The 276,325-nt window shown below is 39.5% G+C and overlaps 3 protein-coding genes across 9 annotated transcripts; 2 read left to right on the top strand and 1 right to left on the bottom strand.

Annotated features, from left to right (window-relative positions):
• The first annotated feature begins 55,060 nt into the window (after window positions 1-55,060).
• Window positions 55,061-154,606, top strand: MBOAT2 (membrane bound O-acyltransferase domain containing 2). 2 transcript variants are annotated; one of them, XM_068406184.1, is made up of 13 exons: window positions 55,061-55,244; window positions 72,863-73,008; window positions 76,678-76,755; window positions 113,799-113,894; window positions 117,844-117,899; window positions 128,566-128,620; window positions 129,451-129,634; window positions 135,895-136,087; window positions 139,096-139,199; window positions 139,554-139,618; window positions 144,554-144,686; window positions 147,218-147,369; window positions 147,945-154,606. In XM_068406184.1, the coding sequence occupies exons 1-13, from the start codon at window positions 55,173-55,175 to the stop codon at window positions 148,165-148,167; spliced, it is 1,557 nt and encodes a 518-aa protein (XP_068262285.1). In that variant the 5' UTR covers window positions 55,061-55,172; the 3' UTR covers window positions 148,168-154,606. The 2 variants fall into 2 exon arrangements, with proteins under 2 accessions (XP_068262285.1, XP_068262294.1); XM_068406193.1 differs by lacking the exons at window positions 55,061-55,244; window positions 72,863-73,008; window positions 76,678-76,755 and adding an exon at window positions 104,451-104,512.
• A 3,984-nt stretch (window positions 154,607-158,590) lies between these two features.
• On the top strand, window positions 158,591-237,642 carry KIDINS220 (kinase D interacting substrate 220). Of its 6 annotated transcripts, XM_068400681.1 has the most exons (31): window positions 158,591-158,717; window positions 164,416-164,509; window positions 165,968-166,115; window positions 172,481-172,579; window positions 173,971-174,069; window positions 175,579-175,677; window positions 176,603-176,704; window positions 177,156-177,254; window positions 178,154-178,351; window positions 180,383-180,481; window positions 184,159-184,257; window positions 184,959-185,057; window positions 186,016-186,193; window positions 186,710-186,874; window positions 188,296-188,475; window positions 188,848-189,013; window positions 189,936-190,087; window positions 192,689-192,978; window positions 194,389-194,529; window positions 195,157-195,400; window positions 195,559-195,647; window positions 196,874-197,018; window positions 198,743-198,905; window positions 215,432-215,610; window positions 216,987-217,213; window positions 221,872-221,982; window positions 222,852-222,908; window positions 229,135-229,281; window positions 231,072-231,170; window positions 232,314-232,562; window positions 235,348-237,642. In XM_068400681.1, exons 3-31 carry the CDS (start codon window positions 166,008-166,010, stop codon window positions 236,614-236,616), a joined length of 5,352 nt encoding a protein of 1,783 aa, XP_068256782.1. In that variant the 5' UTR covers window positions 158,591-158,717; window positions 164,416-164,509; window positions 165,968-166,007; the 3' UTR covers window positions 236,617-237,642. The 6 variants fall into 6 exon arrangements, with proteins under 6 accessions (XP_068256782.1, XP_068256790.1, XP_068256797.1 ...); XM_068400689.1 differs by lacking the exon at window positions 164,416-164,509; XM_068400696.1 differs by lacking the exon at window positions 222,852-222,908.
• A 21,185-nt stretch (window positions 237,643-258,827) lies between these two features.
• On the bottom strand, window positions 258,828-260,898 carry ID2 (inhibitor of DNA binding 2). Its single transcript, XM_068405019.1, has 3 exons — window positions 260,457-260,898; window positions 260,139-260,203; window positions 258,828-259,462 (listed from the first exon to the last, which is right to left on the bottom strand). The coding sequence occupies exons 1-2, from the start codon at window positions 260,802-260,804 to the stop codon at window positions 260,147-260,149; spliced, it is 405 nt and encodes a 134-aa protein (XP_068261120.1). The 5' UTR covers window positions 260,805-260,898; the 3' UTR covers window positions 258,828-259,462; window positions 260,139-260,146.
• Between the last annotated feature and the right edge of the window lie 15,427 nt (window positions 260,899-276,325).

Here is a 276,325-nt window from a genome sequence, read left to right as displayed (position 1 = left end):
ATAGCCTGGGTAACTGCCAGGGTGCTGGGAAAAGAGGGAGCTTGAGGCAGAAAGTCAGGTACTAAGTAGCCTTTGTGGCGGATCGGTGACAGGAGTTTGGGGGATACTGTTTGCTGCGGGGATTCCAGGGGGACTTAGACTGCAATTAACCAAGACCTATGACTATAGTTCGGCTTTACACTAGGCTGGCTGCTCTTCTCGCTGGCTGCTGCAGGAAGGATGTAGCTCTTTCCACACTGCTGCTCTAAAGCCCCTTGCAGCTCTTCCCAGAGACCATAGTATCCTGTTTGTTATTACAATAAATTATATTCTGGAATACACAGGCACATGTATAGAAGTATAACTACTTTTCAAGTCAATGTGAGAAAGACAGCCCGTTCTGAGGAGCAACATTTCTTCCATTCACAGCTGTTCCTCTCCTTGGAGGTTTAGTCTGTTCCAGCTTACCTAGAAAATTTATTCAAACTTCTGAGCCAGCAAAAAAAAAAAAACCCAAACCAAAAATCCCCCAAAACTCCTGGGGGAAGTAAACTAGGTTAGTCATCTCACTTCCAAAAATCACCTAATGCTTTGGTGTGAAGCGGTGGTGTGCAGGAAGCAGGAGCTAAGGACCTTTCAGGAAGTTGCACACATACTGGGTTTCTGCTTCTGTTGCTTCCTGAGGACTCCAGCACTCATGGAGCCACAAAGAGCCCTGAAAAACCCTGATATTTCGGGGTTTATACTAAAATTCTAGTTTCTGAGGAATACAAAGATAATTTTTTAGACCCTACCCTTTATTAGCATGATGATTTATAGCTCTGCCTGTACCATTAGTCACAATGTTTTGCAATTTATTTCAGTAACTGTTGGGAGCCCTGCTTTCGGATGTAAAGTGCAGCTGAAAACCACACCAATGTAAAGAATGGTTTTAGCGATGGGTAGGAAGAGCAGGGATTACCCAGGCTACTGGAAAAACTTACTCCATCCTGCAGTCAAATTCCTCATGCAGTCAAAGGGGAAAGCAGAGGCTTTTAGTGAGTATAAATTAGCCGGGCAACAATAACTTTAATTATGGTACAGCCACAAGAAAATTCTAAGTCCACTTCATCCTTCCTTTCCAAAAGTCAATTCAGCTTTCTTCTGAGAGACACATAATAAAGATTTAAAAAAACAATTCTGTGTCCCATTTCCTGCGTGGGACCTTAATCTTGTCAAAAATATTCATTGCACTCAAAGGTTATTTCTGTCTTGTTTTGATGCTACAGATTTAAAGAATGAGATCATTTCTGTTGGATGCCCAGCTGTTTAAGAATCTGCATCTCTTTTTAAGAAGTGCAAGAGGAAAACACAGTGTCCTTGCCAGAAAGACAATCAGATAATAAGATTGCATTTTATTTAATTGGGAAAAAAGAATCAGACATGATGTGATGTGTGGATGAATCAGCACAGACAAGAACGCCTGTGAACCAAAAAATGTTTAATCTTGGAGTGACTGCCATACTGTGTGTGGAATTACTTTTACCTCTTGCACTGTAGTTTTCCATCTTCACTGCATAATATTCCTAATATGCTAGATTCCCATGCTGTGCTAATTCTGCCGATTTTTTCACAAGTCTTAGGACCGTTGTTTAGGTCTACTTCTTAAGGCCCAGTTCTAGAAGTGATAGAGGAGGAATCTTGGACATCATTTTAGTTAACCGTTAGTTTCTGATTCCCCTGGCTACAGGAAGAAATAAACCTAATGAAGATTAACCTAGAGTTTCTACAATATTTCTCTGTGGCCCATTGCTTGATTTTTTTTTTTTAAAATCAGGGGATTAGCAGAAGATTTTGTGTGTTTTGGATCCTTACACAATTAAAACCACCAGTGGAAGTTAAGTAGGAGTTGCAACATGCAGCAAGATTATTATTCCAAATTTTGTACCAGGGGGAGGTGAAAGAGGAAGGCTGTGTGGTTTGCTTAGTGGTTAACATACAGTCACTGCCTTGCTGTTGCTGGACACTTCATATGGAATACAATATGGTCACTATGGTTCTGGAGCAATTGTCTTTTTCCTCCCTCTACCATTCCTTTAGATTATTTCTTATTTAACCATTGTTTATGGCTTTGAATTTAAAGGACCATTATCAGAGTTTGAGATACAAGGATTATAGTCATTTGAACAAATTGCAGAATTTTGATTGATTTATTATGATGTTTGCAGCGCAGAGAGAGTGTTTAATTATAGCAGAAGGCACTTTTCCTTTACATGGAATTGTTCAATTATGAATTCTGCGGTGGCTCTAGAAATGGAAAGAATGATTGAACTTGAACAATAAAGCAAAAGACAGACACTGCAAATGCTATGCTGGGATGCCGTGAAAGAGAGAGCTCACGGGAAAGCAAAGCACTCACACAAATACCATCATCAGATCATCAATTAATTATTATTCGGAATGTTTTCCACCAAACTCTTAATGCTGATGAATGAAAACAAATTCTGAAGCCATCCCTGCTGGTATACCCTTACCCTTCTGAAGGGAAATTAGGCAGAATTTCTAACAAACACCTCTAGTATTATTATAACTAAAATGCTGTTGAAATTAAGAAAAGGTAAAGTTCCACTGAATATTTTTATTATGTTCCTACTCTATATGTTGACAATTATAAATCCTCCTCTGCTTGAGGAGGCTGAGCCATTTTCCTGTTCAGCTCTTCTCTATAGGTACTGAATTTTGGATCTTGATTCTGCCACTGTCTTCTACTTCCAAACTGTCACAACTGAGCTATCACTCCTAAACCAATAAAAGACATTTTTTTGTACAACATTAAATAATGTCAGGAACTTTCAGCCACCTGAGGCCAAAAGAACAGCAGGATTTTAAAAGGATAACAAAATCCTCTCACAGGGCTAATTGGAGCTTTCACAGGCATGGGATGTGAATGCTAAGAGGATATAAACCACCCTGCATTTTACCTTCGTATCCTGAACGCCTACGGAACACGCAACATGCTGAAGTGCTTTGCAACTCCTTGTTACCACACACTGCTGTATCTTTACCATGTTAAAGTCATACTTCACGTCATCTTGACCTCTGGTCATGACGCCCTTTGCCTCTTCCATAACTCTTCTCCTCTTGGAAAGCAGAGAGTTTGCCAGAGGATGGTGAGCCTTTCATGAGAACCTGGGCATGGCCTGCTGGATCAAGCCCTTCTCTGTGCAGCACTGTCTCCAGCAGTGGCACTAGGAGGTGGGACAGGCATCTTGGCCGCACATCTTGGTATAAGTCTGAAGAGCAAGTGGAGAGAGTAACTTGGAAGTCCAACCAGTACCTTCCCTTGATCATTTGTGGGATGCTGATGTAGGAAAAGAACCAGGAAGGAGATGTATATAAAAATTCTCAAAGGCCTTTGACTGAAGCTGATTTTTTTCTTAAAGTTAGGTAGGGAAAAATTGAATTGGAAACAACAATAATCTTCCAATTGAAGACAGCTGAGTATAGCCAGATGTTGTAATAGTTAATGTCTGCCTCTTTTTTGGGGGTATTTCAAAGACAGTAGCTTTCCCAAAGAAGAAATTATCAATAACATTTGGTAAGGAGAAAGAACTAAGAAATACTTTAAAGACAACTGGAAGATCTCTTTGGTGACTTTATTAAATGACCTCACTTGAGAGAAAATACAGCCTTGACTAACATCCCACCCTGGTTCAGGGAAAAACAAAATTAAAAATAGAAGAATTGTTTATGAGAAATGTAAAAAAATAAATGTGCAAAGTTGATGAAGGAAGCCAAAGGCATTAAAGAAAATTTATGGTCTGCAAGGCTTAAAGCAGTACTTAATTTTATGTGGGGGAAATGTGGTTTGTGCTGACTGAGGAGGACCTTACTCACAGAGACAAACCTTAAAAGACTTCATCCGTAAGAGAAAGGCTATGCATGGGAAATAGTCATGAATGGGAAACAGAAGGCAGCAAGGGATAAGTTTCAATCTGATGATCCATGTAAGCCCAAGCAACAAGTGCTGCCAAAATGGACACCTCTGCTTGCTCCCACCCTCCTGCTGCAGCTGCCTGTTCCCATGCCCTCACTTGCACTGGCACTTGTCTGACCACTGCATGAGCTAAGGGAGTTGAACTAGCAAAAATGTATTGACTTGTATTTTTTTAATTGGTAGCATGCTTTCAGTTTTTTTTAACTGGCCTGTGATAGGATCAGGCAGGCGTCAGCACAAGGGCGAAGGCAAAGTGTGGGGAGGGGGGCTGCATTTTAGCAGCAGCTTGCCATTGGAATGGCATTGCTGTGTTTAAAACCATGCTGTTAAACTCACCTCTTTGGAAGGTGTTTTGCTTTATAGTTCCAACCTCACCAATCACAAAAGAACATCCCTCCTCTAATTTAATTGTTAAATAATGTGCAAGGAGTGGGAAGCAGTAAACATTGTTGTGGTTGTAACTACTGCTTTCTCCTGTGTTATTTTGCTTTATTTCTTCCCGAAGCAAATGATGCGAAGAACCTATAGCTAAAAGAGCCTTTACAAATGCATTTTATCTTCTTTTTCTTTCTTACGGTTTGTGCTTTTATTTAAAGAATGGAAAAAACCAGTTTCAAAAGACACAGCTGTTAAGTTAGCTTTTAACAGGAGAATGGTATACAGAGCAATCATGGCAAACTGTAAATACATTTAATTCAAGTTGTTGTTTTTTTACACACCATACACTTTTTTAATGAGATGGATAGTTTCTTGCTTAGATCAGTACTTACAGACATAAATTTTTCTCTCCAGTTCTTCAAGGAGTGAAGTACTATTTGTCTCTGAGTTTCCCTTCCTCTTCTTAAAAACCATCTTGGAAGAGCCATAAGGACCGCTTATCATCTTATAATCTACTATTTTTATCTCTGGGATTTCCAGAGTGTCCCCAGCAAGGATGGAAAGAGCAAAACCAAATCAAGTGTACTAAGCCCAACCTGTACTTTCTAGACAATGCACAGCCGGCTGCACTCTGGAGCTATGTGGTCATTCCAACATTTTTCAAAAAGTATGTGAAAAGTCTGTGCTGGCCACCTATACTGTAGGGACTGACAGAGAATATACCATGGATGTACTGACCAGTCGTGTGCATATGCAATAGTGCCAGGGCTTTGATCAAGAATAAAGCTATTACACATGCAGAAATTGCAGAGAAGAACATGGGCAAAAAGGAAAGTAACAGAAGTACTGGTATGTACAAGTAGTAGCACTTGTAGAATCATAGAATGGTTTGGGTTGGAAGGGACCTTTAAAGGTCTTCTAGTCCAACCCCCCTGCAGTGAGCAGGGACAATCTTCATCAGAGCCCCATCCAGCCTGAGCTTGAATATTTCCAGGGATGGGGGCACCTACCACCTCTCTGGGCAACCTGGTCCAGCGTTTCACTGCCCTCATAGTAAAAAAATCTGTCTTTTAGTTGGGGTCTCCTGTAGCTTCAGAAACACTCAGCTAAGGTAAATTTTACCTGACACAAGTATCAAAGCCTCAGAAATGCCCTCCCAATGGGTTTTATGGTATGAGCACCATTCTTACCTCCCATTTACAATCAGATAGTTCTCTTGATCAATTCTCTTAATCACCAAATGACATGTAACTTATTGGAAGTTAAAATGTTTATCTGCTGTGTTAGTGACTTTGGAATCAAGTAAAAGGAAAGGCAAGCACAAATAGTTCTGCTCTTATACTAACTAAATGCAGTATGACATCTCTGTGGAAATTAGGGTGATTTTTTTTATTTCAAAAAAGTTGTTTGGGAATGTTATTTATCTGCTAATGATGTTAATTCCAGCTGGAAAAACAAGAAGGAGTAAAATACAGTGGGGCCAGCAGCTTTCTTCAGTGACAGTGTTTTGAAGCTACTGACTTAAGCCGTGCATCCTCTGTTCAGCGCTGCAGTATATGCACTTTGCCCTGTTAGTGAAGTCAGTGATGGATAGGATTCTTTCTTTTCTCCTAAGTAACAGATGGTTAAAGGTTAGGTCCCTCTTCTTTTTCTGCCTCTTATTGATGTAATTATTTCTTTTTTCAAAAGCAATGGCTGGTCTGCTAAAAACAGATTGAAGAGAAGGGTCTTGAAATTTAGTGAAAAGGCAATAAAGCTGTGGTCATTCTAGTCTTGAACGGAAAATGAATTTTAGAGGTGCATTCACCCTCCTCACCTGCAAACCCTCCCTGAGATTCTTAGCCTGCTCCATCCCAGTCCACGTCCAACTCTGCCGAGAAACCTCCTGGCCAAATCAGAACAAGTTGTACCAGCTGGTAGCAGTCACCCTACCTGTATAAACTATTCTAACAGTATTTATGTGTTTTTCTGACTTAGCTATGCCCCTTCCCGAAACTCCACCTTTACAAATACAGGAGTAAAATATCACTTGTCATGCTCTGTGTATCATAGTGTAGAAGCACTGTGAGCCTGTCCTTAGATTCTCTCATGAAAATGGAGTTGACTTTATGGGTCTAAAATTCCTTTTAATGTCAATTACCAGCCTCAGACACAAAGAATTTCCTGTCTGTATCATCAAAACTTTCAGAATGATTTCTGAGATCCCAAGTCCAGCACTAAACCTTCCGTAACTAAATGAAAATAAAAGATATTTCTGAAGGCAGGTACAGGAGCCATGCAGCAAAATGTATTTTTTAAGGTGAAAGATTTTTTTGTTTGTTGAAAGACCAATATTAATTCAGACATATATATATAGATACATACATATATAATACATATATATATAGATACATACACCTTCCAGCATAAAAACAATAACATTCGTGTATTGCAGGTATTTAGTCTTGGCTACACCTCACAGCGTGGGGAGCACGAGTAGCCTGTGGGCCTGATGCAGCAGCGCCTCTTACTGATAGAAGTAAATTCTGTATTTAGTTAGTGTAAGAGCAGAACTATTTGTGCTTGCCTTTCCTTTCACTTGATTCCAAAGTCACTAACACAGCAGATAAACATTTTAACTTCCAATAAGTTATATCGAGAATTATTCTTACTGTTCAAGCCACAGTTCTTGTTACATTTATGGCTATGCATGGACTTGCACTGCAATCTGCCCTTCAGATCGTGGGTTGACATTTATAGTTTTTTAGCTTAAATATAAAGTCTGAGAAAAATCTATTATGTTCGTTTTAAAATTTCCCATCTTCAATGTATTAAAGATGCTTTTTGATTACAAGATGTTCAACTTGCTGACCATTAGAATTTCAAAAGAGATCGCAGTCTGAATTCTTCTTTAGTCAGGGATTTTATACCAGCTAAACTGGCTGAAACTCCGTGGGAGCCTTTTATTCATTCACGAGTATTGATATTATGGCATAACTTTTCAAACAACTTTTGCAACTCACTGGATTTCAGTCTGATGATACCCTTTAAAAGTGGAACAGAGGCCAGCTTATTAGTGGGATACCTGATCAACATAAGTTCAAAAGACTCAAACAAAATTAGTTATTGGGATGTGAAAGTAAAAAAAAAATAAAGGAGTACAAGAACAGTGGAAACTTATTTACACATTATCACTATGTGAAACTTATTTACTCTGACATGGTCTCTGCAATAAAGGTTGATTCTAAGTTCTTGATACAGATTACTCCAGTTAACAGAAAAAAGGCATGTTTATTATTTTTAAACTCACAACTGTAAACCGTTTATAACATCCAGAATATTTTGTTGGGCAAAACTGGGAGCCTACGTATCTTTCTTCCTGTGCCCAGAAATACTTTATTGTATGCCAGGTATATTTGAAAAACAAAAGGAGTCATTCAACACGTCAGATGAGGGACTATGATAATAAATTAAGTATATAATTCTGTAATACGTGTGGCACTAATCCTTGAACATGTGTGTAGACCTAAGTAGTTAATTCTGGCTTTTTTTAATGCTTTTCAAACATTTGCATTAGAAGCTTCATTATGGGTTGGTTTAAAGTTTCCTCTGGTTCGTTATCACCTTTTTGAGACTCACTTTCTATCAATCAGACTTCTTTATTCCCATTCTAATGTTGGTGCTACTTGTCAGATAAGCTGGGGTCGTGTCCTTCTGAGCAAAACAGAGGGAGGAGCCCCCACTGCTGCTGGGCACTGCTTTCTTGGCAGCCCCTGGCCCGAAGTCCAGCGCACGGAAACAGCCTCATCTCTTCTCCCTGCTTTTCCAAAGGTTCTATGCATTCTCTTACCACATTTAGGGTGGAGGGGGGAAGAGGTGTCTCTCCATGAACTTTTGAAGCTGCTGGCAAATTGCAGCCACATTTGGCAGGAGGATTGGGGTTGTAAGGCACACCAGAGAGCAAGGACATCCAGTCCGGGCTGAGGTATTTGATTTGCAGGAGCATTTTGGCTCTACCAAAGCTCTTCTCCCACACGTCTCTGTGAAACCAAGGGAGAGAAGCAGTTGCTGTTGAAGGCCTCCAGAGGGAGATCCTGCCCATCTAAACCCGAGTGCTTAAATACAGCTCTTTAATTCCGCCCTGAATTCCTGAAAGTTTCAGGAAACTAGATGGTCAGGGCATGGAGAGGGAAGTTATAAATACCGTGGCTGAGGGAGCAGCTGCAGCATGACTTCACCTGTAATCAGTGGAGAGAGACAATCTGAACTAGAAAAAAAAAACCCGTAATCCCTCCGGTTGTGGGAAAAGCTGTAACCAGAGTTCACAGACCCTGTAACCTCAGTCATCTGGAGAACTCTTTGTTAGGTCCAGTAATCGTTCATTACATGAGAAAGTAATAGTGAATTATCAGGCTGAATATGTAGACCTTACTGTTAGAAATTCTTTACATAGCTCAAAGCAGCGTAAACAGACATGGAGGAACAGCTGTGGTCACTAAGAGATGGTACAAACCAGAAGCAAATCCCTGGCAAAGCCAGAAATGGATGTATCTTGAATTCAGGGAGTTAAATTCGACGGAGTGTGGTTATGCCTACTTAAATGAAAATATGTTATAACAGTGTTTTTGAGATGCCATTCCCCCAGGGAGAGCTCTGGTAAACAACTGTGTCTTTTCCAGACTGCTACTTGTACTGAACTGGCTTAGCAATGGCATAAATGGCAGCAGTTTGAAGACCACAAGTAAGAGGGGATGTTGAGGAGGGTTGGCTGCCCATGGCAGATGTGTTGAGGCCCCTGACTTGGCAGAACCATAGTTCTGTGTAACACCTCAGCGATGATGACGATCAGAAAACATCAGAAAAGATGGCCCTGACCAAACATCCTCAAGGATGACAATAAAGATGACCAACAACTGTTCTACATCAAAAAGCGGTACCAGAACCAAAGAACCAACACAATAACTCAAACTCCCTTAGAGATGTGCAAGAGCTGATCAATCTCACTTAACAGTAGCTACCTTTTTCTGTAGTAGACAGAGTTAATTTAATGTATTTGGTAGTTGTTTACTTTTGTCACCAATAAGGTGTGTTGAGAGGCTTGTGCAGTTAGGATGGATGCTGAGAAAATGGAGGGGAGGGTGCCAGGATTGTTAGGGGTCTAGAGCATATGGCCTACAAGGAATGCTGCAAGTATATCGATAACGTATTGCTCAGTCCTAAGGAGCTTGTGACTTCATATGGCTACACTGATTCAATTAAAAGTATTGTTCATTTATGTAATACAACAACACATACAGCAGCATATGACACTTCAGAGAGAAACAGAATTTTCAATTATCAAGTCAAAATAATATAGAAAACCTGCTACATCCTCCACAAAAAAGAAGTAGAATGGAAAGTTTGGTAAATAATTCTAAAGTTGGGATTGAAAACAGAAAATTAAAAGCATTGATTAAGAATTTTTAAATGTTTTAAGAAAGTCCTGCTTTGTGAAAATTTTTATTTTTCAATGGTTTTTACCATGAAAAATATTTGATATGGATATTGCCCTGCAAATCACAGCTACGCTCTTGTAGTAGAAACACCAAACCTCAAAATGAGGCTTTTCTGATCTCTGCAAAGATTGAACACATCAGATATGTTCTTCATGAGTTATTCTGGTTTATTAGTTTATATTTGATCACCTGGTTTAAGGCAAAGTCAGATTATGTAAACTCCTTAAGTAGTCCTCCATCTGACATTCTTCATTATCTTTATTTTTCCTTTTTATTGGCAACCACCATCTTCACGTCAGCCAGGTGGCAGCTGGGTTTTGCTCGTCAGCAGCTTCCTGTACCAGAGAATAGTTACACTGCTTTCGTTTCTTGCTTTGAGACTTCTTTTTTTTCCTGAGCATTTGATCCCTTACTCATGCTGACAGTCAAGGCCGGTTTGAGTCACAGTCTTGTGAGAATCTTTCTTGAAGATTTGAGTCTTACTACAAGATCTGTCACGGTGTGAAACATAGCATATCATGTTCCTGTGTAGAAATGACTTCCCAGAAAGCTGTGACCCTGATCCTGCATATACACACACACAGCGACATTGATACTTGAATAACTCCCAAAACCAGTGTAAATATCTCAAGCATAAAGCTATTTATATAAGCATATGCTTGGAAGTTGCTGACTACTGCAGAAACATGTACTAAGATGATCATAGTACAACTGAATACATAATTTAATACAATCTGGCTTTGGTTTAATAAGGTGAAAACAAATAGATGAACAAGGTTCTTTTATTCATGATCTCTTGAAAACTGTCCTCAGCAGGTATGAAACCGTGTAGAGTGGAGTACCCGGGCCGAGTATTTTATAGGTTGGAAAGGGAAGTGAAGTCCAGAAAAACAGGAGTGAAGTGCGTTGGGGCACTGAAACCGATAGGAACAAAGAGGCAATATTTTTCTTTCTTTCCCGAATATAAAAAAAATAACCTGAACTGCATGGAAAAAAAACATAGATGCTTGTCACCATCTTAGCCCAAGTTAGGCAATCACAGAATACATTAAATTATCAAGAAAACAGTCAGTAATTGATCTATGAATCCTACTTTTGTTGTGTTGGTAGACAGATAGATAAAAATAATCTAAATGAATAAAGCTAATAAACTCCAAGAATTTAATAATTATTGGGGCTGCAATTTCTAGATCTGTTTATGGAGAAATACAATCAGAGGCTACATCTGACTGGTAAGGACTGTAAATTGCAATGCCATGCTTGTGACAGAGGTCCATTTTGCCAGATGGTGATGAATCAAGCTGAAGGTTGACTCGTTTGGACAATTTTTCTCCCAGTAGCAAGTGGTATATACCAAGTGTTTGGGTTTAGTATTTCTAAATAGATCACTGCATTTAAGCTTACAGGAACAGTCAAGTGTTGTAAAATGTTATTTATTTTTGAAATTTCAGTAGTCTTATTTTTTTAATATAAATATGTTTCCCAACATAAGAAGGACATGGAGCTGTTGGAGCGAGTCCAGAGGAGGGCCACGAAGATGATCAGAGGGCTGGAGCACCTCTCCTATGAAGAGAGGCTGAGAGAGTTGGGGCTGTTCAGCCTGGAGAAGAGAAGGCTCCAGGGAGACCTTCTAGCAGCCTTCCAATACCTGAAGGGGGCCTACAGGAAAGCTGGAGAGGGACTTTATACAAGGGCACGTACTGATAGGACGAGGGGGAACAGTTTTAAACTGAAAGAGGACAGATTTAGATTAGCTTTTAGGAAGAAATTCTTGACTGTGAGGGTGGTGAGACACTGGACCAGGTTTCCCAGAGAAGCTGTGGCTGCCCCCTCCCTGGCAGTGTTTAAGGCCAGGTTGGATGGGGCTTTGAGCAACCTGGTCTAGTGGAAGGTGTCCCTGCCCATGGCAGGGGAGTTGGAACTAGATGATCTTTAAGGTCCCTTCCAACTCAAACCATTCTATGATGCTATGATTAAATTTAAAATAAAATCTAAAAAATTTAAATAAAATATTTAAAAATAAAAAATAAAAAATATTAATTCCAATATTGAATTTAACTTCCTTGGACTAAATAAATGTAGACTTCTATGAAGTAATAAGAAAACAGAGATCTGATTTGTGTCCATGAGCCTCCATCAACTGTTTCACTGTTTACTGACTCAACTACAGTCACTAAGCTCAGGGTACTGACCCTCAATTGTCTTGTGCCAAGAATGATACAAGCCAAGCATCACCGTTAAGTGAAACAGAAAAAGAAGATAATGATGAAAGGGGAACCTGTGCATAGGAAAACACAATCCTGAGGCTGTAATGGCCTGAAAGCACAAGTTCCAGTCAGTGAAACCTCAGCCAATGACTGGGAGCTCATCCTGATGAACTTCACGCAGGGAAAACATGACTCCTCTGCAGCTTAAAGCAGTGTTGCACTGCAGGGCGCTGATGTTTTGCTGGTAAGGAGCTCTGTCCTGGGCTTTGGTAAGCAGCACATCCCGCTAGCACAGGCTGTGATGGAGCTGAATTACGCTTGCTGCTTCCAGCTCCTCTCCAGCACCACCTCACAGCTCTGCGGGCAGCGCCTGAGCATCACTGGGCCTCACTTGGACCCCTGTAAATGGGGTGCTACTTGATTTCCTAGTTCATGCAGCTTCTCACCGAAGCTGCAGAGATGGATCTATCTGTCACGAGAGTTTCACTTACCCATGTTGCGTGAAGAGCAAAATCCAAGTGACACATCTGCTTTTGTGCAACTTGCCCACACTTCATCTCTCACCCGCACAAGCACGCACCTTGAGCACCTCTTTCGGAAACTCCTTTCCAAGGCTGTCGAGCTATACCTTTATCAGTCCAGAAGTGCTACTCCGCACTGCTGACCTCCGTCCCAGCAACATTATGATAAATATAGCAATTTGTTTTCTTGGCACAGTTTCTGTGTGATACAGTAGATAAATTAAATCAATCAAACAAGCAATCCACCCATCCCAAATGGATAATAAACTAATGTAAGAACTGACGTATTGAATGAGGCCAGAGGTCTATCTAGTTCATTAGTCTTTCCTTGCAAGTGGCTGACACAAGATGCTTGGGAAGCAGTGGACGAGCAAGGAAAGTATGTGGTGACTCTTCCCCAGTTCACTGCCCATCCTTCAGTGATCTGCAACTAACTGACTTGCTGAGAGGTGACATCTTTCTGTTTCACAGCACTTGAAGTGTTTTTCTTTCATGAATCTAATTGCTTCCTGGCTATGTATAACATTTTACTATCTATAACGTCCTCTGGGAGTGTTCCACAGCTTTTTGCTTTGGAGCCTTTCTTAATTTCCATTTTTTTCTTAACCTTACTAGCCTTATTTTCTTAACTGTAAGCCTGATTTTTTTATTACTTTCCGACTAGTGAGTTGATAAATCAAAAAGTTATGGTGTGGAATTTAAGGAAGGTAAAGAGGGTACTGAGGGATTTAACAAGCAAATGAGATCTCCCTGGTATGTGGGACATGTGGGAATGGTTCAAACCTGCATCAGGGGAGGTTTAGACTGGACATTATGAAGCATTTCTTTACTGAGAGGGTGGTCAAACCCTGGAACAGGCTTCCCAGAGAAGGCAGTTGAGGCCCCAAGCCTGTCAGTGTTTAAGAGGCACTTGGACAAAGCCCTTAACAACATGCTTTAACTTGGTCAGCCCTGAATTGGTCAGGCAGTTGGACTAGATGATGGTGGTAGGTCCCTTCTAACTGAAATATTCTATTCTATTCCAAGTATTAGAAAAGGTGTAAACCCATAATACTGAAACACTTTGAGCAGTAATAAGAAAAGACATGAAGAGAGGAAACTGAGGAGAGCTCTGTTTTGACTGTGAAGGAAAATATTTTCCATCAGTGCAATGTATTCCTATCTGGAATATCCAGTGATTGGTTGTGTCTAAAAATGGACTGGACCTGAACCCTTATGAAAGAGTAAGGATACTTCTGCACTGGCATTATGTAGCTTTCTCTCTTTGTAGTGGGTTCCTTTACTTTCTTCTGTACCTGGGAATGAAACTGTAGATCTCATCTTTGTGTCACTGCTCTTTGTGCTTTGGCATCTGACCTAGTTTGGATTTTGCTCCATCAGTTTCAGACCAGGGTTATAAATGGATCATTGTGCTGATTTTGACTGGGACAGGGTTAATTTTCTTCATAGTAGCTGGTATGGGGCTGTGTTTTGGATTTGTGCTGGAAATAGCGTTGATAACACAGAGATGTTTAGTTGTGGTGAGCAGCGCTTACACAGAGTCAAGGCCTCTTCTGCTCCTCACACCACCCCACCAGTGAGGAGGCTGGGGGTGCACAAGGAATTGGGAGGGGACACAGCCGGGACAGCTGACCCCAACTGACCAAAGGGATGTCCCACACCATATGATGTCACGCATACAAAGCTGGGGGAAGAAGAAGGAAGGGAGGGATGTTCTCAGTGATGTCGTTTGTCTTCCCAAGTAACCGTTATATGTGATGGAGCCCGGCTGTCCTGGAGATGGCTGAACACCCGCCTGCCCATGGGAAGGAGTGAACAGATTCTGTGTTTTGCTTTGCTTGCATGCGTGCCTTTTGCTTTACCTGTTAAACTGTCTTTATCCCAACCCACGAGTTTTCTGCCTTTTACCCTTTTGGTTCTCTCCTCCATCCCACTAGTGGGGAGTGAGCAAGCAGCTGGGTGGGGCTGAGCTGCCGACTGGGGTTAAACCACGACAATCGTACAATGTTTTTATCTAATCATCATTATATGTTAGAGGAGGAAGTTATAAATCCATTTATCTGCTCCTCCATTTTATCTCCCCGTATCTAATAAAGATACAGCTGGTTTAGGAAATTGTAGGAGTACAATTCTCCGGTCAATAGCTGCAGAGCATTACAAAATCACAGAATCACAGAATCAACCAGGTTGGAAGAGACCTCTGGGATCATCGAGTCCAACCGTTGCCCTGACACCACCCTGTCAACTAGACCATGGCACTAAGTGCCATGTCCAGTCTTTTCTTAAACACATCCAGAGATGGTGACTCCACCACCTCCCTGGGCAGCCCATTCCAATGTCTAATAACCCTTTCTGAAAAGAAATGCTTCCTAATGTCCAACCTGAACCTCTCCTGGCAAAGCCTGAGGCTATGTCCTCTTGTCCTATCGCTAGTTGCCCGGGAGAAGAGGCCGACTCCCACTTCACTACAACCTCCCTTCAGGTAGTTGTAGACTGCAATAAGGTCACCTCTGAGCCTCCTCTTCTCCAGGCTAAACAACCCCAGCTCCCTCAGCCGTTCCTCGTAGGTCAGACCCTCCAGACCCTTCACCAGCTTGGTCGCCCGCCTCTGGACTCGCTCCAACGCCTCAACATCTTTCTTGAAGTGCGGGGCCCAGAACTGGACACAGTACTCAAGGTGCAGCCTCACCAGTGCCGAGTACAGAGGGACGATCACTTCACAGAATCACAGAATCACAGAATGTTAGGGATTGGAAGGGACCTCGAAAGATCATCTAGTCCAATCCCCCTGCCGGGGCAGGATTGCCTAGACCATATCACACAGGAACGCGTCCAGGCGGGTTTTGAATGTCTCCAGAGAAGGAGACTCCACAACCTCTCTGGGCAGCCTGTTCCAGTGTTCAGTCACCCTTACAGTAAAGAAGTTTTTCCTCAAATTTAAGTGGAACGTCCTGTGCTCCAGCTTGCACCCATTGCCCCTTGTCCTGTCAAGGGATGTCACTGAGAAGAGCCTGGCTCCATCCTCTTGACACTTGCCTTTTACATATTTATAAACATTAATGAGGTCACCCCTCAGTCTCCTCTTCTCTAAGCTAAAGACACCCAGCTCCCTCAGCCTCTCCTCATAAGGGAGATGTTCCACTCCCTTAATCATCTTCGTGGCTCTGCGCTGGACTCTCTCTAGCAGTTCCCTGTCCTTCTTGAACTGAGGGGCCCAGAACTGGACACAATACTCCAGATGCGGCCTCACCAGGGCAGAGTAGAGAGGGAGGAGAACCTCTCTCGACCTGCTGACCACACCCCTTCTAATACACCCCAGGATGCCATTGGCCTTCTTGGCCACAAGGGCACACTGCTGGCTCATGGTCATCCTGTTGTCCACTAGGACCCCCAGGTCCCTTTCCCCTACGCTGGTCTCCAACAGCTCTGCCCCCAACTTGTACTGGTACATGGGGTTGTTCTTGCCCAGATGCAGGACTCTACACTTGCCCTTGTTATATTTCATTAAATTTCTCCCCGCCCAACTCTCCAGCCTGTCCAGGTCTCTCTGAATGGCTGCGCAGCCTTCCGGCATCACAGCCACTCCTCCCAGTTTTGTGTCATCAGCGAACTTGCTGACAGCGCACTCTAATCCCTCATCCAAGTCATTAATGAATATATTGAATAGAACTGGTCCCAGAACCGACCCTTGCGGAACTCCGCTAGACACAGACCTCCAACTGGACTCTGTCCCATTGACCACTACTCTCTGGCTTCTTTCCTTCAGCCAGTTCACAATCCACCTCACTACCCGATCATCCAGACCACACTTCCCCAGTTTAGCTGCGAGGATGCTGTGGGAGACCGTGTCAAACGCTTTACTGAAATCGAGACAGACCACATCCACAGCTTTACCATCATCTATCCACCGGGTAACATCCTCATAAAAGGCTATCAAGTTGGTTGAGCAAGACTTCCCGTTGGTGAAGCCATGCTGAGTGCCCCTAATGATCCCCCTATCCTTGATGTGCCTAGAGACAGCACCAAGAACAAGTTGCTCCATCACCTTTCCAGGGATGGAGGTGAGGCTGACCGGTCTATAGTTACCCGGGTCCTCCTTCCTGCCCTTTTTGAAGACTGGAGTGACATTCGCTTTCCTCCAGTCCTCAGGCACCTCTCCCGTTGCCCATGACTTAGCAAAGATGATGGAGAGTGGCCTAGCAATGACTTCCGCCAGCTCCCTCAGCACCCGCGGGTGCATCCCATCAGGGCCCATGGATTTATGGACATCCAGGTTGCTTAATTGGTCCCTGACCCAGCCCTCATCAACCAAGACAGATTCCTCCTCTATCCTGACTTCTTCTGAGGCCGCAGGGGTCCAGGGGCTCCTCAGGACAGCCTCCAACAGTATAGACAGAGGCAAAGAAGGCATTCAGTAACTCCGCCTTCTTTTTATCCTCTGTCTCCAGGACCCCCACCTCATTCATCAGTGGGCCTACATTGCCTCTAGTGTTGGCTTTACCTGCAATGTATTTGAAGAAGCCCTTTCTGTTGTCCTTGACCTCTCTTGCAAGGTTTAATTCCAAGGAGGCCTTAGCTTTCCTAGTTGCCTCCCTACATCCTCTGACAACAGACTTATATTCCTCCCAAGTGGCCAGCCCCTCCTTCCATGATCTGTACACCTTCTTCTTCCACTTGAGTTTGCCCAGCAGTTCCCTGTTCAACCATGCAGGTCTCCTGGTACCTTTCCTTGACTTCCTACCTGTTGGGATGCTCTGATCTTGAGCTCGGAAGAAGCAGTCCTTGAACGCTAACCAACTATCTTGGGCCCCCTTACCTTCTAGTACCCTGTCCCATGGGATTTCCCCTAGCAATTGCTTGAAAAGGCCAAAGTTGGCCCTCCTGAAGTCCAGGGTTGTGATTCTGCTAGCTATTCTGTTCCTGCCACATGAGATCCTGAACTCTACCATCTCATGGTCACTACAACCAAGGCTGCCCTCAACCTTCACCTCTTCAACCAGACCCTCCTTGTTAGTGAGGATAAGATCCAGCAGCGCTCCTCTCCTAGTTGGCTCATCCACCATTTGCATCAGAAAGTTATCATCAATGCACTGGAGGAACCTCCTGGACTGGGGATGGCTGGCTGAGTAGGCCTCCCAGCAAATATCAGGGTAGTTGAAATCCCCCACAACAACCAGGCCCTGTAATTGCGAGACTGCTCTCAGCTGCCTCTAGAAGGCCTCATCACCCTCCTCATCCTGATCCGGTGGCCTGTAATAGACACCCACAACAGTATCACCCCTGCCAGCCTGCCCCTTAATTCACACCCACAAACTCTCAACTCGCTCCTGATCTGCCTCTGGACAGAACTCAATACATTCTAGCTGCTCACTCACATAAAGGGCAACTCCACCACCTCTCCTTAGCGGCCTGTCTTTCCTGAACAGGACATAGCCATCCATGACCACATTCCAGTCATGCGAGGCGTCCCACCAAGTCTCTGTAATTGCCACTAGGTCATAGCCCCCCGACCGAACACGGATTTCTAACTCCTCCTGCTTATTCCCCATGCTGCGTGCATTGGTGTACAGGCATTTCAGGGAGCGAGCTGGGCACACCGATTTCATCCCAGATTCACCCCCTGATTTCACCCCAGGGGGATGGGGGGCCTCCTGGTCTACCTCAACACTAGAGCATTGCCCCAGTGGTGCAAGCCCAGCTACCACCCCATCCCCCTTCGAATCTAGTTTAAAGCTCTCCGAATGAGCCCTGCTAATTCCTGTCCCAGAACCCTTTTTCCCCTACGACATAAACCTTTCCCATGTATCACTGTCACGCCTGTTGTCTTATAAAACCAGCCATTATCAAAGAACCCAAAGCCCTGCCTGTAGCACCAGTCTTGTAGCCAGGTGTTAATAGAGAGAACCCTACTATTCCATCCCACGTCATCACCTGAAAATGGAAGGAGGGAGGAGAAAACAACTTGTGCCCCAGACTCTTTCACCAACCGTCCTAGGGCCTTGTAGTCTTTCTTCATCCCCCTCAGACTACGGGATGCAGCTTCTTCCCCACCTGTCTGGAAGATCAGCAGGGGGTAGTAGTCTGTGGCCTTCACCAGGTTGGGGAGTTGCCTGGTGATATCCCTGATTCGGGCTCCAGGCAGGCTGCAGACCTCCCTGTGATGGGGGTCAGCTCTGCATATTGGGCCCTCAGATCCCTTTAGAAAGGAGTCTCCAACCACTAAAACTCTTCTCTTCTTCCTTGTGGAGGAGGTAGCTATACGCCTGTCAGGTTTTTCTGACTGTGGTGGGACCTCTGATATAGGTTGCCTCTCCACCACATCCCCATTGGACCGGCTGTATTCCACTAGGGCTTCATATCTATTTCTCAGAGGCACCTGTGGAGGCAAGGTAGGCAAGGAGGGCACTCGCCTTTTGCCACGGCCATAGACTTGTCTCCACTCACTCTTCTCCTCTAGGTTATCGTTTTCCACCTGAGAGGGGCAGAGTACAGGGGTCCCTCGATCCTGGGAGCTCTCCGGCAGGTGCTCCCATTTTTGTTGCAGGGAGGGCAGAGCCTGGCTCCACCAGTCTATCTCCATTTCAGCCTCCCGAATGCTCCTAAGCCTTTCTACTTCGGCTTGAAGCCTTTCAACCTGGCTTTGCAGCTGTGCCACTCGGCCAAGCAGATCATCTACTTGCTCACAGCGCACACAGCCCCCTGTCACCACAGAGACGCTGTAGCATTCCCCGCAGCCCACAACCTGCACCATCGCCTCCTTCCGTGGGAGCTCTGTCTGGGTTCCCACATCCATTTTGGTCTTCTTCCACCGGGTAGATACCATTGTTCTTTCACTGAACTGGGAAATACCTGTTGGTGCCACCCCTGGTTCACAGCTCCTTGGCACCTTCCTCGCCTTATGCACTGGGACGGAGTCAGTGCCCTCCCCAACGAGTTGCAAACAACTGCAGCCTCTCCTGCCCTGGGACACACCCAGTCACTGCTGACTCACCCAGGCACTGCTGAGTCTCTCCCTTCTGGCCAGGGACTAGTCCCTGCCCTCCAGGAGGCTCTTTATCAACGGTAACAGAGGGTGGAGCATTTAAATCGCCCGCGGTGCCTCCGGCTACGCCCCCTCCTCTCCTGATTCGTTGCCGGGAACCTCCGGGTCCGGGTCCGGGGTCAGAGGGAAGCAGCTCGGGGCTGATGCTCGCAGGGGGCTCAGGGGGGGCCCAGAGTACGAAAAACCGCCCGGTTAAGCCCGATGTCGCCCTCGCCCCCGCACTAACCTCAGGTTGCTGCCGCCGCTTTTCGCTGCTGCCGCCGCTTTTCGCTGCTGCCGCCGCTGTCCCGGCATCACTTCCCTAGACCGGCTGGCTACACTATTCCTAATAGAGGCCAGGATGCCATTGGCCTTCTTGGCCACCTGGGCACACTGCTGGCTCATGTTTCGACGGCTGTTGATCAGCACCCCCAGGTGTCTTTCCGCCGGGCCGCTTTCTAACCACTCTTCCCCCAGCCTGTAGCGCTGCATGGGGTTGTTGTGGCCAAAGTGTGAGACCCGGCACTTGTTCTTGTTGAACCTCATGCCGTTGGTCTCGGCCCATCTATCTAACCTGTCCAGATCCCTCTGTAGGGCCTTCCTACCCTCCAGCAGATCGACACTCCCACCCAGCTTGGTGTTATCTGCAAATTTACTGAGGGTGCACTCAATCCCTACGTCTAGATCATCTATAAAGATATTGAACAGCACCGGCCCCAGAACTGAGCTCTGGGGAACACCGCTAGTGACCGGCCGCCAGTTGGACTTTGCGCCATTCACCACCACTCTCTGGGCTCGGCCATCCAGCCAGTTTTTAACCCATCCAAGAGTCCACCCATCCAAGCCCCGGGCAGCCAGTTTGTCTAGGAGGATGCTGTGGGAGACAGTGTCGAATGCCTTACTGAAGTCTAGATAGACTACATCCACAGCCCTGCCCTCATCTACTAAGTGGGTCACTTGGTCATAGAATGAGACCAGGTTGGTCGAGCAGGACCTGCCTTTCATGAATCCATGTTGGCTGGCCCCGATGCCCCGATTGTCCTGCATGTGCCATGTAATGGCACTCAGGATGATCTGTTCCATCACCTTGCCTGGCACTGAGGTCAGGCTGACAGGCCTATAGTTCCCTGGATCATCCTTCTGACCCTTCTTGTAGATGGGCGTTACATTTGCTAATTTCCAGTCAGCTGGAACTTCTCCAGTTAACCAGGACTGCTGGTAGATAATAGAGAGTGGTTTGGCAAGTTCCTTTGCCAGTTCCTTCATTACTCTGGGGTGAATCCCATCCGGGCCCATAGCCTTGTGGGTGTCCAGCTGGCACAGCAGGTCACTAACCGTCTCCTCCTGGATTACGGGAGGTTCACACAGCCCCCCGTCCCTAACTTCAGGCTCTGGGGGCCGAGTCTCCTGAGGACAACTGGTTCTGTCATTAAAGACCGAGGCAAAGAAGGCATTGAGCACCGCTGCCTTTTCCTCATCCCCTGACACTACACTACCCTCCTCATTCAGCAAGTGGTGGAGGCTCTCCTTGACCCTCCTTTTGCTGTTGATGTATTTGTAAAAGCTTTTTTTGTTATCTTTGACTGTAGCAGCCAAATCAAGCTCTAATTGAGCTTTGGCCCTTCTAATCTTCTCCCTACACGACCTGGCCACGTCCCTATAGACCTCCCAAGTTACCCGACCCGTCTTCCAGAGCAAATAGGCTCTCTTTTTTTCCTTAAGTTCTAGCCTAAGTTCTCTGTTTAACCAGGCCCAGTCTTTTTTCCCGACGGCTTGTCTTCCTACAGACTGGGACAGCCTGCTCCTGAATATTTAGCAATTCCCTTTTAAAGCATGTCCAGCCTTCCTAGACTCCTTTGCCCTTCAGGACCGACTCCCAAGGGACTCGGTCCACCAGCCTCTTAAACAGGCTAAAGTCAGCCCGCCGGAAATCTAAAGCAGAAGTTCTACTCTTGCCCCTCCTTACTTCCCCCACTATCGAAAACTCTAACATTTCGTGGTCGCTATTCCCAAGACGGCCACCGACCCTCACATCTCCCACTAGTCCTTCTCTCTTCACAAACAACAGGTCAAGCAGGGCCCCTCCTCTAGTGGGCTCATTTACCACTTGCATGAGGAAGTTGTCCTCCACACATTCGAGGAACATCCTAGATTGCTTCCTCTCTGCCATGTTGTATTTCCAGCAGACATCCGGCAAGTTGAAGTCGCCCACGAGTGCAAGGGCCGGCGACCGGGCGGCTTCCGACAGCCGCTTGTAAAACGCCTCGTCCGCCTGCTCATCCTGGTTGGGTGGTCTATAACAGACTCCCACCGTAATGTCCGCCCTGCCGACCTTCCCCCTGATCTTCACCCATAAACATTCAACCTTGTCATCCTCAACATCTTCCTCAATTTCGACACAGTCCAAGCACTCCCTAACATACAACGCTACCCCACCGCCTCTCCTGCTTCGCCTGTCCCTCTTAAAGAGCTTATAGCCATCCATAGCAGCACTCCAGTCATGAGAGTCATCCCACCACGTTTCTGTGATGGCAACCACATCATAACCTTCCTGCTGTACAGTGGCTTCTAGCTCTTCCTGTTTGTTGCCCATACTGCGTGCATTGGTGTAAACACACTTCAGCTGGGCTAGCGGCCTTGCCCCCGACACAGGCCTGTCACCCCTAGGTTCATTTGTGGCTGCCCTGGTCTTATCCCCCTCCCCCATCGAACCTATTTTAAAGACCTTTTAACCAGCCCTGCCAACTTCTGGGCCATAACCCTTTTCCCCTTCTGACTCAGCTGTTCCCCATCTGGCATAAGCAGGCCCGGTGCCGTGAAAGCCGCCCGGTGGTCAGATTAGCTGAATCTGTTCCAGGTGCCGCCCGTCACAGGTGGGCAATTGTCCTTCCTTGTGTCCCCTGGTCCTTCTAGCCCCTGGACACACACATGGCAGTGGTATGGAAGTTACTCTTGCAAAGCTTCCCATGCTGTAGGATTTTGCATCTCCTCCATGCTCTCTAAGAACACACAGACCAATGCGAGAGAAAATAGTCAGGCTTTGCATCTGTGTGGATTTGCTGTTTATTAAACCACCAACATTTCTGGAGCTTGGATGCCCAAATTGGAAATCTAAATAAGTTGGTAAAAATAAACAGGGCAGACAGAACTCAGTGCATTAGGTCTAATCCCGACGATAGCGTGGCGTGGCCTCATTTAACACTGGGAACTGGCAGAGGCAGCAGATAAGGAGAGTGGTGACAGATGCCAGTTGGCATCAGGTAAGGAGGCTTGGGTTTATAGCCCACACTGCAAGTTAATAATGGCTACAAAAGAGGACACACAGACCAAATTGTATGCACTGCTGAAAAAGCTTCTTAAAAGTCAGTCTCGATGAATGAAAGCTGGGTTTTTGTATGCTCCAACATAATGGCCACACTGAACAGAATACATGTGCCACTGCGGAGGTAATTGCCAAAAACTTTTTTGAAGGTTCCTTTAAACTTTTTCTTCTTCAAAAAAAATCAAATAAAACAGAGCTGACAAAAACAAGAAACATGAACTTTCTGAGTGACTGTGGGTTATGAGCGCACCATTTCAGTCCTTCATTACAACAAAGAGTGGTCACTGGGCAGAAAACTGGGTTGGGATTCATCAGCCACAGACTGTCTTTTTTAAGTTACTTAATCTCTATGTGCATCGCTTTATATTTGCTCTGAGAAGTGGTGTGCATACAAATAACTGACTGGGAGAAATTAAATGTCAACATACATCTGCTGGGTTTTTTTCCCCCTGGATTGTCAGAGTAAACAGGGAAAATTTCGAAGTTTTCATTGCTGACCTTGCAGAGGAGGAGGTGCCCTGCGGGGCAGGTTGCTTCACCGCTGCTGCTGTGTGGCTGTGCCTCTCACCCTCTGCGGTGAGTTGTCTGGCATGAGGGGGGCAGAAGTCTAGTATGGAGTTTACTTGGAAATAAATGCTTGGAAGTGAGATGTGGGGCACAGTTAGCATGTGGAATGAACTGAGAATGACTAAAAGGAATACATTAGTAGGATTTTCGTAAATATAAAAGCATATATATAAATGATTTGGGGTGACATGTTGAGCAAATTTTTTCATCTTCTTGTGATGGTTCAAAATGAGGATAATTATACTTACCCTATTGAGTAAACTAATTAGAGATCTAAACATAGAAAGCACAGTATGTTCCTAATGTGATTATCCTCAGCTCAAGGAAGAGAGCATAGCAGAGAGATAATGGGAAAGGGAAACAAAGGGAATGTCAGCCCTCGCGCTGGTGCCCGAGTGGCAGAAGCGCCTCCATGGCATTTAGGCAAGGACTGAGATGAGGAGTGCATCAAGCACCTTCACAGCTCTCTTTTTCCTTCACCAGCATGGACTCATATATCAGTGGTTGTTCAGGTGTCAGTTAACTAAATAGAAACGGGATCTTCTTCATTTTGTCCAGGATAAGTTGAACAACTTCACCTTTTGCTCTCCTGTTCTTCAATGGACAGCACATGCTGCTGTGAAGACATAGTTTATCACTGACATCAAATATAAGATGGGAGGGAGATATTTGATATATTTGATGCCAGTGGTAAGTCCAAGGACTATGTGGGGAGAAAGATGAAGTTCATGGTTTGGTTTTTGAATAGCCTTCAAAATACAATACAATATCGATACAGCAAAGAGTCTGTGTTAAATGAGTATGTTGGTACCTAACTACTGCCTACGCTTGACACTGATCAGGTATCCAACAGGGAGAAATCAGTGCCCTTCAGATACTGAAGACTGAATTTAACCCAATGAGACCTTGTAGTATAGCTTAAATAGAAAAGCAAGGATCAAAAGAAAGCCAAACCCTTTTGCAAACACAGACTGAAACATAATACCCCACATGTTATTCTTTGTTTTATTGCTCCAGATTGAAACAAATTTAATCAAAGTCTTTATTATTTCTCCACGCAGTCTGCAGCATACTAATCTCAAAAACTCTAAAAAGGAGAGTAGCTTCCTATCCTCCTGGTTTGTCTCTGACTGACCTAACCTTTTCAGTTCCTTTTTTGACATATTTAGGTGAGAAAGCCTGAAGGGAAGGTCTTAACTTGGAAGGCATTACCAGTACAACTATGCTGGTAGCCCCCTCCAGTAGAGTGCTTGTGATATGTACTTGTCTTATGTAGATAAAATTCTTTTTATTAACATGCAGAATTTCAGGTCTTCTCATAATTTTAGTGCAATAAGTGATTTTGGGTGTTTCTGTATGACATAACTGGTTCTAGACCCAAGTCTTCAGTCAGTACAAATTTATCTGCTCCAATTCATATCGTCACTTTGGTCTGGCAAAGTTCAGACAATAATATAGGGCTTGGCTCAAGTAAACTGGGTTCCATCCCACTGACTTCTAGACAGCAATACTGTTTGTTTGCACTGCCTCTGAAGCTGTCTCCAGAAAAGGAAACAAAACTCCACGAAAGCAGGAGGTCACAGAATCACAGAATCACAGAATGTTAGGGATTGGAAGGGACCTCGAAAGATCATCTAGTCCAATCCCCCTACCGGAGCAGGATTGCCTAGACCATATCACACAGGAACGCGTCCAGGCGGGTTTTGAATGCCTTCAGAGAAGGAGACTCCACAACCTCTCTGGGCAGCCTGTTACAGTGTTCGGTCACCCTTACAGTAAAGAAGTTTTTCCTCATATTTATGTGGAACCTCCTGTGTTCCAGCTTGCACCCATTGCCCCTTGTCCTGTCAAGGGATGTCACTGAGAAGAGCCTGGCTCCATCCTCGTGACACTTGCCCTTTACATATTTATAAATATTAATGAGGTCACCCCTCAGTCTCCTCTTCTCTAAGCTAAAGAGACCCAGCTCCCTCAGCCTCTCCTCATAAGGGAGATGTTCCACTCCCTTAACCATCTTCCATCTCTGCTCACTCCTCAAAGGGACACCTTGAAGTCAGTTCCCTAATGATTCATTCTCTTTGTCAGAATACACGGAGAAGGGTTCTAACATTAAATCATTGCTTGCATCATTTTGTAGTTCCAGGGTAAAAATCACCATGCAATCTGTTGTGAGAAATAAATACAGTATTCTGGGCAGATTTTTCCAAGTGGTGATAAATATCCTCAGACTGCTAAATGCAAGACTGATCTATTTTCTTTTCTGCTTTCTTAAAATCCCATTAGTTTCTTTTGTCTCAACCAGGTGGACAGGAGTTTCTTGGTAGCTGAAATCCCTTGCTTTTTATTTTATGTTATATTAAAGGCATGCAATAATCCCCCTACAATGCACTGCCTGTCATGTTCAATTGCTTAATTAAGTTACTGTGGTAAACTCATTAGTGCTATAACAGTTTAAATCTATTATCCATAGCCAGCCAAACATTAGCAATAAAATGTTAGTATCTTATTTTGGAGTCTGGATGATACCTTTCTGCTAGAGGGCAGAAATAGTAAACTGACCATGTGATTGAAAATGTTGGCTCCTTTTTACAGCCCAGAGTCAGTCTTCTCTCAGTGTCCACGTATGAATGTCCTTGCTTAACTGTTTAACAGTAAACTGATGAAAAATAAACTAAGAAATACTAAACTGTTCAGCAATAAACTACATAACATGGTGAATAACAGAATGTTGTTGGTGAATTACAAATAGTGCACCCGTGTGATTGCCAAACAAGGCATGGTTTGAAATCAGTAGGGATATCCACACAAATCCCAACATTTGCTAAGCATTGTTCCAGGCTTGCTTACGGCTGTATGGCTACATTCAGGATTGCAGCTAAGTTTGAAATGAGCAAAGAAAGAACAAAAGAGGTTCACATAAAAGATCTTGGTAGGCACATCATTAATCAGATCGTTAGTACTAGAACAAGAATGATGCAGGTCAAGTGCTTTCAAGAGCTTAAGGAAACAAAAACCGAGCATTGAAACTAATAATTCAGTTCATCTGTGGGAGAGGTGTCCAAACCCAGAAAAAAACCCAAGATTTTCTGTCTTCCATGGTGGCCACATCAGACTCTGCCCACCACGATGGATTCTCTCAACAAGCTGGAGCTGTTGCTCAGTAACAAGAGGGGCTTCAGGACCAGAAAGAGAATATTCAGCACTGGGGTGGACTTTACATCTATTTAAGATACTTATTGCAATTAAGACAAATAACAGTCTGTATAGGTAGACATGCTCATTAATAAATCAGCTCTAACAAGTTAGTTAGATGACATAGGTTACAATGTTTTGGACAGCTTTTTGTGTTTCTTGTTTTACCATAAAACTTCTTGTGCTTGATATAAGGATTTTCAGTGCTACAATATTTATTTGATTAGATTAGAGTCTCTTTGAATTAAGAGGTTGTGAGTACCAAATATAACAAAATATTTCCTGAATGTTCTGAGAAAGCTTAAGAAAAATCTACAGCTTTCCATATCGTATAATAAGCTGCTATCTTTGTCTCTGTGCTGGTTTATATTCTACTTTTCTTGCTTCTGTTCATAAGTATAATCATTTGACAAAAAAAAAATCAAGTTGTAAATGACAAGTCCATGTACTTTTTCAAGTATGAAATCAGTGACCTTGTTCTACGGTGCACACAGCTTCCTGGTCAACAATTGTCTACTCTTGTGAAGCACTGTGCAGAGAAAGAAGCTACATAATTGGGTATGTCTCATTTCAAAAACTAAAGAAAAAAGGCGTTAGGTGGATGGTCCAAATGTGATTGTAGAAGTATTTTACAGGGTAGATCACATTTAGCAGAGTCTCTGAGGCAAACTCCATTTGTTTCAGTGGAGCTGCACAAGGGATGGCTGTGACTGGTAGCTTCTAGGCAGGACTGGGACTGCCTTAATAAATGGATATGCTAATTACAGGGGAGAAATACCCCTCTATGTTACATGTAAATGACACTGATACTAGATATATTCTGACTCTAAACAAGGAACAATTTTCTAACACTGAGAGCATTTAAAGGTTGCAGTTCCTTGCCCATTTCTGTCAATTTTAACATCAAGATAGGATATTTGTACTCTAGTTTTGACAACAGCTAATACTGGGCAGCCCTGTGGCGCTTTAAGCAGGAGGTCACACTACAATCACAAATGGTTCTTTCCAGCCTTGTGAACAAAGAGTATATCCATCTATAAATGACAGATGCTAGAGGTGCACAGGAAGAATGGAGTCAGCTCTTCCTAGAGCTCATCCAGAACAGAAGGAACTGCTTTCCTTGTCTTCTCCCTGAAAAATGGAGGCCTAGTCTGAAGGACCTTCAGGTTCAATGCGCTAGCTATCAGGCACTGCCTATCATTGACTATGTCACTTAATCAACAATTTTTTAACAAGGAACCTACATACAACATTTCTCTCCAAACTTCAGTGTAAAGCTTTTACAGGCATAAAATACTGAGTTGGCTGAATTAGAACAGAGGTGGGGTAGAGAAAATACCCGTCCTTATTTCTCATTTTGATGATTTAACTCCACTACATATTTTAAATTATTTAAGCAGCTATACATTAAACTAAATTGTTAATTAGTCACCTTGAAGACTATACAAAATAGTTGCTCATAAGCTTTAGAAAGAGGAGAAAGATTATGTCCACATAGTGCAACGAAGTGTTGTAAGAAGCGTCCCAACCTCTCTCGGATCCAGCTAGCTCAGCTAACCCAGAGCGCAGTGTTAGCATACCACTTCTGTGGTTATGACTAGCAAATCGCAGACAAATTCCACTTCTCTACCCAGATCTGCTCCTCGCCGGTCATTGAACTGGCTGAGAAATGGTATGCACTTCAGAGCTGGTACATGGCTGAAGGGAACTGGTCAAGCCTGGAGACAGCTGGGAGCATGGGTTTGTTCAGCAACATGAGTCTGTAGTGAGCTCACTTAGAGCTAGCTTTAATATCCCTGTGCAGCACAAAGGCTGGTGGAATGGAAATTAAGAATGCAAACCTAATATTTATAGGAAAAGATCTGTATCACTTGGTGGACGGAGCGCAAAGAAACATCCCACATTTTAATATTGACAAATAATTTAAGAGAATGGAAGGTCATACTTGTACAGATGGGGACAGCAGCCTTGAAAATGCTAACCTTGAAAGTGCCTGCAAAGCAGCAGTTATAGTAACAGTTGAACATCCTCCTCTCTAGAGATGCTGTGACTCAAAGTGTTTAGACAGCGAATGTATCAATAGGTGCATGAACTGACATGACGTTTCCTAGGCCATGACTGGAATAATGGGCTAAATACTTCACATCACACTCCATTTACACACATTATGTGCCTAAGAAATGAAAAGCTCAGATCAGCTGCACTGCTTGCAGATGTTTGCCCTAACTATCCATGTACCTCAGGTTCTCCATCAGTTCAAGATCAGTAAAACACCTGTCTGTATCAAGAATTGCTTCCTTCATGTACTTTACATGAAAGAAATGTGGGACTACAAGTGCTGAATATTTGATTTGATAACGTATATTATGTTTTCCCCCTACAAATATGCAGTAGGTTTCCTTTGTACTCTCTATATTTTTATTTTGTCATTGAACCTGTGTTCATTTTTACAAGATTGCTTTGTTCTTCAAGTATATTATCCATGGATGATCTGCAAATTCCATTGGTTATGATCTCAATCAAGTGAACTAGTATCTGAAATGGTAGATACATGGCCACGTTAATCATTTACGTTACATTGTCTTATATTAAGGATAACTGAATTGATTACTCCTTGCAGCACATGACAACAAAGTGCTTACAATACACAAAGGACCTACTATAAAATATTCATTTTAGGCTCTGAGCAACAGAAATGCATAAAGAATGTAGATGGAGAATTGCAGGGGTGTGATACAAAAGGAGAATTTTACATCTTACTAGAAGTCGTATCAAAAGACTTTTGATGCTGGATTTTATCTTGTGGATTGAATTTTTGGAAATAATCAATGGTTCACGGAACATAATTCAATCAGTTAATGCATATTATAGCTTTCACAATGGATGATGGCTCTGGTCATACAACACAAAGCGTACGTCATGGAGGTGACTTGTCTGCACAGGACAGGGATTTGTGCTTGTTACTCCCTTCCAGCCATTGGATTTCACTGCATAGACCATTGCTATGGCTGGTGCAATGAGCAGCAACTCATATGACATCTGCCTCCTTCTACCAGCTCTCTGCCAGCGATCCTTCTCAGGTGAGCGTATTGCATCCACCTTTTGCTATCTGCACTGGCTGCCGTTATATATCAATAGGGGATTTCAAGGACTCGCATTCATCCAATTGTCTTTGCAAGAATCTAACTTCTTTTCCAAATCTCTAGCTGTGATGGCCTCAAGCTGATAGAGTCCAGCAATACTGCCCAAAGTTAATTTCAAGATTCCTGTTTGAAATCACTAAGAAATGCCCACAGAATTCGAAACATCAATGTCAATTCTGTAAAATGATAAGGAAATAACTTTGTTCTCATGGAATGTGCAAGTAAAAAACTACACCAAAGTATTAACGTAACAAATGTAACTCATCAGTGTTAGTGGACTTCTCTGTATCACTGGAAGATAAAGCTAAGTTTTGACAATTAACTGGAAAAAGCTAACGCGAACGGCTGTATGATCAGTATTAAACAGCATTTGCCTTCTGTATCTTGTATTGTATTGCTATCCCCTGGACGTCTGTGCCGATTCAAGCATACGACATCTAAACAGCTATGTTGTATAACTGTACCAGAAATAAAGGGCTTGTGTTAGCATATACTTCTAAAAGAGTTATCACACAAACAGAAACACAAAACAAAACCCAAGAGTTTTCCTTCTTTAGGAGACTAAGGTAGAAGCTTTATTTATGTAGATGAATAGTTGCATTGAAATTGGAAAGTTTATTTATCTGCATTTAACTAAACCCTAATCCTGCAAACGCACAGCACTTAACTGTGAATTAAGACGCCTGCTGACCAAGTTGCAGTACAGCATTGCAGCCTTGATAGTGAAGTTACAATATTAATCGCATTTATGTAACATCCGTTGCCTGAGTACCTCCAAGCACTTTACGAATGTTAACTAATGAGAAGCCTGCCCATGCTCTTTTTGAAGTCAATGGCAGGGTTCCAGCTGTCCTCAAAGGGAGCAGGAACAGGCTCTGAGGCTCATAATAACGTAAAAGTAGGTTAAGGATCTCTGTGTTCACTGGACAAGGGAGGGACAGTGGAGCTGAGGAACAGAACCCAAAAGGCTTTTCTCTAACTTTAAGGCTGCCTTTCCCTGGAAGAAAAAGTGATATAATTTACTGGTGAGACCACAAAATGAGCCATAAAGAAGGAGCTGCTCACAAAGGTTGAAACTATTGTTGCCTCAGAATGTGGCCTTTTTCTTATTCCAAAAACAACAACCAGAGACAAAGCTGGGCTTCCTGGGATCTTCCTCTCCAGTGGCTGCAACGGCCCTAGAAATAGCTGCTCCTTGGAAAGGCATTTTTCTTTCTCTCTGAGGCTTTCTCAGCAGAGGTACATGACATTTCTAGAAGTCTAGTTACTTTGCCTCTTAAGTTTTCTGTGACTGACGTGTTTTCAAATCAATGCTCTTGGCTTCTTGAGCCACGGTAAGTAATCTTATGAGGAACAGAAGTCAATAGGTATTTGCACTTTCACTCTTAAGCACTTTCCTAGTAGCCGTCCTCAGCACTGATTCCCATTTCAATCAAGTGCTCTGGCATCTCGTCTTCATTCAGATTCTCATGGGCAGCCGGTGGTGCCTCTTTCGTACCATGTACCTCTACACAGAGGTCCACATGGAGGCACGAGGGTCACGGCTCTGTCAGAATCCGGAGGCTTAACTGTCCCTTGTGCAAAGATAAATAGCATTCAGTTAAATAGCACCATTTCAACAGTAACTGGAGCACAGTTACAGAGGATATTCTCAGAGCCAATAAATGAAAGGGATGGCTTTCACAGCCTATTTCAATGTTGTTTCAAAACAAAAAAGCCCCAACAATGTATCCAAAAAGAAGGAACCAGAGAACAGCCTGTAGTAATTTTCCTCTAGTCTGCCCATACTTTAGAAGATTGAATTAATTTTTTGCGAACGACTCCACCAGGGAGCCTACGGCCTATTTCCAGCAGCTCTCCATCAAACACCCATGTGACATAGAAGAAGCACCTGGAGACACTGGAAGTTCCTGTGATGCCGTGGGCGTCACATTGTCCATGTGGTTCAGTGAGGAGCACTGCTGTAGCAGGTAGGACCAATGTAGGTGAGATTATCTGGACTGTACAGAAGACATCCTCACAGAAACTTGTTCCTGCTCAGCCATGCTGCAGAGGGAAGCAATGCTCCTACATATTGAGCACCATGCTATGATTCATCTGCACAAGGGGATTTAAATGGGCATTTTTTGTGGGTACAGATAGGACCATCTTCCTGCCTTACCAGTCACATCATTCCTTTTCTTTTCATATACTCTAAATGGCATCAGCTTTAGAGATGTAAAAGTGTTTCTTCTCTCTAGAATATGACCCCTTCCAATTTCTGGCCACATTTGCTGCCTGCCTCCCAGTTTGCATTCTGCTCACCATCCGTCTTCATTGACTTTTCCCTCACACCAACGCAAGAGTAGAACACCATGGGAAATTAAATGTAGTGCATATAAATCATGTTTACTGTTGCCTCGGATACAGAAGATAACAAGAATCAATAAGAAAGGCACGATGACTCACAGTTTTATTAGTATACTCAGTTTTTCATGAGCTGAGTCTTCATAAAGAAAATGGTTTAATTGGACCACTGAGATCTTGAAGAATTCATATATTCCTAGCTATTTATCTTCTGGAACCTCAATTTCTGATTTTCCATAGCACTTACAATCATGAGGGAAAGAACTTTACTTCTCTCAGAGAACCTGACAAATTTCTAAAAGCTGGAGAGGTTTGTGAAGGCATCATTCATCCCAGCCGTGATACCTGAAGCAGAGAGTCGGTGCTCAGGCCTCTGAGCAGCCTTAACTGAGGAGGAAGTGGACTGCCAAAACAACAAAGAGAACTGGCGGTTCATATGCCTGAAGTGTTGTCCTTCCGTCTTCTACTCTCACAAAGCATAAAAACCCTAATTACAGGACCAATGGATCAGGTGAACCTTATTTTGACCGTTCTTCATGATTATTTATCGCAGTCTTTGATAACTTCATTTCTATGAAAGATTCATTGTCTTATTTAAATTTGTTGCTACTATTATTCTGGAAGATGTTATTCAAATACAGTTTAACCTCTGCATATCAGAATATGGAGTCCATACAATTATCCCTAATAAAAGCAGATACAAACATGTCTCCTTGCTTACAGTGTAGTCCTTAACCATGGTTTTCTTTTGGCAGCAAATGGGAGGATTTGTTTCCTTGACTGCTTCATACACTTCACCTGCATCCTTTTGAGTTGTTCTGACTGTACCTGGCTTTAATGCTCCTCCCAGAAGTAATCCTTTGCTCTCCCCAGTGTAGTACAATAGCAGGCGTTTCCCTCCGGAGCACATAATGCTGCAAAGGCAAAGGCCAATCTCTAGCCTTGCTGTAAGAGACATCGTTTCTCTTTCAGCTTTTCAAAATAACATCCCACAGAGATTCAACCGTCCCTTAGGTCATGGCTAAACTCTTTTCTCATGGGCTAACAATTGCCATGAACTATGGAAGCAAAATCTCCCAAAATAAGAGAATATTCCACTAACATCCCCAATAGCCTAAGGAGCAGATATTTCCTTCCTTGCTCATTTGTGTAAATGGGCCCATGTTTCCATGCAACTTGTTACCAGGGATCTTTATATATCATTTTGGGTGTTGGGTCTGTCTTCCAACACAGCCGATCATGAGCTCCCTGCCCTGGATTTCCCAGTTGGGTGACAGGCAAACTGTGCTGCAAACCTCTACCATCCCGCCCTGGCAGTTGATTTACCATGACTGAACTTAAGTGCTAACAGAAGTAGTCAACAGTGATGGGTGTGAGCGCTTGGGTCATGCTGTCAAGGATGCCTTTCCACAGGGTTGGTCTGTCACTGCATGTCTCTACTTATTTCTGGCATCATGGCTTTTATCATCCAGACTTCCTGGTTGTCTCTTTACTGACTCATTCATTGCCTTCACCCACTGACTGCTGGAGGCTGGTGAGCATTAGGGACTGATAATCAACAAGATAAAGATGCTCTAGGTATACTCTTCCCAGAAGCGACTCCTTCGTTACCCTCTTCTGTTCCCTGTAGAAGCTGAAGGGGCAAATATGTTTGTGTCCAGGGGACAAAATGAGGGCTTTTAATCCATAACTGATCACATTAACACAGGTTAATGACTTTAAAAGCTACTAAGTCAAACAAGTTTTAGAAAGAATACGTACTTTGTACAAAAAACAGCAGTCATTTCCTACCACTTGTGTGCCATGCTAGGACATAAGATTATACAACTATTACTTTCACTGAAATTTGTTATTTTCTGAATTTAGAAAACCATAATACATTTTGAAATCATAATGGAGGTTCATGCTAGTTCTACTGAAGAATCTAATTTTCATGACAACCAAGCTCACGAGCAATACAAAGAAGTAACATTCAAACATAGGATCACTCAGTAGCCGTAGTCTTAACTCACAGCTGGAGGCTTCCATGTTCAGTCCATGGTTTATTTGTCTTTTTACCTGACTCAAAGGGGAACTTATTATGTTGATCAAGAAAAATACCTGCTAGATGCCTGTGGGTGCTTTATTAAGGTGACGAAAGGTGGTGCAGCACTAATTTACCAGCCATGAAGAGCTTAGCTTTCTGGGTCAAACATCAGCACAACTGCTCACGTTGGAGCACTTCTGGCAAACATCAGAACAATGGCAAAACTGGCCAAAAATACATGTTTCTTCGGAAAGTCAGATTTCCTTCAGAATCACAAAACGAAGCCTCAGAGCTGCAATCGTCATGATGGTGCAAGGCTTTACTGATCATGGGAGAAAGCACGTTGCCAATACGAGGTTTTCCAGCTGAGGCTTTCACCTGCCTGGCAGTGCTCCCCGAACCGGAGTTCAGCTCTCCCCGAGGAAAGGTGATGGTGACAAGGCTGCTGACACGTCACAGTCCAAGGCAGCACTGCAAAGCAAGGATGAGCAATGTTTTGTAAGACACTGAACAGACATTGGACGTGGGATGGCTCACAGTACTTATTCTGCACAATGCAAATGTCATTGGAAATGCAGAAGGCCCCAAACCAGACATGAAAGGAGCACACTGTCAGCTCCTGGAAAGCCTGTGGTCTGTGCTAAAACCGGTCCAAGCTATCAGTATTTGTCAACTGAAGATGCAACATCATTCAATGTCTGTCTCAATAGGGCTTCTCAGCAGATATTGGATTGCAAAAGATGATGATATCCCAGCAGTATCCCAGTGAAACAAATTTATCTACAGAAAGACTTTTGACTCAACGTGAATGCTACAAGCTGCCAACTTCATATGCTCATTAAAGCTATTACGTTGGACCTACTCCATAAACATAACCTTGTTTTCTAATAAGCTCAAGAAAAAAAGTTGTACAGCTTCATCATCAATATGTTCAAAGATGAGATTCAGCAGCTGGTCAGTTAGGAGAGAATGTGCTGGAAAACAGCAGTCAGTGAAAGAATACAAACATAAGAACTTGGAGACATTAACTTTTACTCTCTAGTAAACAGCTTTGGAGATTTTGACCAATACTTCACACAACAGATTATTAAAGTGCCCTGTAGTGGTGGGCTGAAAATAAAGTGGCCAAACTGGTGGCTAGTGTCTTGCCATTCTGGGGAGAAATGCTGCACAGGGCAGTGTTTTCCACTGCTATAACAAACCTATAAACAAGTTATATTATTTGTATAACAAACCTCTTTTGCTTGAAATGGTTCATCTTTAATTGCACTCAGGAAGAAAATCTTGATAAAATCACAATTGACTTAAAGTTCTTTATTTTCAGTATTTTTCAAGTACAAATTCTTGAATATTTTGGCCAATTCATTCTAGCAACTTTTCTTATTTTTCCACAACAAAGTTTAGTGACTGCAGCTAAAAGCGATTTGTTACTAGATTAATTACTGACTTGTAGTGCCTTTTATTCATAACAATTTGTCGTAACTATATCAACAGCCTAAGGGGCCACCTAGCTGCATGGCAAAAACTGTCTACCACATGACATGCACTCTTGCTTAATAAATACTACAATAAAATCGTTCTAGTATTGGAGTTATATTGGAAGATGTTAATAGTGGAAGATGTTAAAAACCATCTGAATTGCACGAGGCATGCATTGGAGTCTGCTAAGCTTAGGACTTACCTGACTCGTGGGATGGAGTTGGTCACTCGCTGGTGACAGGTTGTGATTTATGTCAGGTAGCACTGGAAACTCTTAGCTTGTTTTTCAATCACCTTTTATATTTGATTTTTCGCTGTACTTTACTTTAAAAGTAAAATTAATAAGCTACTCCAAGTGCAACATTTTCTTTTTAAGAATAGCAGAGCTCAGCAGTAGATTCCCCTGGCTGTCTGATGGTGTTTGAAAATGGCTTAAAATGGATTGAATGGCTGAAATGACTCGAAATGTACAGCATTTATTTAATGCCAGCAAAGGACACACACAGATTTGTTAATTTGATCTCACAGAATCACAGAATCAACCAGGTTGGAAGAGACCTCAGGGATCATCGAGTCCAACCGCTGCCCCTACACCACCCTGTCAAATCTCCATTCCTTCTGCTAAGAATCCATGAACACTGCCAACGGAAAAGAAAAATGTCCCATAATGCAGGGCAGGACAAGTGAACACTGAATTCTGGGCTGTCAATTCAATCCAGCACGCTGAGTGGCTAATTCAAAATAATGCAGAAATAGATGAATGGAATAAGTAAGGAAAAAATCTTAAATACATAGAGCAAAGTGATAGTAAATGCGATTCACTGTAGTAAAATTATTGCACTTAGAGCAAATTACTTATACTGATTACTTTAGGGCACTGGCAATGAGTGAAGAAAACAACACACGGATGACTTAAAATACTGGGAACAGCAACAATGCTGGGTGCTCCATAAGGGCAGCTCCCAGGGCAGGACCATCAGTGGGAATGGGACTTTAAAGTAAATTTTGAGCTAAAGAAGCACATGAAAGGAAGTGTGCTCTTCAGATTAAAGCACACGGCGGGTAGCAAGGTACCCATGTTGATTTTTACTGACATTAGAACAAACTAGTGAGTTTCTGAAAAAACTTTCAAATAAGGAGTTATAAGGGCAAACAATGTAACAGTGCTTATAAATCGATTTGATTAATTTATAAAAGGAAATATGTGAGGTGGTTGTCAAATAAAGCCAGAGACTGGCTTTGCTGAGGCGATACTTGCTGCTCCAGCGTTCCTCTTATGCTTTCTTCTTCAAATTTCCCATCTCAAAGTAGATGCAGTTCTAATATGAACAGATGTTGAGTCCAGCCTGCTCAATGACACGTTAAATGTAACTCCTCCCTTTCTGGTATTTGACACCCATAAAAAAGAAATAAAGTAAGGAAATAAATATCAATACAAGCTTTCTGCCTTGTGTTTACAGTGTCCCGCCCTAGCAAACCCTCCCAGGCTGTACAGTCCTTGCCCCCTGTCCTACACAGCCACTCCCCAGTTCCTTTAACCGGGTTATGGTTACATAGTGAGTCAACGGGCTTAGTAAATCACCATAAACCATTACACGCTGTCATTACACACATGTATTACCAGACTTGCTTCATGCTGAGTGCCCAAATTTATGCTTACTTACATTTTCTTGGCACTACAAGACTGACGCCATCAGTATTTGTAAAGTGCTATGCACTTGCTGGGTAAGAAGAACTGTACACATGCAATTAGTAGTAATTACTATTGTTTATGTTTAAACAAAAATTAGCGTTTAAATCTGAAATCCTGAGTAATCTTGTGTTCAATCTAGAGGTTTACTCAGGACACTGAAAAGAAGAGAAAAAATAATACAGAGGACATGGTTTTATGGTAGTGTCAAAAGTACATAATTAGATCATATGTTATATTAAGAAATCTCAAGCTTAAAATCCATGGGAAACAAGGGTAGAGTCACAGAGTGAAAACATGCTGGATGAATCAAGATGATGTAGGTACTCGGTTCACCTCTGCCATGCATTTGCTAGTTGCCCTCTCAGCCATACCTTGGGGACGTACCCGGGCTGCTCCACAAACAGCCCACCCAGGATGGTGCCTCTCTGCCTGGGACACTGCAGGAGCTATGTAAATAAAGACAATGTGTGCTCAGGTTTGTTATGTTTAAAATCCTGGTTATGGGCAAAAAAGCAGCATTCCTGATATGTATAAGTAAAGGCAAGAATTTATTGTTAGTATAATGCAAATCTTCACAGTTTAATTCGGGAATCATCATTAGTCTAGATCTAATTATTACAGAAAAATAATAATAATGCAGGTAGGATATTTATATATGGAAAAAGTTACAGTAATAGCAATCTTCCTTCTACTTAGGGTCATATATGTATGTTTGCTAACACACATTTACACTTTTGTCTTTCTTAATTGGGTTGTACGTCCAGGTAACATCAAAATTAACTACATATGGTCCCATTTACGTATATTAGATACTATTTCTTTGTTTTCTTTGTTTCTCCTAAAACCAGCTTTGCCCAGCTCCAGGTCTGTAGGGTTCTTTTAACTGACCATTACAGAGCTGTTTATGGCTGTGGGGTCCCCAGTGCCAGCCTGTGCATCATCTCTTACCACCCACCCCACCCTGCACGCCTCTACGCCACATCCCATGTCTCCACTTCTCAACACCTCCGCTGCCGTACCAGCCCTGTATTGCTCTACAGGACATTGTGGTGCCAGAGTTGTAAATATCTCTTCCTACCCAGAACAACGGCTTGTTACTGCTGTCTGTATAAAAGTATGGGTCTACTACGGAAAGATAAACTGAAGTAAAACACATTAGATACGGACCCCTGGTCAATGACAGAAATTGCTGCCATGGCTAATCCAAGTCAAACAAAGCTGCAGGTGGTGAGGGAAAGTTCTGGCAGAGCCTGAGGCCTTGCAGACTCAGGACAGAGCTGATGGCCTGTTACTGGCCATGGAGATGCTGGGTTGCAGGGGTGCATGGTCACAAATCTGCCCAACAGCGCTCCAGCAGCTCTGCAAGCGCTGCCATGGCTGGGCCTCCTCCAGCACACACTGGTAACCATGTGCCAGGCTGGGCTTGGGTGTGAGCTCCTGCTCACGCTTCTGTCCAGACCGCCCGAGAAGCAGCCCTCCGCGCTCCTATATTTGCTCTGTGGCGTAAGAGCAGCCTGAGTCGGGGAACTCAGATTTCACTCCTACACCCGCTTCAGCTGCTGTCCCTGCTTTATCCTGCTCCTTTGCACCATGGCTGCAGCAGAACCACAAGGTGCTGGGATTTAAGCCAGTCCATCCTTCACTCGCCATCCCCAAATCTCCCGCTCTTCTGCCTTTTGGACAAACTTTCCCATTCCACCGCTTTACTGAGGCAGTATGGTACAACTCGGTGTTTGGCCTTCGGCCTCTCATTACTGCGGGCTGCTCCAGGCTGCCAGCCCAAGTCATACGCGTTCCTGACATACAGCCCATTGGTAGGAAGAGTGGAGTCAAATCCTGGTCAGATCCCGGCAGGGACACAACAGGCCTCATGACTTCAGCTGATATATTAAGCAAATTCCAGCAATGCCATTTTGAGGGAGGTTGCACATAGCAATCCGAGGAGAGCATCAGACATGTGATGCTAACTTCCTGAAAGGCAACGGGTCTGAACCGTGCCTGGACATGCCCTGGCTTCGAGTCTTTGCTACGTAGAGCCCACTAAAGTGCTTGTATTGCTTCAGCACAGAACTTTCTGCAATCCTATTTTTTTCTTCACAAGACACTTTTACAAAGGAGAAAAAAGGGAGGACAGTAGAAGGGCATGCCAGGAAGTGTTGACACAACACAAAAGTGCCCAGGTGTCCCAACACATGATCTGGAGCAACCTCCTTAAAAAACAGTTCCCTCAGATGCTAGAAGAATTATCAGGGGACGTGGTACACTGGGAGAAATCTTTCTGTGCTCTGAATGAGACCTCCCAAACAGCAAGCACTGATTTTACTACTGTTTGAGGAAAATTTCTGTACAACGGGGAGGAGATTTCTGGATAGATGGCTACAGGGAGCCTTCCTGTTAGAAAGGATCCTGTCTTCCTCACAGATTGACTGGGTTTGGTCTATGGAAGAAACCAGGTAATGGTTTTATGCCTGCTGCTTCCATGGATGACTGCCAACAGGAGGTGTTTTTATCTACATAAACTGCTATCCAGAGAGACCTTGACAGGCTTGAGAATTGGGCCCATGCCAACCCCATGAAGTTCAACAACGCCAAGTGCAAGGTCCTGCATGTGGGTCGGGGCAATCCCAAGCACAAATACAGGCTGGGCGGAGAATGGATTGAGAGCAGCCCTGAGGAGAAGGACTTGGGGGTGATGGCTGATGAGAAGCTCAACATGAGCCGGCAATTTGCGCTCACAGCCCAGAAGGCCAATTGTGTCCTGGGCTGCATCAAAAGAAGCGTGGACAGCAGGTCGAGGGAGGTGGTTCTGCCCCCTTACTCCACTCTCGTGAGACCCCACCTGGAGTACTGAATCTAGCTCTGGGGCCCGCAACATAAGAAGGACATGGAGCTGTTGGAGCGAGTCCAGAGAAGGGCCACGAAGATGATCAGAGGGCTGGAGCACCTCTCCTATGAAGAGAGGCTGAGAGAGTTGGGGCTGTTCAGCCTGGAGAAGAGAAGGCTCTGGGGAGACCTTCTAGCAGCCTTCCAATACCTGAAGGGGGCCTACAGGAAAGAGGGAGAGGGGCTTTTTGCAAGGGCATGTACTAATAGGATGAGGGGTAATGGTTTTAAACTGAAAGAGGGTAGATTTAGATTAGATATTAGGAAGAAATTCTTTACTGTGAGTGTGGTGAGACACTGGCACTTTTGCCAGGGCTCTGAGAAACTGCTCCTACAGACACAGGGACACATGATCCTCGTCTCACAGGTTCCCCTCAGGTTCAGAGCCAGGCATCCCAAACTCCTCTGAATCTTTGGTCCATTGCTTCTCAGAGAATGAAAAAGGCAAACATGAGCATTTTATGAGATGCTTGTGTGACCTCACGTAGTGGTCAGGCAAACCCTCTAGTCCATGACAAGTAAAGAAGAGGTGTAGGGGAAAAGAAAACCCTCAAATGCAGAAGAAATCACAACTCATGCCCCAGTCCTAGCATTTCAGATGTTGAATTGTGGCTTGTTTGCATACGTTCCCACAGTTCAAAAGTACATATACTTTTTCTTAGCAGTCTGAGAGGGCTCCTTAAATATTTTCTTGTATGCTTGTGAATTTAGTACAGTTCTTTTTAAACATGTCATATTGTTCCCCACAGGAATTAAATGCTTGTTTAATGAAGACCAAAAATTAATCATCTGTGACAAAACACCCCAGCAGAAGAACAGCCACAGACACTAAAAGCTTAAGCAAATGTAGACCACACGATCTTCAAGAAATGAGGACAATGTGTTGCAAGGTATTTTGCAACTTAACACCGTACATGGTTGCAGGCAATTACTTATTGAAGTACCTGTAGAGAGCAAGGAAGTAAACATGTTCAACATTAATTCCAGTAGCCTCTCTTGGCCTAGGTCAGCATTGCTTACGTGACTGCTTTTTGACTGTGGAACTCTGCTACCTTTGAGCAACTATGAACAGAATGTTCTGCACGTCCCATATTGCGTGAGGTTGCTTTCAGGCCATGTCAGAAATGACAGGCTCAGTTCCCCCTAAACTGTGAGAAAGAGCTATACGTGTGGCAGCAGGATTTGGCTGTCCGAGAAGGTGAGTGCTCACTTGTTTCAGAACATGTTGAAGTGGAGCTTTCATCTCAATGGGTGTTTATGAATGTTCCCCAACAGTCTCCTAATCCTGCAGGACAAAGGAACACTACTTTTTGAGGTTAACTTGGCTCTTTCAAATGGTGCAATCAAGTGGACATTTGTATCCTGTAACTAGAACATTCTAAAAATTAGCTAATATTTCAGGTGTGTTCCTGATAACATGGTTTATCTATTGAGTCTAATGGTTGACTTGCCAACATCAACCCAGGGTAGCCAATCTCTACCATTTCTTGACTGAGACACCAGAGATTTGAGGTAAGTTCCTCAGGCAGAGGTTCTGGGATCATTGATATTGTTCTGCCTGCTGGGAGAGGTATGAACAATGTAGGCAGTGATAGTTATCCTGCTCTGAAAAGCCCACTATGTAGCCATGTATTAGATCTTCCACATCTGTACTGCTTCCTTCCTTCCTACTTGATCTCCTCCTTAGTGCTGTAATGCCTCTGTACAATGTCTGTGCATTGTTCCCCAAAAAGAAAATATGACTTGCAGACATAAAGAAGATCCATGTTTTTTTCTTTCTCCACAGCAGTAAGCATGAAAGTCTGAGTCTAGATCAGTGAAGTGCAGACTTTGGAAGATTAAAATAGCCTCTAGCTTTGGGCTGATAAAGAAACACAAATCACTTTCCCAAAGGGAAAAGGCTGTTTTATTGGATCCTGTGGGAAACTGGCAACAGTCCTCCCAGGATAACAGAGCCCAGAGTTCCAAACAGCACAGCATGCACAGGGGTATTATGACCTCGCATAAGCTTCAGAAAGCAGCGTGTGATAAAATAAAAAAAAAAAAAAAAAAAAAGAGCTTTGCATTTCTCAACTTGCAGGACAAACCCAAGTATATACATGAGCAAGTGCGAGAATGATACAATTAAGCAGCATAGACCTTGCAATCCCTTCAACACAAGCACATCTGTCAACAGGCTTTTTCATGTCAGGTATAAAACGCATACATATGCTTCTATTCTATAGTGCTGCAAAATTTAATATATGAAATTTTGGCATTTTTTTAGGATCTACGAGTGGAATTGTATACATGAAGTAAATAATTATGTATTGCAAAGATGATTGTATTGATGACTATTTTCTGTCTTACGTGATGCAGCTTTATTCGTGTTAAACTTACATACGTGTGTCAAGCATCAATGATTTAACTGATTTTCATGGCATTTCTCTTTTCACTGTAAAATTTTAGAGCTGGAACCATGCTTTTTTATTTTTTTTGTAGAACCCTCATGCTGGAGACCCTGCTAGTCTTCTTCCATAACACAGTTTAAATAAAGAGGTCATCAAGGAAGCAGATGGCTGAGAAATACAGGTCCAGCCTTTATCTTCTTTCCCAAACATGGAAGCACCCATCTGTTACTGAAGAGAAAAGGGAAAGCCTTTGCAGTTCTTCTGGACAGACTCATTGCACGTTGGCCAAAAAGAGACTATTGGAGCCTATCATGAAAGTAAAGGGAAGTCGAATCTCTGCTGAGGCCTGCACAGCTGACGATGTGGATCCAAGAGAAATGTCTGAATTGTTGAAGAACAGTTGTAGAATCTCTCATCCAAGGGAGAACCTGAAGCTTTAGTGTGGTGTGTCTCCAGGTACGTGCCATGCCATGCCCCACAAGGAGATGGGAGGGGAAATAAAGGACATAAAAAAAAGAAAAAAAGGGAAGATAACTTAATCCAGAGTAGGTACAACCATGGCTAGGAATAAACTGCAGGAAAAGGAGTGATTTACCCGAGTACTGCGCCTGGCACTATCCAAAACATGGCATCAGCCTAGACAATTCCAAAAGCCAGACGGTGTACAAGAGATACTAAACAAAGATTCAGTAAAAGGGTGGAGAGAAGCATCTTTATGCTATTTCCCCTTTATTTAGTGACATTGTTGCACATATACATAAAAGCCACAACTTGCACTTTCTTGGACTTGGCAATTTAATTGAATTCTTTAAACACACATTAAAAACACAAGTCTATGCATGGTTGAATCATAGGGTTTCCCAGCAGGTTCCTTGAATTAACAGATTTAAACAGAAATTGAAAAGGATTTTAAACGACTTTTTCATTCAAAGTTCTCTCTACAGTTGGAAATTCCAATCTGGAGGACGTCTATTAGCAACTTAGCATAGAGTGCCAAAAGGAACTGCTGAAATATGTTCTGCAAGCATTTGTCCATTTATATGTATTTCCCTCCTGATATGCACAAATCCTGTATTCTTGAATAGAAACTCCTGGCCAATGATGTACCTCAAGGATTTACTTGGCTCCTTATGCTCTTATGCTCCATTTGTAAATGATGGAATTTATCTCAAACCTTTCTGGCTACCCTAATTTGGTAGAATCACAGAACAGTAATAATTGAGGCATGAAGGGGCCTCATCAGATTGTCTAGTTCAGGCCCCACCCTGCTCAAAGATAGGCCAACTAGAGCAGGTTGCTCAGGATGTTATCCAGTCGAGTTTCAGGGATCTCCAAGGCTGAAGACTCCACAACCCCTCTGGGAAACCTGTTTCAGTGTTTGACCACCCTCACTGTAAAGAAGTTATGTCTTATATTTAAGTGGAATTTCCTGTCTTTCAATTTGTGCCCATTGCCACTTGCCCTTTCTGGGTAGCAAGGAAAAGATTCTGGTTCTGTTGTCTTTTACTACCTCCCTTTCAGTATTTACACACATTGATAAGATCTCCTGAGCCTTCTTTCCTCCAGGCTAAACAGTTCCAGCTGGCTCAGCCTCTCCATGTATGACACATGCTCCATTCTCTTAATTATCTTTGTGACCCTTCACTGAACTTTCTCCACTATGTGCATGTACCTCTTTGTGCTGGGGAGCCCAGAACTGGACACAGCACTTGAGGTACAGTCCCACCAGTACCTCACTAGAGAGGAAGAATCACTTCCCTTGACCTGCTGGCAATGCCCGGGATGTTGTTGGCCTTCTATTCTGTAAGCACACATTGCCAGCTCTTTGTCAACTTTTTGTCCACCAGGAGCTCTCGGTCCTTTTCTGCAAAGCCGCTTTCCAGGCTTCAATGTGTACTAGGGCCCAGGGTTAATCCTCACCCACTGCAGGACTTGGCATTTCCCTTTGTTGAACTTTATGAGTCTCATGAGAAGGAGCTGGCCCATTTCTCCAGGCTGTTGAGGTCCCTCTGAATGGCAGCACATCCATCTGGTCTATCAACCACTCCTCTCAACTTCGTATTGTCTGCAAACCTGCTGAGGGTGCACTCTGTCCTCATCATCCAGGTCCTTAACGAAGAGGTTACACAGTACAGGCCCCAGTATCAACCCCCGTGGTACTGCACTAGTGACTGGCCTCCAGCTGGACTTTGTGCCCAGACCAACCCCTTTGAGCCCAGCAGTTCAGCCAGTTTCAGTCCATCTCACTGTTCATTTATCTAGTCTGTACTTCATTAGTTTGTCTGTGTGGATGTTATGGGAGACAATGTCAAAAAGCCTTGCTAATGTCAAGATAAACAACATGCACTGCTCTTCCCTCATCTGCAAAGCCAGTTGTTTATTCACAGAAGGCTACCAGATTGGTCAGGCATGATTTCCCCTGCTTATATTCATGCTGACAACTCCTAATCATCTTGTCCATGATATATTTGAAAATAGCTTCCATGAGGATTTGCTCTATTACTCTCTCAGGGACTGAGGTGAGGCTGACAGGCTTGTAGTTCCCTGGATTCTCCTTCTTGCCCTTCTGGAAGACAGGTGGGATGTTTGCTTTCTTACAGTCCCCGAGAACCTCCTCCAATTGCCCTGACCTTCCACACATAATTGAGAGCAGTCCTGCATGCATGGATGAATCCCACTAAATCCTACGGACTTGTGTATGCTCTATTTGTTTAAATGTTTCCTAACTTGTTCCTCCTCTACTGAGGTTAAGTCTTCAGAGCTCCAGACTTTTCCACTGATCTCCACAGCCTACGATCCCTGAAAGTAAATCTTACCTGTAAAAACCAAGGCAAATAATTTAGTTCTGCAGTATAAATCATTCAGTTTTATTTAGCTGTAATATTTCTTGTATCTGTATTAGAAGTAGCAAAGGAATACAGGCAGTGACTGAGGGTTGCCTCTTGAGCAACCTGCACCTGAACAATATTTGTTTAAAAGTACTGTTCTTAGTGGTGAACTACATATGGATAGTAAAAGAGGAAAAACCATTAGAAGTAGCTGAGGGCATTTTCCTGCAGAATCATATTGTGATATTGGTAACATAAATCTAGTCTAAGGAAAGAAAGAAGAATGACAAATCTCTCACAAAACTGGAACAATATTTTAACAATCATATAAAAACCAGATTCCTCCTTGTGAAAAGAATATGAGGAAAGCATTTTTTTTCAAACAAAGCCCATAACTTTTATATCTAAATACTGGAGATAATGCAAGAATGAAAGCAATCATCTTCATGCCTTCGAGAACTGAATTTTGAAGTTTCTGATCCAATTCCTGTTATTGTATTGTTAAGGAAGTGGCCTGGTTGGCTGAACTGAAGCGATACTGGAAGAGCTTCCTGTTTAAAACAGCAGGGAGTGCAGCCCTGCGAACATCAATCACACAGTTCACGATATTAACTCGACTGGAGCATTGCAGGAACAGGGCCCCATTCAGCTTCCAGGGTCCCCTGCAATGTTATATACTGCAGGATCCTGAAGTTAGTATTTCTTCACTGTGACACAATCACTCTCTAATAGAAACGGGTACAGTGAGGAAGAGATGGAACAACTTTACAGCGCCAGGGAATCAGATCAGTGCTCTAGCATCCTCTCTCTCCCTAGCATCTTTCAAAAAGATGCAAAAAATCTGAGCAGTCAATTACATAATAACCCACACATAAGTTTCTTCCACAGAACAGATAATTGCTTAGCTTAGTAACTAAAAGGCCAGGGCTTAAAGATTTATAACCCTTGTGTTTTTAAACTATTTCTACCGTTGCTGGTATTTTTTAAAATACCTTTACAATGGCTTTTATTTTCTGGTAGTGATTTCCACAGAATAACTGTGTACTTTTACATTTGTTGTTTTTTTCTACAGTCTTTCATGGAATTTCACTTTAATGTGGTACTTTTAGAAGAAAAGCAGGAACAGTTAAGCTCTTCATTGTTCTCTCAATTTTTTAATAACTGTACTTCACCTTTAAACAAGACAAGGATATATAGCCTTGAATATACTATGAAATCTTTAGTACTCATAATTCCTTATTAAATGTAAATGTAATCATAATTTGTCAATAAAAATGTCAGGAGCAGGATGAAACAAAACAAGCAGCAATGTCAGACATATTTGCTCTCTACAACAAAGACATGTGGACAAAACGTTATGAAACGCACTATTCTGACCTCTGTAATGGAGTACAGCAAGTTGATGTCACGAACAGTTTTTGGTATGTGCAGACATATATCCTGATCTTCATAGAAGTGATGAAGGTGCTACCAACTTAAAGCAAGAGATGGAATACTGCCTGTTCATTCAGGCTGTTTAATCTTTCACGGCCCTGAATATCCCCCCCCCAGTTAAAGTACAGTTTAAGAACATGTTAAATTTACTATCATGATAAATATCAATTTCAAAAATCATGGAGGATATAATAACCAAACTCTGCTCTTACATACAGTTTAGGGAGTCAAAAGAATGAAGCACTGTATAAAATACAGCAGGATAAATATATCTAATGTGATAATCACTTAACTGAGCTGACAAGGAAAAAATTTTAAATTATATATATCTATTAGTATACTCAATTTACTAAAATGCTTCTTCAGTTTCCTAGATAGGTTTTCTGAAAAGGAAATTTATATCCTAGAGCATTTCAGGTTCACATAGTGCAATTTTAGAGAGACTGCTGCTTGACTGAATGGCTGAACAAACTAATGGCTTTATTTATGCAAATAACACCGCTTATATAAATGGAACATATATCTGAGCTTGTATATGACTTGAAGTAACTCTCAGAAATATGAATACTAACATGCATCTTTGGCTACTGTGCCCAGAATGTTATGCATTAAAGCTTTGGGCATGTTGTGGGGAGGACTACATTATTACGACTATTACCTCACAAATTTGTGTTTGGACAATGCTCACATGCTTGCAGAATGATACTTAGCAGATGGAAGATCAAGCTAAGAGGCAACTAACAAAATTAAATCTCCATGAAGTATTTTTACACTCAGTGGCTGACCAGCGTGAGGCTCTAGGTCCATTTCCTCTCAGGTCCCTAGATCTCCGAGTTCAGCAAAGCTTTCCCCATCCTGCTGCTCTGAAAAGCAAAGGCTTACCCACTAGAACAGATGGCAACAGTTTCTTGCTTGTCATACACAGCAAAAGAAAGGCATTGGGGAAGCAGTTGGGTCCTGGAACAATTGCAGAAACATTCAGGCTCTGACCCAGTGACAAGTTCAGTTGCACTGGGCTGCTCCAGGCTGCGGCTGACAGGTCTAACATTCCGAGTACCTACTTTCCATTCATTACCTGACACTCACCCTGATTCTGACACACACCACCAGCTTTGGCCGCTAAACAGCCCGGCATGACTTACTGGCTGGCAAAGAGGACGTACCTCAAGCTGTGCTGACTGACACTGTTGGAGTTGGAAGTAGCAAGGGAGGAATTTTAAGAGCAGGAGCCTCAGAACTGTGTGTGGAGAAGGAGATAGTGGGAATGATGAGACAGTGGGGAATGAAGTGTCATACAACCAACCCTATCCTTTCTAGTGTTGATATGTGCAATTTTTATAAAGAATTTTAAATGAATGGCAGACAATCATAGAATCATAGACACATAGAATCATTTTGGTTGGAAAAGACCTTTAAGATCATGAAGTCCAACCATTAAACTAACACTGCCAAGTCCACCACTAAACCATGTCCCTAAGCACCACATCTACACATCTTTAAATACCTCCAGGGATGGTGACTCCACAACTCCCCTGGGCAGCCTGTTCCAATGTTTGATAACCCCTTCAGTGAAGAAATTTTTCCTGATACCCAATCTAAACCTGCCCTGGTACAACTGGAGACCGTTTCCTCTCATCCTATCACTTGTTACTTGGGAGAAGAGACTAACACCCAGCTCACTACAACCTCCTTTCAGGTAGTTGTAGAGAACAATAAGGTCTCCCCTGAGCCTCCTTTTCTCCAGACTAAACAGCCCCAGTTCCCTCAGCCACTACTCATCAGGCTTGTGCTCTAGACCCTTCACCATCTTCGTTGCCCTTCTTTGGACTCGCTCCAGCACCTCAATGTCTTTCTTGTAGTGAGGGGCCCAAAACTGAACACAGTATTCGAGGTGTGGCCTTACCAGTGCCAAGTACAGGGGGACGATCACTTCTCTAGTCCTGCTGGCCACGCTATTTCTGATACAAGCCAGGATGCTGTTGGCCTTCTTGGCCACCTGGGCACACTGCTGGCTCATATTCAGCCAGCTGTCGATCAACACCCCCAGGTCCTTTTCCGCCAGGCAGCTTTCCAGCCACTCTTCCCCAAGCCTGTAGCGTTGCATGGGGTTGTTGTGCCCCAAGTGCAGAACCCGACACTTGGCCTTGTTGAACCTCATACAGTTGGCCTCGGCCCATTGATCCAGCCTGTCCAGATCCCTCTGCAGAGCCTTCCTACCCTCAAGCAGATCAACACTCCTGCCCAACTTGGTGTCGTCTGAGAACTTACTGAGGGTGCACTTGATCCCCTCATCCAGATCATTGATATTAAAGAGAGCGGGTCCCAATACTGTGCCCTGGGGAACACCACTTGTGACAATAGAGCTAATAAGATGCACAGACACTGAAGATGTCTTATGATAGAAACTTTAAAAATGTTCCAAAAATAGAAGAGTAATTTAAGCTCAAATGAATGAACAAGGACTAACCCCAGAAATCCCTCAAGGAAAAATTCCTACTTCTTACTGAGTAGAAATATGATCAGGATTGAACATGATAGTTCATAAGAACAGGGAGAACCACCCTGAACGAAGTGGCAATGACCACATGGACTGAGAAAACTATTTAGGGCGAGCCAGTCCTGGGGGACAGAAAAAGAAAATTCCATAGTCCTCCCTTTCTCTCCCTTAAGTTAACTGTGAACCTGAAGCAACTGAAAGGAAAACTTATTTGGTAAGCTTAATTTTAAACTGCATTTTTGTTATTTACTTTGCAGCCCCTCCTACACTTCAACCTTTGCTCTTAGAATATAACTCACCTTACTCTGGAAGCTTATCTTGGCATTAAAAGCAACTCTTAAGCAACTCTGGGATGAATAAGGCGTATTATTATTTCAGAAACAATTAATCCAAATAAAGAAGAGTCTTAGTCCTATCTTGTTGCACTCACCTAGGGCAAGTGGGAGGAACCTTGGAAACTGAGCTCTTTAAGTGTCAAGGATCAGTTTGAGAACCTGTAGCATCAGATATTGAGAAAAGTCAGGTCTCCCCTTTCAGCCAAGGAGACACAATACGACAGCCCAGAAACCTGAGAAACTTGTTAAAAGCAGTTATTTCCATGCCCTGCTGTTACAGTATGACAGGAAATTAAACTAAATTATGTATTCACTGTACATTCATTCATCTGCCTTTAATATGAATGTGCTTTTTTTATAGTTAAATCAATAAAAAAGGTAGACTTGTCAGTTCATTACTACTGTTTTATAGTAGTAGGTCCCTTGCAAGGTTATCACCAGACTCTACCATCCACCGTATTTCCCGTAGTACCCATTAGGTAAATACCTAATTAAGCTCAAAACAACTGTTCTTAAACTCCCAACTTTGCTTTGAAGCTCATTGCTTTTATTTCAGTTCTGAAAAAAGGGCTTCTATTCCCCAAACTTTCTCAATCATCAGAGTGACAACAATACCCCAATTGCATGTGGCACTAGTTCTGACACTTTGAAATGCTGTACACTCCCAGTTTGTACTGTTTCCCCATAAAGAATTTTAGAGTAGAACTTGCTTTGAAAAGGCAACTCACTCATTTATCCAAGTAACTTCTTGTTGAAGTCAGTTGGTTTGTCCTTGTCATGAAAGCAGGAAGTTCCTTTAGCAAGGAAATGATAATTTCTAAGATCTGTACCTGGGAGTTGATATTTACAGCTGAACAGTAAAGTGAGCTTTCACTCATCCTTCTTTAGAAACTCTGCCTGATTTTGTTAACAGACTTCGTGTTAGAATTGAAAACCAAAATGGTCTGAGCCTGTGTTTTTGAGAGACACTGATGCATTTCCCCATCACAGAATTTATAAAACTTAAGCACTTAAAGGAAAGAAAGTTGGTCCAGATCAGTTTTATGATAGAAACTGATTGCTGCCTTAAAGACAGAGAAGCTTGCTCACTCTCAGAGCAGCTCTAAGACCAAAACAAAAGAACAAGTCTAACATCTAAAGCCAAAGTGTTCTGCTAAAAGAGCCGAAGGGAGATTTTAGCTATCTTGTAGCTAGACTATAGAAAGGTATTTATATATTTCCTAATAAGTAGACAGCCAAACAAATGTTGCTTGAGCTGGTAATCAACACTATCATCATGAAGAATTCCTACTAATATTAACAGGAATCACACTGGGCACTAAATTACTAATATAGCAGAACTGGCTAATCAAAGATTATATTAGTTCAGAAAACAGCTGATGCACATGAGGCTTCCTATGCTGCACAGAATATTCGAAGGGATAGCAAATACTGCTTTGGAGGAAGGGTGAGACAAAGATACAAGCAAATGCCAAAATTTCAGTTGGATTTTTTATGAACAGTGATTCAATTTGACTGACATCAGCTTTTGCAGAAATATTCTTCTCTTCAGAATGAAGTCTCAAATATTTTAGGCTAAGCAAAGCCAGATAGGTAAGGCTAAAATAAGACTTTACTTTGGAAAAGTGTTCACCTCTCTATAGCTAATACTGAAACCCGTTTATTTCCCTTTTCATCTATTTTGCTAAAAGGAGTTTCAATAATTGTCCCTATTTTCTGACTGTGAAGGTGTTCCCAGAATGACCTTATCAAACAACCAGAGGAACAAGAACCGTACACAATGGTGCATCTAGCAACTTTGTCCCATTGTCCCTTCCTGTCCTCTGCCACAGCTCTTTGCTTTTTGTTCTTTATTGTAGAATGTCATATGGGAAGACTGGTATTGTAAACACCCAAATATCTGAAATTGTCATTCAAATAAACAAAGTTTACAGGAAACCTCTAGCGTTTGTTAAATCATCCTGACAGATTAAGTAATCTCTGTAGGGATGAGAGATGCCTTTGTGATTATTTTTATGCCTAAGAACTATGAGCACTTAAGGGACCATAAAAACTTAATTGCATAACATCAGAAGTTGTTCATGCTATGCCAAGCCACTCTCCAGGGATTATTTAAATCAACACGTCCTCCTGCATTTTGACTGACAGGCTTTGGTGGAAAGCATTTCCTTGTGGAAGTACCACTCCTTGTTCACTTACATGCAAGTATTTAAAACAGTAGGAAAGTAATGTTTATTGAAAACTGTCCCCCCTTACGTGAAATTGTATAGATTCACTACTCTGGGTACATTAGCTTCTTTGTATCACTCGCCAGCCGCCTTTTTCACAGCATCATTTCACTTTCAGGACTAATTGCACTCTTACCATGTCAATGTGATGCAGAATGCTACCTGTTGCCAGCCAATGCTTCATCTTCCCACACACAAAACAGCATTCTCACACAGGCAGGAAGTTCTCTGAAAACATATGTAATGAAATCTTTTTTTTAAAAAAAAGGAAAAGCTGAAGACCTAGTTTTACTGCAGTGCCCATGAAAGCCCTTACCATACATTTTATAGAAGACATCAAGGACGAGCTACTTTTTCTCTGGCAGAAATTGCTTATTTTCCTCTTACTTTCTTCTTGACCAATATTTCAATGCTTCGCTTTTAATTGTGAAGATAGATTTTAAGCTCTGTGGTGCAGGACTCCTTTTGTTCTTTCATGTAACCAATGTCCCCTGTCACTAGAAAGGGACTATTATTTTGTGACTATTTTCAAGATGTATTTCTTTGATGTCGTCTTCCCCAACACATCTTCCTCAATAAGAACACAAGAACATCTTCCCGAAACACTGCATTTCTCCAATGGAAACTTGTGGAAGATGTAATTATGTAACTTAATGCCATAGATGCAAACTATTTAAAATGATACTGTAATTTACAGTATAGATAAAAGTATCTTTTAAGTATGAACTCCTAAGATCCTAGGAGTCGTGCAGGGAAGCATATATTTTCTGAGCATTGCAAGAACACATACACTGAAAAGAAGAATAAAAATTACCAGAAAATAAAGGGCTGTGTTTTAAAACCAACTGACATTTATGCTGTGATATCATGAGCTTGTTCTCAGGCATTCTGTTAATTGAAAGTAAGGAGTTCATTCAGTAGGTCAATTATTTGCCATGAATATGTCACAGAAGTCTCAGTAACACCACCTCCATGGATTTATATAGATGCACCAAATCCTTTCTTGTGACTAGACTATGATTCAGAATTAGCTGTCAGGCTTTTCTAAAGCAGCTCTTTTGTGGCTTCATTCGAGAATGTTTAGGTTGAGATTTCCAAAGATTTGTGTGTAGGTATATGTCTCCTTACTAAAATAAAATAAAATAAAATGAGCTTAGTCTTTATATACGTATGTATAGTTTAATGAAGACTGTACTGAGCCTAGTGGCACCGCACTCCTATGAAGTTACTCATATGTATATATAATTTGCAGGTTTAGATTTAAGGGACTGATTCAGAATTAATTGGGAAAAGTTTTTTTTCCCTTTTCTGAAAGCAGCTCTCTTTGCTTTACTACAAAAACACCATGCTATTGCTTCTGAAGCTGCAGATGCTACCACAATTGTAATTGCCTGTCATGCAGTGAAGAAATCTAATTAAAACCACTTATTTGTACCTATTAACCAGTCTCTTTAAATGCAGACAAAAGACTTAACTACAAGCTAAAACATAAGAACAGAGTGTGGTCTGCAATTCAGTAAGAGAAGCAATGGATGTTTTCAGATAATTACACTTACCTCCATTTTCCTGCTACTCCTAATTAGCATTAACTGTAAACGGCTATGTAAATCACTATACCTAGCGACTACTCCAGACATGGTTCAGACTGTTAGCATTACATTGGACAAGACATTTTGTATTTCACATACTTAAAATGGTGCAATTTTTGCATTGAGGTTAAATTACTGATCGCAGCATGGTTTAGAGGTGTAATGTACAATAATTATAAAAAATGTTTAATAAAGTGCAAGGAATAACCTGCAGTTTTCTCTCAAGAGACCCAGGATTCTTGAGCAGTTTTATAGATAAGAGCAGTGTATTCCTTTGGAGTCTCCTTCACCATGTCACTTAGAACAATTAAGGTTACAGTTATTTCATGAGAAAAAAACACTAACACAACAGAAAGCTGTAACGTAAAAGAGGCAAGGCACTAAACCAGAATGATTTAATAAGTAGCCTACTGCACAAGCTCATGTGGTAGAGTTTGCTGCACTTCCTAACTTGAAGCCTTCACTCCAGACTTCACTGTTTTACATTGGATAGTGTTGACTGGACAGGTGAAGAGTTGTGCTGCATACCAATTTATTACTGTTGGCATCACATCACTTCTTGCTTTCTTTAGGGAAACTGCACTGCTAGGCTGAACCTACTGAAAAAGTACTCATGCTTGTACAATTTCAGGTTTCTGTATTTAAGAAATAGGCCATTAATAAACAAAAAACTGTGGCTTATAGCCATGATAGACAGACTTCCTTAAGTCAATGGGTGGCTGTAGGAACAGGGTTTTTTTTACCCATTTATTTATGATTTCTTCAGGGTGCCAGGCCACCCTCATGCCCTGTGTGTATCCATCCCTCATCCACCCTTGCCTATGCAGCTACCGAGCGCTGAGCTGCCCCTGCGCCCGTTCTGGCGAAGGGGAGCTGCTCAGGAGCACAGCGCGGGGCTGATCTCTTCGTTACCTCAACGCACGCCTGCGCCCACATGGCTTCGCGCTACCCTCAGCCACAGATACCTCCACAGCTGCCACCTGGGCCGACGCCGCCAGCACCACCAGCACCCCGCTTCCTCGGGGAGCTCCCTGTCAGGCTGTCCCTGCTTCCACACCCCGCGCAGGAAGGTGCCATTCCCCCTCAGGTGTGTCCCCCCGCGCCCTGGGACAGGCAAGGCGCGGCCGGGCCGCTGCCCCGCGCAGCCCCTCAGCCCCGCGCAGCCCCTCAGCCCCGCCTGGCGCAGGGCGAGGCCGCGCCGGGCCCTGCGCGTTACCTGCGCGCTGCGCGCAGCTTCTGCCTGCCCTCAGCGCGGAGCGGCCGCCGCGGGGCTGCCCCCTTCCCCCTCCCTAGGCAGCCCCCGGCCCCGTGATTTACCACACCGTCCCCCGCCCGTCCGGGCACCACCTCCCTCCTCCCGGCCCCCGCGCCGGGCCGCAGCCGCTGGCTGCCGCCGGAGGGGAGCCGCCTCGTCCCGCCCCCCCGCCAGGGGGCGGGGATTGGGCGAGCCCGCCTGTCACTCCGCGGCAGCGCCGCGCGCGGGTTGGCCGCTGGCGCTGTCAGTCAGCGGCGGGGCCGCGCCGGCCCCTTGTTGTCACGGCGCCGAGCGGGGCTGGGGCTCCTCGCGCCGCCGCCGTTGTTGCCGTTGCCGCGGGAGCCCGGGAGGGGAGCGGTTCCCCGGCCTCGTCGCCCGCTCTCCCGACGCGGGAGGAGGCGCCCTCGCCATGGCCACCAGCACCACGGGCTCCACGCTGCTGCAGCCCCTCAGCAACGCCGTGCGACTGCCCATCGACCAGGTGAGGATGGGGAGGTGCCTGCTCCGCCGCTGCCTCCCGGGGTCTCGCCGGGGAGAGGCAGCACCGCGCCAGGCGAGCGGCCGCGCTCCGCTCCGCGCTGTCCCGCCCCGCCCCATCCCCCCGCGGCCCCTCCATCCTCCCCGCCTCCGCCGGCCGGGCGGGGGGCCGGGGGGCAGCGCCCAGCGGGGCGGTGGCCGTTCCCCTTACGCACCGGCGGGGGGGCGCCGGGGCGGGGGGCTGCGGCCGCACTCCGCGTGCAGGTGCGCTCGCGCCGCCGCCGCCCGCCCCGCGCCCGCCGCCCGCCCCGCGCCCGCCGCCGGCTGGTCCAGCAGCGCGGCCGCATCCCGGGCACGGCCCGTGCCGCCTCGCCCCGCCGGTGCGCGTCCGCGGGCGGGCCGGGGTCGGGCCGTGGGGGCTGCGGTCGCGGAGGCGGGTTGGGCAACTTGTTGGCGTCCCCCTTGGGCCAGATGTGGCTCCGCAGCTGGGAACGGGGCCGGTGTCAGCTCAGCGGTGCAAAGGCTGGGCAATAATCGCAGATGCAAAACGGTGTGCGGTGCCGAGATGGGTCTGCCAGCGATTTTTAAATGCAGCGTTAAATAATAATGTGTGCTGCACGTAATGGGAATTCGTATGTGCTTTGTAGGCAGAGCGTTTCTGTGGTATCTTTTGTCCGAGTGATATAAAAATTCCTGAAGGTTGTTAATCCTGTCGTCTGCACAAAACATCAGAAGATTACAAAATAAGATTGGGAAACAGGTTTGCTGAGTTTAATGACTGAAGTTGTACGGAGTGTTTGTTTATGGGGGAAGTGGTCTAGACCTCCTAAATCTGCTGAATATTTGTGTGTTTACGAATATATAACTAAAGTAACCTTAAGTAACTCATCCTATAAATTTTGTAGCACCAGGAAGTTTCATGTGAGGAATTCTTATTAAAAAAAAATTCTCCATTAATGTATGAATGAATGAAACATATCAAGGAAAACAGCCTGTGCTTGTGTAGAGGGAGATTTTGGTGGTTTGGTTTTACAAAATACATCTAATAAGTGAGAAAAGTAACTGGAAACGAAATACAGAGGAAGGAGCATGTCTAGTGAAAGAGTTTGGGAAGTGACTGAACTATGTGCTCTTTTTTTTTTTTGCCTCCCACTCCCCCAGCCAGTTGTTTGAATGGAACCTTAGGTTAAGGATACACGTGGAAAAGTGTCTTCTAGAAAACTGACAGAAGCAGGCAAGTTTAAGTTGAGCTTGCTGTGATGGAATAGATACTGCACCCAACTTGCAGCGATACCTGCATCTGGGATCAATGGCACCACATGGCTCAGTGCCTCATACGTGTAGACCGTAAGCTGCTCTTGGCAGGTGTTGTGTATTTATTTCCATAAAGCGTGTAGCTTCTACAGGGTAATGTAAAACAAATAAGAGATGACCATCTTTTTATGGCATGATGCTGATGTTGTATAATTATCTGTTCTTAACAGTAGTCATAAATCTAATTGCTTCATGATGTAGTGCAACTTCTACCAAATTTATTTTAAATGTTGTGGATATGGCATTTGGATGATAATAAAGTTACTTTTTATCAAAGCCTGGAAAACTTCCCTGGAGTGAATGTTTCACAACAGATGCTCCTGTAAAGCCAAAATGTTTTTATAAAATACTGTTTGAGCTCTATTGCAGCTTTTGGGTATAATCACAATGGAGGGTGGCTAAACACATGGTTTAAAAGATTTGTTATAAGCAGTTAAAAATCATACATACTTTGGTTTTAGACATCAGTGGGCTGCACGTAATATGGGTCCAGTTGTGTGTGAAGAGCACAGGCTATGACTGGAGTATGAATTGAAGAGTTACAAAATCGTGCTGCACCGAGGAGACCATATCTGTAACGGATTTTTTTTAAAAAAAGTCAAATTTGGGTTTTTTGTAACGTCTCAGCTTAAGAGTCTATCTTGATAGTAAGTTTGTAATACAGAAAGAATGTGAAATGTGTTCAGTGTGATCACATCAAAGGTAGCAAAGGAGAGAATGAGAGCAGAGAAGAAAAAAGAGTGTTGATACTCTTTGCTATGTGTGCTCAAAGATTATGCATGACATTCAGTGATACTATATGCATACTCGGTATGAAAATGTAGCAGTGCTTTGAAAAAAAAAAAAAAAATAAAAGAATAAAGGTCTTTTGATAGTAGGTTGTTTCTACTACTTGATCCAAATCTGTACTGTGACTACAGTCATACCAGTATGGTAGGTACTTGAAATGGGAACTCCAGAATAATACCAGCAGTCAGAACTGATGGAGATGAATGGGTTTTGTTTCTCCACTTCTATGTTTCAGTTTTGACCACAGGTAGATACTAATCTTTATATCCAAGATATTGAAATTGTGATTTATGTTTAAGCCAGTACTGTCTAATTATCCTGCTGTGAAGTTTTAGTGAAGGCAAAGGCATGTAACTCTGGGAGGACAAATCCAGGTAGCATGTGTCAATGTTACTTTACTGTCTGGGTGTTTAAACAAATGGACGGAAGAACCTTGCCTATTTGGCAGTGAATGGAAGCAGAAATTTCAGTTAAAGGTGAAGTTGCTAAGATTGAAGTAATCAATCAGATCCGAGTCTGTGTGTGGATTGAGTGCGAGAGATTGATTACTTTTTGACTTAATGCTTGGTAAAACTAGAGGTACAGATTTGTTTGAGAATGGTATTGGTTATGTGCTTGTTAGAGATCAGTGTAAAACATGGAGGATGACAGCTCCACCCGAGCCATTTGACACATTTGTAAGAACGGTCTCCTCTCTGTGCCTGACTGTGTTACGAGAAAAGCTTGGTTGCTGTAACAGATTGCTGTTCCTAGACTTTTCTTCTTGGTACTAGAGTACCAGTTAGTTGTAGGAATGGAGAAGAACTTGTTTTCCGCTTCTGTGTATATCCCCCAACAAGGTATTATGTGATAACTTGTCGCTACATTAACCCTTCCTTTGGCTCTTGTTTTATCTTGCACCAAGTTAACTGAAAAGGCTACTTGGAAAAGCTAGTGCATTTTTTGTTAGGCTTCTTGTTCCAATTTTTCTATTGTTATTTTTAGGCTTTTGGTGCAAGGGAAGATGTTTGATGTGAACAAGAACCTATGATTATCTCTGTAGATTTGGGAAGGCAAGCTTGCACACCTTTCTTTTGTGTTTTGTTATAGGAAGAAGAAAAAAGGTCACTCCTTGGGGGTGAAAAGCCTCATATAAGGACTGTATCTTTTCACTTCTTGGAGGACCTAAGTTTGCTGCTCAGCAAAGGAAGCATCCTGTTGACAACTGTATCACCTTCAGTCCTTAATGAATGTTAATGTACCGCAGTATTCCTTCAGTCTTGTGAGGGGAGAGGGGGAGTAAGTTATGTCCTTTCTGCCCCTGACAGCTGAAGAGAAGTATGGGAAGGATTATCATAAAAACTTGGCAGCTAGAGAATCATGTGTTGCCTAATGCATCGAGGTTGTCACATGAATTATTTTATTATAGTTATGCCTCTCACCTAGCCTTCTGTTTTTCCTGTGTGTACTCATGTCATATTTGTGTCTCTGCCGCTTTCTTCTCTCTCGGTTATGAAGCCTGTTGGTCCTTGGTCTGTTTCTAGTTCTGGCACTATCTTGAAGAGTGTCTGTTGACAAATGACTTCTCTTGAGGACATGTCAGCTTACCTGTCATTAAATTGGAGATATTTAAATTTGCTGTGAGATGAGAATGATTCTAGGAGAGCAAAGCTTTCTTCTTGGCTTTAGGTCTCTGCGGGGTGAGTTCAGTGAATAGTCTTTGCTTTCACTGCTTCCACCAGAGGGAGCAAAATTTTTAGCTGAAAATTGGCAAAAATTAAATGGGTTATTACTGCCCTTCATTTGCCATAGAAACAGATAACTGTAGTAGAGGAATAGCTGAGCAGGGGAGATAAGAGGTTGACTATGACAATATGTGAGTGTCAACTTTTTGCACGGGTTGTCTAAGAGATTGATCTTGAGATCCTGAAATATGGTCTGAACAACTGGATCAACTAAGCTGACTTAAGTGATTAGCTTCTAGACAAGAAAAGAAAGAGTGTGGCTCCAATTGCTAACAGTACAGCTATGTGAAGATGTGTGGACGGAATAAAATGTCATGCTTATAATTATGCACTTTATTTAAAATACAAGATGTAAAGATAAGCAGTGTTTTTGCAACAAAAGTAAAAAAAAATTCCTTGTTATTCCCACACTTTTCTTGTTGTTTTTTTTTAGAGTCTAATTTTAGCTTTTATTTGAATAAATTTGCTCATTTGTGTAGAATAAATATAATTTTCTACACGAGTGCCATCAATCTTCAAAGAATCTAACCCAACCTTTTTTTAATAAGAATAGGCATAAAAATCCAAGTCTTCCTAAATGTGAACTATATAAACCATATGAACTTCCTTAATTTAGTGATCACAGGCCAGTTGCTGCATCTACATATTTGCATAATTTTCTGCATATGCCGCCTTGTGCAGAGGGTTACCCGAGTTCCTTTCAACATGCCCTTAATGCACTCGATTCCACATAAAAGCAATTATCATTGACATATGTTGAGCCTTTGTGTTTCACCTTGTTGCCTTCAAGGAGAGTGGGCAGGATTTTTTTCCTTGTATATATGTATGAAATGTTTATTTCTTACACGCATGTGATTGGCAAGATGGATCTGCAGATTTTTTTACTTATTTTGCTGCTTAGGAGATGAGCCACAGCTGGAGTTTAAGTAAAAGACCAGGCTTGGAGGTGGTGTAGGGAATCATTTTGCTGAGAAGCAATATGTGCCTGATTTGCCTGCAGGGAACATCTGGATGTGTCTTCTAGTTAGCTCTCGGTTATTTCACAAAGTGTTGGGCATTAGCAATGCCTTAGCCTCCCTTTTTTTTTTTCTGCCAAGGCAGCCTAACATAGCCTCCTGAGGACTGAAATATTTTAGTCTGATAAAAACCTTTTTGTCTAAACACAGAATAGAAATCAAAAAGTTTGTCCTGTAGATCTGTCCAGAATTTAAATGGCCTAATATTTGTCTTAAGCATTATGAAACTATAAAAAAGAACAAAGTGAAGAGTGTCCCAAGTTTTATTCTCTTTCACCATTGATTCTTAGACCTTTGTGTGCAGCTGTGAAATACAGAGCAGCACGGTACTGATTTTTCTGATGTGACCCAGGAAACTTATGAGTAATAGAAGTGAGTAAAACTAGCATTCATGGGTGTATAAAATCCAAACGCTGAAGATAAGGGAGTGGTAGGGTAAGAAAATTGCGCGTCTACTTTGCCATGTACTTTCCTTATCCACTGCTAGCAGCAGTCAGAAGAACAAAGGGTGGATAGCGAAGCATGATCTCCCATGACAATAGATGGAGGCTGTAGTGGGTGAAAAGAAGCTGGAAAAAAAGTCCTGTTCTCTGTTCTGTATGTGCTGTTCTCAGTGTCGGGATATTTTGAATTGTTTGGGTTTGCTAGCGAAGTTTTTACTGGTTCCTTAACTTCCCTTTGAACTAGTGGAAGGGAGGGAGTGTATCGTCAGAAGGGTCCTAGTCTCTGCAGTGACACCGATCCCAGATTTTGGTATTAATGTTTAGGTCTTGCCTTAACTCTCCATGTATTGTTCGTTGAAATTACTCTGCAATGAAAAATATGTAGAGAAGGATGAAACTGTTGGGATAAGAGAAAAAATTGGCAAGAGAAAGTGACTGTCTTGAAGGGAGGAGTGGAAGCTGTGAAGAACAGAGTTCGAAAAGAAAGCAGACACTGGTTACAGTGTTGGAAAAGATGAGCCATCTGTCAAGTGGTGGAAAGATTTAGTGCAAGAAAGAAATACCTCTAATTCAGGTTCATGAATATTGTTGTGAGGACGTAAGTATAGATCTACTTTAATTCTTTAATTTTTAGGGAGGCAGCAGTGAATTTTCATTCTGATGTGCTCTTGCACACTTTCGTACTGTGTATGTTTTCTCCAGGTTTTTGTGAAGCAGTGGAAAAACTCAAATATAATTACAGCCCAAGGTTTCTATAGTAAACATGTCAAATAAACAGTCTTTACCTGAACAGCCTATAGTGACCTGCTTTGTTTTGTCAAATTGTTTTTCCCATCCTTAAGCAATTCATTTAGGTGGTGTAAGTGTGAACACTTACTGACCTATGTTCAGCACAGTTCAAGCCATTTCTGAATTCAAAATGCAGTTCAGAAATGGCTATAAAAATACTGCAGTCCTGGGATGTTGAAAAGAAATACTGGAGTTCCTAAAGAAAAGACTAAAAAAGAAAAAACAGTAAGGCATAAGGAAGATGACAAGAGTCACTTATTTACTGAGTACATGGTTACCACTGTTTGTTTTTCAAGTGTTACTGCTGTAAATCTATTGTACCACAGCTATGTAGATCTTTTCCCTCTGTGGGCTTTTTCTTGGGTACAGTGCTGACTTCAGAGTTCTGAAAACTGGTAAAACTGAAATAAATGAGTCATCTTTATCATTCACCAGCCCTGATACTTGTTGCCTTCAACTCCTGCTTACCTGTTCCTGTGTTGACCTAATGAAGCACTGTGGTACTTCCTTTGCAGCCTTGATTATGGCATGTCTTCTTCACATTTATTATTTTGACTAACGTGCACTTCTGCTGAGTAACAGTTGCCCAGGTTTTTTTCTTGTTTTCCAAGCCTTTGAATGAGGAAGTCTAGACTGTGGGGTTTTATTTTCTCCCAGAAGATGAGAAAAACTACATGTAGCCAGGTGAAAACCTGGCTACTTAATGTGTGCATCTTTACAGTATTTATTTTACAAAGAATGTTGATGCAGTTCTTCAGTATGGTCATTTCATTTTCCTTCTTTCCTTTGGAAAGTTCTTTAAATTCAATAGTAGTTATCATTATTAGTTTTTTAGCACTCATTCAAGTGAACAGAGCTGTTTGGCAGTTTAAATTTGTCTGCAAATTTAGATAAATGCTAGTTATGCTTCCTTGTTTTAAATGATGTTTTTGGCAGCTAAGCCATCTTTTGCAAAGGAAAACGTCCATAGCTCTGCCTTTTATTCTGGAATAATATATCCAAAGGTGAAGAAGCTATTTTGGTTTGGCTGTAATGGTGTAATTTGCTGTAGTTGGGATTTTGTTGTTTCCTTTTACTTCTAGTTAAAGTGGCCTAAGCTGAAGAAGAAGGTACTCTTATTCTGAAACATGGCTTGTGAGCACACTGTATAACTACAGTGGTATATTCTATACTGGTAGTGCTACCTATATAGATCATAGAATCATAGAATGGTTTGGGCTGGAAAGGACCTTAAAGATCATCGAGTTCCAACCCTTTTGCCATGGGCAGGGACACATTCCACTAGACGAGGTTTCTCAAAGCCCCATCCAACCTGGCCTTAAACACTGCCAGGGAGGGGGCAGCCACAGCTTCTCTGGGAAACCTGGTCCAGTGTCTCACCACCCTCACAGTGAAGAATTTCTTCCTAATATCTAATCTAAATCTCCCCTCTTTCAGTTTAAAACCATTCCCCCTCATCCTGTCACTACTTGCCCTTGTAAAGAGCCCCTCTCCAGCTTTCCTGTAGGCCCCCTTCAGGTACTGGAAGGCTGCTATGAGGTCTCCCCGGAGCCTTCTCTTCTCCAGGCTGAACAGCCCCAACTTTCTCAGCCTCTCTTCATAGGAGAGGTGCTCCAGCCCTCTGATCATCTTTGTGGCCCTCCTCTGGACTCGCTCCAACAGCTCCATGTCCTTCTTATGTTGGGGGCCCCAGAGCTGGATGCAGCACTGCAAGTGGGGTCTCATGAGAGCAGAGTAGAGGGGCAGAATTACCTCCCTTGACCTGCTGGCCACGCTTCTTTTGATGCAGCCCAGGATACAGCTGGCCTTCTGGGCTGTGAGCACACATTGCCGGCTCATGTTGAGCTTCTCATCAACCATCACCCCCAAGTCCTTCTCCTCAGGGCTGCTCTCAATCCATTCTCCGCCCAGCCTGTATTTGTGCTTGGAATTGCCCCGACCCACATGCAGGACCTTGCACTTGGCCTTGTTGAACTTCATGCGGTTTGCACAGGCCCACCTCTCAAGCCTGTCAAGGTCCCTCTGGATGGCATCCCTTCCTTCCAGCATGTCGACCTCACCATACAGCTTGATGTCGTCAGCAAACTTGCTGAGGGCGCACTCAATCCCACTGTCCATGTTGCTGACAAAGATGTTAAACAGGACCGGTCCCAATACCGACCCCCGAGGAACGCTACTAGTCACTGGTGTCCCCTTGGACGTCGAGCCGTTGACCGCAACTCTCTGTTTACAGGGCATTGTTGTGGTGCTCAGAAACTTCGTAGGTGGCTGATTTCCTGCAGATGATTCCTGAATTAGGAAGAGCAGGAAGATAATAGACGTCGAGGAGTAGAGACTGAGTTGAACAGTAGCTCGTTCAAGGGAGAGCGTGGTGAACTCCTTTTTCTTTTTTTTTTTCCATGGAGAACACCAAGAAGCTGACTGTTTTAAAGATGGGAAACATTGGTTTTACGTGCTAATTAAATTGACTACTGCTGTTACTGAATCTCTGCAGGCTATATGGACAAGAGAGTGTTACTTTCTATGTTTTGTTGCTTCTTTAAAGATGGATTTCAGTTTCTCACATATCAGCAGAATATAATAGTAGTGAGGAAGATCTTAATGGAGAAAGTGTCGGTTTCTGGTTGGGTACCTCCATAGATGTTCATTATTTTGCTTTATTTTTAAATGGCTAGGGAAGTGAGTAATATGTAAAGTTTTTACAACATTTCAGGCATCGTAGTGGTTCTCTGGGTGTTAAAAACTTGTTGTTCAAATAGACATTTGAATATCTTGTATACTGCTGACACTCATGTGACAAAGAGTAGAGATTTTGAGGTTAATCTCAATGTGCCTGTGCACTGCATGCCTGTGATAAAAAGCCACATTTCTGTAATTGAGTTGTTCTTTGTTTGGAACTGTGTTTTGGCAACATAAGGCCAGGCTGTTGTGTTTCGCTGTTGTAACCCTTAACTGGCTAAACCAATTTTTGCTCAACAGCAGCAAGTGTTTTAGGTCCTTTTTGTTTTTGAGAAGAAAACAAAACAAAACACAAGCAAAAATCCCAAGCCAGCATTCTTAGTCCAATTTCACCTTTGACCCAAGCTTGCGTCCTAGATTTTGTCTGTTCCTGTGAATAAATAGCTGTTGTGTGTGACAGCTCGGGATCTATAATGCTGAATCCTTAAGAGCCCATCAGAGAGAACACCCTCCAGCTGACATCTTCCTATCCTTAATAAATTAGTTTTGGTTGTTTTCACTATAAAATGTGTACATTGATGTTTCATTTTACAGCTTTAGTCATACAGTTTGTCTTAGAATAGTTCTGAGTAATGATTTAGTAAGCCCTGTTTGAAAAAGCTTATTGGATTTGATGCTCATTTATTGCATAAACCAGATTACTGGTGCCTACATCATGTTCTTCATGATGTTCTTCACTCTCTCCAGCATACTTAAGAATTGCAAGCTAGAAATTGGAAGTTAATAGTGGAAATAGAAATACTATTATGAGTGTATGTCATGACTGACTTTGTTTTAGACTGAAATAAGCTTGGAAAGAAAGCATTCAGAATCTGATGAGTAAGTCCTTACAGCTCCCAATAAATTAATATGAAGATGAAGTATATTCATGCAACATTAAAAAGCTTTTGTTGGTGGTGTTGAAGCTGACTAACACAAATGGTTAGAGTGCAGACTTCAAGGAAGTGGCTGCTATTAGAGGGGCCATGCTTGGAAGTCTCATCTGAAAATGAGTGTCCCTTCACATTGTGTCGCGTATAAACATGCAGTAACACAGTCTTTGTGACAAGGAACACACTGCCTTGACATAAACATCTCCCGTACTGATACTGCCCCAAAATAACCACTGCTCCTTATCCTCCATTTCTTCATATTTCACCCATGAAGTGAGGTTGAGACTTTAGGACAGGAGTGTTAATTAGTTACATTTTCATCATGGGAGACGCTTGTTACTATTTGAACCAAAAATGCATTTGAAAGTATTGCCACGAGATGTGTGATCTTTGAGTTGGAAGTGGAATGCCTGTTTCTTCCTATCTGTTAGAGAAGAAATGTTTGAATTGATCTCTTGAGTGTCCTTCAGCTTTATCAGATACCTCTGTCACTGTCTCTGGGCTCCTCTTTCTGACATTTCCCAATAAATTGAAGAAAATTACCAAACACTTCGATTTTGAGTCTTGTCATGGAATTGCTTTTTTTCAGCTTTAGTGTGGAAATTGTTCTTTTTTTTTTTTTTTTAATATCAGCACAGCAATTTTCAGGAAATAGTTGGAAAATTCGTTGTTGGTTGCAAATAATAGTTATTCTCACTCTTCAGTTCTTAGTGGTTTGGCAGTAGGCAATTATTGGATAATTGTGCAAGCTGTTTGTTCCTTTTCTTTTGTACTGGATGAAGGTTAGAAATTGGACAGAAGATCCCTCTGTACTGCTATCTGGTTGCTGTGGAGAAGCATCAGCTCTTTGTGTTATAAGTAGCTTTTTGTGAACATGTGTATATGTTTTTAATTCCTCAACTGACTGTTTTGGTGGAAAAGGGAAATGGTTTTGACCTAAATGGCAGCAAGAACAAGAAAATACTGATATTTGAGAAGCAAGGCACAACTGAGGCTTCATTAATTGTGATAAGGTTTGGCAATTTTTGACAAGTTATGTGTCAACAAAATGATGCTTGGAGGGGTTTGTGGTTTTACAGTGTCACTGCTAATAAAATAGCCCTATAGATTTAGAAAAAAATCAAAGCCTCAGCTTTAAGATCAGTGCTTCTTTTTAAAGAAAATATACATTGTTCTGTCTTGATCTCCTAGCTCTTGCAAGAGCTCTTTTCAGAGTTTTTTTCAGTTCATTTTCTACAATGTTTTTTAAAATATCTTTTTTCTCTAATAACCGTAGTTCTTGAAAATAAGACCATAAGATGGGAGAATAGGGATGCTGCTCAATGCACCTTGCTCGCTAGCCCTGTCAGACACAGCAGGAAGCGTGTGCGATAACTTTGTTTCTGCGGTAGAGTGGTGGACCAAAAATGGCTATAGACAGCGGGACAAGTAATGCTGGCACCTGGCAGCTCAGAAAAACTGAATTCCGTGGAGGAAACATACTGTGGTATGGCAAAAAAGGGGGGAAAAAACCCCAAATCACTGGCTGCAGAATCATTGTCTCCACAGGTTCTTGACTATGAAGCATCTTGCATCTTAAAACTGTTGTTTTAGGCTCTGTGTATGATCAGGTAGGCTTCAGTGCTTCTGCTTATATTAAAAAGAACAAACCAAAACAAAACAAAAAAAAAACCCAAAAAACCCACATAAAACCAACCAACCAAACCACAACAAACCCACATTGGCTTTCATTCATCAAAAGCATATTACTGAGGCCACAGGCATTCATTGCAGTTTACAGGTTGGAATACTTTTTTTTTTCTTCTGACCAGAGAATATTTGTTAAAAATGAGAAAATAAGGAAGCACGAAGATGAGGTAACTTCCAAAGAGTTTGCGTGGGTCATTGGCAGAAGAGAGAATAAAATGCAATATTCCTGAAGATTATTTGGTGCTCCACCCACTAGACCACTGTTTTTCTTGTGAGGTACTTTACAGTCCATGTTATACTTCTAAGTACCTCTCAGTGCCCTGCTAGAGCTAGTAAGCAAACCTTCGTACAATCACGTTGCTACTTCTCAGTGGACTGTAGGCTGTGTGGGCCTGTATGATTAATTTGTGCCATGCATTTAGGAGTTATCTATATCCGTAACATTCCCTCGCTGCTTTGGCTGCTTTTCTGAATGAGGCACATGCTTTATGTGCTGTGAAGCAGCAGGATTCTGGAGGGCTTGGCTGTAATGATTTGCTTTGGATATTAAAATATAGCTGATATGAAGAGGAAGCTTAGCCTAAGATCTGAATTAGTGGATAAAAATTGCACAGCAGTATATTAAAAATTAGTTTCATAGGAGAAATAAGCTTTTCTTCTATATTTCTTTTTAACATAGACTTAAAAATGGTCTTTGTTTATTAAAGATGCTGCCTGTGTTGGAAGTTTGGAGATTTCTAGCAGTTCAAATAAAATGTTTTGCCAAAACTTCCTCTTGATTATGAAAATTCTTGTAGCAGTCAGTAACCTTTTTCTCCTTTTTTTTTTTTGCTTTATGTAGAGAATTGATCCTTCAAACACTTTTTTCCTAAGAAATAACTTTGTTTTGACAAATGCATGGCATAAATTACATTTACATTTTTAAAAGACGAGAATAAATGTCTTTAAAAGTTTTATTATAAAACTTTCTCTTGACTTTTCCACAGGTCATGCTCAACGCAGTAAATGTTATAATGGATTTGTATTTTGTGTAGCTACTCCAAGCACTGAAACTATGAATTTGTGCTCATGTTTTACTGTTATATTTGGCACAAAGTGTGCCTGTAAACTGCGCTGGCTGTAGGACTGGTCTTGCACCAAAATAGTGGATTTAATTTTTAAATTGCTAGAATACATACAGCAGGTTTTGTAATAGCTTAGTATGTCTAAGTGGTATTTCACACACACCTACATTAATCATTGCTGAATAACCAGTGCTGATAATTTGCATTATCATTGGGAGTTTTTTATTCTTATGTGCACATAACTTTCCATTACACATTGCTCTCTGTATGGGACTTTTAGGTGTTACTGTCATTATAAGCTGAGCTGTTGGTATAACCTATACCTGAGGAGGTAAAAAATTCTGCGTTTGTTTTCTTATACAATTGGTAAATTATAACTATTCAGGGTGAAACTTGCTGTTCCATGCGTCTGCATCAGAACCTTTTTTTTGCCTAGGAAGTTTCAGCTTTAAGTGGATCAAAGTTTTTTTATTTCTTTTATAAAACTGGAGCTGCTTATTGGATCAGGTTTTATGACTTTGGGGAAGCAAGTTAGAATTTAGTTTGAGGAATGAATCGTGCTGCTTTCAGGAATGTGTTGTCTTTGTTCTTTGTGGGTGTTCTGCTCGCATCTGACCAAGTCATGAGGTGTTTAAAAGTCGTATTTTGCCCATGCTCACAATGTTATAAGAGCGTGACGTAAATTTTCAAAATGTACGCAAGTATACCACTCCCAGATGTTGAGATTACTGTATATAACATTTGCCAACAAAACAACTGCTTGGTTAAGTGCCTGGTTTTTGTGGAAACTTTCATGATGGTGATGTCCAGTTCTGTCCTTGTTCCTGTTTGCTTGTGATCTGAATGACTGTTCTGTTTGTCCTCTAGGAAGCCGGATAATTTTTTTTGCTCTGTTTCAAAGCAAGTCATATATCTTTAGTTCTTCCTGTATCTTAGCATGTGGATACAGTGGAGCTGTATGTCAACTCCACACTGGTCAGTGTGGGTAAAGATGGGAGATGTAATTAGGAAAAGGCTGGATGTTAAATTTTGCCTTTGTTTACTTCAGCAAGTAGTGCAGTACAGGAGTGTTTCTGTGGGATGAAGTGGCTGGCATTGAGGATCCAACATTGATGCTGTAATAATTTTGGGAAATACTGCTTTTGCCTAGGTCAGTCCATGAGCTAAATGCCCGCTTACCTTTGGAGCAGATCTTCTAGTTCAGTATAGCTTAAAAGAAGTCAAGTTTGTGTATTCGGACACCACTGTACAGTGCACGCCAAAGCAGCTGAAGTGAGGGTGACTGGGAGGCTTGGTTCAGAAGCCCTCTCCTGGTCTGAACTAAAATGCTGTGTAGATGCATGTGTTGTCTTGCTGCTGGAATTCGAAGTGAATGATATAGAATTTGGGAGCCCGGAGAGTCTGTTTCTCTTTCTACCCCCTATAGCATTGGCAAGGGATTAATCTTATTTCTGTGTGGAGATGAGTACATATTTCTGATAGCTGAAGTAGTAGAAAACTGTGCTTTGGACTGAAGCACCCACAGGTAGTCGCGAATGGGTAAGCTTTGACTTTGTGGTAGAAATGCTGTGTTTTCCATTTCTTTTCAATGTAAGAAATCAGATATTCAAAATGTTTATCAAGTGAATATATAGCCTGTGATATAAAAGACAGAAAAAATGTCAGATGGAGATTACCTCTGTGACTATAACACAGCCTAGTAGTGGTCACAAACTCTTCTGTATGAGCTCCCTCCTTTACTTGAAATACGAATCACTGGTAAACCCAAGTTTCAGTGACCTGGAGAAATAGAATTATAATATAATTATAATATAATATTCTGTCATAGTGATGATTTTCAATTTTGCTTGCATTTTGAGTTTCTTTGGGCCTGATTTATAGGCATGCATGATATTCAGAATAGCAGCTGAAGTTATATTTTCAAAGCACAACTCCAGTTAAAGTTCTGTTAAAAGTACTGACTGAAGAACTAGGCACTGAGTGTCTGAAATTGAGCAACCAAAGTTAGTGGACATTTATTTTACCCTTTGGGCTTTAATCATTGTGTACCAGTCACCCACCCTTAGAACAGGAACAGGAATACTGATCTCGCAAAGTTATTGCAATACTACACGTGTTTTATGTAGTCTTGCCACGTTGTGGACAGATCTGCATAAACGTGTCTATGGGGAAATGTGAGGGTTTTGTATTCAGTGTAGGATGCAGATGGTGAGCGTTTAATGGGTCATGGGATGAGGGCAAAAACTGGGCAATGGTCCATTTGCTGAATGAAGCAGAAATCCTGCTGGGGAAAATGGAATAAAGCAGCAGAAAGAGTATTATCAGAAATAGGTATGTATAAAGGCTAAACTGAAGCTGCATGGCTTTCAAATCTTAACGGCTGCAGAGCTTGGTTTTACAAATATGTATTTAAAGCTTGGGGAGGATTTGATGTGATATAAGTCTGCAAAACCATTGGTGCTTTGTAATTGCGTTTCGCTGCGCTGTGAGGCAAGTGTAAGGATTGGATTGGTAAGAATAGAGAAGGAATGCAGGGTGATGTCTTTTCTGTATCCAAGTATGCATTAAGTTTGTGCACTTTTTGGGAAGAGCACTGGTAGTTTTGGAGTCACTTGCAAAGAAAGCTTTCGGAACAAGATTGTGTTGCTGGAGTCATTTAGCTGTGTGTTCAAAACACCAACATCATGAATAGACATCCTTGGAAATTTTGCTTGTGGGATTGGTCTAAAGGTATGATATCCTGCATTTTATTGCTGTTCTCAAAATATTTTTATTGGGAAAGGTGTTTTGGGGTTTTTTTTTGTGGTTTTGTGTGGGTTTTTTTTTTGTTTGTTTGATGGGACACTGTTTTTCAGATATGGATTTGGTCATTTGAGTAAATGGGTAAACCAAGAGCAAGTGCCTAGGAAAGGAGTCAGCAGGCAGGGAGTGAAAAGGGGGCACCTTTCTCAGATTCTCTTTGCGTGTTTTGTACGAGGATTTTCCACATTCCTAAACCTGCAGGCTCACCCTGAATTGTGGAATTCATGGTTTCTTGTTTTGCTTGTCTGCTCCTATAGAGATGATGATACAGGTCAGGGATGCCAAGCACTTCTGCCCTTTGCCATGATAATAGTAGGAGCCAGGTGATGACGTTTCTTCTTCCCTGGGTCTTGCTAGCTTGCTCTCAGGGGTAATCTGAAAAAGAAGGACATCATGAGACCCCAATTGTCAAATCATCTGTAATGCAGCCAAAGCAGTGATGTCTGGACATTCAGTAAAACCAGCAATGCTAATTTGTCCACTGTGCTGTCACTTAGACAGGTATTCCTGCCCGCTTCTTCCTTCGATCTCCTTCACCTCAGCTTCACTGCATATTTATCTCAATTTTCTCCTCTGTCTGTCTCCCCCGTCTAGTCTGTCTAGGGTGTGAGTTCCTTGGGTCAGAAACATGCTCTATGGTATACATAGCATAATTTCTGTAGTAAATATCCAAAATGAATGTTGATACTGAATTCATAGTTAATTACTTTGGCTTTAATTTTTCTTTCTTTCAGTCTTTTTTAAAACATTATCAGTTTGCTTCCCTTTCAGTGGTTCATTAAACTTGACTGTTTCGGATGAAACTTTTCCACTAAATCTACAGACTCATCCTGAGTTACAAACCTCACTCCATTTCATTTGCATCATTGCTTATATAGGAGAGAAAACAGGTCAAGTTATGCCCTGAAAGAATATCTCCTCATTCATTTAGGATTTTTCAAATACTGTTAAAAGCATAATGTAAATGTGGGAGTAAGAGAATGGATGGCAAAGTGTACATGACAATTTAGTTTAGGGAACTGCTCCTGTTAAAAAGAGCAGTCCTGTCTTCTGAGCCTCTTTCCCTGCTAGCACTTAATGCTTGTGTAACTTGGTATGACAGAAGGTTTTAGAGTGGTTCAGAAAACAGGGAATTATCCTTGGCTTTGCAAATGGGGAATCTGTGCAATTGTTAAAAGACGGGATTTCTGTAGGTAGTTGATGGTATTTAGCTTCTACTTTAACTATAACCATGTTTGCATACTCACACACACCCTTACCTGTTATTGCCTGAAGCTTGGCTGAAAATGATGAAGGAATGAGGTAAATGAATTATAGTACTAGAGGCGTGCCCTGGAAACATCAATATTAGGCCTGCTGTCATGAACATAAAAATAGTGTTGTCATTGTACCCTGTGGTATGAAGTACATATTTCAGCTAAGTGGCATCAAACAGGCTAAAACACTGTTGTGCTAAGGACTAGTCAGGCACGCAGTACCTGCAGGTTTCTTTTGTTGAAGTGATTATGACCTGAAGGAGTGGTCCCCGAGCTCTTGTTTGTGATGACTTGGGATGCTGCTGCTATTAGACACAGACAATTGTTAGGCAGTTTTCTATGGAAGAAAACAATCCATGGAGTGGGAAATGTTCTTTTCTAAATAAAGAAATTCATCTGGCTTTTTGTGGCTTAAGCCAGTTTTGGTAGTGGGTGCTGTATTTGAGGAAATTACTTTTTTTATCATGCCCTTACTGTTAAATTTATTTCAGGCCACAGTCAGAATGATTCTTTTTACTCACTTGTTTGTTTTTTTTAATTCCACTTTTCTTTTCAGTGTCCTAATGTCTTTAAATATTTAGTATACAAGAGATTTTCTGTCTTCTAGAATAAACGGCCTGAAGGGAGGAGGAATTTCTGAAACTATCCTAACTGAATGTACAAGAAGAAAATCCAGTGTGCAACCAAGCTGTTTATCTGATTACATACCACTGCAGGGATCTGCCAGTGATTTGTGTAGCCGATATGTATTTCCAAGTGATACTCAGTTAAAAAAAAAAAACAACAAATAAAAACCCAGCCCAGATCTTCACGTTACTAGGAGAATATAAATGATTCCATGGTTGATAGAGTGGTTTAGTATATAGAAAATTTACAGGAAAATATGTAAAAATTATTACTTTTTTTTCTTGATTCATGCACGGTTTGCCTCAACAGGTTTGATGTATCTTTTCTTCTTAGCTGCTCAGAGGAGCACTGTTTCGTGCTTTAGGAGGGGAGGGGTTCTTGGCTGACATGCTGCCGCAGAGCCAAAGGTCCTGCAAATTGTTAATAGTGTGTGGATATTTCTGTTCATTTTTAATATGCAAGTGTGTGAGAACTTTTTTCTTTTCTTTTTTTATGCAGGTCAACTTTGTAGTGTGCCAACTGTTTGCCTTGCTTGCGGCTATTTGGTTTCGAACATACCTTCATTCAAGCAAAACTAGCCCATTTATAAGACATGTTGTTGCAACCCTCTTGGGCCTTTATCTTGCACTTTTTTGTTTTGGATGGTAAGTTGCACTTAAATTGACTTTCCAGAGATTTGTAGGTTTTCATTTCTTGTTTGCAGGGAAGCAAAGTTTTGTTATGAAGAGCCTTATTACCTAATTCTGTGGTTTTTAGCTGCTGCAAACGTACAGAAGTTAGCTTAAAATTTCTGATGTGGTGCACAAATTTTGAAAGATCTTCCATTTGCAAACTGGTAACAAACATACTGTTTGCCTATGGTTTTGGGAGAATGGAGCAGGTGCAGTTTGTTTAACGTGTAGCAGTTTTTCTGTAAACTTGCCTGAGGAGTATTCTCTCAAGGCACAGCACAGGTGTGATGACTAAGAAAATTTCTCTTAAAGATTCACTGCATGAGATACCTTGCTGTGTCTTTTTCTGAATATTGACTATAATCTGACTTTTTGTAGGAAGAGTGCCTGGAACTGCAGTACTGATGATGCTCCTAGTAGTATAAAACACCTGGAAAGGAGCTGGCCTCTATTCGAGAGTTTTTTGTGTGTGGGTTTTTTCTTTTATGTTTTGGAGGGTGTGGTTTGTTTTTGTGTCGTTTGTTTTTTTTTGTTTTTTTTTTTTTTTTAAAAACCCACAAATTTTCTGTGACTGCTGTTGTCACATCTTGATCTTTCACAGTGTAGCATGCCAGAATGTCAGTAGGGCTAATAAAGGGTATGCACTTAGTTTGGTGAAAAATTTTTTTTCCTTCAAAATTAGCTTACTAAATGGCTCTCATCTTCCCAAGATGGCTTAATATTAATTAAGTGCTGGTTTCGGTTTATTGCACAGTAAACAAAAGTGCTTGCTCAGCTGTAAGTATATAGAAGACTTATTTATACTGACTGTTGTAGAGTATTACTGAACTAGGGACAATTAATCAAGCCTGTTGTGCAGGTGGGAAGATGCACGCAGTGTGTGCCCGCATGTGTCTGTGCACACACGGAGCGTGTATAAATAAATCTTGGAATTCCAGACCACGGATCTGGCCTCTACTTTGGCATGTCGCAGAGACTTCTCAACATTACCTGATAGGTATTACTTTTAAATTTAGGAAAAGAAAAATCAGTAAGTTTTAGCCTTTGGATTTACATGTGTGATTTACTTGTATGTATAATTCCATAACTCCCATGCATTTCTCAAACTTTAGGCCATGGCATTCTGCTTTGAGGGAATGATCTGGTGTCAAAAGACTTTCAGTCTTAGCACCAAATGAGGAGGATGTTACAGGAGATAGGTGCTACTGTGTGTGGCTTTTGTGAGAGTTCTGTAAGCTTTAGAAGCACATTCTGTATCCATTGCTTTGGAAACAGAAATCTTTAATTGTAGTTTGTAACTAGAAAGTGTTAATAATAGATTCATATCTGAAATTTGGGGATGAGAGACTTTAGAAAGAAACAACCTCCATCCCCAACAGACATAAATAAAGATTTGTGGAAGCCTCTCATTGGCAGTACACCCTGGAAAAGAAATCAGAGAGATGTTTTATGCCATATTAGAAATCCAGATTATTCTAGTTTACTTTGGATCGTACTTAAAGCAATTATTTTAGCAAGGAATTTCTATTTGACTAAAATTGTTGTTTTTTTTCTTACAATCATGGAACTAAAAGCTTTTTAAAAATGCTAAAAAGAAAGAACATAAGTTGAGATGCTAAAAGTACCCATTCTTTAAAAAGCTGATACTTCTGTTGCACTTGTGCCAACTCTATGTATTATACAAGCATGTTTTTTGAGGGTTTTGTTTGGTTCCCCTCACCCCTCCTCAAGGAATCAAGTGTATGTGTAGCTTAAAATCCCGTGGTACACCTTCAGTGACTCTTCAGTTGTGTTATAACATGTGTATACAAGAGGGAAACTGTTCCTGCTTTTTTATATAGTGTTTATAGTAAAGGTAGAATTGCATGAGAAAATCTCATGCAAACCTAAATGTGGGAAGTAGTTTGGAATCTGTACCCTTTTAAGAATATTTGTTAGCCATTATGTTGTCCTCTTCAGTTTCAGGTGTGTTAATTTTCAGTCACCTTTGTAGTGCTTGTGGTGGTGATGTGGGCCAGGAAGAGAAGGGATAATTCCCTTGGGACAATAGCAAATAGCATAAAAGGCCTAGAATAGCCTTTGTATGTAGCTAAAATTTACTACTTCATGTTGTATTTAAATGCATCCTTTTTAATTGTTGAATCAGAGATCAATCATATTGCTACTCTTAAGAACTTTGAAAGAGAAGTATTTTCAGAGACTGTAATCTTGATATGGTACTCCATGTCACCCAAATTTTGTCAGACTTTGATATCTTATTATGTCCCTTTCACTGTTTAAGAAGCAAACCTCTTAAACTTAAATTTTGGTCATTTCACTGATGCCTGTCTTTGCTACACAGTGTTGCTAATACGTGGCTGATATGAGAAGAAAAAGTGAATATTTTTTTAATTGGGAATTGCTTATATTAAATGTGCATTTGAATTTTAGATAGTCATATCTTAGATGAGACTAGCTAGTAGTGAAGCATGGGAGCATGTGCTGATTGGATCTTCCATAAAAAGTGAAGATTTTCAATGTCAGTTAATATCCAAGTGAATTGTTTTCCCTCAGTTCATCACGTGTAGACTTTGTAGGACTTTAGCTGGATCGAACTGGGTTTCTTGTTGAAAGTCTTTGAAGACATTTCCTTATGAATAGATGAGGAGTGAAATTAGGAAATTGCTGATGACAAGCTGAAAGAAAGAAAACAGTGTAACAAAGTAGTAGCTGCTTTTTAGGCTGCTTTTTATGGGAAGAATTCCAAAACTAGATTAGTGTGTCACTTGAGCATGTGTAAGTGTACTACTGAGGCACTAAAAGTACCAGAGTAAAAGAGAATCGATGAAGATCTGATGCTTTTCCCCAGCCACTGGAAATGGTATGCCACCAGTGCTCTCCTAGCTTACTGAGATATAACTCCTTTAAAAAAACAAAACAAAACAAACCCCCAAAAACCCAAACCAATGGTGATGTGGTAGCTATGGTGGTAAACTGTGGAAAACAAATAAGGAGCAGAGGTTAGAGCACCTTTGTGAAATAAATCTGTGGGTTCTTGGTGTGTAGGTGTGTGTGGGGGGCTTTGTTTATGTTTTTGAGACTGTCATCAGCACTATGGTTTTGAGACCATCATCCCTCTATCAGTTATTGACAACTTGGAGCAAAGAGACTGGTTGGACAGTGTTACCATTTCTATTGACTGGGAAATCTTTCCATATACTAATATTGTGGATACTTAGATATTGTTGGCCTTATGTGAGATACCTATTGCTACAAACAGGTAAAAAGATGAGTATGGGAATTGAATGACAAAACATTCATGTTATTTACACATGGAATAATGCCAAGTGGAAGTATTATGAGACATATTCTTTGTATTTTCAGGATTATCAGCATTTACAATAGTCTTGTTTATGAGCTGGAGAATTCTAGTGAAGTCTCTAGTTTTTGTTCATTACTGCTGTCTGTGCTGTGCTAAAAAGGCGAAGTTCTCAACAGAAGGGAGGGCTGCAGAAAACCTAAATAGAACGAAAGGTTTTTTGGGAAGCAGTGATGGAGTTAGAATTTGACAACCTATTTAATTTTGTGTTAAATAAATAAATGCATGGTTTATTGTCATTAATGAAAATGCCGTGAGGGTTTACTCTTTTATTTTTTTTCTAGGTATGCCTTACATTTTGTTATACAAAGTGGAATTTCCTACTATATCATGATCATAATAGGAGTGGAAAATATGCACAAGTAAGTTTCCATTCTAAAATATTTTTTTTTGCTTTCACAGGAATGCTACTGTGTTGGGTTTTTTTTTTTGGTAACTGTGCACATATGCTGTATGCACACTTCTGGTTGTATCATAATATTTCAGTATTTGAATTCTGCTAACCATGGTTTTATTTCCAGGAGAGAAAATGGCTTGTTTGGGTATTTTTGCCAGCTTTTTGGAATATCTATAGCTTGTTACAATTCGTAATATTCCACTGAGACTTCCTTTGTATTCTCAGCATTCTGATTTTTTGTCATTACTTAATCATAAATAATTCTAGGTGTCTCAAGTGAGTTAACTCAGTGTATTTGATAACAGCCAGTGCTAGCAGAAGGAAGATGTCTGAAGGGAACAGAATTTGTATGAGAAACTTTTTTAGGTACTAAGTGTTTGTCGTTTCCTATTCTTTTTTTTTTTTTTTTTTTTTTTTGTTTTGTAAGAATAACAGCAGTGTGAATGCTGTCTTAGGTTAAGAATACTATGGTAAAATTACATATATAGGGTGTTATTTTAGGTTTGCTTGAGTGCATGATTAGATTAGCAGTATCTGAATCCGTATAGAATGACACTTGTTTCTCTTTTTCAAACATTCTTAAAAGAAGGAAAGACATTTTATTACTGTATGCCTATGTTTTACTATTCCACTAGTCTAGAGATCAGAACCAAATTAGGTTCCCACTGTGTTAATTCCTGCATAAATGTTTAGTAAAATAGCAAATCCTTGGTTGAATAGGTTCCTGAAGTTTGTGAAGCTGTCAGGAAAGACGCTGGTAAAAGAACCAAAAAGGAAAATTGCTTCACACAGAAAGTGCAAAGCCAGGGTGGCCTTAGTTCATGATCCTGCATATTGGAACATTGCTTCTTTATACTCTGTTACTGAATATAATTTTATTGTCTTTTGAAATATGCCATGTTAGGCTCTTATTTGCAGGATTTTCTACAAAGCCTGATGTATTCAAACTACTGCAGATGTGAGAGAACTTAATTTGGTTGGATGGCTGGTTTATATTCTAATGGTTTATTTGATTAGAAGTTGTTTTAAAGCAACTTGTTCACATCAGTTTCTCTTTAGGCACGTAACAATGTGAGTTGTAATTTATGTAGCTTAATGTTTTAAAAGAAATTATGAATGCAGTTAAATGCTGCAAAGGGAGGTACCAGGCAGGAATACTTTGATCTTTATCGTAACAAATTACATAGGTTTCTTGTAAAAGGAAATCTAGCAGTGCTTTGCTTCCCTGGCAGTGAGAGGCAGATAGGCATGTGTGCATTTCACATTCCTGCATTGAGCAAGGGAACTCGCTAGTTCCTGATCCTCCCAGTTCAAAGCAGCTGGTTTAACTGTGTGACCTGAGCTGCTGAAATGTTTGCTGTGCTGTACACAACTGTGTACGTGTGTTCTCTCTTACTCTTCATTGCTGCACAAGTGGGAGGGTAAAACCTAGATTTTACTATGGGGCTTATGTTGTTCTATCATAGTATGAAATAACATACTGCTGGATAAAACTAGAAAGGTCTTCTTTCAGTGGAGGAAAAAAATGTAACAAATGGAGTCATTTGTTAGTTCAAGTTGTGGACAATGCTTGGATGCTGTATGGGAAGCTACAGGAGCCATTTCTGATAGGTGATACAGGCAAGACTGTACAAGGTGTGCTTCCTCCATTGCCACAGTATCCTAGAGGGGGTCATGCCTTTTGGTGTCCCTCTGTGTCTGTACCTTTTACTGAAGGAATGCACCATGTGCTCTTAATTTTCTGCTATGAACATGCCACTTAGAGCTTTCTGTTTGACAGTCTGAAAAAAAGTAATGTGAATGACTCCCCTCCCCACCTAAATGTTTGTCTCTAGGCTACAAACGTGTCTCATGGAGCCCAGGGGAGATTTAAGATGAAGTGCTGTGTAGTAGGATGCAGCAGGTACCACCTGGCCTCAGGATTGGAGAATGGCCCCGTCACTGTTTTACTAGGGGGTGTGTGTGTATATACAGCTAATCAGAGTGCTTGTGTATACCTGCATAGCGTAGGTTTTGGGATTTACTTTGTATGTCGTAGAGTGACCCATTGGCAGGCAGTCCTAGTTAGAGGTTACCTGCATTGTTCATAAGCTTCTTAAACTTGGAAACTATAGAACAGCAAATACATGATGTAAACATGGATTCCAGTGACTTCTGTGTTGGAAAAGCACTTGTGTATTGTACAAAATATTTTTGTCTATTACATAAATTCATTTACAGAAGTAAGTTTCTCTCTTCTTTTCCCTGTGCCGCTTGCTGTCCTGCAGATTTCATGAGTGTATGGATTGGGAAAACTATTATCCCTCTTCTTCTTCCTGCTTCCCTCACCCAGAATCACAGAATGTTAGGGATTGGAAGGGACCTCGAAAGATCCATCTGGTCCAATCCCCCTGCTGGAGCAGGATTACCTAGATCATGTCACACAGAAACGTGTCCAGGCGGGTTTTGAATGTCTTCAGAGAAGGAGACTCCACAACCTCTCTGGGCAGCCTGTTCCAGTGTTCGGTCACCCTCACTATAAAGAAGTTTTTCCTCAAATTTAAGTGGAACCTCCTGTGCTCCAGCTTGCACCCATTGCCCCTTGTCCTGTCAAGGGATGTCACTGAGAAGAGCCTGGCTCCATCCTCATGACACTTGCCCTTTACATATTTATAAACATTAATGAGGTCACCCCTCAGTCTCCTCTTCTCCAAGCTAAAGAGGCCCAGCTCCCTCAGCCTCTCCTCATAAGGGAGATGTTCCACTCCCTTAATCATCTTTGTGGCTCTGCGCTGGACTCTCTCTAGCAGTTCCCTGTCCTTCTTGAACTGAGGGGCCCAGAACTGGACACAATATTCCAGATGCGGCCTCACCAGGGCAGAGTAGAGGGGGAGGAGAACCTCTCTTGACCTACTAACCACACCCCTTCTAATACACCCCAGGATGCCATTGGCCTTCTTGGCCACAAGGGCACACTGCTGGCTCATGGTCATCCTGCTGTCCACTAGGACCCCCAGGTCCCTTTCCCCTCTGCTGCTCTCCAACAGCTCTGCCCCCAACTTGTACTGGTACATGGGGTTGTTCTTGCCCAGATGCAGGACTCTACACTTGCCCTTGTTATATTTCATTAAATTTCTCCCCGCCCAACTCTCCAGCCTGTCTAGGTCCATTTGAATGGCTGTGCAGCCTTCCGGTGTGTCAGCCACTCCTCCCAGTTTTGTGTCATCAGCGAACTTGCTGACAGTGCACTCTATTCCCTCATCCAAGTCATTAATGAATATATTGAATAGTACTGGTCCCAGCACCGACCCTTGAGGGACTCCGCTAGATACAGGCCTCCAACTGGACTCTGTCCCATTGAGCACCACTCTCTGGCTTCTTTCCTTCAGCCAGTTCACAATCCACCTCACTACCCGATCATCCAGACCACACTTCCTCAGTTTAGCTGCGAGGATGCTGTGGGAGACCGTGTCAAACGCTTTACTGAAATCGAGATAGACCACATCCACAGCTTTACCATCATCTATCCACCGGGTTATGTCCTCATAAAAGGCTATCAAGTTGGTTAAGCATGACTTCCCCTTGGTGAAGCCATGTTGACTGCCCCTAATGATCCTCCTATCCTCGATGTGCCTAGAGACAGCACCAAGGACCCCCTAATATAGTTCCTCAGACTCTCCAGCCTCTCTAAAAATTGTTTAAACAAATAAGAGACAACTGAAGTTCTTAGACTGCTTATCAGTTCAGCTGCTATGCACTGGATATACCGGCTTTCCTTACCATCTGAGGCAAGGAGAGGTTTTTGATAAACTTCTACATTCTCCAAAGCAGACTTTCAAGTCTGACACTGATGCTCTTCTAAACCTCTGTAGCTTTCTTAATGTACTTCTGCTGGATCGTAAAAGACTGTGCTCTACAAGGTTCCTACCTTTGTGATTTTCCCAAGGTAACTGAACCTTGTGCAGCTATTGCTGCAGGATTGGTCTTGACAATACACGGTATGTTGGAGATGACAGCCTTATTTGAACAACAGAAAAGGGAGAGGGGAAAAAAGAAATAAAAAGGTAAAAACCCTGGGCAGGGGGAGAACTGGCCATATTAAAAAGGAAGGAAACCTTCCCTTTTATATTTTGATAACTTCCAGAATAAAGTTAATGAGCAGAAAATTAATTACCTGAGACTTGGATTTAACTAAAATTGATCAATTGTTTGTATACTTCTCTTATTTAAATGATGATACTTTAAGTGAAGGATGGAGTGGTAACACCAGTCCTGAATGGTTCAAAAGCTCTTACTTGTTAATTTGTGACTAAGGTGTCTTAATGTTTATTTGGTGCTTTCATGGCTCAGTTAATTGTGAAACTGAAAAATGTGTTTAAACAAGTTCTCAATTCCAATAATTTTGCATTTGGTAACTGATATGGTGCTAAGTTTTTTTTTTTTTTTCTTATAAATTCTTCTGTTTCTTCTATGGTTGTGAAATTGCTACTTGTCTTAAAAGACAAAATCCCAAATGCCACAAGGTTTTTCCTTAAAGCATGTGGCTACTGTTAGCTAAGAGCTATGTAAGCAGTGCTTGCACAGGTGATTTGATGACAAGGTTTTTAAGGTTTCTAGGTAACTCTTTCTATTTTGACTTGATGGTTCATTTCGTGGTCGGTAAATAACATCCCTTAGCCTGTGGGAAAAGGAACGTTAATTACGGGGCTCACAGTTGCTTTGCTGAAGTCAGTAGTTTTCTCAGTGACTTCACTGACAAAATATAGAAGTCCCAGCTGTGTCAGTGGAGAAAATAAATCTGTTTATTTAAAATCATTCCTGTTAAACTGTTCACTTAAATTTCTTAAATGTTCTAATGTAAAATCAAGCGATAGACATGCTGTTCGTGTCTGATATCTTCTGTGTTATGCTTAAAGTTGCAGGATGATACTTACCACTAAGACTTAAGGAGGTTATTGCTGACTTTAGAAAAGAAAAATTCACTTAACTTTTCTGGCATATTTAAGTTATGAAAAGTAAATTAATGAAGGACCCAGAGACCAGAGATAACTAATAGCTGTAAATACATAATGAACTGATGTGTGTGTGTGTGTGTGTGTGTGTGCATGCCACAAGGGCCACAAAGATGATGAAGGGACTGGAGCATCTCTCCTATGAGAAGGGACAGAGAGCTGGGACTGTTCAGCCTGGAGAAGGCTCAGGGGGAGCTCATCAATGTGTATAAATACCTGGAGGGAGTGAGCCAGGTTCTTAGTGGTGCCCAGTGACAGGACCAGAGGCACTGGGCATAAACTGAAACACAGAATCACAGAATGGCTGGGGTTGGAAGGGACCTCTGGAGATCATCTAGTCCAACCCCCTGCCAAAGCAGGTTCACCCAAAGCATGTTGCACAGGGTCACATCCAGGCGGGTTTTGAATATCTTCAAAGAGACTCCACAACCTCCCTGGGCAGCCTGTTCCAGTGCTCAGAAGGTGCTGTCCGAACAGCAGGAAACACTTTTTTACTGTGAGGGAGGTTGTGGAGTCTCCATCCTTGGAGATTTTCAAAAGCATCTGGACGTGGTCCTGGGCAGCTGGCTCTGGGTGGCTCTGCTTAAGCAGAGGGGTTGGACCAGATGACCTGTGGAGGTCCCTCCCAACCTCAACCATTCTGTGGCTCTATTTTATTTTGATGCACTGTACTTACACTCATGTATGTGAGCTGTTTGAACATGGTAACGTAAAAAGATTTGAATTTGAGTAAACAAACTTTGGTTGTAACTGGTCTGGCCCCTGTGGAGGCACTTCCTGGTTATCCCTTCCCTTGGCATTGGGAATGTTAGTCCTCATTAAGTTCCCTTCCTCCTCCTATCCAAAGCCAGGACAGGGCTCTCCTTTTCCTCACTCCTTGGTGTGGTTGTGACAAACAGTGGGAGACTTGTTAAAGGAGGGGTGGAAGAGACTTGATGGTTTGATCTTAGAAATCTCAGATTAAAAGACTAGTAAGTCTTGTTCATCTGAGTGAACTAATTCACTTAGTGTGTTAATTGAGGCACTTTGTTAAACACCTGATTGACAAATTATGCTGAATGTCATGACTTGTTGATAGACAAGTTTGACTGCTAGTTAGCCTACGACATAGATTGCTGTGAAAATTAAGTTAGGTATTTTTTAAAAGTTATGGTTTCAGTGAAATACAAAATGGATCAATCAAGCTACTTGCATCCTGTGAGCTATTGGCAAGGTTTTCCTAAGCATCTTTGTATCTTCAGAACTGAGAGCATTCATAAGCTGAAATGATTTTTAGCAATGGGAGTTAGGCTGTTTTTTGAGTTTTTCTCTTTTCCAAAGGCCCTTGATCAAGGTAAATGTAAGTTGTTGGTTTATTTTTTTGGGGGGTTGTTTTGTTTTGTTTTGTTTATGTCTGCTTTTGATTTGATCACAGGTGTCTTAGTCTATGAAGAACATACATGATGTTGATAAAGATTTTCTTTTTGTCTGCAAACGAGGATCTGAAGCAACATCTAAAATTTGTCATCATCAAGTCAACAGACTGAAATAACAGTATCTAACAGTTGTTAATGATTTAACTAAGAAATGCTATCAATTTCTATTAATAATTCTTAGCATATCTAGGTTTGGAAGCCTGCCAGTATAATTACAGTTCTTTGAAGGCGCAAGGGCATTCAGACAAGTGTAAGCTATCTGGCATAACTTCCTAGTTACAAATTTGTAATTTATTTATGGAACTGGAATAAAGATGTCTGGTACATAGGTATCTGCCAAAGGACACTGGGCACAGCACTGAGAATACCTGGATTCAGAATTTGCGGTATTAGCAGCAGTGAACTGTTCTGCCTATGCAAACACAATTTTTCTGCATTTCTGTGTCTATGGTTAGTTTATTTGAAGTTAAGAAACTAATTGAGAGCTGAAAAATATTAAGTATGTTCTTATCATTCAGCCAAGGATAAAAGCAAGATGGAGGAAGATGAAGTTTACTGGTTCTGTAGCCTTAAATAACACAAAGATTGAAAAAGCAAGTACCGTTCTGTCATTGCAAGCAATTTCTGTTGTCCTATCAGATCTATGTTAAATGCAAAAAAAAAAAACCTGTTAAAATTTTATAATTATAAAGTTTGTATTTGATAAAAAACAATTACAATATTTTTCGTATAGATGAGAATCAAATACATATTAAACAGTATAATTTCTACAGTATGCATAGAAATATTATCCTCCCCTATTAGAAATAAATACCAATGCTAATAAATGGCTGTGTTCAGGAGCGTATTTCAGTAGTTATCGACCGAGAAGAATCAATTTTCCATTTTGAAGTGGTATGTCTTTTCCAAAAGAAAAGGGATTGCACTTGTTGATTACCTTCTAAGAAAGGGTAGATGGTGATTATATGTATCTGTCTCAGCATGAGCAGTGTTGTAGCTAAAATAGATAATGCAAAGCTTCAATATATAGAAAAGATCATCAGTTGCAGTTTTTTATTTCCAAAAGTAGCAGTGAGATTGCAGAACTTTGTCCTGTTCTAGTAGCCAGGATTAATGAATGATTTGGAAATACTGAGTCTCATATGAAGAGCCATAGCAATGATTTGGGGAACTGAAACCGAGTATTGTTCAGAACCTTATTGGGTTCTTATCAAGGAACTACATGACTAAAGTATTCATATTGGAGATAAAAATGCAGAGAACTTCTATTTTAGCAGACAAAGCATTACAAAAAGTTGAGTTAATTGTATTGAAAGCAAGATTGCTGTTTTCCTTTAGACGGAAACTCTTTTCTGCTATCAGAAATACTGTTATGGCTCTGTGCAGAAGGAAGCTCCACCTCTTGTTGCATTGGTTAGTACAACTTAGTTTTTTTCTTTTTTAATAGCAAAGCATATGGTCTGGCTGCTAGCTGGTCTTCCTAGTTAGACAAAATCTGAGGTTTTGCTTGTGTAATGGCAAAGACTTTTCTTTGTTTGCAGAGGTGAACACTAATTTTTTTCTTCAAGAATGTAGCTTATCTTGTACACATATATTAAAGGTAAAACTAGAGTTAAAATAGAACTATCCCAGATAACCAAAGCTTGTGATCTGAAATGGGCTTCATGTTTTCATTACAATTTCTTATGGCTGTTAATTTTGTCCTTAGCTGCTGAGTTTCTTCTCTGTATGGTTAAATAGGATGATCTACTTGAGAATGTCTTAACTTGAGTTAACTGTGCAGATGAGAGCTCTGCACAACTGAAATTCTTGCATCCTGCTGCTGCTAGCTTGGTAATGTGTGGGGATATCCTATATCCTATAGTTCTTTGAAGTTTACTAGCTGCCTCCCACATGCACTTTACATCACTTCTACATCAAATTGCTCATCAAAACCACTTCCTGTTTAAAACTCACCAAATTTACAAAACAAAACAACAACTCCCTCTATATCCCTGTTTACTTTTGTAGAGTTGGAAAATTGAGATTAATAGTGCTAGAGTTTTGGGTTTTTTTTCCTCAGTGTGCTTTATTGACTTGCTTATCTTCATAATGTGTTATATGTTTGATTTTTCTGATGGTTACCTAGAGATCAGACTTTTTTATTCTGAAGAGTGTGAATGGAAATGCTGATTAGCACCAGTGGTGATTCTCTGTATGCTGAAGATCTGCCCATTACAAAAATAGCCATGCAAATGGATGGCTGTTTTCAAGGACTTGAAAAGGGACACTTGTTGAAGTTAACAGCTGTGAAGGAATTTTGTAGTAGTCCTTATGAATTTTTTTTAGAAGTATTTGTTTTAAATAGCTACTACAAGTTCATCCACTTTGATAACTTCCTGTAACTCCCCTGGCTTTGTTTGCATAGAACTCAGTACATTACTTAAAACAATAAAGGTATAAGTTGAAAAATAACTTGATATGTTATCCTTCTTAAAATTGGAGTGTTTGAATGGAAAGGCCTTTATTGATCATATTTTTTGTAATTACAGAAATTGAGTGAAAAAACCTGGAATTTTCTCATCTTTAGTGCTTGTCACTTTTGCCTTATTTTAAAATAAAGATTAAATACGTTTATTTAATCTTTGTGTCACCCTCCCCCCCTGCCACATGTATATGTAGGGAGAAAAAAGGAAGGACAGGAATGATATAGTGTCTGCAGCTTTGTGAAGGTTGAGACTGAAGTAGAGAGGCTGATAAAGATAATAAACCACAATGCAAAATAAAGCATTTTTGAAGTGTTGTAGCCACTTCAGTTGCTTTGGTACAAAAGGGGCATACTCTGTCTTAATGCAACTAGAAAAAAAATCTGGTTGTATACTTCGTATTTGCAGGGAGAAGAGTCTGGTTTTAAATTCCCTCCCTCTTTTTTCAATTTTATTTTTGACTTTGTTGCTGATGTTATTCAAAGAACAGAGTTTGCAGAAGAACAGGCATTTAAACAATGTCGTTGGCATGTAAAACCTCTATTATCACACTTGAGAACTCGGGTGAAAAAATTTCTGGACTTCTGTTTTATGAAGTAGCTATACATTATTGAGTATTGATGTGTACTTGAAAGAGAGTTCTCTTACTTCCCTAAAGTCTAAATTGATAGGTAGTTTTTTCACACTGTGTACTTGGTTTCTATAAGCGTATAGAGGCCAACCTCTTATTGGAAAGAAGCAGTAGTGTAAAATGTCTGGGTGTGTTAGAAATCTGTTGGAACTGAGTAGCTATTGCTTTTTGGCTTGCATAGATCTCAATTTTTTAGATCTTTTTGCTCAAAGTGAGGCTGAGCACAATCAATCAAGCAACAGAAAATTGATACTGAGAGTAAAGTCATGTTTTCTGGGCTCTCTGGTAATCTCCGAAAGCTGTAGCATCTATATAGATGCTTCTTGAAGGCACATTACTCTGCCTGTCATGCTGCCAAGCAACTTGACTGCTAGCAAATGAGCTCTGAGTCATGGTATCATTGCTGCATGGTTTATTACCTCAACAAACTATTGATGTCAAATAAATCAGGCTCCCTACAAAATGAAGTGGCAGAATAAATTGTACCTAGAAGAGTTCAGTGAAGGCTGTGTTCTTCTTCAGCTCCTGGCAAAGACTGCCGCTAATAAGAGTTGATTAAAAATTCTGGTTGCGTGGCCGAATTGGACCACTGGTGTTCAGCATAGAGAGATTAGATGCAAGGATTCTGTGTATTATGGTCAACTTCCTTCTCTAAGTGCATGCTTCTGCATAATTTTTTTATTCTTTGGTGAAATATCTTGTATTTGAGACAAATTTTACTTGAGTGATTATGACAAGCTCAGGAAATAATTATTTAATTGTCCTTAATGGAACCATTGGCTGTAAATTATGCAAGTCAGTTTTGCCTGCAGAATTGCAAATGGTGGTGTACAAAGTGTCTGGTTTGGAGCTAAAAAATATTTGAAGAAGTTACAGATGACCCTTTTTGTTACAGATGCACAATAAAACACAAAAAATCTGTTTGTGCTTAGTTTCCTTTAAGGGAAGGTGGATGTAAATAAAAAGCATTGATATTTTAAAAAATACAAACGTCTTCATTTTGAAATCCAGTGTCTCAATTAAACATGTTAATAAGTTTCATACAGCTTCTAAAACTAATCGGCTTTGCAGGTCAAGTGCCTTTACTGGAAGTCAAAGATGAGATCACAGAAGCATAGAATAGCTGACAAGGAAAGTGTTTCCGAGTCCAATTCCCCCTGTCCAAAGCAGGATCAACTAGAGCAGGTTGCGCTGTGAAACCCAAGTCTTCCTTAATAGGAACATGATCCTGGATAGCTCCAGTTGTCATAAGTATGCTAGCCATTTCCTTTTGGTGTCTTGCTTCAATGTCTATTATAGCTTAAAATTTGTTTGAGGTGACTTCATGCAGCTTAGTTTTCTGATCTGATCTGGACTTGCTACAAGAGCTTTTTTTATTCTTTAATTTCCCCCCACCCGATAATTGCAAAGTATTGCGAAATTTCAAGGAAATTGCACAGATAGAGCATTGTTAACTTGAATCTATTAGGCTCATTTCAGTTTAAAGTGAAATAAAACAACTGCAATTGAGACAGTTATTTTGGAAGGAGGAGACCACGTTGGGCAACAAGTAATAGTAGTCTGTCTTCCTATCCTCCTTTTTTGTAAGAGAGAGTATCAATAGTAAAAAGAGGGAATAGGAGCGAAACACACAAAGACTATGCCAAGAGGAAGTACATGTCTCTGTCTTTCAGTCAGTAGAAACAGGTGGAAGCCAGGCTGAGTAAGAAAGGGATATCAGAGGGAGTATTTGATACTTCAAGTTTGGTTTTACTTTCAATTCACTTTTTCAGTTGCGTTTGAAGACAAATGTGTTTCCAGTATTCAAACATGAAATCCATTCTTTTCTCCTATGCCGTGAGAAGATATGTAAGGGATTTACTTGTACTCCCTTCAGTATGGATGAATTCCCTGCAAGTTTTAAGAGGACTATGTGCAAGAAGTCCTATTTCCTTGTGTATTGGTTGGCATAGTTTTTAGCTGGGAAGCTTACTGTTTTATGACAGTAAATTTCAAACTTTGCTGTTTAAAAGTTGCACTTGATTATGTTGAAGGAGGTGTGGGTATATAAAAAAAAGATACTGTAAATAACTCCGATTCCCATCCTAAATCCGACTGAAGTGATAGTGGAGGTTTTGGTGTTCTGTGTTCTGGGAAATTTTGGCTATATGGTACCGAAGCAGGTTTGCTGTGTGTCTACATCTGCTAAGAAGATGCAGGTACCTTGGACAATGTAGTGTGGTGTTAATCTTCAAAACTGGGGATGAAATAAGAAATACTTAGTAGAGCCAAGTGCTAAGCAGTTTGCACAGTCATTACTAATCACAGGCACAACAGGAACTGTGAAGTCAGTAGGCTTGCAAAAGGAGCTCTGGATATTTCAGTGTAGGATTACTTAGAGTGAATAATCTGTTTTATTAATAGATCATATCACATGGAAATGCACGATGCATACAAGTAATGCATAATTTTAAACAACAGGCATGTAACTGGATTTCTTTTTCTTGGTATTCTGCCCTTTCTAGGAGTGTCCGTGATGTTTTGAATCCCATATCCTGGAAATTTATTAGTAAGTCTCAGGCTTTTTGGTTCATCAGGTCTTCCTCTTCTCCTTCCCTCCACCATGGTATCCATTTGTGATACCACATTTGATGTATGCTGTGGCATCATCCATGTGTCTAATCACTGTCTTCTGGCTTTGATATCAAGTGATAATTTTTTTGTGATTGGTATTACTGCTTCTGTAGAAAGCTTTTCATCTTTAAAGTAGCTCACGATCTATTGAATGCTTTAAGAACATCTTGTGAGGTGTGAATGAGGTGGTATATGTATAGTGAGAACTAGCAAGATTCTGCCATTTCCCTATGTAAGGTATACAGATGCCAGATGAAACTTGGTAAATGTATTTTAACAAATCAAAAGAAAAACCTGTAGAGCCATCTCTCTTCTTTTTCTACAAGATGGAGGTAGATCTTATTGATCAGTAGTATTTACTTTTTGTCTCCAAGTCCAGATTTCCTCTGGCTTGCTTTCTCTACATGACCCTGGTGCTCTGGAAAGCTAACCAGAAAATGCCATAGGCACATTCTTTTGCAGGCAGAAGGGCATTCATGTAAAACTGTGGTCTTGAGGGCATTGTTTTTTTGGTTGTCTTGACTGCAGTAGTTTCACTGGAAGGTTTGCTTCAGAAATTCACGTAAGCAGTGTGATTGCGATTTCTTCAGAATTGTCCCCACAGTAACTTCTTACCACTTCGTTTGGCAACAAAATTAGAATTGGTCTCTGTGAATGTGATGTGGTATGTTATATTACTGGGCCTGAGGGAGCTTTCCAGAAGAACGGGAGGGCCTTGCTACCAAGCTGCTATCAGAGCTGCAGTCAGAAGCCAGTGGCTTCTTCGTTGTTCTCCAGCAGCTTGGAACAAAATAACAGATTTTGCTGTGCTTTATATAAATGTCTGAAGTAACAACATCCATATCCAGGCAGAGTATCTCCAAACTGAAATAGTTAAGCCTTTCTAAACCTTTTGAAAGGGAGTGAAAGCAAAAGTTGTTCATAAGTGGCTTCTGAAAAGGAGATTGAAATAAAGCTTTATTCTGATGTTGGTTTGATGTGTGGCTTTGGAAGCTGGTTAGTTTCTCTGGCATTTTTCCACACTTCATGTTTGAGCAATTAGTGTTATGTGATACAATCTGTATAAACAGTAGAAAGGTCTAAATTAAAGGAGCCTAAGGCACCTAGAAGCAGATTGAATTTAGTTTGTTGTGCCAGCTATGCTTTGCTATTCATACAACTAACCACGTGGTGCATTTTTCAAAGATCCTGCAAAGGTATTCCCTTTGGAGTATAGAAGTGCAAGTAGCTCAGAACTATGAAATGATTTCTGCTCCTCACTGCTATCCTCTTGTGAATGAGGACTGAGATACAAAGTGCAACATCAATCATCTAATGCACACACAAAAACCAGAACTTCTGAAGGGCTGGAAGGCATGTCCTATGAGGAGCGGCTAAAGACCTTGGGTTTGTCTAGTTTGGAGAAAAGGAGGCTGAGGGGTGACCTCATGGCTCTCCACAGCTTCCTGAGGAGGGGAAGTGGAGAGGGAGGTGCTGATCTCTTCTGCCTGGTATCCAGTGATGGGATGTGCGGGAATGGTTCAAAGCTGCGCCAGGGAAGGTTTAGACTGGATGTTAGGAAGCATTTCTTTACTGAGAGGATGACCAAACACTGGAACAGGCTTCCTAGAGAGGTGGTCGATGCCCAAGCATGTCGGTGTTTAACAGGCATTTGGACAATGCCCTTAATAACATGCTTCAACTTTTGGTGAGCCCTGAAGTGGTCAGGCAGTTGGACTAGATAATCGCTGTAGGTCCCTTCCAACTGAACTATTCTATACTTGAAGAGAATTCTAGATGTAGTCCCTCTCCAGTTCTTATGGTAGAAGAGATCCTTTTGCTGGAAGTAGTAAACCCCATATATTTTAGCAGTTAATAATAATGCATTGGGTTATGAGGCAAGTGATGCTTTCTAAAATTAGCAAAATGGGCAATAGTAGAAGTAATGCCAATGTTGGCTAATACATCCATTCCTCACAGGCATCACCTTCTTGTGTTTATGAGCAGAATCCAATGAAGAAGTAAAATCGTTCTTAATCTTTTGAATCTTCTGCTGTAGGTGTTAACTAGATGTAGGAACATCTATTATTCAAGATATTTCTTGGAAACTTGTTCTTCAGAACAGCACTGGGAGCCAGTTGTTTAAAGTAACTTTTATCAGAACGGTACTGACCTGCTGTGTAATTGTGTTTATTGTGAAATTAAATGATTATCTGATTATCTATACTGTGTTTCTCCAGTGTTGCATAATCACGTATTTGACTTTCTTTCCTTATTTTCTCCTAGTAAGAGTGAAAATACGTGAGCAATCAGCAGATAGTTTCTGTGTCTTAATTGTTCTTTTTCTCCTTCACCATCTGCAAAACATGCAGGAACATTGTGGCAGACTCTGATTTGTTCTGGATACACTGCCTCAGCTTCAGTGTCGCAGGAATTGAACAGTGATGACATATGTTTGAAATGGCATTTGATCAAGTCACTGAGCAGATACCTGACCAACCTGTATAGGTCACTTCCCTTTGCTCTTGACAGAATTCTTGCAGTGTTCCTGTCCCTGTGTGCAGGTGTGCTTAAGAATTGTAGTAGGTAGTGATTAACAGGTAACTCTTGCAACTTGTGGTTTATTTGGCAGTTGAGTGAAGATGGGATGGGAAAGAGGAGACCAGAGAACCTGAACAGAATAATTAGTACTTGAATTATGGAGTTTGTGTATTTATTGCTGTCCTGACCTGTTGGTCTCTTATCTTTGAGTAATCAGGCTTTGTCATTGGGTAACTTGAGCAGACAGTCCTTGAACTATCAGTGTGATCAGTTAAGGATTCTCTGTCAAACAGAATCTTTTGCAAATGGAAATATTGATTAGTTTTGCCAGAGAAGTTCGGAGTACCCCATCTCTTAGAGGGAGTCTGAAGGATTCCAAAATAGGACTCCTACCAGATGGATGCTGGTTGCTGGATGCTTTCTATGCCAAGAGATCTGAGGAAACAGAGGGAGAAAATGTATGGTAGCCTCAGCGTAAGCCAGGCAGTTCTCATTAAAGGCTCGACAGTGAACCTTCCCCTGCAGCAACTGGTTGCTTTGTCTGTTCTGTCAGCATCTTATTTTCTAAAGGCAAAATTCTGGTCTTAGGGTTCCAAGATTGACTCATGCAGGAGCAGGTCCTAGTTTTCTGATGCTTACCTGAAATAATAGATTTTATTAATTGTAACAGGCTGAAAAGTCTTCACAGAATCACAGAATGGTCGAGATTGGAAGCAACCTGCAGAGGTCACCCTGCTGCTCAAGCAGGGCCACCTAGAGCCAGTTGTCCAGGACCATGTCCGGATGCCTTTTGAGTATTTCTCAGGAGGGAGACTCCACAATGTCCCCGGGCAACCTGTGCCAGTGCTGGGTCACCCTCGCAGTAAGAAAGTGTTCTCTTCTGTTCAGACAGCACCTCCTGTGTTTCAGTTTGTGCCCATTGCCTCTGGTCCTGTCACTGGGCACTGCCGTAAAGAGCCTGGCTAGGGTGTCTTAGCTGTAAAAAACCTAGGCAAATACAAAAAACCACAACCTCAACCCTCCAAAGATCAAACCAAAAAATCCCAACCAAAAAAAAAAAACCCACAATCCAAAACCAAACAAAAAACCTGCCAAAACAAACAACAACGAAATAAAACCTCACAGATCCTTGGGTGTTTGTTGTTATTTTATAGTCTGATGTATTTCAGTATAGCAAAAGCTAAGAAGAGGAAAGTACATCATGAAAGGTGAGAGAGTTGGGAGAAAGTCCTCTGGCTTAATTAGTTTACGTGTGGACTTCAGTAGCTGTTTCTTTTTTCTACAAATATAGTTTGCGGGTTTTTAAAAAAAAATAAACTTTGCATCATGCTTTCCAGCTCAACCTTGGGGAGGGGGTGACTTAGTTTCTAAAAGGAGACTAGCAGCTTTACCCTTTAAATGTCAGTCTATTTTGGAGATTATTTGGCTGCAGTAATGAAAGATATTATATCATTCATGGAACTTCAGATCTCCCTGCTACTTGAACTAGATAAATACAATGAAATGTGATTTCCAGAGATTGCATAAATAGAGCTCCAAATCCATAGGAAACATTTCTAGATAGTAAGAAAGCATTTCTGGACTTCCTTGAGGACCTAGAAATTATTTCGGAGATCTGGCTGTCCTATTCCCAGGTATTCCACTGGGACACAAAGCTGTCTAAAATACAGGGTGCAGAAAGTCTAATGACCAGCTGCTAGTGTGGAGGTCACCATTTAAAGGAAGCAAGTATAAACTTTCCTTTTAGATGAGCTTAGACTTCTAGAAAGAGATTGATTCTTGATGATTTGTCACTATTAAAATGTTAATTGGAAATGGAACGTTTTTTCTGAGCTGAAGAATATTATAAGTACTTTCAATTTAGTGTTTTTTTTTTTTTCTTCAAAGAAAGCCTCTGTATTTAAGTACATTACTTTGGTTTTGATTTTTATTTTTATTCCCCTTGGCAGACTAGGTAGACTATGAAGAGACCAACAGGAATAGGCAGGAGTAGACCAGAAACAATATTCCATTTCTTCCTACACCGTCTTCTCCCAGTTGCTGAAAAGGAAAAAACAATAAGACTTATGTCATTTGATGTAATGTAACTTTCAGGTTTTTAATCTGCAACTTCTTTACGTCTGTTCCTGAGGTAAATATGCGTATTTGGGGTTTTTTATGAAAGTTTTAGGAATAACTTGCCTCACGGAGGACTGCTGTCAATGGTGCTTTGGCCACAAGCTTTGTATCCTCATGTGGGATGGTGCTGACTCAAATGTTGTAGTTCTATTACTAGATTTGCATCTTGCTCAATATTTTCTCCCCTCTTTATGGAAACTAAGGAATCCAGCATTCTAAGCGTAGAATTTGGATTTCTGAGTTTTGTCAGAGAATCTGTCCTCTTTCTTGCAATCCCTGCTTTCCCAAAGGTATTAATAAGAAATGTTCCATCTGGCTCTTCTGGGAGAAAAGCTTGTAGAGTATATGAGAGATACATGTAGAAGGAAAAAATTGTGTGTGAGAACTTCAGCTCAGTTCAGTTTTCTACATTGCTTGCATTTTATCTTGGCATTTCATGATGTGTTGTGTGGCTTGTTGCAAAGAAATTTGATACACAAAGTATTTGAATTATCTGTAAATTAGAAGATTGAAAAAAGTTGTGGGTTACCTCCCTCTTACCAAATAAATGTTTCTGAAATTACTGGTGCTACAGCCTCATTCTCACTCAAAAATATTTGTTTGCATTGATCAGGAGATAAGAGAGGTATAGACTGCCTGCCCTCACAGCATAGCTGAACTGCTTAATCAAACAATGTTTAGCGTATGGAATATGTGTTCAAAAAAAGGTACGTGACTATATAACGCAAAATGTGAAGTCTTTGCAGTACACATAACCTTGTGTACACATAATATTTAAAAGAAATCTGAGTAGTACTAAAATGTTATGACACAAAAACAACTCCTGTGGGTGTGTCTCTTGCATTCCTATTCTGGCAGTGGTCTTGCCAGATCATCAGCATCTTGACTGGCTCCCACAGCTGTTATTCTTCTTTATTGCATCTGAGCTCTTAATAGATTCCAAAATACAAATACTTTAAATTCAGATGTCTTTTCATCTACACACTGGATCTTTTTTTTTTTTTTTAGGCAGATTCCTTTTCTCTCATTTCTAAAAATGTTTATTTGGGAAACAAAGCTCAGTTATAGAATTCTGGAAAAGGAGGCTGGAAGGGTTTTGAGAGTTTATCTGAACCTCTAATCACGGGTAGCTTGAGATCTTTTAAAAATAATAATAAAAAAATCCACAAAGTTTCCAGTCTCGTTAGGCAATCTCTGTAGGTGCTTAACTATGCTTGCGCTTAGGTTCTCGTAGAAATTAGCCGAAGTGTAGCCCAAATCTTCTGTAGTTTGAGCCCCTTCATCTGTGTAGGGAAGTGTATTTCCATGCTTTTTGCAGCAGTCTTCTATTTATATTGTCTGCTTGCGGTTCAGTAAAGCCTGAAGAATTCTGTTTAAATCTCTCCTCAGGTTGTGGTTTCAAGGCCCCTTTCCATTTTTGTGTAGCTGCTTTTGGTCTTTTCAGTTGTTCTATGTCATTGGGAGATGTGATTTTCAAAACAGGTTGAGGTATTTATAATGCTAAGCAGAGTAAAAAGCTTGTTCTGTCTGTTTTGCATGTGAATTTCCACAGATCCTTTTCTGCTCTAATGCTACCTAATAGTCGGTTTCCATTACAGATTGGTATGGTTGATTATTTACAGCAAAAATTGTGCTTTGCACGCAATTTAATTCAATTCTGTCTGATGCTTTTAAGCCTTTCTTCATTTTTTTTGTCTAAGATAACTTGGTTTTCTGGTTAGCTAAGTGTTTGCAGTTTTTTATAATTTGATATCCACCTGCACATTTGATCAGTGTGCTTACTGTTACCAAAATACTTAATAAATGTTTCCTGTGGTTTTGATACATTTGAGTTAGTAGAACTATATCTGATACATCCTTCCTTATGATTTCATGGTGTTTCATCAGTGCCTTTTTTCTTTTCTTTTTTTTTTTGTATGATATGGATATTCGCAGTCTCCAGCAACTTGGAATATTAGGGTTAAGACAGAGTAACTGGCTGTATGCATACCTGTACCTCACACTGGTTGTGCTAATGGGGTAGGTCTGATCATGGCAGTCATTAGGCTTTGGGTGTGCATGGTGTGTCTCATACGGCAGACCTTGTCTGTTAGTTACAGTCATCTAACCAAGTCACTAGGAATAGGCTACTCTGATAGTACTTGTTCTGGACAAGCCTTTGACTCAGTTGTGTTGTACTGTTTACCTTCTAGGTGTTTGTAAATAAATACCGGGTATTTAAAAACAAACCAAACAAAAACAAACCACAAAAAAACCCAAAACATACCCCCCCCCCAAAAAAAAAAACAAACCCAAAACAACAACAAACCCCTTTATAGTATTTGATATCAAGTTTACATGTCTATGATTTTCTGAGTTCCCATTTCTACTTTTAAAGATAAGGTTCTAAAGAACCTTAGCCCTTTTTCCCAGTTTCAAGGAAGTCTTACCTGTGCTAAATTTTTTTCAGTGGATAATGATTAAATATGATTAATTAAGCTGTATTTAACTTAATATCTTTTAGAGTTTACTTGCATTTTGATTTGTTAACTCTTATCTTTCCACACTGTCTCTGAACTTTATCTTTGAATTTATTTTCTGAAATTGGCAATAATGCCTTTATGATTTACAGGCTATTTGACTTGCATGTTTTTGAATGTATTGTAACTGTTAGAAGGAAAGATGGATCAAAAGCAGCTTCTTGTGAGTTGCTCTTAAGCATTAAGTGTTTGTTAGATGCAAAGGGCTGCTATTTATTAAGTATCATCTACTAATAGGAAGCTAGCAGAAGTAGACTTTTTCTGGGTAATAGTTCAGCAGCCCCACAACTCAGAATTAGATGTATTAATGATCTGAAAAGGGCATTAAAAATCATAGAATGGTTGAGGTTGGAAGGGACCTCTGGAGGTAATGTGGTCCAACCCCTCTGCTCAAGCAGGGCCATGTTGCCAAGGTCTGTGTCCAGATGGCTTTTGAGCATCTCGAAGGAGGGAGACTCCACAACTTTTCTGGGTAACCTATCCCAGTGTTCAGTCACTCTCAAAGTAACCAAGTGTTTCATCATGTTCAGAGGGAATGTCCTGTGTTTCAGTTTGTGCCCATTGCCTCCAGTCCTGTCACTGGGCACCACCGCAAAGAGCCTGGGTCCATCTTATTTGCACCTTCCCTTCAGGTATTGATGCACATTGATGAGATCCCCCTGAGCCTGCTCTTCAGGCGGAACAGCCTCAGTTCTGTCAGCCTGTTCTCATAGGAGAGATGCTTCAGTCCCTTCATCATCCTTGTGCCCTTTGTTGGACTCACTCCAGTATGTCCATGTCGTCTTTGGGCTAAGGAGCCCAGAACTAGATGCAATACTCCAGGTGTGGCCTCACCAGTGCTGAGCAGAGGAGAAGAATCACCTCCCTCAGCCTGCTGGCAACACTGCCTAATTCAGCAAACAATTGCAGGCAATGTTTTCTTCAGACAAAGGAAGACTTTGAGGAACTTCGGAACTAATAGAAGACAATAAATGGACAAAAAATGACAGGCTTAGTTCAACACTGAAAAAGCAAACAATACGTGAGTTGAGACTGTTCAACTGTGCATACAACATAGCTGGCTTGAAACTAGGAATGGGATCTGTATATCATGGAGGACCTCCCAAGAGAAGCTTCATAAAACAAGCTATGTGAAGTGGAGAATAATAGGGAAGATATGCTGTTCTTACATGGATAGGGGACGTGGTGTCATACAGAGCCCAGTGTCGAGGACTTTATTTCACATGGAGTACTGCACAATTACTGAGGACTTGGAGAAGGTTATTAAAAAAAAAGAGGCGTGGAAAACTTGGATGAGAAATTGAGGATATTTGAGTTGGTTATCTTGAAAAGGAAGTTAATTAGAAGGAACGTAAGATCAGAACCTGCCCAAAGCTGTTTGTCTGCGTAAATAAAATTGCACTTCTGTTGTAGGGCAGTGGGGAGGAGACTGGGAAGGGATCTGGGATGGAAAGCTATATTTGATGTTCCGCTTGCTGGTGAGAAAATAAAAGCAGCAGGGGTTATGATTGTCCTGTCCAAATGAACTGTCTCTCTCAGGTCATAGTGGAAATCTAGATTTTAATTTTCTAGGATGTTTCTGGGGCCAAGACTGTAGGAAAATGCTAGAAGGGCTTCAATATCCTTATTAGAGAGAAAGGATTCTGGAAGGTTTATAAATACTAGGCATCAAAATCTAAAATGGTTTCCAGCTATAAGGAGTTAAAATAAAGCCTTCATGAGGATAGGGTAAACTTTTAAAAGGAGATTTTTAAGTTCATCTTACCTGGCTTCTGATATAGCACAGACATAGTATTTCTCACAGTTATTACAACCAATGACTTGTTTAATTAAATGTATTTCACAATCAAGATTGGATGCTTTTGGAGAAGATTCTGAGGGTCAGAAAATGTTTTCCATTAAAGTTGGTTCCTGTAATCATTTTTACCGTTTCTAGTCTGAATGTTTTTGAGCTATATTCCTGGCATTATTTCTTGTTATGCCTGCCTGGTTTTCGCCTTTCTAGTAGGTCTCCTAATGGACCTCCCATTCTTTCACTATGAAAGTAACATTTGTCTTCTAACAAGGTATTTTTCAGTCCGAGCTACTGTGCCATCTGGTTCTCGCAACTGCTGCTGATTGATTTGCTCCTGACAAGGATACTGAGTTAAGTGAGCCATTGGTTTGATCTGCTACGTAAAACAGAAATTGCCTAAGAAATACCAAAATAAATTGCAGAGAACAAAATGCATCGTGACTCGTTTCTTCCTTTTAAGGCAAGGATAGATGGGCCTCTTGTATGGAGGGGGAAATGGCATCTTCCTTTGAGAGCTTGCTTAGGGATTAAAGGACTGAGAAGTTGGCTGAAGCGTGGCAAAAGGAGGGTCGCAGAGGGAGCGGCTGATGCCCCATGGCTCATCTAGAGGCTGTGAGGCTTCGGTGAGGGGCCAGGAGCGGGCGGCCGGGCCTTGGAGGGGACAGGGAGAACTTCGGAGGGACTGGGGGTAATTGAGCAGAATGTACCACCGTTCAGAAAATAGTAAAATTGGCTGGAAGTCCGGGCCTGTCTGCCAAGGACACAATGAACAGAGAGAGGGGTGTGCTTTTTATTCTGGCTGCCCTACTTGCTCTCAGATTTTTCTGTTCAAAATTTAAGCTTTTAGTTCTTGTTCTAGTAGTGCACGTGTTGTTTTTGTATGTTGTGTGTTGTGCCCTACCTCCTCAGATCAAAAAGCCTTTATAAAGCTTCTGGAAAGCTTTCTATAAGGGGTGGGGGTGAGATCCAGACACGTCATTTTAAAACTGTGGCTAACTCTGGGTGCTTTGCATAACTCCTGTCCTTCTTTGACTAAGTGGTTTGGGGCATGCACATGTGGAGATTTTTTTAATGATCTTTTCCCACAGCAAATCGTAATGACTGGTGGAGCATATGGTTGTTAAAGTAAATAATCTTTTTGACTCCTTTCCTCTCAGGTGCTCCCATGTCATTTCCCCAGTTATTTCTTTCGAAGTATCTTTGCAAATATTTGGCATCTTTAATACAAATGTGCATTTTTCTACAATCTCAGCCACCTATACTGAATGTTGAGATGACATATTTGCTCTCATAGTTACAAGCTTCTATAACTTAAAAATGTGTATTTGGGAGTAAATAGTTTTGTAGCTAGAGCAGTAAGAGAAATCTGAGGTTTAACTGTGAGGTTTACAGTACAATAGAATCTTCTATTTAAATTCACATTTTGGGAATTTACGAGTTTTGTGTAGGAGGTACATGTTTCTTACATTAAAATATTGGGATTTTAAAGCTTGGTGCTTTTAGTACAATTCCATAAATACAGTAATATTTTATAACTTACTACATAGTGATATATAGGTACTGTACAGATGAAACTGTGTGCAAAAGTATCATTGCTGTTGCATTTTTGCCATGTGGCGATGTCTCAGTTGTGCTCCAGTACTGATCACTGCGGTGTAACTTCTTTCAGTAAGGTCCGTTTCACCCTGCATCCTCTGGTACTCTTCTCATGGAACTCTCCTCACAAGTGCTAGGAAGGATTTTAAGTATTTGAGGAAAACTAATTTGTTTGGGGATGAAAAGCTGTTAGCTTGGAATGCAGCTGTGTTGTTATTTGATGTGAAACTTCAGTAGAAAAAAGTTGCTCGTTTTCTTTACCACATTTTATCTTAGAAAATTAACAGTTAAATAAACTGAATAAATTCATAGAATGAGAGGTTTCAGGTGGAAGGGACCTCGAGGTCTCTGATCCAGCCTCCTGCTCAAAGCAGGGTCAGTGATGGGGTCAGATGAGGTTACTCGGGACTTTTTCCTGTTGGGTCTGGATAACCATTACCATCCTATGCTCTTCTCAAAGCTAATCATCTGCTGAGAGTAGATCTATAAAAGATCAAAGTGGACCTTGAAAATGAAAACCTACCCTATGTTTCATCATCCACATTGAATTAAAATTGACTACACTTAATGTATTTTATTACTACTTCATAAAACATGCCTGAGGCTAACAAAACAAAGTGCAAAGTTGTGGGCTTCTTAACAGCAGTTCTGGTAGTCTGAGTTTTCCCTCTCTTCCTTGCAAATCTGGTCTCATGGGTTTTGCAGTAGTCCAGTATGATTTGGGCAGTGATGAATAACTACTCTGGATTAAAATCTTTGTCCCTTTATTCTTGCAGTCATAGATTTCATAAGAGACATATATTCATACTTTTTTCTATGTCATTACATTCACAGGCTTTCTTGCTTTGCTGTTGAAAGAATTTGAGAAATTTGAGAAATAAATTGAGTCATTGCAGAGGTGTAGTACATTTGTTTGTAGTGGCAGTAATGAGTTTAGGCTAGAGGTGTGCTAATATGTTCATGATCTTCTAAAAGTGCCTTTTGTGGCAAAGGTACAAATAACTTAAGAGAATGCTGTTGGTTTTTTGACTGTATCACTGATTTTAATTTACTAGTAGATGAAGACTAACCTATGTGCTGCTTTTAGTTAGAATAGAAATGTGATCTACATGGTAGAGCCTTCATATAGAGCCTTCATGAAGGCATGGTAGAGCCTTTATATAGACTGAAAATACTTCAATAAAGCAACAACTGAAAAGTTTGACTGTTGTCTTTAGCTATTAAGTGATTAATTCACTATGAATTGTGGTGAGACTGAAGCACCCTCTTGCAAGTGTCATTTACAGTTGATGGTGCTTGAAGTAGAATGCTTTTTCTCATGAAGACTTCTGTTGTCCCTTTCCCCATCCTTTTCACTCTACACTTTTCTTGTTATCTTTGCATCTCAGTGGTGAGGTATGACAAGGTTCTGGCATTCAGCTGAACTCACCAAAGCAAAATATGAATCTTACAATCTGTTTGCTTGTTTTTAATTCTGTGCTGTTCTCACAAGACTGCCACCAACTTTTTTCTTCCTCTTGCTTCTTCCTAGTTTGAATGTGTGTGCTGACGTAAGACACTGAAATGGTGTTAAGTAAACAGTATTTGTCCCTAACAGCTAGCAGAAGTTTGAAAAGCATTCTGTCTTGACATTTAAACTAATGCCATTTAAATTTTCTCTTCTAAGTAACAAAGGCCTAAACAGAGTATGTTTTCAGACTAATACTGTCTTTACAGAATGCTTTCTCAACTATTCCAACAACTAAAGGTGGAAGGAGAGTGATCACTAGTAGAGCAAGAGTGTTATAAATGGCTGCAGAGCTAGGAGTGAGTATTGAATCGTAATTTAATTTTAGACATGGCTGGAGGGATACCTGGTGGTTTTAAGATCAAGCAATGAGATTTATTCACACTTAGAGAACATTAACTGATAAACAAATAACTAAGACAAAAAATAGGAATATAAATGCAATGTGTCTTATTTTATATAAATAGAATATAGCTGATTCAGACCCCTCCTGGGGGAGTTCTCATTGCTCCAGTTTGTGACTATATAGACACCTATGGATTTTCAGTAGCCAAAACAGTGCGAAATTCTGTTTGCTTAAAAAATACAGTCCACTTCCCCTCCCATTCTCGAGTCACTAATAAGTGTCATAAACCCCAAATATGTTAAACTGTTTTTTTTTAAGGCACGTAGAACAGAGCATGCACATTTAGCTGAAACTTTTCTTCAAATTTGGTTTACAATGAAAACACAGAAGGAAGCTTAACTGCATTGATGCTGCCAGGCATCACAGTAATGAATAATCAGAGAGTGCGCGCTGTGTGCTTGTGTTACAGATTAGTTTGTCTTGACTGTTATACTAGATGTGATTTTTCAAAGTCTTGACATTCCTGGCAAGTTCAGCGTAGGAGCTTCTGCATGCATGCTAAATTTCTGGCTGACTGGCAGTCACACTATTTTTAGGCTTCAGGGGTTACAGTGTGGAGTTTAACATGCTTAGAATGAAATTAAAAGTTCTGTCTGAAAATTAGTGATTTTAATTAACTTGAACACAATTTATACACTGCTATGTGTCAGATGCTTTGTAATAAAACTTGTAGTTGACAAGTTTAGTGTTTAGGTGTTCCTGTAATAGTGACCATAAAGCAGTTCAGTGAATTGTAATCTTTAACACACTTACTCATAGAATGCTCTTATGAACTAGGTAAGTGTTTCTATTCATGTTTTATAGATGGGGCAGTCAGAGGGATTCAAATAGCTCCGTAAATTCAGCTCCTAAATAAGAAGGTTCTGTGGATTTATACGATGGGAATTTGAATGCCTAAAGAACAACTATATAAATAGGAATACTTGCATTTGTGGATCTTGGTTTAAGTCACCTGCTCTAATTGTACAGTGAGGGTGTGATGTGTCTCCCAGGCTGCTGGAGTTCAGTTCTCTTCCTTGATTGTTCTGCCTGTCTGTGCTGGCTATTGAGTGATGTTATGGTGAAGTGTGTAATGCACAGTGGGACCTTTACCACCATAATAATAGTAATCTGCTTCTATATGTATGTAACATGTATTTCTTGCTGTGAACAAATAGGTATAAACTATTTCATCTAAATTACTTCTTTGACTGTTGCTCTAATTTAACAAACTTGCTTCTAAGTGATAGTATTTGGCTTTTAATAGCCTAGATACAGAGCTTTTCACTGCATGCTGTCTAGAATTATGGGTAAAAAGAAATTTGAGCATGTTTCCTAATTCAAACTAGTACCGGTCATGAAAAATACAAATAAAGACAAACTCTCATGCCTCTTTTTCTTCGTAGTTCATGTTTAAAATTCATAAATGTCTCCTTAGAATTCTCTTGTGACTTTTGTACTACCTGTAGATAAAGGAATTTAAGTAATGAAAATTTTCACAAAGGAAGCTTTGAGATGGCAAAATGATTGCAGATACCTTCCTTGGATGTAACTTGCAGCCTCCAGGCAGTCCTGTGAGCAGCAAAAGATTTTGTCAGTCATTCCAAAAGATTCGGGAGTGAGAAGTTCATTTGCTTGGACACCCTGTTTGTGACGAGAAAAAAACCCTGGTCTTAGCTCAGATAAAGAATGGCTCATTGTGTTTGGTCATATCCCTACTTGTACAAAGCAGAATAAACCAGTAGTATGGGGAAATTGGCAGCTACTCAGTGAGTATGAAAAGTGCTTGAATGCTGGGAGAAAGAAATTGATGAAGTCAGATTGTTTATTATTTATTTCCTTGAGTGAATTTTAAGTGACTTTTCTCAATTACATAAATTCAGTGAATTGAAAGTTGATGTCTGTAGTGAGTTTTAGGGAATACAAGAGATAATAATTCAGGAAGGTAATAGAACACTTTGAGGAGTGATAGGCAAATGGCACTAATATGAGTGCACATATAGGTGAATAATCCATGATTTTGATTTCGTATCTCAGGATAATTCATGAACAACCTGACATTCCTTATCCTTCTTAGCATTGACACAAACACTGCATTTATACAGAATGTAGCCTCTTCCACTAGCATACGTTGTGATTAAATCTACCCAAAAGTTTCTGCTAGTTGACTTCATACACTGTGTTGTTAGGGACAGGTCATATGATTCTTTTGGCTGGAATAAACTGAGCAGTTCAGATATTTATTTTTTTTTTTAGTTAATTGTGAGATAATTTGATTGCTCTAGGCATTTTGAGGGAAAATTTTGAAGGACATTAGAAGATCACAAACACAAGTGGTTTTCTGAATCTTTACTGACGAGCAGAGAGATGACAAAACAGTGCAAGCAGTTCAGCGGCTAGTGTGGGCTGAAAGTGCAGCCAAGTTCAGATGTGTATGGAGATAAGATCAAGACATACCCAAGTAAATAAAACCTAAAAAAGGTGTAGTTTATATAATTATAAATAAGTATAATATAGAAATATATACTCTGAGAATACAATTACTTCCTAACGTAAAGGTCATAAATGTAGCTTTGAATAATTATTGTTTGCCTGGGTTTAATGTATGACGCTTCCATGAGTGATTGTGCCATGACTTAGACTGTCATTGAGTAGTTAATTTTCTTTTTTTGGTTTCCCATTGTTAACTGGAAGAAGGAAAAATGTTCCAAAAATAAATGAAAGGCTTTTTTCATAACGGATTCCTTGTGTACTTACATGCAACAGTCTTACAGGTACTGATTCTTCCCAACCATCAAGCTGAAGTATTTCCTTGTGAGTGTACAGTAGGACTGCTGTATGCCACAAATAACTGTTATCCATAGAGCTGACTTTTGCTGAGAATTGGTTTCTTGCCATGCCGTTTCTATTGCATATTGCTCTTTTTGTGAAGTATCTCAAATTCACCTCTGGAAATAGTCAATAGTGTTTCTGTCATGTGGGAGAAAAGGAATGTGCATGAAAATAGAAGTTGCCATCCTGTATTCAGGAGTAACCCATGTCAGGCTTCACCATGGAGCAAAGAAAATGGAGTTACTGACAGGTTTTCTCCAGGCTGGGAGCAGAAGACAGCTGACTTAGATCTCTACATGTGATCCTGCAGGAGCATATGACAAAGACTGACAGTGGTAAAGTTGATGCATCATGTGCATGTTATATACATTGCTATGCATTGATTAAAGGACGTAGAAGATACAAAATTGTTGTGTGATTGTGGTGCTTCAACTTAGCTGGGGTAGGGGGGTGGAGAGAAGATTGGAGAGAAATGGAACAAGTCATCTGAAGGGATAGGTCTTTCCAGATCAAAGGAATGTTCAGCATCAGAGCAAAGCAGGCATTTCATTTAAGCTATATTTTAAGTAAATCAGATTATTTAGAAAAGCTTTTATTCCAGACATTGTGCTGCCTGAGGTGTGTGTCTGATTGCAGGACGATGTAAATAGCTCGGGAAGCAGTAAGGCTGCAGTTTTGATGCAGGTCAGACCAGCTGTGGGGCCTGCAGCTGACTCAGTGGCCAGTTGAAATCAAAGAACTGTTTGATTCCTTCCTGAAGGCAAAGCAAGAAATACAGTGGGAAATAGAGTACTATCATGCCCTCTGATAAGTACCTTTGTAAAAGAGGGCATTTTGTTTTGAGAAATGGTTTAAAAGGAGATGCAGCTGTCTTCCGAGTGTGTTAGGTTCTTAATACAAGCTCCTGGCTTTCCTTTGATATTGGAATCATTCAAGTATTCCCCTTCTGTAACTAAATTTGATTCCTATAGACTTTCACTTTGCATATTCCCCCCTGCAGGGATCTGGGTTGTTTATTAATACGCTAGCAGCCCCGTGTGCTGATTCTGGCTGCACAACCGTCTTCTCAGCAAATCACATCCCGTATGTTTCCCAGCTGCTGCCATCCTTAACACATGCAGCAAATGTCTCCTGGCTGGCTGAACACAACTTCCAGCTGGCATCACCTCATGACTGAGCAAAACTGCCCCCTCTCTCCCAGCAGTGTTGCAGTCCTGCTGTTTCTCTGTCTCGGGTGTTGTGGCTCCAGGCAAGGATGTGGGCATTGCAGCAGAGCTTGGGGGGCTGAGACAGCTGGGAATCTGTTCTGCTCTGCAGCCAGGAAGGAGCAACAGCTGGGGCACGTGGGGATGTGTGTGGGGTGCGAGGAGGGTGTGTAGCTAGAGCAGGGTGATGAGTGGGTGAATGAAAATAACAGCTCACTCTTATCTTTATCCCGGAAGATACTTGCCAAGTACCGAGTTTACAGCAGTAACAGGTTTAATGATTGACCTCACCATGGTTTTGCCAGCAGACAACTTGTTCTCTTTGGCTGTGAGTTCTTGTATGAATGAAGCTTTATGGTCCACTGAAAAAAAATTATTTAGTCTTGCAAAATATTTTATGTTTAGCAGTTCTAGTTTACAGTTACCAAACCATTATGGCTAGTAGGGCTATACTTCAAAATAGTGCTTTCAATAGTCCTATTATTGGCAATGTTCTGTAATAACATCTTTATTTCCTTAAAAACATTCTACAGAAGTTGTGTTGCTGCGTAGCTCCTTACAAGGAGACTGTTTTCTGGCTGTGTGCTCTATGGGTTTCTGCTGGTTTGCAAAAGTAAAGATACTGGGCATGGTTCTGCAGTTTGAAAGGAGGTTGCTTATGTATCACGTGGGAGAAAGAGGAAGGATAAAATCACTTGTATGCTGTGATGCTGAAACATCATATAGCAAGTCAAATATTATATAGAAAAATGCATGGAAACATGGGTGAACACGTGAAAATTCACAGCGACGCCATAGAAGTGTTTGTGGAACTTGGCAGCTATTTTATTTCTGAGTCATGAGTACTCATCTTTTTCAGAAGATGTGTCAAGAATCTCCTTCCTTCATCTGGGCTTTGTAAGGTGGATTCCAGCATCAGGGAGTTCTGCCTTTACATATTTTGTGTTGTGAAGCCATTAGGCTTTCTTCTTTGTGTGTGTTTTTAAGTGCTATATACTACTGTCAACTTTTTAAAATATAAAGGTCAGCTCTGGTGCTCTTATCTACATTGTTTACTGTTGTACTTTCAAGTGATTGCAGAAATAGGGGTTGATATGACACACTATGATTTTTCAGGTGAGAGAGAACTTACGTGACCTCTCATGTCTCATCTCAGTTTAACATTAAGATTTTGGACAGAGTCAACTTCAGCTCTCAGCTTTGAGTCTGATAAGGGATGAAATTAATTTTTCTATTCCCACCCTTCCTTGTTCCATGTTCCTTTGGAGACTTACAGGAAGAATGAAGCACACAACATGTTTCTTCCATCCTAGGGAATAAATGAAAGCACCTTCCCCCCTGCCCTCCCTTTAATTGTAGATGATGTTTCTCCCTTGTACGAGAGCCTGAAGCTGATCTCCTCGTCCTTGAGACGTTCCAGATTTGGAGGGAGCGGAGCGAGAGGTCGGAAGGCGAGAGAATGTAAACTTAGGGAGCTTGTGGAAAATACCAAGTTTTTAAGTGTGCCTTTTTGACAAGAATATCTGTGTTGTATTTGTCATATATTAATGTTGCATTTGGAATGTGGCATGTAGCTATAAACGGAACAATTGCTTAATTTAGCTTGGTTCAATATTTACTTTACCAAGCCATTATGTACCAAAACATCAAAATACATTAAGCAAGTGATAATGTCTACAGCAAATCTGTAGTAAACAAAACCAGCAAAACCATTGCAAACGGTTCTGGGTGCTGTTGAGCTGATGAAGCCTCGTGTCCCGTGGCTCTGTGTGTCTGGTTGTATGCAGGAAGCCGATGGACCTGCATAGGTATCACTCTATGAGCTGAGCAAAATCCAACGTGGACACTAGCCGGCCCGGAGGTGTGAGCCTGATGCATGGCCAGCATGTGCTGACCAGCTCAGCAAGCCACTGCCCCATAGCAGGTGGCATTGGAGGCCATGTGCAGCCCTTGTGCCATATGTATTGTTGTTGTATCTAAACGTTGGAGAACTCCGCACAGTTGTTAAATTTGCTTTAAAATGGCTATCAGACCCAAAAATCTTCAACTCGGGGTTGAAGAGGGATGGGATCGGATAGCCGGATTGCTCGTTACCAAGGCACGATGGTATGAATGCTTCCTTTTCTGGGAATGGACTCACAGGCAGTCTGGTTTTGTCTTTTTTTGGTCGTTTTCAATGCATTTTTGAATCTCCACTTGAAGTAATCAGAAGGGACAGACTAGTGTGGGGATCAGAAAGCTTCCAACTGGCTCAAAAGGATTAACATTGCTCACATTTTAGAGAGTGGTTTCTTGAAATACAGAGAGGATTGGGACTTGGTTAAGGCCACACACACCGAGTCTGTTACTTGTTATGTCATAACACTGATCCATGTTCTAAGTAACACCGATGGTGTATGTCAAATAGTGTATCCATAATTTGAACAGGAATTGTGTAAATAGGAATCTCTTCTTGATGTAACAACAGCAGGTTGCGGCAGGCTGGCTGATCTTGTGACTGTTAGACAGTCAAAACTAAGCTAATTCTAATCAGTATTTTTACTGGCTTGTACTTGATGATTACAGAATTAGATAGATGTTTAGCTTTGGCACTTTGGACCCGCACTTTGGACCTTTTTGCTTGACGAATATTTTTCCCCCTGAAGTTTTGCAAACAAATATTTTATGATCTTACTGCACAGAGTGGAATTTCTCCGTGTGAACAATGAAAACTAATTATGCTCATTAGAATGAAAACAATTAATGTAACGGCATTTTGGTAAGAATTCAGTTCTGACCCTAGAGACAAGAATTTATTTTTTTAGGGTTTTTAGGGTTTTTGTGTTGGCACGAGCAGTAGGAAAAACAAACAAACCAACCCAGGCAGCAGCTTTCACTACAGGGCATGGGAAAACTCGGAGGCTATTCTGTCACCTTTTCTAAAAATCAAAGCAGTATAATGTTACATGGTGGTCAGGTCTGCCTTTTGAAACCAAATAATTACACATTTAAAGAAAACCCCAGTATTATCTCCTAACATAATGGAAGGAGTGGATCTTGACTGGATGTGAAACCTTTATTTCAAGACTAAATCCATAGTGTGTGCCTACTAGCTGTGAAAAAGTGCTGTGTGTTGCTTGGTTTATTTAACTTTATTCCAGCAAAATAGCATACTGTGCTGTTGTCCTTCCACTGCATGGGAAGAGCCTAAAATAACCGAAGCTGTTATGACATCTCCCAAAGCGTGCCTTTGTCAAGGTCGCAGTTCTATTTTTGCTTCATTTTGTGCAAACAGAGATAGGTATGGTAGGTACTCGACCAAATGTTTTATAACGAAGATGCTGAGCTCCCCAGAAGTGTAAAATCAAACAAAAATGCAACTCTCACCCCTGGTTATGCAAATACAATCAGCTAATGTATGTTATGGTTAGCCTGGGCCTGGGTGCAGCCCGGCTTGCCCATTGGCAGATACAAAGCGGTAGAACTGACCTACAGATTTCGTGCTCTTTCTTAGCCAGCAACCCAAAATTTCTGAGGGACACACATAAAAGCTGGAGGTTCTGCTGTTAAACCATAAAATACAAAGCTATGGAAGCTTTATGTAAGCAGGTTCTGCTGGCTCGTTCTGTGCTATCAAATTTGTACGTAGTTATGATGAAAATCAACAGATCTTTCTCCAGTGTATTTGGAGCAACAGAGGGTGGTAAAGATGAGGGTGTGCGCTGGAGCAAAAAGTTGATAGAGGAGTAGGATGCTGAGGGTTATGAAATGCGTGGATGCAATATTTGAATCCTAATCTTTAAGGTGCTGATGGTTTGAGTCTGGGAGAGCATTGGGAAGTAGTTTCTGTGCTTGTTCTGCTCATCTGCTTTCCTGGACACCCATGTTTTAGCCGCTGCTTTGGGGAGGAGCCCAGTCCTGGATCCTGGGCTGTAGGTGGAGACTTTGCCTGGCCTAGTGCTGCCACTCATGCGGGGTCTTTATGTCCTTCTCTGTAACAGATGATGTGGTGGGCAGGATAGTAGGTGTATCACATGGAATGAATTTATAAGGCAACACTGGATAAAAAGGCTTTGCCTGTAGGAAAAAAAAATCAGCTGTTCAAACAAAATCAGACCACTTTGCACTGAAGTAGATGAGCAGCGCTCGTGTGAATGTTCTGTTGGCTCTGCTGAACTTGTGAGGGCGATAAAAAAAGAGTAGTAGTACAGGGATGAGATTGATGAGGTTTTCTGCATTAGCAGAAGTGGTGCTTCAGAAGTCTATTTAATGTAAGTACTCCAGTTTAGCAGTAGAAATTGAAGAGGCTGCGTACTTAGTATTTTTTATATATTGTAATATATATGTGTTCATAGTTCTGTTTGGTTAAGACAACATGGCAGCAAATTTCACTGCTCTGTGGGAAGATAACTTTTGGTTTAGATTGTAAAATGGAATGTGGAATCTCAGCAAGAAGTTTAAGGTTTTGTGGGTTTTTTTTGTGGGGGGTTTTTTTTTTTTTTCATTCTTCCATTTCTGCACTATAACTTCAGTGTGGATATTAACTGAACGTTGCGAGAAACCCCACCGTGTCAGTCATGATGGCTAACGTCTATTTTGAAGGATATCTGAAAGTACCCAGGTGGCTGACATTTTGGTCAGCAGATACCAAAACCAGAGAAAAGCTGTATAAGGCAAGAAGGCAAGAAAGGATGGGCTCATTTTGATGCTGTTCTTTCTAACTGGACTTTTCATAGTAACATTAGGTTTGGCTTGGAAAAGAGTATTGGGAAGGATAGCAGATGCTAGATCTGATAGATGTTTCTGGCTTTTCTCAAGGCAAGGTGCCAGTTAGGCTCCTGCTGAAGTGTCTTAGCAAATGACGATTTTTCCTCTAAAGATGTTGGGAAAGCTGTCCCTCCCCCTTGCCTTCTTTACTGCAAGGGCACATCCCTGGCTCGTGTTCAACTTCATGTCCACCAGGACCCCCACGTCCTTTTCTTCCAAGCTGCTTTCCAGCTGGGTGGCTACCAGCATATATTGGTGCCTGGGATTGTTCTTCCCCAGGTGCAGGACTTTACACTTCCCCTTGTTGACCATCATGAGGTTCCTGTCAGTCCATTTCTCCAACCTGTCAAGGTCTCTCTGGATGGTAGCAAGATCTTCTGATGTATCAGCCACTCCTCCCAGTTTGGTATCATGAGCAAACTTGCTGAGGGTATGCTCTGCCTCATCATCCAGATCATTGATGAAGATGTTGAAGAGGATTGGACACGGTATTGAACCCATGGGATACACTGCTAGTTACTGTCATCCTAAGTCAGCTTTGTGCCACCGATCATCAGACTTTGGGCCCGGCTGTTCAGCCTGTTTTCAATCCACTTGACTGCCTGCTCATCCAGTCTATACATCATCAGCTTGTCTGTGAGGATCTTCTGGGAGACAGCATCAAAAGCTTTTCTGAAGGCCAGGTAGACAATATCCACTGCTCTCCCCTCATCTACCAGGCCAGTCATTTCATCGTAGAAAGCTAACTTGCTATAGGAGTTGTAAGGCATTTAAGCCACAGGAACCTGCAAGTGAAGAAGTAACCTTTAAACTGCCCTGCACATTTCACTCTTCCATAATCGGGTATCATTGCTGCCCCTGTCTGTGTTCCTAAGTGCAGGACGCTACAACGTGGTTTAAACTACTTGTATTAGCTACAAATATAATCTTTCTCCTTTCATGGAACACCTGTGGTTAGATTTGTGGAAGTACAGAGCACTTGTGTGTGTGTGTGGCTGAAATGTACTGGTGATATCTTTTCTGTCAACTTTAAAAAAGGTAAGTTCACCCAAGAATTGACCTTGCATCTCCCCAGTTTGGTGTGCAGACCCACGTAATCTCTTCATTTCTCAATTTCCGCATATATGTAGAACTGAGCTAACATTGAGTATCACTAAAATTCATCTTAAAAAGGAATGCATTTTTTATGAAACACATGAATGCGCAGAGAGTAACTGAGGAAGTACTCCTGGGGAAATCCCAAACTTTGAGTGCAGCATGTGAAAGGTATGCAGTAAGTAAAATCTCTGGATGTGTCTTGACCTTGAATGCAAAGCCTTCAAAAAGTATCAAGAGTAGTGACCTGTTTCTTCAATGAGACAGGAATTTGCAGCTGCATGTTCACATAATGCTGCAGGACTGTACCATGATGACTATGTAGAAAAGAACCTGAGGTTTCCTGACTTCTCAGTGCTTTTCTTCTTTTAGGATATTTATTAGTTTTCCTGCAGTTATACTTATCAGCATAGCTTTTCTGCTTGCAAAAGGAAGTCTTCATAATGTCTTGTTTAAAACCAGCATAAATGTTTTACGACATAAACTCTATGAGGTAGAAACTGGTGTGTGTTTTCTTCCATCTGAGAGTGTGTACCTAATCCACTAATGTATAAAGTGTGTTTCTTGTCCTAACAACCGATGTATTGCTGCTGTGGGTAGCATTTGAAGTTATGACAGCTGTAGTTAGCGTCACTTTTGTAATTCTGTTTATTGTAGACCTATTGCAATATGCTGTGAATAGACTGTTGTTAATAAATACATGATCATGCCAGTGGGGATAAAATGAGATTCTCTTAAAGAAAACTACAGTATTTTAATTTTTCTTGGCTTTTTGGTATGGTATCTATGGGTGGGTATGTAGGTATCTCTACACATAAATTACTTCTAGTCTAGGATTGTTTAGCATGTAAATCAAGAGGCTGGTAAAGCTGAAAATCGTACTGAATTTTTAGTGAATGGAAGAACTGAGAATGATCTCAGTGTGGGAAAACTAAACCCCACATACTCCTCATTCATGTGAAATCTGGGTGATATTTTTTTGCGGGGCGGGGGGGGGGGGGGTAGTTTTTTCTTAAAATGTCTCAGGAAAATTTTAATTCCAAACTTTTTAAAAAGAGTTCTATATATGTCATACTCCTGACAGCTGCAGTCCACTACATACTACTTGTGTTGTTTTTCTTGCTGAAATAATTTGGTATAATTATAAGCCAATTATTGTGTAATTTTGTTGGATTCTTATTATAAACACTTCTGTACCAATTAGCCACCCAATGTAATATTGTTTCTGGATTATTAATATTCATGAAAACAGAAAATAAACTATTGCTAAAACAGGCACACTAAACCTTTTTTTAAAAAAAGTAACAAGTGTGGTTTAGTGTAGCTACTGATGTATAAGGTAAACTGTAACTTGGAAGTTGTATGTTTTAAAATATTCAATGGTTTATATCTAGCACAATTCTTAATTAAAGGTTAAACTGTTAACTGTTCTGCATGGCAAAAATAGGCATCACTTTCAGATTGAAGAATAATTTCTAAGACTTTAGAATTTGTTATGCTAACGCTCTCTTTTTTTGCAAAAATATTCATTTGTAAAATAAAGAAAAAGCATGTTCCGAGCTCTTCCTGTGGTGTCCCTCACTATTTCACCTAAATCCAGTCCTAGTCATGATTTTCCATTTGGTGTATGAATATTTTCATTCTAACTGGATTTTGAATATATAATATGGTCTGCTGTAGGGGTTGCGTATTAGTCTTCTGAACATTAAACAAGTGCTTGATTTCATTACCATGAATGTTTCCTAAGTTACGTGGAAAAGTTCAAGACCATAAAGTTCATACATAAAGTCTTAAAGGATTAGTTAAGTTCCTGCTGGCATTCACCATCCTTTTTGACTGCAAAGAATATCTGGCAGACTTTGTGAAGTGTGTTGGCAAATCAGTTCTCATTAGTATACTGTTGTGCATCTTCAAAAGAGGGGTAAAAAAAATCCCAGCCCTGTCCTGAAAAAAATGATATGTGAAATTAAATTTATAAAAGGTGGTTCTTGTCTGTGTTTTTCTTAAATTTGCTGAGGATCAGCTTGAACAGGAGGCATAAAGGCATCCTGTTCCTTTTTCACTCAGATATGTTTTAATGTGGGTATTTGAAAATCAATTGCCTTTTCCAGTTCCTTTGAAAACAGCAGCAGTGGGATTTGTGGTGCTGAATTTTGAATGTGTAGAAATACATTCAGTGGAAATTGTTCGATGTATAATTTGCCAAATTTCGATACTCATATAGACAAAAACTAACTTTGAACTAAAAAAAAGCTTAACAGATTCATTTTCTCTTTATAGGACTTCCAGTTTTTTACAGTAGGCTTGAAATTATAAATCCTATGCTTTATGTGAATAAATATTTTGGCTAATGACAACAGAATTTGTAAGTTGCTACTTCACACTTTAAAAAAAATTCAATGTGCTTGCATAGAATAAATATTGTGTATTAGAATGAAGGTGTAATTACACACTCCAATTATGTAATACTCACTAGAAATAATTGGAGGCTAAACTCTACTTAAAAGGTAGTTTATTCAATGGAGAAATGTTTATGGTTTTTAACTGAAAAGGTTTTTTTCCATTTTCTTTCCAGGTATTGCTTTGTTTTTGCTTTGGGATACCTCACTGTGTGCCAAATTACTAGAGTCTATATCTTTGATTATGGACAGTATTCTGCTGATTTTTCTGGGTAAGGAGAAAAATAATCTTTCCATCTTGTCCTCCGAAGTGATACTGTGTCTGGTAGTGGGTTTTTTCCAAGTTAAGTGTGTCAGCCTTTTAAACTTTGGGCGAAAGCAGGGCATGTGTGTGCATGTCGTCACACATAGAAATATGTACGTACCTATGCTTTAATCATGCAAACTGAGAGTTTTGGGAACAGTTGTGTCTGTTAGAACCACAAATGCATTATCTGCTGCCTCCTGTTCCTGTCTGAAGGGCATAAAGGATTTGGAGGCTGTGGGATTTTTTTTGGTTTTGCTTTTTCTCCCAAAATCTCTGTTACCACCCACAGCAACATGATGAAACTTGAATTGTATCTGATGTACTTGCATGCCTGCCACAGTCTGATACCACTTTATGAGGAAAAACTGAATGTTTTATGGAATTTAGCTTTTAGCATTTTTATTTTTTGGTTTTATGTTAGATGTTTCAGAAGGGGAAAGCTAAGGAGAGAGGCACCTGTATGGTGTAGTCACACAGCCCTTAGAAATAGAATCATAGAATACCAGGTTGGAAGGGACCTCAAGGATTATCTCGTCCAACCTTTCTTGGCAAAAGCGTGGTCTAGACAAGATGACCCAGCACCCTGTCCAGCTGAATCTTATAAGTGTCCAGTGTTGGGAAATGCACCACTTCCCTGGGGAGATTATTCCAAAAAATGAAATAGAAAGTTTTGTCTATATGTGTTCTCATTTTATATAATGAACCTAAATCTATATTTGACTTGAGCTGTATAGCAGCAAAACAGAATTACATAGGCAAAGTAAAAATATACCATATTGGTGATTCTTCTTTGTACTGCAGGCTCAGAAGTGAAGCACAACGTTTCCTATAAATAAGTTTGCTACTGTGATGGTGCTTTTGTTGATTTGAGGGGGAGTATGTATTTTGGAAAAAAAAAGAGATGGGGAGTGTTTGCTAGTCTTGCTTAAAAAAATGCTTTAAATAATTTCCAGAAATACTATGAATGGCAGTGGTCTTTGTAGTTTAGTATTACCTGTGTTGTGTAGTAGAGTTGTGCTTCCTAGCCTTGTTGCTTCTCAGTCTTCATTGGTAACAGGCATGTAGTCCAGAAACTTAACTTGTAGGCTGAAGCCAAAAGCCTTTATGGTTAAGTTCATATTTTCTGTCATTTTTAGCTGTGTCTTACCTTCTGAAACGTCTTTCTACAGTTATGCCTATGTCCAAGTGTCTGCCTTCAAGCGAGATATCCAAGTTGCAATTGTAGTCAGTGGAAATTTGATCGATGTAGACAGTAGAGCCTGGAGGGCATTTGAGCTGACCCGCCACTAAGTATCTACCTTAGCATGAACTGGGTCACTGGCCAGATGCCCCGGACTCTATTGGCTAGATCTCTACTGGGTATAATGAGAACTTGCAACATAGACATATGCATAAAGACACTTTAAAACTAGGTTTACTGATGTTGAATTAAATTTCACCATTGCAGTTAGAACTGTAATCCTAATGCTGTCCCTTCCAGTTCACTGTAGGGCCAAAGTGTACAAACTTGGCAGTGATCAAAGCTCTGAGCTGACTCTGGAAACAGTATAATTGCACTTGTTTGTTGCTCTCAAAACCATTAGTAGGGCTTGAGCACACCGTTGCTCAAATGCGACTGTGCAGCTTTCAGATAGCAGCTGTCTCTGTGGCTCTGTTGCTTTGGTGTTAGCTCAGAGATTTCTGCTAGGTCTAAACACATCCAAAGATTTATGAGATCTGTGCTCTGGATAGAACTGTTCTGAAGCCTAGATCCAACTCTCTGATTGTATGTTTGAGCTGCCTGATCTAAATCATCCTTTCATGCACCAGTTTGGGAGCTTGATGATGTATGCATATCACATTAAATCTCTGGCATATACTACATCTGCTCCCTTGAAGCCTGAGGCAGAGGTTACTTCCAAAACAGGAAAGGAGAGAAAATGAACCATTTTCTGGCCATTTTCTGTAAATTTTCTCTAGTTCCAGGGAAGGAAAGCAAGCTCAAGAAAATAACAAAAGTTGCCTAACTGGCTGTTGAACCCCAGCACCTGCAAGTTCTTCCAAAGATGTTGGCATGGATTCATATAGTGGTTAGCCCCAAAAGAGCTTTGAATGTCTATTTACCTAGGTATTTCTCCTAGCATGCCATGCCCATCTGAGGTATCCACACCCAGAGAATCTGCAAAATATTTGAAGGAAGGTATCAGTGCACTGACAGTGGAGAAAGCTGAGGATACTTCACGCTGGAGGTGCAGCTGCTTGTGCAGAGCTGTGTGGTCCTGGCTTCAGTATTAACAGGTCCCAGCTGCCAGTGAGCCTTCTACTGCCTCCTTTGCCTTTCTGCCAGCACCTAAAAGGAATCGTTAAAATCGTGGTTTACAGCCTCACTGTTCCAGGAAGGACTCTTCCTCTTTTAGTCTGTAGATTGTTGCTCCTCAGCCAAATCTCTGAAGATACTGGAATAGCCACTTGAGAAGGAAGAAAATACCAGGGTCTGCTGTAGTAACAGTGACAGATGTATCAGCTAGAATTAATGTAAGGTCTGAGCGAGCTCCTCCTGGGCTCCATCCTTCCACCAGCCAGGATCCATGCTGTCACATGTCCACTTGCAGAAGGAAAACCTATTATGTTCTGAATTAATTGGGGATTTCTGCCAGCACCAGACTGGTCTACAGCTTAAATGCTAGAAAGAGATACGAGGGATTTCCCAGGCTGTCTGTTCTTGTTTAGTCTTCTTCCTTGCTGACCCTTGCCTGTCACTCTAGTCTTGGTATCAAGATTTTGGGGCATTGATAATAATAATACAGTAAAAAAACCTTTTTCCCTGATTGCATTTTGAGGATTGGAAATATTGTGTGTTTTGAAATAACCATAACCTAAAAAAAATTAATTTGACAGACTGAACCATCTGGCAAAATACTGGCTTAGCCCTGTCAATGAAGGAGGACTTGATGGCTCTTGGATTTGTTTTTCTGTGCCAACTTAAGTATGTTATAAAAAGGCCAAGTGCAGTCAAAAGACTTGAACAAAACTATGTGCCCATCCTACAGTGCGATTATTTTGTTGTGGTGGTTTGGGTTTTTTTTGGTCTCTAGCTCAGATACTACTAGGTAAATACAGTCCCTGATATATTTTTGAGATCTGATTTCAAAGTTAAATTTCTAAATTCTGGTAGTCTACTTTATGCTTTCCCCCATCCCCTCGCTCCCCCCAGTTAGGGGGCTAGCAATGCTGGGATTTACATCAGTCAAAAGCTCTTAGATACTACAAAAATGGTACAGTTTCTCAGTATGAAGCTAACGTGCTTAGCAAGGGAAGAATATCTCTTGGACAGTTTAAGATCTGCTCAAGCGTACCAAATTCAAAACAAACTAAACTCTGTTGGAGGCAGCATAATTATGCTGGGTTTTTGTCTTGCCAGATATATTTACTTGAAGCAAATAATAATTCTAGATGGAAAAATTAAGCATAGGACCAGGTGTTAGTAGAAATGGTAGAAGTGGTCTGCATATCTAAATAAATTATAGTACTGTTCAACTTTGGTATATTTTTATTGTCCTTTGCTCACTGCTGCTGTAATTTACAATGCGTATAAATGCTCTTACTGCCCTTTTTTCTTTACTCTTCCCACTGTAAAAAAAATAAACTATGTTAGTAGAAAGTAAATGTGAAACATTTTGACTGTTCTTGTGGAACCTAATGCAGCAATAAAAGGCATGGGTTATTGAATACTATATCTAAGGATTAAATTCTTTTCATTTCATTGAATGAATGGTTTGAGCTCCAAAAGCTAATCCACTTTGTCCTTGTATTGAAAATCTGTCAGTTGAGAGTAATTAACCTGGACTATTAGTGTAAACTTTCCCTGATATTTACACGTGAAAGAAAGTCCTGAACTTTTTTCTAAATTATTCTTTCTTCCTTTTTTGTAACAGTCCCATGATGATAATTACACAGAAGATCACTAGTTTGGCATTTGAGATTCATGATGGTAAGATTTCTTTAAACTGTGTTTAATTTTCCATACAAAATACATTTAAGGAAAGTTAGTCATGAGTCAATGAGTTACTTTAGTCCAGTTTGTGTTTTAGGACAAAATATATTTTTGTGTCTCAGTTGATCCTTTTGATGCTTACTAATGGAAGTACCAAGAAATGTTGCTCAGACACTACAAAAACACTGAAAATGCTTACATAGTGCAGAAGATACTGCTTATCAGAAGACCAATGACACTTCTGGGGCCAGTGACCAAAGACCACTGACATTTTTTTGGGCTGGGGTATTGATCCTGAGAGCTAAATAATTTCCAAATTCAGAGATCACTGTTGCTGACACATTGCTAGAAAAAATACATGTAACTTCAGTTGTTGAGCACCTCTTGTTTTAAAATGCTGTTAGTCTCCCCCTAATTTGTGCCGTGTATACTGATTTTTAAAAAAACGTTGTATATGTTTCATTTTGTTTATTATCTTAATGCTAATGTTTCAGTGTGAACAGGGAGATTATCTAATTATGTTTCTGTCTTTTCTCCTGTCAGATTTATCCATCAGATAAGTGGGCCCTAGTTGTGGCAAAAATCAATCCTAATGTTGGCTTTTGTGGGTAGGGTATCTAGATTTTTAGTTACCTTGAAATTCAAAGGAGTAATTTTTATTTTAAAGTTTGAAAATGTCATCAAATAAACCTAACTGTTTAGCTTGAATCACTTGAAGCTACAGCTGTCAGTTGAAGATTTGGGAGTGTGGCCCAATGTTACCAAATTTCTTTAGTAACATTACATAGGGAGTTTAATACATTTTTGTCTCATATGCATCCTAGCTTTGGTGCTGTTGGTGTTTTATTTTTTTCCATTCTCGTTAAGTTACACTGTCTAGACATTCCTGTAGACAACAACATGCATGAGTATGAAAAGTCATGAAAAGACCTTTTTGTAAGAATTCCTGTATGAATGAAAATAAATAATGCTGGGAGTATCTAGTTGGTCAAAGAAGTTGATGTCTAACTTCCAGAGAAAATATATTCAGAAGTATTAGTCTTGCAAGCTGTAATGAACTACAGTACAGAGTACACAAGTTAGAGGAAACAGCTTATTATAAGGAAGTAATAATTCTAGTATCAAAGATAAATGCTTCCTTTTACTATTATTTTGCTAGAGGAGAGAGCTATGCTCAATTTGCTGATAGCATGCACTAATAGTGGAGTTGTGGTATGGGACAAGCATGTGAGTGTTCCTGGTAATCTTGAAACAAATGTTTCATTTAGTCAGCTCTATTCTTAACTTCCATTACAAACTAAACTAGATTTTTTTTGTACTTAATTCAGATAACTTGTATTTTCCTCATAAGCCCAGCTTATTTTCTGTCTGAATTTCTAGTAGATATTATTGACTTCTGAGTATCAATCTTTAAATTTTGTTCCTTGTTGACCTCATATCAGAGATCCTCTAGAGTCTTTGTCAGCCTGTGGGGAGTAGCTGATAATATATTGGAAAACTTTCTCTCTGGTCGCATTTGCAGTTCAGCAGAGTCCTTGACTTGAGCTGGATGATCACTGTTGCTGGGAGCACAGTGTGAACATTACTTCAAAAGCTGATGTGACCAATATGAATTTAGAAGCAACTGCTAGTTTGGTGTCAGGAGATGCTGAGGAAAGATATACAAGGGAAACTGAGATTGTGTTAAGCAATGGTTTTTAACAATGGGCAACTTAAAAGGGGTCCATCATGAGAAATTAATGAAAACAAGCCTGCTGTAAATGGGCTGTTGTTCACTGTACAAAGGTCCATGCTTCCACTGGAAAATACTTTGAAATACACTGACGAGGGAGGAGATAATGTTGAAAATCATTATACTGAGTGATTAATGGCCCTCCAAGCCTCTAGTCACATCAGCTTGGCTATATTAATCACCAATTACTTTATTTCCCACCCTTGTTTTTAACCAGTATGTCCAGGGTGAGGTAATGAAAATAAACAGCTGAAAGAAAAGTATTGGTGTGTTGGAAGATCTTGGTAAGCTTTAAGACTGTAGCTGTAGTTAGGTTGGCTTTATGGTAAAAGCAAGTCTTCTGGACCTGATCATTTCCTGGCAGCCTGTTCATTGTGTTCAGCTGGTTTCAGTGTTAGATTTGAAGGTCCTGGAGAGACCTGGGTGTAATCATGAAGGCTGCTCACTCATGCTGCATATTAAAGAGTCTGTCTAGCTAAGTGGATGTACTTGATTCCAAGTTGAACACTAGTGTGGAATCCCATAAATAAATAACAGCTACCCCTATAATTGTTACAACCCTGTGCACTTACTGTGGGCTTTTTCTTAAGCAGGAAAATTCTATGCAAGTTGCATAGGATTAATTTAAGCTTGCTGTATAATACTGGCTTTTCAGAAGGTTGCATGGATCACAGATTTACCCCTGAGTAAATTTGAAGTGTGCCTTTGGTGTACTCTGATTTGCATTTTGACCTTAAGCCCTTGATAGTTTTTGCTTTCTTACAGTTTCTTGTTACTCAGATGAGCACTGCCAAAAATGAGTAGTCAGTACATTAAGATTTGCTTTGTATTTCTTGCTGATTATCTTTGTCGTCATACATGTATATTCTAAAGGCAGAAATGTTTTTACATGATTTGGAGACTGCTTGTGTCCATATTAATTCTTTATGGCAAGATTTAGATTTATTTATGCAACACTTCAGTCTAATGACAGAGTTAAGAGAGAAAAGGAATTTTTTCTACTTCAGTTCCTATATTCTGGAGTACCTTTTTTTAGAATCAAATTTAAAACTAGCATATTTTGGAGAAGAAAAGGTGCATTGCGGTTATTCTAGAAGCAGGGAGCTTGTCTACAGGTGTGGTTTAGAAGGGCTATAAAGTGGAGGTTTGTACTCAGATGAGAAATTTCTAGCTAAGAGATGGTGGCAAGTAGAGAGGCTTTTGCAATTTAGTTATAAGGTACTAAAAGTTAAGCAGGGAAGAGGAAGAGAGATACTGTCACTGCTTAACTCTGTATCTTGCAATGAGTTCATACTGCCTTCTCCCTTTTTTGCTTGTAACCCACCCATCCCCAGAGAGCATCACTTATTTTACTGCAATTCTGTATGAGATCAGGGATCTTTACAGGAATGACCCATATCCAAATCTAACCTCACTAGTCTGTATGCGCCCTGGAAGCTTGTTTTTAATTCTAGTGCTTAATGAATTGTAAACAAAGAGTCTCTTCAAATGTTTATATTCATAACCCATCGAAGTTCTGGAGCTCACAATGTTTTTATTTTTAAATCTTCAAGAGATTCAGCCAGCAAAACTAGGATTGCTAGACTTTATATTTGGTATTTAAAAGGAAAAAAAAAATTCTCACAGCTTCTTCCAACCTCATTCTTATTTCTTTTCTCTAGTTTAAACTAAATAATACATAAAACTTTAAGAAAAAAAATAATTTTTTAAATGTAATACCCATCTACTAAACATGAAATCTAATTATTCCAAATTATTTCTTCATTTATTATGTTGCACTTGTCCATACAAATGTGTGTCTAGATACAGGTAAGAAACCAGAACCATAACGCTCTTCTATCATCTGCTTCTTGATTCCCAGGGGCTTTTCTCACGTGTTTTCTGACCACAAAAAAATAAACTCTTTGTTCCTGTGTGTACCCTTCTCCCATCCCTTATGCCTTGGGTTTCAGCTCTGTAGTTGCTACTTTTTAAATGTGCTTTTCCTGGAATGCTGCTTGCTTTTTTTTCCTAATTATTATTTCCTCCTATGTATCTGGTACTATCCATTTTTAAAAGCGACAGAGTAGACATTGATGCTGATCTGGTAAGGCATCTCATTTACTGACAACTAGAACGAGATAGATAGTACAGGGAATATGCAACTTGAAGGACTGTTTTTTGTGGGTTGTTTTTTTTTTTCACCTCTGCCTTTTAGTTTGAATGATATATTGGTGAAATACAGTTAAAAGCTAGTCTTACACCAGTGTTTTAGGTCTCATTGACTTTGCTCCAACAGCAGGCTATTAGGACAGTGGCTGAATTATTTTATGCTGGTTTTCCTCATATTGCTGTCGTATTATTACGAAGTTGTAAGATTTCCAAATAGGCCATTAGAGCCTATTTCCCCCTGCAAAATAATGAATCACAGAATCACAGAATGTTAGGGATTGGAAGGGACCTCGAAAGATCATCTAGTCCAGTCCCCCTGCCGGAGCAGGATTGCCTAGACCATATCACACAGGAACGCGTCCAGGCGGGTTTTGAATGTCTCCAGAGAAGGAGACTCCACAACCTCACTGGGCAGCCTGTTCCAGTGTTCGGTCACCCTCACCGTAAAGAAGTTTTTTCTCATATTTATGTGGAACCTCCTGTGTTCCAGCTTGTACCCATTGGCCCTTGTCCTGTCAGGGGATGTCACTGAGAAGAGCCTGGCTCCATCCTCATGACACTTGCCCTTGACATATTTATAAACATTAATGAGGTCACCCCTCAGTCTCCTCTTCTCTAAGCTAAAGAGACCCAGCTCCCTCAGCCTCTCCTCGTAAGGGAGATGTTCCACTCCCTTAATCATCTTCGTGGCTCTGCGCTGGCCTCTCTCTAGCAGTTCCCTGTCCTTCTTGAACTGAGGGGCCCAGAACTGGACACAATATTCCAGATGCGGCCTCACCAGGGCAGAGTAGAGGGGGAGGAGAACCTCTCTTGACCTGCTAACCACACCCCTTCTAATACAGCCCAGGATGCCATTGGCCTTCTTGGCCACAAGGGCACACTGCTGGCTCATGGTCATCCTGTTGTCCACTAGGACCCTCAGGTCCCTTTCCCCTACTTTCCCCTATAATCTCTGTCCAGTATGGCCTCTGAGAGGAGAGATATCTCATGTTGTGGTACTACACCATACACTTAGAGGTTTTTCAGACAATGTTTGGTGTTTTTGTTTGGTGGTGTGGTTTTGTTTGTTTGTTTGTTGGGGGTTTCTTGTGTTGTTTTTTTTTTTCTTTAAATTAGAGAGTAAATTTCTTGTTGGTTTGCAGCTAATGATCAGTCCCATCCAAACAGCAGTACCTCCAATTATGTGAGTTGTAATGGTTTTGTTAGCTGTTCTTGGATAATGTAATAGTGTCAGAAGTATTGAAGAATGTTTCTTGATTTAGTTGATATCAACATTACTTCTTTATTTTCAGTTAACTAGATTCTTTGCTTTTTACTTTTCTCAAAGGCAAATAATTCCCTATTCAGAAGACACTATGTCTTTCTAGAGGCTGGCAGACAACTTTAGTATTGGTCTGCTCTGGCTTAAAGGGTGGAAATGTGGATGTACTGAAGTATTTCTGTACATTAGATGTGATATTTCAAATTTATTTTAAATAATTACCTACAAAACCAGAACAGGATTACCAGGCTGAATTGCTGATTGTAACAATGTGACCCCATGGTAAAAGGGAACATACCGTGTTTTGGCCAACTTACTTTTGTGATTAAGTCACAGAATCAATCAGGTTGGAAGAGACCTCCGGGATCATCGAGTCCAGCCATTGCTTGCCCTGAGTCCAGCCATTGCTTGCCCTGACACCACCATGTCAACTAGTTGTCATTTTTGTTGTAGTGAGAGGCAGTCAGAATGTTGTTATGTCTTTGAAAATAAAGGTTTCATAAACTATCAACGTGCTTTTGTGATTTCAAATAGGTCTTATTATTATTCTTATTATGTCTTTTAAAAAGTGTTATTTGGGTGGTTGCTGTTGTGAAAGTATAAGCAAGAGAAAAATTGAACAACTCTTGAGACAGAGAAATGTGCACTTATGTATGTAGAACTAAATACTCTTAAGGATTTTTTGATAGGTCATCATGACCCAGTTCCACTTTATAAATGCTGGTATTACAGCAAAAAGCTGCAGTTGTTCAACAAAGAATGTTGTTTTCTAATTCGTCTGTTAATTATGGCAGTGAAACCGGATTAGTGTGGTGGTGTGTATTTTTTTTTTTTTTTTGATAACTTGATGCTTTCTTCTTATGTCGAGGAGCTTCTTTTAATGCTCTCTCCCAATTGTTTCTTGATCTATATTTATATATGGGTATGTTTTAAAGTGCTTCCTCTTGTGTTAGTGATAGCATGGTTGTCACTGTTTCAGTATCAGTTACCAAATCATTTTGATTACAGTAAATGTCATTAGTGTTTAAAGGAATTACGTTGTATTTCTCCCATCCTAAGTCTTCACGTGTTGTTCTGGGCCTATATTTGCTTGCACGGCTCTCTGGATATCAAGACTTCTCATTTTTCTTGCTTTTTGTAGTTTCTTTGCAGTTTTACTCAGCTGGCATCTGTGTCTGTTTGCTTTTGTTGCTGCCAATGTGCTAGTGACAACTAAAACTGTTATTGTCCGTCTGTCTTCTTCAGGTCTTAAAATACTCTAATAACAGTATGCATTTGGGCTCAGCTGGTGATCCATTTCAGAACATGGAATTACAATTTCCTATAATTACAACAGAGCCTGTGGTATGATCTCCATGTTTAAGTATTATTAATGTAATATAATCTTATGTCTAAGCATTATTAGTGAGTTACTGATTAGCCAGATTTCGTGCAAATACAAAGGTGGATATATTCGAGCAGATTAACCTCAAAGCTGGGTGGTGCTATGATATAGTTGTAAACATTGTATTATTGTAGTGAGAGCACAGTAGTAGTCATAATATGCCTTAATAAAGCCTATATGGCAGGATATTGGTGTGTACCTAAAGCTGTTGATTTTGTTACCATTAGGATGTGGTCTCCTGAGGAGGAAGGAAAAGATGGAACTTCCTCATGATCTAGACCACTGGGGATAAATTTTATTACTGATGATTTACAAAATTCTTTTACCAAGGAAGGAGTGTAGGAGTATTTCCTACCTTACAGATGAGAAAACTGAGTTGTAGTTGCTGAGTGACCAAATGATTTCACCTCCAACAGATGTTCGATAAAACCCTTTTTCTCTAATCCCTGCTGTCTGATTTGATGCCACCCTAAAGCTGCAGCCATTGCAGTAGTCTTCTGCTTTGGGACAGGAGAAGACAATTCTCATAATCCCCAGAGAAAGGTTACAAAACTTCATGAGTTCCTTAGCAGCAGCATGCTGTTGAAGTGGAGTTTCTTCATCTCCGATGTGGAGTAGGTAGGGAACAGGTATGATTTATGAGGCCTCTGTTCCCATGGGCAGGTACACTGCCTGGGAAATATTGAATGTACATGTATTAATTCATCTCATATTACATAAGCATCAATGTAAGAGCGCCTTTTCCATATGTATTTTCTATGAATTAAAAAATGTTAACAGTAGCTTCCTGAAAGCTTTCCAGAGTATGACAGAGGCAGAGATCAATGGTTTCCTTGTTCTTGCATGCTGTGCAAAGATGATAAATGGGCCTTCAAGGCACTGAGAAGACATTTAAAAAAAAAAATACAGGGAAAGCCACTGACCTGACCTCAAAGAAGCTGCTGACTGGAGGGAAATCTTAATGAATTAGGAAAATTAAAAATTAATGGAGGCTTACTTGTGTGCGGTATGTTTGAGACAGCAAGTGTATTGCTCACCAGGTTATTTAGGCCTTAAGTGACTTCTCGTGTATGTATGTATATAACTTGAACCCATTTTAAATATGCCATTTTTTTTTCCTCACCCTTCCAAAAGTATGGGTCATATTTCAGTGGTTAGATTCTTTTATTTCATGTTTGAGGTTTTTTCCTCCTTTTTCATACCACATAAATGATGTGAAATCTTTCATTTGACTAATTATTTAGTCATTAGTCTGGCTTTATGCAAGTCCATTTGGACACACTTGGTGACTACTGCCCCTTTCTGACTTAAAGGTAAAATATTCATACGGAATACAACAGCTTCTGCGCTGGTCAGTTTGCATTGTACATGCTGTGAGAGGCTGAAGGCTCTGTACAGGCTATTGCCCTACACTAGTCATGTCGTGTGATCTACATCTATCTACAGGAGTCTTTTCTGTTTAAGTTTGTGTTAAATTCAAAGATTCACTACCTGAGAACTGTAATCTTATGGCCTTAAAGAAACATGTTTCTCCGGCATTTTTTATTCAGTATAGTTATCAGTGTAGAAATCTTTGGTGTAGCACCAAGGAGAAGATGTGAAAATATAATGATGGGGAAGAGAAAGTGCTTGCTTGAAACTAGGGGTGATGCTTTGTCCTTCTATTTCTTGCCTTGAGTGGGTGTGAATGGGAGTAACTTTCCACTGTGAAGGATCAGGACCAAGGAAGGTATTTTTCCAGGTCATATTGGAAGAGAAGAGATAGCAAGTTGCTAACCTCTCTGTATTCTCAGCTTTGAAGACTAAAAGCACAGTTTTAAAGTCATCAGTGTGTATAGGTCACGGTTCCCAGAGCCACACGAAGACAACAGAGTTATCTTCTCTTTAGATAACAAGTATTTCCATGAGTCGTAGAATTAAATGAGGTTTGACTTCCCCTTCACCCACCAATCTTTTTTTGTCTTAAGCCTGGCTGATTTTGATATCTAAAAAATAAATTGGCTCCAGTTAAAACTTTCCTTATGCTTAGATCAAATATAAGGGCTCCCCTCTGTGGCTTTACTGGCATCAAGGAGTGGGGTTGAAGGCAACATTTCTGTGAGTGGAGGAGGATCTTCTATAGAATCACCTATTTTCATAATGCACATTGGGAATTCATATCTATATTACCTCTACCCTTTCATCAAGCTTGGTTAGAAATTGGCTGTTGGGTTTAGGCACTGCTAGGGAGGAAGACAATTGAAGTGGGATTCCATAAACTTCATTTCCTTTAGGAAGGTGTGCTCATAAAGATAAATTTTTTTAGTGCTTGCGATGGCAAAGAAAACTTGCAAATGTGAATAGCAGGGCATGGATGTATGCGCTAATGTCTGAATCAGTGGAGAGGCTGCAGAAGGAGCTGAAGTGGTCATTTTGGCAAGCAGTGCTGGTTGGTATAAACCAGGGCTGTCTAAAGGAAGGAATTCTGCTTCTATGCCCCTAAATTAGTGTATTTAATAATAATTTAAAGAGTTGAAGGTCATATTTTTGACTTTTCTCTTTTATGGGAGTACAAATTTTGAAGCCTGTTTTTCAGGGGTAAGCCACCAGCATTTCAGAAAGTGCCGCATATGGCAAAAAGGTAAACTCAGTCTTGCTGCTGAACTTAGACTTGGCCTGCCCCCTTCTGCTAGTAGGGGTTAGGGCTTCTCGGTAGTGCTCATGAAAAAGACTTGAGCACCCTTTACTGTTGCACCTGCTTCACTGGACCTTGTTCACAATCTTTACTTGCAGCATGAAGGTGCTCTTGAGGTCTGCCGTAAGTTTTGAAGTGCTTAAATCTATCTTGGACTGTGGTCATACTATACCTCAAAAGTGCAATGACTAGTGTAATGTCCTGGGGTTACTGCAGTGTTGAAAGGGGTTTGGGGCTTGTCCAATTTCCAGGACTGGGAATAAAGGGTTTTAAAACCTGCAGACTTTGAAATCATAACCAATATAGGGGAACACTTTTTACAAGCCTTATTGTCAACACTTATTACAAGCCTGCTTAATGCTTTCTGGAAATCCATGTGATTTCAGATTTAGGCACTGTTGGATATAACTGAGGATACGAGAGTTTGTAATTTTGTCAACAGTAAGAACTGTTTGATCCAACTCCAGCAAAAATGTTATGCGACATAATACCTCTGAAATTACAGAATCACAGAATGTTAGGGATTGGAAGGGACCTCGAAAGATCATCTAGTCCAATCCCCCTGCCGGAGCAGGATTGCCTAGACCATATCACACAGGAACGCGTCCAGGCGGGTTTTGAATGTCTCCAGAGAAGGAGACTCCACAACCTCTCTGGGCAGCCTGTTCCAGTGTTCGGTCACCCTCACCGTAAAGAAGTTTTTTCTCATATTTATGTGGAACCTCCTGTGTTCCAGCTTGCACCCATTGCCCCTTGTCCTGTCAAGGGATGTCACTGAGAAGAGCCTGGCTCCATCCTCATGACACTTGCCCTTTACATATTTATAAACATTAATGAGGTCACCCCTCAGTCTCCTCTTCTCTAAGCTAAAGACACCCAGCTCCCTCAGCCTCTCCTCATAAGGGAGATGTTCCACTCCCTTAATCATCTTCGTGGCTCTGCGCTGGACTCTCTCTAGCAGTTCCCTGTCCTTCTTGAACTGAGGTGCCCAGAACTGGACACAATATTCCAGATGTGGCCTCACCAGGGCAGAGTAGAGGGGGAGGAGAACCTCTCTCGACCTGCTAACCACACCCCTTCTAATACACCCCAGGATGCCATTGGCCTTCTTGGCCACAAGGGCACACTGCTGGCTCATGGTCATCCTGTTGTCCACTAGGACCCCCAGGTCCCTTTCCCCTACGCTGCTCTCCAACAGCTCTGCCCCCAACTTGTACTGGTACATGGGGTTGTTCTTGCCCAGATGCAGGACTCTACGCTTGCCCTTATTATATTTCATTAAATTACTCCCCGCCCAACTCTCCAGCCTGTCCAGGTCTCTCTGAATGGCTGCGCGTTACTTGAGGACCTAAGAAATTACATTGCAGCATGAGGTTTGTTCTACTGAGTAAAGAAACTGCTAATTAATGTGGGGGGGTTTAGCTTTTCTTTATTTTTCCTTTTTGCTGTCTTCTTCCCTAGGAATGTTTCGGAAAAATGAAGATTTGACTCCATCACAGAGGTGCTTGGCTGTAAGGTAGGCTTTCAGACATCTGAGGGTCTCGTTTTGAGGGTGGGAAGAAGCTGGTGCTTTGTGTGCTTTATTAATGCTCTGTGGAATTGCTACAGTTCACATTCAAGACAGAGGGTTTACAAACTCATGTAAAACAGATCCATGCCTCTTAATATTTGTAGCTTAATTCATACATCTGTTCCCCTGGAAAATATCACTAGAAGTGGGTTTTATACTCATTTAAGAAAAACATTCTAAGTTCTATCCAATCTATGCAAATTAATGCCATATCAGACAGGAGACTAGTTAACATTTAGTACACATATAAAGTAGCTGGTGAAGGAACATCCTTGTTTAATTCTGTTTTTCAGTATTTAACTTACCTTTTCTCCTTTCTTTATTCAGGACACTTGAAAATAGTATGTTGTCTCAACTTAAGGCATTTCCTTAATTGAAATTATTGCCAGTTAACACAAACCTTTGTTTACTGATTCAGTTATTGAGGGGGAAAAAAAAAAAAGAAAACATAAACAGCTGAAGAAACACTTAGGGAAACACCCTTACTTCTCCTTCCCCAGGCTCAGCTTCAGTCAAACACCTCTACTGTTCAAGGGGAAAGTGAGGTTCACAAGAGTTCACAAGATCTGTCTGAAAATGCTCAGTACGGATTGGAAAGAAATACTATGTGTAGAATGTTTTAAGCTGTGATTACAAAAGGCACACAAACTGCTTTTCCACATGTGGTATTTACTGCAGCTAGAGTAAGCAATGACGTGGAGTATGACTTTTCCTACTGTGGAAGTTCTGTAGAACTACACATTCCATCTCACGAGTTGCTTGTCTTTGAATTACAGACGCATGCCAAGTCTACTGGAGTATTTAAGTTACAACTGTAATTTCATGGGTATCCTGGCAGGCCCGTTGTGCTCTTACAAAGACTATATTACTTTCATTGAAGGCAGATCATACCAACTGCAACAGTCTGAAGCAAATGGGAAGGAAGATACAAAATACGAGCGAACGGATCCTTCTCCAAATGTAAGATGTATGACTCTTGCAGTGCTGATGCTTATGTAATCATTGCATGAAAAGCTTGGTTTGCACTACTCATTTACAGGCAAAACTTCTGAGCTGTATCTGGAGTTCATTCATCAGCAGTATAATCCACTATTCGAAAAGTTAAATACTTATTTTTTTAAGGCAGGTTTTCTCCATGGTTTCCAGTCTGGATCTTGTGGATAAAAGCATATTAAATTGGAGCTTCCTAACAAGCTTGTATGGTAAAAAGCCGTCTTTAACTTAAACCAGTTCATGCATGTTTCCTTCAAAGCATATCCTGTGCATAAAAAAAGTCCTTGTAAGGACAAAGTGCACATTTTGTCATTTGAAAGCTGATGAGACTTAAAAGTTCCAGCAAGGTTTCATGAACGTTCTCGAATTCTACTGTTTAACGTCTTCTTGCAGCAAGTAGAAAACATTCATATGTAACAAGTCGAAGAACACTCATAGAAGTAGTTTAATTTTTCTTGCTTTCATTCATGTAGAGAGGTATTAAAGATGGATTTTGATTTGAAGGTGTAGTAAATGATATACTAGCCATAACACTATGGCAGGTAATCCATACAACATATTTCTTTTGTTCCATTGTTGGAAAAGAGACCAAATACATACAGGAGGAAGTCCAGCTGATCATACCTTACAAGAGATATTGTGTGGCCTGAATTAAAATCAGAAGCTCCCAAAGCTTGTTCCTTTTTAAATTTAATCCAATTAGTTTAATGCTCAGGGTACTGAATATTATCTTTTCACTCTTTTCATGTTACCTTAAATAGGAGTGTATCAGACTTTTAAATTTGTGTGTGCCTGAGATAATTATTACCTTACATAAAAAGCAGAATTATCATGAAGGCATTCCCACGTGTAGCTGCTTGTCTCATCCTACCATCTAGAGGTTACCATCCCCACAGCTGGGCTAACAGGGAGTGCTTCCCAATCAGTTGTGTCATCTCCAACCACTTCATTCTGTTGAATGTGGATGAGGACTCTTTGCACGTTCCATTATACCCATCTTGTATGGTTGTAGTAACTTGCACCACAGGAATGTAAACTCGTGGCTGGAGGATGGTAACACTTCAAACTGCTCCACATGTTGACAAAGCACCTAAGCTCATAGAAGTGTGCTGTGGAGCAAGTAGTTAGGAAGGGCAAAAGACACGGGAGAATTCCTTGCATAGATTGGCACCTCAGAGTCCGTAGTCTGCGTTGATGTGTTGTATTGGCAAAGTTGCAGACACTTCTTTTGTTTTTAAACATTGTTTTGGCTCTGTAAAGGCATCATATCTTATGTACTAAAATCCTATTTCTGCAGAAAAACATTATGTAGTAAAATTATTGCAAATAAATGGAACTAACTGCCAGTATCAGTACTTCTGGACATGCATCTACTGATTGCCTGGTAGGACTTCCTAGCTTTTTACCACATAATCTTGCTAGTAATCTGAACAAACTCAATAGAAATAAATGTAAACCTATGATGGATTCTTCCTTCAGGTAAGTGGTTTTCCTTAAAATTAATTGCTCTGAAGATGCTTGAAACTTTTTGCAATTTATGCTGCATTAGCTTTTGACATAAAAAAATAGAAGCTGTCTATGCTGTTGATACTTCATCTCCCAACTGGTGTTAGAGAAATCTGGCTGCGTTTTATAACACCAGGGAGTATTGTGTGCTTTTGGAGAAATATGGATGATAGAATTTAACTGCATTTGCTGCATCAATTAAAATATTCATTGTCTTGTTCTAGAAGAATGTTTAAATACCGTTAACTTCATATTAATACTTTAAATTTGTTCCTTGATTCTCAAGTTAGTATTTCAAGAAGAATAAATTGTTAGGTAACTCAAAAAATAAAATGTAATGGGCATCAGCAAATGTTAATGTCTCAAATGAAACAAAAAATCCTTCAGCTGAGTTACAGTAAGTTTCATTTCTTTGTTATGTACAATACTTACCCAAAGTAGTTCATGCCTACCATGAGAGTATATCCTCCTCTATACTGTGTGTTGACTGCATGATGTTAACTTGGTTTAGTATTTTTGCTGTGTTCATTGCATGTTAAATGAATCAAGTCAACATATTAAAACTTATTTCTTATATCCCTCCTATTGTGCCTTTTTGCAAGCTATCAATTGTTGGTGCTCAAAGTGGTGTCAACTCTGAGAAATTAATATCTGTCTTTGTAAGTTTCATTTTATTATGGCTATGCTTAAAATACAAGATTCCTGTCAGCAGATATCTGCTTTCTTGCTTATTATGCAGGCTCTTCCTACAGGTTATAAAGTTCTTGCTTAATTACCTAAACTTTACCTGAGATGCTAACCTCCCCAATATAATTTGCTTTAATATAATTCAATATTATGTTAAGTTCCGTATTGATTCTTTATCAACCAAGAACAAAGTCATTCAAATAAAAGTTGTAAAGATCCTTTTCTACTCTTTTGTATATATTTTTATATATTATACATGCTTATACAGTAATATATTTATAAAATTCCTGAGCTGAGTGAGTGTTTTACCTTTATTGCTTCAATTAGAAAGCTGTTTCTGAACTCCTTTCTCTGATTAGGTATCTGGCTTTCAACCTAATTATATTCCCATTAATTTATGCATGTTTCATTTTGTCCTGGTACTGTCTTTTAGCTTCAGTACCTTTTTCCCTTCCTAGTCTTGACCACATTTGATATTTTTATACAGGTATGCCCAGTTTTTGTTCATCAAAACTAAATGAGCCAGGCCTTTCTACATTTTTGTTGTAAAATAGATTGTATATTCTATTTCACAGGAACTCAAAGTTATTCTGAAGCCTATGGTCTTTTAGTTTCTTAACAGAACAGTTATTTTGATATGTTGAAAGCTTTAAAGAATGAATGAATTTAAATTTCAAACTTTTAAATTAGTTACTTCATCGTTGTAAAAACCAACCAACCCTCCTGTGAATGTGCAATCCAGTGATTTACGCCTTAGCAAAGAAGCTTATATCAATAACCTAGTTAATTAAGCAGCAGGAAGTGAATTAATGTTTTACGAAATGCATTTCTATAGGTAATTTCACTATAGATTTTGGTGTCAGGTGAGGACTTTTATTTCTGTGTAAATATGTTAAAAGCTTGAGTGCTATAAACAAGCCTCAGGCTGTAGTTTAATAATCTATTTAGATCAACCAAAGTATAAACTCTTGCTGAATATGGTAGGTTCTGCCTGTGGGTTCTGGGTCCTTTGCTTATCCTAGCAGTGCTAACATGCATTGCACTGCGTTGTGGTCTGATTTAGATATTTGATCCAGCCTAAAACTAACTTGTCATATAAAAAAAAACAAACAAAAAACCACAAACAAACAAACAAACAAAAACAAAAAAAACCCCAAAAAACACCAAAACCCAATGCAAAACAAACAAACAAACAACAAACAAAAAAAACCAAGAAAAAACAAACAACACAACACCTCTCCCCCTCAAAATGCCCAAAGTCTAGTTTTTCACCTCATTTGTTTCTCTAATTTGACTCAGTAGAAGGAAAAAGAGCAAAAACTTGCAGCCAAGGTGAGGAGACAGGGCAGGACTGCTTCTTTGCATTGCAGCCTGTGTTTCACAGAATCACAGAATGTTAGGGATTGGAAGGGACCTCGAAAGATCATCTAGTCCAATCCCCCTGCCGGGGCAGGATTGCCTAGACCATATCACACAGGAACGCATCCAGGCGGGTTTTAAATGTCTCCAAAGAAGACTCCACAACCTCTCTGGGCAGCCTGTTCCAGTGTTCGGTCACCCTCACCGTAAAGAAGTTTTTCCTCATATTTATGTGGAACCTCCTGTGTTCCAGCTTGCACCCACTGCCCCTTGTCCTGTCAAGGGATGTCACTGAGAAGAGCCTGGCTCCATCCTCAATGGATGTTGCTGCTAAAAAAAAAATTGTAGAAATACATCATTTAAATAATAAATAAATTAAACCACCTTCCTCCTACAGTATTTTTTCTACAACTACAAATTGAAAACTGCAGAGTTTATTTTTTAAAAGTACAATTTATGACAGAGCCCTGTACGAGTTCATTATTTTTTTCTTAAGATAAATTTTTTTGAAACTCTGATGCTTTTCCTTAAAAGAAGGGCTTTCACTTCCACAATTTAGTTAAAAATCTTCAAAGAGTTACTAAGCATATTTTGTGTTGAATAGGCAGACTAATGATTTCTTTTTACGAATAGAAAAACTGGTAAATAGTGGCAGTGGCAAAAAGCAGGCCTTTAAACAGAGATAACATTACTTTCAAGTTGCCAAAACATGTTTTGAGACTTTGTAGAGATCTTCAGATGGAAGACCCTATTTTATATGTCTATGCTTATATTTTTAAGTTGCATGTTAACGTTACCAGCCTATAAATACTGTTTCTCATGCTAAATTGAACATGACTTTTAATTCTGGCTGAGACTTTGAAGTTAAATCCTTGCAACTGTCTTCAGAACTTTGGGGTGATGCCTTTTGGTGTTTACAAATACCCAACTTTTGCATGTGTCAGAGATTGCATACCAAAAGTAAAGATTCATTAGTGTTAATAATAACTGATTTTATGAACATTCATTTCTCTTTAAATTTCTGAAGAAGTTAAGCTAACTGAACTTTCACTCTGCTCTGGCAAAGAGAGAGATGGATTAATAGTTGCTAGAAAAACAAAGGAACACTTTTAGAAAGTTAATGCCCTTTACTTTGAACTCTTGTAATAGAGTAAAATATTAAATTGAAGTTTATTAGAAAGCAAGTAGAAACAAGTAATTAAACACCTGCTTTAGTTGTTAATAGGTAGTTGCCTCCTGAATTATCCAGCTGGTTTGTTTCATTGGCTGTGTTTTCTGATTCTGTCTGAAAGAGCTTCTGAGATGCCATGTGAAATATGTGCAATATCCAAAGTTACCGTCACCGTTTTACAGTTTTTTCAAGTCTAATTTTTTTATCAGGTTGTACCACCTCTTGCACCTGTGTGTCTGGGTGAATCTTTGATCCTGTGTGTCTCGCAGAAATCTGTGTTTTTAGTTGGGCACTTAATGCTCCCTTCTGTATCATGGCACAGAATTACTCTTTATTTTGGAACTAGATATGTGAAGCTGCACTCTAACTGAAGCAGGACGTTATCTTTAAAAGTTTGGGCAGGTATATTGGAAGCAGGATGGACAGAAGAAGGATTCTGGTTATCTTTTTGTTCTGATGCTTCAAAGAAAAATAGGTAGATTGATTGTTTTCTTGCCAAGTTTAGTGTCTGTAGAATTGTAATGTAAATTAAAGCTGAAATGTTTAAATTTAAATGTCGAGATTACTTACAATCGAAACTTTGAAATTATACTTAAATGAACTAGCTCTCAAACTTCTCTTCTGTAGGTGCTTGGTTAATGTGTTACTTCAGGAACTTGCACAGAATGTGGTAGCTGCCCTTGGGATGTGGATCAGGCTAGTGACTTAAAGCAGTCGATGTCATGCATTATTGCTTTGTGTTTTATAATAGAGCCTTAGAAATGTTTCCTAAAAATACATACTGTTTAGTGTGGTGGTTATAGGTAACTGAATTTTGAGAAAATCTGAGTCCAGGTCCTACCTGAACAACATATTTTTACATGCCTGAGCATATTATTTGACCCCTTATAGCTTGATCGCTCTAGCTGGGAAAACAGGTCTGTGTAGAACTGAGGTATTCTGGCTGAAAATTTATAAATTACTTCAGTATTTTAGTTGGTTTAGAATTTAGATGTTGTAATAATCTAACAGAGATGACTGATAAATTGAGCTGGGCAGCCGTTGAACACCTGCATTATGCTGAAAATTACCAAAAATGAATTGGAACTTTGCCATTGTTTTTGGAATCTCTGCAGTAATTGTACTCATCTTGTCCTAGTTTATATGCTTTGTGCTATGATGTCTTAACAATTCACTTGCCTCAGTAATTTGACAATAAAATAAGAAAAAAACTGGAGTTGCAAAAGGTGTTCCCATTGTTGAAAGGGTTTTTAGAGGCTCACTGTAGTCAGATGGGATTTGCTGTGTTTGCCAGAAGAAATAGTGCTCACAAGTTAATCAAGATAACAATATTCCTTGAGCCTCTATAAAATATTACTAACTATTTTAAAGATGGTGTTATGTATTACTGAAAAATTGACATATATATACATCTGTTTAGGGAAGGAAGATTATAATTTGCCTTTGTTTCCAGAAGATTAACAAAAAATGAAGCTTACAAAGTCTCCCATCTTAAACTTTTCAGATAGCTGTGGCACAGAAACTCTTAATCTGTGGACTGTCCTTACTCTTCCACATGAGTATTACAAAAACTTTGCCTGTGGAATACAATATTGATGAGAACTTCAGAGCTACAGCGTCATGGCCTGTAAGGCTTTTCTACCTATATGTGTCTCTTATGGCTGCCAGACCCAAGTATTATTTTGCATGGACTTTAGGTAAGTATAGATATTAAAAAAAAAAAAAAAAAACAAAAGAAAGTATGTATTGAGTTTCATTTGAGATGCTGCACACTAAGCATGTGTTAAAAAGTGGCAGTGCCCTCTTGAGGCCTTAAGAAAACATGATTACATTGAAGTAGTATGAGGTATTGTCAAAGTATATTGAATGGTGTCTCTCTTTTTGAGAAACAACACTTACCATAGATCTAAGCACAGTGTTGTGACAGTGTTGCAAATGAGATCATGGTCTCCTGAACAAATCTGAGTGAAACATAAGGTTTTTTGGAGAGTGATAGTGTTTTAATGAGCAATGACTTTTGTTTTTTAAAAATTGTAGTAAATCTAGTCTGATATACAATTCCTGATTTTTTTTTTTTTTTTACTACCTTGATTTTGGCATATCTTAAAAGTTATTCTAAGCCTCTTTCTGTGTGTAGTTATCAGTAATTTGCTTGATGTTATTCAAGCATGAAGGAAAAATGAATATATTGAAATTCAGATACATCATAGTGTTGTTAATAGTAGATGGCATTCACGGTAGTATTTTCAGAATTTGATGGGTGACGCTTCAGTTTTAGTCTTTGTTTACTAAAAGTTCTAATGACCGAAGGGATAACGCCCATAGTCACCGATTTAAGACACTGAATAGATGATAGAATTTAAAGAATGTTTTGCCTTTCACTTCACATTTTTTGAAAAAAAAAAAACCCCACAAACTTATACAACAGCAAAATGCTGTATTTGTGTAAACTGACATCTTGGAAGTGGCTCACAAAACAGATTTCATCAGCTTCCTCCTCCTCTCCAGTTTTACATATTTGTTTCATGGGTTTTTTTTTGAGAGAATCTGTGGGAAACAATGCAATAAAGAAAGCTTTAGTGCAGCAGAGCAGCATGACTCATTTACAGCTGCTGGTTTCATTCCTGGTCAATGAATGAAGTGCTTTCAGCTTGTCTGGATATAGTAATTCTGGGGCTTGTTGTGGAATGAAATAATTTTGAATATTGTCCTCTTATGCACCAGTATCGTTGGTAAAGCGTTGGAGTCATCTGAAAAATGAATAATCGTCGTTGTTTTATTTTCCCTGTAATACTTCAGATGGATTTCTCCTTTTGGGCTTGCTAGCAGTGTAGAGCTAGCATTCCTTTGGTAAAACACTGAAGAAAATAAACTATATCAACTCTGTACTTTTAGCTTGCTAAATAGCTTTTTTTACCTTCTTCCTTCTACTTTACCTCATGTAAACTTCTAATGGTATGAGTAGAATGTGAGGGGGCCTTAACAGTTTTACTGGATGTTATGCTTTTGAGTTGTACATTACTATACTTTGCACTTAAGAAAAAAAAACTCTGTTAATAAAATGAATTACTTAAAATTAATACTTACTAAAATGCTAGTTAATAAAATGAGTACTTACTCTAGCCGTAGTCTTTGTACTCTAGATAGCAAAAGATTATGGAGTTATGTCTTAGCTGTTTCTAATTGAGCATAAAATCATTGTCTAATGTTTGAAGTCAACATCAGTGCTATCAGATGTATAGCAACAAATTTTGTTGCTTTCAAAGATGTTTTTAAAAATTGTTATTGATGAAGAAATATAAATATTATAAATTACCCTATATTAAATCAAATATCACGAAGCCATCTTCCAGACTGGTAGATAACTGGAGAAACTGAACTTCAGGAAAGAAACTGTTTGAGTCAATTGCTTCTTTTACTTTCCAAATACACTGGATTAATACCTTGAAAAAGTTGTTAAGAAGAAAGGAAAATGCAAAAGATATTGATTTCTCTTACATGTCACTTGTATAAAGTCAATTCTTTTTAACGTGGTAATACAAACTGAGCAATTTGTCTTGCCTTGCTTGCTGTAATTGAAAATGTGACAATCTAATTATGGTGCTTTAGATGAATTCTGAGCTAACAGAGAGGGCTCATGCCCTGTAGCTAGAGGACTAGCTCTGTATTGCTTCTGCAGAGCCTTTTGCCTACCTTGCTTCCAATTCCTCAGGACTCCTCTGAATGGGGAGAGGAGCCGGCATTCTTCTCCCCATGGTCACTTACTTATCCATGTAAGTGGACGCATGGTTGGGTTCATGCCTCATAGATACGTGTCCATGTTTGGGTGTGTGCAACCAAGCACCTGGCTCAACAGAGGCAATATGTGGGAAAAACCTCGTTTTCTTGTACGTTGCCATCCTAATTCGAGAAGTACAGCTGAGGAGATTTTAGTGTGTGAGCTAACAAAGGTGAGGCAAAGGTGATGACTGAAAGGGACAGGCGGTATTCAGACTGAGATCCTTTGTATTTTCTTGCATAGTGCAGAAGATGGTAGCAGCTTTTTCTCCTAGGGAAAAAATAGTGTTTACTTTGAACTATTTGACCTTTGACATGCATTGTAAACACTTGTCATTCAGAAGTGGTGTTAACAGTGGCCTTGTGCCGTTAGCGGAAATGTAACAAACTCCGCATTGCTTAGTAAATTACTGTTTTCTTCTGTTAGGTTCGCATTGCTCTGTGTGGTGCTGTAAACGTGCACCTGCTTGAAGTGAATCGAGCAATTTTATCTTTATGCTTTAAACATCACTGTTGCTGCCTACTGAAGACCAAAGACATGCATCTGGGTGTTGAGCTGCTATCTCAAATCATTACAACCAGCCACTTGCCTTGATGCATCTCATTGAGTTTGTTTGTCTGTCAAATTGCTCAAGCAAGTCTAAGTAGGTGGTGTGAGAGGGGGGGAGACATCTGTACTGTGAAGCTGATAGTGCTACTTTTCATTCTTTTGCTTTTGTACAAGTTTTTTCATTGAAAGCCGATGTGTTGCTTGGATTATTTGCTGTTTGTTCAAGTGTGTTAATAGAGTGATCCTCAGTATATTAAAGAAATAAATATGTAGCCTTTAAAATGTGATAAGTATTTTGAACAAACTATATGTCGTGTGATGCACTATTTGAAATAGAGGCAGTTTATAATTCACTTGTTTCTTTGTGTTTCATTGCAGCAGATGCAATTAATAATGCAGCAGGGTTTGGTTTTAGAGGCTATGATAAAAATGGAGTTACACATTGGGATCTAATATCAAATCTGAGAATCCAGCAAATAGAGGTTTGTTCATCGCTCTTTCAGATAAAATATTTGCCCATGTAGGTAGTTGCTTGTAATGTCAGTAACTTTTCCTACGCATTTTGTTCCTCAAGATAGTGAATATATTCCAAGTCAGAAATGACGTGTTCACACCCTTCGGAAATGATGGAAAATAGAGTCTGTTTTGAACATGTTCTACTTGTCAGTTGACTGCCAGAATATTTTGTGGTTATAAGTAGTTGAGTAAATACCTTATTCAACTCATCACAAAGTAGTTTGTTGGTTTTTTTTTTATATACTTTATATGTCAGAATTCTGAAATATTTTGTAACATTTTACAATTATGGAAATAATTAGTTTGTTTTTACTTTACAGTTTTCCACGAATTTCAAGATGTTTCTTGATAACTGGAATATCCAAACAGCTCTTTGGCTTAAAAGGTATTTATTTCATAAAGGAAAGCTTTTCTCCATTGAAGTTTCTTAGATAAATATGTCTTTGAAGATAATTTAACATTTAAAGCTAAACCCCACGAAACAGTACGGTTGTTCTGCATGCGACATTCTTATAATACTTGAATTAAAGCTTCTGAATGTAGCACTTCTATCTTAGTGTAAACTATCAGGTAATGATAGAAACTGGTTTTATTCACTGGTTGTAGGGAAGCTAAAATGTGTGCAGGTGTCTCTCTTTTTCCCTCTTGGCATTCAAAGCAGTCCATGTTGCTGAGAGCAGTAGTCAGAATGCACATCCTGTGCTGCTAGCCTGGGGAAACTGCTTTTTTTTTTTTTTTTTTTTTTTTAAGCCACACAGTGGTACAGGAACTTCCATACATTCTGTGAGAGAACTTTCTGCGCTCCTTCTGTAACGAGTGCGTGGCAAATACCAAACCCTACAATGTGCTAGCAAAAAAACGCGCATGAGTATCCCTCAGATATGCTTTTTTCCTTGTGTGAGAAATGGATATGAACTAAATCACTCTGCTTTTACCACTTCTTTGTGGTAATTAGAAAGTAAAAAAGTGTTCTTGAGTAGTACGCGGATGTTGATTCCCTTCTCCCAGTGTCTGTATAGATGATCTTTTCTGAATAGGTGTGAGTTTAACTGAGACCCCTATCTTGGGATTACTCAGAGGATTTTATCGCTTATTCTAGGGTGTCTGGCAACAGGATGTTGCTTCCACCAAATTTCTTTATACTGTATTCTCTTTCTTCTATACTTTCGTCCCTAAATATTTTTCTGATCCAATTAAAAACAGAAATGGAAATTTATATGGTAATTCTAGTTGACTCAATAGGCAATAGAATCTATGGCTAGGAAAGTCAGTATGGAAGAATTGCATGCTTGCAGGTATTGAAATATATTATTTAATAAAGCAAAAAAGCTATTTTAAAGTGCATTTTAATTTAGAGAACAGAAGTTTTTCAGTATTAAAACTTAATAGAGAAGGTTGTGTTCCAACGAGCTTTCAAAGCTCTTAAATTGAATGATGTTAAAGTAAAACTCCTTTTAGTGGAGATGAGTACCATTTCTGTTAGGAATTGAAAGAAAAAAATGCAAATCAATTGTTCAGGGTGACATTAAAAGATGATGTGAAGAAAAATTAAAGCATCTCCTCTAATAAATATTTTTAAGAACAATTAAGTTCAATTTAAGAACAATTAATTGCTCTTAAATTTTTAAGAACAATTGTAGAAGAATCTTTGAGGGTAATATAAATACATATTGATTCTGCCACAGTGGAAGGGAGAACGGTGGGTGTCATCTTAAAGATTTGTTGCAAGTAAGAGATTGTTTTAATGATTACATATGAGCCATAAATACTGGTCTAGAATATATATTATATTACTAATAATCTGGTTAGTTGCAATGTTTCAATAGAGGACAAGCTCATGTATTACTTTAAACATCCACTTTTAATACCTCACCTGTTTACCATTTATGGAAGTACCTAAATCTCAGGCATTTATCTCGCATGAAATACAGAAGTACCAGACGTCAGCATTCATTCTGTTCTTTTCTGATACTCTTGAAAGAGGAACTGAACTTAAACCCTGAGTGTGTGTAAAAAAAAAAAAAAAAAAACCAACAAAAAAAAAAACAAACCCCCAAAAAAACCTTTGTAAAAACACAGTTAACTGTCTACAGATCATAAGAAGTTTAATAAACATTTAATGTAGATCACAAAACACAGCAGTTCAAAGGTATTATTGTTACAAGTATGCAAGTGAAAACAGATATTTACATAGTAGCGTATATCAACAACATATATCATGACAATGTTGCCTGAATGAGGAAGCTGTTATGTTCCCCCTCAGCCTGTTCATTGTTTTTTTCCAAAGAAAACATCTAGTTCCTTTTGTCTTTGGTCACGTTTGCAAAACTTCAGTGGTTCTTGTTGCTCTCTTCTTTCCTTTCCAATCTTCCTGCCATCTACACTGGGTGTAGTAGTTCCGCTAAGACCTCCAGGGTCTTTCCTTGGCTTGTTACAGGCAGAGTTTGAATGCTTTGAGTGGATTAATTACTTTTCTTTGTTTAGATAATACATCACAGTATTACATCTGTCTTTTTTTCCATCAACAATCTAGGGTTGATTCATGCTCAGCTGATACTCAGTGTTTCATACTGTTGATTCATATTCATGCTCAGCTACACTTCTTCAGTAATGTTAAATGGACAGGTGCTGTTTCGTATCTTCCACTTTTCTTTTTAGATGTTCTAGGCTTTGGACTTCATCTTGTTCATTTCAGAACATCATTCAAGTCTGTTGAGATAATTTTGGATTCTAGTGCTTTATCCATTAAGAAGACAATGCCAATCTCCTTCATCGCCCTCCTGCCCAGCCCCAACCCCCCCGCCCCCCCTCCCCCCAAAAAAAAGGAAGGGAAGGCAGGGTGGAAAAATGTACTTCTCAGTCTACCACCCAAGTCAGTAGTGAAAGTATAGAACCAGACCGAGGGGAGCACCTTGCTGAACGGTTGAGGCATCTTCCTACTTCTACAGCAAATCATAGATAACCTGAACCACCCATATTTGAATAGTTTTTCTCAGCCTGTTGTGATGACCATATTTCCTTGGTTTGCTTTTAGGAATGTCAAGTGAAGCATTTCAATACAATTTATTATTGACAAATCCATGGAGGAGTTTTTAAGCTTACTTTTAACTCTTTGAAACTGAAGTTTGATAATTTTTTTTTCCTAGTATATAGCTTATCTGACTTGCATTGATATAGCTGAAATTTCATTTGTTAATTTAGGTAGTTTTGTTAGCTCCTGAATGCTTTGCAGGGGAAACTCTGCTTCAAGTAGTTTAAACGAAATAAAGATTGAACCCATTTATCAATTTATTAACAAGACATAATTAACCACCAGTCAGTGAAATAAACATTCAGAATTAGTATCAGTACTAGAATAGATAATGTTTTGTAAGTGCTCAGTGTTGTGGCTTAATAAAGACATTTCTAAACACTCTTCTGCAGCTAATCCCAAAGAGTTTAAAAAAGCATATGTGCAAACTGTGCCTCCACTCCCAAGGACATGGGGGTTACAAAAACACACCTCCTTCTGGAAGCATGGGCACCCCACTTGTGTGCACTGCCTGTGGGAGCTGTGGGTGCTCCAGCTCTATGCGAACCCTCTGATTCACATGCCAATTTAGAAAAGCGTGCCACAAATTCACGTGTATGCAGCTGACAGGGATGAGCTGTGGCTCCCTGTGTATTGCATACGGCACTGTCAGTCCCCTAGCTGGATGCAGCCTGTGCGGTGTCTGCCAGGGAGGATGCTCTGTCTTGGCTGAGACAAAGGTTGTGATGCTGGTGGGCGACTTCTGGCAGCGTCAGACCAGGTTTTGATGACTAGTATTTTGTTCTAAGGTGTCTCCCTGACTTTGTACAAATTTTCCTAGTGCTTTTCTGCTTTCTAGGCTGACATCTTGTTTCAAAAGTCTCTTTGAAATTCCCTGGTTAGTGTTTAGTCTGACCAGTGTTGCTTTCCTCTTTAAGGAGATCTATCGTGGGCAAATGTCCTCAGATAGTTGTGTGTATTACACGTGCACGCACCTGCGCCCTACTTAGGCCCATGTTCTCATCTTAACGGACGTTGTTAGCGAAGCCCTTTGACAAGGGGAGGGGGCTCTGCTGGTACCCCGCACTGAAGACCTCATAAGATAAAACTTACATCTATTTGACTGGAATAAACTAAATTAGCAAAATACATTTTTTTTTGTCTTTCCCTGTTCAGATCCTGCCTTTTTACCTTCTGCTCTTTGACATTGACTGTATCATTTGGCCTCGGCAATCTTCTGTGTATATGGAAGTTGTAGTTACATGAGCAGTGAATGTTTCAGCCCTCTGTATCATTAGCTTATCTTCCTCTAGACCTGCATTCTCTTCTCTCTGTCTATTACTTGCACTGTGTTTATAAAACCTTTTTATATATTGATGTCTATGGCCTTTTTTAGTTAAAACTCATTTCTGTATGTTAGCCTTAGATTTGTGTTCATGCATGCTTGTGCTGTTTATTTTTTGCTTCATGTTAGTGTGCATGTGTTTCCATATTTCCTATTGCTTTTTGGTTTTCAGATCATTAAAGACATTAAAGAACTCTTGATGAAGCCATATCAGGACCTTACCATGTTTCCTATCATTCTTCCACATCATAATGGTTTGTCATTGTGTCATTTAATGTTGTCTTCTAGAAACTGCTTTTCTTGGATTTCTATTTCCCTTCTTCTAGAATTCCTTACCGTAGGACCTTGCCTAATAACTTGGAGTCTCAATTTTTAAATAGTAGAGTTCAGCATTCTCCTTATTTGATATTCTCACATCCCTAGTGTCATTAATTATACTTTCATCATCATGCTCACCTAATTGCCATGCACAGGTGCATTTCCAACTGTAGTCTCTCTATTACTCAAAATTGAAGGTAGTTGTTACTTTTTCCCTTCTGCTATAAGCTGCTTTCATTTTATGAAAAATATATATCTGACTCATTGCAAGAGTTTGCAGGATAGTCTGTGCCTTCCAGTGTAGCTTTTGAAACACATTCTTGGATGGCTCAAGAACCCTTATTAACACCAACACCTGTCTTTGGACACTTCTGTATCACTTCACTATAAATAAGTACCATATATGATGGCACTGAGCATAGGTTAGCACTGAGGGGCTAAATCAGGAGCTGTGAATAGCTTTAAGTATTTTCTGTAGGTCATAATATAGTGACAACATTATTAAATAATAATAAACTGCAATTGCATTGCAAATGATGTGCTGGAGATGAAACTGCTAAAAGTATAAATGTATAAATGCTAACTGGGTAGATTGTTGGTGATTTGTGTCTCATGTTATTTATCTTCAATTGTCTTTGACTTGCTAGAGTGTGCTATGAGCGAGCCACCTTCAGCCCAACGATCCAAACCTTCATCCTCTCTGCCATTTGGCATGGGGTTTACCCAGGATATTATTTAACATTTTTAACAGGAGTACTAATGACACTAGCAGCACGAGCTGTAAGTACCAACCAAGTATCTTCTTAAATAGTAAGTCATTCTCTAAAAGAAAATTGATTGTGTTCCATAGTCCAAAGATGCAATTCACAGCTGACACACAGTCTGTCTGGTAAATTTGTTTACTTTTTTTGTATGAGAGCAGTGGGAATGATTATTGATAAGGAGGGGTTGGTCAGTAGAAACAAGCAAGACTGTACACAGGTTGTAACATCTTGGTAGCATATGTTTTGTGGAAGCCCTTCCTCTGTATTAACTGATCATTCATTATCATGCCATGCTAAACAAGATGTTGTCTAAGATCATTTTGAAAAAACTTTATCACTGATAATCAGTAGTTTAAAATTTGGAGGGTCAGTGCTATATATTTATCAAGTCTGTCCTCCTCCCTAATTTCTATTCAGTACTATTGTAAAGATGATAACTAAAGAATGCTCCCCCCTCAACCAGCAGATAAACAGCTCTATTATTACTCAAAATTGGCCAGCCAGCAGTGCAGTCACATTAACAAACTTTTACAGATGCTATTCAGAACCATATGGAACCATGGAAATCTGCCAAGAAATCTATCAGTCCTGCTTGAGAAAGCTGAGTAAGAACAGAGGCAGGTTTATTGGTTACTCAAGGGGAAAGAGGAATAAAAAAAAATCAGCTGTCAGCTGAGAGCAGAATAACAGACCACTTTCCTATCGAAAGAATCAGGAGAATGAGAAATGAAGCAGACTGCTCTTTGTTGCTATAATAGCTAGGGGAAGGTGGTACTTCAGATTTAGATTGTTACTAACAGTAATAAAACAGATGCTCCTCCTCTTTCTTCACACAGATGTGGGTATAGTTCTTGTTCGACAGAATTGACTCCTTTCTTTATAATAGGTATAGCTCCCTTCTTCTTTCTAGACTATCACAGTGAACTTTTGACATTTATCAGCCAGGGGCTGGTGCAAAAGCCAAGGTTCAGGGACATTTCACAGGTAAAAGTCGTTGTGTTCTGTCAGTAAGGTGAGTCCAGTAAACTGGAGTGCTCACTGCACTTTGTCCTGGGCTTCGCTAGTAAACTATGTTGTATTCACATTTCATATGTATCAATCAATAGGCTATTAAATAAAAATATTGTTAGTTTTTGTATGAACAGCTACTTAATATTAACTGATATGATATATTAGAGATACTTTAGCGTGTTTATTATTTAGCTCTACTAGCCTTTATTAAGATTGCAAAGTTTGGCTGCTCTGACCCATACTTCTCCTGTCATGCCTAAGCATGTATTCAAGTAGTTTTACTCCCTTTAATCATTACACATTTCATTATTAGGTGTTTACTAGGGGCAATTATAGATTTATCTTAAAAGTTGTCCTTCAAGTCCTAAAATACTAGATTTCTCTACAAGAAATTCTGTGAAACTTCATCAAAGTTTTACAGAACTCAGGAACAAGTCATTGCATGTGACCATAGGAGAAAACTGGGGGGAGGTAGCAGATGGTAGGATGAAGGGTATAAGGCTAGAGTGACTTATTTTACTTAGCTTAACTAAGCAAAGACTGAGTGGGAATGTGATACCTACAGGGGAATTTGGGTAAGAAGGACAAGAAGGGTAAAAAAGGTTTTTAATGTAAAGAATGAAATCAGCACAAGCTAGCCTTCCATATGTTCTTTAGAACCAGGTGTTCTAAAGGAACTGAAGGATGAAGAAACTAAACTGTCCTTTGCTGTGCAGCTTTTCAGAGAGCACTGCCTCAGTGCAGATGATTGGAAGGTGGCAACTGTGACACCAGGCTACACAAAGGCTGAACTGAGCCCATCTTGGCTTGTCAGCAAATAAAGAGCGTGAGCAAGCATGACAGCTCAAAGGAAGTGAGGGGCGAAGATCTGCTGGTGTCTTTTTAATTATAGGCTTAAATAAAACTGAACCCAAACCTGTGTGGGTTTGGGATTTTTTTGAGTACCTTTGGTATTCCATTGTACAGATTTTTACGAACAAAAGAAGACTCAGCATAGAAAATGGAGTCCTTTGATGATAGTCCCACTTGATATTAACTGTTATTAAGACTCCTGAAATACATCACTGGAACTGATATTTTGTATATTCTCATTTATACCCTACTTGTCCTAAAATATATCTTACTAGCAAGTATATGAAAATAGCTCACCGTATAGAAGCTTTCAACAGAAGCATTCTGGCTTTTGTTTACTCCAACACTCTATATTTACAGAATGGCTTGATAGAATAGAATGTCTGCCTCATTCAGACAAGTTGTCCACAGTTACATTGGATTTAGGGGGGGGACTTCAATTCTGCTTAAATTCATAAATACTTAAATTCCTGTGCTGGACAAAGCACACTATCCTAAAAGGCAGGGGATTTGAACTGACTCCTATTGAAGTTGTTGGGTATTTTGAATAGTTCAAAGATACTTGACCAAACTGCAGCATTTAAATTCATCCTGTGAATCCTGTGGAAGTGCAACAAAGTCTGTACAGTAAGATAGCTCTGAAAGTTTATTCCTAAGCTAACTTACTATTATCTGCTCTTTCAGATAAGAAACAATATCAGACACTATTTTGTTGAATCTCCTGCTGTTAAACTATGTTATGATATTATAACATGGATGGCAACTCAAGTAGCAATAAGTTATACAGTCGTGCCATTTGTACTGCTCTCTGTAAAGCCCTCTTTCACCTTTTACAGGTAAGCACATTCTACCTGTTTCTTTTTTCTTTAACTTGGAATAGAAGTATTTTCTGTGGCATAAGATTTCTGAAGCTATTCTAGTGATAATTATAAGACTTGTTAGCTGAGCAAGCTGTATTTCTGTTCTAGTGCTCGAACATAGTTTGTGTTGTGTATGAGAAACCATAAAGCGATCTCATTTTCCTGTCATAATAGACTTATTTTTCCTGGGGCAGGGGAAAAAAAAACAACCAAAAGCAAAACCAGAGGGTACCTTTGAGATTACTATATGCACTTGAACTAGCAAGACTAGATAATGACTTCCCGAAAGTAACTTTTGTGAAAAACAGTTGAAAGCAGACTTTTCTTTGCTTTACATCTCTGTTACAGCACTAAGTACTGTGGGGGAAGACTTCATTTCTGATTTCCCCTCTTATTACTTTTTTAAAAAGGAGATACTAATGTCTTCGTGACTTAAATGTCTTGCATGCAAAGTACTGTATGCAGGTAGGTTTTGACAGTTTATTCCTTAAGCATCCTGTAAGAGTGGTCGGAGTTTTATTGAAATTATTATTTTTGTTTGCTTTTTTTAGCTCCTGCTATTTCTGTCTTCATATTGCCAGCATCCTGGTGTTGTTGGTATTTCCATTGAAAAGAACTCAAAAAGGAAGTAAAAAGCATGAAAGCATCCAGCCCGTGTGGTCCAAAAAACTAGAAGAAGAAAATCTTTTGCAAAAGAACAGTTATTCCACAACAAATAATAGTTTCAGTCAGAAAGAAGAAATAACCTCCAGATATCAAGCATTAAAGCAGTGATTGAGGAAATACTATGATGAATATATTTTGTATGTTTTCAGAAACCCATTTTTAGCACCTTTTAAAGGGGTTTGTGTTTGTTTGCAAAGATGTTCAGTAAGAAAAGAATTCATTACCTAGGAAAATCACGTACAATAGCAAGACTGGAAACAAAACAAATTAACCCCTCCCATGCCATGTCCCTGTGGGTCACGCCTTATATGAAGATATTACCAGTATTTCAATGGGCACTCAGGACTTGCAACGTATGTCCATAGGGTCATATGTGTGCCCTTTGCTGAATGTACGTTGTGTATCCCAAGGCACTGATGGGGTGGAATAAAATTGTGTCAATCTAGGATTAACAAACGGAAATGAATTTTTCCAAATGAATGACTTGCCTTAAACCCTCTATTTACTGAAATATTGTTTCTAAGTGGGTATTTTCAAGTTTGATTTTATGTGGAAAGCATATTTCAAGTGTGTAATACCATATGCTATAAAGAAGATAAAAATAGGAAATGCAAAGTCATTAGAAGGCTTTTGAATCTTTAAAAGGTAATTGCAATAAGCATCTCAGTATTTGGAGGGTTTTCTTAAAGTATCTATTACAGTACATTACAGAACTGTAAACTGATGCCAAATTATAGTTAGGTTTCTTTGATAAAGAGTACAATTACACATAGCCCTTCTGAATAGATTAAAACAAAATAAAACACCAGAAGGTTCACCTTTTCCAGGGCTTGATAGCTCTAATCAAGGTTTCTTTTATTTTAAAGTACCTAAAAAGAATAAAAAAACACTGCCGAGTGGGCTTTGCAGCTAGAGAAGGAAAGGCAGCCATAGGACACAGAAGACAATGTGCAAGCACCAGGATTTCAATTAAAGTGTGTTTTTACCGTTAAATACCAGAAATACTTGTTCTAGAATAGAACTGTTTTACAAAAAATTATTTTTAATACTTAAAGTTGTTTTGAATTTTCAGGCATACAGTAGTTAGTTGATGATGCTTTCAGTACAAAATAGCAAAACTACCTTGATCTCTAGTGCACAGATAGTCAAACATGAAATTACTGTCATAACCAATTTCTGTGTGCTTGATAATTGATGGCTCTTTATCCAAAGAAGTATCTGAATTTGAGGAAAAGCTTTTTCTTTAAATTAGAATTTTAGATGCAAAATTCACATTGTATTTGTGGGTAACATAATGAAAGAAAGAAATCCTTCTGACTGATTGAATTACGGAAGTGTGTCAAGGGAATAATGCAGTGATTATATCTATTCTAGACCATTTGTTGTGATGATGGTCCCTGCTAGAGTACTACTGTTAAAGGGCTACATTTTAATTGCTTATATGCTGTATTTTCTTATAATTTTTTTAAGTAAACACAAACTGTTTATCCACATGGATTTTTTTTATCTTTAAAACTGACACAAAATACTACTGGAGAAAAATAGTGCAGCTTGTTGATTAATAACCTACAAATGAAAGAAAAATTTTGTCATAATATTTTGAACCTTAATTTTTTCATCAGATATTTGGCACTAGTGGGGTGAATATTCTTAGTACCAGCAGTGCAATGATAGTCCTCAGCTTCAGGGATACTACCATGCAAAAATAGTCACAGTACTTCTGGATTACTCTCTAAAGAACCAGATCCTAAGTCAGGTCAGAGTAGTTTCCTTGCAGTGATAGTTCTGTGTCTGGCCTTTGGCTCCTTACCCAAAAGGAGAATATCCTCCAGGAGGATAACATACCTTTTCCATACATGTAGGTTAGCACTAATTAACCTACTCAGTTAGAAAGGGCAAACTATGTGTGAAATGAGAGTGGATGAGTCTGTTTAGATGAGCTGGGATGTTCGTTGTTTCAGTGACAGCTGAATTATCTATAAGATAAAATAATCTGGCTTCTAAATCCTTACTTTGATTACCCAAGTAGACTTCCCCTTACATGGGGTTGTGGTTGTCGTATGCCTCTTTGAAATGGCGTTATGGTTTTTTCTGTTGTTTATAAGTGAGGGCACACTGTTTTCTTTATGTTTGATTATCCTTATTAGATACAGAATCAGGAAAGACATTTTCCCACTTTTTGTTCTTGAAGGGAAATATGTATAAAATAACAAACAGAATTGCACATTTCTGGGTGGGGGAGTAGAGTTAGGGTCAACTCTTTCAGCATTTGTTGCTGTTGTACTTAAATTCATCTTGGTGCAGTCTATGTATCTACCCAAACAAGCACTTTTGGATGCCAGTACATCTAATGTGCCATTTTTCCCATTAATGTTCTGGTACTCTTGTTTTCTTGGTTTGGCATGTGTGCGATGGAGGCTTACTAATTCTTCATTATGAGATATGAAAACAGTTGTAAGCACTCTCAGAAAATAAGCAGGTTTAGGACAGCAAAGGCTGGTACTTCAGTGTGAGTGAATTCACAGGTACAGTTTTGTTCAGAACTTTTGTATATGGGGAAGTTAAAACAGCTAAGAAAATATGTACATGCTTTAGGCACAAGTGGCAAGATACAGGTTTCAAAATTGGACGTGACTGGTGTCTGCGTGCAATACAATTACTTTTTTCTTCATGATCTGAACCCCTGAAGTAATTGCCACACAAGAAAATTATGACAATTAATTAGTACTGCACAGAATTTATTTTTAAGTGTAGTGTCCTGGAATTTGCCCTTTAAATGTCATTGCTGAATACCTTGACCATGCAAATGAATTATCTTGGGGACTACGGAAAGAGGTTTTTTGTTTTAATGGCAGCACTCTGATTTTAGTCAAGCTGGGATTTTCTTGTTGTTGCTTTCCCTCAGCTTTACTAGTTTTCTGCCTTGCTGTCGCACCAGATCCTCTTTAGCCATTCAGTCAGAAAGTCAAGGGCAGCCAGCCCTGATGCTTTAGATAATTTTTAGGTTTTACACACATCATTTTATAATACTGAATTTGAAAGGATGGTGGTGATTTACTGTTACTCTTGCTGAGAAAAATAGTAGAAAGTAAATTTCCTAGAAATGTTTTGGGCATGAAGGAAACATGGTTTTAAATATTCTTTCATTTATTAACTAATGTATATCCAAAAGGTAAAAGTGTTTTCTGTATTGCAGATCAGCACACTAGGAAAAGTAAATACAACCTATCATTTATAATTTTATGGTGCTTTGCAGACATTTGCCTATTGTGAACAATTCATTCAGGCACTTAGTGAGTTAGTTAGTAAATGTAGTCACCCTGATAGTAACTATTTGCTTGCTTAACCTTTTTTTAACCTTTATGATTCTCTATTAATGAAAGAGATATGTATTTAAATAGTACTTTCAGTGGTGCCTACTACTGTTGTAATCGGGAAGGCTTTGTTAGCTTTACAGTTACAGATATGCCCTTCTTATTCAGGAAGCTTACTCTCCTGTGGCCATTCCTTAAGTTGACATGTAGACAAGATTTCAGTAGTACGTGACATTTTAAAATATATTACCATGTAAAAATATTGGTATGCATTTCAATATGCTCTTGATAACAAATCATACTTGAGTGAGAAGACTTTACGAAGAGATCTTTGTATATTCCCTGCTCTATGCGGACTTGTGGTATGAGTTTTACCAGCATAGTATATTATTTATTAGAAGAATTTTACACTTAAATAACTTGTTCTGTTTCCCCGATGGGAATAAGGAATATGAGTATAAATGCTATGCTTGTATGACAGGATGCACACTAGGTAGTTGTGCCTCTATTGATGGCATTGATTTGGTTAGTAGTAAAACGTCCTCTGATGCAGAGGAGATCCTCACCTCCTGTCAAATTCATATCAAAAGTAACTTTAACAGAGTCTGGATTTTTCTCTCAGAAGCTTTGCAAACAAATTGTTGACAATTTGTTTAAATACATGGTCAAATGTGTCCTCATGTTTGCCTGCAAATGTGTCACCGTTGCTTACGTGTAAACTTTCACATGCTCAACTTTATAAGTTGGCCTTGAATGATAAAGAAATCTAAAAGCACAAGTTACAATAATTTAGGTTTGCATTTCTCTTATCCTTTAGGCTTTCACCTTGTAATTCTCATTGAATTCTGAAATCAGGTTTGAGAATTTTTTGTTTTCAATGAAAATTTGGAAGTATTGCCATTTATGTTGAAAAGTGATTAGTGTTAGAAAAACAGATGGAAATAAATTTAAGGGTTTTAATATGATGCAGATGCTATGTAGAAAAATTTCATCACAGCATTTCATTACATGATTAGCCTTTATGTATTTATTTAGGTCCAATAATACTCTGAAGAGCACTTGGGAGTATTTTTAAACTTCCTCTTAAAAAAATCAATTGGCTATAAGTACTTAAAGTTAAACAAGTATTTAAATGCTATATTAAGTATCTAAGCAGATACAGCCTGCTCTCATTAGATTACCAAATCTGTCTGGATCTAAGCTAGTTGGCACTGTCTGTCTTGATCCTCTTCACATCATGGTGGAAAGGCTGACTGTGAAGTCACCTCTGGTAAGAACATGTCAGTGGCCGGGAGGGTTTGCCACAGAGTTCCTGGCGGGAAGCTAACCCTACATGCAGAACTTGACAGAGGGTCTACTTGCTTGCGACCCAGGCTGCAGCTGCTCTATGCTACATTTGCCTGGATTTTTGATGTGTTTGCTGTCTTAGACATTTTGCAAACACCGTGAAATCTAGACATCCACAAAGTCACCCTGCAAGGTTACAACTGCAAGTACTGCAACAGTTGCTTATTATGGTCAAAAGTAAATGAAAAAAAAACATTAATTTATTAAAAACTTATTTTGAGATGAGCCTTTTGTATGTTTTTTTACAAAACCTAACTATCAACTGTAGCAATTTTCATGCCATCAAATATTTAAAATATAATTTTGCTCACTTTAGTTATACAAATGTACAAAAGCAGATTTAGCTGCTTCATCATCTTCTGTGCATTAGCTGTGTGTCCAGTGACTTAGGCCTGGTTTTGGTTTTAGACATTTTTAGATTGTCTAAATCCATGTGCGTATCCGTATAAACATTGTGTAAACTTTATGAATTGACAAACTGTACTTACATATAGTGTGCATAAATATACTTAAAATAGGCCATATCAATATTTATGTGAGGCTAGTGTTGAGCTCTCCAATTGCAGACTACATCTGCTGAAGGCTGCTGGGCTCCGTTCTCAGAGTACTGAGCTTTCTGCTTCTTAACGTGAAAATAGAATCTGTCGGTTACACTTGAAGTGGAAAGTAAAGGGCTTCTTTCACTCTGTTGCAAAACCAACCCTGACAGGATATTCTGCTGCAGGCTATGAATACAGAATTTTACTTGAGATATATGGCTGAAACCTGAGTTAGGGCCACTTTTGGAGAAAACTTTTTACATGAATAGTGACTCAGTCCAGCACCTTATTCCAAGTGAACCTCTTGGCAAAAGAGACCTCTGCACAATCTTCTTTTGTTTGGTTCTCTGAGGGAGAAATACCCCAAGCTGGGTTTTCATTTAGGTTTTACCACAATATGTCATAAGAACAGATAGCTGTGGTCCATGCTCTAGTCGGATTAGGCTTCCAAACTGTGACAATTGTAATCTGAAACAAAAAAAATAGAGAAACAGGGTGCCTAGAGACCGGTTAATCAGAATAGTGCAACACTACATAGTAAAGGTGCAACAATCTTTTTGTCACAGTGAGTTAAGGAGTATTTGCCTATGCTGCATATTTTGCCTTTCTGTGTGTTTATCAGTTCTCTTTACATCTTTTCTTTCTAACTTCTTTTGTCCAGTGGTGTGGACTATTTCTATGAAGAAACTTCTGATGTGTCTTAACTGTGACAAAGGTGTCAAAATGATACAATAGTAATTAGGTAGTTATTCTTAAATCCCAGACCTCAGATGTGTTCTAGGTCAGTTAGAAGAGAACACTCAAAATGAATTGAATGAACAATAGTGCAAGATGGGTAAATATAACATTATTCAAAGATGTTGTAGTAAGTTATTCAATTTAAGAATTTAAAATACGGAACTTTGTTCTTTCCTGCCTTGGTTACACATTTAAGGGAATAGTTTTACCTCAATGCAGAAGTAGTTATGCCTCCAACTACCCATATGTTAAGATGAGAAAACACCCCTGAAAGTGGATAGCTACCGTATTCCTAAATTTGCCTTTCCTGGTTCAGATTATAATGCATTGTCAGTTAATTTCATTTTTATTATTCCAAAATATATATTTTTTAAAAAGTGTTATTTTTCAACAGATCCATAAACTAAGTGTTGGTGTATGGTAAAATTAAAATACCACTGTTAGTTACACTGTGATTGTGATATTTTAATAATTACTTATTTCTAATTTGTCTCAGCAGTGCTGCAGAAGCAGCATGCTGTTGTGTTTTAAAGGTGTTTTTAACTTGCCTATAAATGTTTTTTTTCTAATTTGTGTCTTTAAATCTGATTAAACTGTAGTTTAAAGAAGTGAACTTGTTTTTCTAAATTCTTTGGTGTCTGGCTGTCTTTAATGAGTGCTAAAGGACAAAATTATTTTAATGCAGTTTCTCCTTTCAGATCACTAAACATTACAGTGCATGCATTTAAACTGTTTGGAGTGTTCTGCTTCAAAATTGCTTATATTTCATTTGTTTTCTAGCGCTTATATACAAATATATGTATATAATTATTTTCCAGTAGAGCTGGTAAACAGAATTTCAAGTCTAGCCTCTTGTTACTTGGGAAAGGTAATTCTGCAACTTTAAACCCTCTTGTCTCAAAGCATATTGCTACCTCATGTGCACTACTTCTGACTATGACAACTCAGGTATTTTTAGCTTGAGGAATGGAAACCTCAAAACTAACAAATCAAACTCGATATTTTGAACAAGCTGCTTCTTAAATTGATGATTCCAAAGAAGCAGGACTAAATGTGTACCATACATGTGCTTTTTTTTTTTTTTTGCTTTTTGAAACTTGACAACTAGGACTCCGCTGTGATAGTTTCTGTTGGCTGGTGACAGTATGTTGAAGCAGGCTGAGACTCCTTGACCTACAGGTTCTTTACCATGTGCATTTAGATTGTTACAGAAAAGAAAGGATATTATGTCACTACTAAACAATGGCTGTTTCCATCACTTTCTGTCTCATATGGAATCATTTTCTCTCTTCTCTTGATCTGATATTAATTCTGCCTCAGTACAAACCTTGTACAGCCAATGTAACTTTGTGAAGGCATCTTTATAAAGATCTGTTTCTGTGAGTGGTCCCACCCTAGAGGAATGTGTGTGTTGGTCTCTTGAAAAGCCCTACTGTAGTAATGATATTTTTTAAGCCTTGTGTGTTTAGAATTCTCTTTTTAGCAAGCTGTATCGTGGTACATAAAAATACTTGCCATTTCAACACAAAGGACTACAGACGTGATTTTAGAAGCTCTGGTGATTTTTGTCATTTCAACCAGAAGTTAGAGACTGCAATGGAAATTGCCTTCTCAAATATGCATTCACAACGGAGTCGGTCAGGAGCATGAAAAGCATCTTCATGAACTAAATATTTATTACTGCATTTAGTGAAAAACTCATTTGAACAGTTTAAGATAAAACATAGCTTTCTGCTACTACTTCAGGTTGCGAAGACTTGTTGGTGAATCTGATTATTCTTATGATGGAAAGTTTTAACTCTGTTCTTTTAAGGTACTGAACAGAAAGAATCCTGATGAAGAACATCCTGGAGCCAGCAGATATTTTCCTGTGCCTATAATTAACTTAATTCCATCTGAGTAACTTCCTGATAACACACAGGATGTTTCGGTATAGAATACAGAAGTAGTTCTAGGGGAAGATGTCTTCAACCTACTTACTACATTAGAGTTGGAGACCTGTACCCTCAGCAAGGTTTCCAATACATCTGGCAGATCTTCCTAGGATGGTCATAGATAGTAGCAAAAGTTATTTCTTTGTGTGGGCTACTCATTATTTTTCCAAACTAAATAAACTATGACAGTAGAAGGACTCTCCATACTTTTATTCTAGTTTTTCTGCTGTCATCATAAAACCATTTAAATATAAATCAAACACAAGATAAAAACCAAAACACTCCTGTATTACACATGCTTAAAGCAATGTTTCCCCAGTGGTTTCCTGATGGGATACCTAAATTACTTGATTGATAATAACTTATTTTATGGGGGAGAAAAGTCCATGCCAGATTTCCTTTTATTTGAAATATGGTGGTCTTTGTGGCAAATCCTCCTGGTTTGCCATCCATTGCCTACTGTACCATTTGGGTTGTTACACAATGAGTAACATGGCTGCCCATGTATTCTACCCTCTAACAGCTGCTTCCCGTATTAATGCTTTTGTCAGATGGCACAAATATGCATCTTACATGGTCATGATTTTGATCAATTTAAGTTGAGGAAATTGGAGGAAGGAAAAAAAACTGGTTTTAAGTATTATAGTAATTATAATCAGAATAATAAGCTTATTAATAATTAAAGCACAGTAATAATTTTATATTTATATTTGTATTGGGTAGATGTTGAAATCTGAGATAGTGGGGCAATTTTGTGCCTGAGGCAAGCTTGGTTACTGTGACAGGTAAACTTTTCAGTTGTTTAAAAATTAAAAGAGTAAAAATCATACATCTGTTACAAGGGAGGCTAAACAAAAAGGTTGAGAGTTACTTGAAAAATGTGCCTAATGTGGTTTTTGGGATTTTTTTTTGTGAGTCTTGCTAAATTTTATCCATGATTTTGGAGTATTGTATATCAACTAATCCCAGAAACAGTTTCCAGGCACTTGAAGGACAAGAAGGTGATTTGAAATAGTCAGCATGGATTTGAGTGATGAGGGGATCATGAAGTGAGAGATTAATACAGGTTTTGGTATAAACTATGAAAAACAGTAATATTTTGAAAACATTTGAAAATCCATAAGTCTTAGGAGGCTAACATAAGCAGTGTCTCATCAGACTACAGTTTCTCTTATGTACGTAAGTTTATATGGATGCTGGAAACATTAGGACCACTTGTCGTTCGTTGAGCACTGGCCAGTATGCTATGTTCAGGTAGCACAGAGCGAGGACTTTGCAGCCCAGCAGTAACTGCAGGGACTCGTTCATCCTCTGTCTGTTCACGTTGCACTTCTATTGTGTAAATAAGAATGTGCTTTTTGTCCTTAATTTCTCCCAGTTTTTCAGCTGAATCAGTATTTTGGTGCAAGATATAAGGGGATTTAGCTTTTGATTTTCATAGCTTGCTCTTTCGCCTTGGATTAACTTTTGTGCATGTAAGGAAGTTGTTTATTTTATATGGGTGTGAAGAATTTCTTATGGTAATAGGAGAAACCATGCTTTAAAAAGTAAGCAAAAGGACTTGCAGCACACTTTTTAGTTACAAGTATTTGGGATATACAGAAAGCACTGTCAGATGTTCTTTAAAGAGGGTAACAGTTATGGCTCTTCAGAGGGATGGAAGATCGAATGTTGTAAAGATTTCAAATCAATGCTTTGACCTGTGGGAATCGATAACCTTAGAAATAAGCAGGAGTATGGGGGCTGTTCTCCTTTCCCTTGCTGGTTTGTTGCCATCCCGGGTTTAAGCTGGGTTCCGTGATCTCTGGGGAAGATGTTATCACTGTAGTCACTGGGGATCATCTCTCATCCAGTTGTCCAAATGAATTAAGTAAAGCAGCATCCGTTATCACGGATCGGGACTGTACTGAAGATTGAAGTGACCTTTTAGAGTCACGGGAGGCATTTTGTCACAGAAAGCGATCACGCGTGGCCCGGCCGGGGCTCTGAGGTGCGTTTTAAAAATACCCGCAAAGCTGCTCGGGCACCTGTGCCGGGGGGGGTCGGGGAGAAGCTGGTGTGAACATCAAGGTTTGTGGTGGGGGGAGGTGAGATTTTTTTTTTTTTTTCCACGTTCACCAGCAGCAGTCCTCACCATCATGTTGAAAACCACACTTTCGTTGGCTTATCCATCAGATGGTAACTGTTAACAACACCTTTTTTTTTTCCCCGTGTCTTTCAGAAGGCAGCCCGGGGGTGAATGCTGAGGCGGTCCCTGTGCTGCAGGTACTCCCCGGCGGTGCCATGTCTCGGGGACGCCCACCCTGAGGGGCGCAGAGCTGGGCTCCGGCTCAGCCCCCTCGGTCAGCGCCTCCTCCCGCTGTTACCGCTGGCGGGGAGGGGGGTAAACACGCCCCGGGGCGCGGTGACTCACCGCCGTCAGGGCTCCCGGGCAGGTTTTTTTGGGTCCCCGTTATTAGCTGCTTATACACGGTTATTAGCGCGCCAGCCCTGGGGCTGCTCAAGCAGCCGCTCCGGCTGCCTGCGCACCGCCTTTCCCCGGGCTGTCCCCAGGGCACGGCGGGGAGCGGGGCCGCGCAGCTGCCGCCCTCCCTCAGGGCGGCGAGCGGGGCCGCCCCCCCGCCCACGTGACCAGCCGGGTCGGGGAGGGGGAGGCGGGCAGAGGGAGGTAAGATGGCCGCCGCTGCCGGGGAGGAGTGAGGAGCGCTCAGGGCCGCTGCCTCCCTGCCAGTCTGCGGCTGGGTCCGGGGAGCCGCCCGCAGGGGCCGAGTCCCTCCGGCTGTGGGGTGAGTGGCGAGAGGGAAGGTGGGGAGCGGGGACAGCGCAGGCCGGGCGCGGAAGGACAGGGGAAGGGCAGGGGGGAGGGGGCGCTCCCGGCTGCTAAACAAAGGGCTCCAGCCGCAGAGCCCCTCCTCGCCGCCGCGCCCGGAGCCCCCCTGGAGCGGTGGGGACGCAAGGGACTCGCTGGGGAGGGGGATTAACGGTGGGGCCTGGCTCCTTCCTGCCCCGGACCGGGATGGAGGGCCGCGGGGCCGGGAGCAGCGGCGGCGCCTGGACCGCTCCGCCCTGGCCAGCCCCTGGGGCTCCGGCAGCGCTGGGTGCGGCGGGCGCGCAGGGCCCTTCGTGTGGGTGACGGGGACATCTTGCTGGAGGCAACACGGCCCGTGGGTGCCGTGGGCACGGCCGGGTGTCGCTGCCAGCTCCGCCCCCGGGGGTGGGGGACCCTCTTGTACCTTTTTTCTCTCCTTTTGTCAGCTCAGAAAGATAGATGCGAGCTCGACCTGTCAGCAAAGTCTGGCATCTGATTTCCGAGGTTAAAAATCACAGAGTGGCTGAGGTTGGGAGGGCCCTTCGCAGGTCATCTGGTGCAAACCCCTGCTGAAGCAGCGTGGCCCAGAGCTGATTGCCCAGGGCCGTGTCCAGAGGGCTTTTGTGTATCTCCAAGGATGGAGACTCCACAGCCTCCGTGGGCAATCTGTGCCAGTGCTGGGTCACCCTCACAGTAACTAAGTGTTTCCTGATGGTCAGAGGGAACCTCCTGTGTTTCAGTTTGTGACCATTGCCTCTGGTCCTGCCAGTGGGCACCACTGAAGAAGCTCTGCAGCAAAATCTCCGAAGGGTAGGGTTTTGTAACTGATCATATATGCTTAAAAACTGGTTGGGAAAAGTGATTTCCAGTCTCTAACTTAACAAAGGCTTGATGAGGGGGAATAGTACAGTGATATGTCTTTTGCTGGAAAAGTGTTTGAATCATGAGGTTTATTACCTGACCCCTCCTGTCAAATAGTAAAGCAATGGAAAGATAAAAAGGAGGTGTAAGAAATACCCAGGTATTTGTCTATTGGATAGGCATTTATTCTTTGTTCTGCAGCGGTGGTTATTTGAACTAACTTGGTTATTAAGAAATTCAAATGTACTTGAAATCCTGTGCAGGCACAGCTTATGAAATGTGTCCGTACTAATTTAAAAATCTTTTTAACATAAAGATCTCCATCACACAGCTGACTTTTTCCTTAGGTGAAAATACGCTAAAAGTTAGATTTTTGTCATATAACTTGTGTCTGTGACTAACAAACCCTTGATTTTATGGTACAGAGAAGTGCGTTGGCTTTATGAGACTGTGTAGGATGATGTAGACTTTTTGCTGTGCTTGTGTGTGTTTTATGCGGGTTTTGACAGAAATGGTTTGTATTGGTTGGTATGTTTTTTTTAAAAACTTGATATTGGTACCTGTTTCTGTTTACTGACTTTTACTTGAAGTATTTTAAACCTAAACCAGTGTTTTGTAGGACTAAGCATTTTGTATTTTTTACAGGAATTGAATTTTCTCTTAGAATTCAGATAGTCTTAGCAATACCTTATTGTTCATTGACCATATTTAAATTCTGTATTAAAGATAGGCTAGTTTCTCTGGTAAGGTGTAAATCCCATTATTGGATACTTCTCAAACCATTTCTTTTAACTGATCTTTTTAAGCAGGATAGAACATAGACATCTCTGATAGCTGCTATCAGATGACAATGGTGACTTCTTGTTTAAATATGTATTTGCATCCTTCCAGTCTTCTGGATGTAATCCTCAGTCTTGATTGTTTTATTAAAAAAAAAAAAAATCTATCACTACAATATTTGGAAATGGCCGTTGCCTTGAGTGCCTAAGGTGGAAAAGAATGACTTGCATATCTCCAGTTCCCTGTATTTTTTAGTGTGTACTGTACTAATGGTTGCAACCATAGGGACCCCCTTTTGTGCAAACTTTTTTTAGTTCTGTTGGTTATGGGTTTCAAAATAAGAACGTCTGCATCTCTTATCTTTAGTTATCTCTTTTTGTGTCTTAATATTTTTCTAATTATACTATTTGTTCTTTGATGTAAAGTAACGAAAAAAAAATAAGGAAACCTATTAAAATGTTTCTGATCTGGATAAAGGGAGTGTGGTTAAGAGAAGTGGAATAAATGTTCCCGGATAAATAAGGAAAAGCTGAAAATCAGCATAAGGTCACTGGTCATGCTGGAACTTCAGGCACTGGAGAAGAGGTGTGGGTGTAGACTGCTTATGGAAGCTTAGATTTGTTATTTCTTTCTGCCTCTGAATACCAGAATTTGATATTTTAGGGACTAATTTCAACTCTTTTGAAAACTTGATCTTTAGACAGAATCCTGGCTGACTCAGTCCCTATAGAAAGAATAGTTAAAAATATTTACTGCTTTATGTGATGCCTGACTTGTGGTCTCTTAATGTTTATGAAGTATGTCCATTTAGCAAGTGTTTACAATAAGGTGTCATAACAGATGGGTAATGCTTGTATTAGCAAGATTCTCTGTGGCATGAGTAAAGGTAATGTTCCAACATGTTTTTCATTATTTTATGCCATCATAAATTATAAAAATGTGAGAATATATGAAACCAACTTATGTTAGTCTTTTATAATAAATTTTGTCTGTACAGTTCTTCTGTATTCCATGTGTCTTGAAGTTCTGATCTGGAAAGATGGCGTTTCCAGTTCTTAAGGGCAAAATACTGCATGTTTCCGTGTCTGATTTGTACATGCCCAGATTCCAGCAGCACTGTAATTATTTCCTTTCACAGTTAACTGAAAGATCTGCCACAGTATTGCATGCTGGGAAGGTAGCTTTTGTATCTGGAAATAGAAGGAAACATGTTAAAAAGAAGGTGACAGTTTTTTTAATCGTATGATGAAAAGTATGAATTTTACGTAAGTCACCACGATCTCTACGTATTGAAAACAAAACAAGAAAAGAAACTCTTCTCAATAATGCTAGTGTTTGTTGACCAGTTTTGATATTTATTCATAAGTGATCACAGCTCACATCATAAAAAATAGGGAGGAGACCTATGAAAAAGATGGTGATATTTGGAAAATTTAGAGGATAATGATGATTTTTTATATAGTTAGAAACTGATCCAAGATTCTGAGAGTAAATATCTGCAGATTTGAGTTATTAGGACCTTTGCGGTCAGTATTGGTGCAGTTGAGAGAAACTGAATTTTTGTAAATGAGCAAATTTTTGCAGTCTTTCCAAAACGGTGATAATGTCTACTTCAGCTCAGGATGTGAGAGCCTTGCAAAACCAGGTTAATCCTTGTGCAAACATTGCCTTCACCTGAGCATCTGTGCTCTTGATCTGTCTTTTCATAGTTCTTGGTGGGGTGTTAGTCTTATAAAATACCAGGAGTTGCTGCCCGAGGGTATAGTGAGGTGTCCAAGCTTGGAAGTTTGGATTGTGAATGAAGAGTTGGTTTTTGGGCTGGGAATCAGCTCGCTTTGGTGGGAGAAAAAAATAACATCATTAATCCTTATTGGAAAGGGGATCAGGTTCCAAATGGGCTCCTGATTTTAATTGGAAGTTTTGTTATAGATTGTGAAAACACTGTGTCAAACAACAAAGTAAATACTGTTAACTGAGCAATTAAGGACCGTGTATGTATTGGATGCTCTTGAATGGTACTGGTTTTGCAATACATTTATGAAATTTGGCAGGGATTAAGTTCTTATCCTTTATTTTGGTAAAGGATAAACTGTTGAGGGTTTTTTTTTTGTTCTAGGGTTGTTTGTTTTGAAATAGTATGAATATATATTTCAGGAGGTTTTTCCATTGGAGGGGCCAGAATAGAGTTACTTATCTAGGTAGAGGCTATACCACAGAGTCTTGGTTTGAAGCATTTATGATGACTTAAAAGAAATCATAAGCATTGGGAGAAATCACACCTTAGTGTCCAGCACTTCTGTTTTCCCTGTGCAGTGTCACAGCTTCTCTCCTGTAGCCGTACCTTAAAGCCCCATGCTATTTTCCATACCAAATATTAAACCTTTTTTATGTATTTGCTGGCAGGATGGTGGTTGTTTTTTGCTTTGGTTTGGGTTTTGTTTGTTTGGGGTTTTTTTGCCCTTTTTTTTTTTTTTTTGCTTTAATTTGCTGGGTTTATTTAAGGATGAGAAGAAAACTAACACATAGATTAACCTGGTAAATTCAGCTTGCATTTTAAGCGGAAATTTCTGTTACTGACTCCCTAAACAGTGCTTTCCTAAAGCCCTCCAGTGATGTTAATCTTTTGGATGTTCTAAGAAGGTTGCCTGAAAAGTGGCAAATGAAAGCATGAGGATAAAAAATTCATGATTATAGTATTTGATTTTGTTATTCTTGTTTTTATGAAATAGACTTATTAATTCTAAGAAGGGGATATTATAGGTGACAAAGAATGTTAATGTACTTGGAGATGGTTCACCCCTATAAAGCTTTTATAATTTTAAAAACGTAATATTAGTATGGAGTTAGTAAATGCAGCTCTGGATGTGTTCGTTAGCTTCAGATATTTTGCTGTTAGTCAGAGGTTTAAGTTGCCTCTAAGGATTCAGATCTGCATTAAGGCAGAAGCTGCACTGTCTTGATGACTGGGAGTTCAAGTAATGATTTCTGAAGGAGGATCCTTATCTACAGTGCAGCAGGGCTGCCTTTGCCTTTTTGAAATATGACAGTAGGGAACATCAAGGGAAGAATCTTACTTTGAGGATTAAGCAATGCTGAATACTTTTTTCCTTTTCACACTAGCTAAGAATTAATCAGTGAAATTTTTGTAGCAACTGCAGAGTATAATTCACTTGGTGAGGCATCGTAGTAACTTTTTGCTGATGATTTTTAATCTAGTTTTCAGTTTAGTATTTGGTATGGAAAATAGCATGGGGCTTTAAGGTACAGCTACAGGACAGAGGCTGGGACATGGCACAGGGAAAGCAGAAGATGTCTGTGGTACCAGTGGAGCTGGTGGCAAGTCACGTTTCATGAATTTCTGTCAAAATACATAAAAAATGATGGGAGGAATTCAGGTGCCAGCATGTGAATATGTAACATTCTTTTAGGTGCCCGAGAACATCCAAGGCATCTGCACAGGGCTGTAAGGTACTGGCACAGGCTCTAAGGGAGGCGACTGTTCTGGCCTGGCAGCTGGAAGCCAGGCAAGATGCTGACTTTTCTGGTATTTTTGTATCTGAAATGGCAGTAGAAGCCTGTGTGTGGGCACTGGGTCACTACAATCACTGTTTCTTTTCAACCTTTCATTTTTGGTGTGGTTTATTTTTTTTTTTAGGTTTGCAACCTCTCAATTAGCTCTTCCTTCTGCTGAAAAAAATAAAGGCAGTTATATATGACACCACTATTGTACTGCTCACCCCCCCTTTGCGTGATGGTACTTGAACAGTACGGTAAATGTGACACACCTTTTGTGTTCTTAGTTTATTTATAACTTTCTTGTGGGAGAGACTGGCTATTTGTGCAGTGCCTAGTAAAACTGTTGCTGGACTTTGTATGTCAAATCTAGATTTTTTTTTTTTTTAACGGATTTTAGGTTTGGGTTTTAAATAATGTCTGAATGATACGATTTGATTTATGTATTTTTACATGGTATGTGGACATTTGGAGAGTTCAGATGCCTAAATCTTTTTTGGAATTTGTCTCTTAAACTGCAGCCTGGATTTTAAGCCCAAATTTAACCGTGGGAGCTACAGTCCCTCCTTTTCCTCTCTTCTCCCTCTCATGTTCTTCTGCTTGCATACCTAAAACGTATGTAGTTTATAGTTTCTTTTGTCACTAGACACTCGTGTGTGCCTGAAGTTGTTCTGCATGTACCCAGAGCTGCTGTCATCTTAACTGAACTGAGCACGTTGGCTTCTTTGCTGGCATTTTTATGAACAAGGCATTTCTGTATGTGGGTCATCTGATGGCTGTGGTGCTATTGGGGAGCTCAGGTTGTGTCTAACATATCCTGACAACAGTGGGTTTGTCTATATATACTCACTGAAGGAGAAAGGATGGTGTGATACTGTTATAGTCTACAAAAGCAATTTAAAGTGGAGTTAGATTGTTTAATTTAAATCTCTAAATCTAAACTAACTTCTTCATGCTAAGCATAGTGAAGTTCCTGCTGGCTTCCTCTTGCCTCTTTTTGGCTAATGTTCCACTTCAGTTGGGAGTGCAGAGAAGTTCACCGGCTGCTTTTATGTGAGAATAAAAGTTAGAACATTTGCCTGGGAAAGCCACTGGTCTTTGGCTTCTGCCTAGTGGCGCATAGCCTAATCAGTAGGCTTTAGGTAACACTAAACTGGAGTTTTTCCTCTGCTATTACACTGCTATCACACAAGAAAAAGCCAGAGAGGAACTGCGATCGTGTCATCCGCTGGTGAGGAGAAAGGTGGTGGGGGGTGGGTGGCGTCTCGTGTTTAGCCCCACGACTCGTTCTGCATCCAGTGAAACTTAATTTAGGTGCAATGAATAATTCAGCTTCTAGAGGCATATGTGCGTAAATTTGGTGCAGTAATACTACTGGCTCTCTGAACTTACTAACCTACAGCTTTTTGGGAAGTCTTAAATGGTTCTTAATGCTCTGCCTTAACCAGGAAAAACCTTCCCTGTTTTATGTATTAGAGGTTAAGAACATATAATCAGTCAACAGAAGCTAGTTAAGTTTGACTAGCAAGTTAACAATGTGCCATCACGTGCACGTGTGTCTGGATAAAGTTGGTGATAACTGATTTAATAATGGTATTTCTCAGAGTTCTGTATGGCTACAGTTTAGATATGATCACTGTATTTCATAATGCTGAATAGTCTCAATGTTCTGCTTATGTACATAAAGGGTAGGGGTTATATTGTAAATAACAAGCATATATAAAGTATGTAACATTTACAGGTGTTCCTATAGTGTTATATATGCAGGAAAATTTATGCGAATGAAAGACTACTATGCATCCCATTCAAAATACATATTTAGACAGTACCTAAAAATTAGAATAATTTCTGTAATTTTCTAAGAATTAGAAAGATTAAGCAGCTGACTTCTCATTGAAATGTAGTACATTTCAATGCACATGTCTCCAGAGCATTTTGTTGAGGAGAATGGCGGGTATTCGTACCTAACCAGTAACTTCAGGCATGTACATTCAGGCTTTATAATGTTGAAGTTAACTCTCATAGCCTTTACTTATGCTTTGCTTTTTTTCTTTTTCCTTTCCTGAAATACAGATAAGCTTTGTTATAGAAGCGTTTTAAATACTGTGAGAAGATGGCAAGTCTGATGAGTCAGAGTCTGTTGACCTATGTAGAAGAAGGAAATGTTCCTGCTCTGAAAGCACTTCTTGAGAAATGCAGGGATGTAGATGAGAGAAATGAGGTAAGATGATTTTTTGAAAGGTCGGTTTCATATTGCGTCTTGTTAGTTACAGAATGAATAATTAGTGAGATCACACTGGTTATTTAATATACAAATTTCAGTTTTATATTCGAGTGATTGTTTACCTTTTCACAGACTGAACACACAGTATTCAGGCTCTGTCAGCACCTCAGCATCTTTCATTGTGTTTGTTTTCTGAGTGGTGGTCTGAGCTGGAAAATGTGACTCCATCCTTACTTTGTGAATGGAGATTATACCTACATTTCTGTGGCTAGGAATTGTTTCTTAGTTCACAGATCCAGCTGCATGTGCATTCTTGTCCTGGTCATTTTGGGGTGAAACCTGGGATTGATAACAACTCTTCCCTCACATCCTGGTTTCCAGGCAAGAGAAGCTTTGTTTTATGATTGAAATAGGAGCATATATTGCAGTTTACTCCGAGCAGATGCTCATCTGGATGAAAACATATCTATCCAAAAAGTAAGTCTGGATGTAACCAGAGGATTAAATGACTTTACCGGGATTACACAGTAAGTCTTGATACACAGTAGGGAGTTTAAATGTGGATTATTCGGAATCCTGCGATAGTGTGATAATTGTTAGCTTCTGCTTTGTCATCTGATTTAGGCTGATTTGAGCGTATCACTACCAGCAATTTAAGTGAATGTGGTGCAGTTTCGTTATACTGCACTAAAGATTCCTGAGAGTTTCTTGGGAGGTTTGATTCATGCAAGTGTCTGTTGCTAGTGACTGTCTACATTGTTTTGCACGATGTTTAAAATTCAGGTTATCTTGATGCATGATTAAGCCTTCTGTGTATTTTACAAATAAGTTTAGATGATTTGACTAATTTATTTCATCTTCTGTAGTAGATTTTCTGGTTTGTAAGTGTCTGAACTTTTCTTTCATCTGGATGTACAGCTTGTATCATCAATTTTTATTTTGTTCTGATTTCCTAAATAATGTTGTACAACTGGAACCTTCTCAACTTCCGTAGCGTATTCAGAGAATCGGATTCATAGAAAAATTAAGGATGGAAGGGACCTCTGGAGGTCATTGGATTCAGTCTCCTCTTAATTGCAGGACTAACTTCATTGTTACATCAGGTTGCTCAGGGACTTAACAAGCAAAATTTGAAAGTCTCAAAAGAATGGGGAACCTGCAGCTTCTCTGGGCAATGCTCCAGCGCTTAACCGCTCTTGGTTTAAAAACATTTTCCTTATGTTTTATTGGAATATCCTTTGCTGCAATATCTTGTGACTGTTGCTTCTCGTCTTCTTTTGTGTCTCGGAGAAGAATCTGCCTTTGTTTTCTAATGTTCCTCTTCCTTCTAGGTAGTGTAAGACTGATGTTAATGCCCCCTTCACAAAGTCACAGAATAGATGGTGTTGGAAGGGACCTCTGGAGATCATCTAGTCCAATCCCCCTGCCGGAGCAGGATTGCCTAGACCATATCACACAGGAACGCGTCCAGGCGGGTTTTGAATATCTCCAGAGAAGGAGACTCCACAACCTCTCTGGGCAACCTGTAACCCTTTATTCTGTTTTCCAGACTGAACAAATCCAGCTCTCAGTTTCTGCTTGCATGACACATGCTTCTGTTTCATAACCGTCTGAGTGACCCCATTGCTGGACTGTACATTTTGTTGATCTCACTGTTGTTGGGAGTCTCTCTCGGGAGCCCAAAATGGGGCATTGTGTTCTGGATTCAGCCTCACCAGTGTTGAGTGTAGAGGACTAGTTGTGCTCTTGTTCACGCAGCGCTGTGTTTGATTTGCCTTCGTTGCTGCAGAGGCACACTGCTGACTCGTGGCCCTCTTGTCCATCGGGACCCCACGCCCGTTTCTGCAGTGTGGCTCCCCAGGCAGGCAGTCCCTAGCCAGTACTGTTGCATGGGGTTGGTGTGTTCCAGTCTCTGCGTTTGCCTTTGTTGAACTGCAGGGGAGTTATCAGCCCATTTCTCCAGCCTGTTTAATTCCTTCTGAACGCCATCCCTGCCCTCTAGCAGGTCAGCTGCTCTCCATAGCTTGGGGCAGCCCATAAACTTGCTGAGAGCACTTTCAGTTTCATGGTTCTAGGTGTTGATGAAGATGCTGCAATGTTAGCCCCAAATCAAACCCTCCCAGCTGGGCACCAGTTACTGCAAACAGTTGACCATTACCCAGTGAGTCTGACAGTCCAAGCAGTTTTGTTACTCACCTTGTAGTGTATGGAAGACTGGCTTTCCAGTCATATCTTTTTTCCTTTTTTTTTTTTTTTTATTCTTTTTTAAGTCAGTCTTGGAAAATGCATGTTCTGTTGCATTTTTTTAAGCTTCCATAAGATGGAAAGAGTATTTTCGGAAAGAAGTCGAATGGCATATATTACTCAAACCCAAAAAGCATCCTGAAATCTGAAAACAATGTACAGAATTTAGCCTTACTGTAGTTATTAGGTCTGGTTTCAGTTAAGACAGTTTTCTTTCATTGTTGGCACATTTGCTGAGGTATTTGAGATGGGAGAATTTTTAACTTCAGAGCGTACACATGAACCTCAGCACCTGGCATGCTGTGTGTCTGAGAAGAGGAATAGTCTGTTCCCTCTGCTGGTAATTCCTCTCAACAGCATGGCTGAAATCAGACAGATAGTCTGTGTTGACTTTATCAACAGTGCCACTGCCTTCACCTTCTTCTCTAAATTTTTTTTCTCTTATAAAATCACAGAATCGTTTTGGTTAGAAAGGACCTTTAAGATCATAGGATCCAACCATTAACCCAGCATTGCCAAGTCCACCACTAAACCATGTCCCTAAGCACCACATCTACACATCTTTTAAATACCTCCAGGGATGGTGACTCAACCACTTCCCTGAGCAGCCTGTTCCAATGTTTGATAACCCTTTTGGTGAAGAAATTTTTCCTGATATCCAATCTAAACCTCCCTTGGCACAACTGGAGGCCGTTTCCTCTCGTCCCATCGCTTGTTACCTGGAAGAAGAGACCGACAGTGCACTCCTGGGTTTCAGTAACTGCCTTTTTTTCGGACATCACTTCCCTGATACGTAATTTTTTCAGTATTCTGATATATTGCATTGGAGAAGGTAATTTCTGGAGACATGTATGGTTTGCATCAGTTTTAAACCCATGGTAGGGAGGAGGGGACTGTTGGTATATATCAATGATAAGAGTTTTGTTTACGTGCTAGCTCTTCACTGGAATTCAGTGGAATTGAGTGCAATTCTGTTTCCAGTTTTGGACCTGCCAAGATGTTTTTACACAAGAAGAAAAGACAAAATACCCAAACGGGAGTGACAGTGAAGTAGGTCTAAGAAGATTGCTGGCAAGCCAAGGTTTGCTAGTGCCAGGACCTCCCAGGCTGCAGTGACTTGTCCAATGGTAGAATCACCCACGTTGTTACAAATCCTTTATATCTTGACTGTGATCAGTTGCCAGAAAAACTGGGATGTTCCAGTCAGTTTGTGTATGGATTGTTTTGTCGGATTAACACCAGCAGTTTCAGTTACGTGGAGCAAGTCTCAGTCTCTCTGCCTTTTCCCTGCGTGTCCTTTCCCCGTGTGCATTCTTCTCTCTCACAGCAGATACATTGATTACTCTAACCGCTAATGATAGATGCTTGCCTTGTGTGATACACTTTGATCCTAACAGCCTCCAGTTTCCTTTGATGGGCCTTTCTTTCCGCTCTTGATACTGAAGTACCTTCTGCATCTTCAATTCTGAATCTTCTGTTCTCTTACAGACTGTGATAGCGTGCTAATCTGTAAGGTAACACCACTGAATGATTTCCCTAAGAAGATGCAGGTGTGCCCCTTTATAATTTGGATATTCCAATACTTAGATTTAGCTGTGATGTACAGATACTTGATGTGCTTGTGAGAGATAAGAGCGTTTAGTTGTGGAGTGTCTAGAATCTTTGGCAACTTTTGAGAATTAATCTGGATGTCATGGGCATAGTAATTGTCTTTTGTTTCTATGTTGGTGAAATCTTCCTCATTTGCTGAAACATTGAACCTATATTTGAAAATCTCCTAGCAAAAACAGAAGGATGTTTTCAGTATCCCTATAGAAAAGTTTGACATCTGTCTAAGAATACCAGAGCCAGTCTACAACTGTATGACACTTCTTACGGGGGCAGATCGTTTTCCCATCCACAACCTCCTCTTGCCCAGAGATACTTTTGTTCGGTTTGTGTTATCCTTTTGTGTTATCTTCCTGGGGAAGAAGATCACAGTGATAACAATAGTTCCTGTTCAGAAGGAGGTAAGAAGAATGCTCATGCTAAAATAGGGATTTTTGTATGAATTGCTAAAGCACTGCTTAGAAGGGACCTCTGGAGATTACCTAGTCCTATGTCCTGAGGTGGGTTGGTTGGAGCCAGCTGGAATTTGGCTGTACCTGGCACAAGGCGGTCCCAGCCTCTCTTCACAGAGACCCTGTGCAGCTCCCCTGATATCAAAACCTGGACACCTACACTCAGTACGATGAGGTTCCTGTCTGCCCATTTCTCCAGCCTGTTAAGGTCCCTGTGGATGGCAGCAAAAGCATCTGGTGCATCAGCCACTTCTCCCGACTTTGTATCGGCTGTGAAGGCGCTGAGGGTGAACTCTGTCCCATTGCCCAGGTCCTTAATGACGAGGTTAAACAGGACCCTAGTATGGACCTCTGTGGCACTGCACTGGTGACTGGCCTCCAGCTGGACATTGTGCCACTTATCACAACCCTCTGAGCCCAGCAGTTCACGGTTTCAGTCCACCTCACTGTCTATTTATCTAGTCAGTACTTCATCAGTTTGTCTGTGTGGAGAGACAGTGTCTAAATTCTTGCTACAGATGGGATAAACAGTGTCGCAGCCCTTCATCCACCAAGCCGATAATGTCATCAGAGAAGGCAGGCAGATTGGTCACGCATGATTTCCCAAGTCACCCAAAATATTGCAGATAAAGAACTCAAAGAGCAAAAGTTATGACTGTTCTCTCTTCCCTAGAGAGCTGTTATCTTCTAGAAAGTAGTATTGCCTTCCTCTTGATTTTTTAGAGCATTTTAATTTTTTTTTTAGTGACCAGACCCGAATACTACTGCTTAGTGATACAAAATATACTTTAGGATCTAGAAGCAAAGGTATCATTTTGAATGTATACAATGTATAGTTATACTAACTTAAACTTAAGAGTATAATTTCTCCCTGTAAAAAATTGCACTGTTAGATGTTACATTATATCCTGTCATGAGTAATACTTTTGATTATCCATTATGTCATGGGGAAGATTCTGTGAAGACCAGTTAGGGAGTAGCTGATGGACCAGAAAGCTTTTTTGAAAGAGTTGGTGCATTTCTGTGATTTTATTTTTTTTTTTTTTTTTTACATGAAGAGCAGAAATAATATCTTTATTAATCTTACTGTTAACTGTTTTACTAATGAAGATTAGTGATCTTACTGTATTCTGATTCTGCCTTGATTTTTATTCTTTTCAGGGAAATTGCTGGTATATAACTCCTAAGATGTAGCTTTTGCATTATTTAGAGACTAGATAATTTGAGTTTTCTATATGGTACACAGAAAAGACAGAAGAGAGGTCAGGAAAAATGCTCTTTGTTTATTAAGCTTGTTGAAATTAACAAATATACTGTCAAATTTAGTAAGTTTTTTCCATTCATAATGCAGAGCAGTTGTATCTCAGAAGTTTGCTGACACAGAAATAGGCTGATGGAGGGCTGACAGATTGCAACTGACTTTTAAAACATCCTTGAAGGCAAATAAACCAGCTTTTCTATCTTTCATCTTCCCTGAGATGAGGCTATCTGTTAAGAACCTGTGTTGCACAGAACAGGAATGATGTCTGTATTTGGTATACTGTCAGATGAGAGTGTGGTATATAACTTGACTATTTTTTCCGAGACTTCAGCAAGAAATCTTACTGTTACTCTGAATCAGTGTTTTAATGGCCATTGTGGTTCCTACGCTAGATTTATTTGTTTATTCACTTTAAACAATGTGACTGAGTTACTTCAAGATGTAAAGATGTAACAGGCTCTATTAGAGATGTCTTCAGTGGGCAGATCATTCAGAAAGAAAGGTATTTAACAATGTAACTTTTTTTCAGAAGCCTTTTTTAATGTCTGAAATGTTTTTTTTTATTTGGTTTAATTTTTTTGTTTCTTATGGGATAGGATTTAATATCATGTTCTCCATTTTTATTGCAAGTTTACTGTGTGATTTGGAAACCAGTCCTTCTCACTGCTTCTCACTGACAATTAAAAACTGGAAACAGCTTAACATTCCTCTGTAGTTTTTGGCCTTTTATTGTTGGTGTATGTGCGTTGTTTGCATCACTTCCCAGTGCATCACTTTTCCTATCATTTTGATTTCAGAATGGGCAGACTCCACTCATGTTGGCTGCTGAGCAAGGCAATTTAGAAATTGTCCAGGAGCTTCTCAAGAAGGGAGCGAATTGCAACTTGGAAGATGCAGTATGTATTAGTGCTTTATGTGAAAGTACCTAACAGTAGAGGAAGGAGAAATTTCAAGAGATAGGCAAAGAAAAGGAATTTAGGTTAGTGTTGAGGGGAGGGGCAAAAAAAAGAAGGTGGAAAATGATGACATATAAGAGAAATTTTATCCAAAATTTCTTGGCTCTGTGTTCTTCTGATTAGATTCTTTATAAAGAATAAGGATATTTAAGATGTTTTAAATGTCTGAGGGTCTCTGCTGAATGTGCTGCTGTTTCTTCTGGGAAATTAGTACTAGGAAACTATAATAATAGGATTGGCAGCAGTTGACATAAAAACGTAGGCGGAATAGAGAAATACAGCATGAAAGATGAGGTCCAGGTGATTTTGCTCATCTCAGTGATGTTGTGGTATGTCAGGATTTTTTTTTTTGCTTGGTTTTGGTGTTTTTCAATAAATACTGAGGGAGAATTTAGGTTAAATTATTATTTCAGGTGAAAGCCAAAAGAGTGGCAGAGAAGGGTTTAAAATTTGTAAATTGTCTTCCTGCCTTTGCGGAAGAGGTTGGCTGTAGGTGAAAGATGCCCAGAAAGGGTGAATAGGGCAGTGGTGGTGTTAAAAAATTTTAAAAGATCTGTACATTCCAGTGAAGGGTGATAAACAGGAAAAGGACATTGCTTGTGTTTCTTTTCATTCTGCACTTCAGTTTAATTGTAGTAGTGCAGACATCCAGGAATGATCTGGTATGAAATCTGTCATTTTTGTTAAAAAATGGAGATATTTTATTACATTTGCTGTAAATGTTACAGTTCTTATAGGAAGAACAATTACCATATAAACTGCTGCTATTTTTATGTGTGTAGCATATAGAACAGTAGTCCACAGCTGGACATGGTTTGAGCAGTGGGTGGAAGATAGGTGTAATGCAAGAGGAAACGTATCTCCTGAAGTGATCATAAATCTAAGAAGCTGTGGTCTGCATTCCCCTGGGTATTAGCTCCTTGAGTGCTGTCACCCACTGTATGTGGAGACAGACCACCACCGTTTGCTGTGGTCTTGGTTGCCATCTCATCCCCACCAGTTCTCAGTGTCTGGACCTCATTCTCTGATCGTTTGTAGGTGTTGCTTCCTCCATAAAATTTTTAAGATGTTAACCTGCAGTGAATTGAGGAGTGGAGAGTGATGGATATTGGGTAGGAGAGGAGATAATTGGAGGGGAGATTTGGAGTAGTTGTTGGTCTGTATTTTCATGTGTAGAACTGGCAGGTAGTGTATGAGTTTATTACTTTTTTTTAAAGGACAGCTTTTTTAAGGGGTTGTGGATTTCTTATTGTGGGTTAAACACTTGAAAAACAAGGTAATTGTATTGAAATATTTAATATCACTTTAAAATATTTTTTTCATTTTTCTAGGATAACTGGACAGCTCTTATTTCAGCAGCTAAAGAAGGACATGCAGCTATTGTAGCAGAGCTACTCAATTATAATGTCAGTTTGGAGCATCGGGATTTGGTATGTGTTGTCCTAATGTAAAAATAAAATAGTTTTTAGTAAGAAGAACAATTTTGGGAGTTGGAGATTTTCTATTCTGTAAAACAAATCAAAGATCTTTTATTCTTAAATTATGCACTCAGTGCTGTTAAAGTGGAAAAGAATACATATTTAAATATTGTTTGTACAGCTGTAAAATAGTTGCTTTAGTGTTAATAAAGGCAACTTGTTTTCTAGGGCTGCTTTTTTCCTCTTAATTTGCTTTGGAAAAAAGCTAAATTGAAGAACAGTTTGATTTTTGGGTGTGTTTTGGGGGGGGGAGGGTTGGGGGGAGGGATTGGTTTGTTGGGTTTTTTTTTTTTTTGTGGTGGTGGCTTTTGTTAAAGTATTCTGGTAAAATAAATGTTATCTTTTCCTGGAAGATACCTGTCCATATTTACTTTTTCTCTGGACAGCTGTGATTATTCGTATAGCAGTCCTTGTTCTCAGTATCCTGGAATTTGTTATTCATCTTGCCAAATTTTTTGTATGGGAAAGTGGGCACTATATTCCCATCCACCTAAAGAATTACGCAAGTTGTGTACACAGTTAGAAGGTTAGATGCCTCTGAAGAGCTATAGTCTTGTCTCCATTGACTGAAGAGGGAATTAGGTACCTGCAAGGACTAATTTTGTTCTGCTTAAGTTAGAGTATGGAAAACCACTAGGGGAGAGTTTAAGTTCTTCCTTTAATTGAAGTTACACTCTGTCTGAAGGTTGAGACATCTTGCCATGTCCTACTAGTCTGGCTTTTTCGTAAGTGTAATGTTAAGCACATCCACATGTCCAGTGGTTGATTTCTAGGCCTGTGTCGGTCTGAGAGGAATCTTTTACCTCCCCAAAAGTGTATTATAAAGAAACAAATAAAAACTGTGCTTATGGTTATCAGAGGCATACTGTTCTTCTAAAGTTAATTTTGGCTACCTGACCTGTCAAATGCCTTAGGTAGTGAAACCTTGTTTCCTAGTATACAGACTTGAATGAACACACCAGTGCAGTTTGAAATTAATTGCTCTTATTACTCCTTTAAGAGGACACAGGATTTGCTGCTTTTTCATGAAGAAGCAAATCATTACATAGTTAGTTTGTGAAGGCCAGCTGTCTGTTACATAAATCAAAAGTAAACTCTCCATGTTAATTGATTTGGATTCTAGACTTTTGTTTTAAGGTAGTGCTTTCTTTTTAGTTTATGTATCTAGTGATCAGCTTTGTATGCACTTGAAGTCTGAACTGAGTGTTTACAGCAAATTCAGGAACGTTTAGGACATGATATTCTTCCAAGTTTTTCATACAGCAGGAAAGTAGTACTTTCATACATGTGCTTGTTATTTATTCTACATAAGTAGTACTACAGGGTTATGTAGTCAATCCTTACTATGTTTTGGACTTGCAAGACAGTCTTAGGACAAATACAAAATGAAATAAAAGTCACTGATGAGGTTTTTAAAGAGTATTTTTCAGTTTTTGCATTTCTTTGAATTGTGCTTGCCAGGGAGGATGGACTGCCCTGATGTGGGCATCGTATAAAGGCCGTACCGAAGTAGCTAAACTGCTGCTTGAGAAAGGAGCAAATCCAAACATCACAGGAATGGTAAGTTTTAGTCTTAAACGCCCCCTCCTCCCAAATGTTAAAAGTCCTGAATTGTACACTCATCTTACTACCTTGATTAAACATTTTGCATTTTTTGCAATATAACTTTAATCACTATACTTTATTTTATAAAGGGATTGCTTTAATAATCTGCATGACAGCCACTGTTTTTTTGATTAATTTTACTTTTTTTTTAATTAAAGCAGATGAGTGTATAGCTCTTAATAAGATTCAGATTAGCAGGAGAGGAAATAATAGAAAGGATAAGTAGTGTATGTAATGCTACTTGTTTAACAATTGTCATTTTTCTGCGCCTGTAGAAGTTAATGGAGTAACTAATATGTGCAATTTAGAAACAATAATGTGTTTTAATTGTTTCGTAATAGTTACCAAATGGGCTAGATTATATAAATATGTACCAATGTGCGAGAGAGAATCAAAAAAATAAGATTCTGAGATTTATTTCATTTTATAAGCATTTTCTATAAAAGTCTAGGGATGTTCAAACTTTAATGAACAGTTTCTTTATACTGTCAGTTCTCTGGTGTTTGAGGCAACAGTGAACAATCAAGAACACTAGTGACTTGCATGACATGACCGATCTGCAGTCCTGATTACTTAGGGATATTGCTTAGCTGTCTGCTTCTCTCTTATGTTACAAATGTTTATATTAAGTTGAAGATGTGAATTTTTAAACCTTGTTTAAGGAGTTATAAAACAAAACTGATTCAAAACAGTAGACATCTTCCTAGACATCATAGACACAACGTACTAGGCAACAGTTATTGATATGTAGTTAGATTTATTTCTGTATATTTCTTCTTCTATGGGTTTATAGTCTCTTGGAGCATTGTGATCAATATTGGTCATGAAAAATAATTAAGACTGATTTTATTTCATATGATCTTTTCTTTTTAAATCTAAGCAATACAGTGTTTATCCAATTATTTGGGCAGCAGGACGGGGCCATGCAGATATAGTACATCTCTTACTGCAACATGGAGCTAAAGTGAACTGCTCTGACAAAGTAAGTTATATTTACATAATATTTAATTTCTTTAATGCCTGATACATTTATTGTAAAAGTAAGTTTTATTAAAAAATAGAAATGTATGAATTTTTGATTGAAAAAACACCTGCTATTGTATTTTGCCCACGAGATCATAATTAGTAGCTAGAGTAAGTCACCATACTTGAAAGAGGTTTTTCCATAGTATGCTGAAGATGGGTGTGAACACTTATTTCAGTGAAGCATATTTTTCTAAGCTGTTGGAAACCTTTCTATCCTAGGCTGCATAGAAAAATAATTCTTACAGCTATCATCTACAGATAAAAAGTTAAAATTGCTTTTCAAATGCTTTGTGTTAATTCACGAGACCAAATTATATCTTTGTAAAAACTAAAGTAATAAAGTATAGGATGAATACTAGATTGTAGGGGATACTAAATATGATGAAATGTTACAAATGTTTTTGCAGTATGGAACCACCCCACTGGTTTGGGCAGCGAGGAAAGGTCATTTGGAGTGTGTGAAATATTTGCTGCAAATGGGAGCTGATGTTGATCAAGAAGGAGCTGTAAGTAAATGTTTCCTTTCCGGTGGTAAGGTGTGGGTGCATACATCTGTGTGTCCTGTTGTATTTTATAATACAAACAGCAAGAAATATATGGAATGAGGTGAAATGTTGATGTTGGAATATATTACATTTCAACTATTTGCAAACTACATGTGAGGATTATTTAGATTTCTTTGTGCCTTTTAATAAAAATATTATGTAACTAGGCAGTCATATTGACAGTTGTAAAGTGTAAGTTTTAATGAACATAAATAAATTTAGGTTATTGTTCTATGAAAGTTAACACTATCAAAATTCACTCTGTACTCAAGCCTGATATGACAACCAACTTATTCCTCAGTGCTATTTGAAAAGTAAATCAAACACAAGGCATCTTGACTGTTGTGCCTTTTCAGAAGTTGGAAATATTTAGAAGGTTTCAGCTGCATATTGTTCTTAAATAAAACTTTTTAATTTTTGTTGTATAAGACACTTAAAATGCTTGTCAAAATAAAAAAAAAAATCAGTAAAAGTTAAGTGGAAAATGAGGTTAGCTTTTGGTATTCATATGATTATTTCTGAAGTTCTTCAAAAAACCTCCTTATGAGCGGTAGTGGCCGACTTGGGTGCTCTGACAACACTGTGTTCCTACATGACAAGGAAAGTATTTTACTGTGTGTGTGACATTCAGGTGTTAGAACAAACTGATCTGAGCTTTACTGTTTGCATTTGAAGTATTCTCTACTATAGTACTTAGTTTATTTTTTAAAAAAAAGCTTAAGAAAGTGCACAAAAACTGAAGTAGCATTTGGATGGTTAAGAAAGTAATGTCCGTGAGTGTTCTTTTGTTATTTAAGCTACTGATATAATGATGATTTCTATATCCACTGTACAATAAAATCTGTTGGTTTTGTTTAAAGAATTCTATGACTGCACTTATTGTAGCAGTGAAGGGTGGCTATACTGACTCAGTAAAAGAAATACTGAAAAGGAACCCAAATGTAAACTTAACAGATAAAGACGGAAATACAGCTTTGATGATCGCATCGAAGGAGGGACATACTGAGATTGTGCAGGATCTTCTCGATGCTGGAACTTATGTGAACATTCCTGATAGAGTGAGTAAATTTTCATTATAATTGTGGTTTTATATATATGTAATAATAAATCTTTAAATACCAGTGTATGCAGATTTGTGGGTACGTGATTTTTCCGGCTTTCTAATTTTTCTGCCACCTAGGGGTATTTTTATGTATTGCTATTTTACAAGTATGTTAAACGGCAAATGTTGCTGCGTGACAGTAAAGGATAAACAACAGAAATGACTCTTTTTCTTTGAGATTCTTGAATTGTGAGTTTTCATAGGGCATGAAGATAATTTATGGTTGTATATTTGTCGTATCTGTAACATGACTAATACTGAACTAACTTGCAGGTTTGGGGTGGGGTTTTTGTGTATTAATACATGTGGTAGTGCTGCTAAAATTGTAAAACAATGGATATTGTAAAAAAGAATGTATTTCATTCAGTATCTACTGTTGTCTTTTGCAATGAAACTTTTTACTAGGAAACTTGCATATATTAGAGGAAGACTTCAGCTCTGTGTTAAGACACATAAATGTAACTGTGGAAAGGTGTGCTGTGTACCTGAGCTGAGAGTGCATTGTTCAGTAGAGGCATACGGTACAGGCAGTGACCAGAGTGTGAATCTGCTTGCTAGCTACTCAGGGATTTATTTGGTTGCTTACATATGTGCCTTGGACTATCTGCAGTGTGCTCTAGGTAGTCAGGTTTTTCTGAAGTGCCAGAGCAGGCTGAGCACTGTACCCTTGGGGCTCTAGGTGGTTAGATACCTAAACTTAGGTGCCTCTGTCAAGATCAGTGTTTTAGTTCAGAGCAGTAATATGGTGTTGAGGTTGAATTCCCAATCCCTACATTGAATTGCTTGGGGTTGCAGAGAAGAGAGGAAAACCTCCTAATATTTGCCTTATAATTTGAAAAGGATTTTTGGATGCATTTTCCTATATTTCAAGTGTGAGCTTAGTGCATTTCTTAGGTGGTTGTACAGACCGAGCTGCAGTGTTGCATGTGACAAGAAATTTTATCTCAGGCACATAACAAAGCAAAACTTTAAATACGTAAGAAAATACATTGCAATCTCCCTTCCCACCTCTTCTGCCACAAAGTTCTATAGCTGTTTGCATTCCTGTGCTTTTGGGAAGGATAAATTACAACTTTCAGTACAGCTGACTGTATTCCAAAAATACATCGAACAATGAGTAGTCTTTGCTAGAGTAAGTTTTGATAAGGAAAACGTCTTGGTTTGCAGCCAGGTGTGTAATGACTGTGATTGACAGGGGATCTACTACTACTGAGCTTTCTGAGTTCCACACCTGTGATTTAGCTACACTTCATGTATTTTTCCTGTTTCATCATAAAAGAAGTATTAGGTAATTTCAGGATTTCATTTTCTGAAATTGTGACATATCCTTAAGTGTGTTAAAATCAGAAGCCTTAAGCAGAATTGTAGCTTTGTTTTAGGTATATACAACTCCATTTGCCACAGCAAAATATTTTTTCTTTTGATCAATTTGAGATAAAATCAGCCTTCTGCTTCTTTTCTTTATAACAGCATAGTGTATGTAAACAGGATAGCAGTCAAATCTGCACCAAAAAAAGGGATAAAATTCTTTAAAATTCTTGAAGATCTTTTGTCAGCTGTGAAACATCTAAAGGAGACAGCCGACACTCTTGTCTGATTGTAAAGAGGTTATTACTGTGAGTGGTTGGTCTCCCTATGAACACAGAGAACAGCTGGGTTTTTTTCATATTCATTATTAATTTGTGCTGTTATTTTTTAAGATAGTGGTTTAAGCTGGACCTGGTTTTGGGGTGTTTGTTTTCCCATCAATGTGTAATATTTCATCTCTTTGCAAAAAAATGTGAAAAATGGAGTCCGGAATTTTTTCTTCTATGTACCCATTATTTGCAGAAATACAAAAAGTAGTTCTATCTTTCTTTAAAATGAGTGCAGATTTCTTATTGCAAATAAGCAAAATGTATATTTAGAGGCTATGAGTTATTGTGTTGCATTTCTTTTTGCTAAATAGTATTAATTCAACTTCAGTTTTCTTTCACATTTTTTCTAGAGCGGAGATACAGTGCTGATTGGGGCTGTTAGAGGAGGTCATGTTGAAATTGTGAGGGCCCTGCTGCATAAATACGCTGATATAGACATCAGAGGTCAGGTAAGTACAACAATGTAAATGTTGGAGTAGTTCTTAAATGGGATGTGAATTTGAATACCAAACAATTATATCGTGTTTCTGAAAACAGAGCATTAAAATCTTGCTCAGTCTACTCTGTAGGAAACTTGGATTCCCATCAAACATTTAAAATATATCACGTTGCTGTGCAGTTTTTAAGATATAAGGCATATGTAATGGTGATGACTTGTTAAGCAGCATTTTTTTCAGTTAGTTTGTATAATGGTTGACAAGCAGAAGATGTAAATTGAACTTATTTCATCTGCACTACTGAACAGATTTAAAATAATTAAATACTTTATAAAACCCTTAATATTATTATTGTAATACTTAATATTTTAAATTTAGTATCCATATATTAAAATACCCCTTAGATTATATCTGTTGTCAGTGCTGGTTAGCCAGTTCTGTTCCTATGCTTGGTTGATTCTTCTTTCACAGAATCACAGAATCACAGAATGTTAGGGATTGGAAGGGACCTCGAAAGATCATCTAGTCCAATCCCTCTGCCGGGGCAGGATTGCCTAGACCATATCACACAGGAACGCGTCCAGGCGGGTTTTGAATGTCTCCAGAGAAGGAGACTCCACAACCTCTCTGGGCAGCCTGTTCCAGTGTTCGGTCACCCTCACCGTAAAGAAGTTTTTCCTCATATTTAAGTGGAACGTCCTGTGTTCCAGCTTGCACCCATTGCCCCTTGTCCTGTCAAGGGATGTCACTGAGAAGAGCCTGGCTCCATCCTCATGACACTTGCCCTTTACATATTTATAAACATTAATGAGGTCACCCCTCAGTTTCCTCTTCTCCAAGCTAAAGAGACCCAGCTCCCTCAGCCTCTCCTCATAAGGGAGATGTTCCACTCCCTTAATCATCTTCGTGGCTCTGCGCTGGACTCTCTCTAGCAGTTCCCTGTCCTTCTTGAACTGAGGGGCCCAGAACTGGACACAATATTCCAGATGCGGCCTCACCAGGGCAGAGTAGAGGGGGAGGAGAACCTCTCTCGACCTGCTAACCACACCCCTTCTAATATACCCCAGGATGCCATTGGCCTTCTTGGCCACAAGGGCACACTGCTGGCTCATGGTCATCCTGCTGTCCACTAGGACCCCCAGGTCCCTTTCCCCTCTGCTGCTCTCCAACAGCTCTGTCCCCAACTTGTACTGGTACATGGGGTTGTTCTTGCCCAGATGCAGGACTCTACACTTGCCCTTGTTATATTTCATTAAATTTCTCCCCGCCCAACTCTCCAGCCTGTCCAGGTCTCTCTGAATGGCTGCGCAGCCTTCCGGCGCGTCAGCCACTCCTCCCAGTTTTGTGTCATCAGCGAACTTGCTGACAGCGCACTCTAATCCCTCATCCAAGTCATTAATGAATATATTGAATAGTACTGGTCCCAGTACCGACCCTTGCGGGACTCCGCTAGACACAGACCTCCAACTGGACTCTGTCCCATTGACCACCACTCTCTGGCTTCTTTCCTTCAGCCAGTTCACAATCCACCTCACTACCCGATCATCCAGACCACACTTCCCCAGTTTAGCTGCGAGGATGCTGTGGGAGACCGCACACTAATTTCCTTCACTAATTTCCTTTCTCGCTTTAAGCAGTATTGTCAGTGATTTCCATGTTTTCTACCTACCTCTTCTTTCTTTTTTTTGTCCTTTGATTAAGGTATTGTTTTTGTTCTTCTACCGAAAGCTCTCTTACTCAGCACGGTACTTGTTTTTATTGTTACGTTCAGCTTGCTCTCTTTTGCTTGAAGCTGTTCAAATCACTCCACTTGCAGACAGATATGTTCTGCCAAGTTTGAACACAAAACTAACTAGTCACTGGGAGCTGCAAAGATTCAGTGCCTGCTATTGATGCAGAGCCTCTTTGAGAAGCCCAGAAGCTTTTTGTTTGGAGAAGTAGTGTTTGGATCTCTTCCTCTAACCTACCATTGGAAACCTGGAATTGTGTGTCTCAGCTTCTTGCTGACATGGGTCTGCAAATCTGGAGCTTTTCAAAGTCTTGATATGACCAAGGCAATACAAAAAACAGCAAGAGGAGCCAACGTCTTCGGGGAAGCTTGTGACTTCTGGCAGCGTGAGGGTGTCTGTATAGCCGTTTGCAGTGGTTAATGTATAGAATACATTTGTGGCCTTTTTGGCACAGCAGGAGTGAGTAACATCAGAGGAGGATTCTGGCTGTGTGCTTCAGATCATCAGATTAGGACCAGCAGTATCAAAATCGGTGATGAGCGCTGGTGTTTAGCAACTCCCCTGCTCTTCAGCACTGCAGGGCCTCTCTGCCAGCCAGGCCTGTTGCGGGGAGATTTGCTGCCTGCCCAAATCTGTGATGTTCCAGACAGATTGCTGAGTGGTGTCCAGCCTTCCAGCAGCTGTGTTCCTTGCTGCTCATTCATTCATATGGACACTAGTCGGGGGAGACCTTGAGCGGATAAAACGTGGCTGTAGGGCTCTGGGAGCGAGTGTTGGGGCAGTGGAGGGGCTCAGGTGGTGTTCCTCTCAGCCCTTCTGGTAAGGGGGGAGGGCCCAGCTGGGAGCATCAGGCAGACCAGTGCCTGGCTGTGCAGCTGACGTTGCTAGTGAGGAGTCAGTTTCCTCGGGCTGGTGTTGTGTTGGAAGCCACCTGACTGAAGGATGGAGGATGTGAAACCCGGGTGACCAGAGAGGAAAGAAGTCTTAGTGACCAGGCTTGTTAAACTGTCGAGAGAGGCTTTAAACTCAGTTTGCGGTGAAGCCCACAAGTGGGAGAGGAAGAGCTGCAAATGAAAGCAGCAAGCAAGGGGGACTTTGATATTCCTGCTTAGAAGCAGGTGTGTGTTCAGAGGGTTTTCTTAAATGTCTCTACACAAGCGTAAATCAAACAGAAAGAGCCATGGTGCGGTCACTAGGCCTCAAAAAGATTGCAGGTATGGAGACTTCCTTCGATAGCACACATCACTGGGAAGAAAAACAAAGATGACACAAGCAGATCTGCAACTATCAACTCCTGGCTCAGTATGGCTGATCTGTGTTCTGGTACTTGTGTTGACTTTCACGTCCATCTACTTTTACAGCTTTCCAGCTTGCATGGCCTGTTTTTAGGCCAGCCAGCGAGTTCAACAGTTTTATTAGGCTATACTGTAAAATTGAGAACAAAATGGACATTTTTTTTTTTTTTAAAGACCTGGAAGTGGTTAGCACTTCCATGTTCTAATAGGAGATTTTTTTTTTTTTTTTTTTTTAAAAAAAAGGAAAAAAGCTACAGAGAAACATGACTTACATAGTAGGGGTATGAAAGACAACACTCTGGAAAAACTTGTTTTATTTCATTAGAAAACTTGTATATTTGAGTTACAACTGAATACTCATATAGTTTGGAAACTGTTTCAAGGCAGGTGGAATCTGCTTGGATTGTTAAAGCTCTTAATATATTTTTCACAGGTTTTTAAAATAGATTTGTGTTCTCTAGCCAGATTTCCATTCCCCGCCAAAGTTCTACTGGTGTGCCAGTTAGCTTTGGTGGTGTTTCCCTTTGCCCTGAGCTGTGCTAAAATTTGCTGTGTTATATGCTGTTGTCAATATAGTGGTTGTACTTTATATACAGTTTTTGAAATTAATCCAACTGAATGAAAGTACTGTTAACATTTAATATACTCTTTTTTTTTTTTCCAGGATAATAAAACTGCTTTATATTGGGCAGTTGAGAAAGGAAATGCCACAATGGTGAGGGATATCTTGCAATGCAACCCTGATACTGAAACATGTACAAAGGTAACTGTTAGAATTTTAATTGAATTGCTTTGTTTAACATCTGTTCTTTTCTCAACTCCTATATGACGTTAAGATCATAATACCAAATGCAGTTTTTGTGAAGTGTTGGTACCTTGCATGCTGTACAAAAAAAGGAAACTATTCTGAAATACAGAATTTATTTTCAGCAATGGTAATGTCCCCTTTGTCGACAAACATCATGTACTGCTAAAACTCGATAGCAGGGAGTGTGGATACTTTACCTCAGCACCATTGACATGACCAGCAATAAGGAGTAGAGAGCAGGTGCTATTGGAAACTGAGGAAAGAGCTTTCTGATATTACTAAGCATGAAAGTTCAGACCACTGTATATGGCATGTGCAGGAATAAAAAAAATAGAGGAAGTAGTATGTACAGCAGTGAGTTACCTCTTCCATGAGTCTCTTCAGGTATCTTGTATTATATCTGAATCTTGTCTTTCTCTGTTTGACATTGTTATTAACAGAAATGTATTTTGTTCTGTGATTCTAATCAATCTAGAATACAGGGTCTGTGATACTTTTTCAGTAACATATGTGCTGCAGTGTTGTTACTTGTACAGTAACATATTTAATTAAAAAATTATCTTAAAAGTTTGGGATTTAATTTGTTGCTCTATTTTTTGCTTGATTTTTGAATATACAGACAAGATCTTTTTATTAGGCCTACTTTTCTCTTTTAGGACGGTGAAACACCGCTTATAAAGGCAACCAAGATGAGAAATATTGAAATAGTAGAGCTTCTTCTGGATAAAGGAGCTAAGGTCTCTGCTGTAGACAAGGTAAAGAATATTTGTTTGTTTACTTTAGTATATTTAATCATTTTAGTTTTGTAGCAGAATTTTGTAGTGAGCTGTCAAGGCTAATACAGGAATTCCCATATGTGTAATAATTAAATAGACCATAATACTTAAATACTTGGTCTCCTATATGCTTAATAATTAAATAGATCAGAATAATTAAATATAAATTAATTCCCACCATTGATATATTGATTTTCTGTTTGTATTACGGTGCTTTTGGTAATATGAAAAGAAAAAATTCCAGGTCAGGAATAAAATTTCACAGATAAAAATACTAATTCTTAATATATTTGAAAAAGAGCATAGAGAATGACTGTTTGTCACTGATGTTTGTTTAATTAATTTAATTAATAAACATTGAACTAAGCAATGCCAAGGACAAATACAAGGTTTGTTGCTCTTCTCTTATGCATTATCTACTTCGACTGTAAACCTTTTAAATACAGGAACATTTATTTGATAACTTTTTTAACCTCTTAGTATTATATTTAGGGCAAATAAGTAATAATGTTGATTTGACGTCATAAGGAGACTTTAACTGGAAAGCTTTTTGGAGAATTCTGAGCAGGCATTGCAATAGTTCTGACAAGCAGTATCTCTTCTTCCAAACAAGTCTCTGAATTTGCTAGTAGAGACTTGTTTCCAAATAGAGACTACACTTTTCATGAACCTTAAGATATTGTTATAAACATTTAAGAAAGAAGATGGTGCCTTAGATTTGGCATTACAAGAACTGCATTTTCACATGTCTTTTTCTGAAACTTTTGTAATGCTTTTTTGAGGGGAAAAAATGCTTGCTGTAAGGTGTTAGTGCTGTTGAGAATACATTAAGATGTATTTCAAGTAAATAATGCATCTGAAATGATGTGGAACATACGGTCTGTTCATAATCTTAGGAATTTATGTTAGGTATTACTAGTTTTTCACTTAATTGCAGAAGGGAGATACTCCACTTCATATTGCCATTCGTGGAAGAAGCCGTAAACTTGCTGAATTACTCTTACGAAATCCAAAAGATGGTAGATTGCTTTATAGACCCAACAAAGCAGGAGAAACACCTTATAATATCGACTGTAGCCACCAGAAGAGTATTTTAACACAGATATTTGGAGCCAGTAAGTATAAATATTTATTTTTTTTAATCATTTGTATATTGAGAATCCAGTTTATTCAATTCTGTATTGAAAAGTGGTAACCATGTAGTTTTTTTAATGTTACAGCTAATGGGAGAGCTTTAAAAAAATCAGTTGGCAAAAAAATTCACCATTCTAAAAGCCTAACAAAGGTCAAATGTACCTGTTATTTTTGACTTTTGACATTGGATACTGTGCGACTTCTGTTGATCGTTTTGTTTTTACTTAGATCTTGTGTAGGAATTATTTTCTTTGACTTGCTGTCATTTGGGATTTTGAGTCTTTTGTGGTAAGCTCTAATGTTTTTGATAATTATATAACATTTATGTGGATGATTTAAAATTCCTTTGAACAAGAATGTACGAATTGTAACAGCTATTATATGGGAGGAGTATATATACAAATATAGGCAAACCTGTCATGATTTTATGTATGAAAATTGTCATATTGAAGAGATTTTTTAAAGCAAACTTCTGTAACATAGTAGTTGTATTACAGGACACTTGTCTCCCACGGAATCTGATGGTGACATGCTGGGTTATGATCTGTACAGCAGTGCTTTGGCTGATATTCTGAGTGAACCAACCATGCAGCCACCTATCTGTGTAGGCTTATATGCACAGTGGGGAAGTGGAAAATCTTTCCTGCTCAAGAAACTGGAAGGTAAAAGTTGATATAGCCTTTTCTGTAGGTTCAAATCTATGACAAGCATCACATGGGAGTTACTAGTTATTGCAACGGCCGTTGGTCCATGTAGTGTTGTATCCAGTCCCTTTCTCTGTAATGAAAGGATTTAAATTTTAGTGTGGTCAGTTCATCCGTAGGTTGCTTTGTTCATTTATACAATGTCAAGATAGTCTTTGTAAGTGTTGCTGTCTATTGTCCTGTGGGTTTCCTGCAGCAGTGAATCTATCCTTCAGGTACTGCTGAAAGTATGGCTGCTGAAATATGTCTTGCTGGAGGTGTTGATGTGTCAGATCAGATTCAGACCTCTTTTGCTGCAGTATTTATTTATTGTGCTTCCTGTGTGTTATCTTATTTTTTTTTGTGTTTAAGAACAAATTCCAGGCTATTAGTATTTTTTCTCTGTAGTGTATTTTCTTTGTGTCTAGTTTTCTTCCACTTTCCCCTTACCTGCCTGGAGCTTTTTGAACTTTCTGAAATGACAGAAGAAAGCAAATACAGTATGTGAAGGGAGTCAGTATTTTTCACAGTGGAAACAGGCATCTTATTTACAGTTTTAGCTTTTTCTAACAAAGGATGTTTTTCTGAGATGTTTCAGTATAATTCAAAATACTTTTACCAGCCTTGATGTTTCTTACTTTCTGTGATTTCTGTGTTTTTTAAAGCTTCTATATTAGGCAAAACGGGGTCTCTGTGTTAGTTTTGTTCACCTCATGCCCTACGTCATAAACAAAAAACGGTGTGCATTTTTGACTGTGATGTGTGTTGTTGATGAGCTCTTATGTTTTTAAAACACTTTTTCAGTATTTTCTTCCTGTTCCTCATTCATCTTTTTATTCTGGATTGTGTATTTAATGTTTCTTATTCAATAGATCCTAAATCAATTTCTTCAGGAATTCCTGTTTTAGTAAAAATGAATCAACGAACAGAAATAAATACTTTACATTGTACTGTTATATCTTGACTATTCGAGGAACGTGGTCGAGATTTCAATGATGGAAGGTTTGGGAGTTGCGCTTTTTTTTTTTTTTTTTTTTTTTTTTTTTTAAGATATGGTGGATTTATTTTTCTTGGTGTCATAAATATCTTTTAAAATCTTGAAGGAGGATGGGAAATGACGTGGCTTTTAATATGCCTTTAAAAGTAGAAAATCTGCAGCAAACAGTGCAAGTATTGTGTATTTAAGTGGTTTCATTCATTGCATGGATGAAAACTGAGGGTTTTGCACTAATGTTTGAAGAATTCAAGCATCATCTTTTTTTTTGGATCAATAATAGGGAAAAGTTATACAGTCTAGTGAAAAAGTGTTTCTTTTCAAAGTTGATCATTATAAATACCTTTTTTGCTTTCTGTTCTAGAATGTTTAAACGTGTTAACTGGTCTTTATCTTTTTGTTTTAGATGAAATGAAGACTTTTGCAGGACAGCAGATTGAACCTCTGTTTCAGTTTTCCTGGCTTGTTGTATTCCTGACACTTTTGCTGTGTGGAGGTTTGGGTTTATTGCTTGCTTTCACAGTGGATGCAAAGCTTGGAATAGCAGTGTCACTCAGCTTATTAGCAGTTCTCTACATTTTCTTTAGTAAGTCTTATTTTATATGAAGCTTGTGAAGGCTTTTACCTATTTTTGGAATTCAGTATTGTTTTGTAGATATGCTTTGTGATTCAGAACAAATACTAAATGTTTTTGTAGAAATTAGGACCCCTTTGGACACTTTCCTTCTGTTTTGCAAGTAATTTGTGAGAGGGCATTCTTGAAAACGAAGAAGAATTTTGTACATTAGCTTCATTATGTTACTCTTACCATTGTCATTTTTAGCTATAACTGTTAAAAAGTCATTCAACTCCTTTTATACAACTCCATGCCTTGTCTGTTCAAACTTCATGGTTCTTTCAGTTGTGAACGTTGACTAAAATATAGCCATAACATCTTTTATAATTTTTAATATTTTAGCTGTAATTTACTTTGGTGGCCGAAGAGAAGGTGAGAGCTGGAACTGGGCCTGGGTGTTAAGTGCAAGGTTGGCAAGACATATTGGATATTTACAGTTGCTTCTCAAACTCATGTTTGTCAACCCACCAGAATTACCAGAGCAAACCACTAAAGCTTTACCTGTCAGGTTAGTTATTTCATTTATTCACTCTCAAATGAATAATTCAGGTTCACTCTGGTACTTTTAAAACTGTGCGTATTAATGTGCATGTTTATCTTCCTATGAAAAGCTGTCGAGGTTCCCGTTTGAAAAACAGTAGCCCTAGAAGATCATGTAGTTAAGTTTTTTCAGTGTGAAGAAGTGTTTTCAAGAAAAACTCTATGCCAAAGTCAGTGGAAGTTACTGCTTTTAAGTATTAGAGGTTTTGACTATCATACCAATAAATATTTCTAGCAGACAGATATTTCTAACAGACAAAATAAGAATTTAGTTTTCTGGTATAGCTTTCTGTGTATTTTGTTTGATGCTTGTTTCACTGATTACTTCTCTTAAGGTTTTTTTTTTGTCTTGTCTTTTTTTTTTTCTTGTAAGTGGAGCGTCAGACTGCTCAAAGCTTCTAGTTTACCTGAAAGCAAGAACATTTATGCCATGTGTTTTATGGTTTTGTTTACTCTTATTGTTTAGAGACTTGTATTTTAGCCTCATGGTGCTTTCGTGCGATCTTGTTCTTTTGTATTTTTTTTAATCCTCAGTAAATATTTGAAAGTAGCTCAGAATGCGATTTAAAAAATACTTGTCAATATTATGTTTTGGCATCATAAAGATTTTTTTGTTTTTACTGCCATCTGAGGTGCTGTTTATCTTTTTAAGAAATCAAGTTTTAGAATAGGAAGTGGGGTAAAGAAAAGGTTGATAACAGGAGAAGAAATAAAGAAATAAATACTTAAATTCCATGTAGAATTTAAAAATTAAGTATTTAGGTATTTTACATTTTATGCTACTTGAAAAAACTTTTAGCTGCAGAGATGTAGGAAGATTTTTGTTTTGGTTGCCAGAAAATATTTAAAGCTTTCTAAAGTATACCAAATACATGTTTTTTCTCTTTCAGATTTTTGTTTACGGACTACAATAGACTGTCCAGTGTAGGTGGAGAGACTTCATTGGCTGAGATGATTGCTACCCTCTCTGATGCATGTGAAAGGGAGTTTGGTTTCTTAGCAACAAGGCTATTTCGAGTTTTCAAGACAGAAGATACACAAGGTTTTTATTACCTGAATGACATTTCCGATTATTCCATTTCAATACACCATTATCAGAGGTTCTGTTTTTCACGTTATAAGCTCTTTTTTAGAAACCATTGTAGCCATGCAGAAATTCATACAGAAGGGGAAACTCTTTATATTGTTTTGGAGAGAAAAATGCCCTGTTTTCTTTGCTCATCTTGATTTTATTAATATCATCAAGGATTATCTTCTATGAAGTATAGTTTTCAGAAATGTCAATGGAAATGTATATTTATATTACATCCTTTTAGATGCAGTGTGGTATTTTTCCATAGCAATTAAGTCATTGTGTGTGAGTCAGATAAAAGGAAAAGTATACTTTTGTGTATTGCTAAGAGAAGTTTCTGTTTAGTTTATTAGGTTTTAATTCAGAGCTTTTATGGAATCATAGAATCGTTTTGGTTGGAAAGGACCTTTCTGATCTTCAAGTCCAACCATTAACCCAGCATTGCCAAGTCCACCACTAAACTGTGTCCCTGAGCACCACATCTACTTGTCTTTTAAATACCTCCAGGGATGGTGACTCCACCACTTCCCTGGGCAGCCTGTTCCAGTGCTTGACAACACTTTTGGTGAAGACATTTTTCCTAATATCCAATCTAAACCTCCCACTACTTATTCTTTGAAATAATAAGTGTGTAGAACGTGTTGGTCCAAAACTATAGATTGCTGTGATCAGTGCTGGTAACATGGGATGCAATATTCCTACTTGATCAAAATGGAACAAACATTTTTCTTCTGTCCCATCTGTAGATTTCTGAAAAATATATGCAGAACAGAGTATGATATTGTGAAGAAAGGGAGTTCTTGAGGATAACTTCGAATTCACAGAGGACTTATTTCTACTTTGAGTTCAGTTTCAGTCAGTTACTGCTCATTTCATTTTGACCTTGACCACAAATTGAGGAATCTGTTAGATGCTGTCTCCTCTCACAAAGTGAAATGTTTAGACTCTCCTGTCTTGCAGAGGGTGGGAAAAAACATGCTATGTGCTGAACACAACTTACTCTTCATTTTTCTTTCTCGGATTCACTGAATGTTCTTTATGAAATTGATACGTGGAGTTTTTCACCCTTATTTCCGTATTAGACATTCTACAGTTCTTCTCCTTAACCTCAGAGAAAGAGCTTTCATGATGCTGTAATTTCTCCCGAAACTAACTTGAGAATGGCAGTGTAGTGCTGGCTTCTTGTGAACATTTGCAGTAATCGTCTTTTCCCTTTCATTTGTAATCTTACGTTTCTCTTGTATTCCTTGGCTCTGTTGCCTTCCTGTGCTCTTCCTAATTATCTAATTGATTATTTTTTCTTTCATTTTATCTATTTGATGATCTTGCACATCTTCTCCTTGTCTCCAGATGTTTGTAGGTCTAGGGTCATATGTTTCTTGTCTCTAGATGTTCACAGAAATTCCATATAGGTTTCTTTTTAGTCTCCAGTATCTTTAATTTTTGTTACATCTGTAAACTCACAGACAAGCCTATTCAGTTGCCATTTCATTGTTGATGATTCCTAAGTCTCTCTCTAATCCAGTTCTATCTCTTTCTAGCTAGAGAAATCTTACAACCCTACTTCAAAATGTCTAGAACTGAATGTAATTATACCTGAGCTGTTATTCTTCTATTCTTGCCCCTCACTCTTGTCATTATGCATTTCTGTTGCTTTGTCCTGCATCACAATCTGATCTGTCACGTATGTCAGTAATGTGAAAGACCTTTCCAGCTCATACCCTGGTCTAGAATATCATACATGGGCTGTGTATAAGCCTTGGATATTCTTTCCATGTTGCATATTTAAAATTTGATTTTTCCATTCCAGTTGAAATATTGATTTTTAGCTGTCATCATTTTGGATCAGGTGATTGCTATGTTCTGTTCTTTCCTATCAACAAATGCATGCAGAAGATGTGAATCTTCTGGATCTGTACTCCACTAGAGGCAGAGGCTGCTACTTTGGAAAAAAGCTATTTCTTTGATCACTGATGTAGCTGTGCCAACCTCCAACTGCAATATTTCTTTATCTCTTCCTTATCAATCCAATTGAAGTCAGGAGGTCTGTATTCTCTTCTGAGGCCCTTGTGATCTGTCCAAACCTTATGTACTGCAATCCTCCCTTGTTTGAGCTTACAAGAAAGGATGTAGCTTGCAATTTTGATTTAGTTCTCCAGTGGCACCATTACTATTAGATCACGTTAAGTATCATGTTTCTGTTTAAAACCGAGTAGTTACCATACTGTTTTCCTAGGGTTTACTTGCATAAATACGCTTTACTGAGGGGTCTCACAAAAGGGATGATACCACTGATACGAATTCTGTTTACTAAAGATCATTTCCATCCAGTGTGGGTTTCTTGAAACAATGGAAATAAACTGAAGATGAAAGGAATATCTCCACTTCATAATTTCCAAGAATTTTGGCAAATTTAGATGATTTTTTTCACATGTTTGAGACTGGATGGTAACATTGCAATAACCTTCTGTGCAAGTTAGTGTTTTATGAGAAGTATGCAAGTTAATAGATTTTTTACTCACCTGTAATTACATTTTACATTCATTTTAACAGCAAATACTTGTTTCCTAGGTAAAAAGAAATGGAAGAAAACTTGCTGTCTCCCATCCTTTGTGATTTTCCTGTTCATATTGTCTTGCGTTGTTTCTGCAATTGCCCTGCTGGCAATTTTTAATGTAGAACCAGCCAACATGACGGTGAATGTTATCCTTATAACAGTTACCTGTGTTGTTGGTTTGGCCTTTATCTTGAATTGTCGCACATGGTGGCAAGTGATGGATTCAGTTTTGAATTCTCAAAGAAAACGTCTTCACAATGCTGCCTCCAAGCTTCACAAGTTGAAAAGCGAGGGGTTCATGAAGGTAAGCATTTATGTGAATTAGCCATTAAAAGAACTGAAACAAAATTCCAAACCTGTAGCTTTCTTAGGATGAGGCACCATTTATTTAATCAGGCCAAGTCTTGCAACATTAGAATGAGCCTTGGTGAGTTTTTACTGAAGGGAACACTTCTGTTCCACTGGTAATTGTGCTTAGTGTATGAGATCTGTCTGCTCGACCAGGAATGTTAAATTTGGATGAAGTTTTCAGTTTCTAATTTTATATTTGCTGACAGGAAGGTACTAGGAATACAATTGTTCTAAATGATCAGTATTTAGTAAAAGCTTACTTTAGATCATAAGATTAGAAAGAATAGCTTAAAAGATTCTAAAGGTGAAAAACCATGCCTAACTTTGGCTGTCTGCAAGACCTCTTTACTAAGAAAGGAATGATAGCACTGAAAGAACATTCCAAAATATTTCACATATAATGAAAAATTATAGAAGATGCTATTGTTTTGCTGGGTTGTATCTAAACTGATAAAAAAAAAGTACCCATCAGGCTGTCATTGAATATCCTATATGCTCCTATTTGAAAATCAACTTTAGCATCATGATGGTTACCTCCGTAGATTACAGCTGATACATTGTATAACAATATGTTGTGCAAATATTTTTGTAGCACGGAAGGCCTTATCTGTGTCTTGCTATTGTTTCTTGACAATTGTTTTTTGACTGGAATTTGTCTGGCATAACTTCAGCCACTTAGGAGTTAGGTTCACCCTTTGCAATCAAAGGAGAGAAGTGGGTATTTGCAGAGGGTTATTGTGATGACTTCTGTCATCTTAATGTGCACATTCAAGATAAATCTAGTGATGAATAGATCAAATTTTAATGTCTGCCTGTTAGTTGCTGAAATTAAGGCTGGTGAGTTAGAGCTTTGTTTCTACATTAAGGGTAGTTGTTAAATGGATAACTTCATGTTGAAAAACTTCAAAAATCTTCAGATTGCATATCTAGAATAGGGACGACTGAGCATGAGAGTAACAGCATAATTTGCTTGACTGAAAGGCAGATAGAAAAATTTAGTTTACATTTTATGCAAAGCAATTTTTGAGGGTTAGCTGAAGCTACAAATATTCTTTTGCTTACTCTTGAAATACTGATTTGCAGTACATAAAGATTACTTTCTTTTTAGATAACATCGTAGTGGAATTTAAATAAGGATAGTTTGTTACATTAAAGTGGAATATGCGGTTCTGGTGTACGTTTTTGTGCAAATGGGAAATCAGAATGTGGGAAGTGACATTTTAGGACTTTGAGTATTTATAAATGTTTATTTTTATAATCTTACTGAATTTTTGGGACAAGTAGCAATCTGCAAAAGGAATTACATGCATTTTTTGTGAGTTTATAGAGGTGTCTTTTCCTTCTTTGCTTTTTATTTTTATAGGTTTTGAAATGTGAAGTGGAACTGATGGCGAAAATGGCAAAAACCATTGACAGCTTCACTCAGAACCAGACTAGGCTTGTTGTAATTATTGATGGACTGGATGCTTGTGAACAGGATAAAGTTTTACAGATGCTTGATACTGTGAGTTGGATCATTTTATAAAGATGATCTCTGGATCATCTGGATGATCTCTTCCATAGATGAGCTCAGATACATACAGTTACTGTGTATTTTCTGTAGAAAGAAGGCATGTATGCAGAGTCTGTGAGTTGCAGTCTTAATGTTTGTGTACATTGGCATAACTGTAATACTAAGTGATGGGTTTTACAAGTTGAAAATTAAATCCTAGTAGGACTGTACATGTTAATACTTGTGAAAAGTTTTGAAATAATCAGATGTAAATTATTGAAAATTAATATCCTGTTGAAACAAACTTACAATGTTTGGAGAGTTTTTCATACTTTAGATGAAAAATACTTAAATGATAAATATTTGGGGGGGCTAGGACATTACTGCATGATACCTTCTTGGTGATGACTTCCACTGTAACTAGTACTGCTAATTTTTCAAGTATGCTTATTTCTAATTGTGGGTAAGTTCCTAACATTAAATATCTTATACTGAAGAAACTGACATCTCTATACATCTCTTGTCTTCTCATTTTGTTTGAGTTATAAACTTGAGTACAAAATGTTGAGTCAGACATTCAAATGATCCACAGTTACTATTAATTATTATTAACAAGGTGTACTGTCTACTTTTTTACAGGTGCGAGTCTTGTTTTCAAAAGGCCCATTTATTGCTATTTTTGCAAGTGACCCACACATTATTATAAAGGCTATTAACCAGAATCTCAACAGTGTTCTACGTGATTCAAACATAAATGGACATGATTACATGCGAAACATAGTCCATTTGCCTGTTTTTCTGAATAGCCGAGGGCTTAGTAATGCAAAAAAACTGATGGTAGCTTCAACAAGCAATGGGGATATTCCTTATACAGATAATGCAGGTAAGGTTATGCAGGAGGATGATATGAAAGTTACAAAACCAAAAGTCTGGTTTTTGGAGCAAACTATTTAAATAATTGGCAGATCATTAGTGTTATTTTATAGATCAGTCAAGTGTATGAATGGAGAAAATACCTGCGTTTTGTTTTCCTTTCCATAGGATTGCATGAAGAAGTTGATAGGAGAGTTTCTCAGAACAGTCTTGGAGACATGACCAAGCTTGGTAGCAAAACTGCTCTCAATAGGCGGGTGAGAAAGTTTTTTAGACTAAATGGAGATACTGGTAATAGCTTTTTTATTTTCTGTTCTTTTTTGTTTTCTGTCACGTTTTTAATTATGTCAACTTGGAAGACTTATCAGACCATTCTTATGAAATTAATATAAATGATACATGTCGGAAAAGTACATTCTTTGTTGGGGTCCGTGCGAGGAACGGACTACAGCACAGCAATGTGATGCTCTGATAGCCACTTTATTGCAGTTAACACAGCTCTTTTATAGCATACATACTTCCTTATCTCGCCGTCACGCCTTAAGCTATTGGCTGTAAGCACTGTGCACGCTCTGTCCACGCGCCTCTTCTGCTGTTCTGATTGGATACTTGCTATGAGCCTAAGCAAGCTTTATCTTCATACTTCCTTACTGACTCATGCTCTTATATAACAGTGTACTCGTATGTTATCTCTATAATTTTCCCACAGTCCAGGCCCCTACAATTCTTAAATCCGTAGATTGATGCTCTATTGAAGATGCAAAGGTTTGCTTGCTCACCGAAGTGTTCTTTTCCGTAAATACTTAAATTCAGCTCTCTGTGAATGCTGAGATGGTACAGCATACTGGTAGTAGCTATGATCTATGTATGTACGTGTATTTTGGATTTTTCTGTATAAACCCAGTATCACTTGGTTACAGGATGTTGCAACAAAGTGCACTAATTGAGCAAATCAAGGAATTTAGAATATTGTAGTACTAGACTTTTACTGCAACATGTCCACCATGCTTTCTTTCCTACTTTCTGTTCTGTTCTGAGGTTTTTGAGCTGCCATAGGTAGAGACCTCGGGAGTTACTTAGCAGATGAACCTGATGTTCACTTTGATTTTAAAATGTAATTAGTAAATGGATGGCATTAACTTTTTGTAGAGACAGTAGGAAATGATGATGGCAATGCTGAAATTAGGAACGTTTTTACAAAATATCTCACTATGTCACTCCATTTTGCCCTCTCAGAATTGGCATGGAAGTAAAATGTGTAACTCTTGCCAGTTCTTGGCTTATATGGAAATCATGTTCAACTGTTACACAGCTAAATCAGAATTAAATTCTAGTAAATGGTTTTTATGGTATTTCATGTCAGCCTCAGAGACACATATTCACAAAGGTTCTAACTTTATAATCAAGTAAAACTGAAATATTTTAAATACATGCAAGTTTTTGATACTGATCAGTATTCCTTATTTTTTTGCGTCATTATCAGGATACTTACCGAAGACGCCAGATGCAACGTACCGTTACCCGCCAAATGTCTTTTGATTTGACCAAGCTGTTGGTTACAGAGGATTGGTTCAGTGATATCAGTCCTCAGACCATGAGAAGATTGCTAAATATTGTTTCAGTGACAGGTAAGTGTGGCATGTTTGTGTACAGTAAACAGTATTGTGTTTTGGTTGCTTGTAGCTACACTCAGACTTTTTAGTGTGTAAACTAAATTCAACAAGTCAGTCCATGTGTTGATTTTGAAAATCCTTCTGAAGCAAACTTCTAGAGAGCAAGCAAAGATTATAGACTATTCTATGTAGAATTAAAAAGAAAATTGTTGTTTCATTGACTTCAGATGTGAGGGAAATGATTCTACTCTACATGTTTAGGAAGTTTTCTATTTTTTAATTTTGAAGTGGGATAATAAAATACATTTTTCAACTTCATAATACTGTAATGTGAACAAAGGTCGTAGTGCTGGTATCTTAAAAGGGAAACTGCGAGGCAAAACCAGGTATGTATTCCTTTTTTGCTATGGCTATTGGGAGTCCTTTTTCCCTAAATGGTTGCCTGGGGTTGATGAAAGCATCCAATGATGTTGCATTACCTTTCCAGGGATGGAGGTGAGGCTGAGGTCTATAGTTACCCAGGTCCTCCTTCTTGCCCTTTTTGAAGACTGGAGTGACATTTGCTTTCCTCCAGTCCTCAGGCTGGTTGTCCAGCCAACCTGGGTAACACAGAGGGGCTGGCTGTCTCTGCAGTTCCATTCCCAGTGCTTGCATAGTTTGGATTGTCCTAATTTACCTTCACTCAGGTTATGAGGAATTAAATGTAAATGCTGTTCTAAATTAAGTAAAATAACCCATGGCTTATTTTCTATTCCATTAACTTAATGCTAGTGTAATTAATAGAAGAGTGTTAATTTGTCATTATCCCCATTTTCCCCTGTTTTTTCCCTTTTTTAGTGATTTGTACGTGACAACAGACCTAAAATTCTGAGCTGATCTTTTATTTAAAAGTGCAGTCTCTTAGCATGTTCGTTACAATTTCTAACATGAAGTGTCTGGTTTTGGCAAATTACAGTGCAGATGTGAAAGTATAACAAAATCACAAACTGTTAGTTGTAAAAACAAACAAAAAAAACCCCTGCAAGAACACTTCTAGTGTACTATAATCTGCAATTATATATGATGATTTCATAAACAGCTTCATGAGCAGAGCCTTCAGGATGTAAGTTATACATCATCACCGATATTAATAACGCAATTCTAGAAAACTTGCTAAAACTTGAAATGCATAAACTGCAGCATTAACTTTTTCTGTTTTTTAAAATTAATTTGATTTGTAATTCACATCTTGTCTTATTAACTTAAAAGAGTCTTTTCTTTATAGCTTTGAATTTCGCTTTATTGACTATTGAAGATGGCAGTTGTATGCTTAACCATATGTCATATGCCAATGCACAGAAGATCTTTCACAGTATTAGCATGATTTTTGTGTTTAGATTGAGAAATTAATGTTGTGTGAAATTCTCTGTTGGGTTTGGTTAAAGTAACTTGAGATTCACCTGTAACAGGATGATAGTAATTTAACAGTGTTTAATAGTGTTTAACCTGGAGCTGAAGTTGACAGTTTTGGGGAGTCTCATGTTCTGACCAGTATTTCCAAGAATTTTATTAGGTTGTCAAATGATATTTTTAGATGCGACTTGAGACGATTTTGAATTTACTGAGCTAAAAATATAATACCAGGAAGTTCACAGATGAGGTTAAAGGACTTACATAGCTGTTACTTTAAGGGAAAAAAGATATCTTTCAAAAGGAAAAACAATCCCCTGTGTTTGTTCCCTCCTTCCCTGTTATATTAGGTCGTTTATTGAGAGCTAATCAGATCACATTCAATTGGGACAGACTGGCTAGTTGGATCAATCTGACAGAGCAGTGGCCGTATAGAACATCATGGCTCATACTGCATCTTGAAGAGACTGAAGGTGTTCCAGATCAGCTGACTTTAAAAACCATCTATGAGAGGTAGGTGTTATTCTGGTAACAGTACACACTTTCAGTGACTAAAATAGTGATCACTGTTAATGATTGTTAGAATAACATGGCTTTCAAACAGCTACCAAGTTGTAATCTAAAATTCCCACAATCTTACTCTCTTCTGTTAACTTTTGGAAACTTTTAAATTACTTTCATTGCTGCTTAATGCACCACGTATGAATGTGTGCTTTGTATTAAAAACAAAGAGAATTATACTGGAATTCTTTCACAGATAGCTAGCTGTACTTCTGTCTCTTGATATAGTTTTCATGTCTACCTCGGCTGAGCTAGAAGTTGTTTTTTTTTTTTTCCCTAGTTAGAAATCTGAACTTAGCTCTGCAAAAACTGCCTTTACTGGTAAAGATCTCTGAAGGTTTGGTGCTTAGCAAGTGTGCTTGAGGCTATGACAGTGCCTTGTGCTGCAGTTAGGGAATATGAAGGTGAAGCATGATTTTCTCCATTGCTGATACAAGTTGCTGTCCAACAGAGCTGTCTAGGTATTGCAACTGAGAGCAAGTGGTCCCTGTGTTGCTAGTGAACATGCCTCTCCAGAACCTGGCTGCTTGTAAGAAAGGACATGTGGATTGTGACAAGTGACCTCATGACAGTGGGAGGAATGGAAGAGAAAGAATGTGACTGGGAGGTGGGTCTATAATAAAAAAGCAGAATCTGAGAATGAAAGTTAGTGAGAGGAAAGAAGGGTTTGACTTGTGTAAGAAATAACTGAGATCAGATGAAAAGAACAGCTGAGGTAAAGAGGGAAGACTGGGATTGATTGAACAAGTTGTTAGAAAATCTAGAGACTTTGCAGGGTCCAGGGAAAGAATGGAGAGGAGAATGAACTTGGACGGAAAATATTGGGGAGGTGCCCTACACTAAGAGTCAAGGAATGGGAGAAGATGAACTGGATGAGGGTCTGGGATGGCTGGAAGTGGCTGAAGTGTTGAGAATGTAATTAGTATTGATTGGGAAAGATGACTGGAGTGGGTTGTATTAGGAAAGAAGAGTTAAAGTGAGATTAAGATCTGAACACAGAGAACCCGGAAGGTAGAGGGACAAGGGTGGACTGGGCGTGAAGAGGCTGAGGATTGAAGGTGGACAAAGAAGGCAAGTAGTAGACTGGAGTGGCTTCAGGTTGGGAGGTTGTTGCTGAAATATCAAACTTCAGAGGTAAATAAGTGTGATTAGAAAATACTTTCCTCTAGAGAATGGATCTGTTTTTTCTGGGTTTTGCATTTCCTTTGTTGAGTGTAGGATACCTGTGAAATCATATATAAAGTAATGAGAACCCACCTCTCCATTGTGGGTTCATAGGGCTAGTGTCACAAATGTTTATGTGATCAGGTAAGTACAATTAATTCAGAATCATCAGGGATCCCTCCACTGTTATGCTTTCCAGTACTCTTGCTGTAGATATTTCAACTTACCTTTATTTAGATTTGCCATATGGCATGTTTCGTAATTTTATGCTTTCGGTATTTATCCAACAAACTCATTACAGTCTTTTGATTATTAGCATTGAAGTAATAAATTGCTTTGGGGTGATCAAAGTCCAAGACATAAGTTTTTGTTTTCTGATAAACCAAAGGAGGTATTAGAGACCCGAATTGTTCTCATAAATGGGTAATAGTACTTCCAGTATAAACTAATGTTAAATCTGTAGTAAATGAACGTGAGAACGAAAGGACAGTCACAATTGAATGTGAATGACTTATTTGAGTTCTGGATTATTTGTTGTTAAAACAGACACTTGAGCTGTTGATAATACTCAATGCCAACTGGAGTGTGTCAGGTTTTATTAGTTCAGGTGTGGAGGAGATTCATGACTCCTTCTATGCTGTTTTGCCTCTTGCTATACAGATTGTGTTTGGAAGTAATACAGCCACTTGAGTAGAGTGCCAATTCATAACTGACAGTTATAAACGTATAAATAAATTTATAGTGTATAAACCTAGGATCTGTAATGTGAAGAAATGGCGAAGAACCCTGGACCGTATATTGGAAAAGGGAAGGTGATGATCTTTTAAGTAAAGCTGTTTGCATTCTACTTTGAATACCAGAAAGAAAGGAAAAGAGGACCAGCATTCAGGTTTCTCTCTTTAGCAAAAAATACCAACAGGATTATTTGATATGAAAATGATAAAGCTACAAGACTGGGTTTCTTTGACTACTTAACCATAAAAAAAAGGTTCATAATAATAACATTGTCACATGCTCAGGAAGAGAGTTGATGTGTCTCAGCCACTTCTGTTGAACCTGTGTAAGGAAATAACTACAGCTGTTTGAAGTCACTTGTCTTGAATATCTGTTTCTGTGTCAGTTCAAAGTAGAGTATTTACTTTAGTTCCTCTTTTAAAACTTCAGTTTCTGTTTTCTAAGGTTTTCTAGTTTATAAAGCAGCTTTCCCATTTGGAGCCTCATGAATAGATACCAGATTTTGTTACTTTTATAGCTTCTGTTCGTGTACTGAGTTTGTGTTACTTCTTCCCTGCCTTTTATTCTGAAAGGGTTTTTTAAAAATACTTTGGTACTTTAGAACAGGAGCAAGAATATAATTTTCCTAGTATTGAATAGTTAGTGTAAAACTACTTTTTATTGTGACAGTGCAAATTCTTCTTGGGTTTTGCTGCATTTCTGAACTCTTAAGTATGTGGGGAGCAGGGTCTGCTTGGACATCTCCCTTGGATGAAAGGAATCTTGCAGGTTCAGTGTTAAGTGTAGGAGTTCCACGCTTGATCATATTCTCCGTATAAGGAGAATGCTTTGATACTATAGCTGCTTTTTGAACTTTTAAAGTATCATATGTTTAAAAGCTTGTGAATCACCAGGATTTCCTTGCAGTGAGAACTCTCCATTGCTTTCCTCTTAGCTGGTGACTGTGCGGGGCAGAGGGTTAACACAATGGATTGGTCTGTTACAGGTACCTTCAACTAAAGAGTTACAGTAGGTAATTTGTGTGTGCAGTGAGGGTATGACAAGTGGTAATAAAACCCATGTTGTTTTACTGCTGTGTCTTTGGAGGCAGACTATAACCATCTCTTTGCTGTTGATACAGTTGATGCTGTAGGCAGTGCAGTTCAGTGCAAGTACAAGGCAGTACCTGTGTGTGTGGTGGTGCTGTGCCGGCAGGTGGCAACAGCAGAATGTCTGTCTGTCCAGCGTGGCTCTGACAGCTTCTGTTCACTTGTTTGTCTTAGCATATTCTGTATTCGTATTTAACATTAGTGATCTTTTTCACTAGATGCTTTGTTTTTCAGTATTTCAAAGAATAAGCAATGCTTTCACAACATACAGAAAGTGTAGTAAACCAGAAAGAATCAAGTAGTCAAGCATTAAGAAAAGAAAGAATAAAAATATTTGCAGTTAATTACCCTCTATATATGCATTATGGTATATGATTTATATGATCATATGCTATTTTGCCCCCATACGATTCCTGTCTTGTGACATACAGAATTTAATTCTGCAAACTGTATAGACAGACTATGTAGTGAAGGGGAGGGCAATTTTCTGTCGCGTCTCAGTGCTATCTGTTGTAGTTGAAAAGAATGCAATAGGAAAACTAAATTAAGATAACTGAAAGCCGCTCTAGAACTCTTCATCAGAGTTTGTGTGATGCTGGACTAGTCACCTCTATCACACGTTTCGCTTGGGACAGTATTTGTGCCTCTGTTGGGAGGTGGTATACAGCTTTTGGTTCTGTAGGCTGATACTAGTTCAGTGTTCGGAGCTATATCTGAAGCTAGTGGGAGCTCTGCTTTCAGTAGGTGGAGTACTCTGGAAAAAAAAACAGATATCTCAATTTGGTTACTAAATAAATATACCTATATCTCTGTGCTTCAATTTGTTACTAAACCCAAAAAGTATCTAACTAATACATTCTTATTGTGAAGGATTGTTGGGGAAAGTAAAGTTGCGAGTGCTTTTCTATAGATATTATGATGAATACGGAAGATGATATTGATGAGTATGAAACCATTTCTGTCAAGAGTAGTGTATCTTTACTGTACCATACTATGCAGAGATGGGAAAAACCTATTGAATGTTACATTGGTAACATTTTCCTAGAGTCTTTAAAAAAAAAAAAAAAAAGCCAAAATTCGGCTTCCATTTGTGGCACAGGCACACCTCTGTGAACAATCTTTATGAACTGGAGTCACTTAGACTTCTCTCTTAGTAGCAGGTAGAGACACTAGGTTGTCTCTTTCATAGAGGGAAACAAGCCCATGCTTTGTAATTGTGTCAAATTTTGAAAATAAAAAAAATACTGAGTGTGCATTGTTGGCTTTTGGTCCAGATTCTGGAGAAAAATGCCGTTACTCTTTTTACTTCCTTAAACTGACTTGCTGTATCATCTCACTTCTATCCTCTCACTTCCAGCCTCTCGCTTTGCTGGTCTGGATCTTTGCTTGATTTAGCTTTCCAGTTGGTATACTTATTAGTATTTACTACTTTGGGTTTGTGTTGCCTTTTCAAGTCATCTCTCAACATCAGGATTTTCATGTAGTCTCTCTCCTTGCCAGGTTAAGCTCCTAATTCTTATTTCTTGTCTATTGTGTTCTCCTTCCCCTTTCATGTTTAGGTTGTTCTGTGGTCAAGCCCACTATTTTCATTACCCACCTCTTCCTCCAGGTTTACTTTTGTTTTTACCATTTTATTTATAATTGTAACATACAGTTAATATTCTTCTACATTTATGTTGTGCTGTGTTCTCCTCCATATTGCTGTAAAGTCTTCCTAATGTCATTTTTTTGTGATGCCAAAATAGTTTGCAGAAGTTGCAAAAAGCAAATTTTTAAAGCCCTGGAGTGGGATAAAATATGTGGGCTTTCTGTAAATGAAGTTGTAAGAGAATTAAGTTGTCAGATTAAAGCAAGTTTCTGTTGAATGTTTGCAACTGATACTTCTCAGACTAGTAAATTAGCCAGCTATGGGAATGTGCTCTCTTGTGAAGACTAAATGAAACGTCCATGACACTAGCATGAATGTCAGTGCCAGATCTAAATAAATGATACACTGGGAAAAGTGTCTGTGGCTTTTGTAGAGAGAAGATATGTTTCAAGAAACTGAATTCTCGGCAGAGTCGATGAACATGTGAAGGAGGCAATGTAATATTTTGAAATTTAAGGAATTTTAAGCAAGATCTGGATCTAAGAACATTTAAATGTATTAAAATTTAAGGAAATAACAGGCAAGATTGCCTCAGGAAAACAAAAGAAGGAAGTGAAAGATAGGAATAAGAGTCTCGTGAGAAACTTGCAGGTAAAGTTTCTGAAGATACTACTTGTGCTCTTTGACATACTTGTAAATGGTCTGTCAGAGGGAGAAGATGCAATGCGGGGATATAACAAGGACAGCTGTTTCACAGAGCATTGTGGAAGTAGCTATGAGTAAATTGCAGATCAAGGTCATTGTGGATATAGGTATCATAACATACTGGGGAAAATAATGTCGTCTGTGATCCCGCTAACGTAGCAATGGGCTGTACATCTGCATGGAGGAAAGAAATTCACAAATCATTGCTGATTCCTGTGAAAAAATATGTTCAGTGGGTGCTCAGCAACAGTCAGAAATGGAAGAGTGTCTTTAGGAGTTACTAGTAAAGCAATGGAAAGAAGGAAGGTATTGTATTATACAAATCTGTGATGTATCTAAATTCTAAACACTATGAGATTCTAGTCATCACATTTCAAAAAGGTTGTACCAAAGTAGAAAAGATATTAAAGAGGAGAGCCCTAGTCTCACTTCAGATTTTGCTGTGAATATCATCACTGTCCAATTTCCCATGCAGTGAGGAGTCCCAGTTTTGCTTGAATACTTTCTCCTCTCTTTTTTGGATTTTCAGGTCTTTCTCAGTCTAGGACATTTGAGTCATTTATTTCTTTTCCACCAAGGCCTTAGTTTTTCATTTCACTTTGAGGCTCTGAGTTTTAGTCATCTCACTTTTTTTCTTGATACTTTCTACTGCTTAAGGCTGTAGATGACAGTGATTTGATACTGCCACCTTGGTGATTAAAAATCATGCTATTAAAGCTGATTGTATGGGAAGGAATGTCTTCTCAGTCCCTTTCCTCATTAAGTTTACTCACTAAATGAGATAATCTGCTGACCACATTTTATCTGCTTATATCCTTCTTGTCATGGCAGAAACCGGTCTGCAGTACTTTGTGTTTTGGAAGATGTTCCTGGAAGTCACTGAAGTGATTTTGTAACCCTCTTGCCTGTAGGCCTTTGTCCTTCTGAAATCTGAAGGTGTTAGGGAGAGATTCTGCATCTATAAGCTAACAAGTTCTCTTGTAGATACGGCAGATTTACCAGCCGGCCACCTCTTAAAGCTGTTAGTAGTTGGACTGTCTTCTGATAAAGTCAGTTCCATGTGTTAAGGTTTATACAGTTGAAAGTGGAACTTCAGGCATGTGTATGCCGCTTGAGTTCAAGAATGCAATTCAGAAAATGACTGACTAAACTTGTAAACACTTGAAAAACTATGGATGTCTGAATTTTTACCCCTGAAGTTCCTGCAACATCTACAGTTCTGCTAGTGGGAATGCCCAGAATTGCTAATGTGAGGCCTAAATCTTGTGCTTACTTTGCATCTAGAGCCTGTTCAGGATCCTTGAGAGTCAGTAGCTGAAGCCTTTAAAAAGCCTAGACAAATAAATGTGGTTTGAGCATGTCTGCAACAGGAGGAAAAGATGAGGTTTAGCAGAAAACGCAGCAGCAAAGACTACTTTAATTCAAAGATAGATGTGTTTAAATCAGTTATACCAAGTGCTGGGGCAGGCTGTATGACATGTTGCAGGAATCTTCTGGTCCTGGTGAACATGATGAGTTGTCCAGGCAGGCATGGCCACTGTAGTAAAGTTCCAGTTTGAAAAGAAAATGGCAGGGAACACACTGCAGGCTAGCAGAACAATTTAATGACCTACTTGTTATGGAGATGGAGGGCCCCTTGGGGAAAAAAAAAAGTCAGTGTAAAGTTGACAATAATCCCTGCGAATTTCCTTATGATCATGGGTGGATACTGTTGGGGTAGAACATTCACCAAGGAATTTGATAGATCCATGGTAAGTATTGTCATTTCTCTCATGCGGTTAGGATCCAGATGCCATATCTTTCTGAATATACTTCTAGCCATTACCTGGTGAAACTATGGGAAACATAAGGCTGGTGCATCTAGGGAGATAGTCCTAAGAGAGACCATGACTCACGGTCTCAGTGCTTAAAGATACTCACTGGGGAGAGGAGAGCACTTGTCCCCAGAACTGAATGTACATTTTGCTTAATGATACAGAATTTGCGTATTCACACAAACCTCTATTCAAGTGCTTCCTACTGGCTGGTTTTAATGTTACTCTGCTGGTGCTTGATGTCATGAGGCACAGTCCTACCTGTCATTCTTTGCCCAGGCTTTGCTCAAACTGGGGTATTAAGACAGGGCTTATCGATTCTTTGTGGATATATTTGTGGACCAGCAAATAGTTGCTGGTCCCTGAATTTCTGTGATGTGACTATTCTTATTTATTCATTCAAAATATTAGAACATGAGAGCTTGGCTCAGGATAGAAGAAAATCTCATGAGCCATCTGTTCAGATTAAGATCTCCACCCTTACTTAATCTCTGTGAAAACATGCTTTTTGGGAAACTGAAGGAAACTATGGAAATCAAGAATCTTAAATCTTTGATTTTGAAAAAAGATATATGTCTTCCAGGATGAAAAAATGGTTATGCTTTCCTCAGAGTTGTAAGTAACCATTATGTAAAATTTAACAATGTATAATTCATCCGTTACTTGGGCTGAATTTAACCTCTGCAGTAAAGTATTTGTGCGTATACGTATGCATGCCTACTTGTGATGGATGTCAAATTGAATGGCAAAATGATGTGCCACAGCTCAAATTTAGAATAATATAATAGCTTTCTTTTACTCAGGATTCTTTTTTGTGTGTGGGGCTAAAGGATCTAAGTCAGCCATAGCTTATTTATTACTTTTTTAAATGCTTTTGTAACTCTTACACCGTTCTAAGGAAGAATTTGTGGAAGACATCTGCTCTGATTTATCAATAATGGAAAGTGTTGGGGTTTCTTCATTTCTTCGGTTCTAGATGTCTTTCCAGTTTCAGCACTGGTGTATGATTTTGCTTGCTTTTTTCCCAGTCTTTTTACTTGAAGTTACCTCTTTTTGGAAGCAACCACAGAAATAGTTGTCTCTAGTAATGGTAACCAGAGAAATACTTAATTTCAAGTTACTAGACAACTCATCCTCTGTTTCTCTTTTTTTCCTTTTTTCTTCAGATTAAACTGGTAAAAACTAATTTAGTTGTAAGTGGAACAGCAGTTGATTACTGTAGGTTTGGAGTTCTATAGCGTGGCTTCATGGGTGCTCTGTTTTACTGATAAGTTCAGATCTTGTGTGATACGCCCATGTGAATCCAATTAGGAAATCACTTAAGCAGGTTAAAACATTTTTCTTTCACATACAGTTGAATATTTCTACTTCATTGTTTACTACTTCAGTTTAAGAAGGTGTATTTACAGCATAGTAAAAATACCACCAAGATATAAATGATATAAAATTATTTTATTAAAGAAATTTATTTTGTAAAAAATCAGAAAATATTATTCTGTAGCACTAGTAGTAAAATTTATTTTTTCCCATGTAAAGGCTCATTTATTTTTATAGCAATTTGATGACACATCTGCTTGCTTTATTCAGCTGAAAAGAAAATGTTGGTTCTTGGTGTTTTATAAAATTGCTTTGTTAAATTATTTTCGAAATCGTTCAACTTTTAACAAATGACATTTGATACTAACATTGGAAAGCAATTTCAGCTAATTAAGTAGATCCTTCTATAAACCATTGGAACATTAAGATGACAAACTGTTCATTCAGGATTATTTTAATTGGCACAATTATTGCAATTTTGTTGCAATTATGTGTTGAGCTAAAAGCTTTTGTCTAAATCATTTGAGGGGTTTTGTTAATATACATAAGTAAGAAGAAAAGAAGTAAAATAAAAACTGAAGATAAGCATTATCTGTCTACTTTTTCATTACACTGCTTTAGACAAGTATCTATTAAATTATTCTTTTAAAAAAGTATGTTACATGTTTTCAGCAAATCTTTAGCAATCTTAAAATTAAGTTACATTTCAAATGATCTTGCTCTTCTGGAAGGTTATTATGTTAATTTCCCGTTTTGACACTGTTTAAATACTTTTTAATAAAAAGGGTGAAATTAACTTTTGAGGGATTTGCGAGTTGTGTAAAATCTATTGATGTATTAATTTAAGAAGTGTAGCTTTTTAGTGATTATAGAAACTAAAAATGAAAAAGCTATGGAAGGTGCCACATTCATCACTATGGCTGTAATGTTCTCTGCAATCATCTTTTGCCCAGGCCAGGTTTAAATGAATCACTTCCTTTAAGTAGACAATTTAATATTCTTGTAGACCTCACAGTGAGGCACTACTTCTAAATATTAAACCTACTTTTTGTTTTTTCAGTTTCCTTTTATTGCCTCCTACTTAAAACGCAGGGCATATAAAGTTATGTTTCTTACTGTGCCAATAATGTGGTCTCAATGATAAAACGTGACATATCAGTTGAGTAGTAGGTGGTTGTTGCCCAGACTGTCTACTCTACAGACCTACATGAAGCGAGGCGTAAGAGAAAAGTAAAGAGAGTACCAGAGGACATGACAAGTAAGAAGGAAGTTCAGATGAAAAGGTAATAGGGAGAGAGAAAGGATTGGAGCAAAAGCTAATCAGAACAAGACAGAGGAGTATTTTTAGCTTGTTTTAGTTAGCTTTGTAATACAGAGTACTAAATCCTATTTCTAAAATACTTTCCAGATAATTTTAAAAGCTTACAGTAGAGTTAATGTGCATTAATGACATCTCTCAAAAGCTCTCCTGTGTATTTTTCAAATCGCTCCGAGCACCATTGATTGATACTAGTTTAGGGTAGAACACAGAAGCCTTAGTTTTAGCAACACTATAAACAGTTTCTGGAAAGAATATTTTTATTTTTGACCTGCATAAGTCAGTTCATGAGACTTCTGTACTTTTTGGGGTATTGATAAAGTTGGGAAGTAAAATTGGAGGTGATACTTTTTGTGTCTGCTGAACGTTTTTTGTCAAAAGTAGAGTATTTATTCAAAACCTGAGAACATGGGAAAACATTGTAAGGTAAAATGGTAAACTGGAAATGCATCTCTCAGCTACATACTGCCGGAGGCCCATATCCTGGCTCTTACCCCACAATAAATGTGATGTAATCTATCTCTCAGGAAAAAAAGAGATAAAATACTTGCTTCATATTCAGAAAAGACTTGTGTCTCCTATTGCTGTAAAAGCCTACCACTGAGCAGTAGCATGGAATACCAAGTTCTTTGGAAGCTGATGCTCTAATATTCCTTGCAACAACTTGCTCATATGCCCATACAATAAATTTGCCTCATTAGATCGACTCTGTCATAAGAAGCTGCTTCAGAAGGGTAAGATAAGGAACAGATCAGGTTGTATATATAATATGCAATATTTAATGTATAATACATAATGCTGTGTAAAGGAAGTGATGTGTCTTTGGTCCTGGTTGACTTGAATTTTGGTTATTAACCTGCTGATGTAGTGTAGCAATTGTACCTTTTTGCCTTCCATTTCTGGGTAGCATTTGCAACAGATGGATGGATTAGTCTCTGACTTACTCTCAGAAGTGTAACTCATGCTTCTGTAAGTGAAGTATTTGCCATGGGCCTTTGGAGGAGTGTCCTTTTGCCTGGTCCTGAGGCTTGACTGTATGCCATAATGGAGCCCCAGAAAAGAATCTTGTGCGGGAGACTAGGATGAACACTGGCCATTTCTAATGCTAAAGGACCTGCAAATATTTGCTGAATTTCTGAAGTCCTACAGGTGGAGGTATTGAATAAAAGAATTCCTGCATAAAGCCGTAAAGTAGCTTTGTAACTGACGTTCAGTAATGAAAAGACCAGTAATGAAAACCAGATTAATACAGTATTCTTGTGTTTCACTTGTGTGAGTGATCTTGTTGGACTTGTCAGTTAGTGAGGCATAATTACTTTTTTGTTTACAGAGCAGCTTTGAGCAGTCTTAGATTGTTGTGCTACTCTGTTTCGCTGCATTTCCATCTGTGTAATAAATATATTGATTTTTAAAAAAATTCTTTTGCCTTCTGTAATTCAAATACCACTGCAAAGCTGTGAATGAATCCAGGCATTTGTAACTGTGTTAACGCTTGGTTTAATTATAAAGAATGCTGGTGTAGGGTGCATTGTGAAAAGTTGTATTAAAAATAGACCTTTTTAATATGGCTCAGTGACAGTGCATGATACTGGGTGTGGGAGATTAGTTTAATAAATATCAGTCTTTTAAGGATCAAAATGGTTTTTCTTTCTGAAATGATCAAAAGCAGGAACACTCAGAAGAGGTGCTTTATCTACTGTTACTTGAGTTGGATAGAGTCAGTTTTGCAAAGCAAGCTTTCCTGAATACCTGTGGTAATAGGAGTTTTTAAATAGCTATTGCATCTGTTCAGTGAAGTGTCTGTCTGCTTAATATGCACTGAGGGGTTTACAATTTTTGTCTAGATAGATATATCAAGTTATAGCTTTCTTTTTATTGGTCTTTATTAAGTTAAAGCATTGATTCCCTTATGTTTTAATATTGAGTGTGTAATGACTTTTTATTCTTGGCTTTATACAAGCATGTATATGAGCAAATGCTGTTTTTCAATGTCCAAATAACCTGCTGCAAATTTCAGTTTGAAACTCTATTTGCAATACTATTCTTGATATGTTAATAGTACTGCAAATTTTCTGGAGCGTTTTGTGTGAGAGCTTTTAATCCAGAAAACACGCACCCTTGGGCATGAAGATACACTCTCACTATACTGACCACACATGAGAAGATTAGGATAAATAACTTCAGAGCAAAGCATGATATTGTTAGTATTTGATTATTAGGTTTTGGAGATCAGATGTCTAATTAGCAGACTGTGAAGCATCAAAATTTCATATTGCATTCCAGAGTGGCACAGATTTTCTGGTTTGCTGTTTTTCAGTATCAAATCTTTAGAAAAAATATTTTCATGTCATTTTTAGTGAGAAGTTATTTCATTATTTTAAACAATATTTTTTGTCTTAAACTGTATTGAGAGAAAAATTTAAAAGGCATGTGACAGATATGACATGCCTTCATGCTCATGCCTTCTATTGCTCTATTTATTATTTAATATCAATTAATTAGGTCTGTTTCTTTTTATGGAGTGCAAAATTTAAATGACTCTCATCCACGTAGTTACTTGCTCCTGTAAAACACGAGGGGAGAAAGTAAATCTTAGATGTGCAAAGAATAACTTGTAGAATCTCTGTTTGGAAAGAGCAGGGAGAATGGCCCTTCAGGGTATGAGGACTTGCAGAGAAGTCAACCTTCCATTTGTCTGGGAGCAGCAGGGCAGGCTGCACCGTGGAAGGCTGGGAGCTGAGTAGGACAGCAAGACAGGCAGGGCATTGTCCCCATGAGCAAGGGGTGCAGTCCCACAGTAGCCAAACAGGAAGATCAGAGCAGGTTTGGTGACAGTAACCAGGAGCAGCAAACAGCCCAGTGGCCTGTAGCCACAAGGCACATTTTAGGTCAAGCCAGGAAGTCAAGTCAGTGAGTCAAGGTCATGACCAGTAAGGTCTATAGATGTAGGTCGGGCAAGGACCAAGGGCAAAGGCCTGAGCTTGAAGGCAGTTCTCAAATCAAGCAAAAGAGGCCTCCGATGAGGGTTCTTGCAGCTCGTATCGCAGCAGTCCGATCCCAGGTTACTCAGCTGCACTGTATCAGAGCTGCCCTTGAGCACAGGCAGCGAAACCCCTGTCTGGGGGAAGAGGTGATAGAGCCTCTTGGAGTACTCCAGGACCTGACGTAACCAACCAAACAGGGAATGTGGGCACAGCACAGCCGTCAGTGTGGATGAAGGTAGTTGATGCTGCTGCCATTTTGACACCACCTGGTTGGGTGGTAAAGGACCACATTCTGTGGTGGCAACCACCTCCTGCAGTAGGTGGTGAAGAGGTAGGCTTGTGTCATGGATAGCCCAACAGCCTAGCATCTGAGCAATGCAGGCAACATTCAGTGCTGGAACCACTGTTGGTCCATGGTGGTTATTTTCCAAGTCAGTTGTGGAAGTGCAAGGTGAACATACACTAGAAAAAATTTGGAGCAAATTCACAGTCTATTGAATGGAAGACAAGATGACACACCTATGTGTTCTTGTAGTAAATTATTTTTATTTGAGGAAAAAGCCAGAAAATACATCATTGTTCAAATATAACTTAACCACACTGAAAGCAGTTTTTAACTTTAGGTGTGCAGGGAAAGGACACGTGTGGAATAGTGGAATAAATTTTTAAGTTTCTTTTCTGTCAATGTAATGTTCTGTTTTGGGCTCATTCCTTTTAAATTCAAGTAGTTTCTCATGGAAACAGATACTCTGTAACACTGAGTTTTTGATGTTTCTGATTTAAAGAGTAATTCTTCTACCTCAGGAAGATCTAGCCCCCAAATGAGAATAGGATGTTCACAGTGCTTTCTTTTTAGATCAGTGTGTTTATATTTTAGAAAAAATAACTCCTAAAGTGCTTTACATGCTAACCTTTTATTTTTTTATCTGAGAAGTACAGGCACATGCGATTTTTGTGGCTCTTTGCCAAAAGATTATCATTTACATAAATATTTCTTTCAAAGGCGTAGTTTAAGACATTGAGCTGAGGAGGTTAGAATAGAGACCTCAATCTGCACACCAGCAGTGGGCTATTGGCTTCTGAACAGTAGCTTTGTTCATCGTATTCAGAACACTGTTCGCATTCAGACTTAAGTAGAGCTGGCATTAGAATTCAGCTAATTTGTTTCATGTGATTCATCAGCTGTGTGTTTTATTTAAATCTGCGTCACATTCTCTTTTGGCTTCTTATTTTGTAGATTTAAGTGTTGAAGTAGGCCACTCTTTAACTCTTCAGTCCCTGACTTAAAAAGGGACTTAATTTTCATTTTGCCAGTGTTGAACTCTTTTCTAGAATACTCACAGTAAATATATATAACTAAAGGGTGCATTAGTGGGTTTGGGTTTTTTACATTTCTGATGTTAAATAAATACATTTACAGTCAGTTTAGTCATAGTTTTATATAAGGCAAAATAAAAGAACCTAAGGTAGTAGCTAAATATTAGTGTAAAATATACACTTCTCAGATTCTGTTGAGTATACAAGTTTTACTTTTATACTTCTAATGTTGTTGTTGTTTTTTTTCTTTTGACCATTCACTTCTTGAGGTGAGGACCACTTTTGGCTCCTATTAGTTTTCTTTGAACACTGTTGGAGAATGAACTCTTTCCATTCTTTGAAAGTATAACCTACTTCTGGTGTCAAGTACTCTTCTTACAGAAGAACCACCTTTTATTCTCTTAAGGCTGGAGACTATGAAGCCTTACATGCCTTGAACTTCCCTGAAGCGGATAATCTCACTGCCATCTGGACAGCTGCTCATAATGATTTACAGGATCAGAACCTTTGTTAGAATAGGCTACACTTGCTTTTATGCTTTATATTTGTTACATTTTCCTATGCTGTAGAACTAACATCTCACTGTGAATAAAGTTATTTGTAGATACTCCTTATGACAGTATGGTATGGCAGTGTCCTCCATCTGTTAGGTACATGGTCCATTCAGATGTTTTCCAGTAAAATTTATAGGAATTTGTTAATTCTGCTTTTAGTATGGGGCAAGACTGTCCTAAAAGATCAGATTGAAAGATTAACACACAGTTAAAGTACATTTTTAATGTAAAAGAGTTGCACTTACTTCAGGCATCTAGCATTGATCCTCAATTCTTTTATTTCTCTAACATTAAATGCTAAATATTCTATGTAAATCTGCCACTGTTGTCTCTGGAATAATCCCATGGTACATAAAATTCTACTTTTTATGGAGGATCTAAAAATAAAAGATCATTGCTTTTAAAAAGCTAACAAATTGTGAAATAAGGTAAGGTCATTCAGCTAATGATAGATTTAGTTCATTAGCTGTATTCAAAATACAATTAAATTACAACGAGATTTTTTTAACTGTTATGTTCCTTTCTCTTCATAGACACATGAGCAGTTATCTATTTAATGTAAGAGATTCTTGGTTGCACCTTGATAGGTTACTGAATGTACCTGAGGGCTCCTTCCTCCCTCCATCCATCCATCTGTGCACTCCTTTCCCCCGTGACAGCACTGGTAGTTGTTTTAGCTGCTTTAACTGTCCGGTAATCAGAGAAAGTCCTTATGCTTTCTTTGTGCTGTGCTAACTTCTTTTTAGCAAGTTGCAATCATTCCTTTTGATGGAAATGTGATCATAACATGTCTTTGAGAACAGCCATTAACTAGTGAGGTGCATCATTCATTTTATATAAAGTTTTTTAGTTTTATATTCTTTTCTCATAACTTTTTTCTATTTTTACTTTAGAAACAGCATGGTTACTTCACTGGTATCCATATAGAGTGCTGTGACAGTCACTTTGTAGTCATTACTATAAACATATCTGAGTGCATTCTTTCACTGTTTCCATTTTTATTGTACTGAGTGTGAGAAACATTTTTTCATTTTAGTAATCTTTAATTTAGATTATCATTTCTCATTTGGTATCAGATGAGATACCAGTCATGATACTATGAGATGAGATATCAAATAAGGTAGGTCCATCTAACCCATCATGTCAGCTTCCATCACTTGCTTGCATTTGGTAAGAGCATTTAATGAACTTCCACAAGGCTAACATTTGATCCTTCTCCTTGTTCTTTCCTGAAACTGTCCTTTAAACTAGTGCTTACAAAAAAAACCCATCGTTGCTTGACAAGAGTCATAATGCACCAGCAGTCCCATATATTGATCATATCTCATTGTTTTGTTGTTCTCTTCTGTTTGTGGCTTCTTGTCTTAGAAGGTGAACTACTTGAAAGCAGGCTGTTGTTTTTCCACTTTTTACCATGAAATCATGCACAGTTGGGTTTTGATCAATGTCTAAGATGCCTGAGTGTTCCTGTTACAAGAAATGGTCATTTAAAACTGAGATTTTTAACCATGGGATTTCTGATTGGGGTATCAGAACTTGAATGGATGTTTGAGGTTAATGTTGACAAATGTTAACTTCCCCTTACTTTGGATTTCATGTTACTGATCTATAAATTCCTGATCTGATTTTAGTCTCCTGTATGGCTTCTTTGAGATTTCTCTGAAGCATACAATTAGATCAGATTGCTTAGCAGTTTAAGATTTTTTGCATATTAGAAAATGTTAAATTGTTCTTTCTGCAGACAGTGCAGCTCTTTACGGGTTCTCTTCATTTTCCGGAGAACAAGGAGAATGGATGCAAGTGTAGTAGTATCTCACCCTAGAATATCACTATGAAATGGAAGTCATACTCTAATAAACACGGTTTATGATTTATCTAATTTTTTTCCTCCCAGAATTTCAAAGAATATTCCTACAACTAAAGATGTTGAACCTTTACTTGAAATTGATGGAGATATACGGAACTTTGAAGTATTTTTATCTTCGCGAACACCTGTTCTTGTTGCACGTGATGTAAGAACATTTTTGCCATGTACTGTAAACTTAGATCCCAAGCTACGAGAAATCATTGCAGGTGAGTATGCTTTCAGATAAATGTAAAATGAGAATTGTATTATTTCTTTTCATTTTTTGTAGAGCTGCTTTACATGTTATGCAGAATCCTGAATTGTTCATCAAATCAGACCTTCAGATTGTCTGATTTGTCTTCAGTAACAGGCCATTCAGTTTCATTTAGTAGCTTTGCTATAAAGGCCAGATCATACTAGACTAAAGCATCTCTTTTGGAGGGGTGAATCTACTGTTCTTGATTTGAAGACTGCTTTAGCAGATGGAGGAAACCAGTACAGCAAATGATATTTTAGTAGCAGAGGTGCAAGTTGACTTCTAGATCTTTGTTAACAATTTTGAATAGTGTCAGTAAGATCCTGTAGAACTGAAGGCAGTGAAACAAAGTGGAATGTCTCCATTTGATGTATACCCCAGTAGATACTTGTGCAGTTGGTGCCCATGAGTTACTTTTTAGTCTGCAACAGCATGATATTTAAATTCATCCTGGGGCAAGTGTTGTTTATTGTGCAGCTATTGTTAAGCAGTTGTCTTTACTCGCTTGTAGTCTCAAAAAACGCTATCAGGTTCAGGTATGTTCTGTTCTGCAAAAACACTCTGCTCAACATTAAATGTTCTGACTGCTCAGCACTGCTGTGGATTGATGTGGCTCATGGTATGGCACTTCTTGTCCAGTCGTAGGGATTGCTGTTGGCTCTGGAGTAAGGCTAAGGCATCCTAACGTTTCCACCTGTTAAGAGATGCTAAAGCTTTGAAGAAAACCAGAACTTTAAATTCAAAATAGGATCCTCATGAGTCTTTATTCTGACAGTCAGTATTCTAGGTGGGAATGGAATTCAGGTATTAATAGTTCTATTTGCCTGTCTTTTCTGTTGTGACACTTTTCTTCAGTCCTCAACTGGAATCCTTTTCGTTCTTACTTTTTTCCAACTTCCTTCTCTGCACTTGATAGCTGCAGTGGGATAGCCTAACTGTGTTCACAAGCTCTGTCTCATTAGCCTCTTCAGAAACAGTACAGGTCTGACTATCACATCAGATATACTTACCATCAGAGACGTACTTGGCATGGTGTATTCCTGCATTTCTTCCCATTTGGGTTTGGATTTGTAACTTGTTCTCTCTGAGGGAGAATGTTTAGAGGCATTTAATATGCTACGTAAGTTTATGCAATAAATTGTTCTAACTCTCCTAAAGTCTCCTGTGTATATGTGATCCTCAAGAGAAATCAACTGAATGCAGCTGAAAGTGACATTTGACATTCTACTTGATGAGTTCTGAGTGGAGTTAAATACACAAAACTGTATTGTAATGAACTGGCAAACAAATCAAAACTTTTTCAAATGTTTCAAACAATCTCATTTTTTTTACCTTTTTATTTTTCAGACGTTCGTGCTGCAAGAGATCAAATGAATATTGGAGGACTGCCTTATCCCACATTGCCTTTACATGAGGCACCTGCTAGAACAACATCTCTGTTCAGTCAGCCTTCATCAGCTTGCTCTTCTACAACCTCCTTCAATGGACCTTTCAATAGTGGAGTTTTATCACCGCAACCTCATAGCAGTTACTATAGTGGTATGACAGGACCTCAGCATCCATTTTACAATCGGGTAAATAATTGAGAACCAATTAACATACTTTTGATTTAATCTGGTAATATTGTAGATTTTATCTATAAAATGTTAAAAAGATCCATGCAAGTTTTATTTAGGAATGGAGAAAAGTCCAAAAGTTGGTGAATTTCACAGTAATGTTCAGTCACTGCAGTCAGGGGGAGAAATGTGGTAATTGCATCAGAAAAACAAATTACACAAGGGAGAAAAAAGGTCAGATCGTTTTGAGACACTGCTCAGTTGTAGGATTTTGCAGGGTTCTTTTTATTTTTCTGGGGTAAACTGTGCTCAGTCATTCACATACTTGCTCACAGACATTGGAAGGGAGGGGTCCTGGCTTTTTCTTTGTGACTTTGTTTAAAACATACAGAAACTCAAGTGGGGAGCTACATCACAAGAATGTATGTCTGTCTTCCCTTTTGTCTCTTTTTAAAGTTATTCTGGGATCTTTTCCCTAAACCAGTGTTGCACTGTTTAAAGGAATTAACATAAATTGCATAAAACATACATTTTTGAGCTGTTTGTGGGCCTCAGAAGACATAGTCCTGGGTGTGGCTCACTTGAAACCTGAATCAAGTACTTCACTGTATAGTCAGAGTCTAAACTTTCTATTTTTGTGGGATGTATTCAGGATTTTTAAACTTTATTTTTTACTTCTTTTTTTTCCTGCAGTACTATCAGGAAAAAAAAAAGTTGAAGTAGAAAGCTGATATAAGTCATAGCTTACGTCTATATCCAGGAAATGGCCTCAACTTTAAGTAGATTTTGACCGTAGGTAAATGTTTAAGCTAATAAGATGGAAAGAAAATTGAGTTATTCCTAAATCAGTGTTTGTTAACCAAGGCAGAAAACAGTACATGTAGCACAGAACTTTTAAAATTATCTGTTCTAAAATTATCCTTCTATACCCTCAGTACAGTGACAATACACTGTTTTGTTGAAAATAACTTAAAATTACATATACTTTGAAGTAGTCCAACACTGATAGATGCTTGTCACATGAATCTTCATGTTGATACTAGCTCAGCTTTGTTAAAGTAGGTGTTTAATTGGAAGCCCTGTTTTTGTGTCTGTGTTACTGTACATGACAAGGTTTAAAGTATAGAGTGATACACAGTTGAAACTTGTATGTTTTTTTGGCTCTAATAAGCATTACAAAAGCAATTATTGGGGAGTCATAAGCTGTGCTTACAATCAGTGTATTTGTTCGTTTGTATTAAGTGCATCCACAGCCTTCCAGGCACGCTTACTTTTTTGCCTGCTGAAGACTAAAATACTTCTGTTTTGGCCTTTCTCTCTGGAATTTTATACTGCCCTTCTAAGGTACAATTGTTTTTAGTGTTTCACACTTTAAAACATTGACAAAGAGCTGTATTCATTACTTTGGAGTCATAAAGGTACTGGCATGAACACCACAGGCTGAGGTAAGTGATGAGAACCTTGTAATAGTAGAAAATTCAGACTGAAAGGCTATTTCCTTCAGGATTTTCAATTGTATTTCACTTCTTAGGTTTTTGTAAGAATGGTGTTTAAAAAAAGAACAGCAACTGAAGAATATGCTCTCCCCAGTAGAAGCTTGAGAGACGTCTTGGATACCTGTATGACACAACACAATGGGTTCAAATGCTTCTGTGGAAATGCCTGAATTTTATGCAAAAATGCCCTAAGTTCTGGGGATAGATGCCTTATTCAGACCAGTAAATGGTTCCTGTCCTGTTGTCTTTAAGCATTCATTTGTGGTTAAGAAAAAAGCCTTTTAGCTGTTGGGGAAAAAACTTTATTTTTAGGAAATACAATTTTTTTATTATGTATGTTTCTGCTTTGTTCTTTAGATGCTTCTGTGTTATGGACCTTGAACTGCCAGTGACATAATGTATTCATTTTTGGTTTAAAACCCGATTCTCCCTCTGTATGGCTGTAAAGGAACAATTATAGTCCCATTTAGCAGCTCTTCAACTTGGCGCTTTGGCTCTCAGTATAGGACTGTGCTGGACGTGTACATTTTACCACTGTCTAATGGCATGGCTACCAGTTGGATTCAAGTTCAGCTTCTCAAAATCGCTGCTATCATGGATCATTGTGGAGATCATGTTTCTTATGGGGAAGGTCAGAGCAGTAGGCAAGTCTAATTGGGATTTCCTGGGTGGGAGCTAGAAATTATGGTATGTGAAGACTTTTTTTTGCAAAAGAGGATCAAATTCTCTGATACCTTGGAAAGATAATAACCACCACGCCTATACTTTATAGGCTATCTGCAAACTTGGAGAACAGCTCTACACTGGTTTATGCCCAACATGTATTTATATTGATCTCATATTTTCACGATATCTGTATTACCATACTTCAAATGAAGATTGAGTCTGTGGAGTTCAAGCCTGTAATGGAGAATTAATCCCATGGTCGTGAAGCAGTGGAGTAGCTGAAGTGGGCTCAAGGCATAATTAGAAATTATGGAAGAATTGTGGGATAATTGCCTTATTGAACAAATTTTTTTCATTGCTTTGTAGTTTGATGACTCGCAAGCAGCAAACAGGTGCTCACTCTGCGTTTCAGATAGTCTTTGCAGTGAGAGCTAGGTGCTTGAATGTGGTATGATCATTAAGTATTTCATGCTTAGGGGTTTTCCACGTGGTTTAAGCTGTTAGTGGAAAACTGAGGCATTTAATTATTCTAGACATAACATGAACTTTTTTTGAAAAGTGTTTAATTTCCAGAAAATACCATAGAATCTGTGCCTTATGACAGTGAAATAGTTTTAAATCGGTGAATTTTCTGAGTCATCCTATACTAACCAATAAATGTAAGGCAAAGGCTAGGTATTGGTTTTCCTACCTATTCAAAACAAAACAAACTTCCTCATGTAGGCTAATTGTTACAACACATATCATGTCACTTCCTATGTTGGAAGAGCATATGAACTTTTTATGGTAATGGTGTGAAAGAGTGTGCAAAGTCTACCTCTAGAAGCTAAGAATATGGAACCATTTGTATTTTCCAGAAATTACTCAAAGTTGTAGCATATGCTAAGTAATTGATGTATGCAGGAATTAAACTTTAATTTCTCAGTTCATTTACAGCTGCTTCTGAATGCAGAAGTTTTTTTAGTCCTTATAGACAAATCCAAAGCAGAATACTTCAACAAATTTTACTCCTCCCTCATATTGGCCATTGAGTCATAAAATTATTTACTCTGTGCTGAATTTGGTGCAGTAGACTACTCAGAATCTTGTCATGTGCAGAAACACAAACCAAATAGTATGTTCATTAAATAGCTGGGTAATAAAATTTTTTAAATGCTATGTATAGAAACATCAGAAATCTGTAATACAGCCATTATTTTGAGATTTCTATGTGTTTTTTTGAAGAACTGGGTAATGAATTGAAAGCAATGAGCCCTGTAATTTTGCTTTCCTAAAGTCTAAAGGTGCTATTGCTTTCCATTACATTGCCTTAAAAGAGGATTGATAAGGAGATGAAAATCTTTATTTCAAAACCTAACTCAAATTCACAGCTAGGTGAAAATTTCACAATATTAGAAAAGTAGTTTGTATTTCCTAACTGCATTGCCAGTTGTAAGGTTCAGAAATCTGAAATGCACGCTAATTTCCAACCATTGTTGGGGACCCAGAGGTCTCTTCCAACCTGATTGATTCTGTGATTCTGTGAAAGCTCGTGCATACACACACACGGAGGTTTTCTTGCATGCCAGTGAGTAGCATGTGAATTTCAGTTGATTTTACAGTTCAGTGTTTTTACAGTTGATTTTAAAACTTGAAAGATTGGAGCATATGGAGTCCTCTGTTGGAAGTATATTTGTAATTTTGAGGTCTCTATATCTTCTAGAAGTGACTTTATTGAAAGCCTCAGTTCTCATTTGGACCCTTTACACTAATGTGCTGATAAGGCTTTTGGAAACTTGGATAGTGTTTATTTTCTTGAAATTTGTTAGCAAAAAGGGATAAAAAGGAACCTGGTTATAAAAATCATGATTAGAGTTAACTGATATTTATTCTATTTTTAAAAAATGTGTCTGATATTTGTTTTATGATAATTGACATTGTCCTTTAAAATGGTATTTGTACTGAACAACGTGCATTGCTGTATTTCCAACAAAACAAAGCTCAAATATTATCTGCTATAAAAATCTATTTAAAGATTTATAAAATCTAGTATTTGTGGAAGCCTTCAGATTGGATACCACAAAATGGGAAGTTCTAGTGATGCTATTACGCATCACTTTTTTTCTTTTGGTACAGTTGTCTTCAATATTACAAAACATTGTAAGTTTTACTGAGCATCTAATTTTGGGTTTAGTAGGTCTGAGAGAGTGAAATTATCAGAATTATCCTTAAATGATCCTTTTCCCATACTCGGAACAGATGTTAGAGTGTAGCTACCAAAACCACTCCAACTCTGTTCCTCCAGAATACCATGCCAGAGCACCCATTGGTGCTGAGGGATTTTGAAGAACTCGCTCCAGAGCTGATTGAATTCTGTTCAGTGCAAAAAGTAAAGCAAGCTATTAGTAATTGCTGTTTTTCACTTTATTAAACTCAACTAGAGGATGTGTTTTGTTGAAATAAGTTTATTTTATTATTACATTTTGATTTGTGTAATTGTTTGTCCCTTTTTTGTTACATTTTTTTTTTCCATAGCCATTCTTTGCCCCATATCTTTACATGCCAAGGTATTGCCCTGGCAGTTCTCATCTCATCTCACGTCCACCACTAAAAACGAGTTTGTCCAGAGATCAGAACAATGGCCTAGTAAGTATTTTGAAGGATAATTCAAATACTAACCTACACAATAAATATAGTGAGTAATGAAAATGAAGGTTATTAATGATGATTCACTATTAGACAAGTACAAGCTCTATATTACTAATAGTTTAAGCAAAGGTGTTACTAACATGTAGTGTAAAATGTATTTTGTTTTAACTTTGGAAATTACTTGGGAAAACCAGTTGTGTAACATCCAGGTATCAAGATTAGAGGAGTGTGACCTGTAATAATGGCAGGAAAATATTTTAATGAAAATGCCAGCTGTACTCCGGTAAAGAAATTGATATAGTGTAATATTGTAAGAAAAAGAGTGCAACTTGTAAATTTGTATTAAAATTTTATAAGATTAAATGACATCCTTTAATGTTGTAGAGAACACTAGAAACTGGAAGGCCAAAGTAAAAAGTTAAAAGGAATGTTTTAAATATTTAAGTAAAACAAAATGCATTTTATCTTAAGTATGCGTCAGTTATAGCTTGGTTTTGTGAGTACATATAATTCAACTTCATTTACCCATTGAAAAGGAAAAACGAGCAGACTTTTCTAGCTTTCTGTAGAATAATAAAATTCCTATTTAACAGTATTTATTTTACTGACAGATGGCTGTTCAAATGGAAGGAACTAAGGAAAGCTAAAAAAGTAAAAGGCTCACTTGTCAATCAGTTTATTTCTAGGATATTGATACAATGAGCAAAGCTATTAAAAGGTGGTAAAGTCTTTAATCATAAGGAAAACAAATGTGTTTCTGTTGAATTATGTATTATTACGGGATCATTCACATTCGCTGTTTACTTCATATTTTTTGTTGAGCCCTTGATCATTTTACCCAAACCATAATATTTTGTTGTTGTTAGGATGTTATCAAGGAGGATGCTGATGAGGGGCTTCCTTCACCCACAGACCCCTCAATGGTAAATGAGTAGTCATGTGGTGTGGAAATTTTAGCATCTCATTGCTTTTTCAGCAGTAATGAGTCTGCATTAATCATAACTGCAGTTCACTAACACTGCATCAGTGGCTTTGGTGGGCAAATAGAGTAGTTGAAAACTAATGTAGTTCGTGAATGAATTTAAGAGCTAATATTTCACTTATAAGATATATTATATTTTCCCTGTAGTTTTCCCCTTACCTTTCTCAGTAGCTGTGGTGAGCTTTCAGTAAAGAGTGTTGTGGTAGCTGAACAGAGTGAAGAACGACAGCTGGTCATTCAGCGCTTCGATTTTAGAATGAAGTAACTGTGTTTTTCTCACTTCAGTTAGCTTTCTACTCTGATCCCTACTTGTTTAGTTGGTGGCATAAAGCTATTGCAGTTAACACAGTATAAAGCAACTTTCCATTAAAAAAAAAAATTGCTGGTCATAAGCTTGTTCTTGAGTCAGAATGATAACATGTACCTTTTCCATGACTTCTTGTTTTATCCTGAATATTCACACAAAGATGTCATCTTTATGGGTATCTGTTTTAACTCCAGCTGTGGGAGTCAATGGAACATAATGATTTATTACCAAAGCAAAGAGGTTAATATGATTGTCATCATTCTCTTCGTACTTGGTGCTGATAGTTGTTGGCACTGAGTATGATCTTGGTTATTTTTTCTTCTAGTAAATCATTGCAAAAATGTCTTTCCATTGTTATGCAATGAAAAAAAAACCCCATACAAATTCCAGAACGGTGTTTAACTGCATATAACCTTCACTGAGCACCCATGTATGGGCAGTGCAATGGAAAATGTACCCTAAAGTTCTCTCTTCCAGGTCATTAGCTACCTTGTGTGAAGGGATGACTTTTAGGGTAAGTTTTTCTGGCAGTATGTTTTTGGAGATGCTGATGCCTTCCCTGTGTTTGATTCTTTATCTTGGTATCCCATTCTCTTCCCAGTCCTTTGCAGCTTGTCAGTGCAAGGACAAAAAGTAAAGACTTTTGAGAAATAGTAGAGGGATGGCTGAAGTATGTGTGTATCTGTGAGTGTGAGAAGGGACACAGGACTGGAAAAGTGGGATTTAGTCTCAGGGAAGGTAGTGAATGAGCTCCAGCAGCAGACCTGCCCCTGGTTGCTCTTCTCTTTGCTGCTCTGAGTTGGTGTATCTTAAGCACACATAGTCTGCAGTTCTAAGCAGCAATTTAAAAGGCTCATGTAAGTTATATGTCTATTGGCTGTAGGTAAGAAAATACAGGCATTAGAACATGAAAAAGAAACTTTGTTTGAAGTTACGATAATGAAGGATTTTATTAGATCTAGTTCTGAGTTTAATTTATACTACTGTGAATCTGTGTAGTACAGTGCATCAGATCATACACTTTTCTAAGACTTGGCAGTATTTAACCTACAGTGTAAATCTAAAATTTTACATTTTTTAAAATCTCTTGGGTAGTGTATGAGAATGTTGTTAGTCAGGGTATGGTATTGTGTGTGCCTGACAGGATGCCTCACCGGGGTTTCATCTATTCTAGAAACACTTATTTTGTAGATTTTATTGAAATTTCTTTGAATGGCAACTGTATTATACTTGTTTTAGGTACTGCAGTTATCCAGAGGTGATGGGTACAATAATTTCATCCAGCTATTTAGGTAGCTCTTAATTGATGGGTCATTGCCACTATATAAATGATACAGCTTTTACTTATTAAATGGATTGGTGCATGCAAAGTAATAAATTAAAAAACTGCACAAAGTAGTTAATGAACACCAAGATGTGTAACTGGTTTGATGATTGAAAACAAGAGAAGCATGTAGAATCAGAATCGTCTTTCATGCAAATCTGGCAAGGAGCCAGAAATGTTGCAATTTTACATCTGTGTAAAATAGAGAATAATCATTATTTTGAATGTTTTAAGTCTTACAGGGCAGAAACAGGTTTCTTTGGGAGTATCAATTTTTTTTACACAGATCATCATTGCTACTCTTTGCATGAGTTGGCAGAGCTGTGTTGAGGATGTTACGTGGTCCAGTTAAGGCCCTGCCGTTGTTGTCAGTCTGACATTGGAGTTGACCTAGGTCTGAAATTTGAGATCCTAGTCATTAGTCTTGTAAAATCAGTGTAACTCTAGGTTAGCGTAGTGAAAATCAGAAATATTTTGAGAGCAGTCATCCTGTATCAATAATCTGACTTCTACCACCTTCTATATTTGGATTCTGTTGCTGATAATAAAACTTGTCTATCTCAGACTGTAGTTTGCTGTTCTGTACTGAATGGATCCAAAACATAGATGTCAAACTGGTATATCTACCAATACCATCTATGTAGTGGTATCAGCATCAAGGTTCATTGCAAGTTTTAGGGTATCAGCTTAAATCACTAATGAAAATAGACTTGACTTAAGGCATCAGCCTTTGCATATCTGTGATGGAGGCAAACAGGTATTTCTGCTGACTTTACTATACAGTGGTTATCTGTCATAAACTTAATCATGTGCTTTAGTTTGCATTGTTAATTGTGACTTGTTAGGATGCAGCTTGTTGCAATATAATTACTTTGTTTAAATACATTTTTCATACTGCATTGAATATCTAATACCTTAAGATGTAGTATGTGTGCTTTGAATGAGAACTAACACGGCCCAGAGCATGTACTGTGGATAAACATACAGTTCTCATTAAGGAACTGGAAGTGCTTTTCAAAAGGTTGAGCATGAATGAAAGTGTGTGGCATGGGAGTTTTCTTATATAGATTTTCCAGGTGCTGTTATGTAGCATTTTTGTGCTTTGAATATTTGTTCTTAAAAGAAGTACCTTTTCAGTTCTGTGGGTGGTGGTGGTTTGCTTTTTTTGGGGGGTGGGGGGCATGTGTGCTCAGATACAACTTTTCAAAGTTATTTGAGATACATTGGTGGTATAATGTGATCTTGAAATGGCAGGAGAATGTTTGCTTAAAGGCAGGATTTTCCATCAGAAACATAATGTAAAACTTTTATGCAAACAAAGTATAACAAGTGTCGCTTTTTTACGAGTGCAAAACACAGTGCTCTGCTCATAGGCAAATAGTATTTGTATATATACTAAATGTATATTCTGAAGGTCTATCTTAAAAGTTTCATCACATTATGAAAATAACCCGTTTCTGTCCTAACACTGATTTCCTGTTTACTTCAAAGCATGTCATCTGTATGTTCAACTTTTCTGATGTCGCTTTAAGCTGTTGTTTCTTTTCATTCTGTTTTGTCCTTTTCTCAAAGCCATGTAAGTCTGGGTTAAACAAAAACAGACAGGTACAGCCACTTTCTGTGAATGATCGTTCACTTATTTCAGAGTCATTTCAGAAGCTATCGTACTGGCACGTCATGCTGGGCTGTCTGTAAACTAGCGCTCATTACTAGCCTTGAGGTTTGTTTTGACAAGCTGCTTTTAGCTTTTGCATGGCAAAGACTTTTCAGACTAATGTTCTCTAAGCATCTCGAACAAAACCACGAAGGCTGAAAAATGTGTCAGTTTAAGTACAGTTTTAATTCACTTATGTGATGACTATATCCCTAAAGCTATTACATTACTTATTCTTTGGAGAGTGCTTTTTATAAAGAATGATTTGGATTAATATGCATCTATTTCAAACAGTTCACATTTTAACAAAAACAGTCTAAATATTTTAGCGCTTTTCCATATTTTTTTATACACAGAAAGAAGAGTTTCTAAACTAACTCTTAATGCATGCAGAAAGAATGACTTGTGCTTGATTGTTAAAAAAATATTTTGATCTGAAGGAGAACTGCTAAATTAGAAGTGTTTAAAATTTTTGTTTATTTGTAGATATATGATAAATAATATATTTAATAAATTCAGAGAACAAAGGCAATTGCTTACACGCATTGCTTAGGGATCATTTATTTTAGTGCCACAATGTCATTTCGGTTCTTTTGGTCTTTTTAGTTTCTTTTATTTTAATTGATAAGCTTTCTTTCAAAAAATAAAGATTTGAATTAACTTAATACCTTTTCTTTATTGATGTATTATCTAACTCATACCACTAGTAAATACAGTGTGTTTACAGAAAAATAATAGACAAAACTGGTATTCTGAAGAAAAACTCAAAAGTGATTTTTTAAAGAGGAAAAAGAGATGAACATAAAAGAAGTATGTGATAAATAGTTTATGGATGAAGCTTCTTCCTGTCATCTTCATCAGTTTGATGGTTGGCTTATATCCTTAATGTGATAAAGATTATAGCTGTGCTAAAAATCAGACTAGTTTAAGACCTAAATTTCTTCCTTTAGTTGCCTAACATGATAACTAATTAGGTATTGTAGGCACCTAATTAGGGAGACATTGCAGAATCTAAAAAGTAACTTGTCTTGTCCTCAGAAGGAATACCAAGCCCCTAAATTAGTTGGGTGCCTAGACTGTGGTGGGATTATAATACTTAATTTTTATGCAATAATTTAGGTAGACTCCCTACTCAGAAAATGGGGTATGTCTTTTGTTTGTTTAGTATCCAGTTGACATCACATAAAAATAAACGGTCAAAGGAAAAAGATTAGTGCCCCAGCTCTGTTTTCAGGCAAATGTGCGAACTGCTAGGCTTAAATTCCCCGCAACCTCCTGGAGTGTTCTTGAGTGAAGTTGATAGTTTGCCAGTTTTAAGTCCATTTCAAGCACATTTGGGAGCGAACTTCAGGGGAATTACATGTAATAGCATCTAAACTTTGAAACTCAGAGTAGCTTAGTTGGGGAGCGTGCCTACCTCCCCAGATCAGGGTATCTCCGATAACTATAAGTTAGAAATAACTCTGAGGTTAAATGGTAGTAGATAATGGGGTTTTGGATTGCTGCCTTGGAATTAATAGTTGAATAAATTCTTCTTAAATATCCTGGTTTAGATGATTCAGATATGGTTAATGCCATTCTGTGTGATAATCCTTGTTTTTCATAAGCAATGTATTTGGATCTATTAATTTATATTAATTCTGAAAGATTAAATAACTTTGAAGTAATGAAATAAAAATGGAAAAAAAGTATTGCGACTATAAAAACAGTCTTCATTGGTCATTTGAGGAATACAGCCAAACTTGATTAACTGAACTCTGGATAGTCAAGATGCACTTTTTACATTCCAGGGTTTATGCATGTGATGATGAGCTCTGAAGCTTGAGAAGCTCTTTGGCATTCTCCCAAAATGAGCTTCGTTTGGTGCATGGTCCACAGTGCTGAAACCAAAACTGCCCATTCAGAAAAAGGGGAAGGTGCAACCCCCCTCCCAGGAGGAGAGTGTACAAGTATTTTATAGCTGATAGAACTGGTTCTGATTTTGCTTTTAGGAATTTGGGATCACCTAGCGTAACTGGTTAGAGCTTTGCACTTTGCTCCTACTTAATGCACAGGTCCCCATCCAGGGAGAATGTGGGTTTTTTTGAGAACATACTGTCTTAGTATACTGACCACCTGCAGATGCATTTGGGGTTTTTTTCCACACTTTCTTTGAAATTCCCAGAAGCTGGCAACATGAACAGGACAACTTCTGTGTTACAGATCTGAGTTGTGAATAATTTCTACTCAAATCTTGCCAAAGTTAGAAATACATGAAGCATCCTCAGAGTGCCTTGGAGGGCAGTGGCAGTGCTGCTCCGTGTTTCTGTACTGTGGTACACAGCCCCTTGGCTGATCTTGCGTAATGGAGTTGAAGGAACTTCTGGAAAATGGACAGATGTTGCTAAAACTACCCAATGAATCCAAGTAATTGAGGAGTTATGTTTTAGGTCATCTTTGTCTGATATTAAACCAGGAGTTTTTAAGGCAGGAAAATCTTAAGTTATGTCTGCATTATTTAGAAAAGAAAAAAACAAAACCAAAACCAGACTAACTACTAAAATCAGGGGGAAACTGAGTAAAGGTGTATTTGAAATTGATTAACCCTTACTTAATATTCCTGATTTTTATGTTGCATTTCTTAAATAACATTGAGAGTCATTTTCTGACATAGGCAGGGCTCAAGATGCTGTGTTTTTTCTCATATAAATATCTATAATAAATGTTTCCCAATATATAGATATTCTGATAGTAATTAAAAATGCCTGTGCATTCTTATTCTCATCTTTTAGTTATAAAATGTACTTGAACACAGCTTGATTTGTGTTAGTGTATATTGTGAAATTCTGGGTGTACTTAGTATTTGAACAAATCTTATGTGCATGTTTTCTCACTTCTTACAGGGAGCAGGAGCAGGCACTGGATCGACCGCAGGAGTATCGCATGTGTCTCTGAGCACAATGAGTGTGGAAGCTGTGTGTGAGAAGCTAAAGCAGATAGATGGTCTGGACCAGAGCATGCTACCTCAGTACTCTGCAACTATAAGAAAGGTACCAGCTGAATTTCATTAATGTATTTGATACCTAAATGTGGAGATACACAAGGAAAAGGAAATATTTACTTGCCTCTTTTCTTGATAATGTTTATTGAAATACATCAAATGTCAAAACAACATCCTAACTTCTATGTGTGCTAAGTTTGGAGGACATTTTAATACAAGCATATGTCTTTCAGAGAAAATGCAGAAAGGAAAAGCAGACTCAGAAATATAAATGCTAATGAGACTGGTTATTTTGAGAAAAGAAGAGAGAAAAATGTTTTGAAAATTGCCATGTGTAGATAAATAGAGTTGCAAATGTGTTCTATATCCAGGTAGCAACATCCCTTTTTTTTTCTGCAAAGAAATTGGCACATCTCTTCTGTTGTAAATGAGCGGTAAAGATGGTTCAATTTCTCTCTTATCACATTCCACATCTATTTGCTTCAGAAAAAGGCCACTGTACGTTTTTCTGTTACTGCTCTTTTCACTGAGACATTAGCACAGAATCAGTTTTGTCTTTATTACTTTTTTTCACCATTCTGCATGCTTCTTTTACAAAGAAAGAAGGGAAAATACGAAGGTTGTCATTAGTGAATGGTTTGCTGAGCTCACTTTGTCCCAGTACCTATCATATCTTAAAAAAATACAGGAAGGATATTGATTCAAGGATTAAGAGACATGTTTGTCATGGGAAGCTTCAGTGATGCTGCTTAAAGCAAGAAGTAGGATGTCAGATTGCAGCTCATTAAGTGTAGCTGCAAAATGTTCCAGTTGCTTCAGTGGCTCTGGAATGCTAAAAGAATGTGCTCATCAGTTATCTCTAATGAGATTCCTCGTATTTATATTCTTGCATTTCTTACTGCAAGTGATATCATGTAAAAATGAAGAATGAAAATGGCTCGGCCTGGTCTTTTTTCTGATTTGATTGAGACCATCTGCTGAGATACGGGAAAGAAACCACAGAGATCCCTCGGACTGAGCAGAGCTTTCGACTTGGGACTTCCATTTTGTGGCTGTTCTCCTGAGACATTGTTCCTCTTTTATGTTCTGTCCATACACTGATAGATGGTATAAAGAGAAATACCTCTCATTGCTATGTAATGAAAATGGTTCTGTATTGAATTTGGTGCTCTTGGAAGTTAAGCACTATAAAAACATGCCTAACATAAGGAATCACCTTCCTGGAATATAGATGGTGTTCAGGCACTTCTGTGTTGATCTCTGAATGATGATGAAAATTAGAAAGAAGTCTAGTCTTCTATCCCCAGGTGTTTCTGATGATGGGAGGAGTGTAAGCCTGTATTTATGCAGGGATGGAACTTGGTGGAGGTAGTACTAGATCTTAGATGCCTCAAGACAGTGGTCAGATGATGCCTGGGACTTAATTGTCTCATTATCTTCAGATACTTGGGTGCCTGCAGTCCGTTTGTGTTCTGAGTCTTAGAAATTTAGGCAGATAAATGTAGTTTATTGTCTGTGAAATTTTCTACCACTGAAGTGTTGTTTCCTTATGTCTTTATAGAACACAATCATACTGCATTTCATACACACATTTTTGATGTGTTTAATATTTTCATTTTTTCATGAGACATAGGTTCTTCTTGTCCGTCAGCAAACATCAATAAATATTCTTTTATAAAAACATGTCTATTATATAGGATGGGGACTTCAGAGTGATGTTGGGGAATTTCAGTAGTAGCATCTATCAACATATCCAATTTCAGTTACCTTTTTATTCTGTTACTGCCATGCCATAAGTCTTGTATCAGTAATTTACATTATTTAGTTTTATTGTTTTAGGCAAATATAAATGGCCGTGTCTTGGCTCAGTGCAACATTGATGAACTGAAAAAAGAAATGAATATGAATTTTGGTGACTGGCACCTGTTCAGGAGCATGGTAAGACTTTCTCTTCAGTATCCATGTCATCATAAATTAGTCTTTTTCATTATGAACCTTACCTTTTTTTCTTTCCTGTTGCTTTCTTATCAACATCTTTAAGATGATAAGGATTGTCTTAAAACATACATGCATTTATTATTTTGTTACTTTGTCTTTTTGTCTTGAGCTCTTTAATGAAGAACTAGTTGTCTACGGATTTGCATCTTAATTGATTGTGAGCTCTGAAGGTTTACCTCCTCTTTTTGTAAGATCTGTTTTTCCTGTATGTGTTCCCTTTTCCCTTTTTAAATTTGCCTATTTGAATGGAATTGTCAGAACTTCATTCTCTCTGTCCTTCTGTTAAAAGTTAGTCAGGGAGTTCAAAGTATACTAGTCTGAGGAAGTGGACAGCCAGGCTGTTAGAGATGCATGGCACACAATTGCATAAGCATAATTTTTAAAGAAACTTAAGCTAAAAATCAAGCCAATGAGATAAATACACAATATTCAATTGACACATACTTGTATAATGTGAGAATGCTGCATTGCATGCTATTATTGAAGCATATATATAGATATCTAATTTCCCCCATTTCCCTCCTCCTGGTTTGAGAGTAAATGATGGTTTTACAGTGAGGGTTGCGCATCACAGAGAACTGTGTTTTCTCTTAAGTATTTTTAGTACATTTCCAGTTTTCTTTGTGAAAATAACACTATGTCTCTCAGCTGCTAAATCAGTCTTGAAAACACTTGAGAATTACGAGATGAAATTTATTGTTAGATTCAGGTTGATTAAGCTATAAAATGGAAGTGTTTGGGTTTGCTTTTAAATTTGTAATTTATCACTTATCTAGTTTTACAAGAATTTAAGTGTTTTGTGGCATATGAGTTCTTAAAAGGGTCTGAGCAGTAATAAGAATAATCTGTAAATACAAAAAAATTCTTAAATATTAAAACGTGGTTTGCAGTAAAGACAATGAATGCACTAGATCTGTGAACAGATTTTTCTTCATACTTTTCCAGGATCACAGCCACATATGCAAGTACATTTTACAGTTGTGAATTCCTTGTTCCTATTTTTAATGGAATAATTCTTTAACAATTTTGAGAACTTCTATTTATATAATTACATTTATACTGTCTCTTTTTTTTTGTGTTAAGATACTTGAAATGAGAAATTCAGAAAATCAGGCTGTTCAGGAAGATCCTCGTGGAACAACCGAGCATGCTACTGCTGCGATTCCTCATAGTGAACTTACTCGTCGTCCTGGCCATAACTCTGAGTTGCCTCACACTGAGCTTACAGGTCTTTCTGGTCAAGCTCCCTACACACTTAACTTCAGCTTTGAAGAACTCAACACAATTGGTCTTGATGAAGCTCCTCCACGCCATAGTAACTTAAGTTGGCAGGTATTTAATAGAGAAGTGTATTCTGCTTGCTTACCTGTATGGTAAAGGGCTTCTTCCATTCTTGGATACAGACAGGTCAAGCAATAAGTCTACTGTGACAGTTCAGGTACTTTCAGTTCTCAGTCTTGGCAAAGACCCATTTTGCAGAGACGTAAACTTTAACCACGTTCTCTGAGTCAAAGTCTTCAGTCTTTGCCATCTGAAAACTATTAATCTGTTCCAGTAATCACTCTTCAAGAGAAAAAAATCAAAGCTATCATGCTTTTCTCATCTAGCTTAGGGCAGTGTCCTGCAAGATTTCTGTTTATCGTCGTATCCAGACTTTGTGTATGAAATATTTTAGCTATGTGCTAGCCAGATGTTATGCTATTCGAAGGATTACAGATACATTTATTAGGTTTTTTTAAACAGACAACTACAGCGCTCTGTGACATGAGAGCCTTGTCCTGACAATGCACAATCTATTCATAGACTCAGAGCTGACATCCTTCTCTAACTACGGTTTCTGCCATAGGTTATGGTCAGTTTTCTTCTGTATCTTACGAAATCACCTGAAGTGTGTGATTTTCTTTTGTCCTTTTTAAGAAATAAGACAAGTCAGTTGGTATCTAAATGCTGATTAGAATTAAAAAACAAACCAAAACAAAGTCAAAAACTAAACATATAGCAGCGTTTTCATGTCTGGAAGTCTAAATTGGAAATTCTTGAAGGTGCATCAAAGTAGGAAGACACCCCAAATTACTAGCTATAGGTGATATTTTTAATACTCAAAATTGCCACTGAAAAGAGATTTGGGAAATACATCCCAGAGCTAGATTTCTATCCCAGATAATCTATGTGTGTGTGCGTGCACACTTGTGTGTGTTCCTGGGATCCTGATTACCCTTACTGCCTCTGTCCAGCAACAGAGTGTCAATATATGGTTTTCCAAACCAAAGTGGGATGACTCACATTTGTTACATTGTTTTTGTGTCAAAAGCACAGGAAGAAGTACAAGAAAATATTTTTTAAAACACACTTTAAAATGCAAGTTTAAGTAAATAGTGCTCTGATGCCCATATAGTTATATGAAGTTGAATCAAAAGAATGAGAAAGGTAGTTTGTCCTTAAGAAAACATTAGAATTCACCTGTTAGAATTTTTAAAGTTGGTATTGATTAAAAAAGAATATTGCTGCTTCTCTGTAAAAACAAGCAGTACTACTGGGAATGCACAAAAAACCCAAATATTTCTCACCAAAAGGTGAGAAACCATGCTGCTGTGAGTATGGATAGATAGTAGTGAATATGCATAAATAATCAAGTGTTAATATTTCTGAGATTCTTGCATTTTGCTTTGGGCATTGAATTGCTTAGGAGTCATGGCAAACAGAAGTCATTTAAACACCATTTTCCTTTAGTTAAACGTGTTTAGCTGTTCGCCAGTATTCTAGTGTATATACAACATTATTGATCTTATGAAAAGCTGTCAGTAATACTTGTTTAGTAACATAGAGGGAATAATGGAATGGTAACCTGCAGATCTCATGTATGTTGCTTGCTGGGGGGATTATGAGCATCTTCTGAGAAGGAAAGAAACATGTTGGTTTGCACTGCATTCCAGTGCAGAACAAGAAATAGGGAAAGATGATGAACAGAAACAAGAAAGATAAGAAGGATGCATATAAGAGCAGGAAAAAGCAGGGGGGAAGGAGAAAAGAAAAAGAGAGGGTGAGAAAGAGGATGGTCCAAGAGGGTATATCTATATGATTAAGCAATTCTGTTCTAAATCTTAAATTCATTCACAGTGTTTGAATCCACACATTAATTTTCCTGTTTACATTTAGCTGTTCAAACTACCCAGGCCCTTTTAGGTTTTTTTTATTAGTGTTTTCTAGTAGAAGTTAGGTTTTTGATACATAGTTCATGTTCAGTGTTGCCCCAAATAACACATAATACCTCAACAGTCTTTCAAAATCTCATCTCTTGTGCACTGCGAATTTGAGTAGGTTTCTTAAAGTACTTACTGCTTAAGTCAGTGCCTCAGCTCCGGTGCATTGGGCACCGTACGTCTTTTACTTGGTGGTACTGAGCAGCCCATTATATGCATGACCCGAAGCCATATGTTCAGCCACAGTCCACTCCTTTACTTTGTTCAGCTCTGTGCTAGATGTTGGTTCTAGCATTTAATAGATGGCCTAGCATCCTATGCTTATGGACTTCTCTGTGTGTGCACTAAAAGAGAGCAGATGTGGGGGCAAAGAGGAATATGTTTGTCCAAGAACTGTTTTTTCTGAAATCAGCTATATACAGTGGAATCTTGCCAGGATATATTGAAGTATGTAGGATGAGGGTCTTTTAAAAATGTTTTTCAGATGTTCAGCATTTAGATGAACTCTTGCTGTCTTTCTAATATAGAATGCTACCTTTGTAAATGTACAAAAATGTATTAGAAACACCCATCTTGACATATAAATTGAATTGTTATAATTATATACTCAAAATTAGCCTCAAATGCAATGGATAAAATGCTTGTTTTGTGGAAATCTTCCATTATGGGGACCAACAATAAGAATATTTTGAAAGTTTAGTGAATATGTGTGTGATTGCATATATATGATTATAGTAAGCATATTTTAATTATAGCATTGACAATTTTACTTGCATAATCTATTCACAGCAACAAAAAAAATAATTTAAGCACATACTTGATGCTTTCAGTTATTTAATTTAAAAAGATCAGTAAAAGTAAAAACAAGTAGTTCATTTAACTGTTGTCTCTTTCTTTTCTTTCTTTTTTTTTTCCAGTCACAAACTCGTAGAACTCCAAGTCTTTCAAGTCTTAACTCTCAAGATTCTAGTATTGAAATATCAAAGCTGACTGACAAGGTCCAGGCAGAATACAGAGATGCATATAGAGAGTATATCGCTCAAATGTCACAATTAGAAGGAGGTGCCAATTCTACTACAGTAAGTGGTAGGTCTTCCCCTCATAGCTCAAGTGCTTTCTATATGGGGCAGAGTACATCAGGGGGTTCCTTGCATTCAGGTGCAGAACACGAAAAAGGAAAAGATGGTGAACAGAAACAAGATGATGGAAGAAAGTCCTTCTTGCTGAAGAGGAATGACGTTGATTACAGTACTTCCGGTGTTTCTACTAATGATGCATCTCCTTTGGATCCTATTACTGAAGAAGATGAAAAATCTGATCAGTCTGGTTCCAAGCTTCTCCCAGGAAAGAAGTCTTCGGAAAGAACAAGTATTTTCCAGGCTGCAGATTTAAAGCTTAAGGGAGTTACTCTGCGGTATCAGAAACTTCCAAGTGATGAAGATGAGTCAGGAACTGAGGAATCGGATAATACTCCACTTCTTAAGGAAGGTAAAGATAAGAAAACAGATGGCAAAATAGAGAAGCAGCCCAAATCTCCAGAACATGGATCTGAACCTATTAGAACCTTCGTCAAAGCAAAGGAGTATCTGACAGATGCCCTTTTGGATAAAAAAGATTCATCTGACTCTGGTGTAAGATCCAATGAAAGTTCTCCAAATCATTCCCTCCATAATGAAGGAGCAGATGATTCACAGCTTGAAAAGGCAAATCTCATTGAGCTTGAAGATGACAGTCACAGTGGAAAGAGAGGAATTCCACACAGCCTTAGTGGCCTTCAAGATCCAGTTGTGGTTCGCATGTCTATTTGCTCAGAAGATAAGAAAAGCCCTTCTGAAAGCAGCTTGATAGCAAGTAGCCCAGAAGAGAACTGGCCGGCTTGCCAGAAAGTCTATAATTTAAATAGAACCCCTAGTACAGTAACCTTAAATAATAACAGTGCTCCAAACAATCAAGCTAATCAAAATTTTGAAGAAATACAAGGTATCAGAGATTCATCTCAAATTATCCTGCACCCTGGCTCAGGTTCCAGTTCAACTGCAGTTCAGAATGAGAACCTGAAGAGCGTTTCTCACAAGCGGAGCCAGCGTTCAAGTTATACCAGGCTTTCAAAAGATTCCTCAGAGCTCCACACTGTTACGGCCTCAGAAGGGGCTGGTTTTGGAGAAGAAAGAGAGAGTATCCTGTAAAAAGCAGCCAGGTTAAAACAGAGTATGCCCGTGAATTGTAGCTTGCTTGGAATTCTTTGTCAGTGTGTGGCTACATTAAGGTCTGTAGTTTAAGCTTTCAATATTGTAATAGAAGTTCTAGATTATTTTCAGTCATTTTCTTGGAGAGAAGAAGTAATTTTTACAACAAGCAAACTACTTCAGACCTTCCCAACATATAAAAGCAGTACTTGTCAGCATGGAAAACGAGTTCTTTGTTAAGACACTGTGCAAAGGTTTGGTCAGGGGCAGATGTTACAGAAGTAAGTATAGTTTAATTATTAAAAATATGATGTGATTTTACTTTTCTGTTGGGATTTATATTACTTATCCCTTCTAAACATTCCAGCTAAGTCTGCATACTTGCAAGTAAAGACTGTGCATCTATGCCATTTGACGTAAGAGATGCCAGAAGATTAAATATCGCAACCTGTGACACCCTTATCAAACTTTGCATTAATTAGTGGATTAATGTGTGCAACATATATTACATATGTTGAAATTTGAGTGTTAAGATACCTGTTTGGCTATATGTACGCTTTTAATCTCTGTATGTTCAGTAATTGCTGTTGACTTGGTGAACTTTGGGTAGAGTGGTGATAAGGTTTGTAAGGAACATTGTCTTGATGTGTCATTGGAATTGGTAGTTATTTATAAGGTAATACCTTATCATTGATTTAGTGGATCCATTATTTATTATAGGTACATAATTTTACAGTCACAGGTCTAAATACATGCAACCACCTGAGCTACATTAAAATATTGAAAGAAAAATAAGCAGTTTGCCATTTTAAAAATAATGCATACTTTTGGAATCTCGTCAGAGCTGTATGCCAGCTTCTTTATTTCTGAAGTACAGTGTTCGAAGATTTTAATGTCATCTAAGTAAAGCACCTGAATGTTATTGTAGTGAATACTTGTACTGTTCAGTGAAATCTGCATGTTTTTGAGGAAGAATTGTTCAAACTAGACTCTGGTAGTACAAAGAGAATAAAAAATAAATTGGTATGTTGGGCTTGTGTCCAGTTTTCTATTTATGGCGGTATTTTGTTTCTTCACTTGATAAAAACGTTACATCCGTGTTGTTTTGGTTAAAGTACTTCACGGATTTAATTAAAAAGAATGCATTAAAACAATATTGTTATTAATTAAATAAGCATCAAGTATAAAAATACACTTGATAAATGGAACTGCCAAAGCAGATGTTTCTAAAGGAAGTGCTGTGAGGTGCAGAGATGTGGCCACCTCCTGCTAGTCCAAAGCAGTAATCCTGCTGTTTGCGGCAGTTAACATGTGCTGGTGGTTCTGCGCAGCTTTGTTTCTGTCTTCATGCATCTCCAACGAGATGCCTTCAGCGGGACCATGTGGTCGTGGCCTTTGTTATCCAAATCAAGAGGATGCTTTTCTATGCCAGAGTCATCAGAATAAAACTGGCTTTATCCAGGCTCTTTATTTTTTTGTGCCATGGATGTCTTGTACTTACAGGACTGAAGATGTGATCTGGACATTTTTGGATTCTGTTATATTGGTGTGTTGTTTGATTGAATTAAAATTTACTCATCAGAGTGTTACAGAAGTACTGGAAACTTGTGTGCACATATCTTTATCTATTAGCTTATTAGTTTAACCAAAAAGCCTCCCAAAGCAAAATAAGAAGCCCCCAAAGCCTGTGTAGCTTCATGATATTTTGCTGAATCTTTGGGAACAGTTCTTTGTTTTGGTTCTTCCTATTAAAAAAAAAGTACATCACTCCCCTTTCTGAAATTTTTGGGATGTAAAAGCTTTTTACAGAAAGATACTTGCAAGCATTGTTTTCTAAGAGGGGACAAGAAGTGTAGCCTTCTTCATTTAGACATATTCACAGTATTGATGAGAGATACCAATTATTTCACATCATTATGTCTCTTAAAGTCCTCAGATAATCCAAATGGATGAATTTTAAATTTTCATATGGTTTAGAGGTCTTTTTCTTCCTGAAAGTTTTATCCCTTAAGTCTTCATAAAATGCCAAAATTGGGATGAAATAGGTAGTTGAGTGGAAAACGTTTCAGAGTTTCTGTCTTGCATTCATTAATACCAGTGTAATTGCTTACCATCACTAAGAAACAACAGTTAGAAGCATCGTGTCTGTGTAAGATTGTCCAGGGCTTAATGTAATGCTCTCTTTGGGTATGCAGATCCATGCCCTGCAGGGGATTGTGGGTACCTAAAAGCATCTCGGTTCCAAACAGTGGTTCAGTCCTGCTTCCTTTAACTGCATTATATAGTAACGCATGCTGTAGTTTATATAATCAGATGTGTTCATGGGCTTATTTAATGCCTTCCTAGCGCAGTTCCTAGAATCAGCAAAATATGAGTGCTTCATAGTCAATTTAAGTACAGTATGCTACAAAAGCTGTTCGTTAATAGGACAGGAGATATAACTGACACTTAGAATCTACTTGCATAAAAATAACTAGACAGTGCATTTTTCTTCGCCATTGAAGTATCTTTTTAATTTTTTATACAGGCGTTCATAAGCAAACAGAAGAAAGTGTAGTACTCTGATAAAGGGAGAGAGGAAAAGAGAAGAGAGAAATGGAGTACTTAATACAGCACAGTAGTAAGAAGTGTCTTTTAGTACATAACATATATGTTAGTTACTGTACGTGTTGAATGAATTTTTCACATGTGGAATATGAACGAATAGCATTTGCAAGAATTAAAAATACACTGCAGTTTCGTAGTTGAAACTTGTTTTTTCTCTACCCCAGTTGCTATGGTTACTAGCTTGCTTAGTTTGTTGCACAATTCTTGGAGTTAAGAAACCATAAACAATTTCCAGTGTTGAAATATTAAATGTTAGCTCTGTGACTTGTGGGAATCATGGAACCCAGGAGTTCCATGGAGAATAGAAATGAATGAAGAGTATAAAACAATAAGACAACTGCAAATTTATTTCTGGTACTCACCACTTTCCAGAACTCTTGTAATGATAGTTTATGTATCCACTCTAATTTTGGGTGACTGAACACTATAGGAACTTGAAGCCATGACTTCCTTGCCTAACTGAATCTGAAGAGCACAGTTTGGCTTGTCCTCTTGTTCTGATGCCTGCATATGTTTGCATGGTAGGGTGAAAAGAAATCGTTCTGGAAAGGAAAAATTGGATGCAAGTAACATTCCAGGTTTTATGTGAGACTCTTATGGCTATTTGCCAGCTTTTTCCAGGGTTGCAGTTTATGAGGAAGGGGGAGAGGGAAATTCTTACATCCCACTTGTAAAACTTGCAACAAAATAATGATATCTAGTAAAATTCTTGGAGATTCTGGAAAAAGGTTTCCATTTTGTGCCTGTCCTGGTCAGTCTGGGATATCTGATCACCCTGTATGACTTTGCCTATGCAGCAGAATATATATGTGGTGTTAGTAAGTTTTCAGTCCTTAGCTTTCTTAAGTTTCTTTTCAAATATGGTTAATTGTTTTGTTTCTTCTCTTATTTTTTCTTTATATAATCTTTGGGAAACTTTCGCTTAGCAAGGGTTTATGTAGTATGCTGAAAATAGGTGGTTTCTCTTATGGTCTGGGGTTCAGCTGTTCATGGCTGTCCACAGAATCCTCAAAGCCTGTTTTTACCTTTGCAACTCTCGTAGGAAACTTTCTGGACCTCACGGTAAGAACATGGGAAGTTCTTTGTACGGCCACAGGATACACAGGCAGAGGATCTCAATAGCATCTGTTATCCATAGTTCAGCATGTTGCATCCCATGGCCTTGATGCTAGATAGCTTTATCATCTGTGACAGATTTATTTAAGTTTCTAAATACATTGCTAAGAAATTGTCAAAGAAAATAATACCGCAATATTTGAGGTCTCTAAGCTGAAAGCCACAGTTGTGGTAAAATAGAAGTGTTAATACCTAGTCGTGAATTTTCAGACACGTGAGAGAAATATAACTTGCTAATTAGTCTAAGATAAAGCCTGCTGTTAGGATTTTAGTCTTTTCTGTGCCAAATAATAGCTGTAGCATGGAGAACTTGGAGCAAAATTCAAATTCCAGTTAAGCAGAGAAGACTGGAAAGACCGTGCTGCTGACCTTACACACTGTTTTCTGTTAGCCTTGTGCATTGTATTTTCTAGATTTTGATTATCTTTATTAAGGCCCATTTCATCAGTATAAAGGCGGGGTGGGAATAATTTTACTTTAGAATTTTTCTCCATGGGAATACAGAACAGTTTCATGAGTTTGACATGTTCTCACAGGTTTCTGAATTTCAACAAAAAGGAGAAAAAAATAAGGAAGTGAGTGCTCAAAAATTTTAATAATACAAAGTATAAATAGTATCAAACCATGTTTTCAACAGAACTAGAGTTTTCTAAAGACTAATTGGCACATGGAGACCTATCAAACAGTGTTAAAAAGATTATTTTAGCTATTTAACATCCAGATAACTTTTTCATTAAAGATATCTATCATGTAAGCTGAGTATGCAGTATGTTCTGCCGTTTGGTTAACAAAGGAAAGCAGGCTATAGAAGTCAAAATGCAATTTAAAGCTGATGAAAAACTGATTTTTGGCTGTAGTGTGTTTCTCGTTTTATTTCATTGATCTTACATTAAGGTTGCTTATGATTGCTTTGTTAAAGTCTCCACGTGGAATTCGCTGATAGAGGCGTGTATTCATTGCAGCTTAGCATAGCTTCTCGCACTGTAATGATTCAGTTCTTTTGTGGTAAAACATACGACTAATGATAGAAGAGGTTTTCTTCTTTTATTGAGCTTTGAGTCTAATATTTCTATTTTCATTTGCAGGTCTGATTCCTGTGATGCACTTAGTATTTTAGTTAAGTTTTGGTTTAGAAATTTATGCCCCGTCTTCCAGAAAGACTCGGAGCTACAGGTTTTTTACCAATGTTTTCTCAGTCATAAGTGACTGTAGTTCCTTAATAAGACTGATACTCACAACACCAAATGTTTGGGCCTTAAAAAGCATTAAAAGGTGTTCTTTTTTCCCCAAAGCATGTTTTGTTATGATAGTGACACTGGATAAACTTCTAAAAGAAACGCTGTTGGCCAATTTCCTTCTCTTAGTTTATCATAGCTTAGGGTCACCTTCTTCTGAAGTGGAAGGAAAAAAAAAACCCTTGGAATATTTTAGAACAACATGGTCTTTTGGAGGGAAAAAAAAATAGGTGAGAGGTTGTGTGAGGTTTTATGTAACAAAAGGTTGTATTTGAGAGTTAGTGTATATTTCTTTTAAAGATGGGATTCTAGCAACAGAGCATACCTTTTGTTATGTGAGTTCTTAGTGTTGCCACTACATAGCACAGTGTACAGGGTTCTCTCGTTTAAGTCTCCTTTCTGAGTACTGATACCACGTATCCTCATCGCTTTCACAGAGTAACCTGGATTGCAGGATTGTCTTTGTAAGTAAACCAGAGTGTCTGTATATCGTTACTTGAGTACAACATGTTTATTGTTTATGAAAGAGAAGGGGAAAAATAATAGCGATGCATTATAACATTTTATTTGTGTCCAGGATTTCTCATGATAGAAAACAAAAGAACAAAGTTAGAGTGTTTTGTATGTGTCCCTGGAACCTAGAAATAAAAACACAGGCATAAAATACTGACTGTGGGGAACAGTAAAACTAAAATGGAAATTCTATGATGCCTTACTGCCTTTCCTCGCTAATTAAACTACAGGGAAGCAATGAGGAGAGGTTTAACTTTTTTTTTTTAAATATTTCTCTCTTCTGAAATAATGTGATGGTTTGTGCTTGGCTAAAGGCAATACATATTCTTGAATCTGTTTATGTATCGCGGTGCCTTCAAATCTTTCTGAATTTGTCATAGTACTTTTAAGAGGCAGCAAAATTTTACTAGCTTCATTTTGGACACCAGAAAAATCCTTTTTGCACCTCAGCAATGGTAGAATACAGAATTACACATATTTTCTAGAAGAGTCAAGAATTGAGTCCTGAGCTTTCATCTGCCAGCCAAATTGGACTTTTATTGATATCAGAGACCCCCTTATTTTACATTCATTTAAACCATAAGAAGTCCTGAAATCTAAACTGAAGATTACTATTAAGTTAGCTTTCTGTCATCACTCAGCTTTTTTGTTTTCCATCCTTTGTGTTTCCTATTTGACTGTAAACCTTGTAGCCTATTTGTGGTTCTCTCCTTGTGGCAAAAAGTTAAGATTCTAACTTTGAATCTTTGGCATGCCAATCATTTGGGACTAAGTATATTTGCTTTCCCTTGTTGTTACTGGACATGCTAATGTCCTGTCTTGCCCCCGCTCACCATGTGCATGAGTACATCATGTAGAATACTTGGAACTGTTTCAGTTCTGCCTCACCACCTGACTGGTAGTTGGGGCTTTGGTTGCTGACAGTGTAACTTACCTTCTCTTCAACTTTTTCGTCATAACCTCAGAACTGCTGTACACTGCAATTTTTCCCACTTCAGGAGTGGCAGAAAATGCTGTTCTACTGCAGCGGTGCTGGTGTGTTTTGCTAGGATGGGGATTTTTGTTGGGTGGGGTTGTTTTACCCTATGAAGGTTTTACAACCTAGGTAGGGTCTAGGTTCTACAATCAATTCTTTCCTCACTTCTCTCCATCCTCTTCCTCATGTCCTGGAAAAGTCACAGGATATACATATCCACAGTCCACAAAACTGGTTTTAAAATATATTTTATCTGATATCTTTGTTGTGGACAGTAATGGACACATCTAAAAAAAGTGCACTAGTTCATATCTGCCAATGGGAAGAACGTTCAAACTGTATATAGTGGGGGAAAAATCTACTTCTTTGTTTCCTTACAGCTATTCCTGATAAATAATCAGGCAACGCTTGCTCATAAGATAAGCACAGTCGTCAGCTCATCTGCTTTGTAAGTAGTCTGTTAAGATTCTAGAAAAACTTAGGGCTGCACTCGGGAAGGGTTAATTTTCCTCATGGACCCCTGTAAGTTGTGCTTGATGCTGCAGGTCTGAGTGGCACTGCAAATAATGTAGTGTACAGGACATTTTAGCTCTTGCTTTGAAGTAATCTGAAGAAAGGCAGACTTTGAAGACTTATGTTCATGAGTGTTGATCTAGTATGCCAGGATTTATGGGTTCTACGTTTGTTTAAAGACTGAAGAGCCAGCCTTTGGTGTTCAGGTATTTTTACTCTGAAAGATAAAAAGAAACCTTGATTTTTTTCATTTTCTATAAAAGACAAATCCTCAAACCATAAGCCTATTTAACCTCAGGACATATTTACACCTTCGGAATATAACAGAGGTTTTAGAGGTTTTTGTTGTTCCTGGATGCCTTCTGGTCTTAATTTTCAACATCATCTTTTCAGTAGCTCCTTTCAAGGTGTGACGAGGAACCATGAATAATTTCCTCTGTTTTCACCATCTGTGCTACCTTCTGCCTCTCTTCCATCTGATGGCAGACTAGCTCAGCTTAATCAGATCTTTTTTTATGCTAATATGAACCAGAGTCTTTAATTTTGTAGTCCATGGCTACAATGTTCAATGATTATCTTATCTTTGTTGTTTTTTTTTTTTTCCCCACAGTCTTCACATCAACTTTCAGGCCTCTCTGTACAGTAATTTCTTTACTTACCTGGTAGGGTCTTTGCAATACTGGGACCCATAGAACTAATTTTTTCTGCATTTACAGTGCACACACTTTACTTCCAAGCAGAAAGTACAATGGTGATTCATCCTAGATTTGCAAGAGAAGGCATTTATGCGTAAAATTCAGATTCAGGAAAGTAGTCCCACTTCTGTTATTTTCCAGTATAGGAAGGGGGCTGATATTTTATTCTTGTCCTTGAAAATATTTGGACTTTTGGGAAAAAATGCAAATTACTTTTGTTTGGACTGTTATGATAGCTCATCTGAGATGGACCAGGACTCCTTTGCCTGAATGACTGGCTTCTACAAACATATTAAGACCAGTTTGCTCAGTTTCTATAAACTACTTTATGGTTCTTCATTTTTTTTTTTAATTTAAGGGCCAGTAGACAAAAAAAAGTCACTTGTATTTAAATAGCCTCTGGAGTTCAAGAGAGGGTGGGAAGAAACCTATCAGAGTTTTTTCTTCTCAGGATTCATTTCAGGCTGTGAAAAGTTGGATAAAGTAGTTGGACACTCATGATGAGCTCCTTTCTAGTCTTTCTAATACCTGGAAAAACAACCTTAGGGCTTTTTTTGTCTTTTTTTTTTTTTATATATCTATCAACACCTATTTTGAGGTCTATCTGTGAACTGTGTAATCCCATGGCATAATTCTAGAAATTGAGAAATCCCTGACTATGATAGTGAAACTCAGCCACTTTATGCAAAAAGATGTCTCTTTCTACATATTTTCGTTACGAGACCATAACATACCACTTCTCGGAGACGTGGTCAGACTGCAGAGGAGGAAATTCTGGTCATCAGTACCTCGAAACTTATGTCTGAAACACGTGCTGGGCATTTCTCTTTCACATTCAGAGGTGCCACGTGACAACTGAGAACACTGAAATGATGTATTGGTGTATAGTGTGGTACAAGGTCTACTCCTCATAGTCCAGAAGTCCTTGGTTTTGATATGTTAAGCACCATATTCATCTGCCTGTTCCTCTCCTGAGTGCTTTAAATATGTGGTGGATTACTTGAGTCATGATTGGGAACAGAATCCTAATTTATCTGTCCTGATTTTGTGTGCGCATATATATCTCTCTCTATCTCCCATGATTTATTTCAATACATATTTTTTGTCTTTTATATTAGAAGCAGAGCTTTCTGTTCCTAAGGTGTCCTGAACCTTAATCTCTGTTCAATATGTTCCCAGGTCTATGATCAGAAATTCAGTATGCACATTTCTGGGATTTCTTACATCACATTGTCAGAATTTTTTGCTCTGTCAGTAACCTCAAAATAACATTCATTTCTGATTTCTGATCTGATGAAAAATTCTTTACCTATCCTAGTCCACTCAGCCTTCCTATTTCAATGTAAATACTGGATGTCTGTCAGTGTTAGAGTACTGATGTTCCTATGCTATGAGAGAGGTCCTTATCAAGGGCATAAAGGGCTCTATGAGAGAGTTATCTACAAAGCCTTCTGTCTGTTCTCTCTCTCGGCTGAAGGTCCGGTCTTTGGACTGGACTTTCTGTTGGAGCTAAAGAAGCTCAGCCATCCCACAGTTTGCTCCACATTCACTTGGCAAAGTTATCCTGGTGCACCAGTTGCACATGTTCATTCAGTATTCTCAAAGGTTCTCTAGGTTTAATTAAATTGTTTGCAGTGTGGAAGACCAACAGGAACAAACCCAGTAACTATCAGTACTAGAACTGCAGGACAGAACCTGGATGGAGTTTACAACGTTACTGTTCATGATCAGGTTCCTTTTCAGGTTGTAACATTGTTCAGGAAAGCAGGAGAAATCCAGGCTTAGGACTCTCTCTGCCACTTCCAGTTTTTTGGGTAAAACATCCATGAAGTCCTATAGCTTCCCCTGTTCTCAAATGACTTTTAACGAGGGAATGTAATTTTCATGGAGCCTCCCATACCTAGGCCATTCTTCCATGACCAGGATGTTAAGAGGGGGTGTTTTTGTCTTCACAGGATCAAGCCAGGATCATGTTAATAGCTGAGCAAAGCTATCTGAAAAGGCTGCAAAACAGAATAGTGATATATGACATGTCTATGGTGGAACCTGCACATAGTGGCACACTTCATCAGAACTCTGGCAACCCTTGAGGAGAGCCTCCACTGTAGACAGCTGTCAAGCTCTTCTCTGCTTAGAGCAGAGCCAACAGACTTTGAGCCGACGTTCAGCAAGAGTTACGCCATCACACGGGTATCTAGGAGTTAACACTAAGCTTGTAAGACTGATCTCTCCGTCTTAGTGTGAGGACTTGGACAGCCCTTTCAGGTCACTGAGAGTTACGCGTGGAGATGTTTAAATACAGATTCAAAAATGGAGAAAAAACTATTCATAGGTTACCCTGAAGGGTAAGTCTTTCCGAGAACTCTGGAATTCTGTATTGGAGCCAGGACTGAGATGATGCCGCACCTATATCTCAAGTATGAGCTGAGGATGTGGTGTGAACACATGCCATGGATAGTGCAAAGGTTGAAAATTCTTAACTGCCTGGGACCATGTGCGATTACAATATAAATATGTAAATGAACAACACTTCTAAGAAAGTAAATCACTGCTAAAGAAAAGTGATTTCAGAAAAAAAATTACTGAAGGTGGTCATTAAAATCTTCCAAATTGATGCTAGGTAGCACTGAAATTTATTCGATTCAGATATCTTAGAATTATTTGGATTTGAAAGTACTCTTAAGAAAACATCATCAAAATGCGTTCACGTTTAGCTATTATAAGATTTTCTGTTTAATGCTCTCTGAAGAAAACCAGGCAGAAACAGAAAAATGATTCAAGGTAAGTTGACTCCACATAACTGTTCAGCTTGTTTAAGGACAGCACCAGGATGTTACTGTTGAATAGATTTTTCTTCTCTCCAGTTATCTTGCAAAGCTAAATTATGCAGGGGAATTGTGTAATCCTAAGAAATCAATAATTATTAAAAAAGAAAACTTCTGAGATCAGAAACAGGAGGTCCTGAACACTTAGACCTGTCCAGCAAACCAACAGTTTTTTGTCCGGGTAGTAATTTAAGCGTATTTGTTGTTCTTTTGATGACTGGCTCAAGGCTGTATGGCCTAGCTCTGCTTCCTGCTGAAACTAAGGATCCAGTCGCAACAGTCTATAAACCATGATCAGTTTTCTTGGAGAAAAAGAGAGACAGCTGTATCATGGAGATGAAACTATTAGCAGATAGGAGAGGACTACTTAGAACTGTATTGAAGGTAAAAAGGGAGGACCGGGGGAATTACAAGTCATCTGTACTTTGGTATCTGCAAGAACTTCATTCATAAAGCTTTTATTATTCATCAGGTGTTTAGACTTCAAGTATGAAAGTCATGGAATTTTTAGGAATGACCCTTATCAAATTGCTCTAATTTCCTCCTCTGGCTGAGTAGCTGGACTGCAGAAGATGGATACAGCAGACGTGATATGTTTGACTTCAGTAAGACGTTTATCATCGAAGCTTAAGCAAATCATGCAATGAAGTGAGAGCAGACTGCTTGGAAAGGTAGACTTGGAGTGATTATCAATTATGTCATGTCAAAGTAGGGTCACCTGGGGGTCTGTTTGGTCCCTTTTTCTTCAACATTTTTATTAGCAGCCTTATTGGTGGAATTTCAGAGTTTACTCTTGTCTGAACCTGCCTTATCCCAAAGGACAGAATTGCTTGATACATAGAGGATTGTAAATTAACATGATCTCATTTAGTAAGGGCAAGTGTAAAGTATTGCACTTATGAAAGTGAGATCAAATGCACAAATATAAGATGTAGTATAACCCACTGAAATACTGCAGAAGACAATGAGGTTTTAGCGTGTCTAGTAAACCAGTACTAAGCTAACAAGGTAAGTGATACTGTTGAAGGTAGAGGGAAGAAAAGGAAATCTCTGAGGGGTGTATCAATAGGAGTATCATGCAATCCAGGAGAGGCATGCCCTGCAGCTGAAGGTGTACTGTGTCCAGACCTGAGCACCTTTAACAAGCAGCTAGAGGTGAATGGCAAAAACATTTAGAAAGCAGACTTACTGGTATGTAGTATTGAAAGAGTTGGATTTGTTGAGTTTAGAAGAAGGGAGGCTGAACGGACATAATTTCTTGATATGTAAAATACTGTTACAGAAAGATTATAAGAAGCTCCATCAGTGGAGCACAAAGTAATCAGCTTTTAATTTGTGGTGGAAAAAAAAAATATTCTGAAAATAAAAGCTTTCAGTAAAGTAATATCAGTGTTACCTAGGGAAGTTGTGGAATTTCATTCACTGGGAGTGCTTGAGAGTAGTCTAAGTGAATGAGAAGAATCATAAGATGACCTCCTGCCACTCTGGTTTGCACTGTTTGGTTTTACATGGCAAAATGCACAGAAATCTGTTTCGAGCACCAGCTGTCACTGCATTCACCACCAATGGGACTCCCAAAGGAAAAACAGCATGTGCCAAACCTTTTGTTTTCCTGGGAAATTCACTGATGGAGTAGGCCTGGGTGTAAATACCCATGAAAGAGCAAGAGCTGCGGAATTCACCCTCAGAGGAGCAGAAATAGAAGTTCAAATGCAGAAGGTCACAATTTAAATCTATACAGTGAAATAGAAAGTGCCAGGGGACACAAAGCTGCTTGGAGGCAAAGAGGCAATGGCAACAATACCAGGGGAAACCCCAGACCATTCCAGTTGTATGTGGGACAGTGGTGCCAGCTCAAACAGAGGAGCAAAACAGTATATTTTGCATATTGGATTAATAGCTTCTTGTTCATGCCCTTGATGGCCAGGCTTCCAGTCACAAGTGTGATTCCTGCATTTCACACAGTGACCTTATAGCCAGCCTATCTTCAGGTTGGGTTTTTGCTTCCACGTTACAATGTTATTAACATCGATGTTTAAATGTATGCATCATGGAAGAATCCAAGTAATTTTTTTTTTTGTCCAGGTTTGTTTGTTGTCTACTTTTTAATGTAAGGAATTTTGCACTTTGGTGCCCTGTCTCTCCTTTGTCGCAGTATCATTCAGGCTCTTGTTTTAATTGTCTCTTCACTGTTTACATTATGTTGTTCAATTCCTCAAGGGTCTGCTAAATTTAAATCATCTTTATACTATTATAGGACGGTAAGAAAGGAGAGAAAATGGGTATCTAATGTGCTTGTTTAAGCAAAATGCAATCTACATAAAATCATGTTACCTGATGTACATTCAGGCCCAAAGAAATAGCTTTTTCCTTACACAGAAATATGTGGGTACCCAGTGCTTATACTTTCTCCCTGGCACTTTTTTGCTTAGTAACATAAGCAAAACTAGGGCTTGAATCTACATTAACATTTCCAACAGGATAAGGACTGTTCTTTGGCCTATTGTGATGGAATCTCTCCTACTGACACTGATAACTCTCTCTTTAAAACATACTACTAAAAGCAGTGGCTACTCTGGGAGGGCTTCTGGGCCGCGTAACTCCCAAATCATGACTAGCAATTGTTATTTCCCATTTTTACAGATTCATAGAAACATGAAGGAGTGAAATGACTTGCGGAGGTCATACAAAGTCTGTGGGAAATCGGGGCTAAGAGCTATAACTCCCAGTTCAAAGTCTTAACCACAAGATCGTTATTTTCCCCCACATCAGTGAAGCCCTGTTTCATCACATTCAACAGCTGATAAATTACTTGTTTGAGCTCCTTAAACACCAGAACTTTGAAGGGAAAGGTAAGAAGTGTTTGTAGCTTTTAAGTGTTTTGATGGACACCTTAAATCATTTACCAACTTTATAGGCATCAAATGAAATGGACTTTCTTCCCTGACTTGTAATTAAGTGCTTAAGAAATGTGTGGAAGCCATCAGTTGATCAAAAAACTTTAAAATACATTTCAGCAATAGTTCAGAGACTAAAAGATAGTAAACTAGTACTTTTAAAACTTGAAATTGATTACATTTATAAAGCTGCTTTTTCTCCCCAGGAAACTGAAGAATGTCTATAAATTCCTGCTTGGTGAAATACTCAGTTACTTAAAGATGTGTCTCTATCTGAAGGTCTCTTTGCAAGTGTTCTTTTTTTTGAGACCTTTTTCTGTTATGACTCACATCAAATTGCCACACAGTTACCTTACACTTACCTTTAGGTCCTACATTTTAATGTGAGTGTGTCTCAAAGGTAAGGACAGATATCCACTAATTGATTATGTGAAGTGATAGTTCCAAGTATACCTTCACTGAAGCCCTCCAGTATTTGCTTTTGGGTATGTCTATACTCTAGTCTGATGGTGTTAGGTCAGCTCACGCAGATGAGTATGACTGAACCAGCTGTCTGAAGCATGAAGAGCAGCCAGGTTGCAAAGATTTAGATGTCAGTACAGCCTGGTGTATCTTCCATGGCTGTCTCCTACATTGAAGCCTGTACTGAACAATCTTCTCTGGTGTTGGTCCCCAGCCTAAGAGGATGAAAGCTTGTTTAGGCTCATCTTCACATACTGCAGTCACGCTTCCCAGTTGTACTAGAGATGTATCCTTTTTCAGGTTTGGAAAAATGCTTCACATCCACTCCTTCTCAAACCTGTGGGTTTCTGCATGAATTAATGCCGCCAAAAATAGCATTTATAGAGTTGGTTTTCCTTCATAAAACTGAAAATTGTATATCAAAAGAACCTGCTGTTCTTGTTTCTTAGTGAATGACTTTCATTGGCAAATCTGATTGATAGAGAAATTTAGATCACAGAACTCTTGGTTTTCATGTCAGCCCTCCTTTCCTCTCTGTCATTTACTGAACTCTGCTCATCATGTCTATAACTTTGCTATAATGATAGTCCTTTTTATCCTTTGCTGCATATAGATATTTAGGAAAAAAAAACAACACTTTTTATTCCTAATGTAAACAATAGTAAAAAAAATAATTTCCTGATTACTTATTTATTTACACATTTATTGGTAACCCCCCGAAATCATATTTGAGGTCATGGATGTTATAAATACATAGGACTTCATCAGAAGTAACACTATTCAATGAACCTGAGTATGGAATCTAAAACAGTAAGTTGTCAAAGTTGACCTATTTTTTCCTCTCCCTGTTTTAAGTGAATTACATGCTTCCTATGATAATATTTTGTTGTTACAGTATGCTTGGCAGGAATTGAGTTACTAAAGATTATTCATTCATAATTTTCCTAGCAAATGAACCTGCAAAAGGCAGTTTTTAAGAAATACTTTTACAGGTAATTATCTTATTTTTCCTTTAAAAAATGTTACATTTGGTCAATTATGGCAGGAATAAGAATCAAAGGCTAAAATGCCAGTTTATCTTCCATAGGTTATGCAGTGTGAATAATCTACAAAATGAAAAAAAAATAATTTACATTCTGATTGAGGTTCAAGGCCAGCTGGGACTAGCATTTTGTATTTGTAAATACTGTGGAAGTACAATAGGTTTTTTTAGCTCTTTGTTAAAACTCTTCAGTGAGGCTCGAAGGATAAATCTGTCCATCCCCTTCCTTGGTTCACAGGCTAAGTAAATTTTCCATACCTTTGTTCTAATATCTCTGATTTTTTTCTTGTAGAATTTGTGAGTGCACTCACTTTCTACGTTGTAAAAATACTTTCTTCTGTTCTGCCTCTTTCTTACCTGGACAGTTCTTGTCTCATTCAGTGTATTTTCCAGTTTTTCGTTGCCTGTGATTCTTTGCATAAAACCTGCTTTTCTTCCCTTCCCCTGGCAGAATCATGGTGATTTTCTTTGGGGAGCGGGTAGGGGGCATATGATACCACTCAGTCTTTGTCCCGTGTATCCCTCTTGTCTCATTCTTCAACTTCTAGTCACATTTCCATTGTTTTGTGACAGTTTGTTGCCACTTCACATTTTCCAGTGGAACTCCAATAAATCCTAAAGCTTCATTTTCTCACTCTGATGCCTGGCTTCTGAGTTTGTTTTTCCATTTGAAAAATTTCAGTTATTTTTAGGCTCATAACTCACAGATCTGCTTTCCTGCAGGTCTGTCATAATCCAGTTACACATTTCAGCCTTTGGGTATCTCTCCGCAAGTGCTTCCTTTCCCCTGGCAAGTCCTGTTGATCCACCTTTCTTTTATCTTTTTAGACAATATTGCCGACCTCAGAGCCCCCTAAAATAGTAATAAAAATAACAGTAAGTACTCAAAGCTGCCAAAAAATAACATAGCATCCCATATTAGTGACAGTCTGTTTCAGATCATGTGAATTTTCGTCATGCTGTTAATAAACTGCTAATTGCATGTTGGATGTGGTGTGTACATAACATACACAGTTTTTATGTATATATTTATTACAAAGGTCCAAACTTTTAAACAGTTAAGCTTTTTTTCCTCTAAGCGTGGCTTTTTTTTTCTAAATTAGACTTAGATTGGAAGGATGGAAAGATCCTTAGGTAGGTGTATGAATCAAACTAATTCAGTCAAAAAGTTAAATCTCCAAGGAACTCTTAAAATTTTTAAGAAGCACATTTACAGTGGAACTTAAGACATTTCATTTTATAGGTACTGTGAAGTTTTAATACTTACAGAATGAGGTCCAACCTACACTTCCAGCTTTTTCTGCAAGAGTGGTAAGAGGAACGATGGGATCATCTGAGCAAAACAGGAATCAGTAAGGATTAGTAAACAGCATGTGTCCACGTGTATAGCACCTTACTTCATTATCTGTTGGGTGGAAACATCTATGTGCAGTAAACCAGCTTTTTAACAAGAGCTAGACTGCGTTTATAGATTTGGCATGTAATTTACTCAGCCTTCTAACTGTTAGATCTTTTGAAAAGTACTAATGGGAGGTTTACTTAATGTGTTTTACACAAACTTTTTAATTAAAAAAAGCAAACCCCTAGCAGTGGCACAGTTTTTTCATATACTTATGAGCAGAAATACAAAAGCACAACTTTCCAAGAAGCTGTGAAATGTAGCTTAACCAGTTTTTCTGAAATAGACTTCCCATCACTTTGTTCCTGTATATTAACTTATGTTGACACTGAATCTCAACTTAAAAAATATTTAAATGTTCATATTCGTGGTCTTTTTTTTGCATACTCTTGTTCTTGGGAGCAGATCTTTCCTACCCTTAACAAATGGAAGATAGGTATCTTCTGTCATCTTCCACATCTCTTATAGTTAACCTTCTGTATAATGATGTCCATGAGTCATATTTTCTCCCATTTCCAATGAGGTAAATCTCTCTGCCTTTCTGATGCTGTACAAGTTTACATCTTTTCTAGAGTGCATTAATATGTTACAGCTGGGTATGAAGCTACTGGTCTGAACATGGCAGAAATCTTGGCACCAGCATCTGTTGTGAGCACAAGTTCTCCTGTATTCTCTGCTCTCTACACTGTTTTCTGGTAAACTAATCACATTCCTTCTCTTCAAGTACTGCACAAATTTCTAAAAGATCACATAGAGCTTATGGATGACCGTTTACAGAAAATTTTGAGTTTACAGAAAATATGGCTGAAGGATGCTTCCAGAGGTTGTCTAGTACATTGCATTTCCCTGGGGCTCTGGTATCAGATGTAGCTAAACCAGCTCAGTTCTGTGGGGTGTAAGAAACTTTCTGCTTGAGTGAGATGGTTGGTCTGGGCAGGAGGCTGGTCTCTCTACTCCAAGTGAAAGAAACTTGCACAAGAGTGAAAACACAACTCAAACTTCAACCTCATTGCTTTTTTAAGCAAGATATGCTTGCTTTGATTTTGTCCAGTCTAGCATGTGGGAGATACTTAGTCTTACATTATCTCTGTCCTCCCCTTCCTGCCCTCTCTCTCCCCCTTCAGAGCACTACACCTCTTCTCAGGATGAGAAAAAAATAAGATGACAGGTATAACTCAGGTAGGATATTCAAGTTCCGTATTGACAAACAGTACAACAAAGTGAATCTACATGTTGAAAATATCAGAAAGGCTGTTCTCAGAGAACATCAGATGCTGAGAGTACATGGAGGAGGCATCACCTAACGCTGGTCTTACGTTCTTCCCTAGGCATCGGCTACTGCAGCTGTCAGTGAGAGGGCTGCACGAGGTGGGCTTCAGTGAGGCAATACTGCTGGTCCTGTGTCTGCTCAAATGCAAGACAGTAAGTATCAAAACAATTTGTTCTCTTCCAAATGAGAGACAAATTCAGCAGACTTACAGTCCAGTTCTGTTTAAAAAATACAAAAAAAATAAAAATAGCTCTGTGTGAGCTTTTGAAGTTCTGCCATCAGTAGTAAAACTTAAGAGCTGGCTCAAGCTCTTAGTTTTAAGTAGAAATACCTGATCTATTCATAAAACTGTTCGCCACAGACATGGTGTAATTTGTGGGGCTATTTACTGGAAATTATAATGATGTACTCTTTTTGGCAAGTAATGTAGTTTAATTGTTTCAGATCTGGATAGGTCCTGTAATTTCATATAATGTCGTATTATCCATTCATCACATTCTTGTGAGGATAGGCAGCAAGTAAAGGGCTGTCTTCTAGGGCAGGTAGCAGCACTAAGTCCACTGCAGCACTTTCTGTGCAATTCATTTTTCTCAGTTTGGCTCTATGTACAGTCTTTGCCATGTGTCCCCACATTTTTAATGTTTCTTCAAGGGAAGCTACCAACTGAAGTATTAATTCCTCCCAGTTACTATGATTGACTCCAAAAGTAATTGCATTTGTTTGTTTCCTCTTTTGTTTCCTCCTTCGATTTACTTTAGCAAGTGGCTCACACAATCAGTGACTATTGCTGTGCAATAAAAGCTTTGTTTTATTGAAATCGTGTTTGCATTTGGCTCTTGCACTTTATAGAATTATGATAACTTAGATGGCTGTTCTAGAGAGGAAAATGGTAAGGTGGATAAAACAAACTGGATTTCAAAGATCAAACATTTTCATTTATCTGTAGAATCAGAAAATACTGATCCTTTTGCAAAACAGTAGTTTTAAAGAGTACATTTGTGAAAGCCTTTTTCTGAACAAAATTCAATACCAGCATTTATGTAGTTTACTCATCTTTTGTTACATGACAGTTGCATTCTGTTCTCCCTCTTCCTTATAGCTTCCAGTAAAAGCTGAGTAAATCGTTTCTTGTTGCATGTAGGACAGTGGTAAACAGGAAGAGATGTTTACTCACAAATACGATAATTCTCATTAGTAAATTATTTTATATCTTTTCCACATTGCATGAATTGATCCAGGCTGCAAACTGTTGTATAGGAGAATCCTTAATATATACAAGATTGTTTAGAGAAGGTGTTTTACTTTCCAGAGTCAAATACAAACTAGTGCTAATCAAATGGTGCTTTTCCCATAACAGTACAAGCAAAGTATTTATTATTTTAATGCAACTTTTCCTTCAGGTTTTTACGAACCACTTTACTTATGAAATTCCCAGCTAGCACAGCTGAATTAGCTAAAACAGCATTTCCCAGATGCAACTATAAAATGTGATTTTAAATAATCCATGGAAGACCTGCGCTCTGATTGTTGTTTATAAAACGTAAAGAAGCGATCGGTTTACCCTTTTAAAAACGTGTCTTCGCTTTTCCCACAGCAGCCGAGAGCGGTGCGGGGAGCAGCGCCTGCCTTCTGCGCCCACACCGGCGGGTGGCAGTGGCCCTCCACGCACCCACCCCGCGCAGGGACACCGGCCTGGAGAGGGGCAGCTCGAAGGTACGCGCTATTTTAGCTTGGAGTCAGCCTTCTCGGTAATATTTCTGTCGATATATTGGCACTGGTTCTTTAAGTGGCTTATGAATATTTTTGGTGCGATAGAAACAATGCTGTTTTCCCAGGGGAGGGTAAAGAAAACCCAGACCTCTGCTCTCTGTGTTTCCCTTACCTGGTGAAAGACTCCTACCACCCATGTGCGTGACACAGGCGATTTCTGACCTGCTGTAATACATATCACCAGCAGTGCATTACGTGCTTTATAATACAAAGATGTTCCCTGAAAATCCAAATGGGACGTTTCAGTGCACATTCATGGCTTGGGCTGGTTTGTGTGTTGTTAAGGGCAATACAAGCAAAGCCAGGTTTGGAAACCTCTCTTCTAGAGGGGAGAGTCCTCCTCAGTCTCTTGTTGGATCCTTTTTTTTTTTTTCCCCCGTGGGGAAGTGTCTACAGGTGCATTTGCAACTTTAATGCATGGCCTACTCAAAAGGATTTTACAGTGTTTAAATATGATTCTTGCTAAAAGTATTTTGCTATCATGTAGTTGAGTATGGGTCCTCTCGATCTGCTGTGTTCAGCTAGTCAGTTAACAGCACTGTTGGCAACAACTGTGTTCAGAGACAGAGCAAATGGGCGAGGGAAAGTGGTGAAAATGTCACAGATTTTTCTAATGTATTCTGGAGAGACAATGACTATTCTGCAGCATTAAGAAATCCCACATCTTCAAGGAAACTTCAAGAATTAATGTTAAGCCTTTGGACACTCAGCTTCGACCTTGCTGTTTATCTTTGAATGACAAAATCTTAAGAACAAATTTAAGTAGAGCACCTAGCTCAAGCCCCTAGTTCTGATCATAGGAATGCGCTGTCAAGACGATGAATTAGTTAATCCTGAAAGAGGAAAAATTTTTTCCTTCCTTAATTTACATTTTTAAAAACATGTTTGTTTGTTTTCCTGCTCAGCTCCCCACGCCTTGTAAATTGTGAATTTCTCTTTTGGCTATGCATGATAAGGAAATTGGTTTCATTCTACAAGTGTGTTAATCATCCTGTAGCTTAAAAATACCAAAGTGCAGATGGCTTAGTTTCTGAAGGGGTTGATCTTGAAATAATTACAGTGATCTGACTGTTGCAACTCTTTAATTTCATAACCTGAACTGTGGGTTTAAAGTGATGCTTACTGTGGTTTCACCCTAAAATGAACAATAGGGTGAAAAAATTAGTTTTGAGGGAGAACTTGGGTGGTGATTATGTTAGATTGTTACTGGTTTGGAAGGACAAAGATCTGCATGCTGTGATTAAAACCCCGGATCTGCTACTGTTCAGAGTTAGGTAAAATATACACAAAAAGGAGTATTTTAGGGGTTGAGGCGTGCTGATTTTCAGCGATGAAATATTTTACTACTGGGCTGTCAGGGTTAAACGAAGTTGGAACAAACGGTACACTCTGGGTGTTGAGACAGTAGCGAGGTTTGGCCACAGGAGGCACAGCCAGTGCTTGCTGCATGGAGAGATTTCCTTCATCTCTGCTGGGTTGGGGGGGCATGGTGAGAAGCAGCAGGTCAGCTCTGTCCCATGTCTACCCCCTGCCACAGTCCCAGCTTTTGCTGCTCCTTCTGATTGCATCGATCCTCTGAGAGGGTGTGCTTCTGCTTGGGCAGGGTGGCTTCTGTATTAAGAGATCAGAGCTGGCTTTCTCCCAGCCTACGTGAATGGATTTGGTGTCAAGGGCAAGGAAAGGCAGCAGCTGCTGCTGCCCCAAAGCACCAGCCACCCACCTGTTTGCTGGTGGAAGTGTTACTGCCCCAGGTGAGGCTCCTGCTTTTCCCTCTGAGTCCCCAAAGCACAGAACCCCTGAACATGCTCCCTCAGGCCCAAAGCATTGTGCCTGCCAGAGAGCTGTATTTACCCCAAGCATCAGCGAAGTTTCATTTGTTCCTATTGCAAGTGATTCTCTTCAATTCATACATAGGACTCAAAACTTCCCATTTTAGGCAAGTTTGTAAGGGAGCTTAAATTAAGAGTGTCATCTGATAAGGCACAGTTCCTGCATCCACTGTCTTATGACAACTAAACAGATCTAATAAACAGTGATAGTGGATTCATAGGGTACAACCACTGTCCTTGAGTAAGGAAGGGATACTGCATAGCTTCTGAGGGCAAAAGGGAAAGAAGAAATAAAGTGTTACTGGCTTTCAGGAATTGAGACTCCTATTTCAAACTTAATTTAATTCTTATGGAGAAAGAGTCCCTTTAGGAGCAGCCAAAGTTTAATCAGTAACACAGCAGTGATTTAGCTCAATTCTCAGTATCTTAGTCATATGCAGAGGCTGCTGCAACTGATTAGAAACCCCATTTCATTGAAATATTGCATGGTAGCATGAAAATTCCAGTGTGGAAAGGCAACAGTCACTTCATCATTCTAGATCCCATGTTAACGCATCACCAACTCTCACATTCAAAGCCTTTTTAGAGAAATTTAATAGTTGAGGGATTAATAACCACCCACAACCCTTAATTCTGAGTGATTATTCTAAACACAAATTAAGAGATCTGGGCCATTACTACTGAGAACTGAATCATCCATGGCTTGGGGGGAGAAGGCGGAGGGGGGAAGGCAACACTCCATGGGACTGTCTCAGGATTAACTGCTTTTGTTTATGTTTCCAAACACTATCAATAGTATCCCTTCTGTAATAAATGACTTTTCTAGTTCCTTTCACACTGTTCACATGCAGATCATTTACAAGTTTGGAATACACAGTCAAATAAGATTTTCCAAGTTACAAGAATTATTCACTTCAGGTAATTTTATTCTGTATGTTCTCTACATATTTGAATTTTTACTTGGTAAAGTCATAACAATGTGTTAAGTATTTAGAAAAAAAAACACAACACAAATCAAAGTCAGTGAACAGGTGGTCCCCAAAGAATAAAGCAAGCAATCAGTTCAATAAACACACTTGATTTATTTTGTATAAAAAGGGTTAAGTTTACAACTAAACTTTTATAAAAAGTTTAGCATGATTAAGTACATCATTACACTTTTTGCAGAAATGTAGATTTCTGCCACTATACAAGAAAACTCTAATTAAAGAGTTCACAGGTTTCACTCATATATATATTTATATATAAATATATACACAGCATTCAGTCCTAGGTTTGTGTCAAAAAGGTAATTTCTGAACACAGACTTTCCTAAAAAACTGAACACTGGATCCTTCTGGTACTCACGCTCCACCTTTGGGAAAAAAAGGTAAAGTCTGCTTTAAAATGGGCAACTCCTTGCGAGATTTTGTTTCGCTCCCCACGTTGGGAATAGTATATAAAGCAAGCCTTCCAACTAGGGAAAGGGTATTTAAGAGTCTCTTCATAAATAACTAGGTTCAGTCCAAGTTGAAGAACAGGGTAGGGATAAAGATCAATCTTGATTTTTCTTCTTTATTAATTTTAAAAGGTCCTTTTAGTTAAGTAAAATGTGGATTTTCCCCTCCAGATACAGCTGAAAAATAAATTCAGCACCTCAAAAAAAAAATCCTGTAGACATTTTCTTGTGCAAAAAAAAAAAAATCTCAGTGGAACACCTGCAAGAGATTGAAAAGAGGCATATTTAGGAGAATGCTAACAGGGCAGAGATCCGGACAGACTGGCGCCAGAGAGGAAGCCACAGTTTGAACATTTAACCAAACACTCGGAGATTGGGCAAACCCTGGCGTCCAGATGCAACACATACACGCTCACACACTCGCTCTCAAGCGCACAAATTGAACATTAAAATAACATACACTCAAGGGAAAGGGTAGAAAGAGGATTCTCAGTCCAATCTCTGTTTAGATCTCTGTAAATGCAATGCTCAGAGGCGCCAGTCTGCCTCTTACAGCAATTACTTGATTAAAAGCAGCCACTTATTTAACTGATAGCGCAGACAATCCCACATCACAGAACTTAAGGAATTGTGCCAAGATTCCCAACTTAATCAGTCACTTTGGCCCAGGAAGTTAAGACTCCAAGAACAGATAAGGAGAGAATTTGCATTAAGCAGCAAGTAGTATCAGAGCAGCCTGTGCTGCTTAATGAACCTTAGCAACAAAATACACTTTGGACTGTAAGACTAACGACTGAGTCTTAATTTCTTACTCATTATAAAGGCATCTCCTTATCAACTTTTAGGACCGATTTTCGGAAATAGCCATCACGCCTCCCGTTCCCCAGGGACCCACTTTTTACCTGAAGTTTAGAAATAAGACGCACTGCACTCACCGTTGGATTCAGCCACAAAGTGCTTTGCTGTCGCTTGACATGAGCTCTGAGGGGAACTCGGACGCCTGCGAGGAGAGAACACCACAAGGGTAAGGGGCAGGGGAACACTGTCCCGGGTCACTAAGTGCTTCACCCGTGGCACGTCTGGCTACAGACCCCTGACAGCGAGGAGAGGGGGGCGCGTCACCTAGCCCTGTCCCCTCCGTGGCCACCGCGCTCTGCATTAGAAACATTTATTTCTAACACCGATTTAAACTCCCCTAATCTAGGTCAGCGGAGAGCCGGACGGCAGAGAGGGGCTCGGGGAAAGGCATTTACCTGTAGCGAGAGAACGCTGATGTCTGTGTTTAGGGTGGTCAGAGGAGTTCTGGAGGAAGGGTTTTGCCCGGGTCTCTGGTGGTGGAGGCTGACGATGCTGGGGTGCGAGTCCAAGGCGATCTGCAGGTCCAGGATGTAGTCAATAACGTGCTGCAGGATTTCCATCTTGCTCACTTTCTTGTTCTGCGGGATGCTGGGCACCAGCTCCTTCAGCTTGGAGTAGCAGTCATTCATGTTGTACAGCAGGCTCATGGGGTCATCCACGGGGGTCTTGCTCCGGGAGATGCCCAGGTTGTGCTCCGAGAGACCGTTTTTCCTGGCGGACCGCACCGGGCTGAAGGCTTTCATGCTGGGAGGCGGGCGGAGAGAGCGGTTCCAGCGAACGGACGGAGGCGGGGGCAAGCCTGCGGAACGCTGCCGCTGCCCTCCCGCTCTAGGCGCTGCCGGAGCTCGCACTGAGGCGCGGGGCTGCGCGGCCTCCCCTTATAGCGCCGCCGCCGCCGAGCCCAGCCCGCGCTCGCTGCCATTGGCGGCCGCCGGCACGTCCATCACCCGGGGCGCCCTCACTGGCGGGGCGGACAGCGCGGGGGCTGCGCGGGCCTTCCGCCTGGACAGCCAATCCCGGGAAGGGGCGGGGCCGCGCCGCACAGCTGAGGGAGTAAATAGTCGCCCGGCCCGCTGCAGCGGGGGGGGGGCGGGCGGCGGTGCTGCGGGCAGCGCTGGGCGGAGGCCCCAGCGCCACCGCGACGCTCCCGTTCTCCCTCCGGGGCGGCGGGGGTCTCCCCGTGGTTCCCCCCGTGGTTCCCCTCTCTCTAAGAGCACAGAGCTCGGCGGGTTGAAAGCCCGGTGCTGAGGCGGGGGCGAGCGCGCGGCAGCGGTGAGGGCTGGCGGTGCCGGAGCGAGGAGCGAGGGGCGCAGGGTGTAGGACAACCGGGTTAACGCTGTAGCGAGGGGCTGGCGGGGGCTGCGCCTTCCCAAAAGTCACTGTGAGTTAGAGCATGGAGCGGTTTTTGCATGTGCCGATCTAAAATACGGCAGCGATAATCAGTGGCCGGGTCAGCAGCAGAGCACTGCGGGCTGCAGGTGTTAAGCAGGAGCTGTAAGCATCAAGAATAAAGATTAAACCTATAAAGCAATCTGCAACTTTCTGCCCTGATGAGACCAGGACACCGAGAGCCCTGACAGAGTCAGGCGTCACTGTGAGCTCGCTGCTGCGTGAGGACAGGGCTATTTTAGATGATGCTATTAATTGGAGATTATTAAGCAAATGTGCATATTGGAAGTGTATTTACATGTATTACCTTTGAAAGGCTGCTCAATCTGCACCCGGTCAGTGCCTGTGACACGGTACTGTCATTAATTATGCATAGATTGTTTCTGGTGACAAATGCAAATACTTAACTACACGCTGCACTTTTTGCATCCTTTGGTTGCAGCCAATGAAACATCATCTAGAAACATTCCAGAGGAAAAAGATGGGATTTTTTTTTGTTTAGCAGGAGAAGTGACTTAGAGATTTATTTTCTTTAAGTTTAGCCCCATTGTATTTTTCTATATTTTGCTTATACTGATGGCTGTATAACATACCGACATAGCATCCACCCGTCTTTTAACATACTACCTGAGGAAAGTTAAACTTACGAAAGCGTGGATGTATATATACAATTCATATAAATTAAATTCTACACAAAACGCAGCAATTCTGTCATAACCACCCGAATGCTTCCAGTACGTTAGTGTTCACTGCAAACAAAAACGTAGTAAAGGCATACACGCATCAAATCGGGGAGGATTGTGCTGTCAATTGTAACTACTAAAAGCAGACAAATACTGGGTTTATCTGCGCTGTTGTTGCATAGCTACACACCAAAGGAGTTGGGGCTGTGGGGATGGAACTTCGTGGACACTTGGGAGACAAAGCTGCAGAGAGCCGGATCAATATTTTTTCCAATTAACGTGGCATTCCTGAGCTGGTGGTTGGCTGTTCTCTAGCAGGACATCTCGGTGACTGTCACACCAGGGTGTGTGCCCCGGGTCTTTTCCCCGGGGGTGGACTGTAGGCGGTGCTGGGGCTGGCAGGAAGGCACATCACTGGTTTTGAGATGCGAAGGGTGAAAGTGAATCTCGAAATTCAATCTGATAGGAAGGCAAATACATTGTTCAAGTGCAGTTAAAGAGGGTGAATAATAATAAAAACCACCCTGTCAATTAACGACGCGATTAAAATCACCACTTAGAGCGACTTCAATCCTTGGCATCGCTAAAATCTCAATTTCAAGCGTATCTGGTGCTTCATCTGCCGCCACAGGTTTTAGTCCTTCACCGTGCTTGTGTTTCTGACTCATGAATGCACCAGTGGGAGTAATGTTGACACTATTTTTGGTATAATAATAGCCAACGTAAACAAATACGTTCATGCTTCTCCCATCGTTATTTGTCGTTCTTGGACAGCGAAGCCGTGTTACAGAACCGGCCGGCCGCGCTTTGCAGAGGACCCTCTGCCAGTGGTTTTTGGTTTTCCACACTACGGGCTTACTTAGCATGCATTTTACAACACGGAGAAGTTGTGCGGAGAGAGGCTGCACTGGATACGTTCTCTGTCACCACAGAATTGTCATGTGCGCTTTCTGGCCGAAACGTAGAGCCTGCAAGCGGGCAGGCTCCGCTGCCCCCGGGCAACCGGCTGAAGGGTCTTATCGTAACGTTCCAGCCTCTTTTAACCCCGAGAGCTTTGGCAGCGGCTCGCCAGCTCTGCGAGCTGCCTGTGCTCTCACGCGTCCCACGAGCGGTCTCGGCGGCGGTCCCGCTGCCCGTGCCCCGGCGGGGAGACGCGCGGGGAGGCGGGTGGGCTCCGAAACCAGCGGGGCTGCGAGCTGCTCCTCGGGGGCTTTTCCCCACAGGACCTGAGAGCACGGCCCGGGCGGGGACGGTCCCCCGGTGTGGCGGCGGGTGCCTCGGGGAGCCGCGTCCGCCTCTTGTCAGCCGGGATTTGTACAGCCGGTTCCCAACCCCGAAACGCTGCTGCAAACAGCTGGTAGCACACGGCCGCCGCTCGCCACGCACAAAGCGCCGCTTTCTCCTCTGCGTACCCCCCCCCCCAGCCCCGCCGCCGGGAAGCACAAACCCCGGGCTCCGCTCCGGGGGGGGGGGAAGGGAGGGGGCAGGGCGGTACGGGCCGCCCCGCCGTGGGGGGCCCCCAGCCGCCCGGCGCCAGCCCGCAGCGGCGCTGGGGTGCTCGGTGGTGGCGGCGGGTGCGCGGCCGCCCCCGGGGGCGCTCCCCCCGCGCCCCGCCCCGCCGCCCCGCTCCCGGGGCCGGCCCGGACTGCGCGGCGCCAGCCCCGTGACATCAGCCCCTCGCCGCCGCCCCCCCCTCCCGCGCCGCCCGGGCCCGGCGGCGCCGCTCAGGCGGCTGCCATGGCGACCGGGGCTGAGCCCGCGGCGGCGGCGGCAGGCGGCGGCCCGGACCCGCTTCCCCCTCCCGGGCGCACCTGCAGCGGTGGCCGCCGCCGGACGCCCTGCCAGGCCGCGGGGGGGGCGCCCGCAGAAAGGGGAGAAAAAATCGCGCACGGAGCGGGCGCGTCCGCGGGAGAGGTCCCGGCGCCGCTCGCCCCTCGCCGGGCTGCCCCGGGCGGGAAGGAGCGCGCCGGGCTGCCCGGCTGCCGTGCGGGGCGGGGGAGAGAGGGGGGAATTTCTGTCCTGTCCCCCTCCCCCCAAAAAAAGAAAATGTATTTTCTGTGAGGAAAATCACGCCGTGTCTGCAGGCTGGCCGTGCTGGCGCTTTCTGAGGTCCCCCCAGAGCAGCCCCTGGGTGCCGCAGCGGCCCCTCATGCCGGGGCTGCCGGGGTGTGACACGGCGAACGGGGCTCCCTCCGGGTGTGCGGAGCCGGCACATTCCTATCCGCGCTCTGTCCCGGGACTCTAATGAAATTATTTATCTAAAACATCTAGTAATAATGTAAATGGTTTTAATTGCCAGGTATTTAAGCCATCAAACCAGAATTAAAAAAAAAAAGATGTTAAAATTGGCCCTTTTCCAAGTCATTGACACCATCCAGCCTCTCCAAGCGGGGTGTCCAAAGATGTTTTGATACAGGAGTTTTCAATGTACCAGGTGAAATATTTCGCTAAACCCGGCTGCTTTTAACTACCCAGTCCCTTTTGTTTGCCTCAGGTTTCCGATTCATTCAGAGAAGTTTGAGAAGTTTGGGGTTTGGCTTTTTTCTTTTCTTTCCTTTTGAGCGGGAGGGAGAGAGTAATGCATGCAAAATATTTAGTTACAACTTCTGCGAAAGGCACCGATCTGTAACAGCATTTTCTACTTTCACAAAGGATTTTCCTGTTACTTTTGTTCCGGTCACAAAATTAAAAAAAAAAAAAAGGCGAAAAAAGAAAAAAAAAAAACTTGGGGGAGAGATAAGGTCTGGAAAACAATCTGGAATTGCCAGGCTGTTGGTGGGAGCTCGGCGGGGCTGGCGTCAGGAAGTCTGCGCCGCCTTCTATTACTGTTGATCCAGCTTTGTGCAGCTGCACTCAGTACAATTAGCTTGTAGAAACAATCCTGCTGTAGGCAGCCTCTTCCCTTCAAAGTGCTTTTCTATACTGATCCCCTCACATCATGATGCTGGAAATCAAGTCACAAGCCGACCACTGTTTGGCCAACATCATCTGTGGGAATTCATTAACCTCCATCCCAGAGATGCAACAAGAGATTGTTTGTCCAGAACTAAACTTACAGCTTAATATGATGTAGCCCATACAGGAAAAAACCTGTGTCCCCATTTCTTTTTTTTTTTTTTTTTTTTGTCCATAACAAGAACCACATTGTGCAGCTTTTTCTCGTTTTTTTTTTTTTCTTTAGGGGGTGGGGAATGTATCTGAAACCAGGCGTGAGCCGGCTCCTGCTAAAACTTTGCCATCGAACTGTTTTTTGGTTCATCGGGCTGTAGTTCCATAGAAGCAACTTATCCCCGCGGTCATCTTGTTGGGTGCACTTTGCAAGCTCATTTCCCGTCTGAGTTTGCTCTGCTGCTCTCAGATGCTGCAGCTGACACATTTCCTCCCGGTGCACTTTGCACCCACCTCATCCTTGCCCAGATGCTCAGGGCTGATTGTGCCTAAAAGGGGGTTTCATCGCACTCTGCAGCTGCCTTGGGGGAAGGGATTTTTTTTTTTAATATTATTTCTACTTTCCCCTGTTTCAGTGCTCAGCTCTGTGCCATGCAGGCAGCAGGCCCTCCTCGTTCCCCCCGTCCCCATCGCTGCAGTACAGCTCGCAGGGACGCGGCTGTGGCCACAAGCCCTCTGCCACGTGCCCGTCGCGTGCTGCTGTGTGTGAACGTGGCCAGTGGCTCACGCGGACCCAGCCCAGCAGAGTAGAGCTGCCCCCGGGACACCGCTGCTGTGCACCACTGGCTGGGAAGCGGGGCCCTGACGTGCCCCATGTGCGTGGGCAGCCCTGGAGCAGCGGCAGGGTGACATCTCCCTGCTCCCGGGGCTGTTTGTGAACAACCATGCTGCTGGGAGCATGAGTCCTGCTTCCTGGCACCCCCATGCTGCCCGTGATGGGGCTCGTCACGTCCCACCAGCAGCACCTCTCGGGGCAGTAGGGCTGGCATCACTGCTCCCCCTCACTTCCAGGTACTTCACGTGGGCGTGAGGATGCACGTGGCTTCCACCCACCCCACTCTGAACCCCTCTGTGTTCTTCTTCAAGGAACACACGCATGCACCTTCTCTGAGTGCCATTTCCAAACTCCGTTCTTTTTCTGGTCCACAAATGCCATGGATCATGCCAACTGCAAGATGGCTTTTTCCTCTCTCTTCCTCCCTCTATGCTTTAGAAAAATGTTGCTTTTATACAGTATCATTCCGTTCGTTCCCGCTTCTAAACGTCCCTCATCTGCTGCTGTTGTATTCCCAAGCTGCATGTTGCTGGAGGCTTGCGAGGTATTGTGGCAAAACATATATTTTCTCATTTTTCCTGGACATCTGCTTTTTGGCCAAAAGTTTGGACTATAGGATGGACAAGCCTTTGTTCTGGTTCAGTTTTGACATACTTATCGTTTTATGATCACACTCCCAAACTCTGCTCTTCTGCAGGAATGCCTTTTACTCAAACTGTATTTTCTAGCACCACCCTGCAAAGAGGGGTGTTTCTACGTGAGTTGTGTGGTTTTGCCAGGACATTTATATAAAGTCGAAGTTCAGACACTTCAGTTCTAATGTTTTATACTGTGTTGTAGGGTTTCTCATTTTTGTAAGTAAGACCAGTGCCCTGAAGGCTTTTCTACATAAACTGCCACCTGCAAAGGGCTGTTGCTTACCTGATGCTGCTTGAAGAATACTACCATGAAATCTTTCTGAAAGCAGCATCCCTCTGGCATAGTAAGTGTTACTGATATGAGGTGTATTAAATCCATGTATTAACTCTCACCTCTTTACTCAAAAGCAAATACATTTATTTTATTTTTTGAAAATCTTTAACTATGGGACAATACCTCTTAATGTAATGTTTATGTTTTAATTAGGTTACATAGCACGTCTTTCAGAAGTGCTTCTAGTGAACCAGTTCGGTGGCTCTCTAACTTACGTGGTTGTGCTAAAATCTGGGATCAAGCAAGTTCCCTTCCTAGCGCATGGCTTATGTAGCAGATGGTTTTCATCTACTGTAGCTTTTCTACTGATACCTTTAAATTAGTATAGGTCTAAAATGTTGCAAATTTTGCACACCCTAACAATTCTCTGGAAAATCCATTTAAAACAGAAAAGGGAGAGGGGCCAGGCAGGAGGTTACTGACAGTATCTCGCATGCAGTAAGGAATAAACCAAGGAATAAAAAAAGGGCTTATTCTTTCTTTTGTTAATTATCTGGCTGGCTGGTCCAGCTCCCCTCTGCCTCCCAGTTTGGCCTGGCTTTGATTTTTAGGTATAGACCTGTGGGAATAAAATCACAATATACCTGGCTTAATTTCACTGGAGAAAGGAGGGATTGGGAATTGGACTGGTGGGAGAGGATTTTGAAAACCTGCTCCAGGTATGGTTTTAAACACACCTCCCCTCCAAGTTGTAAAATTATAATAATTTAAAGTATAGATGTGTTTGTATAGTATGCTCTGCTTGTGTGTTCTTGCTCAGTAATAATGTTTCATGAACACAGGGGAGAAATGGAGTCTGTACTGCAACTCTCATATAATAGTTGGTGAATATATAATCTTGCCTTCCTCTTCAGTTCAGGCAGAATACCTCAGTTACGTGATGTAAAGCCTTGTAGTATTAAGCAGGCAGTACTAATAGAGTGTTTTACCAAAGCGATCATTATTGGTTATGTTAGGACAGGACCTACAGCATTCTCAGTCCTTTTTAACTAACACGTAGAGCAAAATTTTCTGTGGTCTGGAGAGCCTAATTACACTCAGCGTTCGGATACTGGAAGTGCAACTTAGCAAGATGTGTGCACCACATCCCAAATGCAAGTGCACCCTCACAAGTCGTGCTGAACCATATGAGTTCCAGTGAAGTTTCCTAGGCTGTTAAAACTTTGCTTCTGTATAGGCCCAGAATGAGCGTTATCTAGGTTAAGCTGGCTTCCTTAGTGACTGTCGCCTGCATAAACCCACCTGGGAATCACTAAATAGGTATGTGTCTAAATCTCTTGAGAGGCCTGGTCCAGGAGGTGTGCTCAGATCATGCTTAAATGCACATTGACAGCATGGAGCTTAGCACAAAGCGCAGCAGCTGTAGCTGCCGGAAAGTTCAGGGGGAGAGAAGGAAAAGAACTGCTGCTTTTTTAAAAGCAGTTTTTCTCATGAGAGCACTTACCCTGCAAGTGGGAGACTCACATTCAATGTCCTCCTCATCAGAGGTGGTATAAGCTCCCTCCTGCTCGCAAAGCACCCCTAACGACCAGAGCAAAGATAAGGCTAAAGTGGGAGATACCCACCCATTCTGTTCAAACTTGCCACGGTAAAGAAACAGATGCAAATTTCAAAGGGCCAGAGGGATTATAAACAACAGGGAGCCTGACACTGTAGCTCAGGGGTAAAGGCATCTCCTGGATGGCAAGGAGCCTGAATGCTGGGCCTGGCCTGGCAGACTCACCCATTCTCGAGGGTGAGGTTTATCTCACCTTATCTTAGCTATTTAGAGGTTTGGTGTTTCGTCTCTCTGTAGTCAGTGGGAAGAGAGAACAAGAGACACCTGCAGAGAGTGATTCATTCTGTGCCTGTTCGACACCTCTCTCCGGATGGAACGAATCTCCTCGCTGGGGGCCATCGCTCCCCATCAATTCTCAGCAGAAGCTAGACAACCAATTTCGACAAGAGTCTGACTTATAGATGCCAAGTGAGGTGAATTCCACTGTAGATGACTAATTTTTCTCATTCATCATAACCCATTTTAGCCTTTAAAAACTGAGTATGTAATCAAAATTTGTCATATGAGTTCTGTCTCTGTACCATGGTCATTCCTTCTGCTGGGAGGCTGGAGATGGATAGCTGGGGTGAATTGTCCTTGGATGATGCGTAGAGCCTGTAGAGCCTAAAGGTCATGAGTGCCCATAGTTTGCACTAGTGAATCCTGGCACTGGGTGTCTGAAAGTTAAGTGTGGAACTATTAAATGTCATCGTGCAAACTTCTTTTGTGGATGGTCTAGGTCGCTACAGGCACTACATACTATTTTTAAGAGAGGAGCCAGTTGCATAAAAATATGCATTAAAATGTCTGAAGATATAAAGAGGCTACAACTGGGATTTTCAGAAAGCTGAAAGGCTCCTTATTTAAATCAATTAAAGTTAAGTACTTTGGAAAATATCACTAAGTGTATATTGTATTTTATGCACTTGCACACTCAGAAAAATCTGTCTCAACTTGTAAAACTGGAGGTTGGATGCCTCCAATGTTATCCATTATTCCAATTAAAAATGTTATCATTAATCCTAGCCCTGAAGAGATGAGCATGTGATTTTCTGTTTCAAAAGGTATAGTTTTTCATTTTTTATCATGTGGAGTAGTGCTGAGGTGTACTACAGGATAAATCCCAAATATGTACCTCATTGTTTCACCAGAGATCAGCAAAAGGTCACCCAGCCTTCTTATCAGATTACAGGAGTGCAAGTGGTTTTTTGTGCTAGTCTAAGTTTGGTGCAAATATATCCTTCACAAATGGATGATTGAAGGAAAAAACAAGCTATGTGTTTTTATAATTTAATATTTGTTAAAGGTCATCAAAGGGTTATGTCCAGTCACTTTGCAAAATTTAGATTGTAGAGGCAGTGGTGGACAATTAAGTGTCCAGTTTGGTGAAATTAAAGTCGTATGTTCTCCTGATGGGTTTTTAGCTACAAATACAGTTGGAGATGACTCCACCACATTGTTCATGTCAATTGCGCCATAAGGCTGAATGTCTTCAATGATTACAACACACATGCTTGAGAAACCCCTCTACTTCTTTTATCAAAATACTGAAACTGTATGTGCACCCAAGATATTTAAATTTGGCAACATGAAAGTAATTGGGAATGGACTCAAAATTAAATTACTTTAGGCCTCAAGCTATTGTTTCCAGCGGAGACAAGAGGTCTGAAAACATTAAAAGGATGTGCAAACTTCTTAGAATATTTTGGGCCAGAAAGAAACAGCTGGTTTATACCTATTTGAGGATCTCAGTTGTTCTCCATTGAACAGTCATAATTTGGAGTTTTTGCAGTTTCTTAATTTCCTGCCTTCTCACTCTGTTTTCACTTCAGTATCAATAGTTTTGTGCTCCTTCTGTTTTACAACTCTACAGGTCTCATGGCTCTGGAGATGGGATTCACCTCACCTGACTTAAGACATGTGTCTGGTTGATGTCTACATCTAAGCCTGTCTTTCAAAACTCCGTTTACAGACAATTGAGAAAATAATTGCTTCTGTGGTGACTTCCTAATACAGAAGTCTAAAAGACTCTTAACTTTTTCCTGATACTCCCTTGACTTTGGAGTCCAGCTGTCCTTAGCCTAGTCAACATATGGTTTAACTAGACACCCTGGTCTTGATGTGGATGCCAGGGTTAGTTCTCAGACTTTCTTGACAATTCTCCAAATTTTTTTGTGTGTGACTTGACACATCACTTGACAACAGTGAAAAAATGAGCAGTGACTAATACACTTTCACCAAGAAGTTGTTCTGGCTGTGGTCTTGTGGAGTACTGGGGATTTACAAGCCACAGTGTGTAACCTCTAGGCTAGATGCTCGTAGTTGTAAGCTTTGTGCATTTCTGCACCATAGTTCAGCCTGTTGTTAGCTGTGGTAATCTTTGCAGGACTGCTTATTTGTTTGCTGCATAGATGCGTCTTACATAGTGAGGGAGGTTGCTTTCTGTGGGAGCCCTGCCTCAGTTATTGTAAGAGGTATGCAAAGGGTTGTGAAAGAGGCAAGATGCTCCCATAAACCAGATGAATTCTGCTGTGCAGGACTTAATTCAATCCATGCCTCTGCCACAAAGTTTTTTGTGAGATGATGGACAAGTCATTTAAACCAGATTTTTGTCAGGAGACTGTTTACCACATGGGAAGTCAATGGGAGTTGTTCTTAAATATCTAAAGTGTAATGAAAATGCCAAGCACTCTGAAGTAACAGGTCCCATCTATCAGAAGCTTGGCAGCCAGAACTAGAGTTATTAACCAGTACATTGTCTGGTCAGCTGCTTCACAAATGACCATTAGTTTAAAGTTAACAGCTTATAATTTTTTTTTTTCCTTGAAAAGGGAATATCCCTTTTGAGGGTAGGACAGAGTATATTCTTGTAAGTGTGGGGAATGATTCTGGGTGGCAGAAGTTCATTGTAATAAGGGACATTCCAGTCTTCTTTCCAGTAAGCTTTTCAGGGCCCATAGATTGCTTTTAGCTCCTGCTCTCCAGCTGGGAACTCTCAAGGTGGTGCAGAGCCAGCAGGGTGACTGTCAGGGACTGGGCGACACTGACAGAGAGAGGGAGAAGAAAGACAATGCTGGGCTGGTTGGCTTGAGTGTGATGGGGCTGGAGGACCAGAGAAAGTACCAGTCACAGCTGGATGAGGACTTGGAGCTGGAACAAGGAAGTCTAAGGATTAAAGGGGAAGAGGGGAGAGGGAGAATTCAAGTTTCAGAACTCTGTTCATTGCTTTAGGTTTCTTTCATTTGAAATGACAAGCCAAAATATGCAACACTGTGCAGAAAGTGAATGCTTCTGAAGAAGTTTCCAGTATTTCTGTCTCCTGTTATAGACAGGACAACTTGCAAAGTAAACTCTGGTGATTTTAGCCCTAGCTAGATAAATTTTCTAGCTTATGGGAGACGCAGGTTCAAGACTGATCTGATGAGGTCCTTATAACCCTCACATAAGAGACACTCCAGAAGTGATAATTTGGGACATTGACCTGGTGCAATGGAAATTCTGAGTTGCAGTCTGAACTGGGAAGAACGGGATATGGAGCCTTGTTTTTCGGCAGGCCTTTTAAACATCAGACCACTTCTCTGAGAATTTCCTGAGAAAATACTCAGGAGAATACTCTTGGTTTTCTTCTGAAGCATGACAGTAAGACTGCTGAAATCCTCAAAAGTTTCACAAGATGGGAAAAATAATTCTTCCTGTATCCATTCAGTATCATTTGGGGTACAGGGTCTTTCCGTAGGATCCAGCATCACTTTAAAGACGTATCTGATGTTAAAATTCTGATGAATATTTGGGAGTATTTGACTATATGTGCAGAAATTATTTAGTACAGAGTGGCCATGTTCTGCTTCAATGTTTTTATCTTCTTTATGTGAGCTTCTGCTTTGTTTTCAACAGTGTTTGTATAGATTCTATTAAGGAAAAACAAATGTCATGGGAAAGTTTTAGGTAATTTTTTTTGTTGTCTGGGTGTTTTTTGCTGTAATGCAAATGTTCCTTTTTTAAACCTGGCAAAGGCATTGCCATTTGGGGAGGTGATACTCTGCTCTGTACTGAGAGCAGCAACACACCTTGCAGATTGTCTTAGGGAGCAGTCTGCAGTATGCCAATTGCTCTCTTTTCTGCTATTTTGGTAGAGTTTTGTGGAGTTAAGTGCATGTATATAAGCTGCAAATGTACATTCCTGTATAGAATAAGCAGGCTGTCTGCATGGATCAGCTGTTACGGGGGTGGCTGTGGGTAAGACATGAAACAGGCCATGGAAACTCCTTTGATGGAGACTCAGTAGTCTTGATGCTTTACGCACATGGAGCCTGAAAAGCAAAGCCAGTGAAACCCAGGAAGACACTCCCTGTCAGCTTCACAGCTCTGGATCCAGCTTCAGGTGTGTTTGTGAATATATATGAGGGATATAGTTGGGGCTAGTATAGCAGTTGCCCGTGAGAGTGGAGAGGGAATTTATTTCACTGCTGTGGGTTGGCAAGTGAATTTTATCCGAAGCTTTCCACTTGCACATAGCCAGCCTGCTCAGGTTCTAAATAGATTCTGCCCTCAGACTGTAAAGAACAAGATAATCACTTTATGTTATGTACTTGAGAGCTAAATTATTTTAAAATAAGTCTGAAATTAGCAGATGAGGAGGAATTTATTTGCCAAATACATTCAGAAGCAGCTTGGGAAACCTGTCAGAGCCCAGCTTTAACTGCATAACTAGTGGCTGTTTGACTTAGTAGCTCTCAAGAACACAGTATGAGGGAGACCAACAAAAAATCCCAGGATGCGTGAGATTTTGTTCCAGACAACAAAAAATGCCATTAATTCACAAACCAGATAGTTAAAGAGGAAAAACTCAACCTACAGCCACTAACCTCACATTATATCCTCTGTGCTCCAGGCGAAAAAGAACCTTGCTCTTTTTTCTGGACTTTCTTTATCCATTCTTTCCAGCTCTATTAACTAAGCGCATTGCTGAACACGACCTTTGCTCTGCCAGCGATGCCAGCCTTTACCATGCGTTAGTCCTTTTCCCACCCAGATATCTGCATGCTTTCCTGCACCCTGTCCTCCATGTGTGGAACAAAGGTCTGGAAAATTCTCTCCAGCTGTTCTCCTTCAAATCACTCCTTAAGATGCACTTCAGCCCTGATGCCTATGGGGCATTGCTGATAATAGCTAGGCAGAGTGGAAGTTAAATTGTTTTCGAGGCAGCCTATGTGAAAACAGGCTCGCATGCTTTCTGCTGTGGTTTTACTGTCAACCCCTTTCCTGCTGGGGAGGACAAGGCTGTAATGCCGTTTTAGTAATCACCAGCTGTCATGGGAAGCTGAAGTAGGTAAGAGCAGCTTTCAGCTCCGCTGGTTGTTACCTTCCCTCTCCTTCAGTCACAACTCCCCCGGTTTGCTTTTAGCCACCATGCTGCTTTCATTCTTTGTGACTCTTGCACATCTGTGAATTTAGCTCCCTTGCCTCGCCAGGGGCTGATGCAGAGTCCACCTTTTCAGAGTCAGTATAACACATCTTGGCTCCCAGCATCAAAGGTGCATTTTTTTTTGGCGGGGGAGGGGGGGTGACTTTCTTGCATACGGAGCCACAGATCTTAACCCTTCAGCGTGGCAGAAGGCTTCCTTCCCAGTTGCTATTACTTGCCTAACTGCATATGGAAGGGGCAGTCATCCTGGCTAATCGGAGCTTCAGACAGGCAATTCTTCAAATTGTTTTAGGGTTTTTAATTAAAGCTGTAGGCTCCAGCATCATGTGGCAGAGAGCCAGTATCAGTCATCTGACAATAGCCTTCACCATCTACCAACAATAAGGGAATTCCTCAGCGTATGCTCCGGAGGCTTCTGAAATGCTGTGAACGGGCGAGATTGCTGTTTGCAAAGCACCGTGCAACATTCAGCTTTGCAGGTCTGCTGATTTTTAAATTATATAAACAAAACCCTATAAGCCCCACACAGTACAAAGATACTGACTTCTGTTTATACTGTCCGGATCACAGATGCTGAGCATGAATGCATGAACAGTCCTTTTGTACGGTGTTTGACACTTTCTGTGGCTGTCTGCACTGTTTTTTAATATACAGAATCCCTGATTCTCCACTGCCTTGCACCCTGTCTATTCATTCTCACCCCTGTGAAGTGAGGGTAAAACACTATCTAAACAAAATGGTACCATTTTGCATGTTTTCCACTCAGTTTGTACAGGTGTAAATGACTACAGAAAGAACGGGGCAGAGCAGAACCTGACCCGCAGTCTGTCTCTCAATGCGTCAGGGGTCTTGAAGCGGGGGGATGACAGAACAAACACAAGCTGTTACCTTGCCTTTTTTGATAATGTTTTAAAAACAGGCAGCCTGCGAGGATGACAGATGCAAAAATCAGGCAGTACTTAGTTCTTGTAGTCCTCACGTGATGTCTTCTCCTAGAGCAATAGAAGTGTTACCCGTGGCATGGATAGGTGCTTACGATAGCTGGTATGGGAGCAGAGTTATCATTGAGAGTCATCTCTCTGAGTTGTTTAGCTGTTGCGCTTAGTACTGGAGAAAGAAAAATCCTTTGTTCTTTCTGCTGTTTGTTACATTACCTTAGCTTTTATAAACTGTTGCAATGGAGAGTGAGTTCTTCAAGCTGTGTTAAGCCTACTGCTTTGTCTCCTGGGTCCTGGACATGAACAGCACTCCTTTTTTTCTTTTTTTTTTTTTTTTGTCATTATAACAACAGAAGACTGTACTCATCCTAACTCATTTACAGTCTGACTGCCTCTAATACTGCCTGACACAGCTCTGCAAGTAAGCACCCAAGCCTTCTTCCAAAAAATGGTAGCTCTTTCCCCTTCCTATCTTTCTCTTTGGACACAGCCCAACTCTCTGACACCTTCCTTACTTTCCTGAACAGCACATGAGACTATCCTAGCCCAAGTACCTGTTTTTACCAGGACCAAATTTATTTAAGACTCATTGATAAGCTATCGCTATTACCCCTTTGCTGGATGTCCTTCATAAATATATATCCTGTCTACTCCAGAACCCAGACCGCCCCGGCTTTCTCTTTTCTCATCTGTTTTTTTTTACTTCCAAAAATCCTGTCCAGTTACTCCTTCAGCTGACACCATTATCTGCTCTGAAATGCTAGTTCCAGGCTGCCTACGTGCTTATAATGGAGAGGTTTATCACCTTAGTGGTTCCTGCAGGTAGGACGTAAAGCTTCAAGAGAATAGTCTTGTCTCTGCAGTGTCTTCTGTAGTCAGTGGGTTAGAACTGCTCTGTGCCCTACTTCTGATAACCTTCAAGACGTTGCATAGTGCTGTTTTTAAGCGTTTTCTTAGAAGGGCAGATAAGAAAGTCAGCAGATATTGTGGCCACAAAATAGAAAGTGATAGAGCTATAATATGCTTCACCGTTAATGCGAGAAAAAGAATGTTGGATTGCATGAAAAATATCCACCCTCCCTTCAAAAACAAAACTAAAAAATTCAAAGCTTTATATAGATAAATACTGGCAAGGTCTGAATTGAACGCATGTTACAGAGGCTGTTATAGTGTAGGAATAATGGGCAGAAATTAAAGACACTTTTGAAATCAGAACAGTAAATATTTTTGTTTATCTTCAATTGAAATCTCCACTTTACCATTGCATTAACATAGCCACTCATTTTTAGAAAATATGTGAATTTTCATGACTCAGTTGAATGCTCTGTAACTATTTGTATGCAAATGTGACTCATTAAACTTTCTCACAGTCACACGCTTTACCCTCCCATTGGAGTTCATGCACAAACAGGAGTGGTGGTGGTCCTTCTCCTTACAAACCTTACCTTTCCTAAACAAAATCTTGTGCCTTTTTCACATTTATGATAACATTTGGAGAAATACTTGTGCCTATAATATCAGAGTTGCTTTAAAATGGAAGGACTCAAAAACAGAAATAAAAAAGCACTTTGTATCATAAAATGTTTTTGTTAAAAC

This window comes from Nyctibius grandis, chromosome 1, assembly GCF_013368605.1.
Source record: "Nyctibius grandis isolate bNycGra1 chromosome 1, bNycGra1.pri, whole genome shotgun sequence".
NCBI classification, from domain to species: Eukaryota; Metazoa; Chordata; class Aves; order Nyctibiiformes; family Nyctibiidae; genus Nyctibius; species Nyctibius grandis.
This window is presented reverse-complemented; position numbering and strand designations above follow the sequence as displayed.

What these genes read in the sequence shown, in the direction of transcription:
- MBOAT2 (XM_068406184.1), top strand. Translation starts at nt 55,173, where the DNA reads ATGGCCACCAGCACCACGGGCTCCACGCTGCTGCAGCCCCTCAGCAAC. An exon ending in GCACTTTTTTGTTTTGGATG is followed by an intron (nt 73,009 to 76,677) that starts GTAAGTTGCACT and finishes TTTTTTTTCTAG; the next exon opens with GTATGCCTTACATTTTGTTA. An exon ending in TGACACTAGCAGCACGAGCT is followed by an intron (nt 144,687 to 147,217) that starts GTAAGTACCAAC and finishes CTGCTCTTTCAG; the next exon opens with ATAAGAAACAATATCAGACA.
- KIDINS220 (XM_068400689.1), top strand. Translation starts at nt 166,008, where the DNA reads ATGGCAAGTCTGATGAGTCAGAGTCTGTTGACCTATGTAGAAGAAGGA. An exon ending in AGGTCTCTGCTGTAGACAAG is followed by an intron (nt 185,058 to 186,015) that starts GTAAAGAATATT and finishes ACTTAATTGCAG; the next exon opens with AAGGGAGATACTCCACTTCA. An exon ending in ATAGTAACTTAAGTTGGCAG is followed by an intron (nt 232,563 to 235,347) that starts GTATTTAATAGA and finishes TTTTTTTTCCAG; the next exon opens with TCACAAACTCGTAGAACTCC.
- ID2 (XM_068405019.1), bottom strand. Translation starts at nt 260,804, where the DNA reads ATGAAAGCCTTCAGCCCGGTGCGGTCCGCCAGGAAAAACGGTCTCTCG. An exon ending in TCAGCGTTCTCTCGCTACAG is followed by an intron (nt 260,204 to 260,456) that starts GTAAATGCCTTT and finishes CTCTCCTCGCAG; the next exon opens with GCGTCCGAGTTCCCCTCAGA.